This window comes from Macrosteles quadrilineatus, unplaced genomic scaffold, assembly GCF_028750875.1.
Source record: "Macrosteles quadrilineatus isolate MER2022 unplaced genomic scaffold, UCM_ALF_1.0 Scaffold_4__1_contigs__length_99947679, whole genome shotgun sequence".
Classification (NCBI taxonomy): Eukaryota; Metazoa; Arthropoda; class Insecta; order Hemiptera; family Cicadellidae; genus Macrosteles; species Macrosteles quadrilineatus.
In genome coordinates, this window is record NW_026542597.1 from 39,474,016 (window position 1) to 39,719,329 (window position 245,314).

Genomic DNA, 245,314 nt, shown 5'->3' on the forward strand with positions numbered 1-245,314 from the left:
ATTTATTTAGAAATTTTGGAACCAATGCATGAAGTTATTAAAATGCATCACATTGGTTATTTAGAGTAAGGGGGGGCAATTTCATCCATATATTGCAGAAAACTGAAAATTGAAGGGGAAATAAGTTTTTTTGCTAATTAAGGAGGCAATCTAGTCAATCTGCTACAAACTTTATTCCTGCTGTTTTTGATGGCACGTAAAAAACTCACACGTCATTGTAGAAAACACGCAATTTAAATTGGTTCCAAATTAAATCGAATTCAGTACCATACCATTAGTAATAACCACGGCAGGTACCAAGACAGCATCACAATAGTATGATAGCAAGTGATTTTTTTAAACTCCAAACAATTACATATTTCACAACAGACGTTTCTCCAAACGATTTCACACAGATTCTAATAAACCAAATAAAACCCAAACTAATGCAAGTATTGTTTACAAGTGCAGGTAAATCACATGGGAGCCGCGTGCTGTGTTGTGTTGAAAGCTGCGGAAAGGAAAGCTGAGGGCGGCGAGAGGCGGCGTGGAGGCGGTGCCGTGAGGGCAGCGGTACACTAGGGTCCCAGTCGTTGTTGGACCATCGTACCAGCAGGAGCTATAGCAAGGTATGCCTATCTACCTCTCACTTACACTACTCTATCTATATATATCTCTATGCCACCAGTTGTGACTTAGAAACTATCGTGGTTATGATCTGTTTGAAAAGAGAAAAATAAGGTTTTTTGGTTACAATTTTCATTTGAGGAAACTATTATGGTCCAGGTATAAGTATATTTTTGATACTAGGGTAGACATATATATGGACAAGCTGTAGCATTTTTTTAAATTCAAACAGTTCATAGGTTGGACTGCTAACAGAGTGGGCTAGTGTCAAAACTAGATTTCCTCCCTTAGTTTTAGCTACTTTGATAATTGATAAAACAAGACAGATTCTTTAGTTTCCTACAAGTACGGTTAATTTGTTGAGAATTTTGTGTCATGAATCATTAATCGATAATAGGACACTCTGTTGGTGGCTGAATTTAAAACGTTCACTTTCATCTTGGCTCTGTCTACAAATTACCAGGGATAATTCCATTTATATTGAGTTATGCCTTAACTCAACTTGGTGGTTTTTAATTGTCATTAATATGACAACACTTCTCTCATTAGTAATATCATTGTAATATACAATGACATATATATACATGTAACATGTATATACAGCAATACTTTTTGTCTACTTTCAAAATGTATGCATGTAAAAACATTTGACCCAATATGGAATATATTTGCTATTTTGTATGTCATAAGATACTGTTTTCCGGTGTAAAAATAGCTAAGTGGCCAATTATGGCATACAAAAGTGACAAACAAGGACATATTTTAATCAAACAGGTGTTTTCCCGTAATTACAAAGACTTTTAGAAAAAAATCTTACTAATGTAGAGTAGGATTTCGAGATTGGTTGTTGGAGTTGGCTTTAGTTCCAGACAATAGACAATCCAGTGCACCTGGCACAAAAGCCAGTTGGGATCAGGTGAGTCTAAATATGGAAACAAGAAGCAGTCTTGCTGTTTAAGTCACTTTTTTCAAAAACCAGTGTCGGTTGGACACTTAGACGTCTATGCCTTTGTGGTTGTTGACATTTAAAATAATGCGTGAGCTCTGGCAAATCGGTTGACTATTTACTATACCACGACACTGTTTGTATTTCTTTGCATTCTATTTAGTGAACAACTTCAGTCAATTCATCTAACGCAATCTCCGCCAGTGGCTACATTATCTCTGTAAATATCGTTTGTTATTGGGACATAAGTGTATACATCGTTGTTGTTTGGTTTACTTTTTATAGTCTCCGATTCGTGTGCTCTCTAAAAATCAATATTTATATTGGTTCCTCAAGTTGATCATTGTATTTTTCACAGCCCAAATAATGTGTTTGTCAAACAACACGTTATCCACATAATTACACCTAACCTCAGTTCACGGAATCAAAAATGGTTGTTGTTTTTCCAGGGAAGATAAGATTTCAAAGGATAAATATGAACAAGAATTATTAACGAAACAACCATTGTAATCTCAGATTTTTTTCAATCAAATTTAAGGTTATTGAATTCCGAAAGGTAGCCTAATTGGGAGTTTCTTTGGTCAAACCAATAGTTTATTGTATAATATCAACTTGTGCAATCAAAATTATTGTTAGTAGGTTTCCAATCGTAAACAATAGGTACAAAAATTGTTAAGTGTCCGACATAAATACCTTATTTTGAATAAATATTGTTACTGTCGGATTTCCAAGGGCAAAATTCAGTCAAACAAATCGTCGAAGTCCCCGACATTATTTTTCTTCAATCAAACTTAATTGATATTACCAACGGGCAAGAAGGGGCAATTTTGATTTGACGTTGCCTTAACACAAATATACAAAACATCCAGTTAAATGGGCCTCCAAAAATAAACAGGACCAGCTTCAGTCAAACCACGCGTTGAAGTCTCTAGCTGTCTATTGACGCGTTTCCTTCCTCACCTAACACTTGTTGAGTAAAGTTTAAATGTAATGACCAGCTTGACAATACTGACTTCTTGATAATACTTATTGTTTCTTCTATTAACTAACGACGATCACTCCCACTGTGACGGTTATGTGACGATCTCTGGGCGTGCTGCGACGCCGACCTATTGTATGCAGATTCGTCTTCGCCACTTCAGACACGGATTGGATTAAGTATGTTGAAACTGTCTCCGAGGTATTTTTATATTGCATCGATGTTGTCTTTGTTGTCTATCCTTTAGAATGAATTCCGGCTCAGTTATGAATTAAAGACTATATACATTTTTTATCAAAGTTGGCACTAACGACTCTTCCAATCAACAACTGGATGTACGTTAACAATGGTTGCAATAATTCTCTTCTCATCAAGATGGGAGAGTAAATTGCTATCTCGATGGGAAACTTGATCTGGAGCTGACGATATACGGATAAAGAGAGCCGTTACAGTAAATTACACTTGACAGTACCTTGAGTCTAGCAGACAACCTTGGCCTCGGTCTCAGTCCGTTACTGTAGACTGAAACTCTACTGTACTGAGCCGAGTCTGTGACTGGATTATGATGTACGTTTTGACACTGTCACTACTTAGATGTTAGAACTGTCCATTAACCCATTCTCTATCCCAATCTCTTTAGTACCAGGGTATTGGACCACCTTGGACTCTATCGGTCCGTATCGACTTTGCCCCTGGCAATACCACTTGCTGTGTCTTGGGCTTGTGTCATTCTATTGTGCTACAAACACGATCTCAATAGAATTGCTCTGGCTATAGAACACTGGTCGGAAATGAATCCAATCATTAATCCCCGTTACAATATCATGATTGCGCACTATAGAAATTCAACTCAACTCACTCTAGAGATTAGTAATTATTTTAACAAAATATTTAGATGGGGTTACTTTTGACTCTCCATAATATTATCAAGCAGAAGACGCAACTGAGCGTGTTTTGAACAACTCAACGCCTTCAAAACAACAATAAAAGATAGGGTTAAGGTGGACTCGGGTGAGTTTTGAAGTTTTGTAACTGGTATAAGCACTTATTTTGATTGGACCATTATTGAAAGCGAGGGTAGCTGGGCGTAGTATTTTCTGAACAATTGCTGAAAGCTTAAAGGAATCTGAAAGGATTAAAGTTTTTCAACTAGTTACTATCATGGCCCTTTTTAAAGGCGAATGTCTCCTCTAAGATTTCGATTAGTTGCCACTTGCCTTTGGTCATTATAAGATGGTCATCAGAGATTCTTCCCAAATGTGATACGCAAGTTCGTGCTCCATTCTCCATGCTTTAGTTGGGCAAACCCCTGAGATCAGTGGAGTGTGGAAGGAGTGTGAGAATCAGGAACGGGACTTGAATACAAACACAGGCCGAGTGTGAGACTATGCATTAACATCTCTACAAGTGGCATTGGCAAACTATCAACTTGTTGGTTCACTGGACGATATTTAAAACCATTTGAAACGCTATGCTTTTTTAGACAGTATTGCAGTTGCAGGGACAGCTTTTTGTGGATTGATTTTATCATTACTATCTTTTTAGTTTCAAACTGACACTTGTTATTTGTTATCATATTTTCAACATAATGTAAAAGTAGGAAGAAGGATTTAAAGAAAAATTAATGGAGATTTAAGTGTTTAATATTTGTGTAGGATATTTTCGTTGAATAAAAACAAATTGGGATATACTGTAAGGAATTAAATTATGAGGATTGTTATAACAACTCGAAAGCTTGCTATTAGAAATATTGAATAGTATTTTTGAATGAACCAAATCTTTGATTAAGATGTCTAGGGAGGGTCTATATAGTTAGTACGACGTTGTCATTCACAACTTATATTGCATTTTGAATCTTGCACCTAGATAAGAGGTGAGATTGTTAAGAACTTGTTCGTTCTTACAAATAGTGTTGTTTTCTTTGGTATATTGTATAAAGGCTGGTCAATGGATTTAAACAGCAGAAGGATATACTGTACATTAGTGGTGCAAGAGACAATCTGTGTTTCAGTAGGTACTGTAATAAGTTTGAATCTTCAATTTAAAACTTTAAAACAGTATAGCACAAGATTTTAAAATACAAATTGTATATTCTCTTATTATTTACTAATCATTTCAAAATACCTTAAAAAGATATTTTAAACACAAAATTCTCTGCTCAATATATAGTTTTTCTAAATTTGTTGAGGAAATAACAATCAAAGGGTACGTCCACAATGCACGCTGGTTTTCTGAGTCAGACTGTCGGCGCCGATGAAGTCAGACTCGGCGCGCTTATCATCCCATGCTAGTAAACGTAAGCGGCCATAGTGCACCTGCGCGCCGATTTTCTGCGCGCAGGTAGTCTGACTCAGATTTTTACCGGAATGAATTGTTCATTCTGGTTTCAGACAACCTGCTTATATCTGACTGTTGATTTTTGTTTTTGTATTGAGTGTATAAGTTTTTCATTACATTAACCATGGATATCGACAAATTGCTATCAAACGTTCAACACGTTCCAGCAAATTGCAATAAGCGCATCAAAGTGCATAATTTTTAACAAATATACGTGTACACATTGTAACTTAAATTTATCTGCTGATTGAATCAAATTGTTTGTAATATTGAATTTTTACAAAATAAGTAATTTAACTTACGGAAATAAATTTAGTTACTTCAACGGGACATGCTATTTCAAGGTTTTGTGATATTTTCCCCAGTTTTTGGCAAGCTTGTGCTCATTTTTAAGAAGGTGTTCAATCTCATTCTTAAATATTAAAAAAAAATTGTCGTCAGCAAGAAGTTAATAATATGTATAAAATATGTATAAATATGTATAGGTATGTATCAATGTAAAGTATCCCAACGCCTCTTTCACACGAAGCGGCGCGCGCCGTACGGCGTCCGCCGCGCGGCGCTGCGCCGGACAAGCGTGTGTCTTCACACTAGTACGGTTTCGTGCGGCGCGCGCCGTACGGCACTCCTAAATATTTATTATTTTCTGTTCAGTTGTGGCTTTTAAATGAATACTCCACTTAAAAGTTCAAATTAAATGAATAGGATAATTTTAAATATAATAAACTAGTGCACCTGTTGCTCGAATTTGAGCAATTGCAAAATATTAAAGGAGTTTTTTTTACGAATAACTGTCACTATTTCCGTTGACGTGTGAGAGTCAACTCAAAGATAATGTAACCAATCACTCCACTCCAGTTATCGAAACTGGAAACGAACTCACTCTGAAAACGAACGCTCACTCCACTCCATCTATCGAAACTGAAAACGAAAACTCTTGTGTGTATCATGTGTGTACTATGAACATCTGTAATTAATACAAATTATTCGTCCGTTTAACTAAACAAAATCTTGTCTTCATAAGATTTTTTAACTTTATTTTATTTTACAATCGATGTGTCAAAATTAAGTATTTATTGTGTAGACGCCCCCTTTCTATTAATTACAGCTGTTCATAGTACACACATGATACACCCAAGAGTTTTCGTTTTCAGTTTCGATAGATGGAGTGGAGTGAGCGTTCGTTTTCAGAGTGAGTTCGTTTCCAGTTTCGATAACTGGAGTGGAGTGATTGGTTACATTATCTTTGAGTTGACTCTCACACGTCAACGGAAATAGTGACAGTTATTCGTAAAAAAAAACTCCTTTAATATTTTGCAATTGCTCAAATTCGAGCAACAGGTGCGCTAGTTTATTATATTTAAAATTATCCTATTCATTTAATTTGAACTTTTAAGTGGAGTATTCATTTAAAAGCCACAACTGAACAGAAAATAATAAATATTTAGGAGTGCCGTACGGCGCGCGCCGCACGAAACCGTACTAGTGTGAAGACACACGCTTGTCCGGCGCAGCGCCGCGCGGCGGACGCCGTACGGCGCGCGTCGCTTCGTGTGAAAGAGGCGTTAATAGGTCTCAACACAGACAGGTCCGGCTGACAACCTGCTTGCATTATGGCCACCTCATCTGAGTTAGACACTCGGCACCGAAAATCTGAATCTGACTTCCTGCTTATACCAGCGTGCATTGTGGACGTACCCAAAAGCAGGAAATCTCAGCGATAAACCGAACGCAGCCTAAAAACTACAACTTTTTAGGTTGCATCACTGGCGCCACTTTCACACATTAAAATTCCCCGAACCGGCTAGCTGAGGGTAAAAGTGAGTAAAAAGTGAAATATAAGATGATGAATGGATTAACCTAGTGAGGACACGGTCTACTAACTCTGCGGTAATTAGTGTCTTCGGCACACAGATGGGCTCCAGGCACGCGACTACCAGTAGGCTTGTGTTGTGAAGAATCTGGCAAGAAAGGTGTTGGAGGCTTCATATTCGTAAAATTGGATGGTAAATATAATGCAAAAATTGCCGAATCTTCCCTAGATGACAGGGTTGTTGAAACAGTGAAAATACTGGCCGATTAGGCTATCTATCCTTGGGGAAAGATACGATAACTGATCCATGTATTTCCACCCAATATCTCTCAAAAACCAATATTCGACTGGCGACTTTAGGTGAAAGCCTACCTTCTAGTATAATAATGCAACCATATACATAAACAATACACGCTTGCTTGCAAATCTAAAAACCGTTACATCGATCCTGATAATAATAGATTCTGAACCCAGTTTCCCCTAGTTTTGGGACTTGTTAATTCGGTATGACAGTTCTTGTTTATCCACTAGGTTGTTTTATGATCGAATCACACTTCTATATTTCAGCCGAGAAGAATTTTAACGGAATTGTTAAGGCCATGATTTGTTCTTACGACCTTTGTTAGAATTTGCAATGCTATTTAAGTTACATGTATAAGGTAAATTTGTTCACACTAAATACATGCATTTGAATTTTTTCCAAGAAATACAAAAACTCACTTAGGATTTAAGTGAGCATTTACTCTAACACTGTTGAATAGAGTATTCATCATTGATTTTGAGCTACTGGGATTCAGTTAATATTATCCTAAACATTATTAACTAGATAATTTTAATTTCACCCTTATGTACAGTTATGAGGTATACACAACCTAAGAAAAGAGGTTAGCTTTTCTATAGGTAATGCATTCTGCTTGGATACTCTATTGCACTCATCTATCCTCATAAAAACCTCTCTTGAGCACAGGATATCTTTCAACAAACTTCCGGTTTGTTGCGAGAACGTAACCAACACTAAACCCTCCGTATCAGACTGCGTCACATCCGACGAGAACTAATTTGTTTGCCAGATTACATTTTGTTGGTAAATTCGGTCTGGGAATGCCTGGAAGGGGCGCTCTCACAGCTGTTCTACCGCAGGCGGTACATGCTACTTCACCTTTACAACTGTATGGAACAAGGAAATACTTTATCTGACATTGAGAATATCGGCTACTTTGATAGCGATGATCACTGCATTTTTGTCAATGTTATCCGATTTTGGTAACGATAAAATAACTAGCTAGGTAGCCGATTGTTTAAAATGTTCGTCTGGCAAACAGAAAGTTTTCTCTTGTGAAAAGTCGGTAGCTTTTTGATCTTAGTAAGTGAAAACACTACACTAATGCACTCGTTCTTTTTTTTATTTGGAATGAAATGCACTTTGTTGTCTGACCATCTTAGATAGTGGTATCGTGATTTAATATATTATGCGTTCTCTTACATAACATTGTGAGACAAATCTAAAATTTCCTTCATTGAATAAGACATTTTAACACTGTAAATCATTAAATTTTGCTTAAATAATCTTTGAAATGTAATTATTGTCTAAACCTGAAATAAATAAAACTAATGGCATGTAGTAACATAAGTCCCTAAAACGCTTAAATGTAAAACAAATTATTGTTATATTCAAACTAAGAATCAAATGATCTTTCACGCAGCAGCTCTGAAAATTGTAAGCTAATAATTTTTAGATCAATTTAGTGAAAGCAGGGTAAACAAAGCAGACGTTTCTAAATCCCAATGCATTTTAAATGGAAGATATTTTTCTTTATTTCTCATTTTCTGGTAGATTTGAACATAATCTGCTATTTTCCCGACCTCCTGGGACCAAAACCTTTACTTTGAACCCTCTCCCATCATCCGGTGAGTTGTCAAACTCTCACGATTTTTATTTTTTTAAATCGCTTACAGAATTTATAATATAGATAATAATGTTAAGGCTTTAGAGGTGCAGTTCAAGAGAAAATGTTTTAAACATTTCTTCATTTGTATAATCACGTAAATCTCAAATTTTGTTTGCATGACTTAAAGTGTATTTTCTTCAATCATCGTAATCAAACTAATCAAGAGTAACAAATATAAATAAATAAAAAAAGAAAAACTATTGATGAACGACACTTCATCACAATGTGTTACTGTCTAGATCACCTATCAAAATGGGGGTGAAATTATTAATTGACGAAATCTTATGATACAAATGTTTGTTACAGCGAGCTCGAGTCAACCAATTATGTCCGATATGGTTCTGAGCTGACTTTCTCACTAACATCATAACAAAGTGATCGCTGGACGATTATTAGCGGGAAAACCTGTATAACGTCAAAACTGAATCAGCAGTAAAAAAAATGCTACGTTAGCGCGGTAGTTGGGTAGATTGTCTGATAATTTGTAAGGTTAAACATGTAGTTACACAAATTATTTTTTTTACCTTATCTTATTTACAAGAGTTTGCCCATTTGTCTAGTGAGGAATTTCCTTATTCGTCGAGTCCAAAAGTTACGAATGACGTTGCTTGTTTTAAATCCCATCCGAAAAGCTCTTTACTAAACCTCACCGCACCAACTAATATACTACACATGTAGTGTATGCAAAGATGAACTAATATAATATGGTGTATGCTTCCCTGTAATTCAAGTGAACTACCTTATAATATGGCAAAAATAACACACAGATATTTGGTCCCATTTCCAACAGAAAAACACATTGTAGCATTGCATTTACATTTTGAACTATTACGAAGGTAGAAGTCAAATAAAGACTTGTTTGAGGAAATTTGATTGATATTCAGGGTGCTTTTCCATGTTTGGATTTTTCTTGAATCATAACCACTCGGAATAAAATCCGTTGTTATTTTGTATTCCATTATATGCACAATTAACCTTTCACGGCTGCCAGTAAGTTGGGTAAATCCGGAGCCGGAGTGTTGGCAACGCGGAGAAAGTGGTTATTGGTAAAAGTCAAGGACGGCAGACGAGTTGTGCAAAGTCTGCACTAGCTAGATACTTCATCTCCATCTCCAACTCCACTTAACACTTCATATCTATCATCATCCCTCATCTTCATCCTAAGCTTCGTATCCAAGCTCAAATCCAACAATATTCTACCTCTTCATCTTAAGCTTCGTATCTGTCTTTATCCCCAAAAAGCTTAAATCCAGCAATATTCTACCTCTTCATCTTAAGCTTCGTATTTGTCCTTATCGCCAAAAAGCTTAAATCCAGCAATATTCTACCTCTTCATCTTAAGCTTCGTATTTGTCCTTATCCCCAAAAAGCTTAAATCCAGCAATATTCTACCTCTTGATCTTAAGCTTCGTATTTGTTCTTATCCCTCACCAAGCTCAAATCCAACACCTATTCATCTTAAGCTTCGTATCCGTCGTTATCCTTACAAAGCTCAAACCCAACAATATTCTACCTCTCCATCTTAAGCTTCGTATCTGTCTTTATCCCCAAAAAGCTTAAATCCAGCAATATTCTACCTCTTCATCTTAAGCTTCGTATTTGTCCTTATCCCCAAAAAGCTTAAATCCAGCAATATTCTACCTCTTCATCTTAAGCTTCGTATCTGCTCTTATCCCTCACCAAGCTCAAATCCAACACCTATTCATCTTAAGCTTCGTATCCGTCGTTATCCTTACAAAGCTCAAACTCAACAATATTCTACCTCTTCATCTTAAGCTTCGTATTTGTCCTTATCCCCAAAAAGCTTAAATCCAGCAATATTCTACCTCTTCATCTTAAGCTTCGTATCTGTCCTTATCCCTCACCAAGCTCAAATCCAACACCTATTCATCTTAAGCTTCGTATTTGTCCTTATCCCCAAAAAGCTTAAATCCAACAATATTCTACCTCTTCATCTTAAGCTTCGTATCTGTCTTTATCCCCAAAAAGCTTAAATCCAGCAATATTCTACCTCTTCATCCTAGGCTTCGTATCCATCCTTATCCCTCTCCAAGGTCAAATCCAACAATATTCTACCTCTTCATCTTAAGCGTCGTATCTGTCCTTATATCCCCAAAAAGCTCAAATCCAACAATATTCTACCTCTCCATCTTAAGCTTCGTATCTGTCCTTATCCCCATAAAAATCGTCTGGTTATGTTAAAGAGGTCACTTCTTAATGTATGCATTATACTACAAAGCATTTTCCACGTATGCCTTCTATACAGCTTGTATTAAATCTCTCAGCTCTACGCAACTGTTAATGTTATTTTCCTGCAAAAGCCGATCGACGCAGTGGTGCCAACACTCGCTTGCAAATATCACGTTTTCCTTGACTAGATGTAAATATTCACCAGCTGATGTGGGTCACATCGGGGGACACTGCGGTGTTAGGTTATTGTACCAGCTGCAACAGGGGCAAAAAGTCGACCAAAGTGTCTGGGTATCTGCATATTTGGAGCACTTAAACCGGTATCTGAAACCCTTTTTAGACATTATTTTCAAGTAGAAATTTTAAAATAAGAGTTCCATTTTTAATACTTTTTGTTTATTAAGGCGTATTAAGAATAGTACATGTTTACAATACCTATAACATCGAACTATTTAATAAAAAACCTGTCGTTTTTTTATACGGTCGCAGCGAGTAAAGCTTTTGCCAATACTTCGTTAAAGACTTTTTCTCTGTACTTAGTAAGCCGGGAAATTTTTTTTATCTAGACTTCGTCCAACATTATTCAGTCGAATTAAATAATAGGTACTGAAGAAGGAATAAGTGTATACTAACAGCACATAAAAACCGTATGTGTGTAGTATAGTTATTGTGAAATATAACATTCATTTGGCGAATATAGTAAACTGCAGGTGATCACCACAATGCGGTTCAATGTAAAATATTTATATTCTGTAATTACAGTAATATTGAACTTATTTTAGGATAATGAGATAAAACACTGAACAAACTACCGATCATAAAGCATATTATATTTAGTTGCCAATTTATTTTGAAGTTTTTCGTATATAAGGCTATATTGTTTCCTATCAAATTAAATGAAAACATAAGATTACCTACAACACACTCTACAGTACAATCGTCTGACGCGGGGATCTAGCAATGTTCTCACGATCGGCAACAAAAACCAGTGTTGAATCATTGATAGTGATCGTGATCCTTCTGGTCCGATATGGTCCACAGCGTCCTCGAGCCTCGGTCAGTGGCAGGAGGTCTACAAAGGACATCAGGACAATTCCATGTATCCTGCAGTCCCCCACAAGGACATCTCTGATGTTTTGTTGTAAAAGAAATGGCAAATCAGTTTCCCTAAAAAATAATCAGTCTATACCGATTCTTTTCCATTTTTTTACGAATTAGTTCGAGATCAAAATAAAAAAATAATATTGAACACGATAAATATTATTTAGGATTTTCTAGTTCATATGTTACACTCATACAAACTCTCTATACTAGTCTACTGAAATCCTTTAACCCCTTTAAAATTTTCTAAAGTAATGCTATTGAATTATCCAACTACTTTACCGACACTCACACCATGGTGCATGGTACTCCGAAGGGAAGATGAATATAGGATAGGTTGGGTGTCTAAAATGTGACATGAAAACTAGGATCTGATTCTTTGGACAGGGTCACTTATTAAAACTCCAATAAGCAAGGATAGCTGGACCCATTTTTAAACCGTCAATAACTTAACACTTAGGATCGAAACAGCAATTAGCTTGATACTACAAGGTCATTATTAGTGATTACTAAACTTGCTCGAACAAACCAACTGGAATATTCCATCCAAACGCGAAATACCTTGAAGAGTAGAGTGGAAAATCAGCTGGGATAATTGAAAGTGTGCTACAATAAAACTACATGTTGTCAATTGCACCTCTGAAACTGTTGAACAGTAAAGGCTACTCGTAGCCAATATATTTCGAAGTTTAGCATACAGATTGTTCAGACACTAGTCGAGTGTTTAGTCTTCTATGATAGTCGCAGTTGCAGCATCACAGCTACGGATGTCTCAACACGGTCGTGACTCCATCCGCCGCAGCTCGTCCTATTTTGTAAACGCTTTATATAAGTTAATAACACATCAAAACGTTTGTACGTTATGTTTCTCGCGGTTGAAATGGGATTTTGGTTCTTCCGGCGTGGCGATGTGGTAACATACAGATGTGTAGTATTTATAGAGCATTTTCCTCCTTTTCTATTGAAGTCCTTGTGGCTGATGTATCTAGTAATTTCTGATTTTTACCTTTCACATCAATTTCTTCGTCACCTGTGAAGGTGACCTAGGTGAGGTAGGTGACTACCTCTCAACCACCATCTTCATTTTCTACCTTACCGTCTACTCTCTTCCCTTTAACCTATATTTTCTTCTCCCTTTTATTGAATTTTAGTTGAGCATTTATTCATCCATTTTTTAGCTATGTTCTTTTTATGGATTCCAGATTTCACCTAACTCCTGCTAGTCTCCTTTCCTGTTAACATTTTCCCCATTTTAGACTGAGCATGTGTCACGAGATCCACTGCTACAAGACACACTATAATAAAGTACTAAGCCCAACATCAACATCCTTTATCTTTTCTTAGAAATTTAATTTAATTCTCTAGTTAAATAAATGTTCAGATATACGATTAGTATATACATATTTTAAGGATCATTACCTAATTTGAAGCAAATCTGCTGCGGGTTCAGCAGTGTAGCCCGTGACAAAGCGTGACAACAAAACGTCACGCGTGACACACTGTTTGTTGGTCGCGCATCGTGTCACACCTCCATTGCAAATTGGTAGTTCGGTGTTTTACTAGGTACCTATTTTAGATACCTATTTTATTCGTATTATAAAATCATGAAATAACGAGTTTATTCCTACAATACAAACAAATAAAAAATAATAGTTTCTAGGAACTACGTTGCCACTCCATTCAGTACTGAAAAACTTCGATCAACAAACACAATTTCATTCTAATATCCTATATGCTTGGTTACAAAATTGAAGGTTGTAACTCAATTTTTGTATTACCTTCTCTTGAAATAGAAAAAAAATAGCAAAATAGCAAAAAATATTACATTAAGACAGGACCACGATGCTTTGCATTTTTACCTGAGTATGAGTAAATATTAGCTATCGTGTATGGTTAAGGATGAACATAGAAAGGAGTGAGGTGCCTCGTGTAGCTTCATGACTGACTGACTGATACCCATATATTTTAGCCTGGACCATTTATTTAAAATCAAAGAATCGAGGACAGATGGGTACAGTTTCGAACCACCTAAAACCACTTCCTATCCTTACGATTAACCGACAACCCACCAATCACCAGGCGTTCAATTAATATTTTCACCCATTTACTGTTATAAAACAAAATTATAGATTAGCATTTGATTGGTTTATACGACACAGTCACACCAAGGATCGTGCTTTTAGGTGAAGTAAATTAATTTTCTTCCATTAGTCCTGTTCAGGTTCAATCTCTCTGAATCATGAGTTTCCTTGATAGGCTATTCCCTCCTATGTTTAGCTTATAATCACGTTTCTATCAAATAAACTGTCCAAAATCAAACTCTCCAACAAGGAACTAAAAGCTTGTTATCGCGCTATTGTAGAGGTGCTATTTTTAAATTGCCCTTCGAATTTCTCCACACGACTTCGCCTTTGTTAGAAGCCATTCAACAACACATATGTAAATTAACATTTCCTCCCGTCAGCTTATCTCTTGAAATCACTTTCTAGGTCAAAGATCGCTTTCTTTGATAGTCTTTCAAGCACCTAAATCAAACTTAAGTCTCGGCTATACATCCTCGGCATTGTTTCCGAGAGGTGATATTCTGTTTTAAAATGTTGTCCCAGTTCTAGGAAGTTCGTCGGTGTTACCGCTAAAGTTTTTCAGATAAATATACATTTGCTTGAAGTTTTGAGTGCACAAATCTCAAACATCAAAACCGTCACTCTAGGTCTCTTGGACTTTTAAAAGCCAGTTGGAATAAAACCAAGTGGTTATAAACAGATATGCAAATATGTGGCATTATGCAAATGTATCAAAATACACTTACCTTAAGTGAAGTGGTGTGAGGTCCTTGCAAAGCAATTTTGCAAATAAACCAAGCAGTGTCGATTGCACGAGATTGTGGTTTTAACAAGACCTTGGCTTCACGTTACAGATACAATGTTCTCTTGTTGTCTGCAGAAAAAAAAACAATTCAGCACTTGCAAATACATTTTCCCTTGCAAAAACATTATGTATTTAGTTTTTCCAATATTATTTTTTACTAGGAAGGTAAATAATAATACAGGACCATTGTTTAGTGTTTATCAGTGGGACTACACCTAACCAGTTATAAATCATAATTTATTTATGAAAGTGCAAAATACAACTTAACAATAATCTAAATAACCCCACCCAAACCCCCTTCGGTTTAGAAAATCACTCTGGCCACTCTTCGTTAGAAAGTCGATTGCAACAATAAAACAAGCAGTCAAACCCATTAGTTTCTGGCTATAAAAAAGAGGAAAAAGCATTCAATTATTTTAATTCATAAAAACCCGTTTTATCAATTTAACAATCCAGGAGTTTGAACATATAGTAAGTTAATTGTTACTAGACGTATCTTTCGTAAACGTAAGCATGTCTAGAGGGTATAAGCCATCATATGCTCCTTTTCGAATAAAAACATTAGCACCTCATGGCGATTGAATCCATAGATATACATTGTGTGTGGTCCATTAACAAGACGTTCCAAGTCCAGCATTCCAGAAGCCAAGACGTGAACAAGTCTTTTCCAAGTCCGGCAGTCCCGGAGTCAAGGCGTGCGTCCATTGTTGGAACGCAGAAATGTGGTCAGGGGCAGAGACCTGAAAGACCTGACTGATATCGCAATCACACTGCATGGCTGACACAGTGGGGAGTATCTGTAGTCAATCTGTAATGCAACTAAGTCATACTTTCTTCATCTACATATTTTGCATTCCTCAAAGTCTCCACTACTTTGATATCAGAGGTATCGAAAATAAGAGCTGAAGTGATTAATCTCACTCGCAATTTCAATCTTCCTTAATAGAGTGATTGGAATGGCAAATCTTGGAGATTAGTCGTCTGTCAAGTGACAAGATGTGAAGACTTGACAGGATCGTTGTTATAGTTAAGAAATCTCCATCAAGTTCAATAGGATTTTTTTTAGTTGCCTAAAGTGTGGTCAATACTGTGGGTGGATTAAGTACTTTGTTTCATAATGTAGTAGTAGAGTATATAGTTTCGTTAATGGTTAAGGATTAAGTACCCAATCTACTGGTATTAAATAAATATGGACTAGTTCGATTCATAAATAAAGTCAAAAGGCCTAAAAAGTTGAAATGATCAATAAACTCGATTCTTGTAAATATTTTGAATTTGCCAAGACGTGATAGTTAACAAAAAGTCATAGGATTGTTAACCAGTCTCCGGTTCGAGACAAAAATAGATTTTTTCCAACAATTAAGAGCAATTACTTATCCAGTTGGTTGTATAACAGACTACCGTGTATCAGCCAGGGCCCAGGGGGCAACTGTCGACCTTCAGACCCCGCCCAGCCACTGGCCACTTGACCGTGCTCATATCTGTGTCTTGAACCTTTTAATTTCACAGTCACTATTTTAATTTTGTATATCGGCAATTTCTCATGTTTACTTTTTGAATAGCCTGTTTATTGTTGTGTTAGAAACTAAAAGCTTACTGCTCGTTCCAGGCAATTGTCATGCGGCCCGTCGTTAGACGTAACTTTCATTCATCTCTTGAAAAAGATTATTCTTTCCTTATCAAAGGATTCAAATGTCATTTTGGCAACAGTAACCATATCGTAATTTAAAGTTACGCTCTTTTGTTACTGTTCAATGGTGAGTTGCTTAGTGCAGGTCGTTTGACACTGAACACATGTTTCTGTCATACAACAGGACGATTGTCACTAGCTGAATTTGTAGACACTGTTGATTTGTCGCTGGACACAGGGCAAATTTCAGTACACACTGGACACAAGCATTATGTTGAAGGGCCACAAGTTATTTGTCATAGGTTACAGGTCATTTGTCGAAGCTCATAGGTCTTTCACTCGCCACTGGTCAAATTGTGTCGAAGGTTACCGATCATATCTCATAAGCCATTTATCACTTCTCAGAGCCATTATGACTATGTACATTGGACATAGGCCTTTTTTGTAGACCACAGTTCAATTGTCACTGTCCTAGCGCAATCATCGATGTATAACTACTACTAACTACTACTATATTGAATATACAGGGTGTCCCACGTAAGGTTGTCCCACTAAGCCCTTCTCCGGTTGAAGTTTGTAGTCGCAGGTCCTTGTAGAAGATCAGGAGATGTTTGTACTGTTCACTCCAGTGCCCACTCCTTTGGGTAGGTAGTGTTTGTGTCTACTCGTCGGCACATTGTGGACAAAGCCCATTTAATGCAAATCATACTGCGTTTCCGCTGGTTTCTTTAGTCTTTGCTACTCTCTGAACGTTCTCTAGTGGTCCATGGAAGTGGGAGGATGTCAGGTCGCTAGTGCTCAGCTTTAGGTTTCACGCTATTTTCACTTTCATCTGTTTTCCAACAGACATGGTAACGAGCTACAAAACGTGTATCAGGCGTAATTGATCCTCTAACAAGATTCGCCTTGCAAGGAGACGCCGCTGTCACTTGGCAATTAAACTGAGAGGAGTTCAGGGCTCCATGGCACGAGCGTCGAGCACGCCTACGCATATTAACTCTAGTTTAAAACAATTTTCTCTAGGTCGCGGTTTCTTTCCTGATAGTTTTAATTTGCTCTGAACACTGAACATTCGAATTCCGTGTTTGGTCGTTGGAACATTATCGTAACTGATTTAGGTGCGAGTTAAAGCAAACATTTAAGGTGCAACTACCTGTATATTCAAGGTTCGATGTCCAACTACTGGCATGTTTGAGAAAAGTTATAATGCTGCCTTTGCTGGTGGTAAAATGCAATCGCATGAACATCCAGAATTTCCAACGTATTCTAGTCATGTATTTTAAGAGTTTTTTGTTTTACGTTTATCAGCGATGTATATCAATTGATATTTCAAGTTCCCAATAAAAGTGCTGAGTTCTCAATGCTACCGATAGTGTATTTCAGCACCATTTTTAAGTTATCAGGAGCAATCCTACGCTCTACCTAAATACAAATTCAATTAGTTCTTGGTCGAAGGCCAATTAATGTTGTACAAATTCCATATTCGTCTACGCTTGTGTTAAATAAATTCAAATTCCAATGTGTCGCTTAGCAGTGATAGTGCATGATACAAAGAAATTGAAGATGCATAGTCCAAAGTTCCTTGTCCTGTAAAGTATGAAATTACAAGTTCTGAGAACCCGCATAGGTAAGGTTTGCGTAAACGTTGTCACCCTCAGCGGCCTGGCCGGTGTTTCCTGAAGGCGGCGCCCGCCGTACATTGGAAAGTGATTTCGTGTGATCAAGGTCGACAGAGAGAGTGGTCGGACAACCAGCTGGCAGCATTGTCTTCCAAGGTCGTGCTGCCAATCTCCTGCCGCCTCCCCTCGCTTCAGCCCCTCTGCACCCTCACCACGTGACAGCCAAGATCTAGCAATTCTAGCTACTCTTCTGGCTGAACATTGTCTACAGTATACACAAAATACTTGAGCTATAATATACTTTTTTGCTTGAGTGAAACAACAAATTCCACTGACTCAAAGAGATGTATACATCGTTCTATTATCTAGGGTATTATCAGTCGTTCAAGTCAATCAAGTCCGGCAGTTCAACTATAAATGTTTTCCATGGATTAAGATATTCTGAGTAATTTTGTCTGGTGTGGCAGAAACTCCAAAAATGATTTTTATAGAGACACAAAAACGGGATCGTGTGTGAGAATTTTTTAGATCAGTGTAAAATGTTGAATCCAAAGTTTGCTCAATAATGTTTTTTTTCAACTGCCTTTTCCCTCTATCGTGCAGCAAAAACAAAGCCTTAACCAGTAAATAAATTTGAATAAGTAAAGCAGAGTCTGTGGTATGAGTTTCGTAATATATGTAGTTTGCTTGAGTCGTTTATTGTTTTCAGAGTCATTCAAAATATTAAATGGTAAATTTTTTAGAGTTTTACTTTTATTTAACCGAAGAATGATTTTAGAATGGTTAAAATTCCTAGTAGCCAAGCCGATTTCAGTGAAATGTATTCTTGAAGATGAGGCTATTCAAGATCAGAGACTTCACCGAAAATCAATCAATTTTTACACTCAGCGTAGCATATTCTTTAAACCAATAATGCAATCCATACCACTAAAAACAACCTGCAGCCCCAAGCAAATACTACATAACTATTATCCCATTTTATATAGTATCGAGCTGATTTCGTCATAACCAACTCCGCAATTGTTGACACTCTTGTTATCAGCTGGTGACCTTCACAACTTTCTTCGCCGCCAGAGTCACCACTTCCACATCCGGTGTGCCACGTGGTCGCTCGGTCACTCACTTCACTTTCCGTTTCCTTTGGAACCGGCTCCTCTTACACCTATTCTTACAGCGGGCTAAATTTACTTTCGATTATTCTTGGTTGTTTTTTTTTTTTTTTACTGTCGAATGCACTTTTTGCGTATTAAATTAAAGGTATTACAGTACAATAATTACGAATGAAAAAGCAGATGCTCAGTTAATTTAGCTATGCTCAAATTCATCGGTAGATTCACATCCAAAAGTATACTTTGACAGTAAAACCAACGGAGCTATTTGTACTTAGAGTTTAACTGTGTTATTAACTTTCCTCTTTGGAAATGTAGACCTAAAGATAGTAGGCCTACGAGGAAATGTCATTCAAAATTTAAACTTTTAGCCTACATCATAATACACAGAAGCAGGTACTTTTCCATCCGTATTGATAGGCTGGAAAGTTGCCCTTTGCCGTGCCTACACACGGAAAACTAACGTAATTTACTTTTACCGTGTAGTCAGCTGAAATAAACAGCTTATTGCAATGGCCTATTTTATTTTCGGAAATTTAAAAATTTAATTTATGTTATGTCCTAAATAAATTGTGTTGTGAGTTTAAAATGTAGCAATTTTTGTGTAGTATGATGGCACGTATCGTAACGTTACTTTAAGCTTTACCGCACTCGCACGAAAATCCAGCGCGAGGCGTACCACTTGATACCGGGCTAGTAACGTAATATACAATAACATCAACCGCAACATCATGTTTTGACCATTAATGATTTTTCTGAATGTATAATTTCCCAGTCAAATATTTTTCTTTGTCAAGTCAGTTACGTGTTGCCTACACATTTGTATCAAGTTTTCCTGTTGTCTGTTGATGGCGGCTGAGTCACCTCCACGCCCTCGTAGCATTGTTTTTCCAGGATGTTTCTCAATGTTGCAGCTTCTCAGATTCTGTCTTTGACTACCTTCTACTCCTCTCAATAAAAATAGAAGTTGTATAGTTCAAGGAAAACCACCCATCTCTTAACATTACAAAAGCGGGTCTAGCTTTATAAGCTTGACCTGAGAAAAGAGTAGATCGTCGATTCAACCAGAGGAGATAAAAGAACTGTTAAATTATTTACTCCTCTCAAACAGAAATTACATCTAGGTGGTTTTAAATCGGTGGAAAAATCGTTCGATGGTTGAAAAATGTAAAGGATTTGATCAACTGTGTCTGTAGTTGTGGATGTAGTGAACACTGGGATAGTAATTTGTTATCGACTATGTAGATTGTATAATTAATTGCATATTTGCTTAGCTTCTGTATCTTATTTGTATCTATGTGCACAACAAAGTACAGTAGTGCACACTTTTGTATCAAGATTACTCTCTCCGCAAGTGTTCTAGGTCTTCTATATTACTGTACTGGTACTAATCACAAATTCAAAAGTGGAAAGCTTATACTAAGAAGTTTCCACTTATGATTCAGATGCTCCAAATCATTTTGCTCGCTATCCAATAACATCACCGAGAAACTCCAATGAAAACCAATCAACCAAAAGCGTGCATTTCTCTGCCTTTCCCAAGTAGAACATAATTACAACCCAGCCGCGGTCTTTCTCCTTTAATTACTGTGATCTAGTTCAATCCAAATCTACTCGTACTTTAAGGAGTCAAAAGTTTCGCAGTATGGCGTATTATGGCTAGATTATAAGAAATTAACCTCTACGCCCTAACTTTTAAGCTTTGATTTTAGTTAGGAACATTACTACGAGTAAATTTCAGTAGCTTTAAAAAGTCTGACAAATTACACGTAGACTACCTACACTGTTGTGTTGGTTGTAATGTTGTTATGAGATGGGAAGTCCTCGTAAAAAATGGCATTTTAGATACAGTCGTGTATTATAGCAGCATAGCCGAGAGGTTATAGTGTGCCACAACCAATATCAAATGATCCTGAGAAAATTCAGTAGATTTATATGACTCTAAACTGAACCCAGCTTTCCTTGATCATCGGACTAAATAAATTGTCCTTACTAAAGAAACAACTATATTAGTCAGTAACAAAACTACATAACTTACTCATCTTTCACGATGGGCTACACTACATCTTAGTTTCGTTCCCATCTCAAAATAGTGTTTAACTGTTTATTTTGAATAATAAACATAAGCAACTCATGATGGATAAATCAATGCAACTCACCAAAGATCTTGAAAGTCCGAAAACCAGTCTAGCGGTAGCACTAAAATGAATTATTCAGGTAAAAAATTAAATTTATTTACAAAGAAAGAAATTAACTGTGTAGCCTAGGTTGCTAGGGCTACTAAAATAATAAACAAATAATTAAAACATATGTCTAGCGAATCAATAGAGATATCTGTTAAATGAAAATAATTCACCAGTCACCCACCCAGATTCAATCTTAACTTAGGTTATGAGTATGTTTTATCTATGGTTATATTCTCAAAGTTGTACGTGATCAAATGTGGGGTCACTTCATCGTCATTCACAGCAGAGGTGCATTAGTACAGGTGTAATGTTGTGCCCATCCTTGTACAAGTACAACGGTAAATAGACTACGTGATGGCCTCAACTCACGTAGGCCATGTAGTCACGTACAGTGTAGCTGTAGATGACATACTGGTTGCTAGTCAGTGGCAATACAAAGGATGTGAAGGAAATGAGCATTGGTGACTTAAAGATACAGTACTTTACATTTGTATGAATAACATTTCCTCAATTCTAATACCTAATCAGAATATTTATCATATGAGCCAAGTGCACATACGCAGTTTCGGAATCACATCTTAAAAGAAAACCATTTTAGTCGATCCCTTTATCGACTCTCTTAGTCTTGGACGTTATGTGACTTTTATATATTCCAAATAGTACATGGACATCATACTTTAAAAAAATATCGGCTTAGGACGTTTTGAGACTATCCAATGGCTTTGGACAATTTGAGGCTTGAAGATTATGAAATAAACCCACGTACCGGTACCAATGTTTGACCAGTTAGTAAATGTAATGCCACTAATCAGGGTCAGCTGCATTATGGTTGCAACTGTTTCATTTGAGTCACTGATAACGATAACCAGTGACAACCACAACCGCAAGGGCGCAACCGTGACAACCACACCTCAATTGCGCGCTTGCACCGGTCAATGGCGTATCTCGGTTGCGCCAGAATGTCGCAATATTGGAGAAAGCCTAACATCCGAAACTTGGCTGATTAACTCAAGTTTCATCTGATGGGTTTTCGGTTTCAAAAGTCGCGCCTCCAGGAAGCCGGCTGCGCTTCGTTTGGAGTTTATTGATCAATAACTTCCAAGGAAGTGTTCTAGTGCAACCAACGGAACAGTGCCGGTTGCGGTAGACATCCTTCCGAAACTAATGTTGAATAATTTGAGTTCAAGATAGAGGTTATTACGATAAACTTCCTTAGATGGGAGGTGCGATAAAATATTTGCGCAGCTCTTAAAGATTTACCAAGCTACAAGTTCTCCTGTCCAAGACATCCTGTCGTTCTAGATATTGTAACCACACAGATTAGCTTGGTACCAAACTTCCAATTCTTAGCTTTGGCGATTATCATTATCATTGATTATTATCATTAAGTTTGAACCAGAAACGCCTCCTCAGTGTTTCGAACTGAATATGAATACAAGAAGAGTTTAGAATGAAGTTAGATGAGCGATGTATAGTTTTTTTCTACTTTTTTGTAGTTACTGGTAATGATAAGCTGTTTCTATAGCCAGGATCTATTTTAAAAAGCCAAATGGTCCAGGACAACAGTTGTGAACCATCAACAAGCGATTCTGAAACACCATAACCTATGGAATATTCAGACGAAGCACTTTTTAAGGGCTTCATTACACACGTTTTATGTCCTAAACGCTAGAACACCAGTGATCAATTTAATTAGTCTTATATAAATCTTCTGGCATAAAAAAGAGCTAAATTATAATGTTATGTAGTTCCAGGAGGGATTATGTAAATTCTACCGCATATCCGAATTTATAGGGGGGTTTCAAGGTGACGAATCACATAACCCCTGGCGACATGTACTCGTAGTCGATAAATAGTGCGGCAGTTCGCATTAACTTCAAAAAACGAACTAATGGCAAAAACGAAGTTAATGGCAAACCATTAACTTTCTAAAATATAGTGAATTTGAATTAATTCAGCCTGACAATTAGCTGATTTTACATCCACGTATCTTCGTAAACATTTGTACGAAATAAAGAAATTTGGATTAAAGGAGAAATAAAATTAAGTCAAGTATGTGAAAAAATATATGTGAAATCGTTAACATTTTACACACTGGCAATTGAATCTTAATTAACTTACTATACTTTCAAAAGAATTTTCAAAGAGGACGAGAATAATTTTCCCTTGACAAACAAGAATAGTTGCTAGAAATGCTAAATTTCTCGTAATGAGTAGGAAGACCCTCCATTGCATAATCGGCGACAGAGACAGGTTCGGTGGCTTATGGCGTATGAGAAACCCAGTCAAGAATGTGGCCTGGCTCTTGTGTAACCGGCAGCTATTGTTGCATACCTTCACCCCCTCCCCTATCACACCTTAGTCAAACTGTGTTTACACGATAACAGCTCGTCGATGCGTATCTTTATTTGTATAGAGATAATTCGTGGCAACATATTTGTCAAAGAATGTGTAATTGAAGGTGAAAAATCATGAGAATTCCTCCGCTAAAAACTGAAAGGTCCTTATGTCTCAAATGAGTTAAAGGTCATATAATCTGTTGATAGAAGGGTTGCTTCTTTTCTTGTAACTGTAAAAAAGAAGACCGTCTCATCCCTTACAACTGAGTATGTACATCGCTTACTCCTACATCACTGAAAACATACTGAAACCCTAAATCCGTATAACTGTTGGTACATATACCATTCATGCGAATATGGTAAATTCGTATGTGAATATTTACATATTGATAATTAAGCTATCACTGTTGAGTGTTGATACATATAAGGGCATTTCTTCTCACCTCTATAGGTATAATCTATATATCTATATAGGCAAGCATGTCTCTTTAAAACCTTTTTTCTCAGCTCGTGTGCATCGCAGGGAAAATTTACTCATACGTTTAGAAAGATATTTGTCTGTAGATGTGCAGAATCCCTTTATAAATTTAAATAGGCTCTAAAAAACACAAAAATGAGTTTTCAAAAAATTGACATGGGCCTTATGGGTTGCCATGATTATGATGGTAACGAAATAACAACGGAATATACTCAGAAAATCAAAACAAATTCCAATCAGATGTTTTATTTACAGCATAGGGTGAAAATAGACATTACACATTTTTGGTAGAGTTTTCGACTACTGGACTACCTCTAGTTTACATTATTGTTAAATGTTGATATAGATCAACATCTTGATATAGATCAACAATCTTGATATACATTACGCAAATATCTTATCACTGAATATAAAAACTTCCCCTCCTTATTTTCGTCGATTATATTGGTAAACACATTCCTTATCATTTTAGATGGATACGGATAATCTCAATCCATCTTTTGACACAGTGATAAGCACAATCTTTGTCACTGTAAATACTTTGACTTGCATCCTTATCAATAAATATACACGTCATCTTCTTATTTTCCATAAATAATTCATAGATTCATTCCATTAGATTCATTCTTTTTATCCTTAATTCCGAGGACATGACGTTTTCGTTAATCTAGATGTGCTGATTCACACAATAACGTTTTCGTAACTTATTATTTTCAGTAAATTAGCTGTAAATTAGAATTACCCAATGATAAAAAAATATCAGTTCATGAATTATGTATCCAAGAGTGGCTTTAGCATAAAACAAGAGCGAGAATTGTGTTAATACGACACAGCTAGTAATGTCGCCTTTTTATCTTTGTTTTCTCCATTTAAATTTTCTGCGTGATATTCTTCCAAGTAATGTAACATAATAGTTTTAAATAAATAAATATGTCCTTAATAGCCTATTTAGTCTTAACGTATTAGTCTATTTTGGTTGTGAACAACTTCTTTTTTTCAAGAATATCTACAATGCATTCAGGAGGGTCAAACACGGAAACTAAATGTTATTTAAGGAGGCGCAACGAAGTCAATAAATTATGTAAATATTGTCGAGGAATGTAAGGACATAAATGCCAGACTTTCTACGCCATAGACCACCGAGCACTGATCAAAGACCTCTGAAGGCTCAAGACGGCATCATCTCCACTTTCTCCCAGCTGGCGCCATCTTGTAATGTTGAAGTATTAGGCTATTGAAACCTTCCGGGTGGTGCTAGATTTGGAGATTACAAGAATAAACTACTTGTAACACTCAGACAATCGGATAAACTTATATCACGGGTTGAATAGATTTATCACATTAGGTTGCCGCAAACCTCACATGTATGAACGAGGAAAACAGGATTGTAGAAATTTGACCCTACTGATTAAAACCAGTTGAATTTGTACGCACAATTATTAAATTGAGTTATTTCATAATACGAAACGAGTAGAAGATGTAGTGTGTTTGGTTAAGCGAAGTTTCCTGTAAATGTTCGGAGGTCGGTGACGTTGGTTGAAAACGAGCAAAGCAAGTTGAAGTTATGCAATATTTTGCGTATTTCTTTAGCGAATATTTAAATGTCAACTGTCATTGAGGAGGGTTCTGAGTTCAGGCACACTTCAAATTAAACGAACACATTTTCAAGACAAAAATATATTTATTAAGTAATAATGCCTAAACTTACCAAAGGAATATCCGTCTGTTCGCTTCCAAACATTGAAACACTTTTCCTGATAAGCCAAGAAGGTGACTGTACTATTCCCGTGCTTACAACATATTTTAGCTCTTTCCCCGATATTCAAAATTACCAAGAAATAAGTGCAAAATTGACAGTGTATTATCAACTAGTGTACACGTTGCTCGAATTCGAGCAATTGCACAGTGTTACATGATTTATTTCAAAACGAATAACAGTCAATTTACAATGAGTTTAAAAGAGTCAACTCAAAGATTACCGGTGTGTAGGCTAACTCAGACCATGTTTATCTTCGTTATTGATAAACCTAAAGCATTCCGGCCGGTTTTCCCCTTCTCAAAATACCTCGCTGTACAGGCAACACAGGTCATTGATAGAGGGCCAATTAAGAACGAAAAGTCGGTTTGGGGTAGTGTTGGGCCAGGGTCAGGTGCTGACTGTGTTGAGTTAAACCACAGAAAACATACTACTAAACCTATTACGCGTCACTGTTCTGTAGCTGCGGTCGTTATCACGATTACGCCTCCTGTCTATGTTTCGTTGTCGTCGCGTTGGAGGCATTTAAAAGAAAAAAAAACAACAAATAAACAAATGATATCTACACAAAACAACGATAAATGCAAAAATTTGAGTTACAATCATGCCAACACGATCCGTCATAGCGACACAAAACAACGATAAATACACCAATTTAAGATTCAACCATACTAACACGATTCGTCTTGGGGGTTATGTTAAAACAAACTCAAATAGTAAATAAACGTTCTCAATGTGTTTCATTGAATGGAAAAATAAAAAACAGCAGTTAAATTATACAGCTGATCAAAATGTAAAAAATTATGTGTTCTCATCTTGCAAAGGGTAAAGCTACGGGTTTAAATTAAATTGATATTCTGTTTCAGATGGTCACAACGGTGCCGGGTGCGGCGCTGCTGCTGATGGTGGTCGCAGGATGTCTAGCAGCCACCAAAGAACCAGAACTTATCACGGAGCCGAAGCCAGGCCAGGCGTACGTCAGCATACACGCCGGGTCTACACACAGCCCTAGTGGTGAGTGTTAAGCTCTATAGTTTGTTCAAATGGCGAAGGTGATTGGTGGTGGGACCTACCTGTGACCAAGTGTTCATTGGCCGTAGGTGGGCCCCATCACCGACCACCTTTGTTATTTGAACAAGCTATAAGTAATAAGTCCAGGTAAAGTTTCTGATGAAAAATCTGAGTAGTTGAGGTTCATTCTCGTCTGGCTTGTAAAAGATAGTCAACCACGATAAAAGGCTCAACTCCTTAGGTTGTTGGGGACTCGACTGAAATTGGAAAGAGACCGTTTCAATATGTTACTAGAAGATAAAGATAAAAGTCTTAAGCTTTTTGGATGATTGAAGAGCACTCATATGTTCTGATTATTCATATTTTACGAAACATGCATGTGTTGTTTCTATGCAATAGTCAACTCTAATAGTCATAGCGGAGTCAAATCTATTGACCAGCCAAGAACGTCGATGTTGCAGACTTTCTGAACATCTGGGTATCTGGGTGGTTAAAAAACTCCTCAAGCCTACTACGATATCAGGAGAAATGTCTTATTCTGTTGAATGGTCGAGAGTGCTCCATTGTCCTGATCATTGAGATTTTATGGCCCTTTGACTAAACAGTCCTAGCGATGAGTGGTAAGAATTTGAGTAACAAACCAAAGTGACTTTGCAGACCTTATAATCCATTGAGCGCCTTAGTGGTAAAAGCTGTCGTCTAAGGTTGGCTACATTCTTAACACCGGGATGAAGTATACGCATCAAAATTACCTTTTCAATGTTAGTAACTGACTTTACGTTGGCAGTCTCAACAGCATATGTAGAGGAATTGGGCTAGAAACAATAATCAATAACCGAGAGGAATGATATGGATATTTTGCTAAGCTGTTACTGGACCATTGGCTATCCACATAGTCTTCCCATGTAATATAAAAATTTGATGCAAAAAACGTGATGCAATCTGTTGAGATGGTCTACCAACAAATGACATCTCCTTGTCCAGTGATAAATCAATCAGCTGTTTTACGTTTGCTATGATCCTGCGTTAATTTTAAAACTGTTTAGCTCGCTTTCTTGTCTGTTCGGTACAAATTTTGCATATGATTTTAAAAGCTGAGCTAGAAACTTAAAACTTAAAACATACCTCACAAATGGATGACAATGCAAGATTAAATAATTTTATTTTCATATTTCCCTTGAGCTACACCCCATAGGCTTCCAAATTTTTAATGTTTACATTTTGATGAATGTTTATATGTTTTATGTTTTATGTTATATGTTATATGTTTTATATCAACTGAAGTCAGCTGAGAAAAAAGGTTTTAAAGAAACATGCTTGCCTATTAATATATAGATAGATAGATGAGAATAGTAGCAACAACAGTTAAAAAGGTTTGGTTATGATGTGTAAAAAAGCCAGAAAAATATATTTTACATATTTACACATTAAAGACTAAACAGTATAATATAATTTATAAATAAAAACACTTTGTTAAATACCACGTTTTTAAACGCACTAAAAAGTAGAAAATAATTTATAAATACAATATGTGGAGAGAATAAATACTTGTAAGATTTAAAACGAAAAACGTGGGGCGCATGCAATAGATAATAATAATTCAATTGGTTAAGATAATCGTAAATTAGCTATTGCATGCGCCCCACGTTTTTCGTTTTAAATCTTACAAGTATTTATTCTCTCCATGTTTCCGATAACATGGGTACTTTAAAGGGATGTAGGGCGGAAACTGGGAGTTTCCAAGCCTTGTGAAAAACTCCAATAGTTTTTTTCGTGGCCAAATACCTCATAACAAACAAAAAGATTTAAAATCCTCTGACGAAAATAAAAGTTTGTCCGTACACGCGCTTGTATTAGATGAACAGTATGAGATTTAACCCAATACACTAGTACCCTCTGGTGAGATGGTCCTGAACTACATCCATTTTTTCCTTCACATTTTTTAATTACATGGGAAGTCTATTCTGTGTATAGTCAATGATAATACCCACTATAAAGCTTCTGGAATATGGATAGGTTACAATTATCTCTATGATGATTGCTTAACGTATTGCAATATTTACTTCCGTCCCGTATATACGGGAACCTTCATATATACTTAGCATTGTATAATCAATCATATAGCCAGGATCGAGTAACGCATATAACGATAATGCGTGTAAGGTTAATGTGGATACCTGATCTATGGACTTTGGAATAAAAATTTAACCCCGAAATGAAAATAGTAAGTCTATTATTCCTGAGGTTATGATCACAGTATCGAATAATATAAACTAGAGCTAGAGGTCGTCCAGTGGCCGAAAACTCGACCAAAAATATACTTATCTATTTCCACCCCATGCTGTAAATAAAACATGTGATTGGAATTCCTCCATTTGTTTTGATTTTTTGTTTATATTTCGTTGTTATTTTGTCATCAGCATGGTAACCCATAAGACCACGAATACTAGAATCTAGGATTCGTGCATAAGACCATAGACAAATATTTGTCAATGATAAGTTCCATGTTAATTTTTTATTATTTTTAAATTTATTTTTAGTTTTTTGTGCTTATTTTTGAGCCTATTAAAATTTAAAAGGGATTCTGCACATCTACAGGAAAATATATTTCTAACAGTATGCGTACATTTTCTCTGCGATGAAAACGAACTGAGAAAAAAGGTTTTAAAGAAAGATGCTTTCCTAAATATATAGATTCAAATTTCTGGTTCGGCAACAACAAACCTTTGAGAGGAGACTAAAAGCATTCAAACTTCGAATCTTGCTTGGAAAAATTGTATCCGTATTAATATTAGTAAAATGACAAGTTTCAAAATACTTTATACTATGAGAGTGTGCTTCAACGAAGGCATACATTTTGGATTTAGATGAGTTTAGTTTACACTACGGTATATTAACACCGGCGTAACTCCTTTTTAGCAATAATTCGACTGAAATTTAACAGTTAACATTTTAAACGTTTTAATTGTTTTCCTTAAATTCAGATTCCACTTTGCATGTATTTGTTATTGCTGTTATTATCGTCTAACCATGCAGTAACGTAATATTGTAGCTTGCACGAATTACCTGATGTGTTATTAACCAAATTAAGTGTTCCAATTACATCTTACTCCGGGCGAGGTTTTCGATCAACCTTCCTTCTCTTGAAGGACGTATGTAAAGCCAAAAATAGAACATTTTAACACACATCCGTGATTAAGTTTCTGTAATTGTATTAATTATGTTGCAAACAATGTTTAAAGTAAGAGTAACGTACACAAATAATTAAAAGTGAGAGGTTTTCAATGTTGTAATGCAAATATTTCATCTCAATCTTCTTGCATATTTGTGTAAAAATTCAGTGTTTCATCTTAGTCGTTTTAAATTATGGCGTTATCTTGAAACGATGGACGCCAGGATTGAGGTTGTTTGGAAATTGATTGATACAGTATCACACTACACTACGCAGGCAAAATGCAGACTGCGATTAACTCGAGCAGCGATTCAATCGGCAAGGGGCGAGTTTTAATGAGTATCTGCTGGTGCCGCCATTTCACTCATAACTAATTTTTGTTGAATTCCATAAGTATTGAGTCGACTATTACTTTTTATTTGGCAAACGTTTAATGTTCCTAACGTTTAATCTTTACATCATTTTTTTATTTATACTAGTTTTACCCTGAGGAGCGTGCGCCGGACTCAACGTTTTGAGTACGAGTGCTGCCACCTGTCCAGACGAGGTGGTAGCTACAACCAGAGTAACAACCCTAACTCTCTATTTTCTCTGTGCCGTTCATTGTTTTGCATACGAATCGTTTTGTATAACTGATTTTGTTTAGAATAAGACTTATTTTCGCGGACCCGTTGCTACGCGAGGTGGCAGCTATATACGCACTTTGCAGGCCCACCTAAAAAAACTAACTATGGGTCTCTTAGACGATATTTTTCATAGGGATCTCCAAAAAATATTTTTTTAAATTGTCCCGATGTTGCAGCCCCGGTCCCCGCCGTCCCCAAGGCCCCGGCGCGCCTGAGGCCCCGCGCGGCTGACGAAGAACTTCTCAAGGTCAGGGACACGCGGCAGGTCTCACACGGTGAGTGTTTCACTACTTTCACGAATTACATAAACTGATCAGATGTTTCATCACACCCACCTCTGGTTGTCTCGCGTCTGAAGAGCGACCATGTTGGTACCTAGGGACATTTCTCCCCAAATGGTATAGTCGGGGTATGAAATGGGGATTAGAATTTAGGGAGTTATTGGCAGTTAAAATATTGAAGTTATGGTTGACGTTGATTAAGATGATTATAGCGCAGACTTTTGTCCTAGATGCACATGTTTATATGATCCTGACAAACACCAATGGATTTCATCTCTTCTGATAATGCAGTAATCTGGGATTAGGTATATTTCAAAGTCAAGCCACATTCTCAACGGAGTTAAAAAGCATGTGCTTTAACAAAAGTTGACAGCAATTCAAAGAACTCTAGGATTTTTTTTGCAAAATTTGTTTCAATATTGCAACAAGAATTTTGTTTTCAATGATAAGGAGTTGTAAACATGTTATGCCTACAGCAAGTTTATTCTACATGAGAGTGTACATTTTTTTAACTTTTTGTTTTTAAAATGTGGTGTTAACTTAGCAAGCTGTAGTTGCATTTATTTAGAAAACTGTCAGATTAGAAGAATTCTAAGTCTCTCGGTTTGCTAGTTTCCTTTATGTTAGTGTGTTGATAAAACTCCCAATGCCAAAGTCATAGGCACGATAGGTTAGTTTCTGTACTATGACAGCTGGCCAAACGGTTAAAAATTGTTTATTCTGTTACAGATGAACTCCATGTGCAGGTTACAGATGAGGGGACCAAGGGAGTTGTTGATGAATCAGCTAAAGCTGACAGTGAAGAGAAGAAAATCATGGTATGAAGAGTACCATTAACCTATATGTATGCTATCTAGTGCAGAAATAAGCACTAACACTGATTTAAAATTAAATCAGTTGAAACTGTCTTTTGAACCTGCACAAATTTCAGTTAGGGTATTTGAAGACTTCCAGAAAGTGACACAACTAGCTTTAGTCAGCTTTACTCATTCTTCATCTGGTAACCTGATGCTGAGTACAAGTCTGACTCCTTTGTGGCTTGATCTGCTGAAGGGTTATGGTTAAGCAAAATCAATAAAAGAACGTACACTTTATAGATAATAAAGTGTACTATTATTGCAGTAGCCTATTGAATTAAATGTTCGATAACCGTTCTTGAGCCAACGGTTATTGTTGATTTGGCAGAAATGGATCAAGGAGCTTGCTGAGCCATTAATGAAATATAATACTCTCTATTCACATTCTTCAAGGAGAGAGAAAATTTTTCAGGATACTCCTTAGCGTGATAGTGCATTATCTTTAGGGTACACTACATAATATTTAATTACCTACCTCATTATGTTTTAGGCAAGGAAAATAGACACAATTAATCAGAAAAAGGTAGAAAAGAAAGAGAAGGACTTTGTGGAAGATAAGGAGTTCCCCCTCAAAACCAAAGAAGGATTTAAGAAGGTCCACATAGAACTGGAAGGCAACTCAGGAGTAAAGGCGGCACCAGTGCACGAAGAGGTCGATGACATTGCTGTACCACAACAGAAGTACATCACGTAAGACACTGCTTATTATTATCATACTAATATTATAAATTTAAAAGTTTGTGTGTTTGAAGTTCAATCACGAATTAACTACTAGTCGGAATGGGTTGAAATTTGGTATGATGATAGCTGACATTCCCGATTAGCATATAGACATATTCTCATCTCAAAAATCCTTTCGAGCTCCACCCCAGTGGCTCTGGAGTTTCCCATGTTAACCCTAATGAGTATCTATATATTAATAGACAAGCACGTTTCTTCAAAACCTTTTTTCTCAGCTCGTGAGCATTGCAGGGAAAATCGATGCATACTGTTAGAAAGATTTTTTCCTGTAGATGTGCAGAATCCCTTTATAAATTAAAATAAGCTAAAAAATAATAATAAAATAATAATTTTGGTCGAGTTTTTGACCATTCGACGACCACAGAAAGGAATATATTTAAAAGGAATTAAAGAATTTTGTCAGCTGTTTTAACTACACAAGTTGCTTCTATGATATTTAATAGCATTAAAAAGTTATAAAGTTTACTAACAGAGTGCAGCACTATTATTTTCTTTTGCATTTATGACAACAGCGAGTTTGAACCAAGCAGCAACAAAAAGCTGTGATACACAATGAGAACTTTACCTTTTTCTATTGATTAGGTGCAGTTGTATAACATTATAGCTGTGGTAGATGTGCTATATACTATAGTAACTGTATGCCGTAAATTAAAATAACCATATTTTCTTAAACCGTGTCCTTCCCATTGCAAACGCAAAGCACGAGTATAACCGCAATAAGAATTTTATACTTATACGCCAACCCGTACAAAGGACTGGTACACTGCTAGTTTCACATATTTGTAAGAGAGGGGTTTTAAATATTAAATATCGACTAGGACTAAAATCTATTTTACTTACCAAACAATTTGTAACAAGTGTTCTCAAAAGATTGGAAAATATTAGGCTATAGATTTTATAGGACCAATTGTCATCAGAATCCATTCTCAGGTAGAGTCTAATTATTTTTGTAATTTAGAATGAAAATAAAAATATGTATATGTTTGTAATACAGTAACTATGACAGTTTTTTGGAGCTAGTGTCATAGACATACAATATAGTTTGTATCTAGAACACTACATTGCAAAACCAAATATATAAAGAAATTACTTTTCAGAGTTCCGAAAGTCATTCAACCAACAACGATTTCACCTAAGAATCACTACGACGTGATTCAAGTGAATAAGCCTTCAGTGAAACAACAGATCGAAGACGAAGGAACCTTTGACTTTGTAGATTCTCCATTGGGCGACAAGCAGCTCGAGTCATCAGGATCATCTCAGGCTTCTAGAGTCAATGTCAAGAAGGGACCAAACGGTCAAGAGTATGAATATGAATATGTCTACTACTACTACGATGAGGATGACGAGCTTGTGGGCCCTGCCAAGCCAGCCCCAGGCCCTGCCAAGGCCCCAACTACGAGAGCTCCGCCTCCTCCCACCACTGAGGCCCCTGTGAGGCGACGACCCCAGCCCCAGCCACAGCCCCAGCCAGAGGAGGACGAACAAGACTTGGCTCCTGTTAGAAACAACGGCAGAAACAGGTGAGATAAGAGTGGACAGTTATCAACACCATTACTGATATGTCATACAACAATTCAACAACTGACTACTGAGATACAATTGACTATAGACAATTTTGTTTCAAAGAGAATTTATATTAGAGAGATGGGTTATAAAATTAAACTAAAACTGAATGGTTTTGAAATAATGTTAAGGTGGTTCAATGTTTTACCCTTTTAGAGGGTCAATAGTAAGTAAACAAAGTGTGTTGTATCATAAAGTTTCTTCAGTCTTTTAAAAATCGTCTTATCTGCTTAAAGTAATGACTTGGATACAGTATATGTAGTTTTAACATAATTACAACCATTATAAAGTTTGACTTAAAAAATGTTTCAGCAAATTTTCACTCCCTTAATTGTTAGGAGGTGAGCTACATTGTTGACCATTCAGAGTACACCTAAAACTTTCAAACTACTTGATTTGTAAAAAATAGGTAAGTAATCCCAAATGACCGGCCTAGGTATCAAAATTGATTCAATTATTGATGAGAACAAAGCTTAAAAGTAGATTTTAATGTGTCATAACAACATGCACTGTCTCCAGGTACACAACAATAGAACGCACCCGAGGGTCAGTCCCAGAGGTTGTGGAGGTGACGTCACCCGAGCCAGCCAGTAATGAAGTCCTTCCGCAGACGACACGAGGAGGAAACAGGTGAGAGACTAACAATTTTGGTAACTTAAGAAAGTACAGTACACTGAGCCTTTGCCTATTGACAGAAATTTGACATCCCATCCCCATGTTAAAGTTTTAACCAGTTTTTGAATGAAAATAAACTTAAGTTGGATAGAGCCACTGACCCAGAGTTTTTGCTGATGTTTAATTATTGATTCCTGTTGAATACATAACTTTTTAATCAAGATAAACTGAAAGGACAGCTCATTTCCAAACTATAGGAAGTATCACCAACTATAATAGTAGCAAAAACGAATGGAGCAAATAGAATTTCAGACTATAGCACACACTTTGAGTACCGGTTGTTCATTTAACGATATTCAATTGGAATAAAAATGGCTTTAGCTGGTTCACATAGACGGGATTTCTACTTCAGTATCCAAAGGTATATACAGTACAACAGTCATCATATCAAATGTCCTGAGCTCAAAATTAATGGAGTAATAAAAAAAATTAGCTGAAAAAATTATTTTAGCGTTCAAAAATGTGATATAATGGGTTTATAACTTTAATTAATATTGATTAGATGTAAGTTAAGTGGTATAGGTAGCTGAGTGATGGCAGTGTATGCTTGCGAGGTCAGTAGGTTGGTGGGTAAATCCTGAGAAAAGTCAAACGCTTTTTAATGATTTGAAACTGGATAAAAGTTTTTCAGACCACTATAATTTTACTACAGAAGAGTTTCGATTATCCAACCCTCAGTTATCCAACCCTTCCTCTCAACGATTGAACCATGAAATTGCAAGCTATTTCCGTGTACATCGAAACAACCCCCTTTACTCGAAAGATACATACTGGTACAATGTGACAACTCTAGAGGAGTCACTGATTTGTCACTATTCCAGCAAACAACTTCAACCATACAGCAACACATCCTTATATCATATCTTTTCCCACTGTCAACGATTGTTTGTATGGTAGCAGATTCCGAGGCCGCACTGTCCAAGCTACTCCAGAGCCCGTGGAGCAGGATCTGTCAGAGGAGAGACTCCCAGCCAACACAAGGTTTCCTCCACGTAGCCGCTCCAACCACAACAGTAGTCCTGTCACCACACAAGCTACGCTGAGTGCCGACGACACTCCCATCACTAGGATCAGAGGTAACTGGAGGTAACTGGAGGTCACGGCATTGTCGAAAATATTTCTCAGAGTCTCATTTTAGGACTCTTACATGACTTTTCTGAGAAATTAATACCTGGTAGTAAGCTTCTCAGAACCCCGCCATTGTTTGAAATACAGTATGTTTAAAAGATATGATTTTTGAACTAAATGCAATTATAAATTTCTACATAAATCCATAAATAGTTGTGCACATTTGTCAGATTTCTCTTTGTATTGTCACAGGCAGTGTAAGACGCCCGAGCCTGGAGCTTGTAGACAGCAGCTCCTTCCGTACTCACTCCAGTGACGTCTCCCCAGACCAGGACCACACACAGGCTCTCAGCGACCAGGAGATCCCTCCTAGAGGTACTAGACCTTATGTGTGGTAACCTAAGTCAATTTGATTCCACACATTATCACAGCTCATTAGCCTAGTAGTTAATTGCAAAATGTTTATCCAAGTAAACATATCTTATTTAACATATGTGTTTTAAATCTTATCTCTATTTCAAGTACGCTGTAGTTTACTAATTTGTTTAACTCAGGCACGACTCAGACACGTGGACGAGTGAGGCCAGCAACCGAGGACAGTCTGTCAATCGCAGTTGTTCCTCCGTCGACTTTCAACGAGCCACCAACAAGGTTTGGAAATGAGCCTACTAGATACAGCGAGGCCACTCGTTTTGCTAGTGAAGCATTGGCCACAAGGTTTGGCGGCACAACTAGGGAGTCAGACCTGAACGAGTATGTCACTGACGAGCGATTGTCATCACAGCCCAAGACTACAGGCACTGGACTGACCAATGACGTTACTACTGAACACACTTCCACTGCCCCGACGGCTACCGGGTTTGTAGCAGGTGTGTAGCAACTGAGAAGTTAAATAGAACAATGATAGTAATGATTTTATATTTTTTCAATGTCATTGGTATTTTTTACGTTTTGTAACGAAACGGTAATTGTTGTATTATCAACCTTACAGCATGATTTTTTAATTGTGAGAATTTCAGGAACAGAAGTAGCTTTTCAGAGTAAAAATACTGTATTTTTGGAAGCACGAGATCAAAAGTGTACAAAATAAATCTTAAGTAAAACATCTAATGTTTTTTAACAATTCACCAAACAGTGGTTGAAAAAAATCTTTATTTCAAGTCAGTGTCAGTTTTAACTGATTTCATCCAATAACTTTTTAACGTAATAAGGCTCTTATGACCTGGGATGGTAGTAATTTCATTATATTTCATATTCAAGTTATAATTAGTAAAATTTAAAGGGATAAGAAGCAAAGTTCAGCTTTAGAGATTTTAAGACAACTATTTCACTGTAACATTACATTTTGTTAAACTTACTCTTACAAACCTTTTTCCAGCCATGACAGACAAGGCAGCTTTCGATCTCTACGCTTTGCTCAGAGAAACTGAAAACGAACAGTCGAATCTCCTGACATCCAACGAACACACCTCATCAGAGGAGGCAGAGACGACGGAACTAGAAGATGACTCAACACAACCACCAACCACTGTTGTTGTAACAACCGTCCCAACTACGACAACCACAACTACAACAACAACCACGACGACAACCACCACACCTGAGCCTCCGTTGGCTGCACTGCCAGGCAGAGGCAGGTATAAGGGCGGAGCGGGTGGACGTACCAGAATACGCCCTGGGTCTGGCTCTAGCACTCAGAGCTCCACCACAACCACCACAGAAGCCAACGAGGATGTCACCAAGAGAGCAAAGTTCTCTCCAAGCAGAAACCGGGAATCTGGACAGGTAGGTTAAAGAGATTTAAGGCATTAGTACCGGATGGAATGAATGAAAACCCTCTGTATTTCAACAGCCAAAGTCAGTGAAACATGTAGGCCTACTATACAAATTCAACCAACAAATGTTTAACACACACAGGCAGCAATTTTTCAAGCACAAAAACAGTCCGTTGCATTAGTCAATTGAATTAAAATTTTGATGAACTATGAACAAAATAGATCACAACTGTTGCATTTGCCGATGTTTTTGTCAGGTGTCCGCCTATGGTAGACGGGGCTCCAAGACAACAGCTGCCCCCGAACAAGTATCCAGCAGTAAGACAGCAGCAGCTGAGAGCACACCCAGGGCTCCAGGCAGAGGTCGCTACCGTGGTGGGTCTCGCACCTCCCCCGCCGCTACTGAGGCTGCCCCCGCTACCTCTCCTACATCTGCCCCCGCGCAGAGCTTCTCTCGACCCACTTTTGGTAGCGAGAGGTAATTCTCATTGATTATTCTAGGTTAGATTACATTAGAAATTGTATGACACAGGCACACATCAGGGTGAGCATTTTGAGACGAAAATGATTAAAGGAAGAGTTTTGAAAGGAAGATGTTAGATGTTAGCTTGGTTACTGGCTGATGGTTCCCTTTCCAAGATCAATTGTTGTGAGCCCCATGATCTAGGATAGCTGGTTCCAGTTTTGAAACATCAACAAAGTTTCTGACTTGGCTCAGGATTGAACTAGCAACCTTGATAGAAGGCGAGCACTATATCTACACAGCTACCAGCTTAAGGCGGAATTAACATGAATTTACACTACGATAGTTTACTTTTCAGTTCTATTATTGGTTTTGAACGTGCAGAAATCAATAACATTACTTTTCTAGATTTTCCTCCACTGAAATTGCTTGACTTTCTAAGCTTTGGACTCAGATAAATGTTTATTGTGTATTACATGAACCATTTTTATACTTGAATATTTCCTGATTAGTTTCTTGATGCTTTCCTAATTTTTTCACTGAACACAAGGATCATGAATATAATCTTCCTTGGATTAATAACAAGTTTATTTCTAGATATTTATATTTTACACAGAAAAAAAAGTTTGTACAAAATAAATGATACAGTGGGCCAAGATGTGAAAGTATATCATAAAATCAAAAGGCATATTGTCTGCTGTAGAAAGGCTAGAAAAGCTCAGTTAAAGGGATGCAAATGCTTAACTATGATTCCCACCAGGTTCAACCCAAGACGGAGGGGAAGTACTCGAGTGACATCAACAGTGGCTCCAGCAGAGACTGAGGATAAGGTGGAGCCAAGCGGAGACTCAGAACCTGGTGCAGACGACAGCGCTTCAGCCTCCTCTACAGCTCGGCCTACAAGGTAAGTGAGGGAACAACCAAAGAGCAAACCTTATGATTTTCCTTAGAAGTTTAAAGTTTTTATTCAGTAACACAAAGAAACACCATGATTTGTAGTGAGAGAGATGAGAGAAGAGGTTGATAGCTTTAACTGAATAATAATTTGTTGAAAACAATGAAATGATCAAGGACAACAACTAGACTTTCAAAGTTAGGTGTAGACAGATAATTACTATACACGTTCAAAGGCAAAATCGAAGTGATCCTGTATTCTCTTCATGGCTAATTTTCCCCGAGGCTCCTTTTTCCAATAAAAATCATATTTCTTCCCAAATGTTTTCCAATAATATACAACCCTCAATGTCATAGTTGACCATGTTTATCCTTGCAAGGGAAAATAAACAAGAAGTTGAAAAATCAAATTAACATTTTCTCCCTTCACTCTTCAATTGTAATGAAAATTGAGGAAGGCTTAACATACTTTTTGATATCCCAAAACGTCAAAACTCAAAACTGAATCAAGCAGTTGTGTTCAGCTTTTGTTAAATAATACTGGTAAGAGAATGGACTTATTTTACTAACTAACAATGCTACCGTCCCAGTCAGTTACAAAATATCACAATCATCTTGCACTCATCAAAACATTTTCCTCAGCATTGTATAGTGTGTCTATAATGATATTGTAAGATATTGGACCAAAGTTTGAAGAATATCAACTATCAACCAAGAACCTTATAGCCGTATGGAAGGTATATAACACATGCCATTATGTTCCAGACCCCGTCTAAACATCGGAGGTGGTGTGAGGCCTCTGAGGCCAGGCCCAAGGATCAACATCGGAGGACGAGGCAGGCTAGGAGGGCCGCAGACGACGGCAGCCCCAGCGCCTGTGTCGGAGGAACCAGTGGCTCCCGTCCAACAGTCCGAGCCTAGTGAGCAGCCTGAACAACCAGATGTAAGACATGTCCACTTTACTGCATTTATAAATACAAAACTTCTGTGACTAAACGTCACTTTAATACGACAAGCTACCTAAACGCAGCTAGATGCTTCAGTTTGAAGGGCTCTGAAGCATGAAATAGTCTAGAGTGCTCAAAACGCTTAAAATATAGCTGAAAGAGTGATTTTCCTACCTCAATCAGACTGCAAATGCCAACAAAGCTTAATTTAAAATCCATTTTCGTAAACTGTTTTGTCTCTTGTTTAGGATCTAACTATTTTGTTAAAGAATTAAGTAAAGGACCAGCTGTTAAAACTACAATAATTCACATTTGAAACTGTTATAAATAAAGTTGGTCAACACCACTGTATCTTTGAGAGCAAACACTAGAAATACAAAACAGTTCACCTCTCTTGCCGCTAATGCGGGGCAAAGACCTAAATGAAATTACTGTACCTTTGTAGTTATCATTTGTATCTTTGCTATATCATTAGCTTTAAGCTGATACCTCAATTGTAAATTATGTTAAGTAGGACAGATAAAAAAGGGAGATTAAAGAGAAAATCCTTATATACAAGTATATAGAGAGTATAATGTCAAATTGATTCGGCCAAGTATGTTTTCAAGTTCTGTTTGCCAAGATTTAGGATTGTTGTCACAGGCAGTTTAAAAATTCTTGGGATGAACATGATTTTAGGCAGTGTTTTACAACTGTTCAAATACAACTAAAAAGCATCACTTCTGCTATCATTTCTGCCACTTATGCACTTGTGCTTATGCTTGCACTTCTGTTATCAAGTTAAATAAAATTGAATATTTTGTTGCAGCAAACAGCAGAAACGACTACGAGTTCTTCAGCTGACGCATTGACGAGGTTACGTAACCGTCCCCGCCTACAGGTGGGGCCCAAGGCCAAGGTGGCAGCTCCTCCTAGTCCCCCCGCCAACCGACGTCCTCTGCCCCCTGGACTCCTAGGCAGACGGCGCCCAGGCGTCACAGAGCCTTCAACTGAGGCCACTTCCTCCACCGAGGCTGAAGAAGAACCTGCCGAAACATCAGACACAGTTCCAACAACCTCGTCAACTACTGAGGCAGCCCCACAGGAGCCGGCATCACGACTCTCCTCCCTTATTGGCCCCCGCCGTCGACTACCTGGCAGACGACCAGGCCTACCAACGCGCCCTGCCCCAGTGGAGGAGTAGACTTGCCAACAATTCAAATGAACAATGATGTTTGCTTGACAAACCTATCAGGTTAAAAAATCAAAATTATAAAACTAAAGTTGATTTTCAAAATTAAGAGAAGTGTCAACCGTGCCTTGATGTTTCAATGATGAACACTGACAATTTTTTTAAAAAGTGGTTTGTTATAAGTTATCACTTGAATTGAACACGAAAGTGGTTTTGAATTACTGTGTTATAAACAGCTTGGCTTATTTTATTTTAATACTACATTTAGTATGGTAGAAGACTGTATTATAATTTTAAGTGTTGCTCATCCCTACAGGTGGTGATCAAATGCAATGCATACAAATCAAAATAGCATATTTTTAGAATATTATTTTCTATGTCTTCATTTCCTATAGTGATTGTATTTGAGTAAGACATTTCAAAATGTCCAATGTTAAACTTAATTTAATTAGCCTAGATTTTTTAAAACCATATCAGATTTAGCGCCTAAATGTTTTCTAGTTTCTACTAAATTGATTGAGGAGTGCCTCAAAGCATTATTTTGTGTTTTGTGTCATTATTTAAGATACCTAAGACTACTCAATTGTATTTATAAACAAAACACTAATAAGTGGCGTAAACTGTAAACAAAATACACTAAGATATTGTTATTAGAGTGATGTATTATTGAGTGTATTTTTGTAAAAACGGCAGTGCCAATCTTTGTACATAATGTATGATTAAACGTGTATTAACTACATAACACTGTTATTTTATTTCCTACTCTTAATGCACTCTTTTTTTTTGTGTGAAATGAGTACGGTAAGTAACAAATTTCAGTAACCTTACTACCTACAGTGTTTTGTAAACTCAAACTCCTAATAATGTAGAGCTGACTTATTAATCAGAAGGTGTCAATTCTCACACCCACACACTGCTGCTGACTGAGTTAAGTTAAGTGTATGCTTGAAGTCTGACAAGTTACGGTAGTGCACGTTGGTAATCTGACAAGTTACAGTGTACGTGACAAGTTACAATAAGTAGTGTGTTTAAAGTCTGACAAGTTACGGTAGTGCACGTTGGGAAGCTGACAAGTTACAGTAGGTAGTGTGTGTTTGAAGTCTGACAAGTTACGGTAGTGCACGTTGGGAATCTGACAAGTTACAGTAGGTAGTGTGTGTTTGAAGTCTGACAAGTTACGGTTGTGCACATTGGAAATCTGACAAGTTACAGTAGGTAGTGTGTGATTGAAGTCTGACAAGTTACAGTGTACGTTGGGAATCTGACAAGTTACAATAGGTAGTGTGTTTAAAGTTTGACAAGTTACGGTAGTGCACGTTGGGAATCTGACAAGTTACAATAGGTGGTAGTGTGTTTGAAGTCTGACAAGTTACGGTAGTGTACGTTGGGAATCTGACAAGTTACAATAGGTAGTGTGTTTAAAGTCTGATAAGTTACGGTAGAGCACGTTGGGAATTTGACATGTTACAGTAGGTAGTATGTGTTAGAATTCTGACAAGTTACGGTAGTGCACGTTGGGAATCTGACAAGTTACAGTAGGTCTAGTGTGTGTTTGAAGTCTGACAAGTTACGGTAGTGTATGTTAAGAATAATTACTGAAACTACTGCCTTTAGATCGTGAATTTATTATGCTATTGAAACTATTGACTAGGTATACGTTTTGTAAAAGTCTACTGGTAGGCCTATATAGCCAATCTCCGTACTATGACCTATCAAAGTTGATGTTGCACAATACCCAACAAACGAATGAATAGGAATTAGTTAAAAGACTAAATTGTAGCAATACTTATATTTATATTTCAGTAAAAAAAGGTGTACTTACAAATAAAATACCCTGTTTTCGCTTTAGTCCTCATCAACCATGTACAAATGTCTACAAACATCTGCCAAGGGCAAGTCGCACACAGGCGGAATACCTTTGTCTCTGAACTTCACACTGTCTTGCTTCACTGCAAACTCGTCGGTGATTATTCGGTTGTCGTTCATCGGCGGAGTCAGCGTAAGGTTGATGGCAGGGTAGATACAGAAGGCGAAGAGTGCCAGTGTTACAAGCAGATGTACAGGGACAGCGATGGCCCAGTACTTTTGCGGCCAGTAAGTTAGGCCTACAGAATTGAGTGCATCGTCAGGCACAACCGCCCAGATGAGGTACATCCCAAAGGCTGTGTACGAGCCGAGGTATAAAGCAAACCCGTAGTTGGCTCGGCTTGGAGTGGGTGCTGGAGTACTCTGTGACATCACTAATGGCTGTAACTCTCTGACAATGGAGGCCCAAACTTGTGGATTGTCTCAGTTGATAAGATTACCATGTCCATGAAGGAATTAACTCCAACACGTAAACTTCTTGCATCTGGAGCCATAATTTCCCTGTAAAATTATAAAATATCATTCAACACTTTTTAATGATTCAGTAGGCTACATTGTTTTATTTCAATGAAAAATATATGTTTAATCAAACAAGTTTTGATTCTTTAGTATGTAATAAACAACAAGTTGCATTAAAGGAACAGATGGTAGTCATTAAAGATCATTATGTAGGCTGGCAGTATACTTTTGAAAGTTGAATCCCCTTAAGACAGTCACACTTTTATATAACAATAATATTTACTTTTCAAACCACATTTACCTTTGTTTGTACACTTTTTTGTGGATCCAGAGCATAAATACATTTTAAATTTCCAGGGCCAAAATGCATTTCATAAAATAAGCGTCTATCGTTGAAAATGTGGGGCCTAGGTTGTGGTCTAATTTAGTGGATATTTAAAACAATAGAATGTGTTACCCATTGTAAAATGACTGGCTAGTATTTATAAGAGTTTTTATTTTACTTTACTGGGCTACTTTAAGGAAAAGAAGATTAAATAACCTCATGGAACGGTCGACAATTTAACCTTAGACCCTGCTTTCTCATTTAACTATTCAATCTTCAAAGCTTTTTCATTTCATTAGTAGTACCGGTACTGTAGTCACTTTGTGTACTCTTGGACTACTTACGCAATTAATTTGTTGCCCTCGACAGACAGCTTCTTCTGTATCTGTTTCCTTCTAGGCTCTATGTCAACTCGAAGAGATTGATACACAATATCTGCCTCTCTCTCGCTGGTAAACGGTATCTCAATTTTTCTGTTCAATGTTAAGGACAGCTACAAGAAATCATGTTTAACAAAAACTGTGTAACATTATATTACAATGTTTTCAATGTTTACAATAACAATCAACTCTTGTATGACCACAGTCCCACAGAGCATAGAATAAATATGCTCTGTGCACAGTCCACATTAAGGTTGAATAATAAGCTAGGCCTAATTGGTATTTAGAAAGGTAAAACATATCACAGAAGCCTAATATCTGAAAGAACAAATCAAATGGGTTAGGCTAAGTTAAAAAATAGAAAATATGTGATGCTTACAATACAAAATAGGGATCCACGGCATAAGATGGACCAAATTTCGATAAACCTTCATTAAAGCTAGAGCAACGTCTGGTAGGCTAAATAATAATAGAATATAGGCTACAATAGTAAAAACTTTCTTTTTAAAAAGGATACATGTTCAAATCCTCTGTCATTTTCAATTAAAATCATACTTAAACACCTCACAAAATGCTAATAAATTTTTCAATAACGTGTAAATACGTTGAAGTTGAAATTTGAATTTGAGGTTAAGAAAGAATTAGGGATGAGCGATGAGCATCGATGGCCGATGTTTTCGAAACATCGATGTTTTCTTTCGATTTTCGATGTTTTTGCCATCGATAGTGAGCTAACGATGTTTATCGTACATCGATGTTTTGCATCGATGTTTTTAGAATTTTACTGTCATGATTTTTTTCAGTTTTATATATCTACTCGTATAAAACGGAATTGTTCTACGGTAAAACGGTTTTTAAAAATAAACCCTCTACTTTCAAAACAACAACTAATTTTGTTATTACAAGTACGCTACTAGAGTGGAGATTCTCGTAGGACCCGACTGTACTGGCGCTCGGCGAGCGAGTTGTGTACGCGACTGTACTGTGTTCCTGCGTTTCTCTGTCTTTTCTGCTATTTCAATCGCATTCGCAACATAACCTCTACTTTATACGAAACTATGGAATTTTTACTAAAACAATAATGTTTTGATCCAATGTCCTTTTTTTACAAAATTACGGAATTTTTATAAAAACATCGATGTTTCGGTCCGAATTTCATCGATGTTTAGAGGTCGATGTTTTCCACACATTGATAATTGATAATTGATATGGTTCGATGTTAACATCGATGGCCAACATCGATGTTTTTCTATCGATGCTCATCCCTAGAAAGAATAGCAATAATTATTATTAGCGATGCAGACGACGGTCCGGGTCCGTTCATCGATCTCTATTGGTCCGTTCCGTTGAGGTGTACAGTGAACTGAAGTTAGCTACCAAAATAGTGTGGTGTGTAGCATAGCATTGATTAAATATATCTCCCATTCATAATGTGTAATCATACAGTGTCTAATAGTGGATTTTTTGCCCAGTGCCTAATAACATAGATCTAATACCAAAGCTAATACGAATTTTGTGTCATTGTACTGTGAATAACTCTCGGACATTATGAGAGGGTTCCGCAAAAGACTGGGCATAGATATGAGAACACAGAACTCAGCCACGGCCACCTTTAACTCTAGGCCCCGGCCTTCGAAGTGGCAACGTCGCAAGTGGTGTTGTAACTGTAACAGCTGTTTTGTTTGGAAGCAGCTGGTGGTATTTGTGAATTTACGAAAGATTGGTTACCTACTGAACTATGACAATATTTCCTCCGCTAAAAAATGTACAGATATAGATTTTTAATTCATATTGTTACTGTTTTCAATTCTGTATGTTTTATTTTCAATATTTTAATAAATTTATCTTCATAAATTTAAATCAATAAAGTGCGAATGAATGAGCTGATGTCACCTGTCTGCCATGTTATCTTATGGGACGTCTGGCGCTAGATAATACCACTTGCAACGTTGCCAATTCTACCAGGCCGCGGCCTGTAGTTAAAGGTGGCCGTGACTCAGCACTATGAGACATTTTGCATTACAGAGCATAGTCATAAAAATAATTGCACAGTCATTTCCCTGGGATTTTCATTAAAACCTGAAATTTGAAATGTTGTTAAACTTGTTTTTACATAATAATACTAATAAAACGAAACTATAAATATCATTATGGTAACAGTTTTTATTTAGCTTTAAGTTGAAGATGCCTATGCAATCCACTATTCAATCACTACTGTATTTCATACTGTAATTAATTGTATTATCTTATGGAAATAAAGAGTTTTGATTTTGATTTTTTATGGATCCGCGGATAGAAAAGATAAATCCCCTTCGGCCTGCCTTTTTTATCGTCGGCCAATCGGGCCAATGGCAAAGGCAATAGTATCGAATTCACATTTCTGCTGTTTCTGTTTCTGCTGAATTCTGTTGCTTTGCTTGCGGTTCTGTTTGTTATTGTTTACTAACCTTAAAATTAAGTTGATCTCTTTTTCTTTTAACTTATCATATTACCCTTTCAATTAGGTAAAATATTTATTAATGAGTGAGTAGATAATAGTTTGGGAATATTGTAATTTTAAAATGAATTATAATCCAGGCATATTTATCTATCTATTGCTATTTCTTTTTTGTTTTAATTTTAAACCAACTTCAGCAGCATCTATCTTTGATTGGTTTTGGGAAAATTATGAGAGTCCATTTCAGTTTGGTAAAAACAACCAGCAGCAAAATATTAATAAACAAGAACAAAAAATTACAAACTTGAGAGATGGTGTTACTTTATTATCGGTTCCTTTTGAGGAATTGAGTCCAGAAGACAAGTTTTTGCAAGAAGCTGAAAGGTTTAGTGGAGTATCACTATCTGGCATTGACTCCTGTGAACATAGGGTAAGACATTTAAGAGAATACTAACTTAAGTAGTAAAAATAACACAATAACCTTAAAAGTAACATAGAGTATAATCTAACGCTAGGCGTTAGGCCAGGGCAAAATAAGTTCAGTGGCATACTGTCATAGTTGGGGGCCTGGGGCGGCTTAGATGAGAGGGCCTTTTAGCGAATTTCCCTATAGGGAAGTAGCTATTTTACATACATTTAAACAAGTGAAATAATAAATACCATAGTAGGCCTACCCTGTTTAAAATCATTTCATGTTTAAAATTATTTTAAACAGGGTACCATGGTGCTTATTAAAAAAGTAACCCTATAAACAGTGATTAGAACTAAAAATAAATATACGCTTTTAATTTATTTTGTATCACTGATTAAATGAGCTTACTTCAACTATTTAAAATGTAATCTAAAATTTTGTATTAGAGAAAAATTGAATTATGCTAAATTAAGTTTTCCTTTAAGTTTTTATGAGTTGTGGAGATTCGAAATAAGCACTTGAGTACTCCAAGAAGTAATAGGCCTACAAATCAGGTTTTTTTGACACTTATTTCAATTTTTTTTAATTTATGAGATAGGCCTACTATTTTTGTATAAAATACATTAGGTATATAATTATAATAGCCTATCTTTATATTATAAATTATATTTTACTATAATTGGTCCAAACTACTTCTGTGTTCGGGGCAAAAAAGAAGGATACATTATCCTTGGTGAAGACGAAATCGTGAGCGTCTGTGTTTGTGGGGTTGTAATCTTCGTCTCCCTCGGTCGCGCAGGTTATCTCCGAGACCGTGGAGCAATCGTAAACATGTCCTATGTTTACGGTGGAGTAGTGAACATCTTTTGCGGACGCTGGGATATATTCTACATGCCGAAATTGTTAACATCTCCGGCGAACGCTTGGACAACATTATCGTCCCCCGCAATCGCGGCGAAATCGTGAACACAGAACATCTTATGCGGTTGCAAGACCTTATTATCGTCACCCGCGATAGATGGGAGTCGTGATTTTCGATCGCGCAATCTTTGCAGACGCTTTCGGTGATTGTGAGAACAGATTATGATTATATTCAACAGCAAAATTTATTTTCCAACTTTTGAGACCCGAGTAAGGCCACTTCCTAGGCCAAGAGGCCCTCGGCAATGGCCGTGTTCGAAGTTAGGGGAATACGGCCCTGATTTGGGGGCCTATGTTGGTGTGGGGACTGGGGCGGACCGCCCCCGCCGCCCCCCCGTTACGCCTCTGAATAAGTTAGTCCCTGGACTCCCAAAGGTTGTTAACTTAATTTGGTTCTCTTTCCATTTTTTCGTTAAGACAAAGGGTGGAACAACCTTGGGAATAGGAGGCGATCATTAAATTTTATGTGAGACGATAAGTTAAGTTAGGGCAGGACAGCCCCTGGACTCGGATGATAATTAATTAGACTTTTTTGAAGACCATTAAGTTAATTTAGTTTTGAGTGCTAGACGAAGGGTGGGACTTAACCATGTAGTACGATTTAGCGTTATTAACTTAGCCTATAGTTTGACCCTAACATTAGGCCAGGGTGGAATAGTCCAAGGAATCAGAATATCAAAGTAATTTAGTTTTACTTTAACTGTCGAGGATTTAATTCTATAAAAACAGTTTTTACCAGTACCGGTAAGTTAAGGAATTTTAGTTGTTTTTTCCAACCCCAAAGAATCTGGGGGGACTAAGTTAACTTATAACGACGACTTTTTATAAAAGCGTCTTAAAGGAACATAACATGAGATTATTTTATCAATCATTAATAGCCCAACTTTGGATTTAAAGTCGAGTATTTCGACCATTCAGCTATCCAGGATAACAATTTATTTGTTAATATTTTTTCCTGTAACTTCTTATCTAACAGTAACTTAACAAATTAGGGGGTTGGCCCTATTTTGAAAACTAGTGCTTACATTTTCTGTCTTAGAAACAGTTTCAAATAAAAATGTTACAATTGTAAATACAGCAGGCCTAAAACAATAGATTCCATAGGCGTTTTAACTAGGATGACCCTAAGGAGGGGGGGGGGGGGTTAAGCCCCCCTGGAGGGTGTTCCATACCCATACCATACCTACCATACCATACCATACTATACCTGGAGGGGGTGTGGAACACCCTCTAGGGAAATGTTTGAAAATTAGACCTGTAAACTTGTGTTTTAGGCTATTTAGAGGCATAAACAGATTTTATAATTTGTAGACAAATACTTTAATTGTAAAAAGATCTTGCTTTAAGGTCAGGGCGGTAAATCCCCCCCCGATATGCCACTGTCTTTAATTTATAAAATATTCTATTCATTCATGTAGCATAGCTTGTTTTACACATTTAATTATTCTAGTGTGATTGATCTCACAATTATATTTAGGCTGTGATGAAAATACAAACATCATGTTCGAACATCAATGAAGAAGAGCTTGCTAAACTGAGCATTGGACTTTTAAACTGTCAGTTGGAAATCAGTGGGAAACCTCAAATAGAATGCACAGAAGAGATGGTGAGTGATCATGAGAGCCTTAAAACATTTATTTTTTCTTACCATACCGGTACTATTAATGGACTAATACATCCGTGTAAACAAATTAGCCTATATAGTCAATGCCAGTTTACTTGTTTACTAAAATAAAGTGGTTGGCCTTTTGTTCTCAATATAAAATAGTTAAAATCTTACATGTGCTAACCATAACATGTCAAGCGTACTCGCCGTTGAGTTTTTTGTGTACCGGTATGCCGGTGGCATTTTCAGAGGAGAAAAGAGAGAGAGAGTGCCATTCAAACATTTTTAGGGAAATTGATTCAAACCCTTATATGTTTTGTGGATGTACCGGGAATTGAATTTGAGGGCCCCTCTCTATGAAAGTCTACTTTAATGTCAAATGTTCATTTTTAAGGGAATTTGCGGTAGGCCTAAATATTCTGTATTGTCTGGCCTGAAAATAAAAATCCTTTGCAAGTTATAACGTATAATGTTTGTACATATATCACAGATGATAAATTTTAAGACATTAGAGAATTAGAATATCGTTAATTTATAACTAAGGTTATTTTATCAAATTGGTACCGACATTCCCTGTCTGTTTTTTTTCAAGAACCTTATAAATATTACAATGCAACTTGTGTTTTTAACTCTAAAATATGTCTCACGGGTTTTAATATTTTTAATTATTTAAATAAGTTGTATATCTCCTGTGATGTCAAACAAATCTTAAACGTCACCTGCAACTCTAGGGAATTGTGAACATCTTCCACAGTCGTATCTAACTGTAGTAAAGACATCATCATTGGCCTACGTAATAGCAGAAAACCACATACATCTCCTACGATTTCAATGAAATCGTGTACAGTTCTTGAGATTGTGATGAATCCTTAAAAGTTACCTGCGATCGTGGAAAAATTGTGAACATCTGCGGTTGTGGGAACACACATTGTCTTTTGGCAAGATGATAACAAATTTCCCATAGGCCTAATCGTGTTGAAATCGTGAACACCACCGATGTTTGTCACTTCTCAGACATTGTATTGAGTATTCACACTCTGGAAAACTCACGTCTACTCCACTGCAAAGTACTATCTCTATCTAGGATGATAAAATATGACCGGTGACAAATAAGTTTGTAAATTGTATTAGTGGTTCAGGCCCCTAATTGGCGTGGGCACCTAGGTGCGCGCTTATGTTGCATATGCTTGGATCTGGCCCTGAAGACCCGGTTTTTACCTTCTTTTCTCATAAGTGGTCTACAAGCACTTACATTACCCAAACACTGGTAGTACTAACAGTTTGGACCTGATTTCAGTCTTTAAAGGAGTGCACAGCCCCAATGGACAGTGAGACATGGAACGCTTATCATACAATCAACAACAGAGCTCGTGCAGTCTGCTACGCCACTCGTCAAGTACAGTTCCGAGCGCTCTCAGAGATGACAGTCAACAAACTCATGACTTCTGCTCTCAAACAGCTTGAAACCATGGATAATTTAGAGGTAAATGTGGAATAATTTTTGCTATACAATTCAAAGTAGCCATATCCAATGTTCAATGATAAAAGTGTCGAAGAATTTCACGATGGATTGGCCTCTCGGTCATTAGAATTAACAAATAATCTGTTAAACATTTGATTTATTAACTACAGCTTTTATGGGCTGCAGAATATTGAGCTCATCTTCAGGTCATAATGTCAATCATTTTAAAACCCCTCATGTAGTGAACATTGCAAGAAAAACACAACATACAAACCTGAAGCACAACATTTATCCTTCCACAAGCTCTGTGAATGTAAAACTGCTATATTTTCCAGTATATACTGCAACGGGTCCTTCCAGTACCAGTAACTCAGGTAGCATTGATCGTCCCAAGAACCTAAAACCTGAAGATTATTGGCACTGAAAGTGGTTTCTTAACCCTTTGAGTGCCAACGTCCGGGGAACCGGACGTTTTTAAAACGAGCCAAAAGTGCCGACGTCCGGCCGACCGGACGTTTTTAGAACGAGCCAAAAGTGCCAACGTCCGGCTGACCGGACGTTTCGTAATGATCGAACAGCTGTTATAACAACCGAACGGATACTCGGATTCTTTTAACCCATATATTAACATTGAGTCGAAAGTTACTAGATGCGATACATCGATTTTCGTTGGTCGAAATATCGAAAATTCGATTTTTACGAATTTTTTACCTAAAAACCGCCAGATCGCGCTCGGCATTTTTAGCGCGACCTTCGGGAAAAATCATCGGCATTTTTTGAGCGTTACTTTTATTTCTCGCCTGGCACTCTAAGGGTTAACTTGATAATTCAATCTGCTCATAGGAGCTGCAAAAGGAAATGAGTAAGCTGACAGAAGGAACAGTGGACTCTCTGAAGGCTGGACAGCAGGGACTCTTGGACCAAAACAGTGGACTCAAGCTTGCCACCTCACAAGTGCAGAACCACATTGTTGCCAACCTTAAACAGCTGACCCAAGAGAAAACAGTCATACAGAGCTTGCAGCACCAGCTACACTCCTTGTCCGAGAAACTGTCGGAAGAACTTGGTAGCTAAATTTTAAAGATTGGAGTATTTTTATGGGCTGATTTAATTATTTACTGTGTGTTAATGACTTTTGCTTTTGGTTCTGAATTAATTATTTGATATTGTGTGACAAAGTAGAGCATAAATCTCCCAATTCTTTAACTCGTCTAAATATCCGTATATTGTGAAGTTACAAAAATTTTGAAATAAAGAGAGCCGGATGAAGTATAAATGTATCCTAACTCAAAATAATGAGGTATTAGCTTATTTTCTTATTTCCTCAAACTACAGGATTGTTTGATTAAAAATTGAAACTACATAAAAAATGAGTGCTGCAGGTATAACTTTAGCTCAATTATCCTTATTCCATAATATTACAAAACTGGTATCTCATTTATCATTCTGATATTCCAATATTGCCATTTCCAGGCCATGTTGGAGTGCAGCTGGAGACCCAGAGTGAGCAACATCAAACCATTCAGAAAGATATTGTGTCCAAATTGTCTGAGATATCTGACAAAGCCGATGCTATTTGGAGTTCTATAGGTTAGTATATTGTGTCAACTAATGTACTACTGAACCTGAATAAATTAACTGTAAATTGACCAGATTTTTTTCTTGAGTAGTAGATCAGACAATAGTCTACGGTTTCAGTTGGAAAAACACTTAAAACTCTTTGAATCTTCTTATTCTTTGAAAATTCTTGTACTTTCACCTTTAAGCTGTGTCCAACATAACATTTGTGCAACACTTTTTTGCCCTTTAATGAGCTAAAAGCAAAAGTAACTCTGTGGAAATTTTTTTATCAAAACCAATTTTTGGACAGGCTTAAGAAAGAAAACTTTTTATATAAAACATGTTTGGTGGGAAAATAAAATGGTACCTCTGCGACTTACTGGTGTTGAGTCTTAAAAGCAATTTTATTCTATTTAAAAAGGTTTTTGTTAAACCAGAAACAATGTTCTAAAATAATAACTGAGAATTCTGCAACATTTTTCATCTTTTCATTTTATGTGTGTTCACTAGAGACGTGTAGAGGCCAAAATGTATTGATTCTTGATACTTATATATACCAATCTTCACAGATATATCTTGATGAGAGTGGTTCTCGATACCGATACCAATATTCAAGAATCTATGGTATCAAGAATCGACACACCCATAGTGTTTACTAAGTTTATTTCATTTAAAGATGAGAGAAGTCTAAAGCTACAAAAACAACAAGAAGAGATGAGGAAAAGTAGCCAAGAAACCATGGAGAATCTGAAGCGAATCAACGCAAGTGTCAACTACTTGCTGGCGATGGTGACAAGAGTGCGGACCGAGGTGGATGAGAAACTGACACAACTCTCCACGGCCATTGGTAGGTGAACTGTAAAACATTATGGAGGGGGGGGGGGGTAAACATGGTTTGGCAAAGCCTAATGAAAGATTGCATAACCTTTTGAATGCATTTTTTTTTGCAAGGATGGAAAAGATAGGAGTTAAGAGTCTGCTCTAGCCTGGAGGAAACAGTAATGAACCAATCATTCAAAGTACACCTTATGAAAATAAAGAAGCCCAGTTACATCAGGCATCAATCCCTTTACTAAATAAAGAAAGTGGAGTGGATAAGCAAGTTCACAGGGTTCCCAAAGTAACTACAAGGACAAAATACTGTGGCTGCTATCTAAAAGTGCTATAATAGTCCTAAATATCAGACTAAATATTAAGTTTTTTACTTTGGGAATTTTATATTAAAATACTTTTTCACCCCCCCCCCCACAACCTCCTTTGGGCATGCCCTTGGTTCTGACTACATTCATTGTGCATATTTTCATGCATAACTGAACTTATATTGTAATGAAGACTGTTGTATGTGGACCAGAAGAATATTCTTTTTGTTATTTTATTGGAGAAAAATCAAACTATATTTTATATCGTATATTTATCATCTAGAACAGTTGTTACATTCTAATTGCAATGGCATTAAACCAGTAATGGGAAAATCTTTAATTACGGTATTCTTTTGTTTGGTTCTTGATCTATCTTCCAAAAATTGAAAAATGCTAGACGATGTTGCATCAGAGATGTATACTGTATAAGTAGGCAAAGCCATAAATTATCTATTTTTATCTAAGTATAGTTAAATTTCTTTTTTAAGACTTCTATTAATATCACCTATTCTATTTTTCTAAAATATTATTATATCAATCAAACACCTTTTAAGGTTTTTTTTTCTCTTCAAATACAAATTCAATCTACATCATATGATGTGTTTTATTTCAACCTTTTACGCATGTATATAGTTAATTAGTTATAGTTAGTTAGTTTAGTTTTGCATAAAGAACTTTTTTCTTTTGTACATTTGGTTGTGTAATTTTTATATATGTGGTGGAATAAATTCATAATTCATTCATTCATTCATTCACTCCCTGACACGACAACTGTGTACATTATCTGTGTGTCTGTTGTAGGCGGAGACAGCCAAACTCTGATATCAGTGACTCAGCATATTCTGTTCCTGCTGACTGGAGTGTTGATCAGTTTGTTTCTGCAGCTCAGTCTAGCTTGCCGCTTCATGCTGTTGGCGGCTGTTGTGGCTAATATTACACTGGTCTATCACAAACAACCATTAAACTTCCTTCATCTTACTGGTGCTATTGCAGGTAAATCAATTTATTTTTGTTGTTGTTTTATTCTTGTTAAAACGTATGCACGGAAACCCTGACCTCTGAAACCAGGGAGGCAATTTTTTTATTAGCAATGGCAACACTGTTTGACAGCTGATGCTAGCCTTCAAAATACCTTTCCCCCCTCCCAACAAATTCATCTTGGTGCATCTATCACTCTCTGAAAATGTTGTTTGTAATTTTTATTTGTGATGTGGAGAAGATATATATATATATTTACTAGCTGACCCGGCTTCGTATCGCCTAAGTTATAGGTTTCCCCTAAGACAGACCGATGGAAAGAAAGTACCGTTACTTTTACGTTTAATTTTCAAGATGATCTCGTTCGCATCGCTCAATCACGTCCTGGTTGAAGTTCGTTCGCTACGCTCACTCACCTTTGGGTTGGAGCTCGTTCGCTACGCTCACTCACCTTTAGGTTGGAGCTCGTTCGCTGCGCTCACTTGCCTTCAGGTTAGCTCGTTCGCTATGCTTACTCGCCTCCATTTTGAAGTTCGTTTGCTACGCTCACTCACCTTTTGGTTGCAAATTAGCTGTTGTCATAAATGTAAAAGAAATAATAGTGCTGCACCCTGTTGGTAATCCTTGTAACTTTAATGCTATTGAACATCATAGAACAGAACCAACTTGTTTAATTGAAACAGCTGTTAAGATTCATTAATTCCATTTCTCATAAGGTTAACATGGGAAACTCCAGAGCCACTGGGGCGGAGCCTTTTTAAGAATTTCGAAACGGGAAATAGTTTACGTCCGATTCGCATACCTACAGAATCTACACACCAAATTTCATAACGATCGGTGAAGTCGTTCCGGAGGAGTTTGCAGACAAACACTGTGACACGAGAATTTTATATATTAGAAGATATATATATATTTTATATGACTGTTTTCATAATGTATACTAAATCAATGTATTTGACAATTATAAATTTTATTCTTGATCTTAGTCTTAGATGTACAGTATTGCTTCTACTATCCAATATTCAGTAATACAACCTACCATGCTATCCGACCTTTTACCCTTGTTGCTTATCCATCCTTCCCGAGGCTGGTTTTGGTGGATAATTGAGACTCTACTGTATGAGTTTATAATTTGGAATAACATTTCATTTTTCTGCAGGTTGGTGGGCAATTGCAGTTTTGGTTCCTATATGTTGGTCTTACATGAGGAGGCCTAAAGCTGGTGTTCATCAAAGTAAGTATTTATCAGCTAATACTTACTTGTTTAAAAACCTAATGAATGAATCAAAAGTATTCAGTAATGTCAAATGGACCTTTAAAATCACAATGGTAATATATCTGCCTAAGCTTACCTTAATAATTAAGAAACCTTAATACTTATTTTGATTTTGAATCAACAATGGAAAACACTCATAAGATGACATGATAGCTGGATCTAGTTTTTTGCCATTTACCAGTAACAAAATATATTTCAACACATTAATCAATTAAATATTAAAAAAAAACTTTTTCAACCAGCATTTCTTAATGACGACTGCACACAGTAAAGAATATTTGTATTCTCCAGAAAAAGAGTATCAGAAACTAGATTTGGACGAAAACGATGAAGATAACTTGTCAACAAGAAGCTCGTCTAGGGCGGGAAGTGTGTCGACTCGAGGTGATTTTGAGGAAGGCTCTTTGAGGCATCGGAGATGTGGAAGGCTGTGTCGCAACGGTCAGCTGTGTCGTGGAACACCCGTGCCGGGACTAGACACGTGCAGACGACACATCTCTGTCACCACGTAGTCAAACAACTGTAGCGTCTTAATAGTTGAAATATTCTGTGTAAATATATTCAGGGTTTAAGCTGAAGTCACATTTTGCAACACTCTGCCTAATATTGCAATAATTTATTAATTACGATAAGCAGGCTGTTATGATAGCAGAAAGGGTCTGCAAAGATTTAAGTTTAAACACTGAATGTATCATTATCATTATCAATTAAGATGGAGACGCTGAAGCTACTAGAGCCTATGTTAAGCCAAATATATGAATTGTAGAATGTGAGAGTGTAGAATGGGGTGAGATATCTTGTGTGGCTTTGTTACTGACTAAGATCAGCTGTTTCATCAGTCATGACCATTTATTAAAAGCCCGTTGATCAAAGGAAGCTGGGCCCAGTTTCGAACCATTCAAAAGCAACAGCTACACACTGTTCTTATCATTGTACAATTTGTAGTCAATGGTACTTGGCTGTTAAGAATAAAAGAATGAAGAGTTTATATAAGTTTGGAAGTTTATAAATAAACATGATTTTGATTTTAGTAGAACAATTTTTCAGGAAGAGATTTGGCTATTGCTACTGTAATCGCTTTGTTTGGAGAGTAATACTTATCTGTGTGGGTAGTACAAGAGGTTTCAATGCCGTTGATACATGATTATATTGTATCCACCAGTGAAGTTTGCTTAGTGAGTTTAATTTTTAAATAAGTTTACTTGTGTGAAAGTGGGAGAGTGGAGGTATTAGATTTAAAGTTTAAGGAAACAAATTTCTTTACTTCTATGTTCAAAAGTTTCTACACTTTTAATTTGTTCTAGAAAAAATTTCCTAATAAAATAGTTAAGACATGCTTAAGTCACATGATCCATTGTGTGCAATTAATATGTGGTATATATGAGACCATTAGTCTGTGTGCGGCTGGCTAAGGCGCGGGCAGAGAGGGGGGTGGATATTACTGGCGATATACAGTAGTGGGGGGGTCTGAGCCGCGCACAGTCTGATGGTCGCAACTGTAAGTTTACCACAGTTTATTAATTTATTTGTAAAGTTTTACCAAATCTTAGCCCCATCGTTCTTCCGCACAAACTACTGTGATACTTATGAAAATGTGCCTTAAACAAAAAAATACAAACTTCAAAGTTACCTGTAGTACAAAAATGTTATGATCTTTTTTGATCACTAGAACACTGTAGTGAAGGCCTTATTTATCATCGACATTGATCAAGTCATTTAAAAAAAGTTTTGCTGGCTCATTCATTACATCAGAAACGTTAAAATTAGCTTTGATTCAATAGGTAACTTAAGTCATCTTTAGTGACCTTAGTGTTGTGGCAATGTGACGGAGAAGTCACTTATTTGTAAACAATTTGAATTTAGTGTAACTGCATAACCTTCTCTAGTACAAGGCTGTGGCATTGGTGTGTCGCAACGATGCACTGGCTGGCCTGTTGCCATGGTAATAACAAACATAAACATTGTACAGACGCTCCATTATGAATTAGTGCAACAGCTGTTTCAGTAGGCCGGGGCTGCGGCATTGCCACTTTTGTCTCACAGCAGCCTTGTGTTAGAGGACGCCATGGTAACTAAATGTCAAAGGTGTTCAATATGTTTACATAAGATAGTTAAGGGAATTTCTTTTAAGGACATTTCCTTTGATAAAAAGTTCTTGGTTGTCAAATTCAGTCCTGATTCATAACTGCATCTTTACAAGGTTGTTTTTTAGAACAAATAAGTTTCTTATTTTATCTTACTTAAGTAAAACAAAACAAAACCGTTGTATATTTTGCTTTATTTCATCAAGACATCAAAGTACACCATAAATTCAAATGATCAAATATACCTTTTAATTACACGGTCCCAAAAAGAATGGATAAAATATTCAGTTTAATACCAAGGGTCATAGAAAAGTCAACTATGGCTGATTTTAAAGCTGGCATCTTTAAGTTTTTTTAGTTCTCCTCAACAGGATTCAGTTTGTTGGCACGTTTGAATTTTCAGAACATAAAGTTGCAATGGTGCAGTTGCAAGCACAGTGTAATGAATGGTATATAGAGAAAAAATCTGTGGTGTGATATTTTTTTTTCTGGCACTTGCCGATCTCAAACATAGATGAACTTTAACAAAGATGAAGCAAAGGGAAGCCTTTGAAATAATTTCTAATTAGATGCGCCACAATGTGTGGGCAGAGCTGGAACACCGACTTGTTCTTCTTCAAGCAAATAACGAAGTACATGGAGAGGTTAGGCGGTGAAACCAAGGTAGGAAAAACTTAGGAAGTTAAGGAAAATTTAAAATTTGTATATAAAGTTATTTTTTAATCTAAAGTGTTTACGCCAGTTTACTTTTGATCCATTCTTTTTGGGACAGCCGGTATTTTAAGTTATGTTAAATATTGATTAAGTGTTTTATTTGATGTGTTTTGTAGTATTAATAGTCCTTATAGTATTAGACAAGTAAAAGTGTGTTCTTAGTTAGTAGTTGCCAATAATGAAGGGTGCTTAATAAGATTTATTGTTTGAAATTTTATGGTTTATACAACTAGTTTGGTGTTGATGTATTGTTTTGGCAATGTCTTGGCAGTTATACACAATTTTATATCTACATAAATTATAGCCTACAGATATAATTTTTTAATTTTTGAATTGTGCAGAAATTTGTTTTTCTATAAATGTTTACAGTTAGATTTACTTGTTTCCATTAGTTGATTAGTTGTATGTTTTATCAACAAATCATTTTTTACACAATTTCTAATGATTTAACATTATAGGTAAGAGAAGTTTTTGTTAACTTTCATGTACAATTACTTAATTGTAGCCAGTTTTTTCCTTACTCCTAATGCTTATGTTTATTGGCGAGTGCCTTAAAAACTTCTCTGAATGTCGTTAAGGCTCATTACTCAAGTTACGTACACTACTTTACCTGGGACAATTATTTAATCACCAACAATCACTACTCATAACTTCTGTTATAAGAGAGATTATGTTTTTGTTTATAACCTCTCAGTGCCACTAATAGTGATGCAAGGAATCATTGATAAGGAATGTTATTAATTTTTGTGTATTTTTATTGCTCTCTAACTGCTAACAAAATGTGTTGTTACATAATTTTGGGTGTTTGTCTCATAAGATCTCTTTTGATTGATTTTATATATTAAGATTTTGTGACATTTTCTGACAAATACACTCTTTTGTTTTTATTACAACTGTTGTTATAATTTCTCATCTTTTGTCAGTTGGCTGTTCAACATAAAGTTGATAGCAAATGGAAATTACATTGTTTATTAGAAATGATCGGCAGTACGGTCAGAAATGCGACGCAGCCTCGGCGCGCCAGTGAATCAGCGAACGCAATAGCATTAAAATATTAAAATATTTCAGTATTGACAGCGGTGGTGAAGGTGCTGTGTTACCCCAATGGTGGACGTAGTTCACTGAAAAACTCACAGATAGCAGCACTGCCTGGATCCGTAGCCAGTGTCTTTGTTTGAGCCACATAGAGAGAAAAATCCCTGAAAACGGGACAAAAAGCGTTGCCAGACAGGATTGTACTACCAACCTAAACCCAACCTACACCAAATTAAAGTATAGGACCAGCACAACATGCTGACATAGTTTAGTTGTTCCCTGATAAATGCGGAGGTCACAATAGACCAACTTGTATAACACTGCACCGTTACTCCGACCGGAGTCGTCAGCAGCAAACGTATTAAAGTCACTTCTACCTTCAAATTTGTGATTAGGTAAACTCTAGTTACCGTACTGTTCTTGAGAGCTGTATCATCAAATTAATTAATAACTACATTTGATTATTTACAGCTGGTGGAAAAATTAAGTGCACAACCCTCTCCACCAATTAATATCTTCTTCACTGAAATATAAAGTAAGAGGTAAAATATGAATGATTGATTCAACAGCATTAAAATAAATAGTTTAATAAATAGTTAATAAGACCACAAATGATTTGAGCAAATGTTAAACCATTTTTGTAACTTAGTAATTAATCATAAACAAGACTAACAATATCACAATCCAGTATAGGATTACAATGCATATCACATTGAAAGCTCAAGTAACTCCCACAAGCTGTAGATTAAACATACTGGGCAATACACAAACAAATAAATTAAAAATTATTATCACAAACAATTCATAAATTATTAAAATACAACAAACAGTTTGTTATCAAGGAATTGTTGCAGTTCCCATTACGACTTCCCATCCCATCCCATTGTAAATTTTGAAGCTCGTTTTTCTAGTTTATGTCTGGTGACACTGATTACTTTTATTTGGTTAAACGAGGTTTTTACTTACTGATATAACAAGAAACAAATTGTAAACAAAACACTAGATCTACAGTGCACCGGACAGAACTAAAAATAAAATTGGCTTCAGCTGTTCCATAAGGATGAGAAATCTACCAAGGGAGAAAGTTTTTCTATAACATAACGTTGCTTGCAAGGCATCATGATCATACATATACATACATACATATATGTAGGGCCTAACTACATATCATATTATATGTACTTATGCCCCTTCATCTTGCAAGCATCGATAAGTAAATCTTCTTCAAGATACATTACAAGACAAATCATTTTCTACCAAAGCCCAGTATATTTTCTCTACAGTCATGTAGAAAATAAAGAATAACTATGACAATTGATAGATATCGAGTATTAAGTAAATAACAAAACATAACTTGATAGTTACATTATGATTGCACAAGATATTTTTGGCACTTATAAGCGTAATTCCGAATGGAGACTTGATCCATTTTTTATAAATAGATTCCATTAGTAATATATAAGACTATTCAGTACATTGAGATTCGTTGCAAATAGAATCGTAACAGGAGTTTGGAAACTAGTTCCTAGTTAAATATAAAGATCTTTTAAATTATTTAAAAAGCATTACCAAATTTAACAATGCTTAAAAATATTATGCTATAGGAAAATAGTAAACATAAAGCAATATAAAACTTTTAAGTTAATCACAAATACCTGACATTCCTATTCAAAATGCAGCAATTACAATTTTATAAAATATTGCACATTTTATAAATAATAGAAGTTTTATGAACGAAGGAGAGTTCAGCTTCGTACCTGAGAAACTTAAGCCAAAAAATATCACAAGACAATAGTGGTAACAATAGTATTAAGTACTAATTTTTTTGGCCTCAGGTAGATGTGTTCTGGTAAGCTAAACTCTACGCCTTCCCACAAAAAACTCCTTCAGTCACTGGCTTTCACTTAAAATAATATCATGGTGAAACAACCTCTGAATCACTGAACTAGCTAAAGTGTTTTAGGTTACCTTGCTCTGTAAAATAAACTTAGATTTGTACTACTACTATAATTTCAGACTAATAGTGTTCATCTTCAAGCGCGACAAAAACATCAACTTGGTTGGATGAATGATGTGTTTTTTGTTGCACTTGAAGATGAACTCTGTTGGTCCAAAAACTATAGCAGTGTTACTACAATCTAGGATCACTTGACAGAGCAAGGTAAAATAAAGCCATTGAGCTAAGGCCCCGTTTATGCACCAACAGCGGGCCTGCTCCCGCTGTGGTCAAAATTGTGCAAGCGATAGCGGTAGCAGTTGGAGAACGGAGAATGGAAGGGGGACACAGTCTTGCCAACTCAAACTCTGCCAAATAATTAACACAACTATTTGTCCTAAGTGCACGTGTGCGTGGGTCAAGTTGGCAACCCTGGCTGCAGCCGCTTCCGCTCCCGCCGTGCATAAACAGTCTCGTTTGACTCAATGTAGTTATAAACCGCTCTATCCCAAGCAACCGCTGCGGTTTCTAACTACACAGCGGTCGAATTAGAAACCGCAGCGGGACGTCAACCGCTACCGCTATCGCTCTTCGTGCAAAAACAGCCCCATTTAACTCAATGGTGTTGAAAATCGCTACCGCTCCCGCTGTTGGTGCATGAATGGGGCCTAAAATAATAACTATATAGTTAAAACCACTCCCCCCCCCCCGCAATAATACGACTATCATACACATTCCTCACAAATCTCCCCGAAACTTTGAGGTCTATGAATCATGGCTGCGTCTTGTATCTCCTCCCTCGTAAACTTGGATTGATGTTTGTTTGGAAGTATGTCAGGGGACTTATTCGTGAAGGTTGGTTCTACTGACTCTAGTGAGTTGGTAGTACTGCGGGATCTCTTGCAGACTCTCTGTGCCTCTTGAGAGATGATGATCTCATTAGTGAGGTAAGCCTCTCTTCTGATTTGCTCACTAAGCTTGGCTGGAATGTCTGGAATGAGCCACTGCACGACCAACACCAGCACCACCACCAGGTTCTGTTGAAGCCAACGGTTGCTTTTACATGGTTTATAAATACAAAAAGTCAAATATTATTCATCATGCGGCATGCTTCGACTTGTTCAAAAATAGCTCTCTTGGGCTAACTTTTCTCAATTCAACAAAGTGTCTTGTTAGCACAAAAAGAAGCTATTTGAATCCTGGAAATCCTATAATCATTTAAATCCCTTTTATACTTAAAATACTTACTAGAGATTGTGTTAAATAGAATGGAGTAACACTGTGAGACACACCCCTAGGTATGATATTATACCAATGGGAATTAACTGTTTGGATTGCAAAATAACAAAAGTGACGGTGGTGGGAAATAGGTACTTGTGTGCATCACGCTCGCCACTCTAATTGACACAATCTGTACTACTGTTACTAACTGAAGATGCTTAATGTGGTGTTATTATACGTATTGAAAGTACTCTGCTTTGTCTCACAGTGCTACTGTGGGTGGGAGGAGGGTAGGATCTGCTTTGAGGTAGGATCTAGCCGAGGACTGTTTAATCTCCAGGCTAGGCATAGAGCGTTGCAGCATTTTCCCATAGGCAAAGGCCGGTACTGTTGCGATTGGTGAGATTTGCAACTATGGGAAACATAATCGTATAACACAAATAATGCTGACATATTTGCACCACCAATTTGACATCTTTCAGTAATTGAAAAGAAGCCAAGCGACATAGGACGCAAACTTTTCAACTACTTCCAAACCACCTTAAGGGAATAATGAAGGAAAGACGCTTCAAGAAAAAAAAACACCAATAGCTCTAAGAGATGACATTATACAATAATAAAGGATTCCAAACTAGGTAATGAAAAACACCCCAAATGATGTGGCTACCTTGAGGGCAAAATCATCTGGAAAAATTATTATTCTGAATAACACATGTTTACCGATCTACAAATACTGTATATAGTTTTTAAGAGGAGAGATATTTCAGTAACTGCAAACAATAATTTAACTTACCTCAAAAAGAACAACAAAAGCCAATCGAGCCGCCAGCACGTGCCAGTACATCGTGGTCTTCTCATACTTGTGAGGCGACCAAGGGGGTTCACGGTAGTCACTGAACCTACAAAGACAACAGAGCGTTCGAAACTGTGGATGACTTATATATTAATATATACACATTGAGTTTGTTAGACATTAGCATTTTATGGACTAAGAATTAAAAAATATATGTATTTTTTTCATTATTTACAAGGTTACAGAATTAGCTTGAGCATATTTCAGAGAAGATTTATCATCCATACAAGATAGACATTTATACAAAACATATACATTCCAAGTTAAGAATGCGCTACTGTAAACTATGCAGCTACTGTCCTTACATATTTAAACACAAAATTGTTGTTCAGATTTTTAAATTCAGAAAATATGTCACAATTTTCATTACACCTAAGAGTTAACTGGAATTCCCAGAATATTACTGCCTATCTTTATGAAGATTATTTAACTCCATCCGGATCGTCCTTAATCTGAAATACTTGGATCCCCAATCACACAATCAGTCCTGATATTTTTTTTTGTACCAACGAGTTTTTTTTCATTGTTGTCTACAGCTACTTTTAGTTAAGCATTACCTGCAATACTGCAGAGAGGAGTTAGGTTTGCCCTGCATGTCCAGATCTCGCACATCAACGTAAGCCAAGGAATGGTTCATATAGCCTGTCAAACTGTGGTCAGGCGAACTCATCTTGTACAACAACCTTGGCACGAAATCCGAGGTGAACGCTATAATAAACCCCTGGAAAATCACATGTTTTGTTACATCATGAATATTGCGTAAAGCTGGGTTTTGATATGGTTAAAGAGACTTACCAGTGGAATATGCTAGTAAAAATGAGTAAATTAAATGTGACACTTAAATATTTGTAAAAATGTGATAATGTCCTTGTAAAAGGCAAGTATTAACAATAATTTTGGGGAAGTAGTAAGTGTTAAGTGTTAACTTTATATTTAGTTATATCATCGACTTTTGGATACTGAAGTAGACATTCTATATAATAAACCAGCTGATCAAAAATCTTTTTTTTATATTTGAAAAACAGAAAAACGTTTGATAGTATTTGAGAACAAAATATTGAGAAAAATATATGGTCCAACCTTTGAAGATGGAGAGTGGAGGATAAAACACAATGCAGAGTTGAGGCAATTATATATGGACCCAGACATAGTGGCCGAGGTGAGAGGTAGGAGAATGAGATGGGCTGGCCATCTACTAAGGAAAGAGGACGACACCTTAGTCAAGAACGTCCTTTTGAACAATCCGGAGGGCAGAAGACCACCAGGAAGGCCCAAGTTGAGATGGCGAGACCAGGTTAGAAAAGACCTAAGAATACTGGGAAGAAGGGAAGATGAGGCAATGGATAGAAAAATCTGGAGGCAGTGTGTTGGCGAGGCAAAGTACCACCTTGGGTACCAAGAGCCACGGCAGTAAGTAAGTAAGTAAGTATATTTGAATAAGGCACTCACAGAGTGTGATGCTGTCAAAAATCCTGTTTTCACCCAGAGTTCATATTTCAGATATTGAAAAAGATCAGATATTTCATATTTCAGATGTTCTTGGGGCTTAAAAGATGCTATAGCCATTGACTATACAGCTTACAATAGTAACAACAGTACAATAGTAGCAATATCAGTTTGATTTGGTGAAAAGCCTAATCGAAAAAATCAGTTATTCAGATCAACACATTCTGTTAGTAGCTAAATTCTGCGTCCATTTTTGTTTGAAAGTTGGAGACAACACGAAGAGACCCAGACAATACTACTCTACTAGTTAAAAAATATGCAAAAACACTCACATTAGTGATAACGGCCAGTTTGGACACAGAGTCTAGAATGTTGAACCACACTCCGATGTCCCTGACACGCTGAGCCACCGGTCGTCGATGGTACGTGACAAGCTTCTTGGCGTCCAACCGGCTCTCCAGGATGTTGTTGAGCAATGCAAACAATGGCGCCAGAGGGAACGCAGACACAAATATCGTGACAAACCCGTACTGCAACACTGGACAGGGAAATGGTTGTTAAAATAAAAGATTATCTAAGAGGACAAAGAGTGCAAAGGAATATGTCTGCAGTTTGAGAAATAATATACTGTATATTAATAGGCAAGTATGTTTATTGACAACCTTTTTTGTTATGTCATGTACTGTGTTTTGTGTCCTTTGTGTGTGATCTGTTTGACAAAATCGCTAGTTGGATTATTTAAGTTCCTGATGAATATGATTATGGTTTCTTAGAAGTCAAAACTTTGCCATCTTGATATACTACTGGGATGAGTCAGGGCTACAACAGCAAATTTGGTATGTAAATTGAAGGGGAGTCTAACATTGTGGAGACTGGACTGGAGACACATACCCATCTCCAGATACTCCGGGAACAAGGCCTGAGATCCCCACTCTACCAGCTTGTAGTCCTTCTCCCACTGAGAGGCTCGACCCTTGGCACTGCGCTGCTTCAGGTGTCTCGAGTTCCACCACTTCCACACGATCCTGGGAACAACCAAACATTGCTTTTAGATGAGATTAGACTTCATTTATGAGGCTGGCATACCAGGATGTTTGATGAATGCATCTGGTGACTTTTTACTTACTATAATCAGTTGGTTCATTAGCACAGGTGTCATTTATTAAAATAAAGCCCAGGCAAGGACAGCTTGACCCAGTTTCAAACCATCAAATTTTTTACTTTTTGAGGATCGAACCGGCGACTTCTTAAATAGCATGCGAGCGCTGTAACCACTCTAAGTCTTGCATTAGAAGGTTAACTGATTCAAGTGAATTCTTAATATTTAGATTTCTTTAGTGAAGATATAGTTTACAGCTAGCGAAGTGGTGTTTTATCTAAGTCTAGCATTAGAAGGTTAACTGATTCAAGTGAATTCTTAATATTTAGATTTATTTAGTGAAGATATAGTTTACAGCTAGCAAAGTGGTGTTTTATCTTCAAAACAGTAAAATTAGAAAATACCTTTAAAAAAAATTATGTATCAATGTCTTATTCAATTATTCGAAGGTCAGAAAAACGATGATAAAAGTTTAAAAGTTCTTCTTGTAATGACGTAGTTTGTGAAAACTTACGGATACACCATCTCCAGACAAGAGTTGAAAGCTTGTTTTCCAACCATGATGATGGCTAACTGTATAGACAACTCCAACAAACAGCCTCCAGGACCACACTGAAACATCAGGGCTGCATGCTTCAGACTTGAGACAGGCAATAGACAATGTTAATTAACGTAAAAAGTACCAAGGCGAAGTTCTATCCATCCACTGAAAAACCGAAACCAGACTGTAAAGACCAAAATGCTTGGATGAGTTTCAACACTCAATAATATCCATTTAAGAGATGGTTTATTAAAATGATTATGAGTTAAAAAGGCTTTTAAAAACTTGTAAAAACCTAAACAGCTGAGCAGTAAACTGCATTGTTTGTTTACTAAAGATAAAGTTAGTTTTGATAGTTTTAATGATAAGAATTTGGTTGATTGTAAGGATATAAACATACAAGAGTATGAAATAGTTAGAGGACAATTAACTGTTTCAGATGAATTTTACCCTCTTTCGAATTAAAATCGTCTGGGTAGCCAAACATGTAATTAAAGTGCTTGCCATAATTAAAAATAAAATAAATAATAAATAACAAAAATTACACCAAAATTATTAGGGAAATTTTTATTTGATTCAGGATAAACAGTCAGGCACCTTACTATAAAACTGGATTAAGAAACTTGACCATCCTTAACAATTTATTAATTCCATTAAGACAGTGATACAGTAACGAGTAGTCTAAGCTAAATGTGAGTATGAGTGTAGAATGGAGTGAGGTGCATTATGTTGCTTTTTTGCTTACTAAAACACTAAAACCAGCTATATTGTTATCTAAGATCAAAAGCCCAATGATCAAATACATCTGAGTCCAATTTCAAACCACCAAAAGCTACTGACTTTTCTCAGGATCGAACTGGTTAGGTTACCTTATCACTTATCATTTGCCAAGCATTATAACCCTTCAGCTAACCTGCCGTAAAAGTTCACTTTCATAGTCTTCTCACCTCCTCTTGGCGATATCCAAAAAGGCGGTTATACTTTGCAGGAAATCCGACCAGTTTCCCCTTGCAGAAAGCGATGTAGAATATGGAAGCATAGTAGTTGACAAACTGCAGCAGGTACATCTTGAGTGTGAGAGAATTGTCAAACTCAGTCTGTGTCCGCAGCATCTCTAACTCCGTCAGGTACTCGGCCAAGTACGTGTACATCTGCAATGAGTCAAGATCTGGTTCACTCAACTATGGGCTATTAATTAACAGCTGTGTCTAAGGAACATGTCGGCCTTAGTCACTAACAAGATTACAAGATTGTGCCACTCATCCTACAGTCCAATCATACTTGGTTTAAAATACCTACATTCGTAAGGTTGCCATTTCAGAATAAAGTATTAAAGATTTGTGGTCAGGCAACATTGTGTGAAAATAAATTAAACATTTCTATTCACCATTCATTGTTTCAGCCTCACTGGATGTAATAAGAGCAGTTTGAAGGGAAAGGTCAGATGTTATATCTGGGGTAAGGGGAGAGGGGTAGGACATCTCAGTAATGTACAGCGAGGTGTCTTAACCCATTGGACTATGAATATTTTTGCATAAACCATTAGTGAGTTATTCTATTAAAATAAGGCAAATTGCTGAGTTTAGCGGAAAAAATCATAATAAATTAATCTTTTTGAATACTTGCATATATATTATATTTTTATGGAAGTATATTAAACTGGCTATAATAATAATGAGATTTTATAGTAATTACACTAAAAAAAAAAAAATTACAGACAAAAAAAAATAAAAAATAAAAAACAAAATTTTTAATTTTGAAAGCACGGTTGTTTTTTTTATATTTAATAATTTTATATGTAGTAATGTACAGTATACAAACTGTAGATATTTTAATTCCCTACGCAAAAAAAATTAGTTTTTGAATTTCCTTCAACAAATAAAATTTTTATTAGGTTTTTTGTATATCCTTACATTTTGAGAAAACGTGTTATATTGGGACCGAAAATCAGCCAACTGCAGAGTTTAGCCAGAAATTCATAAAAAATTCATCTTTTTGAATATGTGCATCTATATTATATTTTATTGGAAGTATATTAAACTGGCTGTAATAATAATGAGATTTTATAGTAATTAAACTAAAAAGAAAATAAATTACGGACAAATAAAAAAAAATAAAAAAATAAAAACAAATTTATTTTAAAAGCACGGTTGTTTTTTTATACTAAATCATTTTAAATGTTGTAATGTATACTATAGAAACTGTAGATATTTTAATTCTCTATGCAAAAAGTGTTACTTTTTGAATTTTCTTCGACAAACAAAATATTTATTAGGTTTTTTTGTAAACACTTACATTTTGCAAAAACGTGTAATATTGGTAAATGTAACACATAATTGCAAAATATTGTTTACAGTCACATTTTCTGAAAATTTACAATTTAATACAGTTATAGGTACCTAATTCAAATAAGTTAGGTAAATTTATTCTACTACAAAAGATACAATATTTGACTATGGTTACTTACCGTACCTACGTTGCTAGTTTTCGGTGTAAATCATCCTTTACTGTAAAATTCACTGTTCTATTAGTGTTCACTTGCTATCCAATATAACTACACTATATTTACACTATTTACATCCTTCTTCAGTTTATGTCTCTAATAGTCTGTTTTTGTGTGATATGCTTCAAAGCAGTTCTCCAAATGCAGAGCTACATCACACTTCTGACACATCCATCTGACTTCTGACCGCTTCCCGTGTTTATAGCACACCTTGCAATTTCTTGAAGGGAACTTTTTGCTCGCAGTTGGTGGGATTTGCATTGCAAAATGTGCCCACTGCTTGCACTGCAGTCTTACCGGATTGTCAAGAGAGGGCCTTCCGGGGTTGGATTTCTCTGGTAGAACAATGTTCTTCAAAATTTCTTCTATGAGATTTAGGCGGTAATCCCGGTAATGCATGTCTGCACGGTGAATTTTGCGCCAAATGCAAAAACTGTTGAACACAGCCATGTCTATAAGATAGAAGAATATCTTCTTATACGCCTTTATCGTACGACGCATGATGGGAAATGATGCCAGTCTTTGGTCTTGAACATCAACCCCAAGCATACCATTGTTATAGTCAATGATACACTTGGGTTTCATAACTACTGTTGTTTTCCCTTTCCTCACTATCTCTTTTGCCACAGTCATATCTATTTCTTCATGTATAGTGGATAGCATTTGGATGACTTTTTTATCCCTCCATTGCACAGCTAGGATCCCATCTTTGCTCATACGTTTGGCATCTCCTACCTCAAGCTTGGGTGTATCGAATTCCTGGGGCATGTTTACTCTTGGCTGGTTAGCTGTGCCAACTACATGGGTGTTATTTTCCAGCAATGCCTTACAAAGATCTGGCGAATTATACCAGTTGTCAATGTATAGGACATGGCCAAGGTTCAAAATGGGCTCTGCTAAATGCAGCACAACCGCTGAGCTGGCTGGCATATCAGAGGTTTTGTCTGCGCCTGTATAAATTTTGAAACCACTGCAGTATCCACTGGATGATTCGCAAAGTTTGTAGATTTTAATTCCAAATCTAGCCCGCTTTTTTGGATTAAATTGGATGTAGGACAACCTAGCTCTTAGCTTTACTAGGCTTTCATCTATTGCAACATTTTTCTCAAGGGTATATGTATTCATAAATTTGTTTTCGAGGTATGATATAACGGGTCGTAATTTTTTTAGTTTGTCATTTGGATCTGTGTAGTCACTGTCTGAGAAATGTAAAAATCTAGAAATTTGGTTGAAGCGAATGAAAGACATTACCTCTGAAAAAATCTTGGTTTCAATTATTTTTCGTTTTGACCAATACATTTGAATTGATGGCTTTTTCACCTGTCCCATCAACATGTATAAAGCTAAGTACACTTTGATTTCATCTACATTTACAGGAGTCCATGCCGCCTCATAAAGTTTTTTGTGCCGATTCGGATCAGACAATAACTTGTTGGCATAATCATTCGTTTCAGTGGCAATCATAGCAAAGAATTCCTCACCTAAAAATTCATTCATGCACTGTAGTGCGGTAGGGTTATTTCCCAGTTTCCTACTAGAAATAGGGTTCAACCCAGGCGTGTTTGCGAAAGGGATATTTTTAATTTTATTACTGCAGTCTTCCCATGCCCATCTGGACCTAGATTTTTTGCTCTGTTGTTTGGGCTGTTTAGGAGCACCTCTCCGCTTCCTAACAGGTTCTTTTCCTTTGCCCTTTGGCTTTCTTTTCTTACTGGTACCAGTAGGCCTACTACTCCTTGACTCACTAGTACCAATACCAGTATTCTCTTCATCTAACACCATTTCTTCCGAATCATTAGGCCTACCTAAATTTGTGTCTACTACTACTAGGCCTAGGCCTACTCCTTCAACCAATGTTTCATTTGGAATAGGTATGTTACCAATATCTCCTTGCCCCATCTCCTCACAAACTGCTCTGTCAAATTCCCCTAGCCCTACCTCTTCATATTCTACCTCTAATTCTTCGAAATTTCCAGAAATATCTTCATCACACTCTCTAAAAACCTCATCAACGTCAATGAAACTTTCGCTGTCGGAGTCTTCTTGACCTAGGCTTACCTCATCAGTCCTGATGTCTAGGTTTTCTGCCTCCTCGATCCACCCACAATCACTTGATGTGTTACTGATAGCATCGTCGTCGTCTGGTCCATCTAACAATCGATCAATTTCACTCGAAAATATTGAGTCGAAGTTATTTGAGTGTCCTGCCATTGTATTGTAAAAGGATTACATCACGCACTTAGAACAACTTTCACGAGATTTTCACAACCAACAACAACTTCAACTTCACTAAACTGTTTACAAACAAAGAGTAACTGTTTACAAACAAAGAGTGACGAAATCATAGAGCTGTATTCCAGCTGGCATAGTAACTAAAGAGCAGAGAAGTAGAAAGTCAAAGACGTATAAACAAAAACATGCTCAAAGATTATACGATAATAAAAATCCTTGTTCAACTAGACAAAGGAAAAAAACCTACTCTAGAATCGAGTCCTAAATGACGTAATTTTGGAAAAAGTACATTTATTTTTTTTTTATATATAACCTCACATCCTTATTAAAGGTTATTAATAACATTTAGTTGCGTAAACAATTAAAAACAACCCTAAAAAAATATATATAAACATGATGTCGTCATCACGGAACAGTTCCGTGATACGAATTTTGGACCCGCAACAGCTGTCACGGAACAGTTCCGTGATACAAGGCCAATGGGTTAACAGTCTGCTAGTTTTTGCATCAATACTAAAAACCCGCAGGGCGCAGAGTAACTAAATAATCCATCAGCTATATTCTATTCTTGTATGTTATGTTTCTTAATAGTAATATTTTATGGTAATACAGTGTAATGAGTGAAATTTTTACTTTTATAGTACAAAGTCGCAAAAACTCACCCAATTAAAGACGAAGATGCAGACCAGGTTGATAGTAGCTGCAGTAGTGGTGGTGATGATGATGGCGTAGCTGGTGATAACAGAATCTCCGTAGACACTCAGGGCTGCCAACACCGACATGCGATACAACGTGACCCCAATCACTGCGGCTATGGCCAGGGACACCTGTAAATAATTCAAATAGTATTGTTAACTCAACCTCATAAATTGAAATGTGGTTGCTAAATATAGTTAGGTAAACATTTTTGCTGACTTGCTTAGTGAACTTTACTGGGCATTAACTCACCAACAACAGTACGACTGAAAAGCTGAAGATAGTCGAGGGGAACCTCATTTTCCAGAATGGCACTCGGGGCTCGACAGCGTTGGTGATGACATTGTGCTTGTACTCCACCTTGTGGTTGGTCTCGAGTCGAGTGAGCTGCACAAGGTACTGCGGCCGCGGATGTTCCTCCTGTGTGTCGAACCCGGTCAGGTCCCAGCGATGCGTGATCTCCGCCGAGTAGCGCTTCCACATCTCCAGGAACATGGCCGCTGAAATATTTACCATTGTGTCAGTTGCAATCTTTGACTATGAATACAACTGGACATTCCATTCTAATGTTAAAGTTGTAGCAATTTTCGGATTAAAAAAACATAGTTGTATCGTGACAACAGCAGAGTGTGCTGACGTACTGATTTCTGTCAAATATGCCAACTGTTCTACCTTGAAAAACTAGAAGGAAAGCAAATAAAGGAGTTATCATAAGCTATAAATCCTTTTTAATGTCACATATAATAACAAAAACTAATGTATAAAATATAATTTTGACTAGCTACAGTTGGTCTTTGTGAGTACTTTGGTTATAAATTAAATGGTTGAGATAAAAATTCAAATAAAAAAACATATAAATATATTCCTACGACTAAGGTTAACAGTAAGCTAGAAAGTGCCAATTATTGTCTAAAGCCCAACATACTCTGGTCGTCCATCTGTCGGCAGGCAGATATCTGCACTCATAATGACATTATTGCTACCCTGCTAGTTAGATGGGCAAACATCTCCTACTTGCGTATAATAGTGAGGACATTATCATGTGATTGCGACAAAATCTTGTCCATCTCCACTATTGCGAAGACATCATCATAATTGTCTACTGGGATTGCAGAAAAATCCTAAATAACTACCAGAATCGCATAGACAACATTATCATTTCCCTTTATTGCAATAAATCTTAAATATCCTGAGCAATCATTTGAACATTGTCGTCTCTTGTCTCGTGAATGCGGCAAAAATATTGCATGATATCCAATAAACCGAAACTCAAATTTTCTCATTTTCATTTGATTCTCACTCGGCTATGGTTTTTGTTTAGAGATGGAATAAATCACTATTCATTGATGTGTGTTGACAGCCACTGAACATCTGTACACAGATATCAGCCAGTCAACAGATAGCGACTGACGTGTAGGGACTGATGTATAAATGCCTAACTCATTTCTAACGAGTAATTCATTTCATAAAAACTTAATGCTAATTTATCCAAAAATTTATGAATAGCTAATATTTAGTTCTTTGTGACCGAAACTTCAAACTAATAGTACTCACCCCAGAACGACATGAAGACAGCAAAGAACACAGTGGTGTAGTTATCAAACAGATAGAGTATCTTGGTGTAGGAGCAAGTCTCGGAAATGTCCCAGTAGCTGCAGAAGTAGTCACACAGAGGACACATCTGAGCATTCAAATCTCCTGAGCAAATGTCCTCCCTGTGGATAAACCAATCAAGGGATTTAGTACCTTCAGTTTCATAACTCTACTTTACACATGATATTTCAAAATAAAATTAATAACAAATTAAGTACACACCTATCGATTGTCCAATATGTAATTTTTGGCCTCAGCAAAGCCACAGAGAAGTAAGATACAGAGGGTACAACCATTGACTATTTGATACTGAAGTAGGACCAGCTGTAGCCAATAAAAAAAAAAAAAATGTAGTTGTATGAGCCAGCCACAGAATGCGCTGGTGTCTAAAATTCTATTTTATACCTTATCTTTTGTTGCTGACCAGGTACAAGCTTAAGAGACAACCGTGCGCCTCTGATATGTTGGGGCGGAAATGTATTGAGCAAGGAATAGTCCGAACTGGGATGGCCATATAGCATTATATTTCAACAATTATACAATTGCTTGTAAAACAATTGCAACAATTGCTAGTATTATACAGCAGTTGTAGCGCACAGGGTCTTCCTGCCATGTGAACGCTGTAGTACAATATTGAAAGGGGGGAAGGAGAGCGGAAGGGGACAATGAATAGAATTTGGTCCAAACACCAGCGACTGGTGCTAGACACCACTTAAGTATACCACTGAATGTTTCCTCTGTTTCTTACTTTCTGCTTAAATAGATTAAGTTTTAGTTTTAGGGAGTATAAAAGAGATTATGCTACAAATAATTGTTGTCCAAAAAAGATTTCAAAGAGTAGCCTTAGGTAGGCTTCCATTCAGCAGACCACAAATAAGATGGAAAGACCAGGAAATTAAGAAAATTGAAAAAAGGATTGCAATAGAAGCAGGGAAAGAGGTGATTGAAGTAAAATTCTTGATTAAAATCCTCTTGAAGTTTCAGTGGCCTCTGAAGTAGGGTAAGGTAATGAATAAGAATGACAACAAGTAAAATATATTAGTAAAATAAATTTTCTTGTTTACAGTATTGTTCAGCCACTGAGAGAGATTGACAGCGATAAGAAAGATTGGAATAGAAAGTCTACTGCATTCTAGGAGAAAGGCAGTTTAACTCCAACTAATTCAGCTACCTATCTTACCTGGTGAAATGCCTAAATGCTAGTAACTTTACAAGCTAGAAAAACAAAAACCCTTACAAACATCCCCTGAATTTCATGGAGCACCCAATTAGAGACATGGCGGAATTAAGGTGCAAAAAAAATGTTTACTGCATTGCAAAATATATTAATCTTTTAAACACTTTTGGTTTGGCCCGATAAAAACATTCAGTTATCTTAGGGTCGTAAGACAAAATCAGCAAACACTTAAACAAAAGTTTCAACTAACGTTGGTTGATCGTAGGACAGGAGACAAAGGGAGATGAGGAAACATGCCAGTCCGACGACAGAGGCCGGCAACAACATGTGTGTGTAGAACCCCAGCCATGCGAAGTACAGTCCGATCTTGACCCCGAAGTATTGCCTGATATGATCGATGGGTTGGTAGCGATACCATCTCTGTATGGAAGCCCAGTGATGGTAGAAACTGTACCTCATAGTACCCGGGGTGTACAGGTCGCCCTGAGAGAAGAAATTGTTTTAGACACATAAATGTGGAACAGTGTGGAATTGTTATACAGTATATATTTCATTATGTATGACAAGAGGAATTATTATTAAATTCAGATGGCAATGCAAATGCAACCAATGATAGAAACATCCTGTTCCAACTGCAACATTGAGTCAGTCGAGTTCTAATCCAAGTACAGTAGTATTCCGGCAGATATAGGACCGTGACACTGCCGGGTTAGTGAAATTTCCAGATTCCTGGAATATTATCAATAAAAAACCCTTAAAATGCAATTAAAACACATCTCCGAAGATCGCGATCGGAAACCGCTATTGTCGGGATCGGACATGACGACGATGACGTTTCCGATATTGTGGGAGACGATGATAACGTCTACACGGCTGCGGGAGATAATCATAATTTTGCCACGAGCGTGCATGACGACGATGATGTTTCCGTGACCGCGAGAGGCGATGATAACATCCATACGACCGCGGGAGATGTTCGTGATTTTGCTGCGATCGCCCATGACGACGATGAAGTTTCCGTGACCGCGAGAGGCGATGATAACATCTATACGACCACGGGAGATGTTCGTGATTTTGCTGCGATCGCCCATGACGACAATGAAGTTTCCATGACCGCAGGAGGTGATGATAACGTCTATACGTCCGTGGGAGATGTTGATGATTTTGCCGCGATCCTGTATGACGACGATGACGTTTTCGTGACCGCGGGAGTGGATGATGATGTCTACACGGCCACAGGAGATAATCAGAATTTTGCCGCGATCGTGGAAGACCTCACCCGTCAAAAGACGCCGGATTACTGGAGTGCCGGATAGAGAGGGTCTACTGTAAGTTTAGCAAACACTCATTTTAACCTGTGATTCTCGGTATAATAGTCATTAATATACGCTATATCACGCTCTATTATTGGGGACAAGCATTAAAAGTACTCCCATATTGTGTGTTGAGTTATTTCAAAATTTGAACAACATTTTTTGTACAATTGTACCTACTCGAGTTCTAGTAGCGACTTGACAAAAAGCTTATTTGTATTTGTATTGAGTATACTGACTTAACTGACAAATTTGTATTTGAATATAGAAAAATTTTGCTAAATTAGTAAAATTTAGTTTATTAATGGAAGTTTTTCAATTTATTTTGAAGGAAAAAGAATTTTGCTGTATATTGAGCAACATCTAAAATTTAATCTGGCAGTCATAGTGGAATTGGCAGCTGGAAAATGGAAGTTTGCAGATGTACTGTTTCGTAGGTCCTCAGGCCCTAACCTTTAAAAATATGCTTTTGTAATTTACCTGTTTTACCCTTGCGGTACTTAAGAAGAGCAATTTATACTCCTTTTCTTCTTTTATTACAAATTTATTTCAGTATGGGTTTGGTTTTACATCAGTTGACAGTAAGAGCTACAAAATAACTTGCAAGAGTAAAGAATGTCCGTTTTTATCCTCCCATACCATACAAACACAAACTATTCTAGCTAAACACATTAAAAAGTTTGACTCTTCGAGTTTTATTAAAAAGCTCGAGTACATCATTTAACTGGTCTGTGATTAACATTGAATTGTTGGCTCTAATTTCAAGGGTTAGTAAATTGACAAGTAGCGTAACTCAGTAACTTTTGGTAGTTAAGCTAAGAAATTACTAAAACAAGTTGATTAAAACTGTAAAATAGGAATGTGTCAAAATGTATCGAAAAACATAAAGTAAGTAATCAAAAACATAAAGTTTTGTAAAATGTGTATTGTGGTCAGTTCTTAAACGCCTTATAAAGTTTATTGAAAACTTACGTCGTGTAAAGGATATGCAGCGGAATACACATTGTAACTTATGAGTCTTTCAATACCAAAACTGAACACATTGTTTGCCTTGGTCCCATCATCACTCTTGAAAAATGTTCTATCTAAGACAAACTGAACTATTCTGGATCTGATGGCAGGAGTAAAAAAGCCTGGAGAACTTGAGTCAAACCTGAAACAAGATCAAAATAATATCTAGACACATGAGTTTTGGATTTTTAAAGAAATGTTTTCAATTCAAACACATCAAAATTCCAATTATTTTTACAATTATTTTAAAGAATTTAAAAAAATGTTTTATTTTAGATTTTAAAATAGTTAATTAACATATAACGATAAATATGTACTAAAATAGCTACCCATCACAAACAGTTATGAAATAACAATTATTGAAAATGATATGTGTTAACTTTGTAAGTGAAGGGATTTTTTATCCACCCGATGACAGTTTGGTAATTTTTTTATAAATTACTATATCAAATAGAATTGATCTTTATGTGTTTTACTATTCAAATTTATCAATACCAATATTTTATTAGGGAACAATACAAACCTAGTTACGTTCTTATATCGACTAGCTGTTAAAGCTCACCTAGTTGTTAGTGTCTCGGACAAGAGAGACCGGTTCAATTATCAGCAAATACACTAAAATTTAACTATCAGACTAATTGCTAAAATGATTTGTGATTCTTATATAAATAAATTACATTGGTGTAGGCACTGACAAGAAAAATAATATAAAATAGTTCAGAGAGAGATGGAAACCCCCTTCAGATTGATCCCTTTTTTCAGTCTAATAGTTTAGTTTAACTCTTACAAATATGTGAGCATTTAAACCGGGTTTAAACGATGCAAATAGGTGGGACAATTCTCAAAAAGACAACTGACTGGCATGTAATTATTGGCTTTGTGTATCAGGAGCGGACTGGCACCACGAGGAGGGCGCCAAGTTTAGCCTTTAGAGGGCGCCCAGGGAGGTCTGGAAGGCACACCCCGCAGTGGAACGGGGGGGGGGGGGGGCTGGAAAATGTTTTAAAATTTATTACCCTTAAATCTTTTTAGGCTATTTCCACACTCGCAAAGCTTATACAAATCTGTGCTTTTTTGTAACTGTTCTAATACAACTTTTTGCTTAAAATATTTTTTTTACCATAAGCCTTCTTAAATGTTCTCATTTGCCTGTCCTAAGAAGTACAGTATTATGTGTCATAAGATTCTTTATTGCTATTTGCTAAGAGTTTAATGACAAAAACAAGGGGGAGAGCTACTTGGCAACGAAGCTTGCTTGCATTGCCCTACAAAGCATGAATTGTGGTCATCAGTGGAAACATTGCGTTATTGGCAAGAGGTGCCATTTATGGCGCCTAGTCTGTAGTGCACTACGTATCACTTTTGCACAATTACAGCGAAATAATAAATTTCAATTAAAGTGGGCCTACTGCAAGGATTCCGAAGAGGAGAACTAGTTGCTGACACCATAAAGGTGTTAAAACCTATTTTGATTGATTGCAAACGTAACAAGGAAACATTGCACTTGGCACCATCTGTCATGTAGCAGAGAGACCGGCGGCCCAGTCCACCTCTGCGTGTGATTACTTCAGGCCAATTAACTGCCCTTACAATTGCCCTGATGTCTCCGGGAATATACTGAGAAAAACAGAAGGACAACTGGCCTGCGACAATCCCGCAATCACTAAATGACAATTGGCAAAGACAACTGGCATCGTGTAAACCCTGCTTTAACAAAAGTACATATTCTGATATGACCCCTACAAGTGTCTACTAAAAATGTAAATAATTAAAATATAATGCCAAAAACTACTTGTACATACAAAATAATTTAAAGACGATACATCACACAAACCAACACCTTTCCCAGCTGTTAAAAAAAAATACCTTTAGGTAAACGCAGACACCATTGTAACTGCTGGACCTATAAAAAAGAAAGTTAGCCATGACATAGAAGAGTAAGGCTAAGAAAATTAAAGGTATGAGGAAACACAAGAATGATTATTTATGATAGAGTGGTTGTACACACAAGGAAGAAGAAATACATAGAAATAGTTCCAGACATTTGATAGCCCAGAAAACTTTTAAACACAATCCACTTGATATTACACTTTTACTTAAGACGCATCTTTAAAATGAAGTAGTAGAAATTTAATTTTTATTGTGTTAGCTTTGTGAGTGTTGTCTAGTTTCTGGAACTCTTTTACTGGGTAAAACAGTTGTGTATCCATTTCTTCTTTATAATATATTCCTAAGCGAAGTTAGAGAAGGCTTTTTATAATTTTTTAGATAACATTTGGTTAGTAGTTAGTACATTTGAAAACTGTTAGAAACGTGTGATCTGTAGAATAGCAACAAACAAAAACACCAATCTTTTAACGAGTGTAATTTGTACTTCCATTTTCTTTTCTTGGTTATTTTTATTTCATTCCTGGGCTCAATATTGGGAGGTATAACCTTACATATTTGAAACCCCAATGATCTAAAGGGGTTAAAACTTTTCCCCCAGTAAAAAAAAACAAAATCTGAAATGTTGGTTTAAAGCTAAACATGGAGATTTTTTGGGTAAAAGCTTGAGAAGATTCTGAAGAGAGAAACTGAAGTTGGCTGTAGTTGTGCCCATCCTGACAAGATTAGATTTTAAACAGAAACACATTTTATAACAGTAGATAAAGTCAATAACAGGTAATACCGTATCAATTCTCAGTAAACTTTGCGTTTGTAACATACTACTGCTAGTTTTAACATTTATTTATACAATCAAGATGTAAAACCAGCTAAGTAACTGCATGTCCACCTTTTGAGTGATGATGAAAATCATTAGTTAGAGGATAGCAAAGTAGTCAGAGTCAATGATTGCTAAACAAATTAATTAGACCACCACAATTTCCAAAAGTTCCACGGATAATGGCAAAACACTAACCAAGACATACAATATCACACCGTTCAGTATAATCACCTAACAATTCAATCAGCTAATACAATGAATCAAGTTACTGAACGAAAGGAAAAAATAATGTCTCACCATTCTTCTTGTTTTCCTATTGAAATGATTCATCAACTCAAAAAAGCGGGCAAGAAAAAAACCCATTAAAAAAGTGTTTGAATATTTATGACGATTGTGTGTTAAAATCACCCAACTGTTGTCAAGTTTTATAGTGATAAATACTTACAAATATTCTTTATCTCGGCTGTAGATGGCAGTGAATCTCTGTTTGTACTCTGGAAACACTTCTTGGTTTATAAATATATTTTCCTTCAACCAATTTTTCCAACAAGAAAACATAGTGTCTGTTTCAGGCTTCTGTACCTTATGTAGCTGAAAAAGAAGTTTATACAATTTTAAAGCAAATATGCTTAAAACTATAACAATTGAAAATAACTAAACTTGATTAATCAACACCACAGAAAAAAAAAAAAAACATCACCCTTTGACCTCAACAAAATTTAGTTGTCTTAGCGAATTTTCCATACAGTAGGTAATACAATACAATAAGAATAAGCTATTCATTACTGTGATTCATAAACGAGAAATCATAAATAAATATTCCTAGTTAGTTATTGAAAAGCATAAGACAATTGAATGACAACAAAACACTATAAGAAACTTTGGAGTAATTCGTATGACTAATATAATGGTATCTAATTTACCTGTTCATGTACATATTCCAAGTTTGTTGGATGCCACCTCAAGTTCATATAAAGTAACATCTACAACCGATTGGATAACATGACAAAGTTAACTATGTACCTTTTTATTAGTCATTACAGTAAACCATCCCTCAATATGGATTGGATTTTAATAACAAATTCTTTAAAGGATCTTTTTAATTACGTTTATTTATACCTTGCAAATGTAGATATGAGCAGCAAATCTTGGTTGCGTATGAATCCAAGAACATTGCAAATAAAATTCAGCAATATCAGCAAAGCATTTAACAAACACTATACTTTAATATTTTGTATTCAGGATCATTTAAATTTATTCATTTTACACAAAACTTTCATATGTCGGCCAATTGAGGGAAATTAATTTTATGATCAATTATGGACAACTTCGGCAAGACTGCTAAACAACAAACTGACAAAGTTTTCAAAATGATTTTTTAATGGTGGAAATATTGCACTGTTTCCTAAAATGTTAATAGATTTATGAAAAAGCTTGGAAAGCGTTAAACAAAACTGATTCAATAAAAGAATCTGATGTTGGTGTTATTATTTTTTAGCTAAACCCAAATGTTTTTTTCACTTATTTATTGTTAAGAACTACGGAAGTTATAAAAGTTTTAGCCAGTTTCAGCATTTCATAGAGCACACTCAAAAGAGGAAAATTATTTTTTTCAATTTAGATAGGTAAACCTAATCTATACTAACATTACCCAAGGAGTTAGTTTCCCAATATAAAAATCCCACACACATCCACAAAAATAACCCATTTAATATATTGTCTTTTTTGGTAGTGTCAGGGTTGGTTAAATTAAGTTAAATAGGTTAATTAAATTTATAGTTTAAGAAAAAAATCAATATGTTTTAACTAAATTTGCATTAGGATAAAGAAGTTCAAGCAATGAAAAAACGATTAAACTCAAAGGATCATTATTTATTATTTTAACCATAATATTTTTTTATTATTTCTGTATTTGTACTAGTTTATACAAGCCACAGTTTTTGCGAAATCTGTTAACTTGGACGCAGCTGTCGTCTGCTTTGCAAATTAATATCTTTTCCGGGAACCCGTAATTTAAACTTTGCTCGAACAAGCAACTATCGCTAGTCTGTTTTCAACCATATGTTAGATGGAGACATTTCAAAGGCATGGTGGTAGTTTGTGACACCAAGCTCGTTAGCTGCTGCCGTACGATATTGTGAAAGGCTCCATTTGATCCTGTGATTCGCTACGTCGCGCCTCCGGCCTAGTCAAAGCTTAGCAGCTAAATGTCGCTCGTGTTAGCAGGGCGTAACAAAACCAGGGTTTGGACCGTTCCCTTAAAAACAAACCTTAAAAATTCCATGGCCATAGAAACACAAACAAACGCAAATAAACACAAAACATACAAAACATTAACAAAACAAAAGTGAAACCAGTAAACACATCGGTTAAGTCAAGCAGAAGCTGCCGCAAGCAAACACAATCACAGGTCAATAATTACCTTTTCTGAAATATAATTTGAGATTTGGATGAAAGAACCTTGCTTGGAATATTTAGAGCCAGAGTACAACTCCTTCAACAAAACAATGTTAAATTAATACTAACTAGGCAACTGAGTAGTAAGGGTTCTAGTTGTAGCAAACAAACCTGAAGTAGGATCACTTGTTTGATTTACAAACATGTGGATTCGTTTGTTAGAATTACAATTTTGATAGTGGTAACTGAGTGAGCTAGAGATCAGACAAGATGTTTAAAGACTAGCACTAAGCCACTGTTGCCCAGTTGCTGGTGTCATAGTTTTATTTTACTACTCAAGGAATAACATTTTTTTGAGAGATCCTCTGCAAGGAAAGGACCTTATGGTTTGTGGGTAAAAGTGCATTAATTTTTTTCATATAGTTTCTGACCCTTATGTGTTTCAGATTACGATCATGATTCTCTTTAAGGGAAAAAAACATTAATATAAGTCTAGAATTTAAAACCATAAGCTAAATAAATATATTGTTTTATTCAATAATCAACAAATTGCTAAACGAGTTCTAGTGTTCCACACTAACTAATAAATAATTGTAGTGAACTTCATCATAGAAATATTAATTTCTTTGTTGGGATGGGCAAAGGATGGCGTGAAGGGGAGTGTTGTGCATATCAAACTCATTTGTTAACAATTGAGCAATTCCATCAAGCTTAATGTGGAACGGTAAAATGATTTCCTATGTTGAATTCAAACATGACAGTGTGGGACAAAATTTATATAATATTATAAGAAAGTAAGAGTTCAAAAAACCAAGGAGAGAGACAAATTTTTGTAATTCTGAGTTGTTTACAAATTTACCAGCTTGATTAGATTTTAAGAGAATAACTAAATCTAATTAGTCTACTTAAATATAAAATAAAATTGAAATCTACAAACATACTTCTCTCATTGGCATTCGAAGTTTAAGGATTTCAGCAAAACGCTGACGAACTTCAAGAGGAGCGTGGATCTTAACAAAATGGAGGCCAGTGTCTTCGACATCCTCATGTTCAAGCTCTAAGCCTGCCTCGATGAGATTGGCTTCGTAAATCTAAAAAATCATCTTAATAAGAGATACAAAGCACATTTTAATATTTTGTTTAGACTAATATACATCTTAAACTACTAACTATGAAATAAATTGAACAAATGAGATACCCAGGATGAAGTTTGAGGATATTAATGGACTGGTCAAATATCTTTTTAGGGTGAAAACATAATAGAGCGAAGGCTTAGCAAAGCGGGAATTAAATATTACTAGGGGCCCATAGCAGCAATTGCTTCCCTTCACCTCCGTTTTATTTTGTCCTTAACCATTCTCTATACTATGCACCATTCCTAAATACTCTCCTTCGCAGTCGAGGTCTTCCCCTAACACGATACATTTCAACAATGCATTACCAATAATTCATGTAATTGATAACCATTCTAACCCAAAATCAGAACACTAAAATCAATAAAAAAACAAATACGCAATCTTTCTATCAGCTGGTATATTTAAAACTGCTTATTGAAACACTGTAGCAGTACTTTGTTAGAAAATAACTGGATCTATGACGGCCTGTGAGGCAAGGGGTAGTTTTTGACAACTCTGATATTTTTCTCACTGTCATTGGACCTTAAGCTTTCAAATGAATCCTCAACAGCCATGCTACCTTTTTCCTAGCTCGAGATATTTCGTGGGGACCGATTCGCTTACGGAATGAAATATATAGATATGTATGTATGTGCACCAAAACATAGTGGAGCGTAGCTGGTACCCGACCAACTCGCTAGCCTCTCCACACAATATTCTACAACGATTTCTTTTCCTCAAGGGGTTGGTCGAGGGTCAAGCCTCAGTGGTCAAACGGACTTTAAAAGGTATTTTTATTGTGTCAGTAAACCCTAACGGACTAATTTTATTAATATGTGTAATTTATTATTATTATTATCGTCAAAAAGGTAGTGTTTCCTGATTGGTGATTTTTAATTTGCAATTCAACCTGTAATCAGTAGTTTATACTTTTTTACTTCAGGATGTTTCTAGATACATTATGTAGTTTTTATAATTTAAAATATGTAGGCAGTTGTACAATGAATGGGGTTCTTTGCTGCGTTTTGCTATTTTCAGCATTAAAGGTTTATTCACACACATCAGTCCAGTCACAGTTCAGTCTCAGTTGCATCCGCAATTCACCATCAACTGTCCTTCAGTTGGTTTCAGTCAGTCTTTCATCACTGTATTTACAGTGATGTTACAGTAAAGAATTTTTAATCAAAACACAATATATTCTACCATCTTTTCATCGTCCATATTGTTGATTGTTACAAACAGTACTTAAAAACAAAAACTATTTTTTAACTTCAAATACGTTTGTAATGTGTGCGAACAATCCACAAATTACGTTGGGAAGAAATCTGAAATTGACTGACGCATTTCGGCAGAGCGACTGAAAGACCTGTGCCAGATGAGTGTAGATAGCGCAATAGAAAATGCATTAAAGAAAACGGGTGCACTACAATTACCCTGTGCAGTTCCAACGCAGGTTCGTCAGTCAATTTTAGATTTCTTTCCACCGATATTTTTGGATTATTCGGACGCCTGACGGATGCTGAAAGTCATGTGTGTATGTGTTTGACATTTTAATTATACTGTTTGTAACAATCATCATGATGGTCGATAAAAAATGGATAAAATTTGTTTTTTAATACAAACATTTTTGACTGTAACATTCACTGTACATAATATGACAGAAGACTGACTTCAACCAGCTGACTGAGGAATTGCGGATGCTACTGAGACAGAACTGTGACTGGACTGATGAGTAGTTTGTAGTTTGTTAATTTCTGACCTGGCCTATTACTTGAATGTTGAATGGCCCAATAAAATTTTGATTTTGATTTTGAGTGTCTAACTCAAACTTAATTCTTTTTGTACAAGAGCACTACATTTCACCCTAATGTTAGATCAATCAGGTTTAGCTTGTATTCAAAAGTAGCCTACTCTAAACCAGTTTCTTGACTCCCTACCGTCACTGCTCTACTATGTGCATGTGAATCGTCGCTACCAACAGGGGTAAAATCGGGGGTTAGCTACGCTCTCTGCTACAATCTAGCCTCGCCACTCCACTGTTTTCACCTATAGACAAGCTTGGTGTACAGTTTATTCATAAAGACATTTTATAATCCACCAAATCATCTCTGATTTATGGCAGTTTACCAATACTTGCATTTTAACTTAAATTATGATGCACTATAGGCTATACTCTACTTTTCAATCTAATTGTAAAAATGCAAGACTATTTTGTCAGTTTGAATGAATACACCCTATGAACACCATTTCAGCCTGGTTGTATGATGTCTATGAGATACAAGTTCTACCCAAGTTACCTACCTCTCTCTTTTTGGAACTCTCTATTGTGCGAGATTCTTCACAACGTTCATCCCACACAAGAACAAAGTCTATTGTCCTGATTTCATCTTTGAACTTCCACTGGGTCTGTGGATGAATAAAAGTCTTCTTTTAAACATTTACTTTTGCATTCCTTTCTGTACAATGTTACCAACACATGTTGTTTACAATAGGATGTCTAACACTACTTTTCATATTTGTTTAGTTCGCTCATTGACACACTGATTTTCCAATAGGTAGGCCTAGAAGTGCTCATTTGCAGTTTACAATCAAGGCCACGTTACAATTGAAGAATTGAACTATATCTTTCCCTGTGCATATTTTAGTTTGAGGATGGAATACTGTCTATCGAATAAATTATTATTCATTGTAACTGTTTGTTGAATGTAGCTACGGCTACTATAAGCAAAAAGTAAGCTGTACCTTATATTACAAATTATATTACAAAAAAAAGTAAGCATAAATACAAAAATAGACATTCAATAAGTACGGTACACACCTCTTGGAGTGTTGTTGTTGTTGGCTTGTGATTTAAAATCTCGGTTTCTTCTTCCATTTTAAACAGCCCAGTGTCTATAGAACTCTAAATGCAGTTCTTCCAAACCACTTCCAAAAATAAAGGACTGGAAGTTATAAAATTAGCGATCTGCTAAAATTACCTATGGAAATAATGAAAATAAAATACAATAAAAAAATTCATTAAAATGGGTACGGTAGTAAAAATAATATAATAAAATATGACCAGTAAACAAGTAGGCAATAACAACTTATTTAGTTAAGTTGCCTTGCATGTCTACTATACTCTGCGTGTTCAATTCTCTGACATCATGTTAGTGTTATTTACAGTAACATGATGAATCAAATATCATCAGCTGTTTGCACTATCATCAGAATGACTCTTAAAAATAAATGTGTATTACTTTATTTACTTTATTACCCATTAAAATGGATGGAATTTTCGGATTAAGCATGCAACGTATTTTGGTGATGGTTGGTTTATGGTTTATGAGGGGTTGTTGCAGATAATTTTCTTCACAATTAGTAAAAAAACACAACAGACAAGTTTTTATAATAGGTAGGATGGAAAATGTCTACAATAACCTCGCAAACACCAGTGTCAAAATCCGACCCCAAAAATGTTTTTTTCAGTAAGGATTTTTAAATAAACCTGAAACAATCTTATGTAATGTCAGTCATTACTCTAAAGTGTCATTTATAAATTGAATACAGTAGACTCCCTCTTATCCGGACATCGGTTTATCCCAGACTAGATCGGCAGGAAGTGGGCGATACTGAAACGACTGATAACATTGTTACACTACAGTATATAGAATGGCAGTACAGTAGACTCCCTCTTATCCGGACTCCTTGGGACCAATGCCAGTCCGGATAACAGTTTTTCTGGTTAAACCGATATCCCCAAAAAAATTGTTAAAACGGACCATTTAAATGCATACTATATAGCCTACAGTATTTCACTTAAATTTAGGAGAACATTGTTTAGACACGTGATCACTGGTCTCAAATCTTTCCCACCAGAACAGTCGTTTCAGTACCGCCCACTTCCTGCCGATCTAGTCTGGTTAAACCGATGTACCCACTGATCAAAATTTTCCAGTTAAAGAGGTGTAATTTCCGCCGAGTGTAGTCTGGTTATCAGGTGTCCTGATAAGAGGGAGTCTACTGTATATAGAATAGCAACTTGTCCATGGTTTTTGTTGATTTCCCAAAACTTGTAGCCTACCTACTTTTCAAACTTTGGTGACAACTTAAAAACTACACTTGTCCTATCAGTATGAAATTTTTACATGGCATTTTCCATGCTAAATACTAGTTCCGATCATGAGGGCTTTTAAAAATTATGTATACCTTGTTACATATGAGATGTTTTTTTTATATGTCAAAAATATTTTGGATTAAAATAAAAATAAAGCTTATGTAGGGAGCTAGAAAAAAATCTAATCTTTTAAATAAACAAAAAATTAAGACTCTATCTCTTTTCAAACTTGAGTTAAGTTATGGGCAAATATTTACCGTATTTACACTGGGATATGATGTAATTTTTATATGTCTACTTACAGTATTTTTAACGCTGAATCCAAAAATGCAATCAGTTTTTGTCGGAGAGATTCCTAAGTGGCCGTAGTGGCCGTAAAACGAAGGTTAGGATTACGAATCGAAGGATAATTGAGCGGTACTGAAGGTAATGGTAATATGGCGTGGTCTGGACGGGTCCGTACTGACTGGGTGAAGAGTGAGGAGTGAGGACTGAGTGAGAAGAGCAAACAACTGTTTATACTTGATCTAATGTGGAATTAAATCAAATCAATTCGTTTTGAAACCAAATAATCAGTTCTTATTTAGGCATGTGAGGAAGGAAGGTCGGGTTTTATGCGGATTCGTGACTGTAATAAGTGTTTTGAAGTGATGTTAGATTAGGAAGGTAAAGGTTAGGTTATAATGAACTGACTCATTAATTTATGCAACTTCCAGACTGTTTTTGCACAATTAAATAGTGGGTGAAACACAATGAAATAACGATATCAAAAATGTGCAAGCATAGTCACGAATCCGCATAAAGTCCGACCTATCTTCCTCACATGCCTTTTATGGCATGAAATGTGATTTAAAAATTAATATTAAAGTTGGATTGGGTTAGGTTGGATTAGATTAGATTATGTAACATCATTTATTAGTTGCTGATACATTAAATTATGCACTGTGGCACGATTTCACTTTTAGACACAATGGGATTATGTACTATGGGATTATGCACTATGGCACGTTCATTACCAGACGTTGAGGCATTAGTCAATGTTTGAGGATTGGAATGAGGACGATGATCATGTCGGCAGTGGCCTAGCTTCTATTACTGATATTTTACGTGAATAAATTATATTTTGTTTTATCATTTATGTTCATGTGATTAATAGTTTATGTATGGTAGTTGATTTATTGTATTTTATAAACAGCACCAAAGTCCATTTTCTTTTTAAAATCTAGTTATTGCATATTGTAACTCTGATTTTGCTCTCATTGCGTCAAGTGTGGTTTTGTCTGTTTAGTATAGAATTTAAACAACTGACAGCTGTTTCCACTCCACAAACCTTCCACCCCTTTTAGTGTTAGTCGCCACTAGAACTTGGACTCGTCCATACCACAAATATGTTAATAAATCAACAAAACTGAAGCTTAATATCAATTATATAACTGTACGGCCACTTACGAATCTCTCCGACCAAAACTGGTTGCATTTTTGGATTCAGCGTTAAAAATACTGTAAGTAGACATATCAAAATTACGTCAAATCCCAGTGTAAACAGGGTTAAATAATTAACATCACCTCTTACGGATGACGGACTACCCTTACTCTGTGGATTAAAGCAGCAAATGATACGATTGACAAAAATTGAATCATAGATTGATATACCGCAATTAATTGGTAGGCCTAATACATATATATTGTGGTTATTGTTTTTGTTTGGATATAGTTTGTAAATACCATGGAGTCGAATATCGAAGTTTCACAACAATAAAGCAAAGTAAATACCTACTGTAACCAAATCATAAGACTAAAAATCTGTAGGCCTACCACTACAGTTAGCATTTAGGTTTACAGTCTACCAAGGTAACATGCTTTATGATAAATTTTTACTATAATCTTTGACTATTAATAAATCATAAATCTGTATTGGTCATTATAACAAAGTTACAATAGACCTTTAATATAGTCAATGCTATAAATCAAAGTTACCTTTTTTTAAATAGAAACTTGAATTGATAAGAGCCTGGGTTGGATGAAAAATTAAAATATTTTTGAAAACCAAAGTGGAAAACTTAGGTTTACAAAATAAACTTTTATACTATTGACCAAGTCAACCTAACTTATTAACCCAAACTTGCTAAGAGAAAAGAACATGCATACAATGAAACCAGCCAACGAACCAATACAAACAAGAAAACATTGCAATATTGCATTGTGCCGAATGTGCAGACCAGTGCAGGGCAGACGACACTTACTTTTACTCAGCTGCCAGCGCCAGCTGATCTCTCTTTATTCTTTTGTTAAAACCAACATGAAACTTGTATCTTGTTTTCCGCATGCAGCTTTAAAGTACTTAGTTATTTTATTACCATCACCATCGGTCGGTATCTACTATGCTACTATCTAGCCATTGACTATGTAAATCTGCTAAACATGAGCTATTTTTTTCTCAGGACACTAAGCACGAGCCCGGAGCCCGGAGCCCGGAACTGTTTCACATTACTTCAGGCTAGACCTAGGGGTTGTGGCATTATCACATAGATAAAATCCATTGGTGATTTGGCGGGATTTGAACCCGGGACCTCTAGAACCGAAGTCCCACGCTCTAACACGGCCACCTTTAACTACAGTCCGTGGACTGGTAGAATTGTGAATTAATGCAAATATTAATAATTTTGAAATTATCGTAGAGTTTGGTTTCAAAACAACAACAAGCTACATACTGACTTTTAGGATAGCTGCAGCCTCCTTAATAGCAAGTGAATGCTGGTGAATGCATTGGTGAATGCTAATCACTCAGTCAGATTTTAAGTAGCCTATTCAAATTAATAAACTGTGTCTAAATCGCCCGCTTTAATGAGATGTTACTAAAAGCATTTACTATAAAAAAAGGTGTTGGTATTTAAATGGCTTTGCTTTGACATTTCATTTCCACTCTGACGTTTTTCAAGTTTTTGTAATTTTTTTCCTAACTTGTTTACTAACCAACAAACGTCAAATTGATTATGTTGTTGTGTTGTCGTATTTCTTCATCCCTTAAGACGTTATTTTTTTGTTTTAATTAGATCTAGGTTAATTCTCACGTCAGGAAGGTGAGAAACAGTTAAAAGTGCACCAAACTATCTAAATAAAAAAATCTGTTGTCAAGTTTCCCCAAGCATTTGGCTTTCAAGCTTTAACTTTAACATTCAGTATAAATAACTTACTGTATTGTTATTTCCTTACAGGAAGTTAGTTAAACATGCCTATTCCTAGTTTACTTACAATTAACCCTGATAATTTATTTGAAAAATCTTCAATTTCGGAAATAGAAGATGTCCAGAAGAAACTTCAGAGTGAAATTGAAAGAAAACGTGAGGAGTTGAGAACCATGGTCGGGTAAGTAGAACAAATTTTGTGATGACAACATTTGACTATAGTTTTAGAACAGCTAAGTTTAATGGGTCAACTTATTTAGATATAAAATTGTTCTTGAATCGCTGAAACACAGGTTAGGGCCTAAGAAGAAACGAGTATGTTAGCTACTGTTAGCTTTTTCTGTAATTGATTACCGGTACCATATCAATAAGTCATTTATTTGTCAAAATAACAAATACAATTTTGTTAATACATTGAATACAACTCAGCAACTTAAAATGTACACCCGACCCGTATAAGTTACAATAAATAAAATTGAAAGGGAAAAATATTTAACCGCCAGCCAGAAACTCTTGGTCGCTGTAGCAACATCTCGAAAGCAACATGGACTTCTGTTCTCTCTTAAATCTAAGGTAGTAGGGCTGCACCTTACTTTAGGTCCTACACTCATTCGAATGATAATATCGATCGATATACCGATTAATCGATTGTTTCATTCGATATATGGTTTGGTTAGTTAGGTAAGGTTAACCTAACCTAACTAACCAAACGATATATCGAATGAAACAATCGAATAATCAACATTTTCATTCGAATGAGTGTAGGACCTAAAGTAAAGTGCAGCCGGTAGTATTTCTCTAACTTAAGATTGATGGGTAGACTGTTCAAAAGTTTAATTCTGTTGTACAAGAGGTAATGTTGAAATTACCCCCGCCTCAGCAAACCTGCTGACTAAGCAAATTTCTAGTTGCCTGAATTGATTTTCAATTAAATGTATTTTTAATTAACATTAGGTTTTATGAGTACATAATTAGGCTGCTACAGGGAGGGTAAAAAAGTGTGTTTTTAGTAAAATAATATTAACTTAGTATAAAATAAATAAATTTACCAAGTTTGGTCAAAATATATCCATAAACAAGCAAACCACAACATTTTAAAATTAGGCAGATTCTCCATAAGAATATCAAGGGAATTTTAAAATAACAATTATTTGAATTTTCTCCCTACCCCTAACCAATAATTGTACAAAAACACTTTGATTTACTAAATTATTTGTTTTTAAGCTCTTAAAAAAAGTCTAGAGAGAAATTGGGAAATTTTGTGTTTAGAGGGTAAAAAAAGTAGAAAAACAAATTTTCACCCCATAAAACCCCCTGTAAAACCTCGTTCCCATTGTTCCGACTATGCTGGTTAGCAAACTCATTCAAGTTTATCCCGCCTTACACCTTCAAACCAAATTTCATCAAAATCTGACAAGGATAATAAGATAAAAGGTAATAGCTACTTTCCTATATAGGGAAATTCGCTAAAAGATGAATCTAAAGACTTGAATGAATCTGTAGGCTACAAGACTTCCAAGTTATGACTTACTTGGATTGCAGACTTGGATTTATAACTGAACTACAGGTACTTTCGGTTATAAAGTGAACTACCCTAGATCATTTAATATACAGTAGGTACACTTAGTTTCATGTATGAATTTTAAATTCAGGCCTATACCTACATAAAAAACTGTATGATCGATCTACATGAGAAACAGTTTACACAAAACAAACATTTAATAGTGTATGGATTGGTTATACTCTCCATTTATGTTTTAATATATTTTCTTTATTAGCATATGCAGAAGGTTGTAAATTATAATATTTTTACATTATTTTTAAGATTTTTAAGAATGAAAATATAATTCTTACTGAAATATGACATTTTAATGTAGGGATAACCGGTTAGAAAAACTGTTTGTGTCTCCTCACATTTTTATTTCAGTGCAACCTCTGCCGGTTAAGGATGTTTTCGTAGCTTCACATGAAAGTCGTCGAATTTAAAATTAATAAAAATAAATACTTATAAAATTACACACACACGTACACCATACATTTACTTACTGACCAGTTGATAACAGACCACACTAACTGAACATGGTGGAGTCCAGAATTGAGTTTATTTTTTTGTTAGTGTCTGAGCCTGCCTAGGCTAAAAATTAAGGTACATACCTTCACGTCCACAGTTCAAATATGTATGGTTAAACCCACTACATGTTTCGCCTATACATAGGCATTGTCGAGTGGTCCTTCAAGAACGTTTCGTCCATTGTAGACTCGTCAAAAACATTTAAATAAATACACAAAACACGATACGAAACATTTAACACTTAGTAGGCCTACTATTTACCGGTCGCGGTGAGTCTGCCTCCGTACCGCGACCGGTAAATAGTAGGCCTACTAAGTGTTAAATGTTTCGTATCGTGTTTTGTGTATTTATTTAAATGTTTTTGACGAGTCTACAATGGACGAAACGTTCTTGAAGGACCACTCGACAATGCCTATGTATAGGCGAAACATGTAGTGGGTTTAACCATACATATTTGAACTGTGGACGTGAAGGTATGTACCTTAATTTTTAGTCTATTCAACAGTTTCAGGGGCTACACAATGAATTTTAATCCTGCCTAGGCCTACAGTAGACTCCCTCTTATCCGGACTCCTCGGGACCGAGGCCAGTCCGGATGTCGGGTTTTCCGGTTAAACCGACGTCCCCAAAAACTCGTTAAAACAGACTGTTTACTGTGATATTCGACTTAAATTTAGGAGAGTGTTGTATTAAGACACGTGATCACCAGTCTCAAATCTTTACCACGAGAACTACAGTCGTTTCAGTACTGCCCACTTCCTGCCGATCTAGTGCGGTTAAACCAATAAGCTGATAAAGATATTCCGGTTAAAGTGATGTCATTTCCGCCGAGTATAGTCCAGTTAAACTGATGTCCGGTTAAAAGGTGTCCGGATAAGAGGGAGTCTACTGTATAAGCAATTTTATTTATCCTAAGTGAAACAAATTTAGCTTGAAAACAATTTTAAGGAAACCAAGTAGTTTAAACCCCTCAACGTTTTGTTAGGCTTGAAAATGAGGAAATGCAAGTTATTTGACTTTTATGTGTGTATCTTGTACTGTATTAAGTCATTAAAATTGCTAAGATTTTTTGTGAGCAACAAGTAAAAAGTTAACCAACAACTTAAAAGAAATGGGCTACCATGCAAAAGCATTGTTTTGATGGTTTCAGTAACTAACAATTCATCTTTCATGCCCCTTAATGCATTTTGAAATTAGGCCTAACTTACTTAATGGTTTTTTTTAGCGAAAGGTACAGAGACTTAATTGAGGCAGCTGATACCATATCAATCATGAAAAACTTGTCAGAAAAAGTGATTGAAGATGTCAACAAAATGAAAACTGCCACTGCTGAGTTACAACAGCGACAGGTTTCAGGCTTCAAGATGGATTACTACCACAAGTAGGTTACAATAGCCTGTAAGTTATATGAAATGGAATATAGGAAAATTAGTAAAATAATCTGGGGTATACATCAATCTAACATAACCGGATGAAGTACCTTGGGGCCTCGGCACAGCCCCTTCCTAATGAGATAGGGCCTAGTCAAATTACATACTCGCAGCTATGTAAAGTAAACTAAAATTGTAAGTAGCCTATTTTATCAAAACTATTCTACAAAGTTAGCTACTAGTAGCTACATGATTGCTGGTAACATTCCCTCAATTATTTTGTCAATTTAACATCTTAACACGGACATTGTAATTGTTGTTTATTCACACAACTTCCAGTTTTTTTTATATATATTACCTTGTTAGATTATAGTACCATTTATTTATCTTATTAATGTTACAATGAATGTAAGTTAAGTTTTATTTTGAGGAGTAGGATCTTTACATTTGATTTGGTTTCATTAGGGATTTGAAGAAAAGTACAATGGCTGGTGTAGCCGCACAGATCAAGCTGCTGGTAGACATTCCAGAGTACATTTGGGAAACCGTTGATTCAACACAGTTTACTCATGCAGCCTTATACTACATCATGGCTCGTTATATAAAAACAAGTGAGTCACTACTATCATCAAGAGTTACCGAATTTTTGCAAGGCAAAGCCGAGCATGTGAGAGTGAGTAGGAGGTGAAGCAGAGGATGGGAATAATTGAAACAATTGCCAGAAATTTACTTTGAATGATACTTTACATCACAACGCAAAAATACTCACTTACTTATAGAATAAAAGACCTCTGTAGAAAATACCAAAATATTTATAGAGTACTAAATATTTAGACTTAAATATTTCCCAATTACATTTTTTTCATATAAAAACAAGCAAAATGGGTTATAGCAAGGATAAAACATACTCACTTAGTAGATTTCCCATCCTTATGGAACAGTTGAAGCCAATTTTATCGTTAGTTCTGTCTGGTGCACTGTAGATGTCGTGTTTTGTTTACAATTTTCTTGTTATTTCAGTAATTTAAAACCCCGTTTTACTTAATAAAACAATATCATCATAAAAAATAACTCATCCTCTGGTTATATAACCAAACAGTAAAGCACAAAGCATGAAATTAAGTCTAAAATAATAGAAACAAAATTTCGTTGACACTAACCACTAGTGTCACCGTACATGAACTAGACACGAAAAACACGCTTTAAAATTTACAATGGGATGGGGTCTTCTTGTGTTGTTTAGTCTATGGTTATAGTAAACCTACATAACAATGTACTTACAATGAAATCAATTTGCAGGTTTAGAGATCAACCCAAGTTTCCAAACCACAATGTATTTTCCTGTAGTTTCTCGTCAGTGGTCTTCTATAGTTCATTTTAAGGACACAATTATAAAAGGAGCTGAAGAATCTTTGAAGTTACAGCATGACTCTCAGGTATGGAATACTGTGTTGTCAATGTCAGGTGTTTAGAAATAGGCTAAACATATTTTTAGGTTATTGCATTTGTACCCGTAACGACAAGCAGAATTGATTAGCCTACAATATTTTTATTTAAGAAATCTTTGGCATAAACAGAATGTTCAACATTTTTACCTGTGTCTCACACCATCTTAAAGGGTGAGTTTTGGTTGAGTGTGGTTTATAATGGCTTTTACTACTTAACTTTTTACTTGATACTTGATACATTCATCCTTGACTGACATTATTTGTGTGTTAAATATATACAGAAAAAAACTTTAATTTACAAAAACATTAACAACAAATTGTAGTAATGCAGTTCCCACTAAATCTCTCTCAGAGATACTTTCCAGTGGGTCATAGAGCAAGGTGCACTAATAAAATCAGAACACGAAGGATCTTTTTCAAACGGAATAGAGTTTAACCAGTTTTCTTGAGAAAATTAGAGATCATAGATATACAATAAAAGAACACAAAATATAACACTGATATGTTGTTCTTGAATAAATAGACTTCTTCAGAAAGTATGTTTAAAAGAAAAAACTATTTTTTAGCTAAATCATATTTGATGTCACATCAACGATGACAGTAACAATAACTAAGGGGGAAAATAGAATTGTAGACTGTACTCTGTGAGTGGCTCATTCAGCTATGCTTTTTTTATAAACAAATTTCTACAGCTTGTCTTAATAGATGGAATGTCTACCTCCTTCAGTATCCCATAGTCAATGGTGTTTGCCGTTAACAGGTAACGTGCAGTGCTCTGCTGAGTCTAGCGCTATTGGAGAGTCTATCGTCGGGTCAGCTACTGCAGCGCTACTTGACGTTGCGCTCAGAGGCACTGAGACAACAGCTCTCCCCCCACCACTCTCCACTAGACAGTGCTGCAGTCCAAGAGAGGCTCTGCTCCAGCTACTCCCTGCTCATACATTCCATCGTGGCCATATCTCACTGTTTTTACGGTAAACACAAAGCATTGTATTGTTGTTGATCGTAAATATGGTCTAGTTATAATTTTGCAGCTGTTTTTCCATAGACATTAATTTGGCAATATTTCAACTCTAATTTTTTCTTACAATTATGTACTCTATCATTTCTCTTCAACCTACTCCCCAAAGAAGTCCTACATAAAGTGGAATATCAGTGTTTGGCTATATTGATAGAACAATGACTTACAGAGCATGTACAAGCCAAGGAAGGCCTGCTCTGGAGGGAGTTAGAGAGATACGTTAGTCCACAGTCTGCTCCTACACTGCAGCTGTTGGACAACGGAGACAGCGACATTCCTACCTCTGTCCTGCCCTCGGCAATCCGAGAGTTCAGGTTGGTCAAAGATATAACATTTTCATTTTAAATTTTAATCTATGGATTATTACTATGTTTTGAACTTGGACTTTTAAAAGCTTTAAAATTACATATAAAATTACAATGACATTTTCATTTTGGGACCAAAGACTTGTTATTTCTGTGCAAACCAAGGTGTCTGTAATTATTACTAATCATTACTACTCAGTTTAGTTTTTAAATTAGTGTGACGCAGTCTATACGGGATCCGGTCAGTATTTAAGTAAGTAAGTATAGTAGTTATAGATGATAATGATACCTATTGTGCTCTTGACAGATTGTGGGAGTCATTGCAGTCACTCATGGTTGTGGCGATGATGTTATCTTCTTTAGAAACTGTGATCCCTTGTATTATTGATCTTGAGATGTCATTCTGATGTTCAGAGATTATGATAATGACTTATGTATGGCTTGAAGAGATTGTGATAATCTTATCAATAGATAGTGATTATTTTCTTGTGGCCTTGATTATGATGATGTTGGCAGACCTGTGCTGGACAAGCCACTGGAGCCAGTGTCTGAAGATGTGCTTAGAGAAGCTGTGACCTCGTGGCTGGTCTGGGTCCGTCAACTGGTCAAAGAGCAGGGTGGACAACTGTTGCAACGACTTTCATCCCTACGCAGCTTACAAGGCTTACGGGATGCTCCACAGGTAATCAAATGATTCCTTGTGTTTATTCATGATTTGAAGACGTACAGGGAATGCATTCGTGGAGTGTTATTAACTCAGGTCATGATGTTAACTAAGACTGTTTATTTATATTCATGCTCCCTACACTCTGAGACCTTGTTGTGTGTCAGGGAGTGTGTGAGGAGTGGCCTCTAGTGTGTCAGTCACTGGTGTCTCCAGGCTCCAACATGGACCTGTGGAGTGACCTCTACCGACCTCTGATAACACTGCGTGCCCAGCAGCTAGTCTCCGTACACTGGGATTCAGCTCTGAAGGGATTGCAGCATCAGATTCGACAAGCCATCAATGCTGCCACCAATGAGTATGTAAAACTTAGTATCACAGAAATTGTTAATTTAACTCGTTAGCCAGTCCATATAGTCCAACTAAATATCTGTTATAAATATTGAATTAATTTAGTTTCATGTTGCAACAGGTTTTTCCCTCAGGTACAAACTGATTTTATAAAATGGGATCGTTGTTGCGTAAGCAGGTTTATCATTGCTTCAATGGGAAAGAGTCAATGCTGGTTCAACAAACAAAACAACTTCACACCATACTTGTTATTTACAGTATTTGACTAGCACTGAGAGCATTTCCATCCAATGTTTGAATTAGCAAAGACACGTCTCCAGGTCCAAAGATGTCTTGACTCATGGCCACCATTTTACCTTAAGACATTTTCTTTCCTAGCTCAAACCTTCCTTGGTTTGAGTATTCAAACCATAATTATAATCAAGTATTCTAATTCTGGTTCATAGTGCAAATTATATTTCTGTTTCTCATGCCTTCCCATTCAAATGAGCTTGTTAATCCACCAACAATCTTTTAAAACCTAGGCTATTGTGGCCTTTGGTACATGATCGGTTTCAATCAATCAAATATTCTTTATTCACAAAGTTTAGACAATATGTCTTGAATAGCGTCATTAAACTAACATAAACAAAAAATTATAAACTAAATAATTAAAATCATTCACAAAGGATTTATATAGTAAAACTAAAAAAAAAAAAAAAAATGAGTGCTATAACTTTAAAAAATCACAAAATCTTAGAACAGCTAACAGATGATTATTTTCAGTACCTATCATCTAATATATAAAATTCTCGTGTCACAGTGTGAGCCGTGTCAGTCGGCTCAGTTTGAGAAAGGAGAGTATTTCTTATAGTACATATTGCGGCAGAAGCACTGTACGCCGACGCTCGCCAAAGGCCGTGGGCGAGTCCACTTTGTCTTTACTCCCCTTCTTCTCCGATCTGCTTGGAGACGTTCTCTCTCTTTGAAATCGTCCACCAAGATTGACGTTCCAAATTTTACCGGCACTATGGAGACTCAAGAAAGAAGATTTTCCAAGTTCATTTTGTTCGACCTTCATAAAATGCAATTTTAAATTTGTTTTTGACACCAAGCCAGGTATGTCAAATCATTGTATTAGATTAATTGTCCGTTTTTTCATTTTTAAACTTAGCCATTTTTCCCTCAAACATTTTGTCTGTTCTTGAAAGCGTTCACAAGAGATTTGTCCTTTTCTCTATATTTGTGTAAAATGATGTTTATAAGGTCTTTTAAAGTTGTTTAAATTGTTTAACTTGTTTTGTCAAATGTTTAAAATTGTAGTTGTCAATAAAATTTTGTGCTTAAAGTTAGTTTTTGTCTGGTCACAGACAGGAAAATTTCATGTTGGTGTTCAGGACACACGTGTTCGACTTTGGTAAATTTGTTGTTTTTAATTATTTGTGTTGTTCTGAGTCGTCATTTGTTTGTGTTTACAGGTTTTCCAAACTAAAGTAAAGTGAAAGAGTTAGTTTTTCCTTTTAACAAAATCCACAGGCTAGGCCTAGGCTGGAAATTGTATTAGTATTAGTAACAGAAAACTGAATGAAAATATGTATTGTTTTGTTAAGCCAAGAAAAGCAATAGAGATTATTTGTTTAACCATGACTAACAGAGATTTAAATTTTTACTTAAAGTGTTATGTAAATTTAGCTCTGCCGTAAACTCCCGAAAGACCAAGTCTATATTCCTTGAAAGGGTTAGGTTTGATAATATTCTGAAATACTGATTATTTTCAACTTTTAAGTAGGCCTGTGTAATTTTAAAGGGCTCCTGTACTGGACCGACAGCAGCGGACACATCATGCCTCCTGATCCTGACCTAGTTCGGAGCAAGACGAGGGCTTCGCCCCCGGACTAAACCAGGCCTAACCACAACCAACTCGCAGCGGAAGGACTTCACCCAGAAACATTCTACGAGAACTTTGGCCTTCTTCACCTCTACAAACCAGGTGCTATCTACTCCATGTTATCATTATTATTCCAACGTTTGCATTCAGCCTACCTTCAAGAACAGTTCATTTATATCAAGTTTTTCCCCAATTTAAAGTTTTACCGTTTCAATTTCTTAAACTCTGTAGCCTAGCAAATTGAGCTTAGTGTTTCCCTAACTAGGCCTACTTCTTATTTCTGGACTAAACTACAGACTAATAATCCCCTTGTGTTTTACTGTTTCAAATTAAATGTTTTTATTTCGCTATCGCTGCGAGTTGAGTTGTGGAACTGGAACTAACAAAAGTCAACAAGAATACATTATTTATATCACGGGTCTACGAGTTTTTTTAAAAAGCTACAAGAATTCATGTATTTAGTAGGGTGTCACATTTCCTTGTTATTTCATTATTTTGTGTATGTACCATGTTATGTTAGTAATAGGCTAAAAATTTCTGTTCTAACGGGGAAACTTTCGGCCCAATTGTTCTAAATTTCATTTCGGTTCACGCCAGTACTAAATTCTTCCCCACAATTTTTGCCCTTTTAAAAATTCTATTTCTTACTGTTTAAATTAAAATTCTATTCTGATGTTAGTGTATATTTGTGTATAATTGTCTTATGTTGCTATTTAAATATTTTCATGTCAATGTTGAGTGTAATTTTGAACTGTAAGGTTGTTCGAACGTTTTTCTTTAAACGCAACTTGTTATTGATATTTTGGTCAAATACTATTTTTAAATGATTTCATTGTAAGGTCATTTCAATTCAACGTCTGTTTTATGTAATATTTTCAATTTCTTGCCTTTTAAGATTCATATTTTTAAATTTATCATTGTCCTAAACCTTTTCCGAGTAGGCCTAACCTAACTTAAAGTAAGGATTTTCTTCTAGTTACCAGCTTGGTCCTTAAACTTAAACTTGAACTTCAACTTTTGGTAAAGTTTATATATACATAAATGTTTTAAATGTTTTGGTAAATGATTTAGGCCTAACACTGGTATTGATTTACATTCTAAGCCTTGTACCAATTTGTATATATTATTTCGCTGTTGTTTAAGGGCGCATATTTGTTAATATTTTTAATTGAGTTGGTAATAAAAGATGTTAATCACTTTTCAGTTGTATTTTTTGAACACCTGCAGATCTCTCATGAGCACAGAATCTTGGTAAAAGTTCCACGTACCATTTTGGGGTCTGGGAACTCAGTCATGTTTCATTTGGTAGCAGAGCGTGGTTTTTTTTTCAAATGGCTCAGTAATTTAGAGTGTTTGTTAGCATTTTAATATTTCTGTGTTCTTGGGGGTCTGAAGGTGATTCAAATTGTTTTCAGGTCATGGCCGTTGGATTTTGAAATTTTCTGAACTGTGTGTTCCTGGGTATCAACATGAAAAACTTGTTGGAATTTGTCTCATTTGTTGTTTTGTCATTTCATTGTGTTTTGTATTTCCTTGTGTAGATTTAAAAAAAAATGTTTCGAGTTGTTTTCACGTAGGCCCGTCCTTGATTGTCCCGTTTTGTTCGCGTTTTGGTTAGGAGCCCTGGCAATGGTGTTTTTTGGTGAATTGTTAATTGTAAAAAAAAAATTTTTTGCTGTCGTGTTTGTTGTTTGTATTCAAATTTTGTCGAGATGAGTAATTTAAACCCCGATTTTCTGCTGAAAAAGGAACTCCAGTTTGAAGTTGCCTTGCGAGGTGAGACCCCGGCTTTGAAGGTAGCTGATTTGAGACGTCAACTCAGGGGACTCATAAAGGCCAACAAGCCCCCTACCTCTGCTGTGAAGAATGATCCCGGTGAAGAATGGGAATTTTGTAAGGAGCTTGCTGAGGAATTAACTTTAGGTGTGAAGGACTTGGGCGATTATCCTGATCTGGGTTCCAATGCTGTTCAGCGCTTGAGAGTTCGTCTTGAACATCTTGAAAGACGGCTAAATGCAATAGATCCTGTTCAGGCTGTTGGAGAGGATAGCGAAGTTACTGTAACTCTTGTGCTTCAACAAGTCCGTGAGCACTTGTGCTTTTTATTAAATCCCAAGCCCAGAACTGCCACCGGGAACAAGGAGTTGGAACAACCTACTGTCAATGTTGCTAGTGGCGGTAGTCAGGAGATCCAGACTCCAGACGAAATAGTGATTAACGAGAAGGATGAGTCGCAAACTCCTGCTACGAATGTAACTAATACTTCCAACCCTTGTAATAAAATTCACAGTGCTGTATCTGGAAATTCACAGCCATCATCACAAACTGTGCAGGCTACTTCCAAACTCCCTGGAACCATGATAGCGCCACAATATTCTAGGCTTCCGAACCCAGTCAGCCAGGTTATGGAGAAGCTCCCCGTTACCGATGGACTCGAAGTACCGCAACTGTTGAATTTCCTTAGTTCCCTACTCCGTCTGAGAGAATTCCCTGGTGTGGATGACTCCACACTGCTAAAACTGGTGTACCCCTATTGTCGCAGCCCTTTGACTGAGAGAGTACTATCATGTATCGAAGCTACCCGATCGTTTGATGATTTCCACCAAGAAGTTTTGGATTATTTTGTGCCGGGTAGGCTACTTCAACAATTGATACAGGAGAAATTTTACCGATTACAACGTCCAAGGGAGAGTCTGGCTAGTTTTGCTGCTGATCTTAAACATGTTGCTCGACTGCTTCGTGTTAAATTGGGAGAGACAGGAATAGTTGAAGTCATTCTGGGAGGTTTAACAGCCGAAGAACGTTCTCGTTTGGTTTTTTCGAGGCGACCGTCATCCTTCATTGAACTGGATGAGTTGAGCATCACCTCACGAAACGTTGCCTATACTGACGGGTTGAGAAGTTCTTGTGCCCCGGGCGGTTCAGATATGCGGGTCCGAGAAAATTTGAAAAGTTTACCACTTATGAGTATGGAAGCAAATCCTTCACACAATACAGATAGGCCACGTACTGTTTTTACTTGTTACGGATGTGGCAGGAAGGGTCACACCCGAAGATATTGTAGAGCCACTCAAAACAGCAGGTTTATGCAGCCTCGACAGGAACCCCGTGAAGTTTCAAAAAACGAACAGAGCGGGGGGGAGAAGGAGAAATAAAACCGCCCCTCCGCAAAAGCCTCGGAGAAAGTAAAAGCAGTTGTTTCGTTACTCAACTTGCTAAGCAAGGTATTAGAGTGTCACCTGGTCACTGTCCTTATGTTCTGGTTAATTTTGGTGAATACCGTTGTGGAGCACTTCTGGACTCTGGATCCGCTCGAAGTCTATTATCACTGGAACTTTATAATCAGTTATTAAATCAAAATAAAATAAAATCAACTGAGACCATCAATCTACAATGTTTAACGGCTTCAAAGGAAATATTACCTATTAAAACTCAGATTCTTTGTAATGTCAAAATAGAAGGATTTTCATGGCTATGGACTTTTCTGGTCTCTGAAAAATTGGGAGTGGATTGCATCCTGGGAGCGGATTTTATTTCACATACTCAATTGGTTGTTGACCTTAGTCGGAGTAAGGGGTATTTCAAATTTGACAAGGAACGGTTTGTTAAGTTGGCTGCAAATGCGGTGGAAGCTACTCAGGTTTTCGAAGTGGATTGTGAAATTAAGGAGGAGAGAACTAAAGAGCCATTATCACACCTGAGCGATGATAGAAGACAGACACTTTCCTTGTTGTGCGATCAGTACCCAGATGTTCTTACTGGTAAATTGGGTTTAACCAACGTTTTGGAGTACACTATACGATTGACTTCTGATAAAATTGTGCGGTCACATCCTTACCGTTTTGCCCCACCCAAGATGGAGTTATTGCGACAGAAGGTCGATGAAATGTTACGACAAGGTGTTATTGAGCCATCCTCGTCTGGATACGCTAGTCCAGCGTTCCTTGTTCCTAAACCTGGGGGAAAATCACGCATGGTGATCGACTTTAGAAAGGTGAATGCCTGTATCGAAATTGATTCCGTTCCGTTACCTGACCTACACAGTGCTTTCGACTGGTTCAGTAAAGCTCGATATTTCACCATTTTTGATCTGAACTCGGCCTATCATCAAATTCCCCTGGCTAAACAGTCTCGACACATCACCAGTTTCTGTGTACCTTGGAACTTATATCAGTACACTCGAGTACCCATGGGTTTGGCTGTAGGCGCTCAAGCACTTACACGTCTACTGGACATCATTTTTCATGACCTTAAATTTAAATTCCTTTTCAACTATTTAGATGACTTGTTAGTTTATAGTGAAACCTGGGAAGAACATGTACTACATATTGAAGAAGTTTTGAAGAGGTTGCGTAAGGCCGGACTAACTGTTAATCCGGAAAAGGTGCAATTCGCCCGTGAAGAGATATCCTTCTTAGGTCATTTGGTTTCTGCCAAAGGTGTGAGCATTGACCCCGCTCGGACTCAAGGAATTAGAGATTTCCCTAAACCACGAGACGCTAAGGGCATCGCAAGATTTCTTGGAATGGTGGGATTCTACAGAAAATTTATTCCAAATGTTGCAGATTTATCAGTACCTCTGAATTCTTTAAGGAAAAAAGGAGCTAAATTTATTTGGGGCAAGGAGCAGGAATCGTCATTTTGTGCACTTAAGGAAGCTATCATGTCTCCACCAGTGTTAAAGGTACCGGATTTTTCACAACCTTTCATCCTTCAAACTGATGCTTCATCTCAGGCACTCGGTGCCGTACTCCAACAAGAAGTGGATGGCACTAGACAACCAATTGCTTTCGCTTCTAGGACACTAAGCCCTCAAGAGAAGAAGGCGTCTTCGATATATGAATTGGAATGTTTGGCTGTTGTTTTTGCCGTTGATAAATTTCGTAGGTATTTGGAACACTCAGAATTTCTTCTCGAAACGGACAATCAAGCACTTTCTTGGTTACTAGCTCATCCCCGTCAATTAGGAAAGATAGGCAGATGGGTCGTAAAACTGTCCGCACTCAAATTCAAAGTACAGCACATTAGAGGAACGCAAAATGTAGTGGCGGATGCCTTGTCTCGCATGTTTATTCAGGAGAAAGGTGATTCTCAAAATACAACTATTACCTGCAATATGTTACTCTCTGATTTCCCTTTAGCTTTCACTGCACTTCAAAAACATCAACAAGAAGATCCAGAAATTGTGGAAATCCTAAATAGGCTTAAAAATGGAGAAGTTTATCCACCGTATTTATTGTCCAAGGGAGTTGTCTGTTGCCGCCCTCAGAGGGGAAATCGAAGTCCTAAAGTTGTTTTGCCAAGCCATCTCATCCCCATGGTTTTCTCATATTTCCACCAATCACCAGTGGGAGGACATCTTGGAATATTAAAAACCATTTCCAAGATTCGCCAGGAATATATATGGAAGGGTATGGACCGAGATATCGCTAACAGGGTTAGGAACTGCAATCTTTGCTCTCTTAGTAAGCCTGCGCAGAATACCAGACTAGGCCTACTAGCTTCGGAAGTTGCTGAAAGACCCATGGAAAAGATATTTATCGACTATGTTGGACCTTTTCCTCGTAGCAAGACTGGAAATACTACTCTTCTTGTAGCAGTCGATGCATTTACGAAATTTGTGTGGTTATTCCCCATGAGGAAAGCTACAGCCCGACTCACCATAGAAATTCTACAAACTCGTTTGTTTCAACATTTTGGTAATCCTATGAAATTGGTTTCCGACAACGGACCTCAGTTCAGGTCCCATTTATTCAAGAGGATGTGTTTCGGTCAGGGAATACACCATTTTACCACTTCTCCCTATTACCCCCAGCCCTCTCATGCAGAAAGATTTAACAGAAATTTGAAGTCAGCGCTCATTGCGTATCACGCAGAACAGCAAGACACCTGGGATCAGAACCTACGATGGCTACAACTAGCTTTCAACACTGCTCTCCATGAAGGCCATAAGGCGGTACCTTTCGAACTCATGTTTGGATTCAAACCAAATAACCCTTTGTCAAATGTTTGGAAAATCACTGATTTGTTACCCTCCATACCAACCCCGGATGTCAAAAACCTGTGGTCAGCCGCTAGACGGAATTTAAAGCGAGCCCACGAGAGACAGCGGGATCGATATAATCAAGGAAGAAAAGAGAACCCTTTCAAGATTGGACAACTTGTTTTTTGCTTAGCCCATCCCCTTAGTTCAGCAGTGGAGAAACGTGCTGGAAAACTGTGCTATAGGTGGACTGGACCTCTAAGAATTTCTAAATTTTTGTCACCTGTTACTGCTATGCTGGTCGACCCCACTACCGAAGAGAAGTTTAGGAAGGCTCATATTTCACATTTAAAGCCCTACACCGGGGATGCGATGTTTGATTCAGGAAGTGAAAGTAAATAAGAATAGTGTGTCTTAGGACTGATCACCCTCAAGACTAAGTTCTCTCTGAAGTTTTCTACATCTCTCTCTATTCTATACAAACATCTATCAGCGCTGATAACCCCAGTTCACCTATTCTGGAAAACATTATGAAACTTCAGTTATCACTTGTTACCTGTTTGAAAATTTTGAGCCTGATGTCTCCTTTGGGGTGGGAGGTTGAGCCGTGTCAGTCGGCTCAGTTTGAGAAAGGAGAGTATTTCTTATAGTACATATTGCGGCAGAAGCACTGTACGCCGACGCTCGCCAAAGGCCGTGGGCGAGTCCACTTTGTCTTTACTCCCCTTCTTCTCCGATCTGCTTGGAGACGTTCTCTCTCTTTGAAATCGTCCACCAAGATTGACGTTCCAAATTTTACCGGCACTATGGAGACTCAAGAAAGAAGATTTTCCAAGTTCATTTTGTTCGACCTTCATAAAATGCAATTTTAAATTTGTTTTTGACACCAAGCCAGGTATGTCAAATCATTGTATTAGATTAATTGTCCGTTTTTTCATTTTTAAACTTAGCCATTTTTCCCTCAAACATTTTGTCTGTTCTTGAAAGCGTTCACAAGAGATTTGTCCTTTTCTCTATATTTGTGTAAAATGATGTTTATAAGGTCTTTTAAAGTTGTTTAAATTGTTTAACTTGTTTTGTCAAATGTTTAAAATTGTAGTTGTCAATAAAATTTTGTGCTTAAAGTTAGTTTTTGTCTGGTCACAGACAGGAAAATTTCATGTTGGTGTTCAGGACACACGTGTTCGACTTTGGTAAATTTGTTGTTTTTAATTATTTGTGTTGTTCTGAGTCGTCATTTGTTTGTGTTTACAGGTTTTCCAAACTAAAGTAAAGTGAAAGAGTTAGTTTTTCCTTTTAACAAAATCCACAGGCTAGGCCTAGGCTGGAAATTGTATTAGTATTAGTAACAGAAAACTGAATGAAAATATGTATTGTTTTGTTAAGCCAAGAAAAGCAATAGAGATTATTTGTTTAACCATGACTAACAGAGATTTAAATTTTTACTTAAAGTGTTATGTAAATTTAGCTCTGCCGTAAACTCCCGAAAGACCAAGTCTATATTCCTTGAAAGGGTTAGGTTTGATAATATTCTGAAATACTGATTATTTTCAACTTTTAAGTAGGCCTGTGTAATTTTAAAGGGCTCCTGTACTGGACCGACAGCAGCGGACACATCATGCCTCCTGATCCTGACCTAGTTCGGAGCAAGACGAGGGCTTCGCCCCCGGACTAAACCAGGCCTAACCACAACCAACTCGCAGCGGAAGGACTTCACCCAGAAACATTCTACGAGAACTTTGGCCTTCTTCACCTCTACAAACCAGGTGCTATCTACTCCATGTTATCATTATTATTCCAACGTTTGCATTCAGCCTACCTTCAAGAACAGTTCATTTATATCAAGTTTTTCCCCAATTTAAAGTTTTACCGTTTCAATTTCTTAAACTCTGTAGCCTAGCAAATTGAGCTTAGTGTTTCCCTAACTAGGCCTACTTCTTATTTCTGGACTAAACTACAGACTAATAATCCCCTTGTGTTTTACTGTTTCAAATTAAATGTTTTTATTTCGCTATCGCTGCGAGTTGAGTTGTGGAACTGGAACTAACAAAAGTCAACAAGAATACATTATTTATATCACGGGTCTACGAGTTTTTTTAAAAAGCTACAAGAATTCATGTATTTAGTAGGGTGTCACATTTCCTTGTTATTTCATTATTTTGTGTATGTACCATGTTATGTTAGTAATAGGCTAAAAATTTCTGTTCTAACGGGGAAACTTTCGGCCCAATTGTTCTAAATTTCATTTCGGTTCACGCCAGTACTAAATTCTTCCCCACAATTTTTGCCCTTTTAAAAATTCTATTTCTTACTGTTTAAATTAAAATTCTATTCTGATGTTAGTGTATATTTGTGTATAATTGTCTTATGTTGCTATTTAAATATTTTCATGTCAATGTTGAGTGTAATTTTGAACTGTAAGGTTGTTCGAACGTTTTTCTTTAAACGCAACTTGTTATTGATATTTTGGTCAAATACTATTTTTAAATGATTTCATTGTAAGGTCATTTCAATTCAACGTCTGTTTTATGTAATATTTTCAATTTCTTGCCTTTTAAGATTCATATTTTTAAATTTATCATTGTCCTAAACCTTTTCCGAGTAGGCCTAACCTAACTTAAAGTAAGGATTTTCTTCTAGTTACCAGCTTGGTCCTTAAACTTAAACTTGAACTTCAACTTTTGGTAAAGTTTATATATACATAAATGTTTTAAATGTTTTGGTAAATGATTTAGGCCTAACACTGGTATTGATTTACATTCTAAGCCTTGTACCAATTTGTATATATTATTTCGCTGTTGTTTAAGGGCGCATATTTGTTAATATTTTTAATTGAGTTGGTAATAAAAGATGTTAATCACTTTTCAGTTGTATTTTTTGAACACCTGCAGATCTCTCATGAGCACAGAATCTTGGTAAAAGTTCCACGTACCATTTTGGGGTCTGGGAACTCAGTCATGTTTCAAGTGTTTGTCTGCAAACTCCTCCGGAACGACTTCACCGATCGTTATGAAATTTGGTGTGTAAATTCTGTAGGTATGCGAATAGAAAGTAAACTATTTCCCGTTTCGAAATTCTTAAAAGGGCTCCGCCCCAGTGGCTCTGGAGTTTCCCATGTTAACCTTATGAGAAATGGAATTAATGAATCTTAACAGCTGTTTCAATTAAACAAGTTGGTTCTGTTCTATGATGTTCAATAGCATTAAAGTTACAAGGATTACCAACAGGGTGCAGCACTATTATTTCTTTTACATTTATGACAACAGCTAATTTGCAACCAAAAGGTGAGTGAGCGTAGCGAACGAACTTCAACCTGGAGGCGAGTTAGCGTAGCGAACGAGCTAACCTGAAGGCAAGTGAGCGCAGCGATCGAGCTCCAACCTAAAGGTGAGTGAGCGTAGCGAACGAGCTCCAACCCAAAGGTGAGTGAGCGTAGCGAACGAACTTCAACCTGGAGGCGAGTTAGCGTAGCGAACGAGCTAACCTGAAGGCAAGTGAGCGCAGCGAACGAGCTCCAACCTAAAGGTGAGTGAGCGTAGCGAACGAGCTCCAACCCAAAGGTGAGTGAGCGTAGCGAACGAACTTCAACCAGGACGTGATTGAGCGATGCGAACGAGATCATCTTGAAAATTAAACTTAACGGTACTTTCTTTCCATCGGTCTGTCTTAGGGGAAACCTATAACTTTGGCGATACGAAGTTCGCCGGGTCAGCTAGTTTCTATGTAAAATATTTCAAAATGTAGCTAACTAACTTTGTTTTCTCTTTTCTGTTTAGTTTTTAGAAGGAATCTGAAGGTCTCTGATATTTCCAGGTCAGGGTTGGGTTATATGATTTGACACCTACAGCCGTGCATGAGGCCTATAGAGCCTAAAGGATTGGTTCCCCTGGAACTAGTTTTTGGGCAAACTCAGGTTGGGTCGAGCAAAGCTGAACTGAGATTTTATGTGATTGCATCTGCAAAGATACACAATCAAAAACTCAATGATTTTGCCGTGATTGTGTGTGATGTTTATGGTTTTGCCGCCTTCGTGACAGATGATGGCGTTCACGGTTTCACTGTGACTGGGGATTACATTCTCGATTTTCCTGTAGTTGAGGAAGATGTTCACAACAATCACAAATTTTTGTGTATCCGTGGTAGATGTTTGTGATTTCATTGCGATATGAGAGGGATCATGCAGGCTACAATATTGTGATTGAGCTGTTTGTAGCGTTACAACTAACATCAGGAAAACACAATACTTTCCAAAGAAACCTGATTTTAGCCTGAGACCCTTGGGCCAAAGTTTTTGATACAACCCAATCTAAAGTAAAACAGTATTGAATATTTAGAGGTTCACAATTCTTGATTCTTGATATCGCCATTGGAGTTGACAACATTTATCATTTGTTTGTAGGACCAAACAAACAGAAGTGGACTTGATGTGGCACATTTGGAAGGAATCTGACTCTGATCTTCAACCTATTGATGACCTCAAAAACATCAAAGGTAATCTGAAACTATTGTTTCATTTTAGTATTGATCTTGTTTATTTGCAGACATGATATTACTTTCAAACTATCATATTCAGATGAGATGAGCTACCAAGATATTACGGCTGTGAGCTCAATTACATTAACTGGTCCACAAGAGATAATTTTTAATTAGGTATTCTTTCCGTGGAAAATTGTTAACCTATATTTGCTTTCTAATATAGGCTATTGCACATTTTCTTTATGTAAGTGAATTGTCCTACAGGGTTGTGGGTGAAGGCCAGAGGAATATCTCCAAGGGTGACAGAACTGTGTGCAGCCCTAGAACGCAAGGTAAAAAAGTTGATTATTTTACGTAAAAGTACCTATTGTATTGTTATGCAATGTTACTAATATGGCGGCAAGAAAATCTCCTTTTACAAATACAAACCTAGTGTTTAACCTGTTGTGTTGTGATGACAGGTGTGTTGGCTGCTAGCAGACCTCAACTCTCTGTGTCCAGAGCAAGAGGTAGATCCTGGACTGTTGGCCATCAGTAACACTCTCAAGGTCCATCAACAGACTGTATGTTCTACACTTGTAGTCAAGTGAGTCATAATAGAGTATAGATATGAGAATAATAGCGCTTATAAACGGTTTTGCTTCTTGAGATGATTAACCAGTTTTTAAATCGCAACATATTGACAATACAGGTGAAATAGACACACAACAACAACAACAATTCTAAAAGCCCTGTCTTGTAAAGATCTTTGTACTTTAATATATCCTTTGTCTTTAGACTGGTCCAGTTTGTAAAGGATATGCTAGCTGAGACAACCAGTGAGGCAGTCGCCATCTTGTTGGCAAAGTTGCTACAGTGTGTTCCAGAGCTCTGTCCCTCTCTCAGTAAATGCCTTTCCTCCATCGACACTAAGGTATCAACTTTTATTTTTTTACGTCAGTTTGTTAGAAAAATTCTTAACAGTAATTTTGTAAGACAAGCTATGCTCTAGACATCAGTTTAACTTGTTTAAAAATAATTTAATACTGATCCTCCACAATTTTGGTTCACAATTTGATCCAATTCACCTAAAACTTGTCAGTTTAACAAAAGTTTGATTTTATAATCAAGATATGTCTATTTATGTGTATAACAATATGTCGGTTATTGTAACACTTACAATCAGTTGGTTGTTGCAGTCAGTGTCGTGGCAGGAGAGTTTATCTTTGCTACAGACTGAGTGTCTCTCAGCTTACAAGACTTGGCAGTCATTGGCTCTCCCTCGGCTGTTGAATCATACTATGGACACCCTATCGTCTGCTGTGCCTGACCTTCATACTATCCCTGTATGTTGACTATAGAATTGGGTAGTTAAAGTTTTAACGGATTTCCCCTTTCTTAATGTGGAATTGTTTTAAACAAATCTTAGGTATCCTATTTTTTTTTATTTGGTGGACAAAAGGCTTTGTTTACAAACAACTTTTACAATATGTGAAACATAGTTGCCTCCTTATTTCAAATTCAAGCCTACCTGGAAACGCTGTTAACTATATGTTGTGCAGCTGTTTAGGTGGTAAACTAAGTACAAAGATGCTTCAACACAATTCATCATCAACAAACTATAGTAATTGTCATGATTAAATCAAATCTTATTTTTAGTTGTTGCTATTTATTTATTTTTAACTGATAATATTGATTAAATTTATGCATACCGTATCCATTTGTTCTAATTTGTGTTCTACTCTGGTTTTAATGCCAGTATTGTGAATTATAAAGTGTAATATAAAAGATTTGTGTATTTGCAGCAATGGGAAGAGATCACGATAGAAGAAGAAGGAGAGACAGGAGAGAGGGTTCAGTCTGTACTGAAGGTGCCTTGTAGTGTGAGTCTGGGACTGCAGAGTGCTCTACATCAGCTGGCTTCTCTCATAGGACACGTCTCCATCCCCAAGTGAGTGTCTCTAGTTGTAACACCCAATATTAAGGTTATAAACTGAAAAACGGATGTAATTATTTTCTCTGATTTTTTACCAAGTTTGCCTGTTAGGCAAATTTTCTTAAATGGAAAAAACTATTATCGTATGTGGTACAGCAAGACCTAGGCCGGGGACCGATTTTCTTTTTGATTGATGTCCCTGGATTTGTTAATGTTTTTATAACTTTTTGATTAAATTTGGTGTGAACGTGTGGTTTGAGTTTGTGAACCAGCAAGATTGTGTCATGGTAGAGGGTGTAATGAGGGTTTCAAAACAAAAAAATGTTTTTTTATAATAAAACCAAAACAGAAAAATTTAACATTTATCATCACAATCACCATGTTGTGTTTAAAACACAACTATTTTTTTACGTTGAAGCATCGTATATGTAGAGTTAAAGGTTATGGAGAAATTATAAAAAAAAAACTGTAGGCCTACAAATAAAATTCCCATAAATGGAAAAAAAGTAAACTTTGTTGTTTCCTTGTTTATGGGCATATTGATCAAATTTGACAAATTTATTTATTCCCTACTATACTATTAACATTTTACCAAAAAAACACTATTTCCTTCCTAGTAGTAGCATCCCTAAGTACTCGTTAAATCTAATGTTATTTAAATAGAAAATAAATCTTACAAGTTTGAGGGAATATTTTAGGCAAATCCAATCAGATAAATGGAAATTGCTTAGTCTGCAGGTTTTCTGTGACGGGGTACTGTATTTTATTTTCCATTCCCACCGTAATGTGGCATCATCACTTACCTACTTAAAACTAACATTGATTGTTTTTTGCAGGCAAATCTCTGAACAAGTCGTTGAGTCAGTTATAAATAACATCATTGATCTGTACAACAAAAACAGTGAAAGTGCTAGTTTAACTCAAACCCAGTATCTTCAAATGCTTCTAGATATTAAGTATTTGACTCAGCTATTCAATCCAAACAAGGTAAGTCGTTTAATTTTTTCACTTTCTGTGTACTTATTGTGACAATACCGAGAACTGTGGCAGTGTTTTGTCAGAGATAAATCATTTTCCCATTGACTTTGATTAGCAAGCATGTGGATTTGGAACATAATAAGAAAAGCAAGAATATAAATGACATGCAGTGACAGCGCTGTTAAGATTCTATTTCAGTCCATCACAACATTCCATCATAGATAAAACATACACCTTGAGTAGAGTTGTCATCCTTATGGATCAGCTGATGGCAATTATTTTTAGTACCGTCCGGTACCACTAGGATCGTGTTATTTCTGTTATTTAAAACTTTGTTTAACCAAATAAAACTATCTAACCATAATCAATAACTTGTTCCCTAGTTATAAAACCAAATAGTAAAGCACAAATCATTAAATTAACCCTAAAATATAATTTTGTCAACACTAGCTCCCAGTGTCACCAACATGAACTAGACACAAACAACAAGCTTCAAATTTTACAATGGGATGAGGTCTACTTGTTTTGGTTAGTCAATGATTCCACTGACTTTGGATATCAGTTGTCTTTGTAATGTTAAATAAAATGCATTTAAATATTTTCCATCAATTTAAATTAATGTTCATATTGTTTCAGGAAATAAAAACTAAGTGCCAAGATATTTCTGGAAAACTGGAGTCAAAAATTGATCCGTTCGATCTAAATGTATTTACTCCATACATTAACAACAATGTTAAAACTGCTGTTCACCAAACCCAGGTATTTATCTATTTTTAACCGACTTCCCCACTACCAACAAAAGGAGGAGGTTCTCAATTTGTCTGTGGCGATGTTTTTTTTTTCTATGTATGTTCACCAATTTCTCTGTGATTCTCTTACCGATCAGTGTGGTTCCACCACCAAAATAACCAGGAGAGTTTCTATTTGGTACCTTATATATTATGTTTAAGTATAATATTTGTTTCGGTGAAAAATTCTGAAAACCTTAAATATTCAACATTCATTTTGTTTACATTTGTGCACATTGTTTACATTTGTGCAGAGAAGGCAATAAATAATAATAACATTCCTACAGCTGTTAGTTGAAACCATTTAAAAGACACAGACAATTTCTTCATGAAACAGTTGCTTCATATTGATCAATAAACTATTTCTTGCCATGAAGCCTAAATTAATTACATTGAGAAAAATGCATTTTGTTTTGGTTACTATAAAAAATGTATTTTAACGTTTGACCTGATTTGTGTATACAGTAATTATGTTTTTAGTATTGAATATTCTGACTTACAAAAACATACATTTTTCAGTGAATAGCTGTATGATGATGACAAATAAAGGTGTATTGTGAAAACCACAGCATTCGTAAAACAGGTATAAATATAAATCAAATGCAATTATTCCTTACACGACCTAAGAAGTGTGACAGTGCATAATCGTCAATTGTCTTAAAAGTGTTGAATATTTTAATTACTAAACATGCATTTGCAGATGTGGAATGTTTATTGATATTCTCTACCCAGTTTCTATAACATATCAATACTATTTTATGCCTGCTTCGGAAAGTCCTAGAGGAAGATGATTTGCAATTTCAACTAGGCTATATCTTGAGCAAACAAAACCCCCTACATGACTTACACCACTTTTAGCTGAACCAATCTTTCATATAATATTTTCCAAAGGTACTATACGAAAGGTTCTATGGTGTTAACGACCAATTTTCCACTTTTGAGAGATTTTTTAGTGCTGGTAGCTGAGGAATAACTTTATTTTGTTCCAAAAGGCTTGAGACGTTACTGTATTTCTTTTTATAATGTAGAAGTACACCGATTGCAAAGAAACGATGATGTCTGACATTTCAATGTATCTAGAAAAGACAATTAGTTTTTCATTAGGCCTAATGTAATGGACAACTCTTTCTTTCTTAATATCTAAATATGTTTATTTTCATACCCATTGATTATGTAACCTGAACAGGTGACTCAAGCAGTTTTAAAATAATGATTGTTCTGTGGAACGTTTGATTGTTTCAAACAGTTTTGCTTATCAAAAAACCTCAAGTAATTAATACCTGTAACGACCCAAAACCCGTCAAGGGGTAAAAACCCGATTTTTAAAAGATCCCGAACAGAGCCACCCCATCGACCCGCGGTTGCCACGGTCGCGCTGGTGGAGGTATCCCCAGCCAACCGTCGCAATGCCCCCGCCGATACGCCTCACACCCCGATTGCCACCGATTCCACTAGCCGGCCAGTGCCACAGGAGGTGCGCGACATCCTGTCCAATTTACCGTTGGAAGACACGGGGCGGCGAAGGAAAAACCAGAGGATGAAGGTGTTCAGGGGAGATGGAACGTTTTTCCGGGTCCGTACGAAGAAGCTGCGGACGATGGAGCACATATATTGAGGCGACGTGCCCATTTTAAGGAGAGTTTCGATTTCGTTATTTTCTTGCTCAAGAGTTTCGCAGCAGACGCCGACAATACCTTAGGTTTGGGTATTTTTTTTTTCTTTTTCCGTTTTTCTTTTTTTCTCTGCGAAGTAAGAAGGGGGTGTAACGACCCAAAACCCGTCAAGGGGTAAAAACCCGATTTTTAAAAGTTTCATTTTAAATATTATAATTTTCTACGTTCGGGGTAAGCCGCGCCCGCGTTGTCAGCGGCATCGTAGGGGCAAGGGTCCTACGTCATCGTAGAGGGGATGACGCTAGTTACCTACCCCGCCGCCAGGGGCGATGGCGAAGAAGGACCAGAAGAGCGGACCTCATGATCAGTCGTCCACCCGCTACCGAACCGTCAGTACGCTTGCTGTTTGGAGACAATCCAACAGTCTATAACCTCCTAAATTCTGGTCAATTAAAGATTTCCCCCGTTCCTGGTAGAATCATAAGTCATCAGGTTAGTGTGCTACCGAATTTATTTTGTTTAATCTCATTTTTAGAGAAGTTTTATTATTTTTATTTTACTGTGCCGCAGTCGCGCGCACTCCGCACGCTTTTTCACGTACGAGCACACTACCTTTTGTCTTAAACCAGCTTCGGAAATCAGTTAAGTTGCCAGAACGGTTTACGTACGACTTACCCCGTTACCCCGGACCGTCCTACGTAAATTTGGTTTAAAAACCCCGTATCGACTCTGGTGATCGACCGAGTCTAATTTTCCCGACAAGTTTACTTTGGTGATTACCAAGTATAACGACCGAATCACGTTTTAGTTTAGTTTCTAATTAATTAGGCTTATTCGCATTTCGATAGGTTATTCAAAATTCTAAATTTAACTTTACATATTTTTTTTGAGTGGCTATGATGAGCACTTGTTGAAGGTAAGCTTAACATTGTAAGCATTATTGTTGTAATTAATATTCTGAGCCAATAAACTCGAAACGATAATTAATTAACGAACACGTTAGAGTCCTGGACTATCTCATAGTAGGCTAAGCTATCTGGACAAATATAAGGTGTGACCTAATTTCTGGTGAGACGACAATCACGTACTATAAAATCTCAATTTTGTCTCTCAACCCGAAATTTCGTCATATCAAATGGCGCCCGAACAGGGACTATTGAATGTTAAATATATTTTTATGGCGCCCGAAGGCATAGTCGATAATTAATTGTTTTGGCTCAGAATTTAATAAATATTACACATACGAACATTACCTTAATAAGGGTTGTGTACGAGACGTTACAGTGGAATATTGGTTGTATACCGTAGAACTAGATACGATTAAACGTCAGTACTGTTGTTAAACGTACTACGTTTGTATGGTAAAATTATAGGATATTTATTGGAATTTAATTGACTTCGAACTTGACCGTTTATAATACACACCGTGTTTATTTGTACCAGTGTTTATACATTTCCTCTGATAATTGATTGTTATTCTTTTATAATTATTTAAGTAGGAAATAGTTAACACTGCTTTCGATTTAATTCATAATATTCTGTAAGAATTGTTCTGCTTCAAGAAGGCTAGTCGACCTGTTAGTTCACTAGTGTTGCGCTCGTATATTGTTCTCTGTATGAATGGGCAAGAGATAAGAGCGGCCCGATCAGCTGTTTGATAACGGTTTGTTATTGGATTTTCCCCGTAGTTCTTTCAATTCTAGTGAGCTTATTTCTGCATAATATTTACATCCGTTGCATTGCATAATATTTATAACGCAACTGAAACGCGTTAAATATTTGGGATCAGAACTGTTTTATAATAATATTGTTGGTTAACATATTGTTATACTTCTGGTTGTCCTAATATTTAACAGCATTTAGCATACCCCAGTTTTATTGTATTGTAATACATTTAATATTGTTACACACAGGGAATAACATTGTTTAATATAATAATACAGGATTATTATATTTTGGATTGAGCCTAATTACGACGGTTTACGTACACGTTAGTGATATAATAATATTGTTGGTTAACATATTATTGTATTGCTCAGTAACAATTAGTTCACAACGATCATTAGGCCAACGTATTATCGGAACTTTGTTTACTTTTTGCGATTGTAAACATTGATTGTTGGGGTATTGTATCAGTGGTTTAAATATTATACTGAACATTTACGATTAGCGACGAGCCTTACGACAGTTACACAGTCTTTTACGTATTTTTTCGACAACAACCATTATCGTCGACTGTTGTATTTCCTAGTAATAATTTAAAAATGACACCTTGGGAATTATTTTTGCGCCTTTGGACTTATCTTTTCCCAGTTATGTATATGCTGACTCCAGATGAATCGGGGAAAAGGCCCCCGCGCAAAAACAATGACCCACCGCCAACTGCTACCGCTCCCGCCGTCACAACCGCTCCCGCTGTTACTGCCACTGCCGTTACCACTCGTGGGTCTACGGAATCGATCGTGCCGCGCACACCGTTTGACGAACCGCGCGTCGGGTGGATTTATAGACTGAGCAAAGAGGAGCTGCAGAATGAGATGAGTAAATACGGCCTTTCTACGGCAGGTACGGCAGATGAACTTAGGAAGAGTTTTGTGGATTTTTGGCGATCGCCATTATCCGCAATTACCCGTACCGGACCCTACCGGACCGTTGACCCTCCACGCACTCTTAATATCCCGCCGGCGAATTACGGGTCGGAATACGCGTCTAAGGACAAGCTAGGCTTGCATCCCGCCCTAGACGAACGTGACAGTGTACGGGAGATACTTGGGTTGTCACCGAATGCGGACTCTACGCTAGTGAGACGGGTCCTAGCCTCAATGGTGAATACCTTGAGGTCAAACGACGCGACTCCCACGGGACACTACGCGACCGACACGGTTCCCGCTCACGCCGCACCCCCTACCACGAATTATGCCGATCTGTGCTACGGTGCGGTACCACGTCCTAACGCCTCGGCAACTCGCGAGTTGCGAGATGCCGATCCATCGAGCCACGCTGGCCCCTCAGGCCGCCAATCGCTAGACGGAGCCTCCATTTACAACGTCGTTCGTAAGTGGAACCTTCGTTTTGACGGTCGCAAAGACCCGGTATCGTTCCTGGAACGCTTGGAGGAGCTAATGGAGGCGTATTCCTTAGCCCCAGACCAGGTCTTCAGGGCTCTGCCGGAACTGTTGACTAGTAACGCCTTGTTATGGTACCGCAATAACCGGGAAGCGTGGGCCGATTTCCAGGATTTTCGTAGCCATTTCAAAATCCAATATCTACCTCTCGGTTATCGCCGTAACTTGGACGAAGAGATTCGTAAGCGGACACAGGGTGACCAAGAGCCGTTTAGAGATTTTGTAGTCGCGTTAAGCACGCTAATTCGAAGGAGAGGATCCATTTCGTCCCACGATAAGATTGACTTGATTTATTCGAATATGCGTCCTGAATATAAACTTATGGTTCGACGCCAGGACTGCTTGACTCTGACCGAACTGATTAAGCGTGCCGAGGAGTACGAGTCCTACGTTAGGGATAAGAGCACGTTTTGTCCTCCACCCCCTCCGGCTATCTCTCTCATTCCCGAAACCGCGTATCACGGGCGAAGACGATCTGAACGTCCGGTCGATAACGCCGCAGTCACTGCTGAGTCACCGCGCGAACCGAGCTCCCGGACCTACCCGCAGCACCAGAGGTACGACCGCGCGCGGCAAGGACCGAGTTCGCGACCCAAGGCACAAACACTATCCGTGCCCAACTCCCACTCGAATGTGAGAGGGGCGGCACTGGAGAAACCCGTCCACGTCAAAGACCAGTACGTTTGCTGGAATTGTGACCGTACGGGACATTTGTTCCGCGACTGCCCCGAACCAAGAACATGGAAGTGCTTTTATTGCAAGACCAAAGGCATTTCGACCGCAAAATGCAATTGTAAGGCGGGAAACGCACACAGGATTCAGCTAAGGAGGGGGCGGCTGAGTCCAAATCCCCGATCCCGAACAGAGCCACCCCATCGACCCGCGGTTGCCACGGTCGCGCTGGTGGAGGTATCCCCAGCCAACCGTCGCAATGCCCCCGCCGATACGCCTCACACCCCGATTGCCACCGATTCCACTAGCCGGCCAGTGCCACAGGAGGTGCGCGACATCCTGTCCAATTTACCGTTGGAAGACACGGGGCGGCGAAGGAAAAACCAGAGGATGAAGGTGTTCAGGGGAGATGGAACGTTTTTCCGGGTCCGTACGAAGAAGCTGCGGACGATGGAGCACATATATTGAGGCGACGTGCCCATTTTAAGGAGAGTTTCGATTTCGTTATTTTCTTGCTCAAGAGTTTCGCAGCAGACGCCGACAATACCTTAGGTTTGGGTATTTTTTTTTTCTTTTTCCGTTTTTCTTTTTTTCTCTGCGAAGTAAGAAGGGGGTGTAACGACCCAAAACCCGTCAAGGGGTAAAAACCCGATTTTTAAAAGTTTCATTTTAAATATTATAATTTTCTACGTTCGGGGTAAGCCGCGCCCGCGTTGTCAGCGGCATCGTAGGGGCAAGGGTCCTACGTCATCGTAGAGGGGATGACGCTAGTTACCTACCCCGCCGCCAGGGGCGATGGCGAAGAAGGACCAGAAGAGCGGACCTCATGATCAGTCGTCCACCCGCTACCGAACCGTCAGTACGCTTGCTGTTTGGAGACAATCCAACAGTCTATAACCTCCTAAATTCTGGTCAATTAAAGATTTCCCCCGTTCCTGGTAGAATCATAAGTCATCAGGTTAGTGTGCTACCGAATTTATTTTGTTTAATCTCATTTTTAGAGAAGTTTTATTATTTTTATTTTACTGTGCCGCAGTCGCGCGCACTCCGCACGCTTTTTCACGTACGAGCACACTACCTTTTGTCTTAAACCAGCTTCGGAAATCAGTTAAGTTGCCAGAACGGTTTACGTACGACTTACCCCGTTACCCCGGACCGTCCTACGTAAATTTGGTTTAAAAACCCCGTATCGACTCTGGTGATCGACCGAGTCTAATTTTCCCGACAAGTTTACTTTGGTGATTACCAAGTATAACGACCGAATCACGTTTTAGTTTAGTTTCTAATTAATTAGGCTTATTCGCATTTCGATAGGTTATTCAAAATTCTAAATTTAACTTTACATATTTTTTTTGAGTGGCTATGATGAGCACTTGTTGAAGGTAAGATTAACATTGTAAGCATTATTGTTGTAATTAATATTCTGAGCCAATAAACTCGAAACGATAATTAATTAACGAACACGTTAGAGTCCTGGACTATCTCATAGTAGGCTAAGCTATCTGGACAAATATAAGGTGTGACCTAATTTCTGGTGAGACGACAATCACGTACTATAAAATCTCAATTTTGTCTCTCAACCCGAAATTTCGTCATATACCGGTACATAAAAACTATACGGTCACTAAAAATCATGAAATAATTTATTTTTGTAAAAAAATACAACCGACTTCAAACGCTCTAAAAAGAATGAAATAATTTAAATAAAGTTAACTTTTGTATTAGGCAAGCTCACGTATTTCAAGTCGGCGCGGTTCAAACTGCAAATATGATTGAAATTAAATATTGTGTGTGTATTTTGAAAATCAATAAATTGTAGCTGGATAACATAAATATATAAAAAACATACTGAACTGTTTTGTTTATATATTAAAGGAAATATTTTCTTGTATTTTATGTTTACTTCAGAATAAATGCATTATGAAAATAACACACACAAATGTTCTATATGAATAGGAAAATAATTTAGTTTGATATTATGATAGGGAAAAGAAGCTAGTTTAGTATTAAAACGTTACATTTCCAAGTTAGAAACATTTAAATGCGTTATAATCTTTTTAAAGATACTCGTTAATACCACTATAATGCCGATCTCTGATTACGGTAATAAAATAACACTTAACGCATAACTATGAAAAAGACATGCAGATTAACACCTTTAGTTATAGATAGTCACCTGCAATATGGACACCCTCTTTCAATTTTGTATCAAAAATCATCATAGAGCCGCGCCGAATTGAAATACGTGAGCTTGCCTAATACAAAAGTTAACTTTATTTAAATTATTTCATTCTTTTTAGAGCGTTTGAAGTCGGTTGTATTTTTTTACAAAAATAAATTATAATTTGTAGAAACACCTCATTTTGAAATTAACTTTAGAGATGTTTTTGGTACAAACAAAGCCAATATAGTAGTAGGCCTAGGCCTAGTAGTTGTAGTATACATAACTTAAAAAACTAAAAATAACAAAATCTTGTGAATTTTACTTCTTAGTAAATTAAACGTGTACTTGAGGAACTAGCTTCTCTATCACAATCTGTTTGATCAGTCTAAGCCAATTGTCTGTGTCAGGCTCTGCTGGGAGTGTTTACACAAGTTTACTTTGGTGATTACCAAGTATAACGACCGAATCACGTTTTAGTTTAGTTTCTAATTAATTAGGCTTATTCGCATTTCGATAGGTTATTCAAAATTCTAAATTTAACTTTACATATTTTTTTTGAGTGGCTATGATGAGCACTTGTTGAAGGTAAGCTTAACATTGTAAGCATTATTGTTGTAATTAATATTCTGAGCCAATAAACTCGAAACGATAATTAATTAACGAACACGTTAGAGTCCTGGACTATCTCATAGTAGGCTAAGCTATCTGGACAAATATAAGGTGTGACCTAATTTCTGGTGAGACGACAATCACGTACTATAAAATCTCAATTTTGTCTCTCAACCCGAAATTTCGTCATATACCGGTACATAAAAACTATACGGTCACTAAAAATCATGAAATAATTTATTTTTGTAAAAAAATACAACCGACTTCAAACGCTCTAAAAAGAATGAAATAATTTAAATAAAGTTAACTTTTGTATTAGGCAAGCTCACGTATTTCAAGTCGGCGCGGTTCAAACTGCAAATATGATTGAAATTAAATATTGTGTGTGTATTTTGAAAATCAATAAATTGTAGCTGGATAACATAAATATATAAAAAACATACTGAACTGTTTTGTTTATATATTAAAGGAAATATTTTCTTGTATTTTATGTTTACTTCAGAATAAATGCATTATGAAAATAACACACACAAATGTTCTATATGAATAGGAAAATAATTTAGTTTGATATTATGATAGGGAAAAGAAGCTAGTTTAGTATTAAAACGTTACATTTCCAAGTTAGAAACATTTAAATGCGTTATAATCTTTTTAAAGATACTCGTTAATACCACTATAATGCCGATCTCTGATTACGGTAATAAAATAACACTTAACGCATAACTATGAAAAAGACATGCAGATTAACACCTTTAGTTATAGATAGTCACCTGCAATATGGACACCCTCTTTCAATTTTGTATCAAAAATCATCATAGAGCCGCGCCGAATTGAAATACGTGAGCTTGCCTAATACAAAAGTTAACTTTATTTAAATTATTTCATTCTTTTTAGAGCGTTTGAAGTCGGTTGTATTTTTTTACAAAAATAAATTATAATTTGTAGAAACATCTCATTTTGAAATTAACTTTAGAGATGTTTTTGGTACAAACAAAGCCAATATAGTAGTAGGCCTAGGCCTAGTAGTTGTAGTATACATAACTTAAAAAACTAAAAATAACAAAATCTTGTGAATTTTACTTCTTAGTAAATTAAACGTGTACTTGAGGAACTAGCTTCTCTATCACAATCTGTTTGATCAGTCTAAGCCAATTGTCTGTGTCAGGCTCTGCTGGGAGTGTTGGTGTCTGGATGTATGTCACAACTCTCAGGTCAGAGTCATCGTACAGAGGGGCCGTGTGTCCTAGCCCTCAGTACCTCTGCTGCACATCACTGTACCTCAGTCTATGCTAATTGTCTGTGTCAGGCTCTGCTGGGAGTGTTGGTGTCTGGGAGTATGTCACAACTCTCAGGTCAGAGTCATCATACAGAGGAGCTGTGTGTCCTAGCCCTCAGTACCTCTGCTGCACATCACTGTACCTCAGTCTAAGCTAATTGTCTGTGTCAGGCTCTGCTGGGAGTCTTGGTGTCTGGGAGTATGTCACAACTCTCAGGTCAGAGTCATCGTACAGAGGAGCTGTGTGTCCTAGCCCTCAGTACCTCTGCTGCACATCACTGTACCTCAGTCTAAGCTAATTGTCTGTGTCAGGCTCTGCTGGGAGTCTTGGTGTCTGGGAGTATGTCACAACTCTCAGGTCAGAGTCACCGTACAGAGGAGTTGTGTGTCCTAGCCCTCAGTACCTCTGCTGCACATCACTGTACCTCAGTCTAAGCTAATTGTCTGTGTCAGGCTCTGCTGGGAGTCTTGGTGTCTGGGAGTATGTCACAACTCTCAGGTCAGAGTCATCGTACAGAGGAGCTGTGTGTCCTAGCCCTCAGTACCTCTGCTGCACATCACTGTACCTCAGTCTAAGCTAATTGTCTGTGTCAGGCTCTGCTGGGAGTGTTGGTGTCTGGGAGTATGTCACAACTCTCAGGTCAGAGTCATTATACAGAGGAGCTGTGTGTCCTAGCCCTCAGTACCTCTGCTGCACATCACTATACCTCAGTCTAAGCTAATTGTCTGCTGGGAGTGTTGGTGTCTGGGAGTATGTCACAACTCTCAGGTCAGAGTCATCATACAGAGGAGCTGGGTGTCCTAGCCCTCAGTACCTCTGCTGCACATCACTGTACCTCAGTCTAAGCTAATTGTCTGTGTCAGGCTCTGCTGGGAGTGTTGGTGTCTGGGAGTATGTCACAACTCTCAGGTCAGAGTCATCGTACAGAGGGGCCGTGTGTCCTAGCCCTCAGTACCTCTGCTGCACACCACTGTACCTCAGTCTAAGCCAATTGTCTGTGTCAGGCTCTGCTGGGAGTGTTGGTGGCTGGGAGTATGTCACAACTCTCAGATCAGAGTCATCGTACAGAGGAGCTGTGTGTCCTAGCCCTCTTTCAGCCCAAAATCAGAGACACCCTCTTTCAATTTTGTATCAAAAATCATCATAGAGCCGCGCCGAATTGAAATACGTGAGCTTGCCTAATACAAAAGTTAACTTTATTTAAATTATTTCATTCTTTTTAGAGCGTTTGAAGTCGGTTGTATTTTTTTACAAAAATAAATTATAATTTGTAGAAACACCTCATTTTGAAATTAACTTTAGAGATGTTTTTGGTACAAACAAAGCCAATATAGTAGTAGGCCTAGGCCTAGTAGTTGTAGTATACATAACTTAAAAAACTAAAAATAACAAAATCTTGTGAATTTTACTTCTTAGTAAATTAAACGTGTACTTGAGGAACTAGCTTCTCTATCACAATCTGTTTGATCAGTCTAAGCCAATTGTCTGTGTCAGGCTCTGCTGGGAGTGTTGGTGTCTGGATGTATGTCACAACTCTCAGGTCAGAGTCATCGTACAGAGGGGCCGTGTGTCCTAGCCCTCAGTACCTCTGCTGCACATCACTGTACCTCAGTCTATGCTAATTGTCTGTGTCAGGCTCTGCTGGGAGTGTTGGTGTCTGGATGTATGTCACAACTCTCAGGTCAGAGTCATCGTACAGAGGGGCCGTGTGTCCTAGCCCTCAGTACCTCTGCTGCACATCACTGTACCTCAGTCTATGCTAATTGTCTGTGTCAGGCTCTGCTGGGAGTGTTGGTGTCTGGGAGTATGTCACAACTCTCAGGTCAGAGTCATCATACAGAGGAGCTGTGTGTCCTAGCCCTCAGTACCTCTGCTGCACATCACTGTACCTCAGTCTAAGCTAATTGTCTGTGTCAGGCTCTGCTGGGAGTCTTGGTGTCTGGGAGTATGTCACAACTCTCAGGTCAGAGTCATCGTACAGAGGAGCTGTGTGTCCTAGCCCTCAGTACCTCTGCTGCACATCACTGTACCTCAGTCTAAGCTAATTGTCTGTGTCAGGCTCTGCTGGGAGTCTTGGTGTCTGGGAGTATGTCACAACTCTCAGGTCAGAGTCACCGTACAGAGGAGCTGTGTGTCCTAGCCCTCAGTACCTCTGCTGCACATCACTGTACCTCAGTCTAAGCTAATTGTCTGTGTCAGGCTCTGCTGGGAGTCTTGGTGTCTGGGAGTATGTCACAACTCTCAGGTCAGAGTCATCGTACAGAGGAGCTGTGTGTCCTAGCCCTCAGTACCTCTGCTGCACATCACTGTACCTCAGTCTAAGCTAATTGTCTGTGTCAGGCTCTGCTGGGAGTGTTGGTGTCTGGGAGTATGTCACAACTCTCAGGTCAGAGTCATTATACAGAGGAGCTGTGTGTCCTAGCCCTCAGTACCTCTGCTGCACATCACTATACCTCAGTCTAAGCTAATTGTCTGTGTCAGGCTCTGCTGGGAGTGTTGGTGTCTGGGAGTATGTCACAACTCTCAGGTCAGAGTCATCATACAGAGGAGCTGGGTGTCCTAGCCCTCAGTACCTCTGCTGCACATCACTGTACCTCAGTCTAAGCTAATTGTCTGTGTCAGGCTCTGCTGGGAGTGTTGGTGTCTGGGAGTATGTCACAACTCTCAGGTCAGAGTCATCGTACAGAGGGGCCGTGTGTCCTAGCCCTCAGTACCTCTGCTGCACACCACTGTACCTCAGTCTAAGCCAATTGTCTGTGTCAGGCTCTGCTGGGAGTGTTGGTGGCTGGGAGTATGTCACAACTCTCAGATCAGAGTCATCGTACAGAGGAGCTGTGTGTCCTAGCCCTCAGTACCTCTGCTGCACATCACTGTACCTCAGTCTAAGCTAATTGTCCGTGTCAGGCTCTGCTGGGAGTGTTGGTGGCTGGGAGTATGTCACAACTCTCAGGTCAGAGTCATCGTACAGAGGAGCTGTGTGTCCTAGACCTCAGTACCTCTGCTGCACATCACTGTACCTCAGTCTAAGCTAGTTGTCTGTGTCAGGCTCTGCTGGGAGTGTTGGTGTCTGGATGTACGTCACAACTCTCAGATCAGAGTCATCGTACAGAGGAGCTGTGTGTCCTAGCCCTCAGTACCTCTGCTGCACATCACTGTACCTCAGTCTAAGCTAATTGTCCGTGTCAGGCTCTGCTGGGAGTGTTGGTGGCTGGGAGTATGTCACAACTCTCAGGTCAGAGTCATCGTACAGAGGAGCTGTGTGTCCTAGCCCTCAGTACCTCTCCTACACATCACTGTACCTCAGTCTAAGCTAATTGTCCGTGTCAGGCTCTGCTGGGAGTGTTGGTGTCTGGGAGTATGTCACAACTCTCAGATCAGAGTCATCGTACAGAGGAGCTGTGTGTCCTAGACCTCAGTACCTGAGCTGCACATCACTGTACCTCAGTCTAAGCTAATTGTCTGTGTCAGGCTCTGCTGGGAGTGTTGGTGTCTGGGAGTATGTCACAACTTTCAGTTCAGAATCATCGTACAGAGGAGCCGTGTGTCCTAGCCCTCAGTACCTCTGCTACACATCACTGTACCTCAGTCTAAGCTAATTGTCTGTGTCAGGCTCTGCTGGGAGTGTTGGTGTCTGGGAGTATGTCACAACTCTCAGGTCAGAGTCATCGTACAGAGGAGCTGTGTGTCCTAGACCTCAGTACCTGAGCTGCACATCACTGTACCTCAGTCTAAGCTAATTGTCTGTGTCAGGCTCTGCTGGGAGTGTTGGTGTCTGGGAGTATGTCACAACTCTCAGATCAGAGTCATCATACAGAGGAGCTGTGTGTCCCAGCCCTCAGTACCTCAGCTACACATCACTGTACCTCAGTCTAAGCTAATTGTCTGTGTCAGGCTCTGATGGGAGTGTTGGTGTCTGGGAGTATGTCACAACTTTCAGTTCAGAATCATCATACAGAGGAGCCGTGTGTCCTAGCCCTCAGTACCTCTGCAGCCACGTGGTTTCCTCTGCTGCACATCACTGCTCCTCGTTTGTCCCATCCTCAGTCAAAGCCAAAGGTACTTTTTAGTTTTAAATTAAAATCATATTTGAAATAAATTTTATTTTTTGAGAAATTAAGCTAAACGGGTTAATAAATGATTTCAATACTTTGAGATCTGATACAATAGAGGAGTATTTGGTTAAAAAATCAAGCCAAGTCTAGGTATCAAGTTTGAGTGATCACGCATCAAGTCAACCAAGTGATTTAAAACAGTGCTAGAACATTAACTGCCATTCTACCTCTGAAGAAGCCCCTGAAAGTCGTGAAATATCAGTTAAATTTGTTACTAGGGACATCAAAATGAAAAAGTAAATTGGTCCAGGGCCTAGGTCTTAACATGCTACCTACGGGAATAGCTACTTCCCTATAGGGAAATTTGGTTAAAATAAGTTTGTAAAAGAATTTGTACAGTAACAGTACAGATTACTGGACTTGATATAGTGATATTTTAGTTTGTCTTTGGTCCAGGAATGGTACCTTAAAAAGTTGATAGAGATTTTGTGGCAAACCTTAAAGGCTAACATCAAGTTTTACTATTTGGAGAAGCAGCATAATTAATGTTTTTTTTATGAATTTTTGTAGAACATTTACCTGATCAGCCAATTAACCATTTTAAGAAACCGTCTTGTATTATTTTAGTTTGATTTCAAAAAACAATATATCTGAAAAATATTTATATTTAATAATTTTAAATTAAGTATAATCATCATTGCAAAATACAAAGGCTTTTCTTAAATTCATCTTGTAATAATACATGGTTATTGTATTTTTTTTATTACAAATTGGTACGTTTTTATTCAGGAGGAAACCAGGATCTTAAACTCAAGAAAGGTTTAGCTAAGGTTTGCATAAATTTAATTTAATGGAGAGTTCAGTCAATACTTATTTTCAGTTTCTGCAAGATTGCAGTTAAAAATTTTGCATGAAATTGTATTATTTGATTTTTGTGAAAGATTTTATTTTGTACTAATGTGTTTGCTTTTTTTATTAAATACAGATTTGACAAATTTGTAGATTTTATAGACTAATCTATTGAAAAAGATTCATCATACTTGCAAAATATTAACTACTAACAAGGAAACAAATACACCATTTTGGGAAAGTTCATATGAAAAACACTTTTGTGTCCAAAGCCAGCACTTTTTGACTATAAGTATTCACTTTTCACGTACATCTATACATATGTATATTTTATCACATATTTACACCCAGATATATTTGTGTTCAAAGTCAGTCCTTCAATTTTTTCCTCGATAGCAGTTTTTGTTGTCAATATTAACAAACCTTGTGTATTTGTGTTGAAATGTTGAACAGGTCTCAAATCTAGTGTGAAAAGGTTTTCTTATAAACTGAGATTTTCAACTATTCAATATAACTGTTAACATTTTATTAAAATAGCTATACAATCTGTATAACATTTCTATTTTTTTTTTGTATTTGTTTACAAAACCATAATCTGATATAAATTCCTTCATTATCTCTGTAGCGTATTTAAAACTAAATAGGCCTACAAGTACTAGATCTAACAGCTAGACAATCAAATTGTGGCTCAAGAGTTTATGTGGTTTTTTTACCACAAAGATATTTGCATTGATGTTGTTTCAATTTTCACTTAGTTTGACTCTGTGATCTTTTTTAATAAGATGGCACAAATACTTTCTTAAAGAAATCATTAAATCAAACATAAAGAAATGTACAACCTTAAGAAGTAAAGAGCCTCCACAATACAAATTGAATGATTATTTGTTTAAATTTATTCTAATAAACTAATAAACTAAGGAATAAAATAAATAAAATAAAAAAAATAAATAAAATAAATAAAATAAATAAAATAAATAAAATAAATAAAATAAAATAAGGAATCACTAATAAACTAAGCATTTGATCTTGTAAAGATCACGTAAAAGTTTTGATAAACCCTAAAAAACCTTAACATTCAAATACACAATAATGATAACATTTCACTTGACTTGCAGGCCAAGAAACCTTCAAGTTCCCCTTCTAAAGGAGCTTCCACAGAAGCTGCTGCCAAACAAAGCACAGCTTCATCTTTCTTCGGAGTGATGGCTACCGACTGGTTCGGCTAAAACTATTTGTAATCTTTTGTTGTTTTTGCCACAATGTAATTATTCTAACTGTAAATACATATGTTGTCTCTACTGTTATCTGTATACTGTTTCCTAAAGTACTAATAGTATGACACTTTAGATTTAAAACATTGAAAGGTAATTTATTTAAGTTTACTGTAGTTTATGTATGTGGGGCCGCTTGGTGTTGTTCAAGAAATGTTTTTCAAAATTTCCCATCATGACAAGTAAACAAAATTTTTAACATTTAGACCAAATCACAAAAATTAATTTTTTTACTTATTGGTTCAAGAATTTGTTTGCTAGAACATCGTATTACCATTGCAAACAATATAGGCCTACTTGAAACAATCGGTGTTACTTTAATTTATAAAGACCCAACGATGTTCCTAATTATTTATCTGGTTGAAAGAAAAATTGACAATACCTATTTGTATTTCTTAAAACTATTTAATGCAGTAAAACAAAATTAAATATTAAAAATAATGTAAGTTACTTCACAAGGCTAGTTTCAAAAATCTGCAAACTTTGTTCCAAATCAGAACTATTAGGTACTTCTTATATTTTTTCTTCTTCCTTGTTTTTCAGATGTTCAGTTTAATACATATGAAATACATATCTGGAAAAATTATCAATTGCAAATATAAAACCGTTAAAATGAATTTACAAAATTGTTATAAACACTTGTCGCAACAGAAAATTCGTTCTCAACCTAAAATATTTTAAGTAGATTTAATTTACTTTACAATTAGTTTGATATTGTTTTGAAATGTGTTTTCTATAAAAACTTATATTTTATAAGAACCTAATAAAAATGAAATAGAATTTGATTTTTTACTCGTCATTTAATTAATTGACTGTTGGGATTAAAATTAACAAAGTGTATTTAGAAAAAAATGTAATATCCCTAAGCATCTTTATTACTATTATAAGGGTTCACATATCTTGTTTCCACTAAATCAGCATTCTTGCCATCAAAACCGAGAATTTGATACTCAATTTTGCAATTTTTTTGTAAACTCGGTGTGGCCAATCAAGTTTATTATCCTGATGTTTTTGTCATCACCATTACGTGTCAATATGTTTTTACGGTTTATAATGAATAACCATAAATCTGATAAAATGATAGGACATTTTCCCTAGAGCAATTATTATAAAGATAGGAATTATTAAGGAAATTGACAGGAAAGCAGGCTTACCGTTAAATAAGTCCGTAGGGTAGGGACACATAAGATATACAACACAAAAGTAGAAATTTTCTTCAACCACTGGTGAAATGGCAATGGCAGTTGCAATTTTAATCTATTACACCTTGTCAGGGTTTCCAAAACAGCTGAAGAGACTAAATGTTGTTTCTACTGTTGCATGTATGAATATGTTTGTTCACTCATCTATATATATAATTCTGTAAGACCAAATTTTTACCAGAAAATTGTGGACGTCTGGTAAGTCGCAGAAAACTGGGAAAGGTCTTAAATTAAAGGTCTTGACCCCAGGGACTCGGGAAAAATAGCAGAATTCCCATAAAGTTACCAGAAAACGAGGTAAAAAGTAAAATATCCACCATAAGAAATGCATGGGAACTGAAAAACGTCTGTATTCTATCAGTTGTTACTTATTTATTTGCAATATTTACATTTATTCCGAAAGTCAATGTTGGTAAATAATGTTTCAAAATGAATTGTGTTTAATTTTTTTGTTTTCCGTTTTTATAATGAGTGAAGTAACTAGACAGGGTAGGGGAAGACCTGCAAGACGTGGAAGAGTGTCCAGGAATTAAACAGACTTAAGAAATGCAAAAGAGAACGTCATGTAGGGCCTAACTGTGAAAGAAATCCAGAAGCTGTTTTACAACCTGTCTTTAGAAGAACGCTGGAAAATGAGTTGAGTGTTGCTTCTCACAATCTAGGTCCTCCTAAAGCACTTGCATGCATTGTGACGCATTTCACTTCGCAGAGGAGGCCACAAATGGACATTTCAACGCATGTTGCCACAATGGACATGCCACAACCACAAGTAAATGACGAACTAAAAGAACTGTTTTTACATGATTCGAACTTCATAAAAAACATAAGGCAATACAACAGTGCAATGGCTTTTGCGTCGCTTTCCTCTACACAAAAAGAGATTCCGGGAAATGGGCCTTACTGTCTTAAAATTCAGGGATAAATGCATAGATATATTTCTGACTTACTACCGAAAAATGGGGAGTTCCCTTCATAATAATTTTAACCTTTACATTTGGTTCTCAAAATGGAAACTATAACAGAATTCGTAAGATTACAAAACAAATCTTCAATTTTAAACTAGAAAAGATGTGCAATGTTTGGCTGTATGATTTCAGCTCTGATTCGTCGTTCTCCGGGCTCAGGCCAAACCGTGTGCACGTTTCCATTTTGTTGTGTCCATTATGTTGTGTTATTGATTTAATCATTATTTTACAATTGTATTTCATTGACACATCAGAAGCAACTAATATACGACTCCAACGGAAGAAAACCAAGATATAAAACAAGAAACACTGTTAATTTTAAGTAACATATAATTGATAGTTTTAAAAACCATTTCAATTATTTTTTATATATGGTTGTTTATTGTAGTCTAAATTAGGGGCTATGGCCCCTACAGGCCACTAGTTATGAATAATCCACTATATTTTCACTGTTCTATTCAGCTGTGTTGGCAACCCTGACAAGGTGTAATAGATTCAAATTGCAACTGCCATTGCCATTTCTCCAGTGGTTGAAGAAAGTTTATACTTTTGTGCTGTGTATTTTATGTGTCTCTATGGACTTATTTAAAGGTAAGCCTGCTTTTCTGACAATTTCCTTAATAATAACCTTAAATCTGCTTGCTATTGGATTTGACAATGGGTTATACGACCTTGAACTAATACTTCTCTGAATACTGTTTAACACTAAGGACTGACGATTTACACAACCTTAGATACTTTTGTTTAGAATTTCTGCAGTGAAGCTCAAATGTGTTTAACAATTGCCATGTTTTAGTAGATATTATGATCATGTGAGAATTGGGCATAAACCTAATGACAATGTAACCATAGCCACCTCTAATACAAGGCCGCGACGTTCGAACTGGCAACGCCGCACTCACCCGCTGCCTGAGTCCGGCACTCGTGCTAGGCTATAAACATCAATGAGAGTATTGCTGCTCTGTATCAATGAATCAAAGTATTTAAATTACATATTTTTGGATTTTAGGGTATGGTCAAATAGACAAATTAGAATCTAGGTTTTTTTATTTAGTGAAAAATTGTAACATACCACAATATGTCTAAAACTAAAAATACTAACATAATGTTTTTGGTTGCGTTTATCGTATTGTAAGTACGATAAATGTGGAAATAGATGGACTTTACATATTTCCTTTGTTAATTTGATAATCTATACTATTATATAACAATCTCATGGTGTCTGTATATATGTGTGTTATTCAACATAGTAAAAACTACTAGACAGACTGGGCTTAAATTTTACAAATTATAGCTACTATACCAAGAATGGTAATACATTAGGACTAACTTATTGCCACTTCAATATTTGTAGAGACTTTGGGATTTGTAGAGACTAACATCTAACAATTTGTTCGAATAAAATTGATTTTCAATTTTCAATAGGAATATTATGTTTTAGTCTACCTGAGAAAACCATTAGTTAGCGACAACAAAATTTGAAGTTTTCATTTTGAAGGCATACTGACTATAAATAATTTATTTTCTTTGAATAATTACTAAGCAAAACGTTTTTAATTTTGTAAACTATTTCAGAAGCTAGGCCTCCATATGGCTTTCCACAATATTAATAGAATTGTTTTATCACATCAACATTCAGACTGGAGTCGGAGAATATGATGTTTTAATTGTTAGATGGTGTAGTACATATTTTTTACTAGTAGGCCTACTTAACAGAAACACCGGTTTATTTCTTCGAAGTGGTAGTTATTTAAGTTATTTTAATCAATTAACAACAGCTTTAATCAATAGATAGACAAATAAACAAGGAAATAGTACGGCTTTCTCATACCTAAAACTCGCGTGTATATTTACACGAATCATTGTCTTATTCTTAATTTTTTTTACAAATTTAAGTTCATATTCGTGAAAATGTTTCACACAAAAACGAGAATTGTTTTAAGATGTCTAATTTGACCGAAGAATAGCAGGAAGCTATTGTTGCTTATGCGGCGGATCGCGTAGAATCTTAGAACACTCAAATCAAATCAAATCAAATATATTTATTTCCATTCGGTACAATAAAGTACAATAGGATAGGTCAGATTGCATTTTACAAATTGTCATGAAGCAAATTAAAGTAGATGTGAATATAAAATTAAACTTAAATTATATAATATATAGAACAAAACAACTAAACAAACAATTTCTCCTTCAAGCTGGCCTGGAACATCAATAACAGATTAAATATAAAATAATTTCTGATAACATCATATCTTAATAAAAAAATAGAGGATTAGTTTTCAATAATAGTTTTAATGTGAAGAATAATTTATAGAGACTATTAATTAATAGAGTGTGGGGATTTGTATTTAAGTGAATTTTAGTATTTGTGTGTTATCTATTACATATACAGTTAAATCAAAGATATACAGATTAATAATAGTAGGAATTTTCATTGAAACAAAAAGAGGTTTACAATGTTCATCAAGTTCAGATTCAGCGATAACCCTAACGGCTCTTTTTTGGAGAATTAAGATTTCATCCACTCTACTGCAGTTACCCCATAGAATTAATCCATATATAACTATTGATTAAAAGTAGGCAAAATAGGCAGTTCTAACAGAATTTGTTACCAAGCAATGAACCAGGCGTCTTAGGAGAAATATTGTTCTTGATAGTTTTGGTGTTATATAATCAATGTGAGATCCCCAGGTATGTACTGTATGTATTATTCATTTTTAATTAAGCTTTCGTAATTATTCTTGCATCCAGGCACATCACATCTATCTGGCATGCTGTAGTAACAAGTTCAATGTCATTACTAATGATTAAGGGTATTAGAAACGCGATTATGCATGTCGAGTACACGACTCCTCCATTTACTGTAATGGTAAGACGACCGCGCACCAAGACACGGATGCAACGTTGCCACTTTTCGCTCGCCGCGGCCTTGTATTAGAGGTGGCTGTGATGTAACTACATAACTAGCTAAGACAGTTAAGTTACTTACCAAACCCACAGACACACTTGTGTTGTTTATTTTAGGTTTGTTATTCACTGCCCATCTGAGATACATTTGGGTCTCTTTTGAACCAGTTCATGAACCACCAAGCTGTAACAAAAGGCAACATTATATCTACATCAACATTTGCTACAGTAGGCTCACTGCAGTAAAATCACGTGCACTCAACTTTTTATGAAAAACTGAGAGATTGCATAAGCAAACGATTTAACAGTTAGTCAGATATTCAACATTATCTTTAATGCCAAATATTTAGTTGGCTTTTGTAGTGAGGACTAAATTGTATCAACACAATTCCTATGATTGGACTTCTTATTCACTTAAACTCATACAGTTAGCTATCCTAGTAATTTGCCATTCAGACGAAACATTCAAAATATCATTCCACCATCAAGGCAGGTCTTGTATGTGAGGGAATAGAATATCATGTCTACTTACACTTCTGGGAAGATTCACGATTGATGATCGTTTCATTGATGACAAAGTGCTTGCGTCTCATTTGCCAATCTACTTTTTGAGGGATATCTGGAATTAACCACTTGACCAGTATCACAGCTATCATGATAATATTCTGGAAACATGTCAAATACTTTAAACTAAATATTCAAGTTGATTTTAAGTTAAGTGTGTTTTCAAGCAAACTTTTAAAAATAAAATTCACTCTAACATTCACATCACATATTCACTTATTGCATACTTTTGGTTACTATCCATCCTCAATCCCATATTTGAAAACAATTGAAAGATATTCCTTTTAAAATCTGAACTATTCACCTCAAAAAATATAAAGAATCCAAAACGAGCTGCCAACACAACCCAAAACATTCTCGTCTCTCCATATTTATTCTCAGACCATGGGGGTTCTCTGAAGTCCAAGTATCTGTAAAATGAAATATTTTTGAATTAAACATACATCATACTACACAGATAGAGGTACTTTTCCATCCGTATTGATAGGCTGGAAAGTTGGCATTCTTTGCCGTGCCTACAAACAGAACAGAAATGTAATGTACTTTTACCGTGCAATTAGTCAGCTGATGAAATAAACAGCTAATTGTAACGGCCTATTTTATTTTCTGAAATATAAAAATATTATAATTTAAGTTATGTCTTAAATAAATTGTGGTATGAGTTTAAAATGTACTAATGTTTCTGTGTTGTATGATGTAAAGTATACAAAGTCGTACGTTACTCGCCCGGTAAGCTGTACCGTACTCGCACAAAAATCCTGCGCGAGGCGTGCTCGCAAGGTAAAACATCACTTACCGGGCTGGGGCTAGTAATGTTATATAATATTTAAACACTAATCAACTGATTTTTTAAAGATATACTTGTACGTTGAGTTTAGACTGGGGTGGTCAGTGCAGTATATTATTAGTTAATCTTTCCAAATTGGGTTCTTATCCTTTCCTATGTTTATGAAAAAATGTTTGTTTGTGTCCTTTGTGATAACGAGGTACAAGATGATTTACTCATGTAAACCAATGTACTTTTGGGATATTTTAAATGGCCATCTCCTACTGAAGATTTTTACAATAATTGAATGTTCGAGTGCAGACTAAGGGCAACAACACTTTGGTGCAGAAACTGGACTAAATCCAAAAAGGTGTTAACTATAAGTAAATATTAACACCACACAAAATATTTATCACTAATCCGCAGGAAATTGTATCTTAAAATAAAGCTTCAAGAGTTTAATAATTAGAAACAGATCTACATTGGGTTTGTGCTTTTTTGCATGATAATAACATTCCCAGTTCAGAAAAATTTAGAAAAACCGTCACTCAGTTTGAATTAGCTTTCAGGGACAAAGTTCATACAGGCATCTTGCTCGTACCACATATTCTATTCATAGCTCAATTTTTTTTTTTTATTGAGTTTCATTGCCTTTTCAATTGTATAATAAATAATAATAATAAAAATCTTTATTTGTCATAAGGATACATTAGATCATCGACAAAGTCAAAATCATGATTATACATCAATCGTCAAACAAAACAAAATCAAAACACTTTCAATACTTTGAAAAAACAATAGGGCTTAATAACTAAAGTATGTACATATGACTAAATAAACAACAATATAAGGACCTGATAAAGCAACAGGTTAGCAGCAGGGTTATACAATCAAAGATTTATTTGGCCAGATTTGAACAAATCGTCCAGGCTATAAGAAGGGTTGTCTAATAGCCAATTATAAAACAAGGACTTAAATTTTTCTTGCGGATAAGCATCAATATTGTGTTTTAAAAGGTTATATACTTTAGTTGATAACACTATGTGGCTCTTGCTAGTCTTACTCAGACGATGTGATTCTAACAAGGCACTATTTTTAAATCTGGTATTGTGATTATGATTATTGAATTTTAGGTGATGGGGTTTTTTTAAGATATAAAGGGCAAGATCATAAATAAACAAATTTATTACAGTTTTAATCTTATAATCCTTAAAAAGAGGCTTGAAGTGCTCGTCTGCCTCTGATCCATTCATAGCTCTGATGGCCCCCTTCTGTAGGATTAAAATTTCATTAATTCTTCCACACCCACCCCAGAATATCAATCCATATCTCATTACAGACTGAAAATACGCAAAATAAGCCGATCAAATAGTTCTTTGGAATTACATCTTTGAGACGACCAAGAAGAAAAATTACTCGAGATAGTCTAGTAGACAAATAATTTATATGCTCATTCCAGGATAGTTTATTATCAATATGAAGACCCAACAATTTTGTAGTGACAGCACTATTTTCATTATTTAAGGCAGAATCGTGTTTCAATGTAAATTTTATTTCTTGAGTTTTACAGTCATTCAATAGAAAGCCATTGGCATGAAACCATTTGGATGCGTTTAATTTTGTGACTTGGACTAAATTTTGAAGTACAAGTTGGTTATTGTTTTCATGAAAAAAAGTTGTATCATCCGCGTACAGAATAGTTTTAGTATTTATTGCCATTGGAAGGTCATTAATGTAAATTAAAAACAGAAGTGGGCCAAGGACTGATCCCTGTGGAACGCCCCAAGTTACTTCCCTTTCTTGTGACTTTTTCCCATTAGAATTTACTAGTTGTTTCCGGTTTTTTAAATAAGATGAAAGAAAATTTAGAGAAGATCCGTTAAACCCATACAGTTCTAACTTTTTAATAAGAATTTCAAAGTCAACACAATCAAATGCTTTGCTCAGGTCACAAAAGGTGCCCTGAGCAAAGGTCTTGCTTTCAAAGGACTGATGAATTTGCCTGATGAGATTGTCAAGAGCATCAATTGTAGACATTCCTTTTCTAAATCCAAATTGGGAAACATTAAACAAGTCATTTGCCTCAAAATATTCACTGATTTGTTCATAGACTAGTATTTCAATTAATTTTCCAAGGACTGGGACAATTGAGACAGGACGATAACTCTGGGGCTCGTTTTTGGGACCCTTCTTATAGACCGGGCAAACGCGAGAGAAATCTTCATTGAATCTGGAAATAATCCTTCCCTTAACAATGCATTTGTACTCATAGCAAGGGGTACATCTAAACTATGGATAATACTTTTAAATAATTTGTTTGACATTCCATACACATCTTTACTATTAGAATTTTTCATTTTCTTTACTGCATTAACTATCATTTTAGGTGTTATTTCATCCCAACTAAATACAGTGTTATTTTTATTCAATTTTTCATCTACAAAGTCCAAATAAGAGCTACATGTCCTTTGGTTGTCCAGTTTTTTTTTATATCAATAATAGAGTTAATGAAGTAATTATTTATAATGTCTGAATCAATCTTTGGTGCTACTACATCACTAGATACGGTACTTTGTTTTTCTTAATTAAATCCCAAGCTGCTTTACATTTATTGCTGCTGTTTTCTATATGGAATGCATTATTTTGAAGTTTTGCTTATTTCACTGCTACTTTATATTTATATTTCAAACCATTATAAGCCACATTGATACCTAAATTACATGAATCACTTGTATTATTTTTCAAATAAAACAAATTCAAAAGTTTCTCCTTCATGGAGGCTAGATCAGCAGTATACCACTCTTGTTTGGATTTATTTTTGCTCTTACACCCATTTTTGTTTTTATTTTTTACAAGTACCGGTATGGCTAAGTTTCACAACCATAAATGTAGATTTCTCAAATAAATGTCTGTGAGGTACCAAATTTTAAGGGGGGTAAAAACGTATTGCTAGTCAACAAACACCATAACTTACCCGATTTTTATCCACAACATCCTACTCCTAGGCCTATGTGTTGGCCATAGCTTGGGCTTATGGGCCAAAGAACGTAGGCCTACTTTTAATAACAGTGAAGTACACAAACACACCCACAACGATATATTTATTCATAATAGCACTTCGTTTCACATAATAAAGTTAAAACGACCGATTTTACGAATATTTAACGCCGATTACAACATCACTTAACCTCGAAATGGTGTTTGTTGACCAACGACAGACGACAACTAGACCGGCTCAACAGGTGAATTTCCGATCAGCTGTTGGCTAGTTCTCAAACTCACCACCAGAGCGATTAAGCCTCGACCGAGGAAATCAAGATTTGAGCCGGACAAGGATGTTTCGCTATTTGAAGGCGGTTTCACACTGGCATCCGCGGACGATTTCTTCGTCCGCGGACGGATGCGAAAATAAATCGCTGCCCATGTTATCAGATGGGACCGTTCACACCGCCCATTGAAACGTAGCGTCCATCCGCGGATGCAGAAATTCGTCCGTGGACGATTTGGTGGAATCGCTCTGGGAGCGATTTTTCTAAAACGTCCGCGGACGATCACGCCCTCGCGCATGCGCAGACAGAGCAGTAGCTGAGTAGCTCTCAGCGAGGCATGTGTCACTCGCATCACAGTGTTCAGTAGTTTGTGTTTACAGTCATAGTGTTCATCTAGTTGTTGTTTTGTGTCCTCCCTTGTTGTTTGTTATGGCTGAATTAATTGAGGCTGTCCGTGCCTACCCAGTTATCTGGGATACAACTATAGAAATTTATAGAGATCAACAAGAGAAAGATAAAATTTGGTTGGAAATTGCGACTACACTCCACAGAGATTACAAAGAGAATAAAGTATCCTAACCAATAACCATGTATATTATACGAATTACTGTACAGTAAATCATTATTAGATTTGTATTACTTTGATCATTTGCATTATTACAATGATTCACCAAATCGCTGCCGCTTACTGTTAATTGGATGAACCCACTTTCTCCTTTTTGATAATGAGTACAAAAGTAGGGCCTACAACCTCGTCGTCACTATCATCACTACTTGAATCAAGCCACAGAACAGAAAATCCGGGTTGACACCATGGGACAGAAGGCTCAGACATTTTGCACACCTCCACTGAGTTGTAAGAGGAAGTATGTTTAATCTATGATTGTAATAGGAATGGCCAACTCCATATGCGCATGCGCGAATGAGTGGACGTTTGAAACGTAGCTCGCAATGTGAAGGGGGCGCGTAGCATCCATCCGAATCATTTCATCCGTCCGCGGACGAAATTATCGTCCGCGGACGCCAGTGTGAAACCGCCTTGACGTCTTCCAGGAAGACGGTCTGTATAAGGAAGACGTCCTTAGCCAGATAGTTTACAGTTTAATACGAGTATTTATATCACATTGGCTTAAGATTGGATACTCGTCGGCCCTACAGAGTCATTCTAAAAGTTAGGCAAAATTATCCAAAACACTTTAGCGAAGGCTGGGATGATATAGCTCCAACTGAGCGTCTGCAGGATTTCCTGAGCGCTTCTAGAGCTCTGAGCCTTCGATAAAATTTAAATAAATTGATCAGTCAAAGCCGTGACAACTTCGTATCGATACCCCTGGATTTTTCTTGGCTCCTTCTGAGCACTCCGGGGAAGAAATTTGAGTGTGTCCAGTTCTAGGGTAGGCCTAGCCTGACTTTGGTTAATACTAGTTTATTCCCCCCCTAGAATTTTGCGTCACATGTCAAACAAAATAGCAAATTATTAATTCGGAAAAGTAACAGAACAAGACAATACTCCCGCCGCAGCAAACCTGCAGACTAAAAGTGAATTTCCATTTACCTGGCTGGATTTCTCCAAAAATATTCCCTGAAAATGGTCAGATTTTTTTCCTATTTAAATAACATTAATTTTCATGAGTACCTAGGTTTGTTGCTACAGGGAAGGTAGGTGTGTTTTTTATTGAAATGTTGATGGCTTATTATAAAATAAACGAAATTGCCAAATGTGATTAAAATATATCCATAAACAAGCAAACTACAACAGTTGATTTATTCTCCATGAGAATAACATGGGAATCTTAAATTTAAAGTTTTTTTTTATTATCTCCCTAACCGTTAGGCATACAACAACACTTCAATATACAAAATTATTTCTTTTTTTAAGCTCTACAAAATGGTCTGGAAAGAATTTGTAAAGTTTTATGTTTTTTGAGTCAAAAATAGGAAAAACCAAGTTTTATCCTGTAAAACCCCCCATAAACCCTCGTTACCATAGTCCGATCATGCTGGTTCGCGAAATCGTTCGAATAAATGTAGGTTTACACGTTTCTACCAAACTTCATCAAAATCGGATCATTTTTGCATGAGTTATCGCGCTAACGGACACATATATATATACAAGAATTTGAACAGAGGGTGTTTTTGGCCTCTGGGGACCTCGAAACGAAAAAGTAAATCGGTCACGGATCCAGGTCTTCCATGAGTAGCCTACTACGTTATTAGCTTATTCCCTATATGGGAAATTCGCTAAAAATGTGAGAGGAGAGAAATCCTATACAAATTGAGTTGACGGAGTGATAGTGGGAAGGACTATAAGAAGGTGGAGAAGTGAAGTGGAGTGTGGAGTGAGATGGCAGATAGCATCAAACTGTGGAGTCCTTAAAGAAGATGGAGAAGCCTAGCTGACGCCCAGACCTAGGAATAACTAGAACAGCAGAGGATTTGACTATGTCCTTCATCCAAATCCTAGTACGCTGCTCTAGCCCAGAACTGTTACATATTACTCCAGGCTAGGCCTAGAGGGTCACGGCATTTTCACACAACTAAAAGACACATTGGCGATTGACGTTTGAAACTTGTATACCAAACCCTGCACTCTAACACTAGACCAGTTCGCTCCCCATAAAAGAGAATATTTACGTAATTGGACCTTACTTAAATTAGTACAGTACCTGCAATACTCTATCGTGGTGTTGGGTTTATTCTTCATGTCGAGATCTTTAATAGCCATATAAGACAAAGTGTAGTTGAGGTAGCCTGCTTCTCCCAGATTAGAACTGAAGGCCAGTCTGTACACCATCCTAGGGATGAAGTTGGAGGTGAAAGCAATGATGAAACCCTGTGGAGGAAAATGAAATTAGAATAATGTAAAAATAAAAATTGTTCATATCATATTTTATGTTAATATCAGAAAAGCTTGCTAAACAACCAAGTAAATTTGTAAGAAATGAACAATGAATTGATATTCTCAGGACTATGCAAATCCTGTCGTTTTTGGTAACTAAGTAGTGCGAAATTAAAAAAAAAACTTCTGTAGAGTTGTTAGCTTTTATTACATCCCTGAGTTAACCTTGTGCTATTCACTTTAAAAAACTGCATTCTGAAGAAGAAGATTTATTCTTAAATTATAATCTGAACTCTACAAAAATTATTTTATGTATTGGTAAAGCTAACAAGTTCTATGGATTGGAATGGTTTTCTTATATATAAACTGGTACCCTATTATCACTTGGAAATGTATTTACATTGTATGCTTGACTTTCTGCATTTATAAAACCTAATGTGTCAGAAAGTTAATTCAATGGACAATGACTTTTGGCTTCACTAGATCTTTTAAACGCCTCCTTTGGTAACTTGCGACACATAGTAGAACAAACATAAATATTCTTTGGAAGCTAATGAACAATTTTTAGCAGTATTTGCAAGTGATTTGAACCATAAAACATGCATTTATCATTAACGTTATCTCTAAAAAGATGCAAAACTTTCTGATTGTTCTTGTTTGGTTAAGGCTTTGCTTTAAATGTATAATTTGTCAAACAAATTCAGATAGATTTGGAATGAAACATCAATAAATTCAAATTTAAAAAAATGAAACAGACATGCATGATTAAGTAGATATAATCTCAACAATAATAATTTGTCGAGTAATTTTTTTCTGTTGGAAAATACAATTTAAAAGATGTAATTACATTTGTAAATACGGCCAAATTGGATACAAAGTTGAGAATATCGAACCACACTCCAATGCCTTTGGTACGACGCAGCGTCGGACGTCGATGGTACACCAGGAGCTTCTTGGCATCGATCCTGATCGTAAATATATTGTTGATGAGTGCAAACAACGGGGCAAGCGGAAACGCTACCGCAAATAGTGTCACAAAGCCATACTGGAAGACTGGAAACCGTAGAACAATTATGTGTCACACTAGGTAATGTACTTTACCGTTATAAATCTCAAAAGCATTAACAATTTAAATTTCTGATTCAACACCAATCTTCAGGTTTTTATGCAAAATGACTTGGTTAAAATGTGATGATTTTCAAGTTTTTAAAAATAGCTGAGTCTAATCCAAGTCAGTAAAATGAACAAAATAAAAATTGATGAATACGTCGATGAAAGATTAGATTGTAGGAAAACTGACCATTCACTCAGACTACTCCTCGGATGAATTAGATTTCATATTTAAAGAGTTAAGAAACTTAACACACATTCCAGCATGATGATAAAACTAACAAAGTAAGCTTTATGACATATGAATAAACTTACTAAAGTACATTGTACCAAAGGAATGTAAACTGTAGTAAATAAACATGATTAGAAAAAAGAAGCAATAAATGTCATCCCCAACCCAAACCTGATAAATGTAGTTTGTTATTTTTTGTTACACAGACCAACCATAATTTAATTACAATTTAGAACATACATTTTTTCTCAGACACATAAAAACAATGGTTAGTAACCGTCTGGTTTGTTGGCACTATAGAGTTGTTCAATTACTTAAGATTAGAATAGTAGGCCTATTGAGCACTAAACAGATTTATTAATATTTCTGAAATAAAGACATAAGAGAAAAGATATAAGAGAGAAAGAGTACTTTATTACAGAAGTGAAAAAAAACTCTAAAAACATATTGATCCTAACTTATCTATAGACGAGTTTCATATACAATTAATTTAGGTTCAAAAGTTAAATTCTGTCACTATCTCCCATCTATACTTCCAAGCGTTTTCCAGATAACTAGCTAAAGCTCGCCAATTCCTCCCATTTATAAATTGATGATACTGTATTCTATTTCATTTAAAAAAAGTTTTCCCAGCCAAAAATTTCTTATGTGTTTTAAAATCAGTTCATTTTCATTTAGGTACATCTATAATTTTGATCAAGCCAAGGCTTGTAATTCGGGTTGATAAGCTCTAATCTTGCTTTAAGAATCCACAAAATGGTATGAGTATTGTTGAGTTTGAGGGGACTCTTATCTCCAAGTTCAAGGTCGAGCGTGAGTAACTGGCTGTGGTGGACGGAGGTCCGCGCTCGACCAACACACTCCCCCCTCCACATACAACGTAGCCCCTCCGCTACCGACCTCAACTGTTCGCTAAGCTCTGCTAAATCATCATTTTGAAAATTAATATTTATATTAAATTGTTGTCCCAGAAGCTTCCATTCTTTACTCCAAAATACATTCCTTGAAATAATTTGTTTAGCTAAAATTTTGGGCAATCTCCCAGTTAAACATTTCAATAAATAATTTAGATTTACATTCAAAGTATAAAAATATAACTTTTCACAGCATGTTTCCAAATATAATGCATAATTTGGTGTGTTAAAAGGTAAAGAAAATAATTTTTTGAGAAACATTTTTTGAACAGATTCTATTTGATCGCTTTCTATACATCCTCACACCTGAGCTCCGTAGCAGATTGTAGCTCGCACTACCGCTTCTAAACAACACATTTTAGAACTTAGCGGTACCCTTGGGCTACAAGAAACATGCCCAAATAAATAAAATTCTAAACAAATACATATTCAACAGAGTTTTGTGACTAGGATGAAATTCACACTAACCCATATCAAGTTTATCAGAGACCATGAGACGTGTGCCTTTCTCAACCAAGAGAAAGTCTTTCTCCCACTGGTCAGCATCACCATCACTTATCCTCGCTCCGACCGAGGTGAAACTCTTCCGCCACTTGTACAGGATGTGCCTACAATATAATACACCATGAGAGTCTGCAATAACAACTGGTAAGTATACATGGTATCCCACAAGTCACAAAAAGTTAGAAAGCTCTAAGGGACAAAACAAAAATAAAATTCAGTTTATTTTTTCAAAAACACCTCTTTGTTAAGCGGGCCAGCCAAAATTTAAAGGCAATGTTGTGTTCTTTAATTCATCCACAACTATGTTAGCTGCTTCCCACTTCTATGGGCCAATTAATCAACTTGAAAACTATTTTAAGGAAAATCAACACTCCCGCCAGGTATGAGTTACACTCTAGGTTAGGAGAATTGACCATCATTAAAATCTATTGCTAGTTGACTTATGTGTGCGCAGGAAATTGACTCGATGTAGAAAAATGCAAAAGTGGCATAGTGTGTAGCAGGAGGCTGTACACATATGCACGAAGCCGACGACGGGTATTGATTAGTTTACATCAAGACGGTGATCAAAGAAGAGGAAACTTTGCGTGCTAATCAACATGTTGGAAACCACCAGGGTTAACCACATTACTGAAACCTTGACAGTCTTCAAGAGACACCCTCTATTATTAGTTTGGCTATTCCTCTCATTCAATCACACCGCGATCCGCATGCAACATTTACCTTACTTTAATCACTAACTCCAACGAGACTGAGAGAAAAAAAAATCTACTTCACAAAGGATGTCTAAATTATGTAGTGTCCACTTTACTTTATCCCAGTCGGTCACCTGGTGATGGACTTTTAATAGCGGAACTCTATTTATTCTTAGAGGGAATGTTAATTTTCTTTCACAACGTTTTTAAGGGACCTGTTTCCCTCCCTTCCTATAGCACTTTAGGATTGCAGATACATTACTTTTTTACTTTTTCTAAGAAAACCTCTTCTTCAGCAATGACGTATTAACTTAAAATGTTTGGTAGAAAGTAAACTATTGATAGAGCTTGTATGGAACCAGAGAAAAGGATACTTACGGCCAGATAATCTTCTTGAAAGTACGAAAAGCTCTCGTTCCTATCATGATAACAGCCAGTTGTTGTGTTAGTTCAAGCATGCAACTACCTGCCGTGCACTGAAATAACAAAATAGTTATAAATATTTAAATAAATTTTGACAATTGTCATGGGTGTTAATGATGCCTTAATTGGTTCCTCAATGATGTTGATTGCCATCAATTACTATATAACTCAAGCTATAATATCAACCACTGTTGCAATGTTGTTCTTTGCTGGCTGTCCTGTAAACAATATTAATACTTAATCATCAGTAAAAATGTTTATCCTCTGAGATCTTGTATTTGGCTACCTAATAACTATGACTAAAAAAATTGTGAACTTAAAAAAAAGTGGTTTTATAAATAAATTTTGTAGTTTGATCTACATTTGAATTTGATTCAGACTGGAACTATATTCTTAAGTGAGATATCACTTAACCTCTTTAAAAATACAATGAGTGTGTACAACTATTGAGACTTAATACACATTATCTGACAATAACAATACACTAAAACGTTCCTCATTTTCTAATATACATTTTTACTTAAAAACGTACCTACCGTCATTGACCACTAACCTCCAGTTGACGGAAGCCAAAGACTCGGTGATAAGCTGCCGGAGTGCCGATAAATTTCCCCTTGAAGAACGCGATGTAGAAGATGGACGAGTAATTGTTGACAAACTGCAGCAGATAGAGCTTCATGACGAAAGAGTTGTCGAACTCAATCTGCGTGCGATGCATCTCCGCCTCGGTCAGCATCCTTGCCACTTTCTTGAAAACCTAGAAAAAATTTAGGTTTGTTGGGTATGATGTTTGATGGATATGTAGACATGGCATTTTCATGTTAAAGTTGAGTTTCGGAATGAAAACTGTTGTAATGAGCCAGAATAAAATTAGTAGTTGAATTTAGCCACGGACAATGTGTGCTAACATTTGATTACTGATTTCTGTTGAATAGAATACAACAAATATTTTACCTAGCAAAATTTTATACCACAACTAAATTGTTGATAGAGGGAGTTGTTTGTAGGAAGTCTACAAAATCTTATATATATTCCTGGACGATTTTATCCTTTAGTTTTTGTTACTATGAAGTTATTTGATATGCCATAAAAGATACAATAGTTTACAAATCTAAAACTAAAGAAGAAAATCATCCAGGAGAATATATAAGATTTTTTAGACTTCCTCTAATTTCAATACCTAAGGGGAGTATGCCATTGTACTAAACAAAATAATTAAGAAATACAGGTCATGTGTATAATGTTTCGCACAAAGATACAGGTAGTGAATTGCTTACAACAATTGATGGCTTAATACAAAGCAGCAAGTATGTAAAGCATACGCAGGTTGTCCGATCCATCTAAAATCCCAACTAAATATTTCTGAACAAAAGGGTGTCTACTACAGGGTGATTGATATAAGTGCGCCAGCCGTTTTATTCGAAAACTATAAGAGATATCAAAAAAAGTGTAAAGGTAAAGTGCCTTGGATTTTTTATTTAAAAAATTATAGTCAAGTCAAAAAAATTATTTTAGCCGCCATTTTTCCAATATGGCCGCCAACTTAGATTTTTCTTATGGAACACCCTGTATTTTATGATGTATTCTGGTAGAAAAAGTAATTTTAAGACGATTTTATTCTTGTGATTTTTTTCATAAACCTAACCGTTTCAAAGATAATAATGGTTAAAGTTTTGAAATTTCTGCATGAGAAAGAGTTTCGATAAAGGCCTAAGCAAGCATGCCAGCTGTCTTGTTCGAAAACCATTCAAAATTTCACAACTTAAACCATTATTATCTTTGAAACGGTTAGGTTTATGAAAAAAATCACAAGAATAAAATCGTCTTAAAATTACTTTTTCTACCAGAATACATCATAAAATACAGGGTGTTCCGTAAGAAAAATCTAAGTTGGCGGCCATATTGGAAAAATGGCGGCTAAAATAATTTTTTTGACTTGACTATAATTTTTTAAATAAAAAATCCAAGGCACTTACCATTTAACTTTTTTTGATATCTCTTATAGTTTTCGAATAAAACGGCTGGCACACTTAAATCAATCACCCTGTATAGAACAATAATACAAGTTGTTTCATTGCTTGGTCGTTTTTTTTTATGAAATCTTATTTATCTGTTATCATATATGAAAACAGTCTGAAGATCCTAGAAACTGAACACAGTTGTCTTTGATCATTAGGGTTTTTAATACATTGTCCTGACAAATGCATCAGCTGATCTTTCAGAATCAACGCTGTCATATCTCATACTTTCAACAACATCCTTCACATACCTTCCTTTTGTTTGACACACCCTTTTTTGCAGGCATTATATATCTAATCTAATCTATATCAACTCACTGGACCGAGTGCTATGATGCAGAGCAGGTTTAGAACCGTGGCAGTGAACGTAGCGAACATCGGCCAGTCATCTGGTAGAACTGTCATTATGAACATTTGGTACAGAGTCACTCCAATCAGACATGCTGTAGACACTGCAATCTTAAATACACCCAAATAAAATCAAAATAATGTCATACATAATAGGTGCCAACATCTAACAATCAACATTTATTAAAATAAAAACATTACAGTAAGTGTATTTAAATAATTTTATTTACTAGATTACAGGGTGACAAAAAAGTCTGGAAACGGCTTAATATCTTTTTAACTAAATCTAAATATATAAAAGGCAAAACCCTCACTGACTGACGCACTCACTCACTCACTCACTCACTCACTCATCACTAATTCTCCCACTTCCCATTTACCTAGGAGGCTGAAATTCTTTACACTGATTCTTTGGGCATTAAATAGGAAAACTAAGTAGTTTTTATTCTGATCGGGCTTTCGGGCTCCGCCCCAGTGGCTCTGCAGTTTCCCATGTTAAACTTATGATTTTTCATATTTAAAAGGAATTTCTTAACAGCTGTTTCAATTAAACAAGTTGGTTCTTTTCTATGATGTTCAATAGCATTAAAGTTACAAGGATTACCAACAGGGTGCAGCACTATTATTTTTTTTTAATTTATGACTACAGCCAATTTGCAACCAAAAGGTGAGTGAGCGTAGCGAACAAACTTCAACCTGGAAGCGAGTTAGCGTAGCGAACGAGCTCACTTAAACGGGGCAAAGCCCGTGGGTACAGCTAGTCCATTATAAAATTCAAACCTTTCACATAAATTTATAATTGTATGAAAACTACTTTTTCTAAGCATTACACTAACCATTTTTTGACATTCACCATCTTTAATGTAAGCATAGGTTGATATGCACATCATTTTAAAGGGTTAGTCAAGTGGAGTTCATTGCCGGAAACCGCGTCTCAAAAGGTTCATCCATTACAAAATGGTGGCTGTCCAAAGTTCTTGTGGAATATACCAGCCTTAGTATTGGTGAATACTTTGTATTCAACATTAGCTTGAGAGCTGAAATTGTATTTTATAGTCAACTAGCTCATAGACTAATATTATTCAATCTTCAAAACAAATTTAACCGGGTTTCAGCTTTCCCGGCTAATGTTGACTATGAGTATTTACCAATACTAAGGCCTGTGCAGGTATTTTACACAAGAACTTTGGACAGCCGCCATTTTGTTACGGATGAACCTTTTGAGACGCGGTTTGCGGCAATGAACTCCACTTGACCAGCCCTTTAAAATGATGTGCATATCAACCTATGCTTACATTAAAGATTATGTACCTACTCCTCATGGGCCGTCCCCTGGTGAAGGTCAAAACATGGCAATGCTTGCAAAAAGTAGTTTTCATACATATAAGTTGATGTGAAAGGTTTGAATTTTCTTACGGCTTTAGTAAAAAAAATATTAAGACACTTCCAGACTTTTTTGTCACCCTGTATATAATACAAGAAGCCGTTTTTTGTTAACATAACTCCTCCGTTATTTGTGAACTAATTTCAACGTTTAAGGTGTCAAAAGAATTATCTCAATATGTAGTTTTGCAATAAGGTTTTATAATTAAAAAATTCCTACCCTTAAAGGTGTGAGACCCTCTCAAAGGTCGGGTTTTCCCCATAAGAAATACATAGAACAAATTTGAAAACAAAAAACAGCTGTTTATAAAAAGAAACTCATTAGCTTTTTGGGAGTAAATATTAATGTTTGTAATATTGAGTAGGTTAAGAACTTTACAAGGTCTGGAACTTGTTAACTGTTTAACGTACTTTAATTGAGAAAAAACGCAAATGGATTGTTCACTTCTTGATGCTAGTAGGTTATGTTGCCAGTTCCTTGGAAAACTTATAGAAAGTTTTTTGACTGAATTCACCAACACAATCCAGAGCGTTTAGCATTTATTATAAATTATCAGTTAAAACTGATAGCAGAAATAATGTAGGTGAACCTTGATACGCAAATAGAAATATTTAAAATTAGTTTCTAATAAGTTTTCAAGCAACTCTAAGATGTAACTGGAATTACTCAAATTTAAACAGAATGTTTTCCTTGATGTTATGTTTCATACTATGCGGCTCAGTGAGCCGTTAATTAATTAAGCCGTTCTCTAGTTAATTAATTAACCAATGTACATCTAAAAAAATTTCATACTGAAATATCTATCTCTCCATTAATATTACATTGTCAGAGTATTCATGGTTTAATATTTTAAGATCAAATTAAAATAAACGGTATCAGCAATCTGACACATACTTTCTCCCATCAGCTTGTCAACAACCTTTATCATGGGTAAGTGGTGGGAGTGACTATGATATTTTATGGGGCAAATCACAAAAGTTGCAATAACTTTTGAAACGTAATATTTACAGCATTGGGGGTTACACCATTTTGTTAAAGATGAAAGGATTATAACATACTAAATTTTCATCAAAATCATAACAAGTGTTTTTTTTATTAGATTTTTTGTTATTTGGGTTTTTATGGGAAAACCGTTAAAAATAATGATTTCAAAAAATAAAAGAAGTCTGGAGATACCATGCATTAGTACTCACGTTACAAATTTAATTAAAATCGGACCACAGGTATGGTCTGTAACTCTGTACCAATACAGACACACGCACACATACATCATTTAAAAAAAAAAACTTTTTTGGGTTCAAGCTGGGGGTCCCAAAACGGATACATCCACAAAGAACTGAAACATTAAAATTTTGACAAAAACAATACTTTCTCCATATACTATGTAAGTTATAGGAGGAGAAAGTATTAGAACAAATTTTGGCAACTTTAAAATGAGAAAATGGTTTAAAATTTTCCACACTTACCAACAGCAGTATTGTTGCAAAGCTCAATACTTTCCCTGGGAATATGTGCTTCCAAAAGCTCAGACTCGGCTCCTTGATGTTTGTTATGAAGTTCAGGTGCCGGTTGACTTTCTTTTTGGCAACCAACTTTGTCAATTTTGCCGAGTACTCAGGCCGAGGGTTCTCATCCATGTTGTCAATCGTCGTCAAGTCCCAACGGAGAGTTATTTTAGCTGAGTACCGCTTCCAGGTCTCCAAGTATATTGCCGCTATTAAAAAGTACAGCTGCTATAGCTTTTTATTACCTATTATTAAAACCTGTGTAAAATGAGAGGCATATGAAACTTAATTTGTTCTAGGTGTTGCCTTCTGGATTACTTTACAATCATATACACTACAACAAGATGTTAAATACCTGGTTGCCAAAGTAGATTCCTGGTCGTGTGAATGGTAATCGGTTGATCCACTTAAGGTGCCATTGTCAAGCCTTACAAAGTGATATTATTGCTCCTTTTGAAGACTTTATGACGACCACCTAGGAGCTATAATTTTACTTTGTGTTTCTTAACAATGGCACTTTAAGAGGGAGAAAATCGGTTGTCACTCAGACGACTAGATTTACTTTGACAACCAATTAACGGTATCCGGTATCCAACCAGTTGTTATAATATCAAAACACACACCGTATACAAGGTTTACGTATATAAGGTTTATGTACGCATGATACATAAATGTAGTAAAATAATGTTACATGCCTTTAACCTCTTGCTGATGTATTCTAGGTGTCTATAGTAGTTAAAACAACGTCCCAGTTTGTAGTGAAAAAATTTAAAAATTCAAAAAGGCAAATCTTAATTTTGTGGAACTAACCTATCACAAATTTGTAAAGTTCTAAATTATATGTTAGGGTAAAGACTCTTTAAACTACACCTACCCCAAAAGGATATGAAGATGGCGAAAAAAACAGTCGATGTATTGTCAAAAATATAGAGAATTTCAGCCTCGGCACAGAAATCGGTGAGATTCCAAAAGCCACAAGAACTGTCGCACAGAGGGCAGATAACATCTTTGATGTTTCCTTGGCAAGCGTCATTCCTGCTGACAGTTCAATACTGAACAGGGGACAGTCCCAAGTCTTCATTCAGAATTGATTTAAACAAGATTAAATTAAATGTTTCCCTATAAAGTATAATAAATGTAGAAAAACTGGTTGATTTACAGAGACCCAGTTAGAATAATTTTTAAAAACTCTCTGTGAAGAAATACTTTTAAGAAATGAGTGTGCTTATTCCAACAGTGTACAATGCGTACATAACGGCTGCCATGTTGCGCAGGATCAACCTTTTGAAGTGCGGTTCGCGGCATTGTATTTTACTAAAAAAACCTTTCATTTGATGTTCATATTGACCTATGCTTCCTTTTAAGATTTTCTTCTGACTCCTTGCGGGACGTCCCCATGATATGACAGAAAATTCATAGTTCCTTGAAAAAGTAGATTTTTAGGTGTGGTGTTGTTGTACCAAATCTTATTGATTTATCTGTTGTCGTTTAGAAAATATTAAGCCCGTGCGGGACTTTATATACACCCTGTATATAAACCATCTGTATAATTTACACACAAAAAATCTTTCAAATTGAATTCACCCTCGATACTTTCATCCAATACCACTATGTGCTAACGCTCTCCACAGTGATTTGCTATACATTATTCTTACACCGTTCCTGACGTGGTTTCAAGGAAAACCGAGATGAAAAAGCAGCAAAGTCCGACCACAGAGGCCGGCACTAGCATGCTGACATAGTGACCAAGCCACAGGAAGTACAGCGCTATCTTGACTCCAAAGTACTCCATGATGTAGTCTGCTGGCTGATACTTGTACCAGTTCTTGTAGGATGCCCAGTGGTGGTAGAACCTGTAGCGCATACTGCCCAGGGTGTTCAAATCTCCCTGCAAGTAAAAATAATACAACTGTAGAACAACTGTACAACTGTACTGCAATAATGCAGTATGTAGTTGTGTATACAAAACAACGTGTTTATACAATGTGTGCATTAGATTAGATTTATGCAATGCTGAAACACAAAGGTGCATATTTTAAGGGGAAGGTGAGGAAACAATGAGTTTTGAATAAATAGCTGTTACCCACGGGCTTCATCCCATTTTACTTCATAAGTATTAATGAAACTATTGATTGGTTAAGTTATGCTGAAATATAGTAATACAAACAAATAAGTACAGCTGAGGTATTTTTAACAATAGGTAAATGGAAAGTCCCATTTAGAAAGTAATTACGACCTTAAAGGGCAATTTATGAAATAATGAATAGTTTTGCACAAGGTTTCTTGTCATGACGAACATTTTAAGTATATGGTTTATGGGGGTGGTGTGACTTGTAGTTTTCTCAAAAGATCATGGGTACTTTGGGAAATAATAGTGCAGTAGAAATAATCGAAAATATAGCTTAAGGTGGAACTAATTGCAACACAAATGATTCTTGCTGTGAATGGTAGGTAGTATGCTTCTAATCAACATACTAAAAATATACATCCGTACTGTGGCGCAAAATACGTTTTTTGGCCGCCATCTTGAAAAAAGTGTCAAAATTTTAATATTCGTAAAAATAACTTTTTGGGTATCAAATTATAAGAAATTTAATGCTGAAAAATGTTATAATAGTGGTTATAAGCACTATTTAGAAATACGATCGTAGTACAAAACACCCCCGCCGCAGCAAACCTGCAGACTAAACGAATTTCCATTTGTCTTAATTGATTTTCAATTAAATCTAGTAATTCAGTTTTAAAAATCTTTGTACAACTAAATCTAGAGTTCTACTGGACCGATTTTATAACCTAATGGGTCATTGCAAAGTAATTCGTGTAGATTTTCAAATAATTATTAAAGTTTGATTTTTTAAGATTTGCTAGGTGAAACCCGTCAACGTCGACAATTAGCTTAGGTACTGTTGAGTTTGCAAGTAAGATCTTTTAACTATAAATCGATGATAGATAACTTTATTTTTAAACAATTTGGGTAGTTTATAATTTAACAGTGTGCTTTAAGTACGTCCAATCTCAATAATCAAAAATTCCAATGGAATCTGGTATTTCACTAAAGATTTTTAGATAAAAAACATATAGGATAATGTAACTGCTGGAATACATTGTTAATTGAAGTAAAAATTGAAAAAAATCCAATTTAATTGTTTTCGTAGGGTTATACATTTGATAGATTAATTATGACAAATGTGTGCTTGCATAGCTTTGAGACCAAAATTATGAAAATCGGTCTGGTAGAAGAGCCAAACGAACTCGAAAAAACAAATTTAACTCCCGTAAGTAATGTACAGGGAGGCAGTTTGTGCATAGCTCAAAATATACGTCAAAATGAGTGCTGATGCTTAATAGCAAATCTATGGTGTGTCTATAGCTTTAGTTTAAAGCCGAATTTACACTATGTAGCAAAACCTGCTATATAACTTTTGCTGTATAACATTGCTATATAACATTGCTTTATAACTTTTGCTGTATGACAACTTTACAAACAATTTTAGTGATTCTGGTGCTCGTGCTATATGTTATATGTAGCACAACCTCATTCGCATTCCGTATCGAAATGTGCGCTGAAGAGACATTTTTCGTGGCAGCTATCGTGGTGATCTTGGAAGTCAGAGAGAGAGAGACAGACAGGAGCGAAGATTTTAGCAAGTTTTAGGTTTGACCGCTTCTTGCTTCGAGAAATAAGTACAGTGTAGCAGATTTATTACGGGTCCTTAATGATTATGAATACCCTGACAATCCATAATTAAAACGCTAAATAAGGCGACGGTAACTTCAAAAACGTTTTACGTATGATCAAAACGCCGGTTGTCCATGGAACAGTTCAATTAAGTTTATAATATCAATAGCCCCGATAATATCATCCCGATCCTAGGCACTGCCACTTTCCGTTTCCAGTTCATCCATTGTAAACAACGATCGCTGAGCAAAACCGTTCAGCGCTACATATAGCAGATGCTAGACGAAAAATATATGTATATCATTGCTACATATGGCAATGTTAGATGTAGCCCGTATTTCTTTTGATATTTACCGACTCCCGATGGATAGCACAATTTTAGCTATATATAGCAGTGTTATATAGCACTTTTGTAAAGTTACTTTTTCTACTTCTAGCAAATGTTATAACATTGCAAGATGTTACACAAATCTGCAATGTAGCAGGTTTAGCTACATAGTGTAAACCCGGCTTAAGGCCAAAATTATGAAAATCGGTCTTGTAGAATAGCTAACCCGACTCGGAAAAGAAAAACCAATTATTTTTATAGATGGCAATAATTGATTTACCGGTATGCATAATCTAACCATACGAAAAATGAGTTGATAATTTAACAGCTTATTGTTAGGTATATTGTTATTTAATTAAATTTTCTTTGATTAAATTAAATATTGTTGTTAACAATTTGCATTTGTGTTTAAAGTGTGTTTCTTATGTTAAGTGTGTGATTCTAATGTTATGAGCTTAATATGTACCAAATATTAGTGAGTAAAGTGGTGTATGGATTTCATAACCATTATTTTACTAGAGACCGCTGCATTAATTTAACCACAATGGGCTCTGTTGCTAGTCTATTAAATAAATAACATTAGGTTTAACGAAACGAGTACCAAGGTTTGCTGCTACAAGGAAACCAATTAAGTGTGTTTTTAGTAAAATATTAATTGTTTAGTATAAAATAAATAAATCTTGAAAGTTTTATCAAAATATATCCATAAACAAGGAAACTACAACTTTTTACCATATTCTCCATAAGAATAACATGGGGATTTTAAATTTCCAATTTTTTGAATTTTCCCCGTTACCAATAGTCGTACAAAACCCCTTTGATATACTTAACTATTTGTTTTTTAAGCTCTTTAAAAAGGTCTAGGGAGAAATTGGGAAATTTTACGTTTTAAGGGTCAAAAATGAAAAAAACAAATTTTAAAAGTATAAAATAACTTATAAATAAAAAACTTTTCAAATGCCACGTTTTTAAACGCACCTTTTTTCGCCCATAGTGCATCACCCTTAACAGTATATTTTAAATTCAACCATTATATTCTTTTCCAGCATGAAATGTTTTATAATTTGATACCAAACCAGATTTTTTAACAATAATTTAAAATTTTACACTTTTTTTAAATAGCGACCAAAAAACCGTATTTTGCGTAACAGTACAAATGTATATTTTTAGTATGTTTTTTAAAAGTGTATTACCTACCATTTCTAACTGGAATAATTTCTGTTGCAATTAGTTCCACCTCAAACCCTATTTCTACTGCACTATAATATGGATGAGGTAATATGTAATGAGCTTTGTTGCTACCTATTTTTTTAAATTATTGTTACATGCTATTAAGATTCACAGATGATCAGAATTTAATTGTTATTATGTTTGTTTAATTCAATGTTTCATTATGAAATGATTAAATTGAGTTTTATACAGTTCTTTGTTAATAATTGTATTTAATAATTGGCGACGAGGATGGTATTAATTATTTCTACCTTTCTATTTTACACTTATTACATTTACTAGTACAATTAATTGATTATACCCTCCTTACAAGGAAATGAAACATTGAGTGAACTGAGTCTTCATGAACGTTGTATCATTGACTATATATACCTACAGGTATATATAGTCAAATATATAGTCAATGGTTGTATCCTCAAGGGATGGAGGGTTATGATTCCGAAGTCTCTTGCTAAAATCGTTTTGAATGAATTACACTTTGAACACATGGGTGTAATGAAAACGAAAGCATTAGCCAAAAGTTTTTGTTATTGGAAAGGACAAAAGACAAAGATATCGAGGAGATGATTGCATCATGTAGAGTGTGTTGAGAAAAAGTTATTATGTTTGTTTAATTCAATGTTTACATTATAATTTGATTAAAAAATTGTAATTGAGTTTTATACAGTTCTTGTTAATAATTGTATTTAATAATTATTATTTACCAAACCGATATTTATTATACTGTACACACAAAATACGTACTGTATTTTCAATTTGGTTGATGAATTCTATTGGGCTATGTGGAAACCTAATATTGATACTTCTGTTTGTTGTATTATTATATATATATCACTGTAATCTAGTGATAAAGATGTAGCCTAATGGATTGGTACATTGCTTTGTACATAGGCTAATACGTTTTGTAATGTTGGTAGTCCTGCTGTCGGTTGCTGAATGTAATGATGTAATGTTTGTGTACTGTTGACTCGTTGACTGGTGTTGTGTCTCAAATATAATCCGTTTAAATCTTAAAGTGTTTTAATGTTCAACCACAGTTCACACGACTAAAAATGCAAGTGGTTATGGGCCCAGTATGCTAAAACTAAAAAAGTTATTTTTTGGAAGTTAAAGTCGTGAATAACCCCATAGTCAAAAAGTGAGGTTATGCAGTCACATTGCTTGAACTGAAGTGAGGTTGAGGTTATGCAGTTAAATTGCTTGACAGTGCGAGTAAGTTCGTTTTTGGAATTAAAATTGTGAAATTATATACTCACAATGGATCCAATGAAATGTATTGTTGATAAATTGGAAGGACAGCACAATTGGACTGATTGGAAATTTCAGATTAAAATTCAGTTACAAGTGAACAATGTCATGAGTGCAGTCGAAAATAAGTTCGAACTCCCGGAGAAACCTCCTGATACGGAAAGTGAAAAAGTTCATAAAGAATACGAGAAGACAGTGCTAGCCTTAAACAAAAGTGAGTTTGTAGCTCAAAACCTTATCGTAAGCTCAATAAGTAGCCAGGTGAGGCAGCTTATAAACATGTGCACCTCAGCGAAGGACATGTGGGACAAACTACACAGTGTGTTTGAACAACGGACAGAACAACGCCAGGATAGACTGTTTAATGAGTTTTTCGGTATAAAAATGAAGGACAGTAATGACAGTGTTGCTAAACACATATCAAAACTCGAAAAACTGTGGACGGAATTGCAAGATGAAACCTGGAAAGAAGACAAGGTAAAATTGCCTGAATCACTCTTTTTGAACAGAATACTCAATACTCTGCCTAATGATTACTTTGAGTTTTTAAACGCTTGGGAATCAATGCCTAAAGATCAGAGAAATTTAAAGAATCTCTGTGAGAGGCTGTGTATAGTGGAGAACAGGCTGCTCGAGAAGGATAAATGTGCAGAAGCGACAACAGCTCTTGCTGCCAAGACTAAGTTCAAAAGAAATTATGGATATAGGCCTAAGCCTAATGAAGTGGCTACTATGAATAGTAAACCCACGAATCAAAGCGGACCGAAATGTTTTGCCTGTGGCAAGTTTGGACATATTAAAAAGAACTGCTATTCTCTCAATAACAATAAAGTTGATAGGCCTACAAAAAGAAGTGACAGTAAGAATGTGGACAAAAATAAAAGTGAATCTTTGTTAACTGTCTTATCTGTAAGTTGTGATAAGAAAAATTGGGTTGTCGACTCTGGAGCGACTGCTCATATGACTCCCAGGAAAGAGAATTTTGTGGATCTTAAATTAGAGAAAAGTCTTAAAGTCACTGTGGCTAATAATCAAACAATTCAGTCACAAGGTGTCGGAGATGTGAAAATAACTACGGAGTATGGTGAAAAAGTTATTAAAGATGCTGTGTTTGTGCCTGATATAAAGACTAGCCTACTTTCGGTTAATAAAATGACAGAAAAAGGTCATACAGTAGTGTTTGATTCTGAGAAGTGTAAAGTGTACAACTCTGATCAAGAAATTGTTGTTACTGCAACTAAAAAGGATGACTTGTATATTTTGGATGAGAAATCAGAATATTCTCTCGTAACAGTGAAAAACTCCATAAATAGACAACTTTGGCACAGAAGATTGGGACATCTGAACCGCATTGGTATGGATCTTCTCAGTAAAGGAATGGCAAGTGGAATATCGCTTGACAATGTTTCATCTGAACCCTGTATCGCGTGTTTAGAAGGGAAACAAGCTAGACTACCTTTTAAAGGTAAAGGCGGTAAAAGAGTAAACGAACCATTACAACTAATTCATTCTGACCTCTGTGGACCGATGCCAGAAAAGTCTTGGGGTGGATCTAGATATTTTCTAACCTTCATTGATGATCATTCGAGGAAAGTTTTTGTCTATTTTCTAAAGGCAAAGAACGAAGTGTTTAATGTTTTTAAACAGTTTCAAGCCATGGTTGAAAATGAAACGGACAAGAAAATCAAAGTGCTTCGGACAGATAATGGTGGTGAATATGTATCAAACGACATGAAGAATCATCTGCAGAAACTAGGAATTAAGCACCAGTTGACAATTCCCTACACTCCAGAACAAAATGGACTTGCGGAGAGGACTAATAGGACTCTAGTAGAAAAGGCAAGGTGTATGATGAAAGAAGCTAATTGTGATGAACGCTTTTGGGCAGAAGCAGTAAATACAGCAGCATACCTAGCAAACAGGTCACCTCATAAAGCGATCAAAGAACAGAAGACTCCAGAAGAAGTTTGGTCAAAGAAGAAAGTCAGCGTAGAACATTTGAAAGTGTTTGGATGTGTTGCTTACACACATATACCTAAAGCTCAAAGGAAAAAGTGGGACTCAAAAAGTGTACCGTATATTTTTGTCGGTTATTGTGAAGAAAGTAAAGGCTACAGATTGATTGATCCAAATCAACCTGGAAATATTGTAAGAGCGAAAGATGTAATTTTCTTGGAGAATAAATTTTCAATTGACAAACTGGATAGCTCAAGAGATGAAAAAGACTCGGCTGTTGTTTCAATCCACGAGAATGAAGTCAGCGATAATGAAGACGACAATGTTATAGATGAAGAAAACCAGACTGACGGCGATGAAGAATCTTCCGAAGAAAATGAAGCAGAAGATCAAAATGACGCAGCAGACATTATCATTCCAGATGAAGCAGAAGACGATGAAAATATAGGCCTACGTCTAGGCCTAACTCCACGACGACAGAGAAAAATACCCGAAAGATTTTCTGATTACGTCTTGTTCCAGTCAAAACTTTCACATAGTGTTCCAACTACATATCGTGAGGCGATGGGAAGTGATGAAAAAGGACTTTGGCTGAAAGCGATGCAAAAGGAGATGGAAGCCCTGTCTAGCTACAACGTGTGGGATCTAGTGGATCTTCCGCAGAATCAGAAGATAGTGAAGTGCAAGTGGGTGTACAGTGTAAAAGGCAATGAGTGCGGTGAAGCAGTTAATCATAAAGCTCGGTTGGTTGCAAAAGGTTTTACGCAAGAATACGGTGTGGATTACAATGAAACATTCTCACCTGTTGTAAACAAAACCACACTAAGGGTATTGTTCGCTCTAGCTGGTAAGTTAGATCTATCAATTAATCACCTAGATATTAATACTGCATTTTTAAATGGAGAGTTAGAGGAAACTATTTACATGGAGCAACCAGAAGGTTTTGTAAATAAGAAATTTCCTAACAAAGTTTGTCTTTTAAAAAGAGCACTTTATGGTCTTAAACAATCCCCTAGGGTATGGCATAATAAAGTTGAGGAAGAGTTAAATGAACTTGGCTATAAGAAATCTAAGTATGACTCTTGTATGTTCACAAAAATCAAAAGTAACTCGTTCAATGTTGTGGCATTACATGTTGATGATTTTTTGGTGTTCTCTAATAATGATTCTGAAAAGTCTAAACTTAAGAAACATCTTATGTCAAAGTTTAGTGTAAAAGACTTAGGTGAAGCAAAATTTTGTCTCGGTTTGAATATTGAGAAATTTGATGGTAAAGTAAAAGTCTCTCAGAAAACTTTTATCCTTGATTTGTTAAAGCGATTCAATATGTTGGATGCAAATCCTGTAAGCACACCAATGGAATGTAATGTTAGGTTAGATCTGAGCAACAAAGAGAAGGAAAACCAATCAAAGCCCGATGTTCCATATCAATCCTTAATTGGCTCATTAATGCATTTGGCTGTAAATACTAGACCTGATATTGCTTATACTATTTCGTACTTGAGTCAATTTAATACTTGTTTTAATCTCTCTCATTGGAAAGCTGCAAAAAGAGTTCTGAGGTACTTGAAAGGTACAATTAACTATGGTTTAACTTATGATGACAGTGCAGACTTAAATGTCATAGGTTATGTAGATGCCGATTGGGCAAACAATGTACTAGATAGAAAGTCCTACAGCGGATTTGTTTTCAAAATGTGTAATGGACCAGTTTCTTGGGAAGCTAAGAAACAACCCTGTGTAACTTTAAGTAGTACTGAAGCAGAATATGTTGCAATTACACAAGCAGCTAAAGAATGTGTGTTTTTAAAAGGACTCTTAAAAGAACTTATTGATTATGATGAAGCAATTGTAGTGTATAATGACAACCAAAGCGCTCAAAGACTAGTGTACAATCCTGTTTTTCATAATCGAACAAAACACATTGATACTAAGTTTCATTTCATTAGGGAAACTGTTAAGTCAAACAAAGTAGTTTTGAAGTATCTGCCTACAGATAAAATGTTAGCAGATGTATTGACTAAAGGTCTTCCTAAAGCTAAACATGTATTTTGCACTAAAGGTATTGCTTTGATTTAATGTGAAGAAGCGTTGGTTGAGATATCACTAGATTAAGGGGGTATGTTGTATTATTATATATATATCACTGTAATCTAGTGATAAAGATGTAGCCTAATGGATTGGTACATTGCTTTGTACATAGGCTAATACGTTTTGTAATGTTGGTAGTCCTGCTGTCGGTTGCTGAATGTAATGATGTAATGTTTGTGTACTGTTGACTCGTTGACTGGTGTTGTGTCTCAAATATAATCCGTTTAAATCTTAAAGTGTTTTAATGTTCAACCACAGTTCACACGACTAAAAATGCAAGTCTGTTGAGTCAAATTAGAGAAGAGGTTTTACAATTTTGAAAGCTGCTAGGTGGTTCTGCTCATAACACACCTTTATTTTTTCTATTAATAAGTACTGAGTTTTTACAGTCTCTGTGGGTTTCAAGGTAGGATAATTTCATTAAAATCATATTGTGCCAACAAATAAAATTACAAATTAAATTAACTAAAATAAAATTACAGTTTAAAACGTCAAATTTATTTTGCTGCCTGGTAAGATCAAGATCTAGTGGGAGATACCAAATACTGTAGTGAATTCTGCACTGTGTTGTTTAACGTATTGGACACATAGGTCTGTTAACTTACGTCATGTAGAGGATACGCAGCAATATAAACTCCGTGAAGCAGCAGCCTGTTAATGCCAAACTCAAACACATCCGAATCTTCTTCGTGATGTTTAAAATACAAAGTCCTTTCCAAAATAAATTGAACAATTCTTGCCTTTTTAGCTGGTGTGAAGAATTCCGGAGAGTTTGCATTAAACCTAAAATTTAATAAAACAATTCAAATGGATGCATTAATTGATGATTTGTTCATTTACATCAAAGCAATGGGGCAACACAGCTACCGAAGCCCGAGCTGAGGTAGAGCGCACCCTTAAACACATATAACGGTTATTCAATGCACCTCTAACAATTTTATTAACACGTTCGCTGCGGGCCACTCACCGGTGAGTGCTCTAGTTCCTTTCTGCCACGCTAAACACTCACTGGTGAGTGCTGGCATCGCCTACATTCCATTCAACTTCTGAGCACCAGCACACCGGGAAGAACGGGTATTTTTATGTCTGCGTTTAGCTAGGGATGGGTACTTTATTATGGTGTAGGTTGGTAGTAAATTTCCCCGTAAAATCTCCTTCTATTAAGCTTAGAAATCAATTTGTTGTCCCGTTTTTTCTCTCTCCTATTGGCAATACAATTGGACCGGCTGGCTCCAGACAGTGCTGCTATCTGTGGGTGTTTCAGCAAACTACGTTGACTCTCTTTGTAACGCAAAACATCACCGCACGTCATTTACTATTCGTCAGACCAAAATATTTGAAAGCCAACCGGATCCTCTCGATGCTGCGCCACACCGGGGCTACGCCCGCCATTTGGTGGGCCACAGCGAACGTGTTAACGAATATGGGTGTTGTTCTAGGTAGGTAAAATACAAAATTTAATAATTAAATATAATGTTTAGTAACAAATTAGTTTCACACTGTACTTTTATGGAACACATATACATACTGTTAGTTAATACCTTCCATTTCATATTATTAATTAGAATTAGCGAATTCTGTATCCAAAGGGTCAATGGTGTTATTAATTCAATTTATTTTTTTTATTTTTCTTTGCATAAAACTGTACTTTGCGAAACATGATCTCAAACCACAAAAAAATTTTAAGAAATGCATATCCAAACCCCTTTTACCATTTCAAGTCAAATTATGCACAACTGAAAAATAATTTTTGAAATGTTAATTTACACAACACTCTGAGAGTCCTATTAAGGTAAATATTTTCTAAATAAAGTGGTACAATTCAATAATATAACAATAACATTTAACTATGACTTGTTTTAGTGTCGTAAACTTACAGAAATTCTTTTGAACGAGAGTACGGGGCTGTTAGTTCCGGAGTGTTGTCAGGAAATACGTAAGGATCTGTCTCAAACCATCGACTTAGGGGGAATCTCTGCTTCCATGCAGAACTTACAGACATACGAGTCCAACTTGCTGTTTCCAGGGCTGTTTTGTACAACTGAAATACATATACAACCAACGATGAGAGAGGAATGGAGAAATTTGTTTGGTATTCAATATTATGTACTTTTTACTCATCTAAAAGTACAATAAAAAAAATTAATTTGAAAATGGATTATGTTCTATTATTTTTCTCAGGGTAGTTTTATGCAAATGTTTGTTTCTAATGTTAATAACAGTATTTGTGATTTTATAAAACTCCAAAGTCACATGATGTTCACATTAAACCAACTTTCCCAAAACATTTACTTAAACAAAATCTCCTTATCATTGCCTATTTTTTTTCTCATGGGCTACAAGAGCATATACTGATTTTTTTGGCACTATGTTTGGATTTTAATCACTTTATAGACTAAGTACCTGGGGACCGAGCTTTGCTCGGGGAAAATCATTAGTTTACTCTGAAAGCAGTCTTAGTATTGAAGATACATAAATCAATTCCCAAACTCCACAGTGCTCGCCTTTACTACTTCCATCACCACTCCCAACGTCGTGGACCTGTTTCCCCCTTCCCATTGCATCTTAGAATTGCAGATACATAATTGTAATTTAGGCATCAGACGGCATAATGAAGCGCCCCGACGCATTTAGTGCAAGCAACACTCGGGACCTATCTAATAGGACAGGCAGAACCCGCCATCATAGCCAGAAGGAAGGGGACCGTCAGTATTTCAGGATTGGAAATACCTTAATCTAATCGTCACAAACAGTTCCCACACTCCGGACAGCTCGCCTTGACTACTTCCTTCACCACTTCCTACGTCGTGGACCTGTTTTCCTCCCTTCCCATAGCATTTTAGGATTGCAGATACCTTAACCTAATCGCCGTAAACAGTTCCCACACTCCGGACTACTCGCATTGACTACTACCTTCACGACTTCCTAAGTCGCGGACCTGTTTTCCTCCCTTCCCATAGCTTTTTAAGATTGAAAATACCTTAATCTAATCGTCATAAACAGTTCCCACACTCCGGACAGCTCGCCCTGCCTACTTCCTTCACCACTTCCTACGTCGCGGACCTGTTTCCCTCCCTTCCTATAGCATTTTAGGATTGCAGATACTCTAATCTAATCAAAATAAATTTAGCACAAATCTGCTACCCAATAAATATAAAAGGAGGTGTATCCTCTCATTAATTTAACTACCGTACTCGACATTGACAGAAATTGGTTTTTCAGTTGTAGTATAATATGCTCAATGGTATAATCTGATTGTTCATTTCTTTTGCTCTGTTATTATACACATATTGTTATTTCCTTTTGGTCTGTGTAAACATATGCTACATATCCTCGGAAAGTGCTTCAAGAGCTTTCGGCGCATGCGCAAGCTGAGGTGCCCGTGGGTACAGAACGTCACATTATGTCTTAAAATGTAAACAAAATGACAATAATGGCAGAATGTTTTCTCATAAGGCCCATGTTAAATTTTCAAAAGTTTGTACTCATATTATGGCGAAAATAGATTTTTCCTGGCTATACCACTGGTCTAGAACTTATTTTTGACACAGAACTTAGTTATTCCGTAAATATAAACGTTTTTGTTAGGGCCGATTCCCAGATCGAGTTGACAAGTATTCAAACTTTACTCGTATTATATATAGTATACATAAACTAAGTTTTATCATACTCTGCAGCAAAAATGTATTATCTCAATGCAAGTGTTGCGGAGCTGAAGAGCTTTTACTCTATGGTGCAAAAAAGAATCAGCTGGAGTAGAGGTCATAAATTTGGAAGCTATTAATTTTTATGACTTTAAAATTTGTCTTCTGGTTTTGACCTCAACTGATAAAAATATTGTTGAATCGTTATCAAAACGTTGTTGAGTTTATGGTTGTGTCTTGTATGTTACACAACAATAGTAGCCTATCGATATTTACCCTTTGTTTAGACCAATCTAACATATTCTAATCTATTTTTGTGTTGGCAAAGACTTAGAAACACTAGCATACATAGAGGTCAATATGTATGCTACTAATATGTATGCTAATAATGTATAATATGTATGCTAATGTAATGCTAATATGTATGCTATATTTCCTACTTCTAGTTTGCAAAGTAAAAAACTAACTATTTGGCAAGGGGAAATCAGCTGATTGTGTTTCTCTTTCAACTGCCCTATAATTGAAAATGGATACTTTTAATACACAGCACGGAATTGACGATTTTTGAAAGATCAGCTGTTTAAAAATAAACTATCTTTGTACACAGTGTTGGTGTATCTTTGCTTTGTTGGTGTGGCCAAATATCACCTTAGATATACGTGGCCATGGGAGTAAGTAAGTGCACAGAGTTATGAAAGATAGATCTATAGGGATATTAAAGAATGGGCAACTCTGTAAAACAGATTTATAAATATACTCACATTTTTTACAGGCATTTGCAGCTTAAGAACTTCTGCGTAGCGCTTCAGAATATCAAGCGGGGCATGAATCTTGACAAAATGTAATCCAGCCTCTTGATTAATTTCTTGTTCCAGCTCCAAACCCTCGGCTCTCAAATTGTTCTCAAACATCTGCGAATAGAAAGCACCCTAATTATACCACGAATAGTCTGGTTGCTTTTGCCCTCAAATCGGTCAAGAACAAAATCAATTAATTAAAAGGTAAAATTTTGGGCCCAGTCATTTATCAAATGATTATTAGCTTTAAATTTTACAAAGAATTTGTTGATGTTAGGAATTTAAAAACATAACATTTCATTTACAGTGACATTTTTACATACCATTTACATAACATTTTTCTAACAGTGAAATTTCTCTTAAATAGTCTATGGAGTTAAATTTTAGTAACATATGGTAGACTGCATTTATTAGGCCTATGTAAATATTATCATTGAAATTAAGCTTGAGTAATCTGAAGTTTAATAAAATAGTGTTTTCACTGTTTTCCCATCGACCCGATTAAGCCTTTGAAACCAAATGGGACTGTTTTCCTAGTGATGCGGTGTGTGACCAAATGCCAACTGCGCAGCATGCAATAATGATTGGAGCACTGCCTTGAGAGCAGTCATGTGGGAAGTGTGAAACTCCTGACAAAGAAAGCTTAAAACTAACTACCTACCACCACCCTTAAGGCTTGGTTTCTTTGAATCACGCAGCATCACTGCGGGATGCGGGATGCGCGATGACGTAATCACGCAAAAGTCTGTCGCAGCTATTGCTACGGGGGTGTTTTCTCTGACTTCACGTGCGCAATTCTCTGTGATTGCCGCCAATTTAGTAATGCGTGATCCCTTTGCACGACGCACTGAAGTCTGGGATCCCAGACTTTTTGCGTGGCACGCAGTAGTCATTCCCATCTGTTCATCGGTTGGTGACTGATAATTGTGTTGTTAATGAAACTGCAACTATAAAATCCAAGGTTTTTACTGCCAAGTTATATGAAAAGCTTCCAGTACTATACTGTTTCACCCAAAATAACTACAAGAACAATGGAATCAAGAATAATTATTGACAGTTAATCGTGTCAAGCACAACATTTGTAAACGGTGAAACAGGTTTTTTTAGCGAATTTCCCATATAGGGAATAAGCTATTACCGTAGTACTCATAGGCTACTCATACTCAAAACAACTGTTTTGAAAGCATAAAAATTCCCTAAACTTAGTTTCATTGTTCAATTAAATACCTGGTAATCAGAATTCTAAAACACCCTTCTTCTCCATGCCAAAGAGTCCTCATTTACTAAATTCACTAGTAATTTTTCTTCATTATCCTCTTCCTCCAGCAGCAAAGCTACAGCAACGAGTCTGCTCTGATGACATCCATGTTGTCCATGGCTGAAGATATAATCACGCGCTGCAAGGATGGAGTCATAGAAAACACCCTTATTTTTTATCAAGCACGCTTGATTACCGCGTATCACAAATCACGGATCACGCAATAACGCAGCGTGGTTCAGAGAAACCAAGGCTTTAGAGATTGCAACTCTACACAAAAAAACCATCATATGCAGGAGCAAAGTTTTTTAGAACTTTACCTAAAGAAATAAAGAAAGAAAAAAATGTTAATAAATTTAAAATTAAGTTAAAAAATTATATTACATCAAATCCTATTTATTCAATTGAGGAGTATAACAAGTTGTAAATATGTATTATAAGTTATAAGCTCTGTTAGCTATAAGGAAATGACACTATTCCGTTGTATGATTACTCATGTACACATTATGAATAAAGATTGATTTGATTTGACCCTAATATATGTAACGTTGCTAGTAATGTTTAGAACAAGGGGAATCGGACTGATCACCCGATAGTAATTATTGCTGTTTGGAGGGACGCCTTCAACTGCCCCAATACACCATTACTAGTAGGTCTTGCAATTGCCGCCTCTCCACTGAAGGAGCAAGAGAAATTCCATCTTTAGCCAAGGGAGCTACACGTGCCGACCATCAGTAGCCCTCAGGTTTGTGCATGAGTACTGATAAGCCCAGCTGATGGATAAGGAAAACTGTGCATTTATGGTGTGGAAGCCGACCTGACTGATTGTGGATATCCAGGACAACACCCTCTTCTCTTCAGGAATATTTTATTGAGGATATTATTTCAAGAGGTAATGCAGATATTTTATATGTAAATTTTATGTTTCAAAATCAATGTATAAGTAGTTTATGTTGCCTTGAATGATTAATATTGTTGGAATTATAAAATTCTAACATTGACTTTTCATGCATAGACAATCTCAAAAAGCACATGTTTCTAAAAATTTAAAAATCTAATTTTCTAAAAATAGGTAAAATAATATTTTATTAGGAATTCTTGCTGAAAATCAGAGTAAAATAAACGTTTTGGGTGTTAATTTAATATCAAGCATAACTTGAAATTTAAAGCAAACTATTGTTGTACATAGAATTTTGTGAATATTGAGTAAAGTAAATTACAATCATTGTTGGGCTGTAAATGTTAAAATATTAAAAAGCCAGTAGTATTTTATTAAATTAATTACTTGGTTTTGCTGAAAACTGTTATATTTGGATTAATCAACATTTTATGTAGCTACCTTGTCTAGGTCAAACTTATTTAATTGTACATATTTTATGTTCCATATTGTCAATTTTAACTGGGTCAAAAATCATAATTAGTGTTCTCATTGTTTGATGTATAATTTAATATGTAATAGTTTCTTGAGGTTAAAATAATTATTGCATGATTTCAATGCATCATAGTAGGTGGGATACAATGATTAAATCATACTGTTTAAGCTTTTGGGCAGTTACAATTGTAGCATATTATTTGGAATACAGATCAAACAGATTATTCTGCAGATAATATCCAGGACCTGGCATTATCACAAGAATTTGTCTACAAAGTTGCATATTTTTATCTATTATCTTTGAACTAGGGTGATTATCTTTGGTGGAAATATTTGGTAATATTTAAATATTTGTATTTATGTAGGATTGTTATTTGTAATACACACTGTGACAAATTAGTTGAATTATTTATTTAAACAGGGAACAACTATTGCATTTATTTAATGTGTTACAACACAACTCATTTTATATTCAAATCTGGTTACAAGAGCATGAGCATAATTCATTACTATGACATTCAAAAGTTATGTTTTGGCTTAAAAGTGTGGCACTGGAACTTGTTTGGTTAAATATATATATATATTATGTTTATGGTGAGATCATGTACTATTCAGTAAGGAATTTTGTAGGGTTTTTGGCTACTGCTGCTGGGATTTGATCCAACGGCCTGGACACTCTGGTCACTGCTTCGTACTCTACCGCACTTGGTCTACCCACTGCTATTTTTCTGGACCTTTGGACCTGGACTGCCTGACTGATGGTCAATCACCACTGATGCTGTGGACCTACCTACTTTAGACCGAGCCCGAGATCATCTGTCTTCAACCGATAAGTCAGACATCTTATTCTTTAGTCCAAAATATCTTACCATCTGATCTCACAGCTTATCCCGGAATAATCAAATAAACACTTGGCTAGCCAGACATTGTGGACACTTGGTGCCTTAGTGCCCCACCTCTAGGTGTGTGTGAGACTATTAAGTGCCACTGGAAATATTTGAGTGCCTGGATGTCGACACGCCTCATCGGAGAATATTTATTATAATTTATTTAGCCTTGTTAGATTTAAGTATTGTGCATGTTCTTGTTTGATGATATGTTTATGGTTATGTGTATGTATTTATGAATTTATATGTATTTAAAATGACTTTTCAGCACGGTGGCCACCTGCAGTTGCACTCAATTGATTAATTAATTTTATATTGTAGTATTATTTGCTGAATATCTTGCTTTTGGTGAAACATATACTAAAGTTTATCTTGAGCAGACATTATCAGATTTATTTATGTAAATTTTGGAAATACTTTATTATTTCATATTTTGTGGCTCAAGTGACATTGAGGGTTGAATATATAAATTGGAGCCGCATTGAAATTATATATTTTGCATGTAACAATCTGATAGCTGAATAAATATTGTGTCTGCTAACTGGTTATCATCTATTTGCCTGTCTGGACACAAAGTAATTAGTAATTAGTGTGAATTTACAAAACAATTGAAATCAAGTCTTTTGAATTTTAATCAATTATTTTGGTATATTTTGAGTGTACATAATTTATTCACTGTATAGTTATAAGATTGCATGAACAGTCAAACTTTCTTTATCTCAAAAGTAATTATCTGCATTATTATCTTGTTATCTGATGAACTGACCCAACTGGATGGATTCCCCATTGCCATCACATGAACTCAAGGGTATGATTAATGGGGTGGCGCCCTTTTAAAACCAACTCAACAGATAAGCATAGAATTTTGGGTAGCTTTAATATTCCTCAAGGCAAACTTTGGCGAATTAAGATTCAGACCCCGCCCTACTCCACTGACTTGGCCGGAGCACATGGCAAATGACGCCCTGAACGTGGGGCCTTGAAGGAAGTTTGAAGTAATCGGTGTACCTGATTAATCAATTTTGATTAGACTTACATGAACTTTAGCTCATCACTGTTGAACTTTGTAGCTACTATCAATATGTCTCCGTACAACTTGAGGAAGGTTGAGGTTGCTTACGAGCTGAAGATTCGAGGAATTTCATCTGATGGTTCTGCTAATGAGTTACGCAAGAAATTATCGAAGGCTTTGGCTATTAATACGCAAGTTGATGAGACTTTAGTTAGTTCTTTGAATTCCAAGGAGGAACTCAAGTGTTGTAAAGATATTTTTGATGATATAGCTCGACTTATTTCTGAATATGAAGGTGATTACAAGGATGGTGAATACCAGCGGATATCTACTAGACTTTGGCATTTGTACCCCCGCATAGGCCGTATCCCATTAGTTGCTGCTGCAGATGGTGAAGATACAGTTGAAGATGCCAGGACGGAATTATTAGACTCTACTAAGAAATTGATGGATTCATTCCTAATTGAAACTAAAGACAAATCCACTAAGGAGATACCAGCTTCAGAGCAGACTCTTGTGGTCAAGGCTCCCAATAGAGTAAGTGAAGCGAATCCACCAGGCGCTTCATACCAGAATCTACCAGGCGCTTCATATCAACCACAGCCTGTTGACACCGTGATACCTCCCAGCCTATCAAAAAATTATTCAGATGACATCAAATGTTCTGTACCAAGTTATAGCCCAAGAGAATTACAGGGTCCCCAGAACATCGGACAACCAAGACAATATGCTTCAAAATCAGTACCAGTATATAAATGGGGCCTGAAATTTGACAATCAAAACAAACAAAGTGTCGGAGCATTTTTGGAGCGGGTTGAAGAACTCTCTAGAGCCCGGGGTGTGTCTCACCAGGAATTATTTGAGTCGGCAGTTGATCTTTTTTCGGGTCAGGCATTGATTTGGTATAGGTCAACCATCAACCGTATAAAGTCCTGGGATGCACTGTGTGAGGAGATGAGAATAGTATTTCAGTCTCCAGACTACAACTTTAGACTTCAACAGGAGATCTTTAGCCGATTTCAGGGAGAGAATGAGCCTATCGACTTGTACATTGCGGCAATGGAGGGACTCTATGGGCGCTTGTCAGTTACTGTATCTGAACAAACTCGTCTTTCTCAGATATTGAATAATCTGCACCCTGCTTTACAGGATAGGTTGGCATTGTGTGATATTAAGTCTTTGGAGGATCTTCGATCTGTAGGTAGGAGAGCCGAAGCAGGCCGTCTGAGAGCTTCTATCCCTAGACAGACCCCTAGGACCAGTAATATTCTGGAACCTGATCTAGCGTATGGCGGACCATCTCATAGTAAGAGAGCAGTATATGGGGAAGTAGCGAGCATTACTCAAAAATCCGCTGAATCGAGGAAGCCATCGATAACTTGTTGGAATTGTGACCTCCCTGGACACAGCTTTAGCACTTGCAGGAAACAGCGCAAGAAGAAGTTCTGCTTTGGTTGTGGAAACCCTGACACAGTGAAAACTGACTGCACTAAATGCAATCCAAAAAACGGATAAGTTTGGGGGCCAGCCACTCTCAACAGGTTGACTCCCTATCATGTAGCAACCCAACTGTATTTTTGAATTATGTTTTTCAGACTAACGGAAAAGATAATAGGCCTTATTTAGACGTTAGGATTTTTGGAAAGAAATGTAGGGCACTTTTGGATTCTGGAGCTTCCAACACTGTTTTGGGTCAAGATGGTTTAAAACTGTTAGAAGGTACTCCAGCTCGCTTGAGATTGACACAACATAAGTGGGTGGAGACTGCCGGAGCGCAAAAACATGCTATTACAGGGCAATTAACTGTTCCTATTACCTTGGAAGGGCGAACCAGAGAAGTTTGTGTTTTAGTAGTGCCTAGTATGAAACAACCATTGATTCTTGGTATTGATTTTTGGGAGAAAATGCAGTTAATCACTGATTTACATAATAGAATATGGGAATTTGCACCTCCACAGTCAAAGATTGCCTCTTTAGAACTATCTGCTGGACTTACATCGGAATCACATCTGACAGAAGAGGAAAAGTCAAGACTTCAAGAGTTGGTGGAAGATCATTTTAAGCAACAGTCAGGAACCCTTGGAAGAGCAATTGGTGTAGAACATGTGATAGATACAGGAAACGCACCTCCAATAAAACAGAGGCATATCCTATGTCCCCAGCTAGACTCAAGACTGTCTACGAGGAGCTTGAGAAGATGTTGGAATTAGGTGTTGTGGCTCCATCAAAAAGTGGTTGGTCTTCTCCCATTGTACTTGTTGACAAACCCGATGGTTCGAAGAGGTTTTGTGTGAACTTCAAACGGGTCAATGATGTGACGAAACCAGATGCCTACCCTCTGCCCCATGTCACCACCATTTTGGATCGCCTTAGGGATGCTCGATACCTCTCATCGCTGGATATAAAGTCTGCGTATTGGCAGATCCCACTCTCTGTGGACAGCCGAGAGAAGACAGCCTTTACCGTACCTGGGCGTGGGTTGTTTGAGTTCTTAACCATGCCGTTCGGCCTTCACAATGCCCCAGCTACTTGGCAGCGGTTTATTGATTCAGTCATCGGAGCAGACCTTGAACCGAATGTCTTTGTCTATCTGGATGACATTGTCATTATAACCAACACTTTTGATCGCCATCTTGAAGTGCTTAAAGAAATATTTTCTCGCCTCCTCTCTGCTAATGTGACTCTCAATAAGGACAAATGTCATTTGTGTCGTAAGGAGCTTAGGTACCTTGGCTATGTTGTTGACCAGCGAGGACTGCGCGTGGACCCAGACAAGATTGAAGCTATCATCAAGATCCCTAGACCAAGCAATCAGAAGGCCGTGAGACAGTTCTGCGGTACAGCTTCATGGTACCGACGTTTCATACCAGATTTCGCCAGTAGATTGTATCCTTTAACAAAAATGCTGAAGAAGAACCAACGTTTTGAGTGGACCAAGGAAGCGGAAGAGGCCTTTGAGGATATCAGAAGCTGCCTTGTTAAAGCCCCTATTTTGACATGCCCAGATTTTAACAAACCTTTTATTGTGTCTTGCGATGCGTCTGGTGTTGGGATTGGTGCCGTATTAAGCCAAAATTGTGAGCAAGGAGAGCAAGTGATTGCCTATGCAAGTAGGACTTTGTCTAAAGGCGAACAAAAGTTTTCGGCCACTGAGCGTGAGTGTCTTGCTGTGATATGGGCTGTGGAGAGATTTAGGCCTTATATTGAAGGTACTCATTTTACGGTAATCACAGACCATTATAGTTTGTTGTGGCTCTTCCGGCTTAAGGATCCACAGGGACGTCTAGCGAGATGGGCTCTGCGTCTTCATCCCTATAGTTTTGACCTTATCCACAGGAAAGGTAAAGAACACGTGGTACCAGACTTGTTGTCTAGATCAACCCTACCAGAAGAGGATAATATTCCGGCAGTATCTGCCACAGTTCCAGATGGGAGTGATACCGTCAAGGAAGATAGATGGCACAAGAAGATGTTAAGAAGCGTTCAAGAAGACAATGAACTTTATCCCTTGTGGAAGACTGATGGCGATACCCTTTGGAAGCTGGTTTCTAGTAAGGAAACTCGTCTGGAAGGAGCTGTTGGATGGAAGAAGGTCCCACCAAAACATGAAAGGACAGAAATACTTCGCCAACTTCATGATATTCCAACTGCAGGTCACCTTGGAGTCACCAAAACATTTGAGAGAGTGAAGAGCTTGTACTATTGGCCAAAAATGAGGAAAGATATAGCGAATTATGTGTCCCGATGTCGTGTATGTCAACAAAGTAAGGCTGAACAGACTAAGCCAGCAGGAATGATGGGAGCCAGTAGAGCGGTGGATAAACCTTGGACTATGGTAGCTGCCGATTTGTTAGGTCCTTTCCCACGCTCAACGTCAGGCTATCGATACATTTTAGTAGTGGTAGACACTTTTACAAAATGTTGTTTGTTATTTCCTCTTCGTGCTGCCACTGCAAACTTAGTCGCCCAGCACCTTGAAAGGGATGTTTTCTTGCTTTGGGGAATCCCTCGATTTTTGATTTGCGACAACGGTCCTGAATTCATTGGAAAACCTGTTAAGGATTTAGCCAAGGAGTACAAGGTGAAGATATTGTACAATGCTAGCAGGCATCCCCAGTCAAATCCAGCTGAGCGGGTGAATAAAACCATTGGGAATATGTTGAGGGCTTATGTAGGTGACAATCACCGTCATTGGGATAAAGAGTTGCCCAAGATTGGTTTCGCACTTCGCTCTGCAAGACATGACACCACTGGATACACTCCTAATTATCTAAATTTTGGCCGAGAGTTGAACTTAAATCTGGAAGAGGAAGACAAGACTGAAGATGCACCTGATGAAGTAGAGGACAACCAAGTCTACGGACGAAAGCTGAGGGGTCTTAGGATAATCTACTCTACAGTTCAAGAGAAGATGGAACAGGCTCATCAGAAGAATGCTGCAAGGTACAACCTGAGAAGACGGCATCAAGAGTATAAAGTGAATGACCTTGTCTGGAAGAAGAACTACCAGCAGTCTGATGCCACCAAAAACTTTTCAGCTAAGTTAGCTCCGAAGTTTCTTGGACCTTTCACAGTCACCAGAAGAGTATCGCCACTTATCTATGAGCTAGCTGACCAGGCTGGGAAGAATGTTGGCACATGGCACGTAGAAGATCTCAAGCCTTACGCCTAGTTGAGGAATTTGCAGGCAACTTCCTTCTGCTTGGGGGGTGTTTGTAACGTTGCTAGTAATGTTTAGAACAAGGGGAATCGGACTGATCACCCGATACTAATTATTGCTGTTTGGAGGGACGCCTTCAACTGCCCCAATACACCATTACTAGTAGGTCTTGCAATTGCCGCCTCTCCACTGAAGGAGCAAGAGAAATTCCATCTTTAGCCAAGGGAGCTACACGTGCCGACCATCAGTAGCCCTCAGGTTTGTGCATGAGTACTGATAAGCCCAGCTGATGGATAAGGAAAACTGTGCATTTATGGTGTGGAAGCCGACCTGACTGATTGTGGATATCCAGGACAACACCCTCTTCTCTTCAGGAATATTTTATTGAGGATATTATTTCAAGAGGTAATGCAGATATTTTATATGTAAATTTTATGTTTCAAAATCAATGTATAAGTAGTTTATGTTGCCTTGAATGATTAATATTGTTGGAATTATAAAATTCTAACATTGACTTTTCATGCATAGACAATCTCAAAAAGCACATGTTTCTAAAAATTTAAAAATCTAATTTTCTAAAAATAGGTAAAATAATATTTTATTAGGAATTCTTGCTGAAAATAAAAGTAAAATAAACGTTTTGGGTGTTAATTTAATATCAAGCATAACTTGAAATTTAAAGCTAACTATTGTTGTACATAGAATTTTGTGAATATTGAGTAAAGTAAATTACAATCATTGTTGGGCTGTAAATGTTAAAATATTAAAAAGCCAGTAGTATTTTATTAAATTAATTACTTGGTTTTGCTGAAAACTGTAAATAATATCTGTAAATAATATCTCGAACGTTAGTAAATTTGTAAATATTATATTTGGATTAATCAACATTTTATGTAGCTACCTTGTCTAGGTCAAACTTATTTAATTGTACATATTTTATGTTCCATATTGTCAATTTTAACTGGGTCAAAAATCATAATTAGTGTTCTCATTGTTTGATGTATAATTTAATATGTAATAGTTTCTTGAGGTTAAAATAATTATTGCATGATTTCAATGCATCATAGTAGGTGGGATACAATGATTAAATCATACTGTTTAAGCTTTTGGGCAGTTACAATTGTAGCATATTATTTGGAATACAGATCAAACAGATTATTCTGCAGATAATATCCAGGACCTGGCATTATCACAAGAATTTGTCTACAAAGTTGCATATTTTTATCTATTATCTTTGAACTAGGGTGATTATCTTTGGTGGAAATATTTGGTAATATTTAAATATTTGTATTTATGTAGGATTGTTATTTGTAATACACACTGTGACAAATTAGTTGAATTATTTATTTAAACAGGGAACAACTATTGCATTTATTTAATGTGTTACAACACAACTCATTTTATATTCAAATCTGGTTACAAGAGCATGAGCATAATTCATTACTATGACATTCAAAAGTTATGTTTTGGCTTAAAAGTGTGGCACTGGAACTTGTTTGGTTAAATATATATATATATTATGTTTATGGTGAGATCATGTACTATTCAGTAAGGAATTTTGTAGGGTTTTTGGCTACTGCTGCTGGGATTTGATCCAACGGCCTGGACACTCTGGTCACTGCTTCGTACTCTACCGCACTTGGTCTACCCACTGCTATTTTTCTGGACCTTTGGACCTGGACTGCCTGACTGATGGTCAATCACCACTGATGCTGTGGACCTACCTACTTTAGACCGAGCCCGAGATCATCTGTCTTCAACCGATAAGTCAGACATCTTATTCTTTAGTCCAAAATATCTTACCATCTGATCTCACAGCTTATCCCGGAATAATCAAATAAACACTTGGCTAGCCAGACATTGTGGACACTTGGTGCCTTAGTGCCCCACCTCTAGGTGTGTGTGAGACTATTAAGTGCCACTGGAAATATTTGAGTGCCTGGATGTCGACACGCCTCATCGGAGAATATTTATTATAATTTATTTAGCCTTGTTAGATTTAAGTATTGTGCATGTTCTTGTTTGATGATATGTTTATGGTTATGTGTATGTATTTATGAATTTATATGTATTTAAAATGACTTTTCAGCACGGTGGCCACCTGCAGTTGCACTCAATTGATTAATTAATTTTATATTGTAGTATTATTTGCTGAATATCTTGCTTTTGGTGAAACATATACTAAAGTTTATCTTGAGCAGACATTATCAGATTTATTTATGTAAATTTTGGAAATACTTTATTATTTCATATTTTGTGGCTCAAGTGACATTGAGGGTTGAATATATAAATTGGAGCCGCATTGAAATTATATATTTTGCATGTAACAATCTGATAGCTGAATAAATATTGTGTCTGCTAACTGGTTATCATCTATTTGCCTGTCTGGACACAAAGTAATTAGTAATTAGTGTGAATTTACAAAACAATTGAAATCAAGTCTTTTGAATTTTAATCAATTATTTTGGTATATTTTGAGTGTACATAATTTATTCACTGTATAGTTATAAGATTGCATGAACAGTCAAACTTTCTTTATCTCAAAAGTAATTATCTGCATTATTATCTTGTTATCTGATGAACTGACCCAACTGGATGGATTCCCCATTGCCATCACATGAACTCAAGGGTATGATTAATGGGGTGGCGCCCTTTTAAAACCAACTCAACAGATAAGCATAGAATTTTGGGTAGCTTTAATATTCCTCAAGGCAAACTTTGGCGAATTAAGATTCAGACCCCGCCCTACTCCACTGACTTGGCCGGAGCACATGGCATATATAGTACAGTAGAACCTGGATAATAAGTCTCTCATGGGGATACTTAAATACTTTTCAATGAAATGGCTACCATACAAAGTAGGTATTTTAAGCAAAGTATGAATGGAGATGAGTGTAGGATGAGTGGCGCGATCTTGTAGTCTTGTTAGTGACTAAGGCCGACTTATTCCTTAAACACAGCTGTTAATTAATAGCTCATACAGCTAACGGCAACTAAGGGACCTACAGTTTATAGTGGAATCCGAACCACATTTTTGCTTTGGTATATACAAATCGGTCTAATTTTCAGGATAGTACTGCGGATAGTCGTAGTACTCACTCCTGCGGACGTTAATCCACACCAGGGAGTATCGCATGATCAAATATGACTTTGTTGCCAAGGTAGACTCCGTATAGAGGTTTGGAATAACATGCAATTAAGGGTAATATAAAAATCAAGGGTGTTTGAAAATGAGACTTGTTATCTAGTGCCACTTGTTATTAAGGGTCTTCTTATGGAGGTTCCACTGTAGCTATATAAGCTTGTCTCCTACATTGCAGCACCAATAAAAGCAGTTTTCAGCTGTTTTTGTTAAGTTGTGCTAAGTATAAATAGATGTAAGCGAATTTTCCGTTATGTCACTCCAGATGGCCCATATATCTACCTTTGATAATGAAATTGTTGAGACCAAGGTCAAACTATCACAAATTAAGATTAAGTTACTAAAGTGCTCAAATACTTAATTTAACATCAAATCATTCTCAAGTTTAATTTTCAAAAAACAACATGATATATGAACAAATTTCTACTCACTGTTCTTTTTTCCATGGCATTCGCTGATGTGGTTTTCTTTGTCTCATCCCAGACAAGAACAAAATCTATGGTTTTCACTTTATCTCGGAATGTCCATTGTTTCTAAGAAAATCAATGATCTTGAGATTTTTAAAAAAATACAGGAATTATATCAACTACATTATTATATTTACAAAGTGGAAAACATCAGTAGCTGTTACACCTAGAGATGTTGTCAATATCAGTGGGCATTGCTACTTTGGCATCACTTTGATGACTTGATACCACTAGTATATGTATTAAATATAAGAATCTGATAATACAAAACAACAATAAAATAGTCGTCATATAAATGAATTTCATTTAAAAAATGTTCAGTTTGTTATAGCAACAGACATAATATTTTTAATTCTCATCAGGTGTATACAATGGCAAAATGTACCTAAATGTTTGGGTTCAATGTTGAAGGATGACCATAAACTAAAAATAATCACTTGAAGCTTAAGATAACTATTTATTGACTAGCTATTGTCAAACAGTAGAAGTGTGTCCTAATACTGAACCCTCCCCATATAACTTTGAACACATAAATCACTAACAAACAAAGTAACTTAAGTCAATAAATAATTCTTAAATAACCTCAGATAAGTGGCAAGATTTTGGAACAATTCTATCGGTAGGTACCAAAATACGACTTTGATAATGACCTACCCAATATTGCATAAGGTAAATTGATACTGGGTGTCAGCAGAGACAAAAGAATAAATATAGACCATCAGCTGTGCTGCGGTTAGCATAAGTTCTGGCGTCCACCGCTGCAGCGTCTGCTGGCTGCATACGGCTCCTGCACTCCTCGCCTGCAGCGGTGTGCGCCGTAACTACACGGCACTCCTAGCGGTGGGTGAAGTGAAAGGTAAAACTCACACCACAGTTAAACATAGATACTTTATTAGCCAAGATCCCAAAAGTAAGTCTTCAAGCTCAAAACAACAATACAATAAAAACAAACATCAAATATGCAACATATGATAGCAATTATAAAAATACCAAACAGCACATCTTCTCTTTTCTCTTTTTTTTAGTTTATTTGTAAAAATCTGAATCACTGTATCTAAGAGGTGGTTTTACACTTCTTTTAGGTCTGTCATTTTCATTGCTATTGTAATTATGTCCAGCATCAGTTTCAGTTCCTTGGTCTTCTTGGTATTGGTGTTCAAATCTATTTCCACCATTTTCAATAGGCCTATGCACAGCTATTATATGTCTCCTGTTCCTTCTGATCTTCCCTGCCTGTGTATTTATCAGGTAGGACCGAGGATGATTTGATTTATTCTCAACATGTCCATAACGTTTTAAATCTGGAATCCAAACTTTGTCATTTTGATCAAGCTGTGAGAGATCTCTTACACCTTTCCTTACATCGTAGTTTCTCTTATTTCTTTTCTTGATTGAAAAATCCTTCTCTTTAAACTTTTGCAATCTTTCCCTTGTTACCTGTCTGAAGTTATTTATTGACGGTAATGTTGATCGGAGCTTCCGTGAATAAAGTAACTCTGCAGGTGAAAGACCAGACTCTAAGGGTGTATTTCTATATTCTAACAATCCAAGATTTGGATCACTATACATTTCGTTAGAATCCGCTTCGCTATGTCAACTGCTTTTTCTGCTTCTCCGTTTGATTGTGGATACCTTGGGCTTGATGTCACTATACGGAAACCATATTCTTCAGCAAAATTTTTAAAATCCTGAGAAGTAAATTGCGGACCTCCATCAGCTCTTACCACATATGGTACTCCATGTCGAGCAAATATATTTTTCAATCTAGCAACCACAGCTCCAGTAGTCAATGCATCCACATAAACCAGTTCAAGAAATCTAGAATAGTAATCTTGCACAACTAAATACCATTTTGCATTACATTTCAAAAGGTCAATACCTAAAGACTCCCAGGGATTTTTTGGTAGTTCAGTCAACAGTAATGGCTCTGATTTGTTACTTCTTTGCTCCAAGCAAACTGGACAATTTGTTACAAGTGTAGCAATATCTGTTGAGCAGCCAGGCCACCACACCGATTCATACACTCGCCTTCGACATTTGACAATTCCCATGTGACCTTCATGTATTTTACTCAGTATTTCCTTTCTCAACGATTTTGGAATAAACAGTCTTGTGCCTAAAAGGAGGAATCCTTTACTGATGTTTAGATCAGTCCTGTACTTCCAATACACCGAATTTTTATTCCAATTGTTATTCACAATCCAGGATTTAATTCTTCCGCATTCCTCATCAGTATCCTGAGCTTCTTTGATTTCCTTGAGCCTTTTGTCAGAACAAGGAATAGCATCTAAAATACTCTGAACAAACAAATCTTGTTCCAATATGTCTTCATTTGACTTAATGGGGTTCCTAGACAAAACATCTGGTACATAAAATTCCTTTCCTTTCACATATGTTACTTTATATCTAAAACAAGCCATTCTCATTCTTAACCGCTGAAGTCTCGCCGATAAACTAGCGATTTGTTTACTTCCAAGCACCTGAACTAAAGGTTTATGGTCAGTCATAAGTTCAAACTCGGTTCCTAAAACATACTGTGAAAATCTCTCACATGCCCAAGTCAGTGCCAGTGCCTCCTTTTCTATCTGAGCATAACGCATCTCTGTCGGTGATAAAGATCTCGATGCATAGGTGATTGGTTTCCACTTTCCATCCACAAATTGTTCAATCACCCCTCCTAGGCCAAATGACGAGGCATCAGCTGCAACTCTGGTTTTACGATTTTTGTTGTAAGACACCAGAACTGGATTTGAAGAAATTAGGGATTTAATTTTATCCCAAGCACTCTTTTGAACGTCAGACCAAACCCACTGATAACCTTTCTTAAGTAAAATTCGCAATGGAGCTGTAACTTCAGCCAAGTTAGGAATAAACTTCATCAAATAATTAACCATGCCAAGAAATTGCCGAAGCTCGTTAACATTATTTGGGGTTTGCATTTTCATAATGGCCTCCACTTTCTCAGGATCAGGCTTTATCAATCCATTTTCAATCAAATGTCCTAGAAATTTAACTCTGTTCACATTAATGTTACATTTATCTTTATTAAGTGTAACATTGTGTTCTCTCAATCTTTGTAATACATTTGCTAGTCGATGGTCATGTTCTTCCTGTGTTCTACCGACCACAAGTATATCATCTGCTTGGTTTACTACCCCATCCAGTCCATCCAAAACTTGGTATATCCTCTTCTGGTAAACCTCTGGGCCAGAATTAATACCGAATGGTAACCTCTTGAAAAAGAATCGCCCAAAAGGAGTTATAAAAGTTGTAAGCTTGTAACTTTCATGATGTAAGGGAACTTGAAGAAATCCATTTGTAGCGTCTAGTAATGAAAATATTTGTCCGCCTTCTAATTTACTTAGACTTTCTTCTACAGTTGGTAGTTGCCACCTTTCTCTCTGAATGCTTTTGTTGAGTTCGGTATAATCAACACATAGCCTCACTCTATCACCTGTCTTACGCGGTACAACAACAATTGGTGCACACCAGTCTGTTGGTTCTACCACTGGCTCAATTATTCCCTCAGAATGCAGTCGATCCAATTCTTCTTTGACTTTGCTCAATAATGGAGCGGACACTCTACGAGGGGCTGCCACAGCAAAGGGACGAGCATTTTGTGTTAGTGCAATTCTGTAGTTTTCCCCTTTCATTTCACCAATAGAACCAAAAACATCAGAAAACTGAGAAAATATTTGGTCAGAGAAAATCGAATCTATGTTGAACTGAATTAGGTTTAATTTCAACATTGCATTTCTACTTAAAAGTGGAGTAGGTTGTTGCTCAATGACGTAAATATCTTCTACAATAGATTTATTTCTAAAAACCAAAGTAGCAACGATCTTACCAACCACTTTCAACCTAGTTTTCCCCGGACCAAATAATATTTTACTTGTATCACTCGTTTCCAGTTTTAATTCCTTGCAAAGATCATATCCAATTATAGAAACATCTGCTCCAGTGTCTAGCTTAAAATAAATATCATGCCCCTTGACATTAAGTTTTACTTTACAAGGATTTTGTCCTCCAACCTCTTCTATGGTCAATTCCCCTAAATAGGTTTTAGGTTTTTCTAATGGTTCATTACTTTTATTAATTTCTCTCACTTCAAATCCTTTGGTACAACATCTCACATAGTGTCCCTTTATTCCACATCTGAAACATGTAGACTGATTGGCAGGACAATCATTGCTATTGTGATGACCAACAAATCCACATTTGTTACATTTACCTTTCTTTGAAAAGCTTTGATCTTGACTTTTATTGCAAGAACTGTCCCTAAACCGATGTTTAGTGGATTGATTAATCCCCTTATTGACAAACTCAATTTCTGGTGATTCCCTCACTACTTTTTGTTGTTGTTTTAAACTCTCTGCTTGTCTTGCTTTCAAAATTGCTGTACTTAAAGTTAATTTTTCATCCAACTGTAAATTTTGAGAAAGTTTATCATCATTTACCCCAATTACTATCAAATCTCTAATTAGTTCATCTTTTAATTCCCCAAGTTTACATCGCTCTGCCAGTTTGTGTAAACTATTTATAAAAGAATCAACAGGTTCCCCCTCAGACTGACGTCTTTTTAGAAATTTAGCTCTCTCATATACAATATTGATTTTGAAACCTAAGTAAGACTCAAATCTACCCTTGACAGTGTCATAACTCTGTAATTCTTCATCTTTTAATCCGAAAGATGTTAGAAGGTCTTCTCCTTCATCTCCTAGACAGTATAAAAGCATATTAACCTGATTTTCCCCACTCTTACTGTCTAATCCTGAAGCTAATCTAAACCTTTCAAATTTTCTTATCCATCTAGGCCATTCAGAAGGTTCCCTGAAATTGAAAGGTTCAGGTGTGACAAGTTGGTATTGAACTGTACTAATTGTACTACTCACTGCTTCAGCCATGCTTAGTTCTTTCTTCTCCACAAAAGTTTATTTAACCTGACACCATGAAGTGAAAGGTAAAACTCACACCACAGTTAAACATAGATACTTTATTAGCCAAGATCCCAAAAGTAAGTCTTCAAGCTCAAAACAACAATACAATAAAAACAAACATCAAATATGCAACATATGATAGCAATTATAAAAATACCAAACAGCACAGTGGGCGCCGAAACCTTCCGTTGACAGTCTATATTTATTCTGTTCTATTTGTCTATGGTTTCAGTAAGTTGGCAGTATCATAGAATCTGTTAACCATACTCTAATTGTATCTATAAAAAATATGTTACATTATGTAATCTGTGAATTAAAGAAGATTAAAGTTAAAATCTAACTAATCAAACAAGTTGACAAAAATAAACACTTAGCGTTAGCAGTGACGAAAATCAATTATTAGAAAATATTGCTAACCATACCTCATAATTATCCATTTTATAGATTTTTTTCTATTTTTAGTACCGGTATTATTGCTCCTTCACAGTTCTTTTATTTAAATTGGCCTCATCATAAACTCTTCAAGTAAATAAAGCCTTCTACTATTTACAAACCTGAAAATATACATATTTTATATATAGTTTATTCTGTCCAAAAGATTTCTAATATGCTTTCCTAAGTAAACTCTTTTAATTGAAGATGTATTTAATTGAAGTAGGTTCTTACCTAGATTCCTTAACTTTCATCAAAAAACCTTTAGTTCAACTGCTATTGTTTAGTAATATATACAATTAGGTAAAATATCAGTTTAGAAATTAATTCTTACTTGCTCATCATTCTTCACCTTAAACTGTTACTGAGGCAAAACTTATTAGCAACAACTAGGTTAAATAAACAAATGACAAAAACACAAATTCAAAAAGCCCAACACCCAAATAAATGATAATAAAATCAGATGTTATTAAAACAAACTGCCTCCATAATTAATTGTTTCTAGATTTTGTTTTACATTTTATTTAATTTACTATCTGTTCAACAAAAATAGAACAATAAGCAAATATGATAATAGTCATTATCCAACATTAAAGCTGACACACAAACTTTGCATATCTGGTACAAAGTTTAATGTCCATAAATTCATAAAAACGACAAGTTAAGTCCAAAACATGGCATCTTTTCAACTTATATACACAGTTGCTATTGTCAAATAAATTTAAAGCAAGGTACAGTAGTTAGTATGGTACTCTAATTTCTTTAAGTATTTGGCACTTAAACTTGAAATTTCTTCTTTGACTGTTGGGGTTCGACTGTCCCTGTGAATCACTTCATTAGAATGTGCCTTAGAACTTTAGATTGGAATCTTTGGATGACATTCAGATTTGATTCACTGGATGTCCCCCACAGTTGGATACCGTACGTCCACACTGGTTTCAGTTTCAGAATAGTTTTATATAATAGCAATTTATTTTCTGTTGTTAATTTTGAATTTTTATTTAACCCATTGGGGAAGGAATTAATCCGCTACCTGCAGCTCCCTCTGGCGGCAATTAATTTTACCGAATTTGTAGACTTTTACTCTACCTGCTATAGAAAGAAAACCTTAGGTAATAAATTAATAATTCTTTCACCATTTTGTTCACAGTAAAATTATTGTCTACAGAAAAGTGTTAATTGGATAGTCAAAGTTCTAAACTAAAAAATATATATATATAAAGATTATAAAAATAAAAATTTTAAAAAACAATATTTTGAAAGTAAACTTGATATACAAATAAAATGACTCTTATTAATTACAAAATAATTAATAAATGCACGCATATTAACTCAACACAAAATCTATTTCATGAATGTTTACAAAACAAAAACAATAGAAAAACATATGATAGTAAAAATATGTATAAATGAATTATAAACAGTCTTAGAGAAGACATAACAGTCTCCCCCACTATTTTGAACTTGCAGTGTATTATTATGAAAGCACAAAGTCCTTGTATCGGCCCGGCATTTGCCTTTGTCGCCTTGATCTTTCTTGATTCTCAGGAATATGGCTATTGTTTGTTTCTGTTCCCTGAACTACTGGAACCTCTGCATTGTTTGCTTTGGGAGTTGGTGGTCTTTCGGAAATTGACGGTCCTTCGGAAGTTGATGGTCCTTCGGAAGTTGATGGTCTTACGGAAGTTGATGGTCTTTCAGGAGTTGATGGTCTTTCAGGAATTGACAGTCTTTCAGGATTAGAACAAGTAACAGCCTTAGAATTTTCTTTTGTGCTGTGTTTAGAAGCCCGTGGAACATCAAATATGTGGATTGGTCCCGTGGTAACAATTTTTGGTTTTGGTATCAAAGTAGACCGCAATTGATCAATGTGTCGTTTAACAAGTCGGCCTGACTTGTCAAGGGAAACTAGATAGTGTCGAGTTCCCAACTTTTTGTTTACTTCTCCAAACTCCCAAACGTTCTTGTTGTTTATGAAGAGACGAACCTGAACTCTCTCCCCCTCGTTGAATGAACGTGCAGATGGAGCATTTCTAGTTGAAGCTTTTTGTACGTTGGGAAAAATGGCATCCATTCGTATTCTTAACTTCCTGTGGAGGTAAAGTTCAGCCGGTGATTTGCCACATGCTAGAGGAGTTGCCCGGTACCGCATTAAGATCTTCTGGACCTTTATTGCCATTGGTATGTTTTCCGAAGCTGTGGACTTCAGGCGGTTCTTCAATGTTTGAACAGAGCGTTCTGCTAAGCCGTTTGTTGCTGGATGTCCTGGAGATATGAATTTCTGGAAAATGCCGTGCAATTTGCAATAAGCTTGGAATGTATCACTTTGAAAAATTGAGGCGTTGTCAGATACCATAACATTCGGGTAGCCGTGTGTTGCAAAAATCTGTTCAAGCAGATTTATGGTATTGGAGCTGGATGGTGCATCTTTGATTACTTTTATCTCCGCCCATTTTGATCTAGCATCAATACACACGAGGAAGTTGAAGCCTTGAAACGGTCCTGCGTAGTCAATGTGTATTCTTTCCCAGTTCTCTTTTGGGATTTCCCACGGGTGATTGGGAGCTTTGGGCGGATTTGACCGTGTTAGTGCACAATTTTCACATCCTTTCACAAGATGCTCAATGTCCTTGTCAATATTTGGCCAGTAAACATAGCGCCGTGCTAGCTGTTTCATTTTTGTGATTCCAAGATGACTTTCGTGAAGTTCATTTAGAATCTTGTTTCTAAGTAGTGATGGAATGTAAACTCTTTCTCCCCGGAAAATAATGTTTTCGACCAACGTAAAATCAGAATCAGTTGAATTGGTGAGTAGGTCTTTCAAAATCTTAGAGAGCACTGGATCTTTGGCTGTCTCGTTCTTAATGATTTCAGCTGTGATTTCATGGCTTGAAATTTGAAAAATAACTTGGCTGCAGATTTGGTGTACCTCTTTTCCGATTTTCTTGTCTTTAGTAGAGTGCGTCTGTGTAAGAGGAGCTCTTGAAAGACAATCCACGTTTTTATTTTCCATGCCCTTTTTGAACACCAACTTGTAATTGAAACCTGACAGATATGATGCATATCTGAGTAAACGAGCTGAAGTCATTTGTGGTAGAGCCTTGTCATGTCTGAAGATCCTAGATATTGGCTGATTATCTGTTACAAGTTGAAATTGAGTCCCGAATATGTAATAATAGAAGTGGGAGACACCAAAAACTATGGCTAATGCTTCCCGGTCTAGTTGACTATAGTTACATTCGGCATCAGTGAGTGAACGTGAGGCGTAAGCAATTGGCCTCTCAGTACCATCTATTAAGTGGCTAAGAACTGCAGCTAGTCCAGTAGGTGAAGCGTCTGTGGTGAGGACTAACGGTAGTTTTGGATCGAAAGGTACGAGTATCCTGTTACTGCAGAGCTCAGTTTTGATTCGTTGAAAAGCCTTTTCACATTCTGGTGTCCATTCCCATTTCTTATTTTTGCGTAACAAACGTCGCAAAGGAAAAGTGACAGTTGAAGCATCTGGAAAGAAACGAGAGTAGTAAGAAACCATTCCTAAGAATCGTCGTAATTCTTCAACTTTTGATGGACGTGACATTTCTTTAACAGCTTGAACTTTGGTAGGAGATTTCTTTATTTTGTTTAACTCCACCACTCGTCCTAGATATTCTATTTGTTCTTGAAAAAATGAACACTTCTGTTTGTTTATGTGTAAGTCAAAATCTGAGAGTCGTTGAAGACAGGCCTGTAGATTTCTTTTGCACTCATCCATTGTTGAGCCATGGCAAATTATGTCATCAAAGTAGGCCTCGGTTTTAGGCAACCCCTTCAAAATTTGTGTAAGAATTCGGTTGAATTCAGAAGGTGCTGTCTTTATTCCGAAACTTAGACGATTGACACGATATGTTCCACGGTGTGTTGACATTGTCTGGATAATACTGGACTCTTCGTCGACCTTGAGGTGCAGATAAGCTTTGTACAGATCAAGTTTACAAAAGTAACGAGATCCTCTCAAACTATCGAGTACATCGTCAATTTTTCGAATAGGATGGTTTGCCTGGACTATTCGTTCATTCACACCACACTTGTAGTCGACACAGAGACGAACACTTCCATCTGCCTTAGGTATCACGACTAGTGGTGACCCCCAATCACTTGACGTAACAGGCGAAATGATTCCTTCATTTTCAAGTAAATCTAGTTCCTTGTTGACCTGATCAATAAGAGCATGAGGTACGTTCCGTTCACGATTGAAAATAGGCTTTGCTCCTGATCGAAGATGTAATGATACTGTAAAGTTTGGAACGCATCCAATTTTTGGCTCGAAAATTGGCGCAAATTTTTCAAACAGTTCCTCAACTGAATTTACTGGTTGTAATTGAAGGGTAGTAGCTGGTCGGTTCATTTCAGCGTCAATTTCACACAGTTCAATACCCAGTCCTCGGATCCATTGGCGCCCTAGAAGTGCATCATGACCTGAAGGGACGATGTGAAGGTCACCTTTGAACTGTTTACCCTTGTATGATACAGAAACTGATACCTTTCCCTCTGGTTTGATTATGTCTCCAGAGTAAGAACGGAAAGCTAGCCTTGATGGTTCTACAGGTACGTTCAGATGTAGACGTTCAAAGTCATTCTTCGCAAGGAGAGAAAATTTAGCCCCACTGTCAACTTCAAAACATTGCAATTTTCCATTTATAGTGACAGAAACAATGTACTTGTCTGAATCATATCCAACTTCAAATAAATCTACGACATCAAAGTTCTGGTAGATCGAATCAATTTTGTGCACTCCGTAATCAGAAGAGTCGTCACTAGAATAATCGTCATCATTTGATCCTGAATGTAGGTTGTTGGTTGAATTTAACTTTGATGTTGATTTCTTAGTCCTTGACATCAGTGTAGTTATGCAGACCGCAGAGACATGTCCTCGTTTTAAACACTCCCCACATTGGAGTTTATACTTGTGTCTGTTACAATTTGCAGCAATGTGTTTGTTACTTCCACATCTAAGACAGAGGCCTTCTATTCCGAGGGCATTGAAGTCAGGTCTTTTGTTATTTGAACGTTGTTTCCAGTTGAGAGATGTCTTGTTGGATGAGCGATTGTTAGAGAACTGGTGGGATCGTCTGGAAGACCTTGTAATTTTGTGCACTCCAGCCGAATCCATATTAAAGTTGTTAGAACATGCATGTTGGTGAAATTCTTTGCTTTCAACCTTTGATGCTTCAAGAGCAATAGCTTTCTCTAGAATGTCATCAAACTTTGTGTAAACGGATTGTAAAAGGTGTTCCCTAAGCCAATTGTCCTTCAATCCTCGTATGAACTGTGCCCGCAAGAAAACATCAGCAATTGACACAGATGTTCCACATTCATCGTTGGAGCATTCTACTGCAAATTCACATTCTTGAAGATCACGTCTGAGGTCGGCCACAAACTCTGAAATTGACTGGTTTTCTTTTTGAAAGATATTTAAGAAATAATGTTGAGCAACAACAACACTTTTCTTTGGAGTCAATAGTTTCTTGAAGTCATTCAACAGAGTTTCATAATCTAATGATTTGAGTGGCTTGTCTGGGCCCAAAAATGCAGATAGGTTGTTATAATGTTCACTACCTATAGAATTACACAAGAGCTGAGCAATTTTCTTCTTATCAGTCAAACCTTTCATTGTATAATAGTTTTCGAAACGTTCTAAATAGCTGGTAAACTTTTCTTGTTTGGCATTGAAGTTTTCGAATGTAGCAACATTTGACATTGTAGATTGACAGCTTTCTTCTCTGGGTTTTCCAATTGATGTAACAATTGTTTGAATTTGAGCTTGAAACATGTTTGACATCTCACGTACAAGTGCTTTTTGTTGTTCATTGAATGTGTTTAGAAGTAAGGTAAACTGTTGTGCATCCATTATAGTTTGAACTGTATAAAATATTAATGTATCTTGAAACTAGAAATTGAATGTAATTTTTAAAAGTAAATGTGTTGAATTTTTCAGTGGCTAGTTGATTTTCACACTCGTCGCCAATTAAAATGACTCTTATTAATTACAAAATAATTAATAAATGCACGCATATTAACTCAACACAAAATCTATTTCATGAATGTTTACAAAACAAAAACAATAGAAAAACATATGATAGTAAAAATATGTATAAATGAATTATAAACAGTCTTAGAGAAGACATAACAACAAATTCCAAGATTAATCCAGACACCAAATAACACTACTATTATAATGGTCAATCGATTCCCTACGTAGAAAAATCAAAAGTTGTGTACTTTTATAAGTAATAACATTTTTTTTTAATTGTTTGTTTACCTTACCGCAGCTGATTTTTGGTGAGTTGTGGTTTCCATGGCAACACAAAATTGTTTGTTATTCGCTAAAATAAATGAGTAAATACGCAAATCAAGAAGCAAGATATTTATAAACATTATAATAGTAAGAAGAAACAAAAAGGGCAAAAAATAATAATAACTAAATAACAAATGGCGCTGCCTAGCGGTGACACGAGCGGCTCTCGTAAGTCGGCCTCCGGGCCTGCAGCGGCCGTACGAGTAACGCTCGTAAGTCGGCGCCAATGGGTTAATAGCCAAGAAAGATTTCCAAATTTTAAATTTAACAAAATTCTCTTGTTCCAGATATGGCTTTTCCAAGTAAAACTTCTGTCAAGGGTCATGCCCAAGTATATATACTTTACATGAAAGTTATAACTTCATTGCTCTGTGGAATTTGAACATTATCTATAGTTATATGGAGAGAGTATTGTTTTGTCAACATTTTAAGGTTGGAGTTTTGGGTGATATATCTATTTTGAACCCAAAAAAGTGGCTTTCAAAGTGATGTCTGTGTGTGTATCTGTCTGTATGTGTACAGAGCTACAGACTACACCCATGGTGGAAGGAAAAACATAGGTGTGCTACTCCCGTCATAGGCTGACATCACCCAGATTGGAAACAGAAAATCACCTTATAACTGCCACATAAGTATATATTTGTTTTGATTTTTGATTGTTATTGTTTTTATAATTCTATATACAGGGTGGTAATAAAGTCCGAAGACAGTTAAATATTTTCGAAACAACCACAGATAAATCAATAAGATTTGGTACAACACCACACCTAAAAATCTACTTTTTTTATAGGAAATATCAATTTTCTGTCATATCATGGGGACGTCCCGCAAGGAGTCGAAGGAAATCTTAAATAGAAGCATAGGTTGGCATGTACATCAAATTAAAGGTCTTTACTAGCAGAATATAATGCCGCAAATTTGAACTCAAACCGACAACCGAGCCAAGAATGACAGTTGTTCAAAGATTCATTTAATTTGCATTTTTATTATACGCTTACTCCTCAGGGGCACAGCCCTAGGAACCGGAAGGAAATTGTTAATGTAAGCATAGGTCGATATGCACATCAAATTAAAGGTCTTCACTATGACGTTTTTGACCCGAAAGTAAACAAAACCATATGTTAATTAATGCTATTAGTATAGGTGTTATGATTACTTTCGGGACAAAAACGTCATTTGTTTATGTTTATGATCCATACCAGTATTTTCCTAGTATTCGTGGTAGGTACTAACTTAGGCATCTCTAGGGGTTCTTTTTATTTGATTTTTTAATGGTAATTTTTACAGAAAAACCTTAGTTACAAAATAATTGATTTTTGTAATTGGCTGAACAATTTTGATTACAATTTTGTATATCTTACTCCTTTTGACTCGAGTTGTGGTAAAGGACACATTCACACCCACATATATATTTATGTGAATACAAACGGGTGATGTTTTTGGCCTCTGGGGACTTCAAAACAAAAACAAAATCGGTACTGGGAGGAATAAATCTTACTACGAGACCTACAGTAACAGCTTTGACTATTAATACAGTAATAGCTTATACCCTATATGGATAATTCGCTAAAAACAGTTTTCAACCATTTTTTGAGCAATATTTCAATGATATGATAGGTTTTTTAAGGGTTTGCAACAGATTTTTTTTTCAATTCTGTTTTAAGCTGTGTTTTACATGACTTTAGTTGATGAGTGTTTGATTTTGATGCATTATTTTTGTATCAACTTTTTCTCAACATTTTGTTGTAAACTCCCATCATTGACTATTGGATACTATTGATTTGTATCAATAGTCAAAGCTCCCATGTAAACATGACTAAACTGAATGATGGTAAAGTGGGGAAATAAAATACAATTAATTTAAAATGGCAGTCATTTTATTTGATCTAAAACTGATTCATCCGATAACTGGAACAACGGGCTGCTACTATTCTTAATTCCTCTACATATTGCTTTCGACTCACTTACCCTGTCAAATTAGTCATAAGCTGGCACAAAGTATTGATAAGAAGTAATCTATGTGTTCACTACTACCAGATGAGATGCAACTAAGAAACTAAAGGAAAAATGTAAATGCAAAGTCAGAATCTAAAGATAGTCAACATAGGGTGCACATTTCTAAAGCAATTATTGCTTTAGACTTTGAATTCGATAGAGCTTTTAATTCACAACATCAAAAGCCAAAACAGTAAAAAAACATGTTTTTTTTATTTATTAGAATATGTTATTGTCAATGTTTATATCAAGATGTGTGAGTATGACATTTCACAGAACTTCATTAACTTTACTTTAAGAAGTAAAATAAAAATTAAAAAAAAAAAAACTCATAAACTAATCTTCAAAGTAGCAAAAGAAATTCAAGGAAATTTAATGGACATTGTAAATCAATTTCAAAATAAAAGTTATACATGACCAAAATGTTTCCAAACTTAGATAAATTAAACTTGCAAAATATTTGTACTAAAACCGAGTTCACACGATGCCAGTTGGTGAGTCAGTTGTCATTTAGTGATTGCGGAATTGTTGGAGGCCAGTTGTCCTACTCGTTTTCCTCAGTCTACGCTCGGAGACAACTGAATTTCAGGTCAATTGTAAGAGCAGTTGGCCTGAAGTGTTTACACGTAGCCAATAATTTCATGCCAGTGAGTTGTCTTCTGACAATTGTCTCACCTACTGGCATCGTGTAAACCCGGCTTATTATAGGATTAACTTTGCATTATATATCTAGTGTAAAAAATTTATATTGACCTTTAAAGAAAAAAGGTTTACAAAAACTCATCAGAATAATGAATAAATTCTACAATAACATTTTTTACAATCGGTTTTCTTAGGGCATAACCATAGCCCCCTCTAATACAAAGTGTGTGGTAACAGGGAATCAGGAATAACAAACTTGTTAACATAGGTAACGTTAATGTTAACATAGGTTAACATTAACAATTATAAATTATAAATTAGTGCACAGCTGTTACAGAATGCCAAACTGCGGAGGTGCCACTTTTGTCTTGCCACGGTCTTGTAATAGAGGAGGCTACGGCATAACTCACTTGCAAAACTAAAATAAACTCCAGGACATATTAGTTGAAAATAGTTATTTGTGTAACTAGTGGGCGAAGTGGCACTTTGCTGCACATGAGAGAAATGTTGACGCACAAGCCGCAGGCGAGTGTGGAAAGTTTCTCGAGTGAGGAAGCACTTTGCACTCGCGTTACACATTATATTTTTCCTACAGTTACTATAAAGAAAGCATATAAATAATTAGTCTTTCCAACCCTATACAACACGTTTTTAGGTAAGGTTTTATCCAAGTGTTGAACAAAAGAGAAACACTGAACCAGCTTATCGTAGTCGTAGTATCTTTAAGTGCTGCCAACTTATTTTCAAGCATACTTGTATTACATGCCTAATAAAAGCACACTGTTTTGTGTTGGTTGGAATACTGGAGTGCGGAAGAAGTATGTAAGTGCATCAGTTAGCTACTGGGCGAGCGATAATCAGTGCAAAGAAGCCCACTTTGTCAGGTAACTGTAGGAAAATTACTTTTCTACAGCTTACTTAATACAATAAATAAACAACCAATAACAAAGCATGGTATTTTATAATTAAGTGTTACAATTTATTGTTATGAATACATAGAGACTAAAGAGTGATTTCTAGGATCGGAAATGTAATTTAATAACAAATAGTAATACAGAATTATTTTAAAATTGATAAAAGTTTAACAGTTATGATACAAACAAGACCTGACTGAGCTATTTTTGTACACATATTTTAAACCACTTGGTTGACAAGGCATAACCCATTTACCAAAGAAAAATTAATAAACAAAACAGTAATTTTACTGATATTGATACCCAAAATAAATTGTATATAACTTTTTAACAGTAGCCAAGAGTATTATGATAGAAAGCGTACTCAACTTGGCTTAAAATAACTGAAAATTGCAGTAAATAGGAAAATAATAGGAAGTCTTTTATCATATCTGACTAGTACTAAAACATGTAACTGACGAGAACATATAGTCAATAACATCCACAAGAATAAAACATATAATAGATTATAAGTCATATATATTAAAAGAGCTAAAAAATATATTAACTATAATTCCTTATGGCAGAGGTAATAAGCGTTTCTAGCACGTGTATATTTATATCATAAAATAAATTATTCTCATTTACTTACATTTTAAAATCGCCTTGTGATAATAAATAACATACCTTTAGAACAACAAAACTTATCAATGTACGAATATACAACTTGATGTAATATTGCAAACTTATCGGGCTGGGTGTGTTTACAATAATGAGCTAATAGTATCCGCTACTTGGCCAACAATTTTAGCTTAAATATGTGTTTGTTGTAAATAAAAAAATACAAGAGTTTGCTAGAAAGTTATAGGTGTGTGTGGTTTTTTCTTGTTGTAGGCTACACAACACAAGTGTCAAAGTAAAATGCATTATAGTTCAGATGTTTGAAATTGTTTTTAAAAACTTAAGTTAAGTTTAATGGTAACTTTTAGAGAAACTTGGTTAATCTGCAAATATTGTTTCTTATGTCCCACCTTTACATCTTAGGACGCTAGGTTCTAGTCCGGAACGGTTTTACACATTACTTTTCAGGCTAGTTCTAGAGGGTTGCGGCATTATCACATAGATAAAACCTCTGGTGATTGGTGGGATTCAGATCCGGGACCTCGGGCTCCAGAGGCTCTACCACTAGACCAGCTCGCTCCCTAGCAAAAATGTATTAACAAAACTACCTGAATGAGTAAAAGTCAAGCCCTTTCTTCTTAGTGGCATAGTAGGTGAAATGAACATTATAATCAATATAATTCAAAGATCATCAACGTTCTCAAAAGGTCCCTTTACTTCAAAACGGACCTAAGTATAGAATAAAATTGGCATTCTCATTTGTCGCAACAAAGCCTGTTAGAAAAGCCTAACTTCTTACATCGGCAGAAGTATGTTCATGAAAGAAAAGCTGACTAGTTTCTAGCTAGCAAACATCTTGTATATTGAAAACAATAATTTAACTTTACATCAAAATGGTACTTGGGTAACCTGTTTAGGAACCACTCATATCACTAATACATTTGAATTGATTGCACAAGGCAGCAATTTGATTACAGAAATCTAATACATTTTGAAATGTTGTGATTAAAGTTGATTTTAAAGTATCAAATCCCATACAGGCTCTTATAATGTCACCAAGTTACCTGAGTAGCGACCAATGTAAACACACCCATGAAAAATTACAACCTAATGTACTAAAATAATAACAATTTAATATCCTACCTACAACTATTAAATGCAACTAAACTAAATAAATAAAAATTAAATTACTTTTAAATAAAAACGAATACAATTTACACAGTCAAATAATTAGTCTAAAAAAAGTTATTGAGTAAGCTTTAACAACCTATATATTTAGAAATATTTAGATAGATTTTCAGCATCCATCGCATTGAGTTTCTTCGCCACAGATTTTAATTTATAAAAGCAACTGATGTGGCTACTTAAAAATGGCAAAATGAGTGAAACACGAAATAAAAAGCAACACAAAGCATAAATCAAAACTCAACGTCGCAATTAGGTAAAAAATTATTTAAATTCGTCTCTTACTTTAAATTTGAGTTTAACAAAGTTTTAACGCAAGAATGATAGAATTTAAAATATTTACATACTACTAAGTAATACTGACATAAAACTAAATTAGAGAAATTTACAATTAGATCACAACTAAGTTCGATGTTGTTGGAGACAACTGAGAAAATAAAAGCGATCACTGGCAAACTCGGTCAATGCCGTCTCTACATAGTAAAAACTACTTTTCCACACCTCTGTCAATTCCTCCTAGAACAAACATAGATTATCACTAATGGATAGCACAAGACTTTCTATTCCTACGTAAAAGATGTAACTAGCTTAAAAAAATAAAATAATGTAATCAAATTGAGCCCATAGAAGATGCTTAAATATCTACAAAACAGGTGTTCGACTATTTTACATTGCTACCTTCTAGTGTGTTTGGTTTTAGTATAATTGTACACTGTTTATATTATTTAGCAGTATAATTATTTATTTTCAAAATATTTCACAATAAACAATGTTTTCATCACTCTGTATTCAAAAATAGACCATTTCCATACAGCTGAGATCTTCAAACATTACTTTCGCTACACAAACAATACTTTGCCTGACATCAACAAAGTTGCAACCAGGTGAATTTAACACTAAAATTAATTCTACAGCCGTATTGTGTTTAGATTAGAAAAATGAGTAGATAATGAAATATCAGATAATTTTTTAAGTATGATGTATTTTTTTTCATCTTTATAAAAAGTATCGTTCAATACTGGTCACAAAAGTCCCATTTTGGGGCTCGATCCCCCTATATGTGTAAAAAACTATCTCGCCCCGAAATGGGTCACTTTCGAACTAGTAATGGAATATACCTACTATTTCAGTGTTAACACGATGATCTTTTCGCAATAATCTTAAAATGTAATAGGCTACTGTAAAAAAAATAAATAAATATAAAATAACTGCAGAAATAGAATTCTTAAAATAATTGACAATTGTTTTTGAGCTTTGTCACGTTTTTAGATCTGTATCGTCTGCTCTATTTAGTGATGTTAGATACCGTGATTTAAAAATATCGGTGACTTCGTTCCAGTGACAAAGAAATATCGGGGCGAAATATCGGTGACTAAAATATCGGTGACAGCTTTGCAGACCGCCCTGGTTTGTCTGTCACTGAGGCCTTTGTTATCGATGCTGTGGCCAATGACGATACGTACTCTCCCTTGACGATTTTGGATCAGCTGTTTGTCACAGAATTTTAATTATTTTGGCCATTTGTTCTAGGTACCAATACCTTGCTTTTAGGGTTTTTAGAGGAATATGTACTTGTTTGCTTACACTTTGTGAAATAAAAGGTATGACAAACTAATACTTTGATTCCATATTAAATGAAGTTAAAAAATATGTAGGTGGTCTATAGCATTGACTATATGTTGTATAGTCAATGTCTATAGTCATAGATACTGACATAAGGCCTAGTGAGGTTAATATTGGGACCTATGCCTAAATCTTTGTCTTGTTATAAAGTTAGTAGGTTAAATAAATCAAGAGTAAATAAGCAATGCTCGATTAATAGTTATTGATAAAGAATTTAGTAGGTTTAATTCGGTCTTCATATTACCGATTCTGTGGCTCACCGGCCCACCTAATTAAGAACATTACTAGGTACCTACCTAGATGAACTCATTTTAGCTAAAACTTTGATTTATTTCCTTAAATAAAGATTAACATTAATAAAAACCTAAAAGTGTAAGTAAAAAGTGGCAAAGCAATTGGATAGGACTATACTATTACCGGTAGGCATATGATATGATCTAAATCAAAATGCGAAAACGTTGAGTTGAGTTTGAATAATGTTGGTTGTCGTTGTAGGCGGGAAATATTGTGTATTATTGTATAGTCCCGGATGTGACTCATGGTTATGCAGGTTTGTGATTGGTTGAACCGTGAATGGGAGCTGCGCGCGCATCTCGTCACAGGTGATTTTGTAACAGATATCGTCATTCGTCAGAGAGAACTACGCGACGGCGCCGTCCGGTGACAGTAACAGTACTAACAGTTTTCGAGGAGCGCCTTACCGCTGTCACCGATATTCCAGTCACCGTATTTTCGAGCCTCTTGTCACCGATATTTCAATGACAAACCGGTATCGGTGACTCTGTCACCGATATCAAAATATCGAACATCCCTAGCTCTATTACATTTGTTGGCCAACTATGAGCGTCACGGCGAACAATTCCCGTTGCCTAACTTATTGATTTTAATTTTTTACAATGGTTTTGCAAGTCACTCACTTATGTTTGCGCTGTTGGGCATCTTCTGTCGTCTGCTGTGTTGTCGTTGGTTGGATGTGACAGAACACTGTCGAGCGCCACGACAGCCCTTGAGCTTCTCCAGTGTGTCATGCAAGTAGGACTTCTCTTCTACTGTCAACAGCGACGCTCGATTCCACTGCTCAAACGGATCTGGTAAACATGTTCGAATCATGAAGAAAAACTATTTTAGTATTCTAGATAATCTAAGGTGTTAAAAATGTACAAGTATTTTATTTCTGAGCTTTTAAGCAATAAGGGCTCAATTAAATTCTTTAAGAGAAGTAGCATTCAGGGATTTAGGGATACACAATACATGTAGGCTACACAATGTGCCACTGGGCTTCTATCTTGGTGTAGGACTTTTTCAGAGAGTAGAAGGGTGTAGGACAGAGCCCTGACGGAATTCCAAAGTTTTTTTGCTTGATGGCAAAACTACATGCTAAGACCTTTCTAACGACACCTCGGACATGGTGATCGGTAGCACCACCGCTCCAAAACAATTATGACAAAAATATGCCTAGCGTATTAAATATATAGATTCTTAGTTGTACTGTAAGTCGGTCAAATAACTAAATTTAATATAAGATGATTAAATATATTTTTGTGAACTATAGAAGTTGGAATCATAATTATTATGGTAGTTTGATGATAAGAACAAACCTAGGAACTTAAACACAATTTAAAAAATACCAAAAAGTGTCTGGGTCTAGGCTTGTTTAAGTTTGATATATGAAGAGGTAAAGCTCCTTACAATAGTTCCAAGAGCTGGGAATTTTTTGTCTTGGAATGGTTTAGTATCCCATAATTATTATTGAGGAGAAAGGAAGGATACAACTAACTCACCTGAATAAAGAGTCTCAGGAGGTCAATAGAACACATAAAAAGTACACATAAAACTGATATTTCGCCCCTTTCAGGATGAACTATTGACCTCCTGGGACTCTTTATTCAGATGAGTTAGTTGTGTTAATCCTTCCTTTCTCCTCAATAATAATTCTTTAAAGCCAAGTTGTTTTTTTTTCTTAAAAAAATTTAGTATCCCATAAGTTATTGTTGTAGGGAGCCCTGTAAACTAATGTTCTGTGTTAGTTGTAAATCTGTTTTTAGTTACTATATGGATAATTTTTATATGGATTCATTGTGCAGCCTTTGAGAAGGGGCAATTGTAATTGTACAGATGAACTGGATGCAACGCACAAGATCCAAAAGTTATAATGTAATAGTGAAAGACCTGAGTATTTGGCAGCTTGCTGCTACCGGTTCACCTACCTAGCCGAAGATTGTAGAAGGTAACAAGCCCAGTGACAAACTCGCAATACAGATAATTGTGAGTTTTGTTGATTGTTCTCAAACAGGAGTATGTGTTGTTGTTGGCGTTCATACAGAAACAGAATGATCCCTCTGAAACAATCAAACAATAGGCTATGTAAATAGTAAATACAAAGGGAAACTGCTGAAAAATAAACCCATGGTGAGTTTACTCTTATCTACCTTTTGTTGAGAGCTGAAAAATAAACCCATGGTGAATTTAATCTTATCTACCTTTTGTTGAGAGCTGAAAAATAAACCCATGGTGAGTTTAATCTTATCTACCTCTTGTTGAGAGCTGAAAAATAAACCCATGGTGAGTTTACTCTTATCTACCTTTTGTTGAGAGCTGAAAAATAAACCCATGGTGAATTTAATCTTATCTACCTTTTGTTGAGAGCTGAAAAATAAACCCATGGTGAGTTTAATCTTATCTACCTCTTGTTGAGAGCTGAAAAATAAACCCATGGTGAGTTTACTCTTATCTACCTTTTGTTGAGAGCTGAAAAATAAACCCATGGTGAATTTAATCTTATCTACCTTTTGTTGAGAGCTGAAAAATAAACCCATGGTGAGTTTACTCTTATCTACCTCTTGTTGAGAGCTGAAAAGCCCCTCCAGTAGAGGAAAAATAACTGTTTAATGTTGATTGGTTACCTCGGATGCATTACATGGCGTCCAATGATGTAAATCAGTGTCATGACGTCCAAAATAATTCTTGAGCTGTCACATGGCGTGCAATGTAAAATATAAGTTGCACAACGTCCAAATATCATCATGTCCAAAAGTACAGTAACTGTAATAAATATCGTCTTTCTACAAGCTCTGGAGTCATCAGATTGGTCGTTGTGAAACAGCACACTTTATACTGAAAGTAGCAGTTTCACTACGTCCAAACCTAACTTAACCTGGTCCAGCTAACCGAAGTGCGCTGTTGCACGACGACCAATCCCAACGTCCAAAGCTTGTAGAAGTGTTTCTTGCAGTTACTGTACTTTTGGACATGATGAAATTTAGACGTTGTGCAACAGTAGAATTTTGGAAGTCATGAGACAGCTCAAAAACTGTATTTTGGACGACGTGAGACTGCTCAAAACTTATATTTTGGTCATCGTGACACTGACTTATATCATTGGACCTCGTGACATTTGGATGTTGTGCGACACTCCCGTTACTAGGGGTGTGCGATGCAGCATATTTTTTTCGATTCGATGCATCGATGCGATTCAAAGAATTTCGATTCGAATCGATGCGATTCGATTCGATGCAGCACGGCATGATTTTCTTCAAAAATTTAATACAACATGTGTTTTTGTAATGGATCCTTTACCTTAAAAAAAAAGTTAAAGTAAAAAATGTACTAAATAAAATTATGAACAAGAGGATAGTTGCTGACCTAACCTCATTAATGGACACTGCTAATTTTATGGTTGGCCTAAGGAAATTCACCCTTCACTAACAATTAGAATAAGCCTATATATCAATAAAGCAATCGTTAAGTTTATTATTATTGACCTGTATTAAATAAAATAGAGTTTATTTTATGAGTATTGTTACTTAGTTTTCACATTTATATTTGTTGGCTTTCAATACTTCTGGTTCATTCTTAAATCAGCACGAACCAAAAAGTTAATAATCAGTGTTTACTGTCTATTTTAGTGATGGTCGGATCCGGATATCGGACTACCGGATCCGCCGGATCTGAGCTAGACCGACGCCCGATCGTATCCACAAAAAATCGGATCTTGGGCTGGATCCGGTTTTAATGGATCCAATTGTATTTATACTATTAACACAAAATGGGCGAGTATTCGAGATTTTGAGTTCGAGGTACGGCCATGAAACTCGAGCTTATCTTTGAACTCGCTAGTTTGGTATAAAATTGTAAAAGATCAATATTTGTTGAAATGTAACTTGTGTTTACATAAAATGATGGATAATTTGTATTACTGTAGATTCTACAGTCATACAAATATAGAAATAAGCAAGAGGTAGTTGTCCTAACCTATTTTTCCAGCTGTCACGACAGAATTGGTCAACTCAAAGCAGTCGCCGGCGACTGACTGGCAATGGCAATGGTATACTGACTTGACACAGAATAGAATGACATGATCGGTAGTGATTTTGTTTTAAAGTAGGCCTGGCCTACTGTTTCACAATAGAAAATTTCATTACTGAACTGTTACGTAAGCAATAAATTTATGTTTATAAAAGGCAAACAAAGGTAAACACTATAAAGGCAAAACAATAGAAGGGAGGCAGGCGTTGTGCAATGACCTCGAAATGAGCGGAATAGTAACATTGAGTAGGGGGTTGGAAGGGGGGGAAGGGAAGGGTGAGACCTTTGAGCTATATTTAGACTAGACTTTCACCACTTCCCAAATGGCTGGGTACAGGGATTACAATATCAGGTTTTTTCCTTGCCTGGTTTGACTTTTGTCTTTTTGTGTAGATTTGAATAATCAAAAATATAATTTGAATTGACCACAATTATTTAGCATTGATAATACAATTTGCAAGGGACCAGGAGGAAATAGAACAAAACACTAAAATTAATAGAATAACACACAAAGTAAACAACAAATTAAATACAGAACACGGTGATTTAACACTGTCACTGTCACTAAATTTTGTTGTCTAGAAGGGTCGGTGAACTAATCAATAAATAGCCAAAACCAGTTTCCTCCCCCTCTAACCATCACCCCTCCCCCCCTAAGCCGGGAGGCCCAACACTTTGTCCTTGAAACACCCTAGCCTCTGAAACAATAAACCCTTACACCTGCGTTGCTGTTTTGACAACAGGTTTATGAATGCGTTCACTATTTTTCATTTTCCAGAATTAACTATCAATTATTATTATTTGCAAGTTACAAATACGAAACTACATGACATTATGGTATTCAATGACCCTTGTATTATCAAAAATTTATAATTGATTACTTATTTTGATAATAAAAAGCATTCATTCAGCACGCAGCACTTATTGATTATATATATATATATATATATATAATCATCAAAGTATCTGTTACTTTATACAAAATAAAATAGGTACAAAATTGTGTGGCCAGTCAAACTTTATAAACAAACATTTTATTCAATAAAATAGAGATGGTAAATATGGGTTGGTGTAAAGGAAATAAAATACAAAACAGATTAATTAATGATTTTGATAAACGATAGAAAGGTTTTGGGATTGATTGAACTAAAATAACCACAGGGAAACTTATAAGTCGTCAACCACAATCTGTTTAATCAGTATATCGTTAGAGAGAGAGGGGGGGGGGGGAAAGAGAGATAGCAGATAGGGGCGTTTGGTAGGGAATCTGAAAAAGTAAACAAACAAGGAACAACGACGCGACAATACTTGTTTATAACCTTATTGTCAAATCTAGGTCTTTGTAAGACAAAAGAAAATCACACCGTTTTAAACTTTAACCTAATTTTATACTCTTTACAAACAAACACGTCCTACATAACGGTTCTTGATATTTATCAATGTATCTTAGCAATCGTCACTTGCTCCATTGAAACACGAACGTCGATTGGCTGACATGACAGTGCAGCGTGGCCTCTCGACCAATGAGAACTCTTGTTACATACTTTGATTTATCTTAGATGGTCAACATTTACCATTCATTATAATATTACAAAATCGACATGGACTATGCGTATGGTGTTTTTCAATCAAAACCTATGTTATAGTAGCACTTAAAACTTCACTTAAACTCTTAAATTAGGTAGATAGTACAGATATAATATGGATCTACTTTTTGGTGCAATAGGCAAGTGCAAGCCTAACCCTCTGACTTCGATGTTGTAATTGAATCAAATTGTTCTAATGATGCGTAATGCAGGGATGAAACTGAACATTTAGACAAGTTTAGGTTATTTATTTTGTTCTAAAAATAAAAATAATACATTTAAAGGTCTGACTTATTGATACAGACATTTTTTAGTATAATTTCGTTTTGAGGACACTCGAGCGCCGGTGACTGAATTCTGACTGTCTGACATCTTGAAATGTAGATTGTATTGTGTTGTGCAATATCATCTGCCTGCAGAGAGAACAGCTGAAAATAAACTTTAGCTGTTTTGAACTAAATAGTGTGCTAAGTTGGTTACTAAAGTTGTTAGCGTGATTACAAAACTAATAGATATCAAATAAATAAATGTTAAAATAAAATATCTATCCATCCCTGTCGGCTGTCGGTATCGGCGGAATCGGGCGAAATCGATGTTTGGCAATCGATTCTTGATACCGATATTCCTAGTATCGGAAAATGTCCGAGTATCGGTGGTAGCGATAATTGACACTTCCCTATCTAAAACTCATTTTGGAGTCCTAAATTAGTTTTTAATATGCATCGGGACGTAATCGTTGCATCAGGAGTTAACCGATGCATCGGTCTTTTTCGATGCATCGAGGCCAAATCGATGCATCGAGATTTCGACGCATGCTGAATCGAATCGTGATTCAATGCATCGAATCGAATCGAATCAAAATTTCAATGCATTTTTGATGCATCGCACACACCTACCCGTTACTTTGATTACGAACAAAGTGTTAGTAATAGGGGAAGATATGTGAGGGATGAGTAGTTGTTAATGTATACGATCAGCTACTTTTAAAACAAAACAATTCATTAAAGCTCAATTTACTAGTGTAGTAAAGCAATGATTATTTAGTTTGAAGCAACAGAAGATAATTTAGTTCATTAATACAGTAGCCTACAATAATAGCCTAGTCTGGACTTTGATCCTTCAACCCACATCCCCACACTGGAGACGAAAGGACGGACAGTCAACTAGAGAACGCAGGTATGATAGCACACATCTATGCCGCCTGTCGTAGAGTTACTTATTGCATAATCGGTAGTAATTTATCAAATAGTGTGTGTCGGCCTTAAGCATAGTTTTATTAGGTACGGATATAACATCTAGGAAAGCTTGGTTCAGTTTTGAACCATGAAAATGTACTTAAGAAATTACTCTAAATACAACTTTTGAATTACAAGGTGGACCCTGTATCCACCCTGCTACCCAGTTACAAATACTATTGAAATGTAGCAGAACTCCAAATCCGCGGTTGGAAACAATAATATGCACTGATTCATGTTACTAGTTTTTTAACCCCAATTTATCAGTATTTTTGCTACCCACAGAATAACAGGTCTTAGTGATTCAGCATTTCCAATAAGCTGACCCTGATAAAATCCCTATTGTGCAGGTTTAGCATGAGTCTAATATCCTCAATTAATTTTGAGTGAATTTGCTTATTTAAAATTAGACTGAATAGTGTTTTTTAACTGGTATGATCTAGAACCTGAATCAATGAGTAAGTTTTTAGACCATACCTAACATGGTTACTGAAAGTGAGCTATGATAGGTATAAGATAGTTCAGTACGCTTGTACCACTCACCTGTCCAGAACGGAGGGGTTCTCCAGTGTTCATTATCATGATTGAAGCAGTTCATCTTTTCTGCCAGACACTCACTCTCCAACTTTGCTTTTCTCCGCATTTTTCTCTCTTTCTTCCGCAGTCTCTCCTCCTTCAGCCGCCTTCTTGCTTCACGCGCAACATCTTTTTCATCTTTGTGAGTTGAGCTAGCAAAAGAAAATTATATAGCCAGTATTCAACTAATGTAACAACCGAACGTAATAGATGGGTTCAAAAATGTTAATGTGTAATATGTAAGGTACCAAATTAAAGGGGGGTAAAAAACGTACTACGAAGAAATGAACACCAGAACTTACCCGATTTTTATCGACAATAGCCTTTTTTAATCACAGTGAAGTACATACACACCCAAAACTACATATTTATTAATAATAGCACTCAATTTCACCAAATAAAGTAAACCGACCGATTTTACAAGTATTTAACGCCGACGACGACATAACCCCCAAACTGGTGTTTATTTGTTGACAGACGAAACTAGACTGGCTCAATAGTTGAGTATTCGATCAGCTGTTGTCTAGTAGTACCTAAGTTCGCCGCTTGAGCGCGTAAGCCTCGAGCGGGCAGGAACGAAGGATTTTACTCAGACAGGATTATTTGTTCGTATGCCGTCTTCGAAGTAACTTCGTCGTTATATTCGCCCGTTACCAACGCTTGCACGATCTGACGATCATCGATAATTCGTTTACCGAAGGTTAGCTAGCCTATAGCTCAATCAATGAAGCTTCTATTTGGTTTGAATCAAACGGCTTCCTCTTAAACAAAGATAAAACTCAAAAAATTGTTTTTAGCCTTAGACCCTGTGAATCAAATATGTTGGATGGTTATGTAGACAATGTTAAATTTCTTGGTATTTATCTGGATAAGACCCTTTCTTGGGGAGATCATATAGATTACATAAGTTCTAAGCTTTCAAGGGTAATTTGTCTTATAACTAAACTAATACATTGTATAGATCAAAATTATATTAAAACAGCCTACTTTGCTTATTTCCAATCCATTTTCAGATACAATATTATCTTTTACGGAAATTGCAGTAGGATAGAGGAAATTTTAGTCTTACAAAAGAAGTTAGTTAGAATCATATCTTGTGAACCCCAACAGGAACACTGTAAACCCCTGTTCATTCAGCTACAAATTCCAACAGTAATTAACATTTATATATTTGACTCTGTATCATATATTCTAAAAAATCCCAACCTTATCAAACAAAATTCTCATGTTCATAATACAAGGAATAAAAACGTTGCTACCATAGATTTTTTTAGACTGTCTAAAACTCTTAAAAGTCATATTGTAATCTCACTAAAAATATACAACAAGCTAATACATTTAATAACAAAATATCCTAATAAAACTTTTAAATCTAAATTCTACAAATGGCTTTTGAACAACCCTTTTTATTCTCTAAAAGATTTTTTTGAAATGCCTTTTATTAATTTTTAAGTAGGAGCTAGCAAATTTATCAATTTACTGTTGGATTTAGTTGGTTATGGGGTTTAATAACTTTCATTATTCTAAATGCCTTGCATTTTTCTGAACAATAAGATTATTTGGTTGTAATATTAAAGTATGTATTGTAACATGTCTCCTTGTGTGTAGTATTCTTGTAAATATTGTATATTGTATTCATGCTAGTTTATAGTTTAGTTAGTATATTGACTATGCTAGTTTTAGCAGTTTTTCGGACATTGTCAATAATTTGTATAAATTCACAAGACAATAAACACATTTCATTTCATTCATTTCATTTATAATAGTTAATCACATTGCTACGATTCCCGTTTCCAAATTCAATTTTCAATACCGGTAACTAAATTTTAATAACTTAGTTTTCGCCGATTGGAGTCTTGACCCCCCAGTTCCTGCCGGTCAGTGACTAGCGGTGGATACCTTTCGGCTCGAATTAAATTAATTGTCCACAAATTTACATTTGTTCCATTCGCTTAACGAATTATTACTTAAATTATTTTAATTGATTCGACGTTTTAATGTCCTGAGACTTGTCGTCTGTGTTCTAAGCCCCGTCTTTGGCGGGTGAAAGAACCAAGTCTGGGAGTAGACCGATTTGAACTATCAGCCACGAATATTAGTGTTAAATTTATTTGAAACCATTTCACGCTAAATCATTCTCCGTTCAATTGTGTTAATTAGGCCCTGACGACTCTGTAGGGATTTTTATTCTAGATTTTGTTCATACAATCGTCGCCCTTTTATTTTACTAAAGTCTTTAGTTTATTATTTTAAAGCTTAAAACGAGTATTTATATCAAATTGGCTTAAGATTGGATACACGTCGGCCCTACAGAGTCATTCTAAAAGTTAGGCAAAATTTACCAAAACACTTTAACGAAGGCTGGGATGATATAGCTCCAACTGGGCGTCTGCAGGATTTCCGGAGCGCTTCTACAGCTCTGAGCCTTCGATTAAATTTAAATAAATTGATCAGTCAAAGCCGTGACAACTTCGTATCGACCCCTGGATTTTCTCGGCTCCTTCTGAGCACTCCGGGGAAGAAATTTGAGCGTGGCCGGTTCTAGGGGTAGGCCTAGCCTGACTTGGTGAATACTAGTTTATTACCCCCTCCAGAATTTCGCGTCACAAATATTTAATTAATTATGACGGCTTAGTTAGTAAATTCATGTGAAATTATTACAAAACAATCTTGATGTACAACATAATTTTCTTTACCAACTCTACTGAACAATATTTAAGAAAGAAAAATGTTTACAAGTAGCAAAAACTCATCTAAGATACCTAAATTTGTTTAAGGGAGACAAAGGATAGGATAAGCAGGCTTACCTTAAGAAATGTAGGCATCCCACTTCACTACAGTAACACAGAAAATGCACTGATTCATGATGGAAGAAGTGGGATGCCTACATTTCTAATGGTAAGCCTGCTTATCCTATCCTTTGTCTGCCTTATTCTCAGACAGTAAGCCCTTCCTATTCAAACCTAAATTTAAAAAAGAATATTTCTGGTTTTACCCATAAGCAATTACAGTACTATTGACTTCAAACTGAAAGGCTGAGGGGTGATTGTGTCCCAGTTTGTAGCAAACAAGATCAGAAAATCTTAGGCGAGGTTTTAGCTTCAGGAGTTGGATGTATGTTAAAAAATTAATCAGTTAGTTGCCATACAATCTTTTGGGCTATGTGAATATTACAGAAAAATAGTGAACAGCAGTAATAGCCCTGACAGCAGTGAGGATAAAGAATGTGATTGTATATTTACTCACAGGTATGGGTCACAGTAGCAGGTGTCAGGAGGCAGCGAGTCTTGCGTCTTTCTGTTTGGATTCAGTCCAGAGACTGGCTCAAGAATTGTAACATCTATCCTTCCTGGACCTGGCCCTGGCTAACACAACTTTATTAGTTTATGAATACCGGTACAGAAAACATGTTTGTTTATTTTAAATAAGTTATTTGTTTTGTTTTTATTGCTACTCTTGCTACATAACATTCATGTTATTTACGCTTAAGTGTATTTCAACAAGCAGTCTCAAACTAAACAAAATGTATATTATTTTCCACTAAGCATCTGAAAATAATGTTATTTCTGAATTTTACAAAATGTAACTCCTTGCTAAGACGTTTTACTGTTTCGTTTCGGAGGTAAAAAAAACCCTCCGTTCAAATTCGTATATATGTCCGTTAGCACAATAACTCAAGCAAAAATAATTTGATTTTGATGAAGTTTGATAAAAACTTGTAAACCTATGTTTATTTTACTACGTTTATTAACCTACGAGTTTGCAAACTTTAAGAAAAGCAAGAAAAGCATGATCAGACTATAGAAACCGGGGTTATTAAGAGGTTTTATGAGGTAAAAATTGTTTTTCCCATTTTTGACCCTAAAAACATAAGATTTCACAATTTCTTTCCAAACAGTTTTGTAGAGCTTAAAAAATAATAATTAGTATACTGAAGTGCTGTTGTATGCCTAACGGTTACGGAGAAAAAAAAATGTAAATTTAAAATGCCTATGTTTTCCTTACATATTATAAATAAACTGTTAAGTTTGCTTGTTTATGGGTGTATTTTGATCGAATTAGGCAAATTTGTTTATTTTATACTATAAAAAGTACACCATATTACCTTCCCTATAGCAGCAAACCTAAGTACTTATTAAGATTAATGTTATTTAGATAGGAAATAAATCCAGGGTGTCTAGTTTATTTCCATTTTAAAATTCAATATTAATTCCAGACTTTTCAATACTAATTCCAGATTTTTCAATACTTAGTTTTCTCCACCTAAATGTACGGATTCTCGATTCTTGATACCGATAGGTACCAATTTTTATATCTCAAGAAAATTGTCTAAATAATTTGGTTTGACTACAAACTCCTTATTATTAGGTTTTTCAAGTAAAGAAAAAAATGCAGCAATAAACTAGCCAATTTGGTTTTTTTATGGATAGGTGATGAAAATCCCGTCTCCCGCAGCAGTGTAGACATCATCATCGTCTTGCGTGATCGTGGAAAAATCATGATCATTTCCCGCGGTCACAAAACCGTGATCATCGTCTAGCGCGATCGTGGCTTAATCATGATCATCTCCTGCGGCCGTGTAGACATCTTCATCGTCTCCCGCTGCCGTGTAGACATCTTCAACGTCTTCCGCGGTCACGGAAACGTGATCGCCGTCTTTCGCGATGTCGGCAAAATCATGAAAATTCCCGACATTAATATCAAAATAAAGACTAATTCCCGACTTTTCAAGACCATTTTGAAATTCAATACTTCCAGACTTTCCTGTTTTTCCCGACTACTAGACACCCTGTAAATCTGAAAATTTTAAGGAAATATTTTGGTGGAAATTCATCCAGGTAAAAGGAAATTCACTTAGTCTGCAGGTTTGCTGCAGAGGGGATATTTTTAATAATGTCAATGTTAGGTCTAAAACTAATGGTGCCACCATTGTGTCAAAAGTTGTCCTAAACTCTACATGTTGACCATTAAAATCTGATCAACAGTTTGGCGAGTTAGCTTACATTAGGGGTTCTACTTTGCAAGTTTATAAAATCATACAACATGGGTGATGTTACTAACCCAATCTTTCCTGCCAGTTGTGTAGTTCACCGCAGACGATGTAGTTGTCTCTCTCTCTCTATCTCTCTCTGGCAAAGGTATCAGTTTGTGCCTGTGTCTGTGTTTACTGAGGAAGTTGGTCTCAGTGTTCTCTGAGTTTCCCTTATGTTTCCTCCTTCTACCAGAGTTCTCTTCGTTGTCAGTCAGGTCTGATACGTTTCTTGAGACACCATCGTCGTTATCATCCACAGTTGTGTTTGTTCCTGAGTTTACAAACCTGTTCTTTGGTTTTCGGCGAGGTTTGTTCAAATTTCTCTCAGTAGTTGCAAGAGTGGTGTTGTCTTCATCAAAAATATCTTCAAAAAGATCTTCATCGTCGTCTTCCTCATCTTCGATCTTTCTCTCGTTATCTTCCTCGTCATCTTCATCAGTTTCCTCAGTGCTTCGATCATAAGGCTTTTTCTCTTTCAGGAACTTCTTTATTTCCTGAATGGCAAAGGGGGTTTAAAATAAATAAAAGGGTAGATGTAAATTTAATTTGGCATATGACTAAAACTAGAGCTCAATGAAGAGAAAAGAGTAAACTAATGGTTAAGACAGAAAATAAATATTGCCAACAATTTAATAAATTGTGTACGTATATTTAAAAATGTAAGGGTTGAATATTAAATATATACTACTAGAGAACCCGTGCGACTCAATGAGCCGCATAGTATGAAACATAACTCCGAGGAAAAAGTTATGCTTAAATTAGAGTAATTCTAGTTACATCTTAGAGTTGTTTAAACACTTGTTAGAAACTAATTTTAAAAATCTCCTTTTGCGTCGTAAAAGGTTCGCCTACATTATTTCTGCTCTCAGTTTTAACTGATAACTTCTAATGTATGCTAAACGACCTGCTTCAATTCGAGTTAACATGTTACAACAAAGTTTTTCCAGCATTGGAATTGAAGAAAACTGTTGCCTTACTGATAGCCTGTGTTGTGTAATTTAAGTTTGGGTCATTTTATTTCTTTGATTTGAGACTTCCCTCTAATAAAACGAGTTGTAACATTAAAAGTTTGTAACACACTTAGGAATATTCAGATTAGACATGTGAATGGCAATAAGTGCTTAGGTGGGTATACAAAAGTACTATCTCTGTTTACTCAAAGGTAGCATTATTCAGGGTGTCTACCAGATTTCTCAAATGGAATTCCCGACTTTTTCCCGACTTTTCATTACCATTTTTATTTAAATCCCGACCAAAAACTTGGTCCATTCTCCATGTTACTACACCTTTTTCCGTCTCACGGTCACGGTACCTTCGTCAACATATGTTGTCACTCGCGACGCAGCGAAATCACTGACGATCGAAACAAATCATGTGCCGAGAAAATCCCATATCAAATGTTGGGGTTTGTGAAGCAGCAACAAATTTTAATGTAACTTGATTCGAAGCAACACGGCATTTTTCTATTCATACTTGTCAATGGAATGAAATACTTGTTTTCAATCATGCATTAGGAGAAACTGTATTTCTGGAAATACCAGTGAGCTTCTAGCCTATATTTCATAATTTTTACTTGCAGCATCATGTTGTTCAACATGTTACCTATTTTATTTTAATGATTTTATAAATATAAAGATATGTTTTGGTGTAAACAAATAAAAACCTTTGCAAGATTTATACTGAATCTTTCAATTGGTTTACATTGATAAAATAAGAGGATAGAATCAGAGCTACAAGGTAAACATAATTTCTTGTATGGCTAAGCAATGGCTCAGTGTATGCCATGTACTTGGATGGTAATTACTTGTATGGCTAAGCAATGTCTCAGTGTATGTAATGTACTTGGATGGTAATAACTTGTATGGCTAAGCAATGTCTCAGTGAATAGCTTATATAAATTAATGCCAATAATTTGAATAGTGTCAATAAGTTATATAGATACTGATAGTCAAAGTAACAGTATAATGTAACAGTCAACTACGTATGAGTGAAAATTTAAAAACGTACGTTTTCATGTCCCTGGCCTTTTACTTCGTAGATACTGGATTCGTAGTTTATTATTATGTGTTTTAATATTTTTTGGGACGGGGGCAACATGTTATACACATTTATTTGGTTTTAAATAGGTTCTAGGTATTTTTTTCGTATTTTTAAAGTCTTGAAATTCACGACCATAACGTGTCCCTAGGGTACATTTTCCAACTTTCACGCTGTTTTTAGACTAATTATTCATGCCGAAATATATAAAGCCATATTTTTATGTCATCAATAGTTATTAAACTTACAAAAAAGGAGCATATTATAATTTTATTGTCATTGCAAACTGACTACCATGACATAATAAGTCTGTCCCTCGATTTGGCGTCACGACCATATGGAAAAAATTTGCAACTTTGGAGCACGACAGTGGCAAGCCTGGCGTCGATTGCGTCAGTTCGTTTTAGAGACTAGTTCGAGGTGGACGTCAAGTTTGTTGTGCCGGTTGTTTTGTGTTGAAAGAAGTAGTTACAAGATTAATAAAGGCAAGTTTGTGTTTTTTGTAATTTTGGTGTGTCCATGACCGTACGTAGTCATTTGATGAAGTAGACGTGGTTTTAATTTTTGTTGATATGATATTTCAATTGCTACATTAACCTAGAAGTCCACTTTGTATCCTCGAACATGAGGTGCAAGGCTACCGCCAGAACAGAGCCAAATAATACGTAATGTCACGACAAAAGTTTCACGACCATCGCGGGGTTTTTCACGACCAATCCATTCTTATGGATTATACTGTGTTTGGTCGTGACAATAACTTAAATATCATTGTAAATTGAACAGTTAATTTAAATTGAAACACATATTTTTATTATAACTAACAGCATAACTGAAAGATTGTTTAGAAAGATTTAGATTATTCCAGACAATTCACGACCGTACCGCTTGTCCCTGACCATCACGTTGATGATTTCTATCATAAAAATTAAAAAAATTAAAATATCATCATATTTAAATGTTTTATACACAAAAGAAGCACACCTCTATAAAAACATAAAGATTTTTCGGGTCTCAGGTTAGTTTTTTCGGAGTTATACAAACTTAAAAGATTTTATTGGCTTTTTTTCAATTTTTTATTTTTTTTATTTTTTTCTTGAAATACCAAATATACCAAAAGCTTAGTGAGCTGTTTATTGTATAATGGTCATAAAAGTAAATTAATTTATAGCAAAACATAGTTATAAAAATAATATTAACTATTTTTAATATTCAGTTTTTTATGTCCATGATGGTCGTGACAAAATTTCGTGTTTTTCCATCAAAGATGATCTATTTATAAAAAATCACCAAAGATATTGCGTTACCATGGACATTTAATGAAACTTCAAATGTCAATGAAATATAAAAAATAAAAGAGTTTCAAAAAATGGAACAAAAAATTTTAAAAGTGCTTTTCCTGAAAACGTACATTTTTAAATTTTCACTCGTATATGGATACTGATTCAATATCGTATGGATACTGATTCAAAAACATATTTGGATACTGATTCAATAACGTATTTTGATACTGATTCAATAACGTATTTCGATACTGATTCAATATCGTATGGATACTGATTCAAAAACGTATTTGGATACTGATTCAATAACGTATTTGGATACTGATTCAATAACGTATGGATACTGATTCTAAAACGTATATAGATTCTGACTCAATAATGTATGGATACTGATTCAATACCGTATATAGATACTGATTCAATAAGTTATGGATACTGATTCAAAAACGTATTCATGGATACTGATTCAATAACTTATATGGATACTGATTCATCAAAACGTATTTGGATACTGATTCAATAACGTATGGATACTGATTTAAAAACGTATTTGGATACTGACTCCATAATGTATGGATACTGATTCAAAAACGTATATGGATACTGATTAAATAATGTATATGAATACTTACTCAATAATTTATGAATAAGGAATATAAGATCCAGAAAGTTTTTTAACAGTTTTGGGACCCGTTCATCCCTAATTTTGAAAGGTTAGATTATTCCCGACCATCGGCTGAAATTCATTACTTTTTCATGACTTTTCCCGACCTTTCAAAATCCCCGACTTTTTCCCGATTTTCCCTGAATTCCCGACTAGTAGACACCCTGTAGCATTATTAGATGCAGCATGTAGTATGTAATAGGTTCATCTACTGTTCAGGGAGTCCACTGTATACAAAAGTGTAACAGTAAACATGGCATACTAACATTACAGGGTTTACCTACTTTAAGCTTCTCCAGTTGGTTACGCAGTTTTCGTATCTCCAGCTGCAGTCGCTGCTGAGACGCACGCCATGACTGCGGACTGTTGTATATGGAGTGACTGCAGCTGACTCCTACCCCAGGGGTGCCTCCTACAGTGCAGTTCCACTCCTGGTCAACATCTGTAGTGTTTGCTGGATCCTGTACATGAATGCTATCAGCTGGTGTGAATAGTCGTATCAAACCTAGTAATCAAAAGGTCGCTGGTTCGATCCTGGTGGGTCAGAAATGTTTTTATGGTTCAAAACTGAGCCCAGCTATGCTTGATTATTGGGCTTTAAATGTTGCCTTAAGCATGGGTCACATTAGGCTGGCATCAGCGGCGAATTGAAATATGCTGCTACTGTCAGCATAATGTGACCACAAAATTCGCAGCTGACACAGCCTGATTGGTGATTTGTGTTAATAAACACAGTCTTGCAGTCACAGCAACCATGGAAGAATCTAGCTTCAAATATTTAAAATACGCCTACTCCAAGAGCCATAAGTGAAGGTTGAACTAAAGAAAGTAAATGAATCCAGATCCCAAATGATGTATACTTGTTGTGAACTTAAATAAGTTCGTGAATACATAACTGAACCACAACAGAACAATCCTAAAGGATTCCATACATTATCAAACTTAAACTAACAATATTAAAGTCAAATTTAAACTTATTTTGATAAATTTTAAACAATAACCAACCCTAAACAATTAAGCAAAAACTAGTAAAACATCTTCAATTAATCAAAGAATAAAATATTGGAAACATGTCCATAAAAAAAACAACTTCCAATTTCTGATCGCATTTAAATTAAAAACTTTTAGATATACAGTACTTGATATTTTTAACAAGATTGGCTTATCTTAATACTGAATGATAATTTTGTGTATAATGTTTAAATAATGTTAAATAATTGACAAAATTCTATATAACAAACCTCAAGGCTCAGTATCTTCTCCTTGACATTGAGTATTTCTTGCAACACTCCAGCTTTAAGTCTCATCTTGGTATCTCTCTTAGCTCTTCCTGTCCAACTTCTCACAGGCTCTAGCCAGTCTCCCATCTAAACAATAAATTACTCATTGACTAGATTATCTCTATAACATATCTCTCTTAGCTCTTCCTGCCCAACATCTCACAGGCTCTAGCCAGTCTCCCATCTAAACGATAAATGACTCATTAACTAGTTTATCTCTATAACATATCTCTCTTAGCTCTTCCTGTCCAACGTCTCATAGGCTCTAGCCAGTCTCCCATCTAAACAATAAATGATTTATTGACTAGTTTATCTCTATAACATATCATAGTTTGTATTTATAATCTTAAAAAAGAAATTCATCTCAGTAATCTATGAGGAATGGAACTTATTAATAAAAGACTTAATTTAATCAATACCACAGTATAATATAACCTGTAGTGGCAATTGGCAACCGATTGAGCTAGGAAATCAACAGGGTTGACAGGCCAGCTATTACTAGTGGAAAAGTTAGCCACTGGTACTACGCCACCGTTTTCAAAGACCTGGTTGTTACTGTCACATTTATTCCAGGAGATAGGGTTCAACAATAGAGCATGCAACTCCCATGTGAGGAGAGGGCTCTGTAAGGAAGGTTTAAAAACTCTTAGAAATTCAAGTGGCAAAGGTCATGTTGCTGTGGAGTTGAATCGTGAACACACCTCTACGTGCATTACCAGATGAAGCAGCACTTGGTTACATGTACACATAACCTGTTGACATTACACAGTACCTGTTCCTCTCGGTCGTGAACACACCTCTACGTGCATTACCAGGTGAAGCAGCACTTGGTTACATGTACACATAACCTGTTGACATTACACAGTACCTGTTCCTCTCGGTCGCTGTCTAGCCATTCTTGCATCTCCAGTTTGAAGGTATCAGTCTCCTCACTCTTGGGTACATTGTTCTGTTCACTATTGAGCTTCACTTTCCGAGCAGTTCTTGTTCCTCTCCCTGCCAAGCTCCTGAGCTCCGCCTCCTCCCTCTTGCTGCTACTTCTGGACATTTGAGTCCTATGTCAGAGAAGAAACCACAACATGAGAATCAGCTACTGAGGCTATAAAAAACTAGAAATGGTCACTGCAACTTTGAATCTTTAATCCAAAATCCAGAAATACCATCAGTGGTGACCCAAATCTCAAATTGAAGTGCAATGTTTATCAAATACATAATAGAATCTACTGAAACTCTAAACCATCAAATCCCTTTATAAATTATAAACAAACTTTATTGTTAGGTTTGAAGAGAAAGGGCTTATTGCCTGAGAATAGGGGAGAGAAAGGATAGGATAAGCAGGCTTACCTTAAGAAATGTAGGCATCCCACTTCATTCACTACAGAACACAGAAGAAAACACAAAATAAAATACATGAAGAGTCACATTATATGAGTCACATCTAATGTGACTCTCCATGTTGAGAAAGGGGCCAGTGGCCTCGAAACATCCAGTGTTTATTTTATTTTGTGTTTTCTTCTGTGTTCTGTAGTGAATGAAGTGGGATGCCTGCATTTCTTAAGGTAATCCTAGCTTATCCTATCCTTTCTCTCCCCTAAACTTTATTGTTAATAATTTTTAAACTTATACATATTAATTTAAAAACTGATAAGACAGAATCCCATCAATAATAAAATTGCCTATCGTTATTGTCACATCATATGTGATCAGTGTCATCATTGAGCTAATGTCCAAAAAAGAGGGAGGAATCCACAAAAATAGAAAAAATCTGTTGGAAACCATTTGGATTTCATTTATTTCCTTAAACAAACAGTTGTAGTAGCACGAGCAAACAGAAAATGTAACTAAATATTAGATTTAAGATTCAATTACAATTCACAACACTACAAATGAAATCTCAAGTTTTGATCTTCACTTGAGATTTTTAGGGTGAAGATTCATGATTCGGCTTTAACACATCATTATACGAAACATGATGTAATGATGTAATGTATAAGTATACACACAATATATGTTTGACATTAGAACTAACACTGTGAGTGATACCTTGGAAAGTGCCTGTGTCCTAGATGGTCCTCGGTCTCCAGTTTAGTATACATTAGTCCATTAGCGGTGAAGCAAGCACACTTTTTTGTCTTGGGTCTCAGCAGACTAGGTCTCAATTTGCACTTGTGTTTGCGCCACCTGACATTGAACCAATCAATAACAATCTTCGTATAACAGATAGTATCCAAAGTTAAAATGGAGCCAAAGTACAACAAGTAGTATATCGAGCAGTAGTGTGTGATAGCAACACACTTTTATTCACCTCCAAAAGAGTTAGAACATTGAGCTAATGGAGATAAATAGTTGTAGAAACATGAGAACCAAGGCAATTTAATTTTAAAAGATTTCAAAATAAAGTAGGATCCGAGCATTTTAAAATTGTTAAACGTCTTTAGCTGTATGTTCACCTGTTACCGTCGGCCAGACACTGCCACTTCTGGCCAGGTCTACAAGGAGGCTGAAACTCAGGTTTCTGACATTCTATGGCCAGCCTCTCCAACTTACTGCCTGTCACCACCACAGACACCTGGTTGTCCTCCACAGCTGGAAACAGAACACAACCAGCTGATTTACTGTCATCTGCAGGTAGCACACATGTGTAATTGGATTTAAAAATGTGATTCTGTAGTTAATTGAGGGTGAGTAGCACCATAAATTATTTTTAAACAATTGAAGTTGAAGGGTGGTTATTGATTTTGAGGATATTTTAAGAGAGCTCTTCTTACAATAGGGCTTTTGCTTTTGAGATTTGCTACTGAGGACTCTACTATTGGAGAATTTGCATTGAGTAGATTGATATTCGGGTTGTAGGCTGTACTTAATATTTTTATGGCTAATCTATTCATCACTGAAAATGTTGGAAACCCAGCTTATTTACAGAATAGTTATACAAATGGATTTCAGGATCACAGTATTTTAAATACCTGTTGCAGCTTCTTCCAATGTCTGATTCAAATTCTTTTCAATGGTACTGAGTGACTCTTGTAATTTAGCTTCGGCAATCATTTCAGCTGTTTCTCTTCTCCCGCTACTGCAAATTAAATTAATATAATTAATAGCATTATTTTGTGAAATAAATAGCCTATATTTGTCAGGAAAACTTGTTTTGCATTGCAATAAATGGAATTAGCACAGCTTTTAACTTTACTACACAATCAACTTACAACATAAAAGGTGCACCTGATTTAAGAAAGCGAAAGACAAAATATATAAAATATGAGGGTCATGTTTTACCTCTCAATAAGGAAAGTGTCCGGCCATTGCAATGTGTCTTTCAGCCTCTTTCTTCTGAACAACAGTTTGAAGAACGACCGACCGTCCATGTGGCTAGGAGCCTCGACCCCGGCAATGTCAAGGAAGGTAGGTGCCAAGTCTATGTTCAACACTATGTTCTCTATCCTGGAGAAAAACATGTCCATCAACTGTTTTACTTAAAATCCTGGGAAATAACAAACACTGTAAGAATTTTGATCTCTTAGAGGGTATCTTACGGAGGGCTACAAAAAGACCCACCAAAGGCATCTTATGATACATCTCAGATCAGGCAAAGTGGTTGGTATATGTTATTAGAATTTAGTAAGAGTGAATTCCTGGTAAATTGAGTTGGTGATGAAGGGAACAATAGAGAGGAGAAAACACACAGAAAAAGGTGGATGGATGAGGTAAAGGGAATATGGAGAAAAGACTAGTGAGATTGTAGATGGTGCACGAATAGGAGGGATATGATAAAGAGGTCTTAAAAAGTTTAATTATTATTTGAACTAAGTCAGAAACCAAACTTTATACTGATGTTTCCAAGTTTGAAAGTAGGAGCTTATTTTTTCTCCTGGTTACCAGACAATAGCCAATATGAGTTAGATAGAATCAAAAAACACTCAGCACTTTTACATTAAGCAGAGGATTTCAATTTCCCAAGCCTGTTCTTGATTTGTATGTTTAGGTTCCTCAGTCTATGACATAATTTTAAAATAAATGTTGTAATTATCTGAAACCTTTTAACAATTTAAAGTAAACCGTTTAATATGATGTATAAACATGTGGCTCAACAACCTCCTGACATTTATCTTCAAATATTTCACTTGTAAATTAATTCCAATTTAAATTTTTCATAGAGCTATCTTCAAAATATATAATATTGAAGGATAAAACCCTGTTAGATGGTAAGACAGACTTACGTACTGCCCGGCTCAATCCCTGGGCCCCTGATGAGGAATGGGACGCGAACATCGAACTCGAACGGGAACGACTTTCCCTTGACCAGCCCAAACTGGCCCAGATGGTAGCCATGGTCGGAAGTGTAGATTATATATGTGTTGTCTAACTCTCCTAGTGCCTTTAGCTCTTGATAAACCTGGCAGAGAAAGCAGTGATTACAAAACTTTCAATTACAAATTTGTTTTACAACCAACTTCCAGCTCAAATCCTTCAAACAAAACTATAATGGAAAACCGTTTGATTTCTTTAATCCCTGTATAAAACCTTTTGCTTTAGAAACATGCCAACCATCAAACAAAATGAATGTTCAAGGCCGTTTTAGTTGTTTGTTATTAGGCCTATTGTTACAAAAAATAAAAGATGCATGTTCTTAAAACAACTGATACACCAGTTGTTCATTACATAATTAGGATTATTATGTATAAGGATAGGGATCAGCTAGCTTACCTGGTAGACAGAGTCCAGATTAGCCTTGATACACATGACACAACACCGAAAAACTTAATATTTCGTCCCAGCTATATTTCGCTTAATATTTCGACTTCATCAGAAGGGAGAAGAAATAAAACTAACCGTTTTATATTCTGTTTTCTTTCTTCTCCCTTCTGATAAGTCCCTAACTGGGACAAAATATTAAGTTTCTCTGTGTTGTGTCATGTGTTTTATATGTAATCAAGGCTAATCTGAACTCTGTCCAGGTAAGCTAGCTGATCCCTATCCTTGTACATAAAAATCCTAATCAGGGTAAATGGTTTATGTTACTTGGCTTCGTCAAGTGATCCTGCTTCAGTAATACACTCTTCAGGTTGAACAAAAACGTCAATAAGTCATCTAACCAATTTGGTTAGATTCGTCATTACACTTAGAACACATACACGAACACAAAAAACGAATATAATACTGTAAAAACTGTCATGACTCATCTTCCGGCGTAGCCACACGTGTCCCCCGTGATTAACTACACTGGCCAGTTTTTACAGTATTATGTTCGTAAGATTAAGATAAAGACTAAGATTAAGGATAGGCCTAAAGCTTATCTTAATTTCCTGACATCCTATTATAAATCACAATACCCTCTCCACAGCAGCATCCACACTCTGCAGTGTCTGCAGCCGTTTGGTCATGAGCAGATCTGTGAACTGACGATGTATCGGCCGCATCTTGCCAGTCACCTGCAGGATCCACTGTTTGTCAGAGTTGGGGGCATAGTCGTACGAGGGTGTGCTGAAAACAGAAGCACACTTGACACCACACTTTAGATGGCTGTCTTTATGTTAACCAAAAATTGGAGTTGTCGTAGGACACAACCAAATAAGCTTTCATACATCAAGTCAAAAATCTTTGTCCCTTTGGGCCATAACACCCCTGATCTTGGATATTGTTTGTGTGACACGGCTTACAAGAAGTCTATAGAAGAAGTCTATCTATTAGAAGTTAATAGATTCTACAAACCAGTTACCATTATAATAATAATAATAATAATAATAATAATAATAATAATCTTTATTGTCATTCAGCAACATAAAATTGCAATAGACAACGTCAGAAGACAGGACACAAATATGACATCATGCTTAAATCTATATCATCTTATAAAGCATTGAACATTTTGTTGCATAAACTATACATACAGGCCTAATATTTAAATTTAAAATTCTAAGGTTGAATGCTCTAACACAAGTTTATAAAAAACTTAAGTAAATAATACTTCAAAACTAAACAATTTGTAAATATTCAGGAAACTTGTATGTAAAAAGAGTTTTGGTCATGCAGGCTGCCTCCTAGTGGCCAATAGTGTTAAAGAGTTCAGAGTAATTATTTGTGTTTAAAAAATCGTCTATAGAAAAAAAGGCTTTGCTAATTAGCAATCTTCATAATGTTGATTTGAAAAGGGTTATGTTATCAATTTCTCTAAATGGAATGGGAAGTTTATTGAAAAGTTGTAATTGTAAATATTTATGGCTTTTTGTGAATTTTGAAAGTCTAACTGGTGGGATGTACAGGTTGTTTGATTGTCTAGTTGAGTGGTTATGTATCGAGTGACATTTAGTAAAATTTGTAATGTTTTGTTTAACATAGACTAAATTATTAAAAATATAAATACTTGAAAGTGTCATTATACAGGGTGTCCCGGAACTCTCTACCAATATTTTAGGGCATTGCTCCTGGGTAAGAAACATAACTAAATATCATACTTAAACTGTCCGGAAGTCCTTAGTTACTCACACAGCCGCCATTTTGTTTTTTTCAGTTATTAATTTTTTTCTTAAGAATGGTTAAACATACGAAATGGAAAATTTGCACAAACATTTATGACAACTAGACAAAGCTACCAAAAAATTATCACGATTTTTCAAATTCATAAAACAAAATGGCGGCCATTAAAAATTTTTGTAAAATCAATGGTTTTTGAGTTATTTAAGAAAGAAAATTTTAAATGGCTGCCATTTTGTTTTATGAATTTGAAAAATCTTCATAATTTTTTTGCAGCTTTGTCTAGTTGTCATAAATGTTTGTGCAAAGTTTCCATTTCGTATGTTTAACCATTCTTTAGAAAAAAATTAATAACTGAAAAAAACAAAATGGCGGCTGTGTGAGTAACTAAGGACTTCCGGACAATTTAAATGTGATATTTAGGTACGTTTCTTACCCAGGATCAATGCCCTAAAATGTTGGTAGAGAGTTCCGGGACACCCTGTATTATTATTTATAAAGAAAGGTTTGCAGTTGACTTTATTTGGTATATCAAACATGATCCGCAGGGCTTTTCTTTGCCAAGTAAACACCCTGCTGGCCCCACAGCTATTTCCCCAGAGAATATTTCCATATAATAAGTGCGTATGAAATAAACTATGGTAAACAGAAAGAAGTGTGTGATTTGATACACAGTTTTTTAGTTTTCGCAATAAAAAACAAACTCGTGACAACTTAGATATTACATTATTGGTATCTTCTTCCCAAGTTAATTTTTTATCTAAGAAAATACCTAGCAATTTAACAAAATCTGGATTTTCAATTTGGTTTCTACGTAGTGTAAAACATATTTTCTCTGTCTTATCACTATTAATTTCAAGAAAATTACTCTTAAACCAATTATTACTAATATCGATTGTGTTATCAATTCCATGGATTGCTGTGTTAAGATTGTCAGAAGGCCAAATAAACACACATTAGCAGAGCAAACACTTGGATGGGTTGAGAAAATTGTTCCTCCTGTACGGAGGACTGTTCATTTGATCCTCTCTGACAGCTGTACAATATCTCCGCATAATGGAAACAGAGGGGTAGTTGAAGACAGAAGAGGGTAAGTAGAACCACGGCCGCCTTTAACTAAGGCCGGGGCCAACGAGAATTGGCAACATCTCGCCAAGCATCTACTCCCGTCCATTTCACCATTACAGTAGTACGGAACTAGTGGTGTCAGTTTAAATATACTGCATTTTTACGCCCTTACAATTGAGATAAAATTTTGAAATTTGGTGCAGAGCTAGCAAATACCTAAACCCTTTATACCAATGGTGTAATATGAAATTAAAATTTTGTGTAGAAGTATATATTATAATTTTGAAAATTAACACATTAGAAAAAGTTTGGAAAAGTAAAGTAAAAAAGTAAGTCGCCTTCTAAAATTAGGCATTATTGTTGTTTGTTGGTCAGAGAAGTTTCATCTGTGAGAAAGTTGTAGATAATTAAATATAATTTACTGTTTGTATTTAACTATTCTTTCTATCATGCTTAGTTTTGTTAAAACTTTGGGTTGAACAGAGCGACAAAATCTCTGTTTTATGGCGATCAGTGTTTTTATATCAGATATAAAACATCTAAATTAATAGATAATTTGCGTGCTTGCTCTAATCCTCCGTTGTGCGACTGGTGCGAGCGTTCAGTGGTGTAGCGTAGTTGTAGCCATTCAGCCATCCCATGGGGTGTTGCCACTTCGAACGCCGCGGCCTTAGTTAAAGGCGGCCATGGTAGAACACGCAATACTAGGATAGGTATGAGTAGAGAATGTGAAAAATACAATTTTTTGGAAAATGGAATGTGGAAAATTGAGAAAGATGAAGGAGACTGAGAGGAGATAAATACCCCCGCCGCAGCAAACCTGCGGACTAAGCGAATTTCCATTTGCCTGACTGGATTTCCACTAAAGTGTCTCCTTAAAAATATCACATTTATTCCCTATTTAAATAACATTATTTTAACGAGTTAGGTTTGCTGCAACAGGGAGGGTAAAAAGGTATTTTTTTGTAAAATGTAAAAGTTTTGTATGAAATGAATGCATTTTCCAAATTTGATCAAAATATGTTCATAAACAAGCAAACTTCAACAGTTTACTTATTCTCCATAAGAATAACATGGGAATTTTAAATTTACAGATTTTTGGAATTTTCTCTGTAACCATTAGGCGCATAACAACGCTTCAATATACTAAATTATTTGTTTTTTTAAGCTCTACAAAATAGTTTGGAAAGAAATTGCTACAATTTAAGTTTTTAGGGTCAAAAATGGGAAAAACCAATTTTTATCCCATAAAACCACCCATAAACCCCTGTTCCCATAGTCCGATCATGCTGGTTCGCGAACTCGTTCGAATAAACTTAGGTTTACACGTTTGTACCAAATTTCATCAAAATCGGATGATTTTTGCTCGAGTTATCACGCTAACGGACACATATATAAATATATATATATATATATATATGAATTTGAACGGATGGTGTTTTTGGTCTCTAGGGACCTCAAAACGAAAAAGTAAATTTGTCCCAGGTCCAGGTCTTACCATGAGTACTACGGTAATAGCTTATTCCCTATAGGAGAAATTCGCTAAAATGGATAGATGAGGTGGAGATTGAAGTAATAAAGATAAATGTGGAAAAGAGAGAATTGAGATTTACTTAGTGGAGGAAAAAGAACTGTGGACACCTAGTCTTGTCCAAGATCATGAATAGCCATTTCGGAAGAGGATATGAATGTAATGATATGGTCAACTCCTAGTTCTCCTGAAAACTAAAAGCAGGGGCAGTACATCTATCTGCATTATTAAATCACTTAATATACAACAGCAAGAAGTTCAAAAGTTGTGATAAATGTATTAAGCCATTAGGTTAGTATCAACATTCAACATGACTTGGTACTAACTGGTGAGAAGTGACGTTGAAGAACATGTCAGAGTACTGTGGCGCAGAATCCTCGGGTCCGTGGGGCGCCGGGAAACTCAACACCAGCATCACTGGCTTACGGCTGTAGAACTGCTTGGACTGGCGCAGAAATGAGATTGAATCGTTCACTATTAGGTCTGGGTAATAGTCCTGTAACATAACACAACCAACCAAATGTAGTTATGACTTTGTTGAAGTCAAAACTGACATCATAGTAATATACAACATCTGGATAGTTTCTATTGCCGTCATCTCTATAATGCTAAAGCAGCTAATTTGGGATTTTGTAATATTACATAGAGGTACAGCCCCATTGGAATCTAAGTTTTCCCTGTTATACTAAATCCTTGATCCTAAATAAGCCGAGGTTGTTCCAGCATTCAGCCCTTGGAAGACTAACCTAGGCCTATTTTGATTAACATCCAATTATTAAATTCAAAGATTTCAAAGTTAATTTATTACTAGATTAACGCCGTTATTCACGTTTATGTTTTAACTGCAAACATATTCTGTAATATTGAGGTCTAATTTTCACACTGCTTTACCTTGGTATAGTCGTCTCCATGTTTCACCTTCTTGCCGTTCAGGTTGATGGAGTAGTTGTAGTAACGAGAGTTCATGATGAGACCACCCCACTCTCGCCATCCTGGGGGAATGTAGCTCCCGTTGTACTTGTTCAGATACTTTCCAAAATATCCTGCACCAACAGTTTATTTGAAGCTCAGACACAATTCCAAACAAAAATATGCCAAGAAACATTACAGCAACAATGCAGTTTTTCCCATTAATATAAAAAATGGTTCTCAAGATTCACAGTGTAAATACGGCTGCATTTCCAATTTCTCAAAATCCACAACAAGCAAGGTCTAATAGTAGTACACAGAAAACTCACAAACAGACTGTAGGCCTACATTGAATCATATGAAATCGGATTATCATAAAAACTACTAAATTAACACTTCATATGTTCTTAAGCTCCCAATCTCAGTAAATCGAAAAAGTTAAAAAGTGTGTCTTGCCGACTGAAGACTTCCATACTCTCAGTTAAAACTGAGATGTCTCAAGCATCCATTTGACTTCTAGTGAGTAAATAAAATTAATAAAACAAAAATTAAATATTTTGTTCTGTAACACGTTTAGCTGATCCATGTGCAGACCAATTGCAATGTTTTAGTTGTTATTTTGATTCAGTTTTGTCTGACTAATAACTTAGGTAGCCTACTTTACACTTCCTCAGTTACACTATCCCAAAATTCTCTAGGGAATGATCAAATTAAACTAGTACAGTATGCGCGTCTGATCTAGGTACGCTATTATAGCACGTCTAAGAGGAACTGGTTGGGTAGCTGTGGTTATAGTGCTCGCCTGACAATCAAAAGGTTAGATCCTGAGAAAGGTCAGTAGCTTTTTGATGGTTCAAAACTAGACCCAGATGCTCCTGATCATTGGGCTTTAATTACATATTCCTATAGCCAGGAAACTGATCTTAGTAAAAAGCTACTTGAATCATCACATTTAATTCTAAACTTATCATCTCTAGGCTATATATAAATGCAAAATTCCGATCAAACGCACAGGCCAAACCATAGCACCTAGAAGCATGAGATGTTGCATACATATTCCTCTCGTAGCGTAGGCAGACAATAAGAAGCGATTTTACAAAATTCCCAATGGGGACCGCCCCACAGAAGGTCAAAGTTACCATGGAGTTCATATAGGAAGAACAATTTGTTTTGGGTTTTTGTTTACATTTGTCTGCAATTTATTTAATGATCAGCTTTTAGAATAAAAATTAAGTTTACTAAGGTATTTCAGACCATATAAACATCATAGTTGTGTGTCAGTGAAATTAACCTAATTTATTGAGGCATTTTAATTTTATGAACTTCTAATATATGTGATTAGTGTTGTAGAAAGTAGAATTTAACTTATTTTCATAGCATTTTAATTTGTTATAACTTATGATATAGTTCTGTTAATATTTTTGTAGTTATGGACACTGAGGATGTTATTGGTGAGTTCGTTCCACACAATATCATTCACATCAGAGGAGATGGTGCGTGTTTATTTACTTCACTCTTATTCATAATTCACCTTACACACATACACACACTAACTGTGCGCGAAGTAACTGTTGCACATGTTGTGTGAAACTGGGACAACGTCTCAATCTTATCCCACGACAATGACGGGAATAATTACCTTAATTCTAGGGAATACTTCTATGAAATGTCTAAGCCGTTTACCTTTGGTGGGTTGTGTAAGCTGGTTGCGTCTTCACAACTATTCACATATGTTTTTGAGGTTTATCGGAATGGTGAATTACCGTATATGTCAAGTTTGGTGGTGAACGTTTTCCCGTGAAAATACTCAGATTTACACTATCCCTGTCTAGCGGGCAATCCCGTGAAAATACTCAGATTTACATAATCCCTGTCTAGCGAGCACTTCGACTTTTTAGAGCTTGAAAAGAGCCCGTTTCTCCCAATTGTCAGCCGATCCCGGAATCTCAACAAAATACATCAAGGCGTAAACGGCGTAGCAGCTGCACAGACAAACAAAGGAAAAAGTAGGTGAAGAACGCAAGCAAAAGTATGAACAAACTTATACTGAAAGACCAAAGATTCAATGGATGGTGAAAAATCTATCAGCAATGACATATAATAAGAAAATAGACTATGAAGGAAATAGCTTGGTTGGGATAGCCACCATGACGTTCAAATGTAAGTACAGCGAGGAGAGAAAAAAAGGAGAAAAACAGGGCATATGCTGCAATGATGGTAAAGTGCAACTACTATCTTTGCAGCACCTACCTGAACCATACAGTCTGCAGTCTGGTCATGGGCAACCACCCTGAGCATACACACTTTGTGGACCGGGTGAGCCAATATAATAGCTGCTTTAATATGATATAGTTTGGAGCAAAAAAATTTGTAGCTGAATTGACTGAACGTTTTTGGCACTTAAACAATAATTTATTAAAAATTTCAACCAATTTGAAAGTTTTCGTTGCGAAGCACGGGTATTCCGCTAGTTCACTCATATTTGGGATAAATACACACCTAGTTGGTGTCCCTATCTCAATTGTAATATAATAATATAATATAACTAGTAGCTTCTGTACCCGTGCTTCGCAACGGGAAGATGTAGCCTACTATACCGCCTAATCCAAACACAACACTTGTTAAGTAGTTCGAATTTATAAACAAATAGCCACCAAATTTATACAAAAAAGTATGACCTACATTGAATTGTCTTACTCTTAACATTGAAACGTATCAATAACATAATTGTCATAACTTACGGTTATAGAATCTTTCTTTAATTCCATAATCAATGACATTGTTTGATAAATAATTGTGTAAAATATTTTTTTTTTTATTTGTTTGGATCAGCTGTCTGAAATTGTCAAATAAGCATTCAACAGTTCAGATTGTTTACATTGAAATCTCAACACAAAGGTAAACAAAGGTTGTGAATTTTCTCATGCTCACATGGAGACCAATTTAATATTTACTTTTGAAAACCTCACCTCAAAACTTTGGACATCCAAGGGGCGTAGCCCGAGAGGAACTCAGGGAAGTGAATAGGCCTGTGACATTCCTAGATATGTAGAGACTATAGTGTGTTTAATTTTGGCTGTATCGGTTTAGTATTTTAGTCGTGGCAGCCGCACAGGCAAACAGACACCACCTCAATTTTTGAATAGTATAGATTTTCACAGCTGATAAGTTAGGTAGTTTTTACTTTAAACATTTTAGTAGGTTTTAATTTTAGTTCAGCACTAAATACTTTAATATTAAAGCAGTTAACACTTGATCAAAATGAAACAAGGGAAAATACAAAGATTATAGATATTTGATTTATTCTGATTGACTCGTGTACCTGTTCGGTAGCCAGCGTTACTGAGGTAGGTAGCAAAGGAGCGAGTCTCATGCGTCGCTTGCCACTGAGGACTGGAGCAGTTGTCGTTGTTGGTGTACACGTGGTGGTTGTGTATGTAGAGGCCAGTCAGTAGAGAGCTGCGACTTGGACAACACATTGGTGTGGTCGTGTACGCGTGACGCAACTCAGCCCCTCCATCTCGCAACAGCCGAAGCGTCTTTGGCATGTAGTTCAGAGACCCTGACATAATAAACCATACAAAATTACAATTAAATCGTCTGTCTTACTATTGGAGTATACCATTGGGTCAGACAAGTTCCCCGGTTGTATCTCCAAGTACTTTTTCTGTCCTTAAAACATAACAAGAAGTACTGTTGAGGAATACCCTACTACAGATCATCTAGGTGCCTTTAGAGGAAGATTGACCTTATCCACATAGCATTACCAACCCCATCTTCTCTACTGAGAGTGAGCCGGAACATTACAATGCATAGTTAGGCCTACATGGAACCACTTGGAAACTATGGAGCCAAGAAGGACAATAACTTTTGTTGGTAGTTGTGAATTTCATTCCCTGCATTGGCACCAAGAAACCAACCAATTTCATTATTATCAAGCCAAACCTCAACCAAAACTCATTATTATCAAGTAGAGTGTAATAACTGTGGTTCCTTTGAATATACCTCAACTGAAGTAATTAAATAAATTTGGCGTAAAAGTTGAATAAACACAAGTTAGTGTGGGGTCAAAAGTTTTTACTACAAGGGACTGTAACTTAGCATAGAATTGGGTTTTAAATAATGTGTCATTAATGAAATTATGAAACTTTGTATAGGTACACACTGTCTAAGAGATAAATTGATAAGTAAACACAATGTTGAATGTGTTTTTATCCTGAAAGGATAAGTTATATATTTTCAACGTTTCCGAAAGCTAGCAATAAATATATTTTGTTAATCTATATAATTAATACGCTACATGAAACTTTGTCGGTTGAACTCCTCCACCATTTCTTAGCCGATTTTATCCATTGACGTCTCATTGGAAAGAGCGTGTCGCGTAGATTTGCAAACTGGCCTTACATTTTTTATATGGCTCTGCCCCAGTGGCTTTGAAAGTTCCCATGTTATCCTTATGGATAACTTAATTGTTTATATTTTGATCATCAGCTGTATAATTTAATTGCTGTTATTTATTTTTTATTTCAATGAAACACATTGAGTACATTTATTTACTATTTGAGTTTGTGTAAACATAACCCCCAAGACGAATCGTGTTAGTGTGGTTGTATCTTAAATTTGTGTATATATCGTTGTTTTGTGTTGCTATGACGGATCGTGTTAGCATGATTGTATCTTAAATTTGTGCATTTATCGTTGTTTTGTATAGCTATAATATGTTTATTTGTTGTTTTTTCTTTAAAATGCCTCAGATGCGACAACAACGAAACATAGACAGGAGGCATAATCGTGATAACGACCGTAGCTACAGAACAGTGGCGCGTAATAGGCTTAACTCATCACAGTCAGCACCTGACCCTGGACAATCTCAACTATTAGGTTACAAATGCACCCTAACACTACCCCAAAACGACTTTTCGTCCTCAATTGGCCCTCTATCAATGACCTGTGTTGCCTGTACAGCGAGGCATTTTGAGAAGGAGAAAACCGGCCGGAATGCTTTAGGTTTAGGCTATCAATAACGAAGATAAACATGGACAACCTTATATGGCTATAAGTCAGGAAATATTTGTAGAAAACATTATAAAGCAATACCAAGTTATGAAATATGATACAATATTTACAGGAAATGTTGATTACTGTTATATACATCATGAGTATCTCCATGAGTTACCCACCGGTAATCTTTGAGTTGACTCTTTTAAACTCATTGTAAATATGACTGTTATTCGTTTTGAAATATCTCCTGTAATACTTTGCAATTGCTCGAATTCGAGCAACATGTACACTAGTTTAAATAACAACTTGGACACAACTTAAATACTAAGCTTGATTTCAATATTAAAATATCAATTACCTAACTCCACGTCTTGGTCATCAGTCAAAAATAAAATTATATTGGGTTTTCTTTCCTTAGACGAGAAATGAGAAGAGTGCTGTTGATGTTTGCGGATTTTACTCCTTTCTGAAGTCTGTCGTTGGGTTGTGAAAATTGAATCATCAGATTTTGCAGACTGGGCAGTAAAGTAGCACTGCATAAATATCAGCACTAGAGTTGCTTCCAAAATCCTGCCCATTCTGATTTTAATTTTGCAGTTTAATCATCCATTACAGCCTACCTGTAAAAACATTGATATGACAGTTTTGTATATTCATGTCAATCTAATCTTATTAAAGCAAATTTTATTATATTAGTAAATAAGTAATAATATGTGTGCATAGGTCATAGTGCACAGAGTAGGTTCAATGAGATTCAAAATATTTCTAGATTTGTTTAGGATGCTAGGCATGAGCTCGGGATTGTTTTTCACATTACTTTAAGCTAGACCAATCCATAACAACGCAACGTGGTTGCGGCATCATCACTTCGATCAAATCCATTTGTGATTTGGCGGGATTTGAACCCAGTACCGAAGTCCCACGCTCTAACCACAAAAGCTCGCACCCCTAAACAAATATTTCTAGATTAATTCATATTTCTATTACGACTTGCATTTTCAATATCATTTACTTTTTATAATGATTCTTAATATTCGACAAAACTGTCTTGTTACTACATATAACCCTTTCAATGCTAGAATTTTTTTGTAATTTTCTGAAAAATGCTGGAGTTATTTACCGTACTTGTTTTGTCCAAAAAGTGCTAGGCTTGCCACGGGGGCAAAGTCTAATGTGTGAGAAAAAAAAATTTGTAAAAATAAAATTTTCCATCTTAAAAGTGCTAAGGAACGATAAAACAACAACCGAGTCAACCGATATGCCAATTTAAACTCACTCGATCGAAAGTCGCGCCGGCACGATATAGCGTCTTTTCAGATGAAACACGAACAAGGATATATAGTTCCATAGCACTTTTCAGGAAAAAGACGCACAACGATATATTGCTGCATAGCACTGAAGGGTTAAAGTAAATAAGCTTAATAATTTTCTTTTGGTCTTGACTCTAACAGGCCTGCCTTGTTAACCCTTGAAGCTGAAATTCAATTGATCGTTGTGGACTCTATTGCCTGCTAACCCGAGAATGTTGTTAATTTTGCCAGTTACCAGTCTATCACGATTTACTAAAAGCTGCAAAATGATTTTCTATCATGGTGGTTGACTTAATATTTGATGCGACAGTTGGTTCATTTTCAAGTTTTTTTAAGTCTGTCATCTTTGGTATTGTCCTTCTCTGCATTCAGCTCAGCAATAGCAATAATTGCTTCTAGCCTTTGTTACCTATTTGTTTTACCTCTGCATCACATTCATAGATAGTGTGTGTTGGCAACTCTTGCGATTGATTGGACACATTTATTGGGCTGATTGTAAAAAAGGAATTGGCAATGAAATGAAAAATGTTCATCATTAATCTGAGTAGAGAGTTTGTAACGGAGTCAGTTACATGAAACTGTTACAACATCCAAAATTTTAACATTAAAACATTTGCACTTAGTTTCGGTTGAAGGAATTCTGCTATGTGGATCAAATAACCAATAAGAAGTATCATGTTCCTTCGTTAGGGTCACAGAGATCATTAAAGTAAGGCCAGCATTACAGTAGCCTATATGATTTGAAAAAATGATATTAAATTCTTTGATTAAATTAATGCAGTTAGGCCCAACAGTGTAACAGCTATTTTCAATTGTTACTGAACTTGTTACTCCCCCTATTTCAAATTTGCAAAACTCCATATGTATGTTTGATGAGTCATCTCATTAAATTGTGACTCAATGGGTTTTTCCAATGACTAGTATTTCATAACTATCATTTTTAGCCGAATTATGACAGGATGCAAATTATTCACGACAATTGCTATCACTTTATTGCTCAACATTGGGTCTTTCTAACGTGGATTGGGAAATGGGCACTTTTCTATGATGTTCAATAGCATAAAAGTTACAAGGATTACCAACAGGGTGCAGCACTATTATTATTTTTTTAATTTATGACAACAGCTAATTTCCAACCAAAAGGTGAGGGAGCGTAGCGAACGAACTTCAACCTGGAGGCGAGTTAGCGTAGCGAACGAGCTAACCTGAAGGCAAGTGAGCGCATAACTTTATGACACATATGAACTTTATGTGTTGACCTGTGTTTCCATTTTGACAAAGACTTAGTCGGATTTGTAGACTAGGCCTAATTAAATTGATGAGAATTTGATCAGTTTAATGGGGCTTTGACCCAAAGTTTAAGTTAGTCATTCCCAGACTATTTTTAAGACTGACAGACACAAGTCAAACAATTTAGATTCCCATTACCTTAACGAGTTACACTGACAAACAGGGCCCCCAATAGGCAGAGTAATTAAGGTCGCGGCCTAGGGCGGCAAATTTTCGGAGTATGAAACTCTCTAGCTTTCTTTATTGTTCTCTTTACATGATATTACAGAGTAGGCCTATTCAAGCTATACTAAATAAATTACATGTTTCAAATTAAATTGTTAATTCTGTTTGTAAATTTATAAAAAACACACTTTCACACTTTGGAACAGATCAAGTCTGCATCCCGAGGTCAAAACCTGTGTGGGATGGTTACCACTGAATTGCACAAAATAACTTGGTGTTTAGTGTAGTGGGGTGGGGAGCGACCGTGCTGCTTCCGGAAACAGATAAAACTATCCGACTAGAGAATGAATGGATAAACCATCAGTTTGCGCGCCTAATCAGATAGGTACCCAGATAGTTTTGGTATTGTGGAATTTGGCGTTCTTATCCAGTGCCATGTTTAGAAGAATTTACCCTTGCATGAATAAATAGATTTAAATATATGTTTTGCATGATTAAAGAGCTAACATGTAGGCCTACTGTTAGAAAATTACTCTCCTATGTTATTATATTATTATAATAAATATATATATATATATTTATTTATTTTTCATTTGTTGAAATGATTTAAAAATAAATAACTAATGTTTTCTTATGGTTTGATATTCAATAGGCCTACTTAAGGAGAAAATTATTTAATCTTTTGATGTGGCTTAAATTATGACCACTCGGTATATTGGATATTTACTCACTTAATAGTTTTACGTCTAAAAGGTATCAAGGCTGTTTGGAAAAATTAAACAGTCTTCATAATTTCAACTAGGCCTACCCTACGTACGTAATTATTATCTGCCCGAATGTAACTTATTTAAGTTACTGTTGTGCTGAGCTGAGCATGAGCAGATACATTTTTACCTGCTGAGAATGGATGAATAAATAACCCATAAATATCCCCGTGTAGATAAATAAAGTAGACTAAACAAATTAACTCATTGGGTAAATAAACAAAATATTCATTTCACCATTCAATAAAGAACCGTTTCAGTTGTCAAATAACTAATTCCTAGTTTAAACGAATAAAAATGAGACACGGATAGTTTTACAATTGAATGAAAATGTGGAATGGGTGGTTTACAGACAGACGAGAAAGTTGATTTGGCTGATTCACATGTGATAGAATGGATGGTTCATCTGGATGAAAATTAAAGTAGCAATCGGATGAATCGGTTGGCGCGCAACAACCGGATGAATCGTTTGTTTATATCGGATAGTTCCATCACTAGATATAACTAAAATTGGTTCCCTATGGAAAATGATTGGTAACTTAGACCTAATATCCCAGAAATCCAAGTCGAAAAAAATAGAGGGTACTCTGAGGTATTTAAATCTACTGATAAGTTAAAAATAGCTACAAAATCTGATACTTTTGTCAACAATTTATCAGAGTTTTTGCAAACCTAGGCCTGGCTGAACAAAAACTGAATCTTACCTCACCATAAATAAAATCATCCATTGCATTGATGCAAGTACAATAGGGAATTAATACATTTTATTAAGTTGCATTGGGATATATTCAGCAAACGCTTGAAATTATATACATGCAAGTAGCTTACTATAGTAACGATTTACACTTAACAAGCTAATTTAATGTATATAGTTAATTTACGACTATAATATCGTATTTTTCCTAACCTGGACCTGGATGTTGAGGAGACTGGACGACTGGACCACTGGACTGGAGACTGGAGAACTGAGAACTGACTGAAATGAACTGATGATGTGATGAATGATGAGCAACAAAACAAAACAAGAAAAATAAAGATATGTGAGTGTGACAGACAGGATTCGAGGAAATTCTATGTTCTGCCACAGCCTAGGGAACACTAACATCGGTCAGTCATAGCATTGACTTTAATATCTACACCCTTTAGATATAAAGTCAGATGTAAAATATAAAGTCAGATATAAAGTAAATAATACATATTATTATATATAAATAATAACGGCTACCTTTAACTACAGGCCGCGGCCTGGTAGAATTGGCAACGTCGCAAGTGGTGTTGTTTAGTGACAGACGTCCCATGGCAGACAGGTGACAGCTCATTAATTCGCACTTTATTGATTTAAATTTTAATTTATTAACATAAATTTATTAATATATTGAAAATAAAACATATAGCAATAGTGAGTGGAACTAGTCAAAGGTAGAACGAGGTGGCTAAAGTGAGATGCCTTGTGGAGCTTTATTACCATATAATAATTTAATAATTATGAGACAGTGCTTGCATGTAAAATCTTGAATATCAAAAGAGCTTTTGATCATAGGTTATTTCGAAGTAAAGTAAAACACTTTAATATAATCAATTTTGACATGGAAAAATAATAAAACATTTGTTATTTAAATTAATAAATAACTGGTACTCCAGCCCCATCTTCAAACTCTCTAAAGGTCCTCCACTTCTTCCTTGTCCTCCTTAGACACATGCTGCTGGCCTTAACGCCGCACAGACGGTTTTTACCCTTATCCAGTTCATCACTATAAGCTGTAAGGTTTATTCCATTTTTCTATTTTGAGCTAATTTTTAAGATTTTTTTTATTGAAGCTACTTTAATACCAATAAGTAATAACATGAAAAAGTTTAACTTATTTGTAATCACTGTCTTTTACTCGGGCAATATAACGAAAGAGCAAAGAACACGCTGTAAAAATACTGTACGTTAAAATCAAACATATTGTCTTACAATTCCTAGCATAGATCATTTTCCAGGTCCCCGTACAAACAAGTGTGCTGTGAGGCTTCATGGTGCTGGTGCCTTCGTGCTAATAGGGTTCACTTCACATACGCACACGCGAGCGTTTCAGGGCAGGAATTGGACTAGCCTACTGCGCATGCGCCAGAAAGAATCAATTCAGTTGTATTTGGTCTTCAACGAGTCGACTCAGGAGTCATAACTTACTAGTTCAGTTCAGTTTCAGTTCTGTTCTGCTGTTAGCTACCTCCGTTCGTTGACGATTGACGACTTGAGTCAGTCATCTCTGTCACCCCCATCATCCGTTGCATTTTAAGTACCTATTCGGTACTTTAATACTAACTATGGGAATGGACTAAAAATTGAGTTTTCCCATTTTTTACCCTAAAAACATTGTTTTTTTGTATTTTTCAAGTTATTTTGTGATATTTGACAAAATTAATAATTTAAACTTAATATGTTCAGAATATATCATGAATATTTCAGAGTACTTTTCCAGAATATTCTGAGAATGTTCTTCAGATTTCTAGGCTATATAAAAATTTTCTTTGAATATTTTTTATGAATGATCTGAGTATATTCAAGGAAATTGCCTGGGATGTTGATAATGATCTCAAACATTTTAGAAAAATTCCAGGAAATCCTATTATTTTTCATGTTGTATTTAAATGTTATATGGTATATACAAGTGAGTTAACAAATTTTTAGATTTTCTCGAATTTGATGTTGGCAGATATTGATTGCAGTCCATGCCCTGGAATTTGAGTGGAGCAGAATCATTGCAACTATAAAATAAATTGAAATACCATCCAGAGAAAATATAGGAAATAAGGTCAACGATATTTGGTATCAAATTAAACTTACCAAATTCAAAATAAGAGTTTTTGGAATTGTTTACATACTTCAACCTCCTTTGTTTGAATAATCTTTATGTTAGTCTGGAATTTTCAGATTTTATTTTAGTTCCTTTATACATTTAAACAGACCAATGCATCTGCAACTACGCATGCAACTTAACGATGTACAACTTGGTCAATGGCAATAAACTTTCTTATTCTTATTGCAATACAAAACACCAATAAATAATAACAATGGTATATAAAAAGCTGTTGTGTTTACTATTTTATATTTTTGAAAGTGCATATTATGCAAATATTGACTACATCAGAACTTATGTTTAGAAACAAAGTAAAAAATAATTAAAAGAAGTATAAAAAAAATTATTACAGCTGGAAATAGTGGCATTGTAAATGATCATTCAATTTTAATAGTTTATGTAGAACATTTATTTTAAAACATATAAAGTAAATCATAAACAGTGGTAATTTATCACAACAGTCTGTACTATCACACCTCACACTAATAACAAAACATTTTTAAGTCTTCAATCAGTTCACCAGCACCTCAATCAATGACTCTGTAACAAAACAACTCTGTTTTAGGTTAATTTAATAAACATGGGCAACACATTCAATGTGAAGCCTACAGCGTAGTTCACACTAGTAAACATATTGTATGTGGTACTATGGGGTTATTGCATGAAGTTTTGGCTGTTATTTTTTTTATTCGTGTCACTATAACATAGTAAAATGTACAGTAGCCTACAATAGACTCCCTCTTATCCAGACTCTCGGGACCGAGGTCAGTCCGGATAATGGGTTTTCTCGTTAAACTGACGTCCCACAAACTCATTAAAACTGACCGTTTAAATGCATACTGTATATACAGTATTTGACTAAAATGTAGTAGAGCATAATCACTGTTCTCATATCCTTAACACAAGAACAGTCGTTTCAGTAACGCTTACCTCCCACTTCCTGCCGACCTAGTCCGGTTAAACCGATGTGCTGATAAAAATTGCCCGGTTAAAGGCCTATTTTGCTTGGAGCGATTGCAGTGATAGACACGTGGCGATAATCGCTCCGCGATAGTAGCCGGGCACTGCTCTGACTGAGTTTGCGTTGTCCTGTTTTGCTTGGAGCGACTATCGCAAGAGTCGCTAGCTACAGTCGCGGACCACTGCCCCGGGGACCAGTCTGAGCGATAATCACGCCGCGACTGATTGATTGATTGATTGATTGATTCTGTAGGGGCGGACCTTGTCCTGTTGCACGTCAGCCACTGATGGGCTTTTTGCGCTCCCCACATGGTACTTCAGAGTCCGTCAAACCTGAGTTGCTTAATGAACTCAAGCATCCTGTCAATGAGCTCCTCCTGAGGAAGGTGTCTGCCCCTTGTCATTACACCAAGAGTACTGTCCCTTACCTCATTCAGAGCTGTGCAGTCGTAGAGTAGGTGATCAGCAGTCTCCTCTGATTGCCCACATTTCCTACACGCAGTGTCACCATTGTGGATCCTCAAGCGATGCAGGTGTAATTTCAGAAAGCCATGTCCAGTGACCATTCCTGTGATCTGTCTGAGTCGCCTCCTGTCCAAGCGTAGGGCATTGGAGGCGACCGTCTGGGAAGGAGAGAAGAGGGTTCGAGCTTACTTACCCTATGGTGCTGAAGCCTAACCCATCTTTTCCTGTGTTCCTCCTGAGCCCATGCCATGACTGAGTGACATGCATGCCCACGAGAGATTCCACAGAAAGGCTGTGGTCCCACGAAGTCTGAGGCTGACGCGACATTTGCTAGCCTGTCAGCCACCTCATTCCCTTCTATTCCTGAGTGCCCAGGAACCCAACAGAGCGTTACCTTGTTGCGCCTGCCCAGGTCACATACCGCAGAAAGGCAGTCCCAGACCACCTTAGAATTAAATTCATAGGAATCAAGCGCTTTGAGCGCAGCCTGGCTGTCTGTGAAAATGGAAATGTTGATGTCCCTGAAGCCTAGCCTCAGGTTTTCCCTAGCACATACCATAATCGCAGTCATTTCGGCCTGGAACACAGTTGGGTGAGTGCCCATAGGAAGACAAATGTCCACCCCGTTCTGCACTCCATGAATTCCAGCCCCAGTCCCACTTCTTACCTTAGAACCATCAGTATACCATTCAAGGTCGCCTTGTGGAAGAGGATTCCCACCGGACATCCACTCATCCCTGGACGGAAGGAGGACAGTGAATGGTCTGGCGAAGAAGAATCGAGTCGGCATGTGATCCGAGGGCATGTCCATTACCTCCCCTCTTACCTGCTGAGTGATCCGAGAGTGACCTCGGGATCCTCCAACATCCAACCAAAGGTTTTCACACTGGAGTCTGTAGGCAGTCCTCCTCGCAGTGACCTTGACATGCAGGTCAATCGGAGTGAGGTTGAGAAGGCAGTCCAGTGAGGCTCCCGGACAGCTGCTCATTGCGCCCGTGATGATGAGACAGGCGAGTCTTTGGACGGCAGCCAGATCTCTCACCGCCGACACTGAGTCCATCTTGGGCCACCACACGAGTGAGCCGCGACTGATGCGCAGAACCTCAAAACAGTGCAATTCACTCAGTAGGCACATAATAGGGGTTAAATTAACCATAATTTACTTTTTTGTTCACATTAATTTTTCTATTCATTTGCTGTTACGATTCTACTGTTTTGGTTATATTTCATTACACATTAATTTCATTTTCTAAATTAAATTTTAGTAGAAACAGGCGACTTGTTTAAATTTGTTAAGATAATTTACGTCTATTCAAATTTATTAAATATAAAATGCTTGACTGTTCCAAGTTGTTATGTGTTATTTACGTAGTGTGGGCGTTAATACTGTGTCAGTTTTTGTATGAATATTTTTAAAATTTTTATTTAGACTCCAGGTTTTATTTTCCGACATTCATGTACTCTTATTGATATCACTATTTTTTTTATTTATATAAATATATTTTTTCATTGATATCACTACAGTTTTCTATTTATGTCCTAGTGATACGTATCCGTCCCTAATCCTACGTATCACTATGTATTTTCAATCGATCGTCCATTGATACTTCCACTAGGGTCGAGTGGAGCCTCGTCTCCTAAATCCTCACCGAGGAGACGCTTTAATGAATTACAATTCGCACTCATGACTTCACCATTGTGAGTGCTGATATTTAACTAACTATGAAAAATCGCTGTGCGATCGAAAATCAATCGCTCTAAGCAAAACGGCCGCCTTGTCAGCTATAGTAGCTGAGTGATAATCGCTGTGCGATTATCGCTACAGTCGCTCCAAGCAAAATAGGCCTTAAGAGATGTAATTTCCACCGAGTGTTGTCTGGTTTAACCGATGTCAGGTTAAAAGGTGTCCAAATAAGAGGGAGTCTACTGTACCTTATCATGGCTATTAAACATAGACAATAGACAATAGACAATTTATTCATCGTTCAGTAATTACAAAATTACAATAGATTTCGTCAGACAGAATATATAAAAGTTACTTTTTAAAATCTAGGTCCTTGTTTTTGAATTTAACATCAAAAAAATCATCTATTTTGTACATTGGATTGATTTTACACCACTTTAACAGTTTGTCAGAGAAAACATTTAAAGGCAAAGAGCTAAAATCAACAGGAAACTTATTAAATATTTTAAGACCCAAGTAGGTATGGTAATTCTGAGTTCTTGACAGCCTTACTCTATCTAAATCTAATGTACCTCTATTTCTTGTTTGGTAACTATGGACACTATCTCTAATTACATAATTGTGGTAGTTTTTTTTAACAAAAATAGACACTTCATATATGTACAGACTAATTACAGTTAATATATCTAATTCTACAAACAATGGCTTACAATGGTCTCGTTTTCTACTACCAGTCACAATCCTTATCGCCTTCTTTTGTACTTTCAAAACATCTGTAATTCCTACTCCATTTCCCCAAATAACAATGCCATATCTAATAATGCTTTCAAAGAATGCAAAGTAGGCTAATTTTAGATAAGTGTCAGTTACATGATTTCTTAAATTACTAAGTAGGCAAACCACTCTGGATAATCGAGCACAAATAGAGTCTATATGCTGCTGCCAAGATAACCTACTATCAATGTGTATACCCAGTAATTTTACATAGTTATAGCTAACATTATCATGAGTAGAGATTAATAAACAATCGGTTTTGTCGGTGTTCAGCTTTAAACCATTAGAGGTAAACCATTTTGTTGCTTCATTTAGAGCCTGTTCGTTTAAACATTGCAATTTTTCTAAATCTAAATGACTACTGTACAAAGTGGTGTCAAATACAAACACTACTACTACTAGGAACATTGAAAGACAAATCATTCATCAAAATTAAAAATAAGATAGGCTCCATTATCGAACCTTGTGGGACTCCATATTTGACCTCAGTGACCTGCGATCTCTGACTATTTACTTCTACTACCTGTTTTCTATCTTTAAGGTAAGACACAAACATATTTAATTCACTGTCTTGAAAACCGTAATGAGATAGTTTGTCCAAGAGGATACCATGTTGAACACAATCAAAAGCTTTACTCAGATCACATAATGTGATCTGAGCAAAACACCTATCTTCTAAAGCATTTAAGATCTTATTTACAATACTATCTACAGCCAGTGTTGAGGACAGACCTAGCCTATATGCAAATTGACTACTGCTAAACAAGTTGAGACATAGTAATAATGTTCCCTAATATGCAGCAAGGAAAATCAATTTTACTTAGCCTAAATACAAAGCGAAGAAGACTGATTCTGAAAATTACATTGCACTGCAACAGCAATGTTATGGGGTAAAGTTCGGCAGAGAAACTTTAATGTATTATACTATCCTATCAAATTTTCAGTTTCTATAAATTAATAGGTTTACTGACAATAGCTTCAAATTTATATAAAATATATTGATTAAGAAATAGGCCTGCTTATTAATCTGTTAGCCTATGGTCTTTTTAAAAAGAGGACCACCCGCCAATCTTTTACAGACCATTGCGGCGTTTAGGTTATGTTAGCTTATAGGCCTACCACATAGAAAAAACCACGCACCTGTATGAGTCGTGCATGCAGGACAGCAGGAGAGACAGAGTGGTGGGGAAAGACACCTCGCCCCAACGACTTATCCCCACCACTGCTCCAGGCCCTTCCCCACCATCACCCTTCACTCCTACATGCGCGAGACAGCCATGGTTCTGCGCAGGTTCTTTTGAAAGTGGTAGGCCTATAGTTTATAAACAAACAAGGTATCATTAACAAAACGTTTAGCTTTTTTCTATAAGCTAAGTTACTCATGAAAAGACACGACTAGGTATAATTTGGCGCTTTTGACAATCAGTTTTGATAGAAAACTGTACAACACTAACCCAACCCAATGATGATACTATTGGAACAATTTGTAGGCTATTTATTTAGGTGTTATCTGGTTTTTATTAACATAAACTAAGTTAAACCAAACTGAACTAACCTTGTTTAACCACCACAGCACAGTGTGAAAGTCTATTTGAAAAGAGTCTATGGCTTTAAATATTCATATCACGATACAGTAACTTTAATACTCAAAACAAAAATCGGAATTTATATCGCAGGGAATAATATAAAGTACTATTTGTATAACGAACTGATATTTCACCCAATATATATTGAAGGTACTGATATTGCAGGTTGTCTAAAGGACTTTACTGCAGTTCTTAATAGCCTACATTGTTTATAGTAAAACATTCTAGCATAAAATGAAGACTGTAAATGTATTGTTATTTGTTTCATCAAAATTACCCCAACTAAAGAATAAATTGTAGGCCTAGTTATTTTGATCTTTATAATAATATGACCATAACAACCTGTATAATGATTTTTACATCACTAAGTAGAGGACAGATTGTTTATTCCTAAAAGTAGGTAACGGGACAACAGTTTTTGGCCGCTACAAATAACTAGCCTACAATTTAATCGTTTATAAAACTTAACGTATATTTTCCTGTCGTTGGAGTTTCAAATAGCATGTTTCTCATGGCCATGTTACTCTAAATAACTTCAAACAAACCGCTATTTAAATTAAACAAACGATGTTTTAATATTCTGACTATTACAACAGCGCGAGAAAATGCCTCTTTCAAAAGGTTACAGCATTCTTATTAAGTTAGAGACTATATGTGTGTATGAGTAGCAAGTATAATCATAGACCAAAAGAATTATATACAGACTACCAGCCGTGCTGCGGTTGCCATGGTTACCATAGGTTCCGGCGCACACCGCTGTAGTTTACGTAGCGTGTACGCCGTAACTACCGTGGTGCTCCAAGCGGTGTGCGCCAGAACCTATGGTAACCGCAGCACAGCTGACGGTCTATATTTAATTCTTTTTGTCTATGGTATAATGTAAAGAATGGGTACTTTCCTGTTAAAGGGAACATTTATTATATGTAGATAATTTCTTTTCGAATATCAAAATTTTATTTTTCTGTCCGTTAAACAGCCATTCTCCATTCCTTTTCTGTTATTAAACGGAATTTTGAAACGGTAACATGGCCTATACAGCAAGTTTGGTTAGTTATGTTATAACTTAGGTTAGATTAGCTTAGTTTGATTTTATAATCCAATAAAATAGGCTATTTAATGTTTGCCTAAACAAGGTTCGGCCTACTTCTAAATTAGTAGATAATTTAAATGTGTTTGAAGATAACAGAAGGAATAAGTTATGAATCATGAAGTAAAACAAAAATATTGATAAGCTTATATCGAAAAGAAATCATCGATAATAATGAATGTTCCCTTTAACAGGAAACTGCCAAAGAGTGAGAGACCCAATATACCTTTAGGCCTACCTTTACCGGTTCTTCATCGTTGCCCAGCCATAGCTGGATAGATTGCGTTAAATGAAAAAATTAAAACCAATAGTATTATAATATAGTAACCTAATAGGGTACTATAGTGTAGGCCTGTCTATCGATAGCGGAACCTAGCCTTGCCCTACGCCAGGGTAATGCAAAGCCTAGCCAAGGCCTAAGTTATTTAAATGTTAGTTAGTTAGCCTACACATTTAATTGGCTAAGGACCATATTTAGTCTACGGCATAGACTTTTTTCCAAACAGATAATGGTTTACAGGCTATAGGTTTAAATGTGTCAACCTAAAGATTAGTAGGCCTTTATACAACTCACCCAAGGGTTTCTAATACGAAAGTTACACCGCTTGGTAACTTATTTTTAAGTGCCTTTTACCACACAGCCTAGACAGTTATATAATTATAAGATTTGTCCTTTTGCAATGTTTATGGGAAATGTCGGTACTGTAGTCCTAACTGTGTGACCCTACAGGGGTACAACAGTTTCTTAACTGGGCTACGCTAATATCGATTGGAACTATCGAATTGAAATCTTGATTAATAATCGATATCTTAAAATATTATGTCTATTATAAAATTAATCTGTCATAACCTAACCTAACTTGTTGATGGTGAAAAAATCGCAGTTTACTAATCGAATCGATAGTTTCAATCGTTATTAGTGTAGCCCAGTTAAGAAACTGTATCCTTGTTTTATTTGGACAACACTTGGAACAAAACACAACAAACACTTTTAAAGACTAGGCCTACAGTATAAAAACTAACTTTAACTTACAAGGGTGCACGGGGATGGCACGGTAGAACGCATAACAATAAACACTCTCTTTTATACACTTAAATCTTAAATCCGACTTCAAAACATATACGATACTTCGATAAAACCTCAAATTATTAAAAAAAAAAAAAAAAAAAACACAGCTTAAAGACTTTGAAAACTACAATCGCTGGGGCACGGCAGGGGCAGACAGATGATGACAGAACGACAGAACGAGAACAGTAAACAACTCTTTTGCTTCAATTGTGTGAGAGTCGTTCATTTGAGATCAGCTCAATTTTACGGTTTGCGCATGCGCAGTAGGCTAGTCCAATTCCTGCCCCGAAACGCTCGCTACGCACACCCACACGTTTACCCTCGTGAAGTTAGCGGCTCTTTTCATCGGCGCTTTTTCGGTTTGTAATAGATGTGGGTTGGTACGCCTGCGGACGCCACAAACGTGTTTTGCAGGGATGTCGGAAACACAATTCAATGCCAATACGGTGCGAAATGATGTTTTT

The 245,314-nt window shown here is 36.2% G+C and overlaps 10 protein-coding genes across 20 annotated transcripts; 3 read left to right on the forward strand and 7 right to left on the reverse strand.

Annotated features, from left to right (window-relative positions):
* The first annotated feature begins 496 nt into the window (after positions 1-496).
* Positions 497-41,895, forward strand: LOC128992306 (proteoglycan 4-like). 3 transcript variants are annotated; one of them, XM_054415806.1, is made up of 15 exons: positions 497-608; positions 26,773-26,920; positions 30,892-30,990; positions 31,726-31,814; positions 32,344-32,543; positions 33,692-34,117; positions 34,680-34,790; positions 35,733-35,911; positions 36,156-36,278; positions 36,458-36,772; positions 37,282-37,688; positions 37,936-38,156; positions 38,902-39,045; positions 39,801-39,978; positions 40,791-41,895. In XM_054415806.1, exons 2-15 carry the CDS (start codon positions 26,773-26,775, stop codon positions 41,163-41,165), a joined length of 3,015 nt encoding a protein of 1,004 aa, XP_054271781.1. In that variant the 5' UTR covers positions 497-608; the 3' UTR covers positions 41,166-41,895. The 3 variants fall into 3 exon arrangements, with proteins under 3 accessions (XP_054271781.1, XP_054271782.1, XP_054271783.1); XM_054415807.1 differs by having other exon boundaries at positions 35,736-35,911; XM_054415808.1 differs by lacking the exon at positions 30,892-30,990.
* Positions 41,896-42,927: 1,032 nt separating this feature from the next.
* LOC128992596 (phosphatidylinositol N-acetylglucosaminyltransferase subunit P) lies at positions 42,928-43,391 on the reverse strand. The gene has a single exon (XM_054416253.1). The coding sequence runs from the start codon at positions 43,389-43,391 to the stop codon at positions 42,999-43,001; it is 393 nt and encodes a 130-aa protein (XP_054272228.1). The 3' UTR covers positions 42,928-42,998.
* LOC128992597 (uncharacterized) lies at positions 43,383-44,819 on the reverse strand. Its single transcript, XM_054416254.1, has 3 exons — positions 44,701-44,819; positions 44,148-44,276; positions 43,383-43,520 (listed from the first exon to the last, which is right to left on the reverse strand). The coding sequence occupies exons 1-3, from the start codon at positions 44,718-44,720 to the stop codon at positions 43,394-43,396; spliced, it is 276 nt and encodes a 91-aa protein (XP_054272229.1). The 5' UTR covers positions 44,721-44,819; the 3' UTR covers positions 43,383-43,393.
* A 1,878-nt stretch (positions 44,820-46,697) lies between these two features.
* On the forward strand, positions 46,698-59,661 carry LOC128993423 (protein brambleberry-like). Its single transcript, XM_054417312.1, has 9 exons — positions 46,698-47,050; positions 49,431-49,559; positions 50,857-51,042; positions 51,865-52,087; positions 52,495-52,611; positions 53,258-53,428; positions 54,522-54,713; positions 55,858-55,932; positions 56,266-59,661. Exons 1-9 carry the CDS (start codon positions 46,745-46,747, stop codon positions 56,484-56,486), a joined length of 1,620 nt encoding a protein of 539 aa, XP_054273287.1. The 5' UTR covers positions 46,698-46,744; the 3' UTR covers positions 56,487-59,661.
* Positions 59,662-60,377: 716 nt separating this feature from the next.
* LOC128991630 (anoctamin-1) lies at positions 60,378-89,932 on the reverse strand. 2 transcript variants are annotated; one of them, XM_054414682.1, is made up of 18 exons: positions 89,721-89,932; positions 86,466-86,625; positions 85,949-86,053; positions 83,474-83,623; positions 82,558-82,629; positions 80,581-80,726; positions 77,390-77,570; positions 75,355-75,587; positions 73,889-74,049; positions 72,587-72,834; positions 72,301-72,465; positions 67,851-68,054; positions 66,877-66,974; positions 66,155-66,288; positions 65,596-65,801; positions 64,375-64,538; positions 63,758-63,863; positions 60,378-62,780 (listed from the first exon to the last, which is right to left on the reverse strand). In XM_054414682.1, exons 2-18 carry the CDS (start codon positions 86,520-86,522, stop codon positions 62,469-62,471), a joined length of 2,742 nt encoding a protein of 913 aa, XP_054270657.1. In that variant the 5' UTR covers positions 86,523-86,625; positions 89,721-89,932; the 3' UTR covers positions 60,378-62,468. The 2 variants fall into 2 exon arrangements, with proteins under 2 accessions (XP_054270657.1, XP_054270658.1); XM_054414683.1 differs by lacking the exon at positions 82,558-82,629.
* Positions 89,933-90,753: 821 nt separating this feature from the next.
* On the forward strand, positions 90,754-129,960 carry LOC128991631 (conserved oligomeric Golgi complex subunit 1). 3 transcript variants are annotated; one of them, XM_054414685.1, is made up of 18 exons: positions 90,755-91,109; positions 94,225-94,380; positions 94,835-94,980; positions 95,669-95,805; positions 96,578-96,791; positions 97,008-97,152; positions 97,660-97,825; positions 97,975-98,165; positions 110,408-110,499; positions 110,749-110,816; positions 110,946-111,070; positions 111,262-111,397; positions 111,663-111,809; positions 112,269-112,414; positions 113,236-113,386; positions 114,014-114,136; positions 127,517-127,681; positions 129,642-129,960. In XM_054414685.1, the coding sequence occupies exons 1-18, from the start codon at positions 90,973-90,975 to the stop codon at positions 129,750-129,752; spliced, it is 2,556 nt and encodes an 851-aa protein (XP_054270660.1). In that variant the 5' UTR covers positions 90,755-90,972; the 3' UTR covers positions 129,753-129,960. The 3 variants fall into 3 exon arrangements, with proteins under 3 accessions (XP_054270661.1, XP_054270660.1, XP_054270662.1); XM_054414686.1 differs by lacking the exons at positions 127,517-127,681; positions 129,642-129,960 and adding an exon at positions 127,094-127,231 and having other exon boundaries at positions 90,754-91,109; XM_054414687.1 differs by lacking the exons at positions 127,517-127,681; positions 129,642-129,960 and adding an exon at positions 114,685-114,703.
* Positions 129,961-130,262: 302 nt separating this feature from the next.
* Positions 130,263-182,869, reverse strand: LOC128992863 (anoctamin-4-like). Its single transcript, XM_054416606.1, has 18 exons — positions 181,229-182,869; positions 179,181-179,282; positions 166,383-166,532; positions 163,855-164,018; positions 162,583-162,760; positions 153,101-153,333; positions 152,320-152,480; positions 151,407-151,654; positions 148,527-148,667; positions 146,744-146,947; positions 146,146-146,243; positions 145,037-145,176; positions 143,160-143,365; positions 142,140-142,306; positions 135,743-135,848; positions 135,407-135,539; positions 134,957-135,058; positions 130,263-130,371 (listed from the first exon to the last, which is right to left on the reverse strand). The coding sequence occupies exons 1-17, from the start codon at positions 182,867-182,869 to the stop codon at positions 134,997-134,999; spliced, it is 4,134 nt and encodes a 1,377-aa protein (XP_054272581.1). The 3' UTR covers positions 130,263-130,371; positions 134,957-134,996.
* Positions 182,870-186,062: 3,193 nt separating this feature from the next.
* LOC128992864 (uncharacterized protein K02A2.6-like) lies at positions 186,063-190,235 on the reverse strand. The gene has a single exon (XM_054416607.1). It carries the CDS (start codon positions 190,233-190,235, stop codon positions 186,063-186,065), a length of 4,173 nt encoding a protein of 1,390 aa, XP_054272582.1.
* Positions 190,236-192,778: 2,543 nt separating this feature from the next.
* On the reverse strand, positions 192,779-235,317 carry LOC128991616 (extracellular sulfatase SULF-1 homolog). Of its 3 annotated transcripts, none has more exons than XM_054414658.1 (20): positions 235,290-235,317; positions 231,212-231,473; positions 229,175-229,414; positions 225,835-225,986; positions 225,270-225,439; positions 221,204-221,354; positions 220,091-220,266; positions 219,150-219,314; positions 218,840-218,946; positions 218,324-218,459; positions 217,917-218,054; positions 216,742-216,928; positions 215,835-215,960; positions 214,878-215,054; positions 210,642-211,106; positions 208,827-208,945; positions 205,548-205,732; positions 200,086-200,217; positions 198,796-198,966; positions 192,779-196,771 (listed from the first exon to the last, which is right to left on the reverse strand). In XM_054414658.1, the coding sequence occupies exons 2-20, from the start codon at positions 231,429-231,431 to the stop codon at positions 196,743-196,745; spliced, it is 3,246 nt and encodes a 1,081-aa protein (XP_054270633.1). In that variant the 5' UTR covers positions 231,432-231,473; positions 235,290-235,317; the 3' UTR covers positions 192,779-196,742. The 3 variants fall into 3 exon arrangements, 2 of the variants coding, with proteins under 2 accessions (XP_054270633.1, XP_054270632.1); XM_054414657.1 differs by lacking the exon at positions 235,290-235,317 and adding an exon at positions 235,087-235,241; XR_008490672.1 differs by lacking the exons at positions 192,779-196,771; positions 198,796-198,966; positions 200,086-200,217; positions 235,290-235,317 and adding an exon at positions 235,087-235,241 and having other exon boundaries at positions 205,612-205,732; positions 208,827-208,941.
* Positions 235,318-237,610: 2,293 nt separating this feature from the next.
* Positions 237,611-245,091, reverse strand: LOC128993585 (uncharacterized). Of its 4 annotated transcripts, none has more exons than XR_008490772.1 (3): positions 244,815-245,091; positions 242,249-242,420; positions 237,611-237,765 (listed from the first exon to the last, which is right to left on the reverse strand). XR_008490772.1 is itself a non-coding variant. In XM_054417570.1 (3 exons), the coding sequence occupies exon 3, from the start codon at positions 239,708-239,710 to the stop codon at positions 238,727-238,729; it is 984 nt and encodes a 327-aa protein (XP_054273545.1). In that variant the 5' UTR covers positions 239,711-239,752; positions 242,249-242,420; positions 244,815-245,091; the 3' UTR covers positions 237,789-238,726. The 4 variants fall into 4 exon arrangements, 3 of the variants coding, with proteins under 3 accessions (XP_054273545.1, XP_054273546.1, XP_054273544.1); XM_054417570.1 differs by lacking the exon at positions 237,611-237,765 and adding an exon at positions 237,789-239,752; XM_054417571.1 differs by lacking the exons at positions 237,611-237,765; positions 244,815-245,091 and adding exons at positions 237,789-239,752; positions 244,356-244,564.
* Positions 245,092-245,314: the final 223 nt, after the last annotated feature.

Bases quoted from the DNA above. Each gene is read 5' to 3' on its own strand.
- LOC128992306 (XM_054415806.1), top strand. From the start codon at position 26,773: ATGGTCACAACGGTGCCGGGTGCGGCGCTGCTGCTGATGGTGGTCGCA. The intron at 36,773-37,281 runs GTGTGTAGCAAC...ACCTTTTTCCAG, and splicing joins GGCTACCGGGTTTGTAGCAG to CCATGACAGACAAGGCAGCT. The intron at 38,157-38,901 runs GTAATTCTCATT...GATTCCCACCAG, and splicing joins CCCACTTTTGGTAGCGAGAG to GTTCAACCCAAGACGGAGGG.
- LOC128992596 (XM_054416253.1), bottom strand. From the start codon at position 43,391: ATGTCACAGAGTACTCCAGCACCCACTCCAAGCCGAGCCAACTACGGG.
- LOC128992597 (XM_054416254.1), bottom strand. From the start codon at position 44,720: ATGACAGAGGATTTGAACAT. The intron at 44,277-44,700 runs GTATCCTTTTTA...AACATTGAACAG, and splicing joins ATGACAGAGGATTTGAACAT to AAAAATTGAGATACCGTTTA. The intron at 43,521-44,147 runs GTAAGTAGTCCA...ATAATTTTACAG, and splicing joins GAGGGCAACAAATTAATTGC to GGAAATTATGGCTCCAGATG.
- LOC128993423 (XM_054417312.1), top strand. From the start codon at position 46,745: ATGAATTATAATCCAGGCATATTTATCTATCTATTGCTATTTCTTTTT. The intron at 52,088-52,494 runs GTAGCTAAATTT...TGCCATTTCCAG, and splicing joins GAAACTGTCGGAAGAACTTG to GCCATGTTGGAGTGCAGCTG. The intron at 55,933-56,265 runs GTAAGTATTTAT...TGTATTCTCCAG, and splicing joins TAAAGCTGGTGTTCATCAAA to AAAAAGAGTATCAGAAACTA.
- LOC128991630 (XM_054414682.1), bottom strand. From the start codon at position 86,522: ATGGAAGAAGAAACCGAGATTTTAAATCACAAGCCAACAACAACAACA. The intron at 74,050-75,354 runs GTTAGTTGAAAC...GTTTATCCACAG, and splicing joins CTGTCCTACGATCAACCAAC to GGAGGACATTTGCTCAGGAG. The intron at 65,802-66,154 runs GTATGTGTCTCC...TTCCCTGTCCAG, and splicing joins CCCGGAGTATCTGGAGATGG to TGTTGCAGTACGGGTTTGTC.
- LOC128991631 (XM_054414685.1), top strand. From the start codon at position 90,973: ATGCCTATTCCTAGTTTACTTACAATTAACCCTGATAATTTATTTGAA. The intron at 96,792-97,007 runs GTAAACACAAAG...AATGACTTACAG, and splicing joins CATATCTCACTGTTTTTACG to AGCATGTACAAGCCAAGGAA. The intron at 111,071-111,261 runs GTGAGTCATAAT...CTTTGTCTTTAG, and splicing joins TGTTCTACACTTGTAGTCAA to ACTGGTCCAGTTTGTAAAGG.
- LOC128992863 (XM_054416606.1), bottom strand. From the start codon at position 182,869: ATGAAAGGGGAAAACTACAGAATTGCACTAACACAAAATGCTCGTCCC. The intron at 164,019-166,382 runs GTGAGTATATTT...TATGTATTTCAG, and splicing joins TGCAAATGCCTGTAAAAAAT to TTGTACAAAACAGCCCTGGA. The intron at 145,177-146,145 runs GTAAGTATCCTT...ATTATATTGTAG, and splicing joins TTCAAGAAGATTATCTGGCC to GCACATCCTGTACAAGTGGC.
- LOC128992864 (XM_054416607.1), bottom strand. From the start codon at position 190,235: ATGAAAGGTTTGACTGATAAGAAGAAAATTGCTCAGCTCTTGTGTAAT.
- LOC128991616 (XM_054414658.1), bottom strand. From the start codon at position 231,431: ATGGGCAGGATTTTGGAAGCAACTCTAGTGCTGATATTTATGCAGTGC. The intron at 219,315-220,090 runs GTAAGTCTGTCT...GTTTTTCTCCAG, and splicing joins GGGATTGAGCCGGGCAGTAC to GATAGAGAACATAGTGTTGA. The intron at 216,929-217,916 runs GTATCACTCACA...TCTCTGACATAG, and splicing joins GGACACAGGCACTTTCCAAG to GACTCAAATGTCCAGAAGTA.
- LOC128993585 (XM_054417569.1), bottom strand. From the start codon at position 244,847: ATGCGTTCTACCGTGCCATCCCCGTGCACCCTT. The intron at 239,753-244,814 runs GTAAGTTAAAGT...CACTGTTTTGAG, and splicing joins TGCCATCCCCGTGCACCCTT to GTTCTGCGCATCAGTCGCGG.